The following is a 219,409-nucleotide window of genomic DNA, read 5'->3' as shown; positions in this document are numbered from 1 at the left end:
TCTTTTGTTCTTAGCCTAAGGAACAAACAGATTAGGAGGAAAGTGAATTTTGGAATAAGCAAAATATTTTTGCCCACTTTGTTATATAACCACAGTCCTGTGCTGGATATTAATGTAGCTGAGTTTACATTTTGCTTGTTTATTTTTGCATCTCTTAATTTTAAAAATAAATACATAAATTCTAGCCTATTTTGTATCTAATCTTAAACTGGGGAAGAAAGGATGACTGAACCCCAAATTTGAGATTATCATGCTGAACTGTTGAACTGCATTAATAATGTTTCTTTCATTGTTCTCAAATACTTAGTTGTTTCCATGGTTTTTTAAGGTTTATTTTAATAATCTAAAGTTTAGAAAAGCTGTAGACAGCTGCTGTTTTTTAAATTTAGTCTCAGAAAAAAAAAGAAGCACCTCTTCCAACTTTTAGTTTCACAGAAAAAAACAGAAGTCTCTTCCAAATGAGGAATTTTTCTTCCAGATAAGATATGTTTGCTCACTACCTGCACTATTCAATGGCTCCAGCATGGCTCACTGAATCTGGTACTGGATCTTGAAATGTGGGGCTTTGGCCACAGATGCAGCAAGGAAGAAATGGGAGATTCTACCTCCTACCAGTGAAACCCAGTATTGGCTTCCAGCCCTTCAAGAACTGGTGCTGTCCAGACTATCAGGGAAGTGTTTGAGATATCTGGATTTTATCTTTATCCTTGTCAGGCTGAGTTTACTACCTGAGTTTATGATCTGAAGGATTCAAGAAATATCCTTCCCCTCCCTTTTATTATTTTTTTTTCCTCTCTCTCTTTTTTCTTTTTTTTCCCTTTTTTTTTTTTTTTTTTGTAAGATTCAACACCTTCTTAGAATAGGTTTCATGTCCCTTACACAATTAAGGATAAAATTTTTACTAGCATACTTTTAGAAGGACAGCATTACTCACAAGTCAAGGACCCAGCAATGTGCTGGTGAACAGGCTATTATTCCTTTCTTTACAGTCTGTGATCCTGTGGAATAATCTCGCAAGCAATAAGGCAAAAGAGGGTGGTAAGACCAATGGGTAAGGCAGGGAAGATCTAAAATCATTCTGTAGCTAGGAGACGTCCTTGTCACTTTACAAAAAGCAAAGAGAGTGGGACACAGAGTTTGGCTCAAGGAACTCAAACTTCTCATGATCTTAAGCTTTCCTAAGTACTCATGAAGAAATCAGTTCTGAACCAAATCACATTAAACACATTAAAAGTCGGATTGATTTTTATTTTGCTGCCCTGGTTCAATTTCTCTGGCTCCTGTGACTAAGTAGCTCTTTGATCTGTCTATTAACACTCAATGCTAAGCTTCTCAGGGGAAATATATATATATATATATATATAAATTCTAACCACATTCTTCAAGAAAAGCCTTTTCCATACAAATAAAGGACAAAAGTTGCTCACTTGTGTTACTTTTTTTGTTTAGGACTTTTTTTTTGTTAGGCAGCAATTCCCTGGCTTCAGTGCAATTCCACCTTTCCCCTTCCTCTATCTGAGGTAGAATTGTCAGTGTTGTACAGAAGCACAGGGGTCCCATAAGAAATCCCACTACAATGATCCCAGTCCTGTACAACCTTCTTGTCTCGTGCTCAGTATTGCAAAGGACAGGCCTCAGAGGCAACAGACATGAGGACACAGATGGCAAATGTTGGACTGTGTTGGCTCTTTACTTCTCCCACAATGGGCATTACTTGAAAACTTGTAGGGCCCTGGTGGGCTCCTTACCTCTCTTGAAAGGCAAGAAGCAATTGTTCCTGGCATGGCAGAATGACATTTTTGCCTTCAGATTCTTGAATTTATGTAGCACAGGGGACCTTGGAGACAGTAAGTAGCAGCACTTATATGGATAATAAGATGTGAATCATATTTAGCTGCTGCTTGTTTGCAGCGCTGTCAGAGGTGCGCTGGAGCCAAGGCAGTACAAGGCACAGCAGTCCCAGAGGCTGCAGAGCTGCAGCTCCCACGGTGCTTGTTAGAGAGCACGCTGGCAGGGGCCCAGCTCCCTGGCACTCACAGGGAGGCTGGTTTCTGCTGAGGCAAGAACGTGACCAAGGCACAAACCGTCTCTTTTCCAAATCACTGCTTGTGGTTGTGAGAGAGACAGTAGAAAGCACCTAGGCTGGTGCCTTTTCTTGAACAAGGAGCAGTGAGCTTATGTTTTGGGCTAGGAATCTTTCTCCTCTCTTTTTTTTTTTTTTTCCTATATAAAACAAGATAATGACTGAAAAATGGTGCATCTTCAGTCCATCACTTTGCACTGCCAAGGAGGATGTTTGGTGTCACCAGCAGACTGGTGACTCCCAAGCTTTGTGCCCTGGGACAGACTTACTCTTTTGTGAGTCTCCCCTGCCTAGGCGAGACGTGTATTTCTGATAAGTGCTCAGCATCCAAATGTGTCTTACTGAGACTGCATGACTGAGGTGAATGGCTCAAATATTACCTTCCTGAATAGCACCAGCATTGCCTGAAACCCAGAGATGTCTCCTCTTGAAGCCAGAACATGGCCTCAAGAGTCTCACTCTCTGAGTGCCAGAAGAGCAGGCCAGCTGTTCCTCCCCAGCAGAGCTGGGCTGCTGTGGCTGGCTCCTGACAGACCTGGGTTTAGTCTCAAACCAGTTCTCTCAGCAGTCAAGCACAGAAACTTCCTCCCATTAAGAGAACTGCAAACCTCCCTCACCAGGCACCACACAGCAATGGCAGTAAGAAGGCAGGTGGGTTGAGAAGCCACAGCACCTACTCAATATGGTACTTTGGCTACAAAGTCTTCTTTGGGGACTATTATCCAGCCTGCCTATGGCCAGTCCACCTGTAACACACCTGAGGAGGCTCTACTGAGGCCACTTGTCAGTCCATGTACAAGTTCAGGGAGCAGAATAGGCTCAAAGTCTTCTGAAAGAAACTTTCTGACATAATTTGCCAAATCCCCTAACACAGAGACCTTAGAAGGGAAAATGACATTCCTTCAGGAAAAGCTATAAACTCGGTGGTATCACAATTGTGTCAACATCCGCCAGGATTTTTTCTCTCCTCCTTTGTAAACAAATATCTACTAAAACAGTACAAAGTCTGCTGGTAAATCACTGAGAAGCTGCTGCCTATGGAGAGTGGAAAATTATTACTGAATAATGGCTGCAGCATTCCTCCCCAGGGACCTGGGCAGCTCAACAGTCTCAACAGTGACTTATCTCAAATGAGTTTCAGAGCTTCATCTGAGCACTCCTGTCAGTGTTCTTGCTGAAGCTGCCTGCCAGCACCACAATCAGAGATCTCACACACCCTCAAAAGACCCCTAGAACCTTTCCACCTGCTTCAGCCGAAGCTGCCGGTTTTGGCACCAGGTTCAGGAGTGCAGTGTAGCTGCTGTGGGGCCGGAACAGCAAGGGGCCCTCAGGCTGACTGCTCTGAGGGGCACTGAGACACTGAAAGAGAGCTCCACTGAAGTTAACTCACTCATTAGACTCTGGGCCGACATGCTGCAGTCTCATAATCCCTACCTGCTTGTCAGGCCTCAGCTCTTGCTAACTTCACACTGGCAGAAAATAAGCAATGTGCATTGTCACTGTGCTCTTCATCCTTTTGCACAGAAGGGCACAAGACCTTACCTGGCATATGTGACTCCAGCAGATGCTGATAACCTACAGCTACCTACATTTTGATAGACACTGAGCACACAGTCTGCAGGGGGGTCACATCAACTACAGGCCCATGAAGAACAATAGTTGATATGAAATGTGCTTCTGTTTTTTATTGCTTGGATAACTGGAAGGCTTTGTTTGTGTGCTAAACTGAGCCCACATGTGCTAATGCACATGAAGGATTATTCTTGACCCCCAAGTCTTTTCCTCATAATAAAACAAGGCTGGACATTGAGACAACTAAAAATATCCCCCAATGGTCTGAACAAATGTCAGCACCCCCCCTCCGTTCTTCATGCATATTTTTTGCTAAACCAGCCAGTTGTAGCTTTGCTTAGGATACTCATGTTTGGGCAAGTTACAACTCACCTCCCTCTTACCAGATTTGCACAATGTTTTCACTTGTGGCAGCTGGCCACAGCCTGGCTGATTCTGAGTAAATAAGCCTCTGGAGATACGTGTTTTGTGAGCTATCAGCATGTGCTTGGCATGCCCAAGTTTGTTCAGTAAGAAAAATGTAGGTGGACAACCAGGGTTGTTTCCATAACTGTGTGAATTAATTGAACTGTAAGTTGCAAATGTAAATTGCAGATTTAATCCTCTTTTTTATTAGTCTCATTTCTAATGTCAGGGATATTTACATAGCAGGATGGAAACAGAAGACAGTGAGGAAGTGGGTAAGCAGTGAATGATTTATTAGAGATTCCATTCGGTGTACTAGTCCAAAACAAACGAGGCAGAGCATATGGATAACTTATTTCATATGTAATAAAAGATGGATGTCAATACTTCCCAGCCTGATCTTTAATCATATATATTTGCTTTTTGATCTAGTTTTAAAATGGAACATCCCTAAAGAGCTTACAGTGAGAATGTGGCAGAAAAGATCTTTCAGATATCTGTTTGTACCACATGAGGAAAGAAGCAAGCAACCACTGTGAATTAGCCTTTGCCACAGAGGTTGTAGGTAATTCTCCCTCAAAATTGCTCAAAATGTCTCTCTCTCTGCTTTTCCTCATTCCTTCCTTGTGTTTTCCTCAGGACTCTGTCTCCGGGAAAAATTCCTGCTAGTCTCTGGAAATGCTTTGTTCATTGAAGTGTGGGATAAGGCTTCCTGTCCCTCCTGATGGAAGGTTCAAAGGACTCAAGTTATCCCTCACAAGAATCCCCTTGGGGCTTGCCCTCACATTCACCCTTCTGCAAAGCAGACAATGCCCCTCCTCCCCAGCCACCCCAGCAGAGCCCAGGGCCAGCAGAAAGCCCATCTGCTCCTTCTCTGGGGCACTGAGGCTCAGTGGGGGCTCAAAGCTGCCTGCACAGTGCCACCACGGCCATCATGCACCCTCCCAATGCAGTGTCAGCCCACCTTCCCCCTGGCTGCAGCTTTCCCAGCACGCCGGAGAAGAGCAGACATCTCTGTCGCTGTTACTTTTGCTGGTTCCCCTTCTGGCCCCAGCCATTCCCACTCTTCCCACCACCCTTGCTGCCCTGCTAGAGAGGCCCACCAGCTTCCCTGCCACTGACAGTCCCTGAGAGCATCCTATGCAGCCGGTCTAGACTGTGTGAGGCGAGGTTACTATGGAAACATTTCCGTCCTCTCAGTCTTCGGTGTGCTTACTAACAGCATTCAGCATGTTTGTCTCCTGTATTCTTGCTGGTGGAAGAAGAAAACATCTTTTCCATTGCAATGTTTACTTTAAAAAAAAAAAGACAAAAAACAAAACAAAACAAAACAACAAAACAAAACAAAAACAACAAAAAACCCCAAAAAACAAAGAGATTATGAAAGCCCATATATTGACCTTCCATCCTAAGGAAGGAGGAGGGTGAATGAGGAGTATTAGTTTTCCACCTTCTGGTGATGCTGTTTGGCTGGAGGTGGCTCTCTGCAGTGCTGGATTTTTCAGGGCACTTCATTGCTTCCCAGCCAGGCCCTTGGCCTCTCTCCTGCAGCATGCTCTGGAAGAACAGCTCCTTTCTCCTGCACCTGGCCCCTCATTTCTGTGTCAGGATGGATGTTGCTTATCCCAGGAGCTCCCTTTGCTGAGGTCCCCAGGGCAGGAAAATAACATCCATGGTGATAAAGCTGTTAACATGACAGCAGGACTTCACTTACCATACACACAAATTGGTGTTCCCTCAGAAGCCACCTTTTTGTGCTGAAATTAAATTTTCTTCAGAGCTGCTCAGTCTCTGAGCAACAAATATGTAATATTGGAAAGAAATTCCTTTTTAGACACTTTTGAGTTACTAAAGAGTAGCTAGTAGTCCTGTGCTTAGAAAATACTTACAATTTAATTTTTACAAAAATTCCCAAAAATTGTTATTTGTGCTTATAAAAAAGGTGTCTTCTACCTTGGTTAAAAAATCTAGACACAGTGGAGATATCTCTGACATAATATCTGTAAAAAAAGAAAAATAATTTATGAAGGAATTGGGGTTGTAGGTCATGAAATGATTTAACAACAGTTATTCTGCAGTCCTGCAGCAAACAGGGAAAAAAATGCTTTTCTCTAAATGGCTGGCTTCTGGTTACTTGATTTTACTTTCTGGATTGGAGATTGTTACAGAAAATCTGTCTGGAATAGATAATACAGATGAATTTCCACCTCAGTTCACACACAAAAGGGAAAGCAGGCAGCTAGGAAATAGGCAGATCTGGGTTAAGTTCGTTGCATACTTCATTTTTGCTTACGTGATTCTTGCGCACACATTCCCAGAGTCCTTTCAGAGAAATCTATAATTATCTTTTCATGATGAAGGATTGGGTGTATAAATATTGGGAGCATTTCTGTTTGTTTAGCTGCTATTATGGTCATACAATCGCCCTTTTCACTCAAAGGAGGGGAAGGCAGGCACGGCAGTGGATGTGAGAGCTGTCCCTTAGCCAGTGAGGACATGGAAGTGCTGTCCACCCATCCACACAGCCAATCACCCACTCAGCGTCTTTAAAAGCTGCTGCATCCTCTCAATTTTCCTTTGAGGCAAAATCTGCCTCCTCCCTAGTGTATGTATCAGAACAGTTATCTCAGACTGCTCAACTGCTACAGTGCTGGGTTTTGGCACTGGAGGACATTTTTCTCTGCCGCCTCTATTTTAATGAGTAATTTGAAATTCTGTGGGAGGGAGGGAGGGAGGGAGGGAGGGAGGGAGGGAGGAAGGAAGGAAGGAAGGAAGGAAGGAAGGAAGGAAGGAAGGAAGGAAGGAAGGAAGGAAGGAAGGAAGGAAGGAAGGAAGGAAGGAAGGAAGGAAGGAAGGAAGGAAGGAAGGAAGGAAGGGAAGGAAGGAAGGAAGGAAGGAAGGAAGGAAGGAAGGAAGGAAGGAAGGAAGGAAGGAAGGAAGGAAGGATCAAAACCAAACAAAGTAAAATAGCAACAAACCAACATGTAGGGAAAATTGCCCTTTTTAATTCAGCAGCCAGTGTTCACATTACAAATGTGGAATGACATACTCTGCTTTGTAGCGACAGTGCTAAGACCAGACTGCTAAAAGTAAAAATTGGGTCACACTCCATCCTTGCAAATCATCAGCCAGTTTTTTTAGACATTCCAGGCAGTCAGACCTGAGCAAATAAAGAGAAGGCTATGGCTTTACCCAAATACTACTGAGGCTTTAACTGGAAAATAGTGGAGCCTTTTGCAGAAGTAGTTGAGAGCAAGTTGAGCTGCAGGATGATGATGTTTGAACAAGCAAAGTCCCACCGCAGCTCTCAGAGCTGATGGTGCTATGAGGCTGGCAAAGTGGAAAATCAACCTTTTGAAGCTGGGTAACTGTGACACAGTGAGGAATGACACAGGTATTGAAACTCCCAGCTCACCAGAGCTGTCCAGTGCTTATGTGACCCGACTGAAAGGATGATGAAGGAACAGAAGCCAGTAGAAAACTGTTGACCCCTGTGAGTTTCCTGCTGTGAGCTGTCTCAGTAGGGGCCAGGCGAGCTGGTGGAACTGTTTAGTTTAGCAGAAACTGGGTGGGGGAAGAGGTCTGACTTCTTTCCTAGAAGAAAGTTGATTTGGATCTGATAAAATGCAAAGCCGCACTTTGAAAGTTACCCAAGGTGACAGTGCCCTTTGTAGCCGCAAGGCTCTATAGGTGATCCATTAATGCTCACACCAGTCGAGTGATGTCTGCACAGAGAACAGAGAAGCAGCTGCATCAGCACAAACTGCACGGCAGGAGACGACATTTTTATTCCTCAGCTGTGGAATAACCACTTAATTTTCAGCCCTTGCATAGGTTGAAGGCACTAGTTAGACTGACACTGCCGGCTGCCCGGCAGCGCGGCTCTGCAGCCGGGCTCCCCAGGAGCCTCTCAGCGTCGGTGCGGCGCCATGGCCGCTGTGAGGCCGGCAGGCTCCGGGCAGACACCCTCCTGCACGCACACTAACAAACAGCCCCGGAGAGCCCGTAATCTACGCGCTCCGTGTGTGGGGCAGGCAGGGAGGGAAGGCAGCGCGTTATCTAAGGGAGCAGGAAGCCATGGCGGGCTGCAGCCGCCTCACGGGCGCCATGGCAGCGCCTCAGCCTCGGCCGCAGCCGTCAGCTCCCGCCTGACCTCAGCGGGGCTTTGTGTGGGGAACAAAAGGAGCCGTTGGAAATCGAAGTGAGGGAGCACACACTGCTTCGAGAGGGGCACGTGAGGGGAAACCCAGGGCTGCCGTGGGCGGGCGCCATTGCCCTGCCCGGCTGCTCGTTCTCGACCCGCTCCCAGCAGCATCCTTATTTCCCAACCCCGTCCGGCCGCCATTTCCCCTCCCCGTCCCGCTGTTCCTTCTCCCCCCCTTCCCCTCCGCATTGGTCTCCTCCGAGCCCTGGCCAATGACAGCTCACGGAGCACGTAAACGACTCGCCCCTAGCCAATGAGCGCTGGCCTTCCCACGTGGTGAGCTGCGTGACGTCTTCCGCGCGAGCTCCGCGTCTTTGTTGGCGGGTAAAATTCCCCCCCAAAGCTCCCGGCGGGGGGGGGGCGCGTCAGTCGCTCCGGTCACGTGGCACAGCCGCGCCCGAGGGGGGCTGCCATGCGCGCATGTATACATCATATAGTCCCTTCTTGATTGTCCCGTCGTGGAGCTGTGGCGTCTTGTCGGCGGCTCCTGTGTTTAACTTGTAGCAGAACGGCAGGAGAGAAGCCCAGAAAGACAGGCCACAAACCCCTAGCTGCTGGTGACAGGCAGGTGACGCTTGGCGGAAGGATACCTAATCGCCTCATCTCGTCTGGCAAGGCGTCTCATATATAAGAGCGAAGCGGGGCCGGTGCCACCTCATTGTTTCCTGTCGCCGTGAGCAGAGGTTGTGTGCGTGACTGGATCAGCGTGCGCAGCACCTCCCGCGCGGCGCGGATACGAGCAGCCCCCCCTCCCCTGGCCGCCATGGCTCTTTAAGGCGGCAGGGCCAGCGGCGGCATCGGCCAGTGCAGCAGGCGCAGCAGCAGCGGCGGCGGCCTCAGCACATCCCCGGCATCTGCAACCATGGCGTGAGTATCGTGTGTGAGGGACGGCTGCTCCGTCTTTTGTGTGTTGATAGGCGCCCTCTTACCCTTTTGAAGTGGGCTTTTAGGGTGGCTTTATTGCGCGTGTGGTGATAGATGGGAGCGGGTAGAAAGACCTAGGTATACTAAATTAATACAATGATTATCTAGTTATTTCTAAACGGGTGCGAGGTGGGGAGATCCTTGTAGAGCTCAGTATCCCCGTGTGCGGCCAGTGTCAGAAATAGCAGGAAATGCTATTTCGAAAGAATTTACGACGGGTGTCTACGTTTCCTATCGTTCGAGAAACCTTGCTTTCGAAAAAAAATCTGGCATTTTATTACGTAGTATTTATTTTTTGGGCTTTTTATGGGAGTACAGGGACTTCCCAGGGAGGGTTTCTTTACTCTCGCGAGGGAAAGTGCTGCTGTATGTGGGGAGAAATGGGGCATTAGAGGTTGTAGGGTTAAGGAGCACGTGCTATAATCGCAGATAGATGAACGGGGGTTGTTACTCATCTGACACCAGTAGTAATGTTAAATACTGTACTAGTGCAGCGTTGAGTCTGCCCTGGCCGTCGGGCGCACAGCCCTGTGCGGTGCCTGAGCCGCGGTGGAAACGTGGCAGGACACAAAATGGCGGTGGGACCGCGAAATGGCGGCGGGAGGGCGGGGCCGGCCCCTGAGGGAGGCGGGGGACGTGCAGCAGCGCAGAAATAAAGAAGTGAGATAATCTGTGAAGTTCCGCCGTACTTTCTGAGCTGCCCCTGGTAGAAAAGGTTACTATGTTGGTCAAACCAAATACTGATGGGTACAAGTTCTGTTCGCAGGTTTTTCACGGCACCGCACAGCAGCATTGCTGTAGTCGACGAAAAAGCCTTCTACTTGTCTACATCCTTCGACGTCAAAGCATTAAAAGCTGACGAAAATGAGCTTCTTGAACAACGAGATGCTGTTGGGGGATTCAATATCCCCCTTCAGCCAGCCGTGTTCGGTGGCTGAGGAAAGTCTGGGACTCCTAGATGACTACCTGGAGGTGGCCGAGCCCCTCGGTTCGCATGGGTTCTCCAGCGACAAGGCTAAGGCAGTCTCCTCCAATTGGCTTGCTGTGGACAGTTTAGGCAACACCATAGATAGCAGTCAGGGTAAGGCATTGCTTATTTTCATAAAGAGTATCAATTGCATAGTACCACAACACTCAGTTTGAAAATAAATTGCTAGGTTTTCTTAAATCTGAAGGCAATCTTGCATGTGTTACCTGGGCTTGGAAAGAGTGTATGCTACACTGCTTACTCTACACACAGTTGCTGGTTATGGTAAAGTGCCTCTTGTGTTGGCCTTGAAATAACGTACCAGCTCTCAATGGTACTGTTTCTTGGCAGAGATAACAATAAGAAAGCATGGTTGCATGTTGCACATGTCCCTGAATTCTTTTGGTATTTAACTAAGAGGGTTGGAATGTCACAAGAGCTGGTTATGTTGTACCCTGCAGTTTTTAGGAGCTTAATGAAAGAGTGTTTTCCTGATGGTTTACTCTTTGTGCTATCATACATGAGGGAGGAAAGATGCAAGATGATAAACTGATAGATCGTTTTCGTAAGCTTGAGTTGCACTGTGTGATGGTTTACTGAAGTGGTAATTTACTTCCTGTATTGTGCAGAGGATGCCTTCTCTGGCATGGAGTGGATGGTGGAGAAGATGGATCTGAAGGAATTTGATTTTGATGCCCTGTTAGGTATGGAACATCTGGAAGCCACCGTCTCACCAGACGAGCTGATGGCCACGTTGGAAGACACGTGTGATCTATTTAATGCTACCATCCAGGAATTTCACAACAAAGAACTTCCACTGATGAATAATGTAATCACCCATCTCCCCGAATCCCCCACTGGAGCAGATCCAATGGCCCCATTGACTTCCCTTTGGTCTTTTCCCCTCTCCCCAGGGTCTCTGACTTCCACTCCAGACCACTCATTTAGTTTAGAACTAGGTAGTGAAGTGGATGTTCTGGAAGGAGAAAGAAAACGGGAGTACCCCACTGTTGTGGTGGTGATCACCAAGTCTGAGAAAGAGGACGAGAACCACTCTGATGATAGTGGAATATGCATGAGCCCAGACTCCTACCTGGGAACCCCCCAGCACAGCCCCACCAATTCAGTTGGATCCCCCAATGGCAACCAGTTCCCTGCAGATGCCCCTTGTGGCTCTGTGAGGTCCAAACCATATGATCATCCTGAAGAGAAGGTAGTGTCAGCAAAGATGAAAGGAGAAAAGAAAATAGATAAAAAACTAAAAAAGATGGAGCAGAATAAGACTGCTGCCACACGTTACCGGCAGAAAAAGAGGGCGGAACAGGAAGCGCTGTCTGGGGAGTGCAGAGAGTTGGAGCAGAAGAACCAGGCCCTGAAGGAGAAAGCAGATTCCCTTAGTAAGGAAATTCAGTACTTAAAAGATCTGATAGAAGAGGTCCGCAAGGCCAAGGGCAAAAGAGCTAGAGTCCCCGAGTAGGGTAGTCAGCAGTGTTGTGTACATGTATATAAGCTTCCTGCTAAAGCTGTGTATTGCTGTCTAATAAATGATTTTGTAGTAAATGTGCAATGATGGTGTGTGATGAGTGGTACCTGTAAAACCAGCATGACTTGAACCACACCTAGGTGTAAATACAAGCACAACAAGCTGTTGTGTGTCTAGTGAATGCAGTGTGTCACTTGTGCTGCTTGTTCTGGGTGCTGGGTACAGTGCAAGTGCAGAGTGCTTGGAACCTGGAGTGTGTGTAAAGTGTTTCATTTGACCTGTGCCCTCCATAATTTACATGTGGTCTGAAGTAAGGGCATCATCGCACTGAGTTGCCTCAGGGGTTTCAGCAAATTTGTAAGACCATTGAAACAAGTGAGGTTGGAGAGCCCATGGAAGACAAAAGGTCAGTAGTACCACGTGGTGGGAGGTGCTTATTTTCAGACTTGGATATTTCTCTGAAGGGAGGGAAAGGGTCCAGGGACAAAATAAAGTTGTGAACACTGGTTTAAGAAAGCTTGCTAGGAGACAAGTCCAGAGCAAGTGCCAGTGTTCCCACGTGCCTGTGGGTCTCCCAGTTGCCCAAACCATGAGCAGGAGCTGTCTCCTGGCCCTGTCAAACTGGTGTGAACTGGGCCAGGTGGATGGGGTTACTGAACTGTTCTTACTGATGGGTCACATTCCTGTACCAGTGTGAAAGTGCTGCTTCAGCCAGCCACTGATGAGACAAATTTCAAACTAAAGATAAATTTACCTTTACTTAACCAAGGCTATAGCTGAGTAGGTCCATAAAACTAGTTCAGCTCTAGTCCTGCCTCAGCTTGCAGGGAAGGTATTGGTGTGCTGGAGCCGCCTGTGTTTGTGTGGGAGTATTGGGTGTTAAGGATTTGGGATGTGTCATTTTTAACTACATGTGTGCTCAATTTTTTATTTTGACTGCTGATACTCCCATTTAACACTGCTTAATCCCTTTGGCACGTGGACATGCCACTAGTGTGGCTTCCTGAGCTGCTGGGCCTCAGGTGCTGGACATCTGAGCCTGGCTGGCACATAATGTGTAGTGCAGTGACATCAGGGCTCCAGTCAGTGCTGGAGTGGGGAGGGAAAAGGTCCATAGGGAAACCTTGGAGAATGGTTTTTCTAGTTGCAGCCTGCTGGGGTTGGAGGTCTCTGACATTTGAGCTCTTTGCCCAAGCCATTAGGTGAGGTGGGATAACAGATGTGTGCTGGGGGCCCTGGTATGCAAAGGCTACTCCAGCCGATGGATGGTGCTGCTGGCAGCAGGAGCTGGTTGCTGCCATGGAGGGCTGAGTGGGCCAGGCCCTCAGTGGCACCTGTCTGTGCTTACAGCTGTGCCATTTAAATTACAAGAAGGCTCCCCATCAGGAGTTAGGGCTCATGCCACGCTGTGGAGGCAGTGGATAGCTAAGACTTTCCCCTTGGTATCATAAGACAATTTGAGTAGTCTCAAACCTCCTGGGTAAGGGCACTGGTGACCATGTACTGTAAGAGACAAACTAGAGACTGCAAGGAGGGACAAGGGGCTCTGCTGTGGTTTAGGAAGTAGACTAATGCAATAGGTTTCTTTCAAATCGGCTGCATCAGCCGGGTTGAGGATGGAGATAGAGGCAGAAAGTCCCAAGGTTTTGGTCAAATTTGCACCTGAAGTGACATGGCGCTTGGTCTCGGTTGAGCCGCAGAAAAGTGGCTATGAATCTATCAGCTGGTGGCTTCCCTGTGCAGGGGAAAAGCCCCCTCTCCTCATACTGATTCCCCCTTTCCCACCACAGGGCAACCACCTCCTCTTCCCTTAAAGCCATAGCAACTTCTGCTTACACCTGGTAGCAGCCAGGGCTGAGGGAACATCTCCTGTGTTCTGCTGCCCTTACTCAGTTCTCCTGAAGCCTGGAAAAATTGGCAGCACATTTATCCCTTCCCCACTCCGTGGCAGGGCTGTCTGTGAGCCACTTGTGGCTAAAACAAATTTTAGCCACAGTGTCTGTGTGTTTAGCTGCAGTGTCTGAGCTAGCCAGTAAGTACATGATTTCTACAGCCCTGCACAGTGTATGCAGGTCCAATTTACCAAATTACACTCACTCCAGGGAAGGAAGATCAGAGTTGGAACAGGAGAGAAGGAATGCATGATGCATCCATGCTGCTTTGCTCTCTGCAGCTGTTCATGTGCTTTACAGAACTCCTTGCAGGAGAGTCAGAAACCTGCCCTTTAAGAGCAGTCAGCACTGTCAGTGCTTGCTGAGGCTCTGAGCTTGTGGCTTTGCAGAGGCAGCCCATATGGCAATCTCCTGCAACGCCTGCTGAAATGACGCTGTGTTTCCGTACTTAGTAACTTAGTTAAGATTTTACAGGGGCTGGAGATCAGGGCTGATTCTTCATCTGCATTTTTTATCTAGACTTTTCCTCCAGGATTCAGTTATGCACAGCAAGCATCACGCTGCTTGGCTCTGCAGCCCAGCAGCTTGTCCAGCCTGCAGCAGGAGTCAAGGAGCACTCAGGGCACTGTCACAAGCTCCAGCCCACAAGGGTAAAGTCTGATAGCTTCCTGCCTAATAATTGCCTTTATATTTTTCAAACTGCAGGAGCTCTCTCCTTTTTCTCACAGCCTCACAGAATAAATGTGCTTCAACTGATGCCTTGAAGCTTGCATAGAGCATGATACCATGTCCAGAATTAGATTGTAGTGCATGAAATGCGGGCTTTACTACCCCTGGAGGAGCCTAGTTCTTCTACATCCTTGGAAACAGCAGCATTCCCCCAGTCTGCATTATATAAAAGCTGTTTGAATCTGAAGCTGGCACAGCTGATGGCATTCTTCTCAGTTATTTTTTCTCTGAATTAAGGGCAGTGAAGTAGACTTCACATGTACAGCATGTATGACCCTCAGGCTCCAATCCCTCAGCCAATTTTGTGCTTCATAGTAAACAGGAGTCCAATATTCCCCCACATAACCAAACAATCTCTTACAGTTCACTGCTTGCAAAGCCCCTTCTCTCAAGCTTGTTTCTGCTGTTATCATAATATCTATAACTACCTTCCTCTTCACCCTGCCTTTAGAGAAACCCAGGTGCATGCCCTTCTCTTTCAAAAGGAAAAGGGGAAACCATCACTGCAGACAACTTCACATGCGTGTGTGGAGAATCAGATGCACCTTTACAGCAAGCTTACAAAAATAAATCCACAGCTGCAGTGTTGGGGAATGAAGAAAGAATGATGATAAAATCTTTCAAATAGCGCTTGCCCTGGCAGAAAGCCCAGAAATAGCTGCAAGGACAAGCTGTCCTTTGGGAGATTAACGCTCCTTCAGTGCTCCCAAGCTGGACTATAGAAAGAAAATGTGGCTTATTCTGATGCAGCTTCACACAGTAGTAGTCCATTTATAGCCTTTTTTGGGGAGTGGGAAATACATTTTTGGCCAGAAGAATACCAGTTTTCTTTATCTTCCCATAGAGTTAGGCCTTAGGGGAAAAAAACCAAACCAAACAAACAAACAAACAAACCCCCCCAAAACCAGAAAGTATCTCTATAGTCCTTCCTATAGGCATAACTTCCATTTTGTGCATATTAATTTTTTTTTCAGTATGGTCCAAGTAGCTTCTGGGGACATCCTACCTTCCTCTGTCCTGCTGTGTTCACAGCCTTGCCATGCAGTGCTGCACATAAACTCTTGTTACACTTAATTTCCAGTGCAAAGGCCATCTTAGGGTCTTACCATGAGCATCCCTGCTGGGCCAGAAGTGCTCACCTTTGCTGACTTTCTCATTGAAATGCTTCAGGCCCTGTGAATTAACAGAGAAATTCAGTCCCCTGACCTAGGCAATACTATTTTGGCTGCTCAGGTATCCCAGGTATGCAGCCTTTGCATTATTTTCAGTGCACTCACACAGTGTCAGAAGTGAATGAAGTCACCAAATGAAGGAAGCTGGCTGCACCCACAAGCTCCAGTTTCCCTATTACAGAGGTGCATGCTCTCCAAGTGAGCACTTCTCATTTCTCCTTCAGCTGCTCTCTTCCTCTCTTTTGCACGCACACACCCTTTTAAGGAATGGCAGGAGTGAGTTCCAGGCGCAGCAGATGTGTCAGCTGAATTTATATAGGGCAGAGAATCTCCTAGTCCTGAAACTCCTCTGCATCTCCATTGCAGTGTGCAGGCAGGTGGAGAAAGAGTCCTGGTCTTTGCCTCCCATTAAAGGAGATAAATGATCTTGCTGGCATGCAAACACTGCAGCTCAGGACAGACTAGCTTGGCTATGTTACTGCTTAGCCCTGCCAACAGCTTATTTCTTCAGAAAAAGGTGTGTGTAACCCTCTAGACAGCTGCAGAGCAACCTTCATGCTTTTTGTGTCCCACACCAGTTAGTGGTTGGCTCTGTTAATCCTATTTAACATAACTACAGACAGACATGCAAACCTTTAATCCCTCTCCAACCTACCACCCTTCAGTCTGCCTTGGCTGGAGTTCCACATTTTGAGCTGTAAGCAGACAGTAGGCAGTCTGCCTTCTTTCACACTCTTCATTTGACTTGAATTGATGGATCTTCATGTCTCAAAATAAGGAACTTCCTTTCACTGTAACTTTTCTGAATTATTCAGGGCCCTGCTGCTGTGCACCCTTTTAAAAATCACCAGTCCCCTTCCTGAGGCATTCAGGAGCCTGTAATTGCTGTAGGTGCTGATGCTGTGTTGATCATCAGCAAGACTGAAATATAAGGCAGTCATGGAAAAAAAACCAAAGTATAAGATTGGCTAAAGTTTTTAGAACCCTCCCCCTACCCCTTGATTTTCCTCTACAGCTTTTTCAATGTTTTCAATCTCATTTGCCTGAGCAAGTTCATTGGCAGCCAGGTTTGTTACTGCTATATCATTTCAGAGGCAAGAAGTTGGTGTCCTGAACAAATGTGTTTTCTTGGTTTACATTTGCAGTCCTCTCCTCTCTGACACTCACATAGTGCTGGTAGTAGTTGTTGTTCCTTTCTGTGGCAAGGAAGTGGAGACTTGCTGATACAACAGAGGCTGTATGGGCTTACATTAGTTTGTACCCACTGGAACAAATTTCCTTTTTTTGCTTTCCATTCACATAACAAGGGAGCAATAGGCCATTAAGAGGCTTGATGAATCTTATTCACAGTAAGCTAGCTCAAGGCTGAGCATCTGGGAACTATTCTAAACAGTTTCCCTGGAAAGGTTCTACACTAATAACACTCCAGTGCTTTTATTTGCATTCATATTAAAGCTGCTGCTACTGCAGCCCATTCTGCCTCCTTGCTGCTCGTGGGTGGAGATGCCTTGTAAAATGGCACCCTCACCATTCCCTAGCTCAGCTACCTCTATTTTCTGCTGCAGGATGCTCAGCTGGTGTCGCAGAGCTGGGAAGGGAGCCAGCAGCCCGATGAGCTCAGTGAGCACGCGACGTTGGCCCAGCAGCAGTGGGACACGTCCCTGCGCCGCCGCTCACAGATGCATGGGAAAGAAATGTTGTCCAGCAGATCCATAGGTTGCTGTGGCCTGCTGCCCGTCAACTTCCAGCATGGGAAACAGGTTGGAGACCAACTAGGAAAAGCAGCTATGGCAGCTGCTGCTTCTCTAACCCCTTCTTGTCTCTTCCATCGGGCAGAGAAGTCTGGCTGCAAAGAGCCAAGATTATGGAATCATAGAATGGTTTGGGTTGGAAGGGACCTTAGAGAACATCCCATTCAACCCCCCTGCCAGGGACACCTTCCTTCAAAGGTTGCTCGAAGCCTCATCCTGCCTGGCCTCAAAAACTTACAGGGATAGGGCGGTTGCTCCAAGGTAGCCACCTCCTGGGGTCCCAGCACAGCTGGCATCCTCTGGGCATGGCTAGACAGACAGCTGGGAGTATGAGAAGGCACCTGGCTTCAGCTTAACACTAGGCACATGCAACAGGCTGGTACCTGTTCTTCCCTCTCCTTTGAAGACATTCCCCTCATGGGGCACCACCTGTCCTTACCTACCCAGTATTCAGGTGGCACTGCTCTTCTTTCCTAGGAGCTCACACCCTGCCAGAGAGGGGGAAAGTCAAGGTTGCTGCTGTTAGATCTTTGCCCCTGCAGATGGTATGTCTAGAGCCACCATTCACTTCTGCTTCTTTTTCTTCCTCCCACAAAATAAAGTGTAATTTATGTAAGGATACTATTGACTCTACAATCAAGTTTAGTTTCAAATGGCAAAATTCAGTCTGTCAGGTAGGTTTACTCTCCTTGACAATATAATGCTTCAAAAATTATATTGATTACTTGTGTTGGCCCTAATAGTCTTTCCAGCCAGTAATAAGAGCTGCCACCCAATTTTGATACTTCCCTGATCTGGGTGTTATTATCCCCATGGAGAACTGCTCCGGGCCTCACTTTAAAGTTCCTCATTAACTTTGAAAGAAGAGCTTTCCTATTGCTTACGTTTGCAAACAAACAGGCTCGGTTTTGCACAAAGAGAGTGAACCACATTACCTTCCTGCCCTTTTCTGGAGCAAGGAAGGATGGTTTTGCTTCCTTCAGCCTGTGGGCCCAGAAGCTGAACAACCACAGAAACAAGGATGTGTAGGAGGAATGGGTAGAGGAGGAGCAGGAAAGGACATGAAGGACTTCTGCAGGGTCATAGGAAATGCCAAATACTGAAGATGAAGGCTTAAAACAAAATAACACCCCAGAAATCTACTTCCTTCACTCAAGTTGTGGCACAGCCAGCTTTTTCACACAGTTAATTATCCTCATGACAGCTCCACACAGAGCTGCTTGTATTAGGCCAGCTCACATGCATTGCAGCAGGCACACAGTGCAGAAGTTTTAGGGAGACATGCTGAATGCACATTTTGCTCAAGTATTTTTTCAAACAATAGTGCTTCCATTCTTTTAAGAAGCTTTTTTTTTTTACATTTTTAAATTTTTGGAAGTAAGAACAAACTAAAAAAAAAGGGAATTGTTCTTTGAACTGTTCTATACTTACCACTTTTGGCTACAGATAGTTGAACCTGATCCTATTACAAGAAATCCCCTTCCACGTGCTATTACCCAATTCCAGTACACACACTTCAGTATGTTCACTATTTACTTCCCCCCTCTGGATCTCATATATCCAAGTGACCTTTCCTCCTATACAGACAACAGGAAAAGAACTCAACAAAGGAGGCATAGAGTTAGAAGGACAGCACCAGGAACTATAATCAGAGGGTAGGAAAAGATAAGTGAATTCCTGCCTGTGCTGGCATCATGCAGCTGCTGCTCAGGTCAGACAGGCCCCTTGTAATCAACTCCTGAGCTTAACCAAAGCTTGGCATTAGCCTTTCTCCTTACCTGTTTTTTTTTTCCTCCAAGGGAAAAAAAGGGAACACATTTTCCATCTTTTTAGGTAAGGGGCAGGATAAGGCAGTGGTAGAGCCACCCAAGGAGCACATTTAGAGTGGTTTAGTGAGGAAGTTCTGGAACAACACTCCCACCTGCAGGGCCTTCTGTTTGTTACAGCTGGCAACCTAGTGATAGTCTGAGAGAAAACAACTTCCCTTCAACCCAGCACCACAAGCTCATGCTCAGATTTTAATTTGATGCCAAGACTAACATCTGGGTCACAAGCCCACCTGGCTAGAGGACCTGGCAACACTCAGCAGTGGTGCCCTGATGGCATTAATAAATCTCGGAAGGACACTCAGCTATAAACATTCAAAGGACAACTTTCTCCATGTAAGAGTTCTTCCTTGGAGAAAGGGAAGATTGTGAGTAGCCAAAATGGAGGAGTCATCTCCATTCCAACCTGCACTCTTTGAATGCCTAAGCATGTCAGAGAGATGGTTTAATATATGCGTTAACATGAATTGGAGAGGCCATTCACACAACTGAGTCATCCTAAAGAGAGGAATGCTTGGAACATAGCAGTTACATGGTTCGTCTTCATCACCTGTCATAATAATCACTACTACAAAGGCAGAGAGACAGTATCTGCAACAATTATTTAATCAAACGACATATAAAAAGTTTTTGCAATGACTGACAGGCCTGACAGGGGCTGTAATCAGAACCCAAACTCCAGGGTTATTAGAGTTTAACGGTCTTTCAAAGCATCCTTCTCTTAATGCTGGTCCAAAACATTTCTCCATTCAGATACAGTACTTTCAATGCTCCCTGCCAAATAACACAGGTAGCAGGAGCCTTATATCCTGAGGAAGGGGAAAAGATTTTATTTGGCTTGATCCACCCTTCTACATCAAGAATGCAAGACACGCTGGCTGCAGGAGGATAATTATAAGGACAACACACCTCAGAGCCAAGAGCACCTCAGTGGCTTTAGCCGGCCAGTAACAAGCTTTGCCCAGAAGCAGAGCTGCTCTGCAAGTCTGACACAGAGGCACTCACTGGCAGAGGCACATCCCCCATGTGCCATTTCAAACATGCCAAGGAAATGCCCAGGCCTGACAGCCAGACTGGAGAAGCTGCAGAAAGACTGGAGCTGCAAGAATCCCTGTCACGAAGTTTATGGGATCCCAAAGTATTCCCTCTCAAATTTACGGAAATCTTCCTCAGTAAACACAGTGCCTTCGGGCTTCTTCTTTTCTGTCTTCTCTGGAGGCTGATCTTTGGACTTCCTGCCTCTGTTCTGAGCAACAACCTTCAGACAATATAGAAATGGAAAAAACAACAGTCATTGTTATCCAGACCAAATCACAAAACAATGATTTTCAAGCTCACCTGCACCATCCCTGCTGTTCTACAAGAACCCTGCTATTTTCCAAAGTGCCTCCAAAGAAAAGTGAGAGGCAAACTACTGACGTTAACCAAAGCAGATCACTGGGACAACAGTAGATACCAACTTGTTATTTGGAGTCAAATATGAAAACTATTTTCTAGTAATTGTCACAGAGATAAGAACATAGATTTCAATTCACAACTTTCTGAAACTATGACCTTCTTTTTTATTCCCTCACTCCATGACACAAACCAAAAACCCAACAAGCTGGTGGAATTCCCTCAGCATTTTCTAATACACTGTCACCTCCTGTCAGAGTCTCTAGCATGAGAAACACTGGCCTAAACCACTTTGTTTGTTTGTGTAAGTTGACAGCCTATATTTCATAAAAACAGCACAAGATTCCAGCACTGTCAGCTATTCTTCTCTTCAAATCCTGCCATGAGACTACCTTTTGGGGAAGACCATTCAAGAAATTCTCAAGTTATGAGAAACACCATTTAGGAAGCTGAGTAATTCCTATTAGATGAGCTAGCAGCACATCTGCTTCCTTGTTAATCAGCCTCCAGCTACAGAGAAGGCCAATTTGATGAACAGTAACGACAAGGTCTGAACCAGGGCATCTCTGGCAGCTGAAACTATGAAATATATATTTGGTAATTAAGAAAAGCCAACAGCTGTCAGGATATTTTGAGGAACCTGATGTGGCAGGTGGATGGTGAATTGCATGATATTTTAAGGTCCCTTTCCACCCAAACTGTTCTATGATTCTATGATTTTGACTAGTATCAGAAAATATCATAGGGGGCAAGATATCAACAACAGTTTAAAGTGTACTAAGTTATTTTGCCAGGGCACACGGAAATTCCTCAAGGCCATCTGTAGACAGAAACTTAACTTGACTCTCTCGTGTAAGGTGTAAATCTGGAAGATCCAGGGATGATTCCCATTCACCTGTGTTCCTCAGTGGAAACAGACCCCCCCATCCCAAACAGAAATGAAAGTCTTACTTGTTCTGTGACAGTTTTGTCTGCAACAAGCCGTCCCTTTAACATGTACTTCAGGTTTTCTCTCAAGTGATTCACAGGCTTCTTCTTATGGTACTCCTCTGGAGCAAAGCAGAAAGTGACAAAATACATCAGCTGCTCATCCAGGCAGCTCACAAGGACAGACACAGAAGGATCAGCACAGCCCCGGGAGAAAGACACCGCTACAGTTCAGGGATAGGGGTGCCCACAAATGAGGCTGTGTTTAAAGTGAGCAACACCAAGAGGGCATGCAGGAGAATGGGACGGGATGGGGATGGGATGGGATGGGATGGGATGTGATTGGATTGAATTGAATGGATACAGCAACCGGCAGCGTGGCTACGGGACACCACAAGGGTCCCCGGTACGAGGTGTGTGGAGGTGTCGGGGCTCACCTATCGCCGACTTCACGACTCTGCCCTTGACCGTGGCCTTGTTCCTGCCGGGCTCCGGGGCCCTCTTCCTCCGCCTCGCCGCGCCCGCCGCCCTGGGGCCGGCCCGGCCTCGCTGGAGTCCCGGCGGCGCCTTCGCCCGGCCTGCAACAGGAAGAGGGACGGAATCACTGCAGCCGTACCGGGGAGCCCCCCTCCGCCAGCCCGCACAGCCCCGGCCCCGCGGGCTCACCCGGCGGCTCCAGCAGCTCCAGGCCGCGGCGCAGCAGCGATGCCGACATGGCCGCGCCGCGCTCCCGCCCGGCCCCGCAGCGCCCCGCGCGGCCCGGCGGGCGCGCGCACCCCGCCTGTGAGGGCCGGCAGCAGGAGGACGGGATCCTGTCGGCGTCGCCTGGCCGCAGGACACGCAGCAGGGGCCATCAGCTAAAACACAGGAATTTTCACCTCAAAACGAGGCAGAACTTCTCCGCGGTTAGGGCGGCAGAGCGCCGGAACAGGCTGCACGGGGAGGTCGTGGAGGCTCTGTCTCTGGAGACGTTCAAAATCATCTGGATACGGTCCTGTGTCATCTGCTCTAGGTGACCCTGACTTGGCAGGGTCTGGAACTAGATTGTGTGAATATCAAGATTATCTTAAGTCAGGATGTTCTTTGATGCAAGATCTTTGAATACTTTCAATGCTAATCAGCAAGAAAAAAGACTTAATCGGTGTACCAGGCAGCAGCCAGCATCCCTTAGTCAAGGACATCCAGGAACTAACAAACTTTAAGGATGTAGTAAGTCAGGATGTTCTGTATCAGAACAGATAACAGTTAGTATCCCTTACTCAAGGATATCCTGGAACAAACAACCTTTAAGGATGTAATAAATCAAGATGCTGATGTATGTCTATGTATATATTGCTAACTTGGCAAAATACTCAAGGTCAATCCATGTTCTCTATAATACTAAAAGTCATGCCGAAATGTCAAAAAAAAAAAAAAAAAACCCTGGCCAGGTGAAGGCCCTTCCCCTGAGCCTGCACAGAAATTAACTGGAGTTATGTAATTACTCTTACTAACTCATCACAAACCCTGAACTTCTGCATATAAATGATGGTGTGGAGAGTCTGGTGGGTGTGCTTGGTTTGGGGAATGTCACTGAGCACCTGGGCTCACACAACTCTGAAATAAATAATCAAGTCTCTCCTAAGTGTGTAATTATTGGCTTGTTGCACACCAGGTAATGAATCTGATTTTGTGGACAATACAAGAGGTCCTGCCATCACAGGCCAGGAAGAAAGGGCATGGTGTCATATTTTGTCTCAGCAAGGCCCCAAAATCCAGATTTAACTGTGCTAGACTCATCAGGCTGAGAAGTTGACTCTGCCATAAATTACATATATAATTCAGTTACTTTAGTCTATTTGTTTAAAGCTTTCTTCTCCAGTTTTCACCCCTCTAGAGACTTCATGCTAATATCTGCTAAATTTAGCTATCATTTGAGTAAAGCTTATTCAATTATAACTAGGGCTGCCAGTAACAAGCTGACACTGGAGGAGAAAAGAGGTTTATTCTCCTTCAGACATATCCTGCAGGGAGAAAGGGATACAAATGACTCTCATTGTTTCTCATAGTACTGATCTGTAACAGGGACCAATAACAGTTAAACCTCTTTGTATTAAAAGACAGTGGTTCTCTGGAAATTGTTCTCCAGCCTCTGCAGATGTCACCTCAATGCCTGTGTTTTATTGTTCCTTCTCTTCTGAATCCCTGGCTGGATGGATATCAGCATCCTGTGTCAGTTTCTGCTAGTGCTGCTAATACATTTTTCTGGACAGGACTTACATGGTGCCTATTCCTGGCTTCAGAGCTGGGGAACATTAACCATTTACTGCTTGTTCAGCATATCACTTCTCAATCCTAGTTTTCCCTTTAATGAGCTATTTTTAAAAATTGATTTGGAGGGACAGTCACTGGATATATGATGCAGAACATTTCTCCATTTTCTTGTTTTCTGTTAGTAGCTGGTGGAAAATTGAACCTGCTCAGCTCTGCCAGATTTGTCCTTCCAGTTGTGTGAAAGCTCACAAAGTTACAGAGAGGTTATTGTAGCTTTGTGAAGAAGCTGAACAAGCCATGAATTAATACCCTCTTGCTGAAATTGAAGAGAACAATAAAGAATATTATAGTCAGCAGAAAAGTTGTTACTGCTGGTATATGCATATTATCTTCATCTTGGTCAGAGTGAGATAAATGATAACTGCCAATGCCATGGGGAAAGTATTTTCAAAATACTTCATCAGTCAAACACTCTCTTTTAGCCCCTAAAATACAATTTACAGGTTGTGTGTAAGCTGTTCATGGTTACATACACACAGTATATTCAAGACAGCTTATTCTACTGATTAAACATAATTTATTAGGAACACCTAATACATTGTTACACATGCTTTGTGTTAGAATGGTGCAACCTCATAAATGCCTTATGCAGGCATCTGATGGAAAAACATCTTTTTTGTCAACACTGCAAAACATGTTTAATGAATTAGTGTGATAGAAGCTGCACTGATGTATTATCTGTTCATGGAACACACATCCCCTTTTCTACCTCAAAAGGAAACCATTACCATCTCATTTCTATTTCTGTTGTGCCAATTAATAACGTTCTCAGTTACATAGGTGTCTCAGAAAATCTTAGTCCCTTCTTATTAAATACCTTTAGTAGCAAGGACCCGTAATGCAGGCAACTCCTCCTTTGACCAGCAAGGCTGGGTGCAGACTTGCTGTGATTTTAGTCAGCAATTACCTGCAGAATAAAATTTAATGAGCACACAGGGGTCACTTTGCTGAAGAGGAAGGCAAGGCACTTTCTTTAACTGCATTCACGGTCTCCTGCCTCAGAGTCTGGTCAGGCTCTTGAAACTGGTGAGTTCACCAAGAGGTTAAATGGATGCGCACTTTGTGGTTTGACATATTCCCCAGGCTTGGATCTGTTGCCAAAGATCACGGTCTAACATAGGCTGTGGGGTTTTTAACACTTGGTGAAATCACGTACCTATTATTAATACATTACATTTCTTCATCTCCTTTTAACAGGATCTGGCAGCTTTTTTCAGGGCATGATCGTTGCTGTTTCTCCTGACTGCATTCTGGAGGCAGCTGTGTTTGGTCTTACCAGACATGGTGATTTCAGCATCTGTCCTGTTCCTGCTGGGTGGCTCTGGTACAACCAACACCTGCCACACTCATGCGTACAGAGGAGCAGAGTCTTCCTTTGCTCTTTGACCTTAATAGAGAATTATGCTCATATTTCCTGCACTGCAAAACAAGATAAATTTGTTGGCTTATATTAGGAATGTAAAATCATCTCTTAATATGAACTGGGTTTTGCCTGTGTAGTGTATGTTACTTCTACTATAGCTGTAGAATGTAGGCATTTGGATCACACAATGTCTTCTCCATGTTTCAAACTGCAAAATATCCTCTGCTGACCTTAGATTAAGTCAACTACCTGTTTCTGATAAGTCTGCTTTATGCTGAGCACAGCATATGAAATGCTGTATTTCTCTTTACAGGAGCTTCCCTGGCTTTATCAGTCTCTCAGTGGTGATATGCTCCTTGTGTCATCATGATAAATACATTTAACTATGCCTTTCTTTTACTTTAGTCACTGTTGACAGTAGCTGGGCAGACCCTACAAATAGCTTTCTCCAGACTATTATTAAAATATAGTACATATTTTAGTAGGTACTATTAAAAACTTAATGTTATGAGACTTTGTCTATGTTAGTACAAAAAAACCCCCAAAAAACCACAAAACAAACAAACAAACAAACAAACAAAAAATCAGTATTTCATTATACTGTTTTAAGGCCTCTAAGGCCTCTATTCAAATTAAAATTTCATCCAAGATGAAAAAAATTAAAATTTCATTGCTTTGCAATCCCTCAAAAATCAGTTCAGCTAGCTCTTTGAAGCATTTTGGGGACAGAATGAACGCCAAATGGTTTTCATTTAAATGTATAACATCCAAATAAATCACTACCTTAGAGCCTGAATAATCTGAATTTAGATGGCAAAACCCACAGGTGCTGCATTTCAGATTGGGAATGCCTTTCTTTCTGAAGTTTAAGATGTCTTCAAAAGCTTCCTGACACTAATGTTCATGTTTTACAGCTTTCTTTAAATCTCATGCCTCAGTGGGTAGCTGGCTTTTCAAGTACTAAATAACCCAGCCTACAGATCAGTTGGAGTTTTAAGTAACTTCCATATGTGAATATTATCAGTTCACTTTCTGCTTGCTTTCTTATGGCATTGAAAAATGGTAATTTTTCCTGCTTGAATATGCAGATAAAGTTCCTGGTTCATCTTGGAACAACTATTATTTCCCTATTATTCTGGGCTTTGGAAGACATCTGATTTAGCTTGTTCCACCTTATTATTCTGTATCACGTGCTAATAAAGACATACCTGATATTCATGTCTAATCATACTGCTGTCTGTAGCAGTTCATAATAGCTGTCTGTTTGCTCTTGCTTTATGTTCCAGCTTCTGGATTCAGGGGGTTATGTAGGAGTCTCCGTCTGAAGGACTTTAGTGAAGGATGTGAGAAGACAGAAGCTAAGGGCAGCATTAGAAGGAAAATATAACAAACACAAGCATTTATTTAGTTTAGGGCTTTTTAAAAAACCACAATTTTATGATTTTGGGAAATGGGATCCTGATGTCAGAACACTTGGTACAGTCCACACTGACACATATATCTGTATTGTCTATTCCAAATGAATTAGACTGATTGTCAAGCTGATTCATAGCAGATTTTCACCTCAGCATGTTTCTTCATATGTGGATTATGGAATGTGCTTTGCTTTAAGCAGCTGTCCAGCTTTACCACTTCCCATATTCTGTATTTTCTCTTGAACAGCAATACCAGTGCTGCTGTCATTACTATTTAGCTGTGTTTGCCAACTTGAAGCAGTTTGTGCTGTGGTCACTGTTCCTACAAAGAGCCATGGATCACTGTACCTCAAGTGCACAGGAACCTTTGTCCTTTAACAGTGTGACATGCCTTTGAAAAGCAATTTAACTTTCCAGCCTACTGAATTTCAACAAGGGCTGGGCAAAACTTTCATTCATACACTTGCATGGATAAGTATCTAGTTATTTTAGACTGACAGAAAGTCTTTTATTATGGTGGTTTTTTTTTTTTTTTTTTTTTTTTTTTTTATCCAGTGCAGACATCTACCTCTTCCATTCACTTTTCAGTGACCTGTTCCAGTTCACCAAGAATCTGGCTCTGCCTTGCACAGGTTCTGTGGATAATGTTGGAGCAGGTTAAGATTAAATCAGCTTCCCGCTGTGCAAGATGCTGTAGCAAGAAATGAACTCTTCCCCCGAAAGAGACATCCTATACAGAAGAGATAAGGAAGCACAAAGATTAAGCAACTCTCAAAATCCTTGTCCCCTACCTGTTGTTTTCTTTTGTTCCAAACGGAAAGAGAACAAGCATCTGTAGTAGCTCTGCTGGTACTGTAAGAGCCCACTTTGTAGATAGAGGAAATATTTTTAAATACATAAAATATTGTATTTGGAAAAAAAAAAAAACCAAACAAACAATCAAGCCCTTCTTCAGGGCTTAGAATATCAGAAGAAAGCACTTTGCTAGTAATAATTTACATAAAGTACAGAGTTCATGTCACAAGGTTTTTGTGGCCAGAAAAATGGGGTTTGGCATCCAGACTCACAAAAATGCCTGAAAGTCCACTGCCCTCATACTTTCTATATTTCCCTGAAGGGAAAATTCTCTTCAGAAGAGCATCTGCTGGTCTCGCAGACCTAGAGTGGAGCAGGTGAAACAGTTCTGCAGCTGGAGGGGAACGATTTCTCTCTCTGTTTCCCACTGCTATCCTTAAATGTCAAAAGGATGAAGGAGTAGAAGGATCCCAGGTCTCAGAGTGATTGACTTTTCCCTGTTCCTTCTGTGGGCCATGGACATGGTTTCTGGGTCTCCCTCCTACCCTCCCCACCTTCTTCATTCCTGCAGCATTGGCTCTGGGAGAAAAGGGCAGACTCACTGCCACTGTTTCCTTCAGTTTGAAAGACCTAAACCTATCCTGCTGTAGCTTTTCTTTTTCCCTAAGAACCTAGGAGAAGATGCTAAAGATCCTTTGGAGCAGAGATGGGCCTGAGTGAACAAAATATACAGGAGCTGTGGAACTGCTACATGCTGGAGAACAGGTGTAACACATGGCAGACACAGGAAGAGGCAAAGGCAGGGCTTGGAGACAGTACAAGTTTGCTTTGTAGATTTTCAGGCTGAATGAAAAGCATCGTAGAAAAGTGAGTAAATTGTGGACAACACTTACTGCCACATGTACACATTGGGAACTACCGAAAACTTTAGAGATTTAGGCCCCTATCTTGTTTCTTGGCAGTCTGACTTGTTAATTTTTGTGGTTTTGTGTCACTGGTACTGCTGGATAAGAAGTTTAGAGCTATTTCATGGAAGTCTTTGCAGACTCTTCCAAGGTATCTTCCCTTTTTGAAACTTACAGTTAGTGTGGGTTTGATGAGACTTACATCAGCATCTGAGCCTCCAAGTTTACCAGTGTAGGTACACAGTTTGTGGTGATTAGGAGTGGGGCTATGACCAAACCTCATCCCTAATGGGCTACAGCTGTGAAAAGCAGGTGAGCAGCACTGAAAGCAATGAGACTTGGGGTGCCCGGGTGCACTGACCAATCACCAAAGGGAACAGAGGGCACACAGGTGCAGTGCATGAACATGAGGGGCATAAAAAGTTGGGCTAAAGAACAAGAAAGGCAGATACTTGCAGCCTTCTGGAGTGAGCTGCTGTTACTATGTAGGGGCAGATCTCTGAAGCCTTCTGATGTGGTATGTGTTCCTCTGTATGGGCAAATGGGTTGAAGCTTTCTGAAGCTGTATGGTGCTACTCTTTGTATTGTGGCTATCCCAACTGTGATGTATGCTGAGGTATACCAGGACCTTTGTTTTCCTTTTAAATCAGCTTCAAGCCACTGGACTGTTACCTGCTGATTTAGTTTTTTGCTTTCTTGCCTCTGGATTTCAGCCTATTTTTTTCCCCTTTTGTACTTCTAGAATTGATCTTTCCTTTTTAAATTGCAGACTGACCTCCCTGGTTGACACCTGGCCTTCTTTTGTTTCACTTCTGGCTTTCCATTTACTCTTTATTCCTTCCTTACCTTGTTTGTTTCCTGCTTTGTGGCTTTCTTTTGTGTTTTACTCAGAAATACAGGTCTTCCATGCTGGAATCTGAGAAATAAACCCCAAGAGAGTTCCCCACTGAATACAGAGAAAATGGACAGAAACTGAAATGAGGCTTTTGGGGCAAGGTTCAGTGTATAACATTCCTTAACTAGAGGATTTGTAGTGGTTCTCTGGGCATACTGTGGCCTTAGATGAAATAACACTTCTTCTAGGAAGGATGTATTTCATCCAGGTTACAGTAGAATTAATGATGTCTTGTGTAAAGAGCTTGGAAATACACAGAGAAGATGTTGCATTAGAGCTGAGCGCTTATGTGTCCTCATGCTGTGTAGATGTGAAATTAGGAATGTCAGTGGCTGCTGAACATGGCTGCTTTTAAAGCAGTGATGAGGCGGTGGAAGGCTCTGTGTTTTGTTCCCAGCCTCTCTGCTCCTTAAAATGTTTACAAGCCCTAGAGCTGGCTCAGAATGCCGCGAAGTTTATCTAGTTATGCTTGTCATCAATTATTAAGGTTTTCGAGACAGACAGGAGGTGGGCTGGGGCCATCACGGGTTTTGCTGCCTTAGGCAGGCCTTGTTAGAGGATGTCTGTGCTGCTTGGTGCAGAGCAGAGCCAGGGGAGCTGGGGCAGCATTGCCTGCTGCTGCAGCAGCTCCTGCCTGCTCTGTCCTCTGCTGGCACAGCCCAATCTTCCCATGGCTGCAGCTACATCATGCATGTCCCTGCTTTGGTTGCTAAAGGTGGAACATCTCCCCTGCTGTTCCCCACTCCCTTCAGATTTGAAGGGCTGGATGTTTATAGCTGCAACACACACTGTGGTTTCCTAATTTCTGTGATTTTTTTCAGAATTGCTCAGAACTGCACAGAATAACTTGTGGGTTTTCTAAGATCAAGGGGAGATAATCTGTCCTGTGGCTGGCATGCTGCATTCATCAGTGTAGTGCCAGGCCTCTCTCTCTGTACTCTGCTTTTGTAATTTTTTTCTCTCCCCTTTTTCTCCTTTGTGCTCTCCCTCTAATAGCTGTATTTTGTCTTTCCCTGTCTGATTCCCTGCTTCCTTGACTGCTGTCTCTTTTTACTGCTTTTGCGTCTGCAAACAGGATCCGCAATTTCTGAGGCTGTGGGAGGGTGACAGTTCAACCTGACTTTTTACTATTTATTCTCGACTCCCAGCAGTTGAGTCTCTCTAAATGATATGTTTGGGTCTCTCCTCTCCTCCCCTCTTTCCTTTTCACCCATCTCTCCTCAGCACAGCTTAGGAAGCACTAAGGCTTTAAGTGCAAGCACTAAAGCAGGTACTTGGGGCACTCTCACTCTCTTGGGGTGCAGTGGCAGCCCTGGAGGTGCTGGGTACCAGACACCCATGCGCTGTGATGTGAGACCCCCGCGGGCCAGACTGCCTTTTCCAGGGCCACATCTGCTCTGCCTCCTGAAGTCCGGGGAACGAATGCCAACGGGAGACGAGACTGCTGCCATTCCTTGCACGGGTGCATGGTGCCACTTGGGCTCTCCTCACTAGATGTCACTGTGAGGCTGAGTTTTGCCTGCCACGACCACTGCAGCCAGGAGAGACGAGTGATGAGTTTTAGGAAGGCTCTGCCAGAAGCAGGGGGAGGACATGGAAGAGATTTTGAGGACAAACGTGGAGTTGCTGTAGGTTTTATGCATCACTGACAAGTTTTGGGAACAGAACCAGCAAGATACACAGGGGCTTTGGGGTGCAAATCCATACCACTGCCATGGAGCACACATCCTGGGTGACAGTCATTGGGTATTAGGGTGACTTTGGTCTGAGTCATGTTCATCTCCTGTTGCTCGCCATACCGGCTGGGCAGCAAGTCTCTTGCTAATTAGTGCTCAGCCCTGGATTGCTGTTTACTGTCCTATCTGCCAGCACAGCTTTGTACTCTGAGTGGCCATGGTGCTGCCTCTCTGACAGGGCTGTTGTGGAGAGACCCCTGGGAGGCACCGTGGTAGCCTCCAAAGACAGCGGGGGTGAGTGGTGGAGGGAGACTTGCTAGGGCTCGTCTTTCTTCTTGCTAAGGAAGCTAAGTGACTGGAGGTATGGGCCCCTGTTGCTGAAGATGTGGGGCATGAGTGCAAGGTGGGTCTTTTATCTCTTGATCTTGACTCCCAGCACTTGAATTCCTCTAAATCAAAAGACCATCTCTTTCCTTTCTTGTATTCATTGCTCTGCTTTTTGTTCCTTAAACTTTGTGAACTGGACCCTAGGATCATGTCTGCAGCCTTTGAGAAGTCCCTACTGAGCAGAACTTGTAAACTGTGTCCTAAGGGAGAGTAGCTAACTAATAAATGTCCCATGAACCACTTTATCAGTGGCACAGATGGTGTTTAGGAGAGTTAGTTTGTTTTATTTTTAAGTTAATCAACTGCAGTTCAAACAAGGGTTATGTGGAAAGCAATCAACTCCAGGGAAGCATTTTGGTCTGGCTGTGTGTAGCTGTACAGTGTCTTGTCTCACTGGGTACTCCATGATTTATTTTGGGCTGAGAGCACACCCCATATACATGTTAGCACCCACGTGAGTTTCTACCTGGGTGTACTTGCACAGATGGAGACAGTGCCATGGCAGGCACAGTGTGCGAGCTCCTCAGCTGGTGTTGTACGGCCGGATCACTGCGTACGGTTCGGATGGCTGTAGGTAACCCTGTGTGTGTGCAGCCTGGCTATGTGCTTTTACACAGGTGTCAGTGCTAGACAGGATGGGAAAGCAACTGGATCCAAGCCATCAGGACCTGCAGCCTTTGTGGCTGGCCAAATTGGTGGGGAGCCCCAGAGACTTCTCCCTGGGCTCACCTGGCCCTGCTCTTTTAGCTGTGTGCTGCACTGGAGGCTGAATCCAGCTCCACTTGTTCACGGGGCGAAGCACATTAAGAGCCACTTTATCATAGTGCAGCCCAATTAATATTTGATTCTGGTGAATGAAGGAGGGCAGAGAGATTAAATGGGGTTGCTAGCTGGGGTGGTGGGAGTGGTGAGAGGCAGACATGCTCTTTTTTTGTGCAGCCCAGAGGAGTAGGACTAAAAGACTTTCTAGGAGGAGGAATGAGGATTCCACCAGGCTGAATACTGTGTGGGGTGATGGAGGAGGAGCATTGAGCTGCTTGAACCCTCTGGGCCCTAATTGTATAGCTCTAATAGAGGGGACATGGCTAGTTAGCCAGTGCTGATAGAAGGTGCAGGACTTGAAGCAGTCCCCTTGGAAAGCTCTCTGCAGGAAGAAATGGGCAGATCCAGGCCACAGAGTTCTGAGGAGCAACTTCTGTGTCATTTACTTGATGCATTGGTAGATAGCAACTCAGTGTCAGTGGTGTGCTGTCAGTGCTGCTCAGCAGGATGTGTGGCTTTGCTTCCAGAACCCAGCCAGGTGAGATGAGGCAGATGGACTCTGCCTCATGGCAGAGGTGACTCCTCTGCCATCCCCTTGTTCGCAGAGCTGTCTCAAGTTCTCTGAAGGCTGGGTGGCCCAGTGGGTTTCAGATGGGTCAGGAGAAGCTGGTCTGGGCTGCTGCTACTTCAAGACTCTCTCAGGTGTGATTGTCCCTACCCAAGTATGTATCATTTCACTTCCCAATTGAAAAGCCAAATGAACTTTCCAGGCAGTTTGCAGTTTTTCTGATTCACTTGTTTGCTTTTCTTCTGTTCTTTCCTTTTTTTTTTTAATTTTTTTCCTTTCTCTCTTCTGTCTGTATTCACTCCTGGCAGCTGCCTGCTTGGAATTTTTTCAAGGGCAGGAGAAATTAATTTTCTTATTTCATATTTGGTGCAGAATAGCTTCTCCCTCTCCTCCATTCCCTTTCCCTGCCTTTTGCTGAAGTAAAGAAAGATATTTTGGCAACATTTCCTTTTTAAAATCTCCTTCTGCCCTCTTGTAGCTATTTGGCCCCTTGGCTGACAGTGTGGCTGACAATGTGCTCCTTTCCTGATCCTAGAGCTGGAGAATACACTCTTGGGCATATTGCAGAAAACCAAATGAGAGCACACCTCATGACAAATTTAGCTAAAAACAAAAGGAAAATAAATATTAGGACAGTCAGAGGGAGAGGTTTCTCATTATCCTTGGGATATCATCTCAGGAATCTCTCAGTAGCCTCAGGGGCTACTGAGCCCCTGGGAGCTGTCAGCATACAGAGAGTATCTCAGGGTCCAGTGTGGGACAGCAGATATGGGCTAACCCTGCCTGGACCTGGGAGTACTGCATGGAATACATTAGCCAGGAGGTGATAGAGTCAGTTTGCAGCAAATATCTGGTAACTCTACCATTTTGTTCTGGAAACTGTGGGGTTTTGTGGTGGATTTAAAATTTCTCAGCTAGGCATGAAGGAGCTGAAATCAACTTCCCAGTTCCCACAGCCCAGCTCTGTGTGTGTTGTACGTGCAATAATTGTTGGTAGAGCATATTTGTGAGATGTGGTGTTTATGTTACCTTTTATCAAGGAAGAATCGTTTATCTCAGCATTCTAATTATGTTCCATTAAAATGCAAATTTGGGCTTATGCGCTGAAATTGTCAGTACCATTGCCATGGCAACAGGAGCTTGAGGGAGGGGAATTGGAATAGGTGGGACTGTGCATCTCACTCAAAATCACTCTCAGATATGGCCACATAATTGAAATACATTGCCCTTCCCCAGGGATGGTGGCACTTTCCCCCTAGATAATTTGAGGCATCACTGAAGTTCTTCACAGAGCTGTTCTAACAGGGCAAATGTGTGTGGGCCACCAGGTAACTCCCACCAAAGTGGAAGAGCTGTTGCACAGGTGTATCAGAAGGAAGTGAATCCTTCCCTTTGACTTCCCTCCATGTGATGCTTCTTTGGAGGTATCTTGCAGGAAAGAAGGAAGAGATCCCAAATGATTTCACAAATGTTCACCTGGAAGCCCTTGGATGCTGCCACAGTTACTGGAAGGCTTAAATGCCATCTATGCTTCTAAACCCACTCACCTCCAGTTAAATGCCCATTCAAGCTGCCTGCACTGACAATGTCCTTCAGCAGTGAGTTCTCCACATCAATCATCCTTGGTGCAGGATGAGTAGAGTCTTCTCCATGCTGTTGTCTTGGGGCCCTGCCTCCTTTCTCTGTTTGTTTTTATGTCAAGATGGTGTGAATCTGTGTCTTCCTCCTCCCTTTACCAAGTACATATGGAACTCCTGAAGCTTGTCTCCCTCCTGTTTAAGAATCAAGTGAAGGGGTTTAAGGATGCTGGGTGGAAGTGAATGCTGAGAGAGATTGAGACAAGGCTGAGTACATTTTACAGAGGAAAAACGTGCCTTTTTCTTTTGGCTGTTGACTGAAAATTTTGATGATAAATAAAGCATGGTGAGTTAATTCCTAAACTGCAGTGACAGCTGGGCAGGAAAGACAAGACTAGGTCTGTTTTCTGGCTCCCCATCCCTGATAAGAGGTTTACAAAATCTGATGCCTCATCCTGGTTTTGTCAGGGGAATTTTTTCCTGTGCACTGGAAATCTGATTTGCTTATAGTAAAGTCTATGAACCTGGTGGTCCAAACTGCAGCTTCTATTGAATACAATTGACTTGGATAGCTTGAGGCTGGTTATCATCCATTTAACAGTAAAAAAAGGAGGAAACATTCAGAGCAGAGTTTAGTTTAACCTAGGGAGATCCCAAGCAAGGAGAGGTAGACTCAGGTACTGCCGCTCTACTATGAGATGGAGAGTGGCAAACTGGAGGGGTTTGGTGGAGGGCCATGAAGATGGCTGAGGAGTTGTAGCACATAATGTGTAAGGAGATGCTGAGAGTGCTGGCTTTGTTTAGCCTGGAGGAAAGCAATTTAAGGGGGATCTGACTGATGAGGCAATGGGGGATGTGTGTAGAGAAACTGGAGCTGGGCTTTTCCCAGGGGTGCGCCTCAAGGCCAATAGGCAGCGAAGACAAGTTGCAACTTGCAAAATTTCAACTCTTTATGAAGGAAAATCATAAACGTGAGGGTGGATCCAATGTGTGATGGTGACCCAGCGGTATTTTGGAGTCTGCCTCCTTTGAGATACTCAAAACTCAAGCAAACAAGGTTCTGAGCTACTGCTGTGGCCTTGAACTTAGCCCTGCTTTGAACATGGATTTGGAGTGGAGGCCTCCTGAGATGCCTTTTGACACCAGTCATTCTGTGGGCTCCCACTGGGGGCAGGTTCTGTGACGCACAGTGAAATGGGGAGCCCACACTGTTCTCTCTTCTAGGATGAATCACAGGCAGAAATAATCTGTCTGCTTCTTTTACTGGGAAAAGCATGACCCTACTGTGGACCATCAGTTTCTGCACTGGGAGAGTTATGTCTGTGCAGCGAGCACAAGAGTGATGGAGATGGGGTCTGGATGCCAGGAGGACAAGGAATATATCACTTGCTACTTCCACACTAGGCAAGCCATTAACTTGAGGAGATTGGCTTTCCCAAGAGTGACATCTGACTGGGAATGAGGGGATAGGACAAAAATAGTCCATTTTACATCTCAGGCTTTCTCAAGGAGCAGATTAAAAATATATGATAATGTCCTTCCTTTCCAAGTGGAGAAGATGGTAGAGGGGAATAAAAAAAAGGTGGTATTTGAGTTTCTGCATCTGAAGTGACAAGGAAAGGCATGAAAGTGGCAGGTACCTGAAAGCAGAGCATTGAATAATTGTGAAAGAAACCATTTCACCATGTTCAATATTATCATCATTACACTGATCAGCTTCACCAGCAAGGAGGATAACTGAGAATGAGAGAGAAAATTTTGTAAGGGTTGTAGAGGAGCACATGTTCCAAATAGCTGTGTTTTGGGGAAGATTTACCAAAAAGTGATTACAGAGGGGAAGACAGAAGGTGAGACAGGGACCAGAAGAAAAAGTGGAGAAGAGAAAATGACAGGGCGGAAGACAGTGGGAGAAAAGAAAATGTCTATAATTTTTGTAAATCTCTGCATCCTGTTCCTTCACACACAAAAGTATCCTCCCCTCCCTCAGCTGTGCTGAGTACTTCCCCTGGCACCATTCTGGTGGCACTCTGTTTGCTCTGATGATGAGCTGAGGGGCTTCAGCTCAGAATCTCTGCTCCACATCCCTGCCTGCAATTCCTGACTCCCACCCTCCTCTCCACCTCCTTAGCCAAGCACTCTGCATTAGAAGGGATTGTTTGTGCCGCATCTCCTTCTGACAGTCACACCAAGGTACAACGGAAGCTTCCTCTCTTACCGGGCTGAGGTTTTACTGACTGGGAAGATTTAACCCTGTCAGCTGATGTGAAGGAGCTTTCCAAGATAAGGAGTAAATGCCTACTTTGCTAACATTAGCAAGAGTTTGTTTTTGCCTCACCGATTTGAGGCTAAGCAAACTGACCCCATGTCACCCCATACTTCTGTAACGATTCATGTGAAAACAACCTGTGACCCTTGTCCTTGCTGTATGGGTTGGCATTGCAAAATTATCGAACTTAACCTTGCCTTTTGAAAGTGAGGTCTTCTAGTAGCAACCAGGGCAGAGATGCTGAGATCTCCAGCAGAGGCATCAGAGCCAGGTGATGATGCTTTCCCTCGGCATGTGCTCTGCCCCTTCACCTGCAAACCCAGGCTGCCTGTGCACCTGCACACCTCCAGACTAGCAGGGATGGCAACACTGCTCCCTCAAGCAGCCATTCCCTCATCCTCCCTTTCCTCTGCCTGCCAGAAACAGATCGCCATGGGCTGCTTTCCTCTCACACCCCTGGCTGTTCTAACATATCCTCAGGGAAGGTGTAAGACTGGCTGTGGCAATGAGATTGTGATCTTTCCTTTTTTATTTTTTTTTTAAAAATTGTCAGTGGAGTTTCCCTTGCCATTTTCAGCAGTTCTAAAAAAAACCCCTTCATCGAATATTCAGCATCTTCCTGGAGCTCGGCGGTAGCCAGCGGGGGCTGTGGGTATGCAGGGGATGACTCACGAGTCCTGTCTTGTTCTCGGGCCCCCAAGACTCCTCTGCTTTTCTCCCTTTCTCTCAGCCAGCAGTTTGTGCTGATTGGCCTCTGGCTGCCAACTCTGACGGGGCTCTAGTTGCAGCAGTGCTGGGAAGAGGGAGGAAAGAGGCACTGCTTGCAGGTCGTGGGGATGGAATGGGAAGGGAAGTTTTCACTCGAGTATGGGGGTCATTGAAGGGAGGGTGCCTGGAGGCTTTGCATCCAATGCTGGGGGTGGCCTAGGGAAGAAATCTGCTTGGCAGATGTGGTGATTTGAGAGACCCTGATTCAAAACCGCCTGTAAAGACCCCCCTCAGCTACCCCAGGCAGCTCCCCCATCCCCTCCCACAGCTCTTGGTTCAAACTCATTCCTAATAGAACTGAGCCAATGCTGGCTCATTTTCATACCTTGTTGTTTGGTCATTGACTAAATTAAATTTCAATTACTTTTTTCTTATTAAAAGACTGGTGAGAACAGCAGCTTTTAATTGGAAGCAGCTACTTGGCCTGTTGCTGCAGTGAAGAGTGTGCAGGTGGTTTGAGGAGGAGGCAGGGGGAGGTGCTTGAGTCATAGGAAGAACCCTTGTGTGGACATGTGAGAAGGCACAGGAGTGGCTGGGTGTCTTACCAGGAGATGTGGCATGAGCTGCTCTGTTCCTTCCCAGGAAGGGAAGCTAAAAATGCCATCTGATGGCCCCTCACTTTGGGGTTGTTCACCAGCTGCCAGCCCTGGGAAGGGGAGCTATGCTGTAGGGTGAAATTGGTCTTCAAGATATCCTCTATTGGTCTATTATGGGTGAACATGAGCAGCTGTTTTTGATACCCTTGTCCTGATGTGCTGCTGAGAGTGTAGCTTGCTTGTCAGGAGACCTGGCACAGCTTGACCTTACCCCTCTGGAAATATGTCCTTCATGGCCCTGCAGCAAGCTGTCAGGCTGAGGAAAGACAGTGAATGTCTTCACTTGTGCACCTGCTGGGACTTGGGGAAGAAATGTGTCTGTCTGAAGGCACACATTGCTTAACTGCTCCCCTGCCCCTCAGATGAGTAGAACAGCAGCTGTGCAGGAGGCAAAGCTGTCCTGGATCCTCTGGAAACCCCAGGATTCATGACAGGTGCATTGTTTTGGATCTGTGGTTTCTGCTGTTGCTCAGGTTTTTTTTCTTTTCTCTCTAAGCTCCTCACTGCTCATCTCTGGGAAATGTAACCTGTGACCTCAGCCTTCATAACTGTGTCAGCCATGTGGGTCAGGAGCACCTGGGGTCCCTTTTCTTCTGGTGACATATCCTGGGTACACGTTGACAGGTAGTCAGGACTCATTGTCTCTCAAAGAAACCAGGAAAATAAACTTGTGTTTGAATCCCAGGTGCAGAGAGGGTCTGCCTGTCACAGCCAATTCAGCTGCTGTTCTGTCTGGCAGTGTTGTTCTGTTTTATGGGCTCCTACTCACGTTGCTCTCTTTTTGTTTTGCTTGCTTTCCCCCTCCCTCCTCTCTTTCTCTCTCCCTCTCGTGCCTAAGCTGCCTCCCAGCAGAGATTGGCTATTAAACCAACTGTACTGAGGCTGCAGGATGCGCACAGGATTAGGAACAAATGACACTGAGCACTTGCCCCTGGTGCATCAGTTGGACACCAGGAATCTCCAGGAGCATCGTCTGCCAGGGAGGATGCGTGTTCTGGGAGAGTTGATGAGCTGCCCCTTGCATCCCACAGGCCAAGGCGTGACTCTGCTTTGCTTGAGCTGCCAACATATGGGCATGCAATTTCTGCCATGGTCCATGGGGCCAACAGCTGCTGTGTGTCAGGGTGTGTTATGTACAGACTGGTGGCAATGGAGGAGTTGCTCGGCTCCCTCATGCAGCTGTACAAGAGCCAGGGTAAACACTGTGAGCAGCTCTGGTTTCCTCATCGCCTGTGGCCAAAATGTAAATGCAGGTGCAAGGAGCACTGGTTGGAAGGGCAGTGGTGTAGAGAAGGCATTACAGGTATGTCTGTCAAAGTGACAAGAGCATGGAGGAGGGGAGGTTTGGGAACACTGGAGTTTGGACAGCTTACAGCAGCCCTCTTCGAAGGCTGAGAGTGAGGTTTTGATTATAGTCACTTTTTCTCCTTGAGAAGTTTATTTTCCTTTGATGGCAATTTCTCATGTGTCCGGACTGTGAAGGCTGTGTAGTGGAATCCTTTGGTGCAATGATGATGGTGAGGACAATATGGGTGAGAAGCCTGAAAGTCTGGGCACTGGGCAAATAAGGGCATTATCCTGGATGAAGAGGATAGAGGAAAGAAGCAGATCAGACAAACAGATTCAAATAGATTTTGTCAGTTATTTTTTATCTATGAAATTAAATGCCTTTCCCAGCTAGGCACCAATGATTTGGCCATGGCTGTGTTTAGAAACTGTGTTGAGGTGGCCATGGTTGCCATGGCTTCTCAGCACAGCAGTGCAGGGTGCTGATACATGGCTATAGTGCACAGCCACCCATGCTGGTGGCAGGTAGGGTGCCCACAGGTCTCTGCAGGGGACAAAATCAGCTGAGGTGGGATCATTCTTTGTGTACCAAAGGGTCAGTGCCTGCTTGGAGTCTGTCTTACTTTAAGACTGTTTCCCTCACAGTGGTTCCCCTTCACCGTAACTTGTTTCACTTCCAGGGATTTGCCCAGGAGTGGGTTAAATATCCTCATTAATAACTAGACCGATAAAAATCACTGGAAAAGGTAAATGAAATGCTGCTCTGACACATCTGATGCAGAGGGGGAGGCAAATTCTGCAGGCTGGAAAGCCATTGTGTCCCAAGGGTTTTCAGATATCACATCCTCGATGGAAGCAAATAGGACGTGTCAAGCTCCTTGAGAGCATCTGGTAAGGTGGCATGGAGGGAAGACACAGGGACAGATTGGGGCCAACATTGCTTCTTGATTTTATTTTGGGAGAGAGCTTCACAGGACAGAGGCAGGCACTGTTTTAATCCTTGAGCTGAAGAATAAAGTGCAAGAGGCAGAGACAAGACCAGCTGCAGGGCTTCTCTAGGGGGGAGACTCTGTGGGCGATGAGTGGTGCAAGGGAAGAGTGAATCAGCCCCTGCAGGATGGAGTGATAGACCCAGGCTTGGAAAGATCAGCAGTGCCCAGAGCCTGAACACTCAGACTTCTCCTTAGCATGAGCAGCACCTCCAGAGACTTATTTCCCTACAACATAGCTTACAGTATTTAACAAATTAAAAAATGGTTAGGGAAGTATTTTAGCTACGTCTTGCTGTTGTCAAGGCAGCTTTGTTGCAGGCAGTGGTGAGGACAGGCAGCAGAGGCTGACTGGCTGCTGCTGGGCAGAACATCCCAGTGGGCGATCACACAGAAGGGGGTGGTGGAGCAGGGGGTCCTACTATAAACTCCTGAATCTTCATCCTAATGCTCACCTTTGTCAGTGGCAACCAAGCAAACTGTGGCAGATCCCTCCCTTTCTCCTGTGCCTCTACTCTGAATCTGTTCAGAAATAAAAAAGAAAAATATGTTGGATGGGGAAAATGTGGGAAAACTGCCTTGGAAAAAAACCTCTGCTGTAATATAGGGAAAATTGTGTCTTATTTTGTTGAAACAGACTCAGTTTAGAAGGAGGAACATTAAGGAACACTTCAGGGAAATCTTTAATCTGGTTGCAGCATCCAAGAGAAACAGTGTAGGTGAAAAAGACCTGAGGGAAATGAAGATATGGAGATGCATTAACAGATAAATAGCATGTAGCAGTCTCTGGGTACTTCCCCATAGCTGTGCTCTGGAAGGACCATCTGCGTTTTCCTTTCAGCCACTCCGACTCTGGTACAGGAAGAGAGGGATGCATGGCTTAGCTCTCCCGGACCTTTGCTCAGCAGAAGCTTTCCCTTGACCTGGTGTCTAATTCTAATATCCAGAGCTTGTTCCTTTAAGCATTTACACCTCCAATCCCATTGCCATGTGCAGTCATAAACAGGGATAAACACTAATTAGTATGGTAAATAGCTTGGCCTTGTGTTTTCTGGTTACAGTATCATGGTAATTATTTCCAGCTCCCTGCCTGTGTACTGCTGCTGCCTGATTTTGTGCTCTGTACATCCTTGCCATCCTGATTATTGCTGGATGCATTAAAATTGGCAATTGCCCTTTCCTGTCTCCCGTCCATGTCTTGGGGAGGGGTCTGACCTAAGCCAGTTTCACTGAGGTGATCAGGGATGATTGAGGGGCGGTGGGTAACATCACTCAGCTCTGTCTTCTCCAGGCTGTACCTTAATGTGCAGGATGTGGGGTCATGCTGAGATCACACAGCACAGCATTTTCAGGGAACCCACTGCTGCTCACTAGGGTTTTGTAAAATACAGCAAGATTAATGGCCAACTGGGCAGCTCCTGCCTGTGACTCCCATTGCTGAGGCTTTTTTTCTTTCTCCATTTTGGCTGCCTTGCATCAGCAAACATCTTTGTCTCTAACAGAAAGTGTGACTTCAGCCTGGATTTTTGCCCAAGAGGGACAGCTGTGCACGTGCACACTAGTGTACATGAGGTGGCTGAAGGTCCTGCTCACTGGGAAGGGACAGAGCAAAGATTCCTCATTTTTGTCTCTTGACAAGCATCCCAAGCTTAGCTTCTCTCTAATGCAGTGTAGTTGCTTTGGCATCTACATGCATGGACTGCAGCCAGTGGAGAAACAGATGGGTTCAGCGGCATGTGACCTTCTGACCAGTTGTGTGGAGCCTGCTCCAGCTTGTGAGCCAGGCCTCTGGTTTCTTTCTAAATTCCTTTGGGTTAAAAAAGTCTCTGTATTGCAGTGTGATGTGCTCTTGTCCTGTCTCTGCTCTTCTCCAACATTCCTGACTCATTTTTTCCTGCTGAATGTTCTTCCTTAGCCAGCCTCCTGCACACTACAGTAGGTAGGTATGTGTCTTTGGTTTATTTGCACCTAGCCCTTTCTGATATGTATGCACACAAGTCGGAGGCACTGGAGGCAGCTTCTGGAGCTGGGGGAATTGCACATTCTCTCCCTCTCTTCCAGTGGCCAGGATATTAGTATGAGCAATTTGTTAGAACCCTCTCTCAGGTCCTGATTTATTAATGATTTCACCTGTGAAATGTCATTAAAATGGTTGTGTGTTCCCAGTTATAGATGATCTCTCCCCTCTTTCCCCTGTGGAGGCATACTGCCTTATAGCCCCTGTGGGCCTGGTGGGTTGGATTTTGCAGCACTGTAGGGCTCATTGGCAGATGCATTGGCTGCTCCTCATGTACACAGGCATATGCCTTAGCTGGCCCAGTTTTTTATTTTGCTGGAGATATATGAGTGTTATTATTCACAAAGTGTTGCAAACACATGCTGGGCTCTGTGAGACTCTCAGGAAGACAAAATAAATGGATATTGCTCAGGAAGAAATGACCAGGGGAGAAACAGCTGCTGTTTCTCCAAGAAAAGCACCACAATAGCAACACTTGATCGTGGTGGTGGCCACAGGCCATTTGGGTTTAAACACCCACAGAAGACAGGCCTGGCTGTGTCCTCAGGATGTCACTGATTTCATATTCATCCCAGGATGATGAATGCATGCATTATTCCCAAGAGGTTTGGGCTGGCCTGGTTTCAAAGCCCTGAAGTGCAGGATGATCCTCAGGCAGTCTGAGCGTGGCACACCTTGCCCTCCTCACCACTAAATGCCCCGTACTGCAATGTAAGCCTGTTGTTGCTTCTGTCCACTGTGGGCACTAAGAACTGAGAGCTCTTCTCCTTTTTTAGCAAACTTGTATGCAACTGAGGATGGTTATTGCATCCCTTCTCAGTCTTCTGTAGTCTAAACAGCTTCATTTTGCTCAGTAGCTTTCAGGTAGGTCACGCTTTCTGCATCTCTGCTCATGCTGGCTTGATTCTCCCAGCTATTTGGAGAAGTGCTGTTCTCTCCTCCCCCATCACTATCAAAATGATGGAAGAAAACCTGTCCATCACCTGTGGAGCTGTAAGTCCTTACAGCAAGGCATGCTATCCTTCACTCCTCAAATACAGCTTTGACTGCATGTCATTTTCTGAGACAACCAAAGTCATTAATCAGATTTGCCTCACAAGGCTTGGATTGGAGTGCATTGCTGTTCACTAAGGCAATTAATTCTAGCTAAGTCTTGGCTCAGATGTGAGCCAAAAAGGTGTCTAAAGGAAAACTGATTTTATGTGTGTGTCTCCTTTTGAATGTGTCTGTAGTGTTGATCTAAGGGGCGGAGAACCTTTCAATTCATTCTGTGCAAGCTCCCATGCTGCTTGGAAAACCATCTCGGCAGTGAAAACCCACTCTGCTGCCTGCAGTCAGCAAACAGATGAGCTTTCCCTGGGTGGCTGCCTTCAAAATCAACCTTTAGGTCCCCTCAGCCAACATATCTGCATTGTCACAATTTTGTTTCCTCTATCCAGGGTGCAAAACAGCCTATGAAAATGATATAGCAAGATTTTGTCAATCTCACTGTTCCACAGTTTTTTATTCCCACAGTTTTTTATTTCCCCTGTCTGTTCTATGGGCTAGCAGAAACCCATTCTCCTTTGATATTTCATTTCCTTCAAGCATCTCTCTTTACCTTCATCCTCTTTCTGCCCACTTAGGGAATTATAGAATGGTTTGTGTTGGAAGGGCCTTAAAGATCATCTACTTCTCTGGGAGGGGAGACCTTCCACTAGGCCAGGTTGTTGAGAGACCCATTGAGCCTGGCCTTGGACACTCACAGCTGGGGTGTTCACAGCTTCTCTGAGCCTATTTCAGTACCTCACCACCCTCACAGAAAATAATTTCTTCTTAATATCTAATCTAAATCTATCCTCCTTATGTTTAAAGCCATTACTCCTTGTCCTATCACTATGGTCCATGGTAAAGAGTCCCTCCCCATTTTTTGCAGGACCTCTTTAAGTACTGGAAAGTTGATGTAAATTCTCTCTGGAGCCTTTTGCTGTAAGCTGAACAACTCCAACTCTCTCAGCCTTTTCTCACAGAGGGACTGCTTCAGCCCTTGGTACTGCTTCTTTGTGGCTCTCCTCTGGACCTGCTTGAGTGGGTCTGTGTCTTTCTTATGCTGGGAGCCTTAGACCTAAACACAGTATTCCAGTACTTACTTAGGCTCTGCCTACCTGCCATGGCTGAAGTCTTCTCCTCAGCTTTGGTCTCATCTCCCTGATTCTGCAGTTCTGACCTTTGAAAATTATTTCCTCCCTGCTTGCTTTTCCTTATGCTGCTTTCTTCCTTGGGATCTCACCCCAGTGGCTGTGAGAGCCTTAGCAGGCACTTGTATTTTGGGAGCCACCTGCCTGCACCTCTTCACTGCTTCTGCTCCTGCTGCACACAGCTGAAATGTCACCTGTCCTCTCTCCCCTCTCTCCCTCCCTCGTTTCCCTCGCTGCTGAAAGTTCAACTCGTACACAATGACGCATGCAGAAGCAGCAAGCGTGTGCTCAGGACATATAATAAGCACTTGGCTCCTACAGGCTGCGTTTCAGCCTTGGGCTCCAACACACTTCAGCAAAATGATTGAGATATTACCCTCTGCACAGAGGGGAAGGTGACTCACACAGAGATGCCCAGTCTGTCTGTGCCCGAGCTGGGAGGAAAATGCAGGTAGCCTAAGCCCTGCCTGATGCTTCCCCTTGGGCAGACAGTCCTGCCTGTCTCTGGCTGCATTTGCCTGAGAGATGTTCTGCCACCAGTGATGTCTGCGTGTGAAGGTGTCCCTGTGTGGGCACAGACTGACCTGTTCTGGCTTGAGTGCTTGTGAACAAGTGTAGGCAGGTATGTGAGTGCTGGAGGGCATTTCTAGGCATAGAGAGGCCTCCTGACCTTGGTGGCTTTTACAGTATCTGAACTCTCTGCTTGCCTGCTTTTCAGACCCATGGTGGCCAGGGAAGGGAAATGAGGAGAGTCACCAGGAACTGATGACAGCAGGAAGGCTGGAAGGGAGTGGAAGACAGAGTCTGTGCCTGCTATGGCACAGCAGCTTTCTGGCTGACAATGGCTCTATCCCACCTCAGGGCTGGCTCCTGAGAGCTCTGTACTTGGCTTGGAGTGCCCCAGTTAGTTAGCTTGATAGACAGACCAATCAGTAACCATGGGTCTTAGATGAGCAGCCTTCTCCCTGGAGCTGTGTGGCAGCCTTTTAGCTAGGGAGGATGATGTTGTGCTCTCTTGATTTGCAGATGAGAATAAGCATTTCTGAAATGCTCATGGCCAGTTTGGGGCCCTCTCCTTGCTGCCCAGTTGACATCAAGACATTTCCTCTTTGAAATGGTGGCTCTGGAGTACTGATGGAAAAAAGAAGCTACATATTTTTTCTGTCTGCGTGCAGACAAAGTATTTTGTGGGTGTCTTCTTGGTGTATTGTGGGGAGTTGTTTTACATGGAACTCGTCTTACTCTTCATCCCAGTTTAAAATGCTGGAGTCCTTTCCTTCCTGTCCAACCCACTAGCACCAGCCTGCTCTGCACATTGCTGGGTCTGACCTCGTGTCCCAGTGGGCTTCAGAGTGGAAGAAGGCTTTTCCCCTCAAAGTCTGTACATCAGAGAGGGCAGGATAGGGTGACAAGAGGCATGCTTGTTCTGTAAGCTGGAAATAAACCCTGCTGTCCTTGCCTGGGCCTCCTGAGCAGCCCTTGGATGTATATAAGGCACACTACAGTGCCATGCAGATACTGCCTGGGTGCCAGCACTGGAGCAGCTGTATCAGCAGGACAAACAGGTTTGGCTGACAGTGGTGGCTCTGTGCATGTCCTTCAGCCCTGGCTGTCCTGTTGCAGCCCTGGGTGCTCAGACAGACCTGTTCTCTTTGCTCCATCATTGGCCAGTGCAGAACTCTTCCTTCCAGGTTTGGTGTGCTCCAAGCACTCCCTTCCCAGCCCGCGGTGGAGGGCTGGCAGGGGGATGGGTGTGCCCATGCTGGCGGCTGGGCCAGTGGTGTGAAGCCATGGGAAGAGGCAGGAGCCTTGCATCAAATCCCCAGCCTGACGCGAAGTGACGGAGCAGAAAGAGTGAGCGATGGGGAGGATGGGAGCGACAGGGGAGCTGAGGGAGGGGAGTGAGAGACTGGGCTCCAGCCTGGGAGCAGAACAGCAAACTGGCTTATTATTAACCATAACCCCTGTCCCTTCCTAACCTTGCATCTGATAAACTGTTCTCTGATTCTTTTTTTTTTCTCCCTCGGGCACTGCTGTAGCTCAAATTTAGCCTCCAATATTTATATCTTTCTGTCTCCTATTTCCTTTCTTATTTAGAAAATATACTCAAGAGGACTGTGGGATTTGGGAAGAGTTAGAAGCACAGGGTATGCCACATTGGTTTAGCTGATCTACTCCAAGATCTGAATTTCTGCCTGTACCCTCCCTTCACAGAAAAATTAAACCACCTATCCCAGTGAAAAACAGAGCTGTGTGATAGAAAGTTTGGCAGGAAACACCTTCTTCACCCTCCCCATGGCAGTGACCTCCCCTTGAAGTGTCAGATTTGGTTTCTGTTTGATGATATTTAGTATCCAGGGGATCTCCCAGGTGGCTGCTGGTAGAGGATGACCCAGTCTGTGTGTGCTGAGCTGGGACTGGGCAGACCTAGATTTGCATCTGCAGGGTGACCTTGAATGGATCATCTTCTTTCTCTGGACCTCAGTTTCCTCGTTCCTAAGATGAGAACTAAGGGCTTATGTAACATTTTTTTAGCTGAAAAATGCTGGAGGAGATGCCTTGTTTTATACTTCAACAATAGAAGAGAAAGTATATCAGCAATCTCTAGACCTGGAAAATTCCTTGCTGGTTGCATCAAGTACCTGGAAGGTCATATTCCCCCTGATGAGGGAGAAATCAGTATGCACCGTGCTACAGATGGAGCTGGAAAGAGACAATGCTGGGGAGGTAATCACCCCAACAGGAAAGGTTCCTTTAAGCTTATGTCCTGGGGATTTGATCTTGTTTCTTCCTGCTCCAAAGCCCAGAATAAGGATCATTGGATGAAATAAACTTTCACTTATGTTGGAGAGGAGGTGAGTCTCAAGCCTTTCATGTTGTGCCAGTTTATGCTTTTGATTCAGCAAAAGGCATCTTTGCAGCTACCCCTCCACTGCAGCGGTGAGTTCTACAACAAAAAGCACGTTTTCCTTTTTATTCCTATATTGTTTTGTTCCTTTAGTCCATAGCTTCTCTGCCAGAGGGCACAGTATGATGGAAAAAGGTTGATTCCATCAGTGGTTTAGGTGTCCTCTATCATTTGTGCTGGGAGTTATCTACTGCCTTGCCTGGGCTTTTGTTGCTCTCAGGAAAAGCAACATCTCAGTCAAGGTCATGTCTTTCCTGAGCTGTAGCAAAGGTGAATGGGTCTCACTTTCTGTTGATCTTAAACCATATAGACTTCCACCTCAGCACTTTTCCACTTCTTCCCTTGGTCCCAGGACTTATTGGCCCAGGCTACATTGTGCAAACCCATCATGAGGTGGCACCACAAGATTGCCTTTTTATTTTGCCTTTCTAAATCTTCCTCCTTTACTCTTACTGGCCCTAGCAGTCCTCTTGGTTTTTGACCCATTGCTGCTCCTTGTCACTCAGATGAGTGCAGATGTTTGCCCTGGCTTCAAAGCCAGGTGAGACAGAGCAGCTGTGCAGAACATGGCACAGCGCCTCAAAGAGTTAAGGCCAAAGGGATGGATGGGTGATGAGCAGGACTATCTATTATCTGAGGTACAGATTTTTTCTCTTTTTTTTCTAAGGAGCAGTGAACATGCCTGAAAGGAGACTGTAGTCTACCCTGAGGTGCTCCCTAGCTCTTGCTGCCTTTTTCTCTGCTTCCCAAAGTAGCTGCTGATCAGAGGGCACCACTTGCCTGTTCTGGCCTCCCTGTGGCTGTGTGAGGGCAGATGGAGGCTGCCTGACAGAGCCAAGGAGCACAGCTGAGCCAAGAGAGTATTAGATCTTTTGGATGCTGTTGACCTCAGCCTAAACAGAGCCTGTCCTTCTGCAACAGGCATTTTGCAAACACACTCGTTAGATTGCTTATGCTCTCCAAATGAAGTGCTGGTCCTTCTTGCATGGAGAATGTTCAGACTCTCCAGGTTGTCCTTTGGATGCAGTGGGGTGAAGTAGATCAGAATGGCTCAGCTTTGACACTTGCTGGGAAATGAACTCTCTAATATTTTGAGTGAAGATAAGAAGGTTTGGAGCAAGATGACAAATAGGTACTGTGTAAGACTGTCCCTTAGAGACTGACATACTACAGTATAGGTTCAAACCTAAAGGATGCCTTGGGGAATGTCAGATCCAGGTTTCACCATTGGGTCCCACAGACTTACATCTAGGGAAGATTCATAGCAGGCTTTTGAGCACAATGTTCCTCTTCCCAGCATCTGCTTAAACTGCAAAGGTGATCTTCCTTTCCTGGACTGAGCTCTTGTGTCAAATTTAATTTCATCCCTTGGAGTTCTCTCAGTCAAATACACACTCTTATGCTTTTCTCCACTGTTACTTTTCATAAAACCACCTTTTTGTAAATGGTCTTTGTTTCTTATCTAGAAACTTGTCTGCGGCCATAGCTTAGAGCTACCCTTTGGGGGCAGAGATTCCTTTTCTCTTGCATGCTCTTTGTTTCTCTTCTCTGCTGGAGGGATTAATTTATAATTTCCCTCTTGCCTCTTTCTGAGCTTTTTTTTTTTTTTTTTTTTTTTACCATCCCCTTCTTTGCTGTTTCAGATGAGGAGGGATGAGGATATTCCTACTTTAGCATATTACAGATCCACAGTGACCTCCTGTGCAGCTGATGGACAGTTTGCAGCCTATGTCTAAAACATGATGATTGGCAAATGGGAGACTGACCATGACACCATTGTGCCATAAATGTGAAAGGTACAAGCCCAGGTGTGAGGGACAGTGCTGGGAGTGCCAGCCATGCTCTGGCAAGTGAAAAGGCTTGTGGAGGTTTCATAGAGCTACCTTTTGCTGATGACAAAATCTGTTTTCTGGTCTCAGAAGTGGACAATAGCTGGCAGTGGCTGTCAGCCTTTCCTCATGGAGCACCTGACGGTGTGACAGCTAGGGCCTGAGGCACAATGGCACAGTGACATCATGCCACAGGGTGGTGGGCTGGAGAAGACAGCACCTTGCCAGCCCTGGGACACATGGGTGGGGTCAGGAGTAGAGCTCCATGCTGGAGCAAAGGGACAAGGGATCCCTGGGAGGGAGCTGGTGCTCATCCTGTGAGCTGTGTAGCTATCAGGACCAGCGGATCAGGAGGCATTGCAGGATCTGACTGGGAGCACTGGGCCGGGTCTGGAATGCATTGGCAGATCTGTGTGAGGAGCTGTGCTTAAGAGCCACAACACTGAATCATATCCCGAAAATCCCCTGTCAGTCTAACCATAAACACCAGAGTGGAAGGTGGGGACATGTTTCTTCAATTTCCTACAACAAAGCAAGCATAAAGGGGATTAGGAAGGCAATGCTGGGGGGAAAAGAGAGAGAGATTTAGTAGGGAAGGGAACATTAATATTTAGATGGATAAAATGCAGATTGAAGCTGTTGGGCCAGAACAGAAGAACTTCTCAGTCTACATATTTAGCTCAGTGAGGTATATAAACAGAAACCTACAGCCAGCTCAGCCACTTCTCCCCCAGTGGAGTGAGTCATCAGCCCTTGGATCTAAAGTTAGGCTCACATCAGAGCTTACACTCTCTCTCTCATTTTATTTTTCTCTTTCTATTTTGAAGGATGTGGGAAAAGCTGGGCACTGTCTCCTGGAAGCAATAAACATAAACCCACAAATGGCAACAGATGCAGGACCTGATGCCCTACCTGGGAGCACTGTGGCAAATATTGCTTTCTGTCTGACTGCTCCTCTTCCTTGCTGCATACCTGGGGATGAGCTTAGACAACATGTAGCCATGGCTAATTTGGGCACACAGTGGACCCAGCTCCAAGGGGTTTTGTGCACTGTGCAGATGAGCTGGAGAATGGAATGGGCTGTGCAGCCATTCCTGTGGCCACAGCAGGATTCCCTGTGTTTGGCTCCCATGTGCCATGCAGGGGTGCAGGATCTGCAGTCTGGGCTGTCAAAGAAGGGCTGGGGCTGGCTCAGCCTGGCAGGAGGCAAGATGATGCCTGTGAAACTTGGCTAGAAGATGCCTTTAAATCCAGTGTAGGTTGCTGCCTGCTGGGCTCAGCCCACAGTCACCTGCAAACCTGCACAGGAGAGGGCTATATCTCACCAAGCTATCTCTGCTGTCTCTGCTTTGATATTGCTCCCCCTTTCCTGCTCTTTCCCTCTTCCCTGGTCCACCTTCTTAAGCAGCTACAGAGAATCACATACTTTCCCTACTAACTCAGCAGTCACTGCTGCTGGCTCAGGAAGTGACAGGAACAATGTGGAGTTTTCTGTTCCTCTCAAAAATCACAAAGAACAGAGGGGGACTCTTGGAAATGCTCTGGATGGTAGGACCAGCTTGTGCCATGCTCACGTCTGGTGTGATCTACCCCCAGGTCACTTCCAAGCAATCCCACTGGTATAGCTCGGGGCAGATGACAAAACTCTCTGAAAGTGCACCGGGGGTGGAAGATGGAGCCCTGTGACTACTGTGAGCTGCAGGACAAGTAGACCATCTTCAGTCCCTTCCCTTGTGGATGGTGGAGAGGAGGGCCTTGCTCAGGGAGGGCAACAGCTTCCCAGCCCAAGGCTTGGAATTGCTGCTCTGGAGGAATGCCTGTGGTGTATGTACCAGGAAGCCCATGGAAATCCCCCCCCAGAATATATGGATTGGGGAGGGCTGTGGAGATGAGTGGGCTCTGCTCTGGTGTATGAGCTGCCCTGGGCTTGCTCTTTTCATCAGCTCAGTCTGTGATGTGTTAAATGGCATGACTCCATTTCCCCACTCAGCCCCTTTCCCTCTCCCTTCCTTCCAGGCTTGTTGCATGCTTTACTAATTTGGAGGGTTTGTCTGACTGAGAGTTCAAGTGTCTCTTTTTCCTGTGCTGTGGATGTGCTGGAAGCCAAACAGATATGACCCTAGGATGAAGACATGAGAAATGACCCACAGATTGTCCTGAGTGTGTGTTTATGTACCTCTGTCCTCCTGTGCCCCTCTGCGTGTACTCTTCATCTCCCTTTAACATTCTGCTTCTCTCGCCTCTCCTTACTGCCCTGTTTCTCCACCCTGCCTCACCCTCTCTCTTCTGCCCTCCTCATTCTCTTTCTCTCATTTGATATTCATGCATGAATAAATTCAATTGCATTTTTCCCTGTTTCCCCTGAAGGGGCTTGTTGGTGAATTACAGGCATCTGAAATCATATAATGCTCAGATTCATCATTTCTGGGACAGAACTGAAGCCCTTCTGTTTCTTGGGAAGGAATAATAGATGATTCTTATGAGGAGAGGGAGTAGTGAGTGTCTTGTGGCTGGTGAGGAAGCAGCCAAGGAGATTACCCTTGGCAGCACAGAGTGGACCTGCTAGCAGAGGGGACTAAAAGGTCAGCCAGCCCCTCCTCTGTTTGCAGGACTGGGCATATGTAGGTAGGTGTGTGTGTGGAATGTGAGTGCCTGTGATTGCTGCATGCTCACTGTGTGGTGCTAGTGGGGCCCTTAGGGAGGAGTAAATCTTTTAGAGGACTGCCCAGAATTGGTTGAGGAAGGAGTAGCTTGAGTTAGAGAGATTGGCTACAGATCTGTTTGGGCATCTGCCTCAGCCAGCTTTTGGGACACTTACACAGTTTTGATATCACCCCAAACTCTACTGTGGGTCTGTGGTTGTGCCCAGCACCACATCCCCATCACACTGAGAAGCTGAGGTTGGTATGTCACAAAATCCTTCCCTTTCAAGGGCTTCCTGTTGTGGATGGGCTCCCTGCTGCTGATGGGAGCCTTCCAGTTCGTGCAGGACAATGAACTCAGGGTAAGCACAACCATCTTTGGGGCTGAAGGTGGCGAGAGAGTGTGTCTCGCACAGCTCCCATACAAACAGGCTCTGACCCTGGGCAGGGAGAGGTCTGACCACCACAGAAAATTATTATCCTGGAATAAAATCTCTTTGCAGCTTGTGGAAGATGCATGGGTACACCATGGAACTGCAGCCCTGGTCAGAAGCTGTGAAAAAAGGCAGGCTGGACTTGTCTGAGGAAGAGCTGCTTTTCATGGAAGCTGTTAATCATGCAACTTTTGATGCTCACAGCATTCCTGTTGTTTATAAGACTGCTCTCTTTTCTTTTTTAGCACTTCTGGAACAGCCTGAGGATCCTCTAAGAGATGAGGATCCTCTAAGACCTTTTAGGAGAGGTAACAAGATTAGACACTTTAAAACCCACAAAAGTGTTGCATTAAAAGTGGACAGCCATTGTCTTTCTTCCAAAGCCTTTTAAAGGCCTTGTGAGAGACAGTGATGGTGCCAACCATGTTGCTCAAGTTTCAAGGAGCCTGGCTTATGTGGTGCAAGTGGCTAGAGGCTCCTTGACTTCTGCTTTAAGTCCCTGGTACAGGAAACACAAGCCATGTGGAGATAAATTGCAGAGGAGAGGGTATTTATAGGATATTTTTCACCCTAGGTGGTAAATACATGTGAGCTACCTTAAGGTAAAAATCGGAGTGGTCCTGACTTTACCAGAAGGTGGGCTTGCTCCATTGCCTTCCTGTGGAGAGTTAACATCCAAGGGTCTGTTTCTCAGTATGAGGAAAGTGCTTGGTTTCCCAGCCATTTGTAATTTAGATGTGTTAATCACCTTGACCCAGCTATGCTAGCCATGCACTGCAAAGTCTGTGACAGCTGGACTGGACATTGTCTTGGTGAGGAAAGTTTGGAGAGGCTTTGTGGAACCCTGCAAGGAGGCAGGAATGTCTCCATGTCTCGTAACACGTGGAATGTTATTGGTCTGAACAGGAAAAACCCCATTAAAAGCCTTGAGGAGTGTGATGGCTTCCTGTAGTGTCTCTTTCCCAGAGCAGACTTGGGATGCCCAGTAGGAAAACTGAAGGTTGATGCTTCAAGAATGAGGGGCCTGTGCTCACGTGGGGTAGGGCTGCTTAGCCACAGAATGGGACCAGTGGGGGCAGATGGCTGTGCTGGCCCTCCATTGGATAAGGCTCGGGGAGGCTGTACTCTGTTCTAGCCACTGGAAGGTGGGATTCTTGCACGTTATCCATCCCTCTCATTTCCCCCTGGCTTCAAAAACGCCATGGGAAACTAATTTGCAGAGAGTTGTTCCCACCCCCTGAGTTCCAGTAACAGATCTGGGAAGTAGGATGGGGTGGAGAGGAGGGATTGGTTTTGAGGGAAGGACTTTTGGGGGAGGGTTGTTTGTTTTTTTAACTCTTCCTAATGATAATTCTCTAACCTGCTTGATCTGTGACCTGTGGAGGGACACATCCTTAAAAGTTCAAGGAAAGGCAAACATGCTGAAGCCAGTGTCTACCAGAAAAGGAAGGATGAGTGGGCTGAAGGAAGGGGCAAACCAGCTGCCCTGAGTCCCCACCGTGGATGCAGGTGTGTGATGGTGTGCAAGGAGATTTCTGCCTTTCCTCCGGTGTTGTAAGAATTCCTGCATTCTGTGCCTCTAATTGTAGGTTCCCCTAAAGACATTTGGTGTCACTGTAAGGACGGTGTTTCACTCTCCCTCTCTGCCTGTACAGTTATTCTCTCTCTCTCTGTGCAGTTCGCTCCATAAGCCGTTGGTGAACATACCATGAGACAGAGAGAGAGCGAGACAGACAGAAACCACACACCAGCCCTTCCTCTTCACTTTCCCACCATGGAATAGCTTACCTTGCCCCCACCCACACCTCCAGCATCCTGCAATTATTTTGACCCTCTCTCTGGCCTTTTTGGAAGGAAGCTTCTGTCACTTCTTAACACCACTCACTGGAAAAACAGAGGCAAAACCCTTCCAAGCCCTCCTGTGAAGGAAGAGGTCCTTTGTTTTAACCTCTTTTTGTTTGCTCTGACTTTAGAGCTTCAGACTCCAGCCTGAGCAGCCACAATTTCTTACCATGTATTCTCCTTTTAAACCATCTCCTTCCTGCACACGCTCAGTCCTTGCAGGCACGGATCTAACACAAGTCCCCGCTTCTCGCCGGCAGGTTCTTTGCTCCCCATCACTCAGCTGATCCTGATCTTTTTTTCTCCTATTCTCCCCACCCCGGGTACCGAGGTGTGTGTGTCTGCGTGTGAGTTTGCCTGTGTGCAAAGGGGGGAGGTGGGGGGGGGGGCTTTTTTTTGTCTTGGTGGGGGAATTTTTTCAAAGCATCTTCATTATTATTTTATTTTGCTTCTCTGACTTGGAGACTTCTCCCTCGGAGATTTCTTTTCCATGCAAAGGTAGGTGAGACGCATGCACACCTGGCTAACCTTGTGTCTGTCTTGTTTTGCTTGGTTTTGCTGTCCTTTTAATAGAAAACTTGCGCCCACCCATGCACCTGCATCATTCCTGTTCTGTTTCGTACCTGTTTCCTCTCTGGCAGAAGTAAAAGCTGAGGGTAGACATGTCTGTAATGTGAATAATTCTGTCTTTCCAGAGAGGAAAGTTGTTTCTGTGTGCATGTCCGGTGGTAGGTGTATGTCTGAGTGCAGTGCTCATGTATGTGAAATTGCCTCTGTTTACCCAACAAGTAGAAGTAATTGATTTTGGTGTGTGTTTTGGGCAGTGGTGGTGGCAGAAAGGGAACAACTGTGTGTCCAGTAGTTCATGACCATGAGCAACTGCAGCAGGGAATGTGTATCTCACAGATAATCAGCAGCTCTTTATACATGACTGTAAATTATACAAGGAGTGTGAATAATTCCAGGAATTTCAAATTTAGCCCTGGTTAGTTTGTTCTGTTATGATGGGGAAGGATGGTGGGAAAGAGGGAGGGTTACAAAATCTCCTCCCTGGAGAGATAACTGCCTGAGACTTGCAAATATGTAACTTTTCCTAAAACCTTCTCAATGTTTGGGGTCTTCTTGGGTCTGGGGTATTGTTTTGGTTTTTTTTCCAAAGCAAGAGTTCAGTCTTGGATTCAGGTTTCCTAAGTTGTCTTTTCTTGTTTTGTTTATGGTTGTTATTGCATTTCAATTGCATGTGCAACATCCTGAAAAGGGACATGGAAAAGGATGTACTTTAATTCAACAAAATGCATCATCTTCTGTACATCACTGGAAGCTGTTGGCTGGAGTCAGGGGGTGGAGTGGGGTGGAAACAGAAGAATTAGAAAAGAAGAGAAACAATGTTAGACCTTGTTGACTGGCAATTATCAGGCATATTTACTGCCAGTACTGGTTTTTATAACCCTCTTGATGGTTACCTTTTGCTTCTTGGTAACAGTAGCTCTGTGGCAAGTACTGGTGGTTTTGAAAAAAAAAGCCAGAAAGAGAAAAACCCCAAATATATATATAATTTCCCTGCAAATTATTGCAAAGAAAAATGGTAAACAGCTGAAGCAGAACTTGTTATGCATTTTCTCTCTGCTAATAGGAGGTGTTTATCTCATTGATCTGGGGGTTGCTACTGGTTCTGTGTCCCTGTCACTTAGAAGACTGCTATGTAAATTGTCAGTTGTTTCTGTGTGCTATTGCAGAGCTCCTGATCTTAGATTTGGGCTAGTGACTGAGAATTTGTTATCTCAAAGAAGGAAGGAGTCTGATGACCCTCCATATCATTTACCCCTCAGTGTTATAACTCTGACACGTAAGCTTCTCTATCAGTGGAAAGAAATCCTTAAGCACATTCTTTTCTCAACACCCTACCTGCAAAGAAACTTTTAATTGAAATCACTGCAAAGGGAATCCAAGAGCTCCATTTTTGCTCCCCTTCCCCTTTATATTTTAAGGACACGTTCTGAGCAACTCTCCCCCAGCCAGCACTGCCCCATCCCTGAGGTCTGGGTAGGCACACAGCCTCAGGCAGGAGGAAGCTGCCCACTGCCTGTAAGGGACTGAGAGCATTTATTCCTCTCTCCATTAAATAACAAAATAGTTTCATGCCATGGCCACTGGATGTGAGCTTCCTCAGAAGGGCAGCAGTACATGCCTGTCAGTGAAGGTCTGGTGCCACCATCCTCTCCCAGGTGAGCTGGGAGGCAGGCAGGGATGGAGTCTGGGCACTGGGTTGCTTGCCCACTGCCAGGGTGCTTGCACCAGGCTGGCTGGGCAAGGGTGCAGTACTTGTTTGGGAAAGCCTTGGCCCTGACTGCAGCAGGAAGGTGGGGAAAAGCAGTTTCCCTGCAGATCTCATTAGAAAGCTGTGTCGAAACAGTGGCCACCTCGATGCACCAGAAGATGCACATGTGCCTTGCCAGGAGATCTGGTAGTGAATATCTCAAGAGGAGAGTCGGGGGACAAAGAAGAAGCTTTGATCTGCCACATCTAAGGGGTTTGCCTTGTGAAGCCTGGATCAATCTGACAATGCCTATTATAAAGGGGATTATGCCAACCTGTTTCATGTTTTGTCTTTCAAAATCTCTGCTTTTTGCTGCTTGGAAGTGTTTTCAGGCTGTGGATCTGGCTGATGCAGGGCCAGGACATCCACAGCCAACAAGGGAGTGAAGGGGATGCTGTCTCACAAGGAGCTCAGTGCTTGCCTGTGGTCGTTTCTGGGTAGGCACGGTGGCCTTGGCTGGGGTACCAGGAGACCAGCTGGGCTTCCTGGGGTCTATCACAGTGCACCTACAATGCTGGGTGAGCTTTCCTGTGTCCTCACTTTTGTCCCCACCAAGAGCAGCACCTTCCTTGGTGGTCCAGTCCTGAGCATCCTCAAGGTGCCAATAATGCACCTGTGCCCCAGGCTGCAGTTCTGGCATCTCCTCTAGTCCTGGGCTTGCTTGCTTGCTTCCTTCCACCAACCCACCTGGCTGCATCTCTGCTGTCTGATCCAATTTTGGAGAACCCATATGTCCATGCCCAGTGTGCTGTGGTGCCAGCCTACAGCCCTGTTTAATGTTAGAGCCCTGCCCCATCAACACAAGGCACACCAGGAGGATGTCCCACACCAGACTGGCTTATGCTGAGCCCTGGCCACCTCTGATTTTGGGAAAAAGCCTGCAGTTCCAGGCTGTGCTGCAAAGAAGCCACATGCTTGGTCAGCTTTTTTTCCTAGTGAAAAAAAAAAAGTTGAAACTAATTTTTATTCATTTTTTCTCAAAGAGAACAAGTGTCTACAGCTGGAAACTCATGAAAAGCACACACAGTGTTAGGAATCTTTAAAAGAATGGAGCACTGATTTAAAATAAATTTATCTTTTACTAAATTGCAGTAGTAGTCCTGCACATTCAAGCAAGCAGGTGAATTTCTGCAGTTGCCCAGAGCCTTACTAGAACCTCTGTGTCCATGGATGGGTTCAGAAATCAAGTGGTACAAGTGGATCTGCAAGATCATATAGTACCACTTCTTAGTTAGATAAAAAATATTAGATGGGATAATGTAGAACTGATTTGAAGGGTGTTCAAGATCTGTAAAACCTCAAGCTGCTCTTGGAAAGTAGAATGCAGAGGTACATTGTTGTTTATAATGACCTAATATAGGCAGCTTACTTGGTTTATTTGTCTGTGTATGAAGTGCGTACCTTGAAGCTCCTAGAAATCACATAGTGGTTTGAAAAATGTCTCATACTGATACAAAATTTATTTAAACCCTCTAATAATAACTCAAATTGCATAAGTCCACCCAGTAACTTGGTAATAAACTTGCTCTCCTGGTACTTGTCAGGCCTTGGTGTTTGAAGCACCGCAGTGTGCCCTGAAGAGCAATCAGCCCTGTGTATCAGGGACTAATTGCGATGAGGAGATGTCAGAAAATGCCTTCTCTCTTGCCTTGAACTGGAGGGTGTGTGTTGTTGTGGTGGCACAGGAGGGACGTGGTTTCTGGGCCAAGCCAGCCTCAGTCACCAGGGGCTTTGCAGATTCATACCAGTCCTTGCAGCCTGTGGGCTCCTGGTGTGGAATCCTGCTTGCTGGAATTTTCTGCAGCAGCTTCTGCTTTCCAGCACCTGCAGAATGCAGTGTAGAAGCCCTGTCTCTGTGTGATCAAAGCAGGATTGGAAGGGTGCCTTCAAAAGCAAAGGTTGTTGCCCTCTTAGCAAATGTGTGTATTTAAAAAAAAAAAAACAGTTCCAAGAATACTGCTTATCTCTGCTTCTGACATCATCTGCAGCATGGGCACCACATCCTGCTCCCTTGTGCCTTGATGTAAAGCTCCATGGGGGCATCCCTGGAGGGCAAGCAAAGGGCATATCCTTATGAAACTACTGGGTTTGGGGCTATGGCCTATGGGGTTGAACAGGATGGAGAGGAGCTGCTGACCTGTGCTGTTGGTAGCTGGTGAAGTGATAAATGCCAGGGCTTTTGCTGCTGTGATATGACTGCTGAAAGTGCCTGTCTGGTATGATCGCTAGCATGGGGGGGCCAGAGGGTAAGGAAGGTTTATATTTCCTTTTTCTGAGGCGTCAGACTTTGGCCATGGCTACAAAAACACTGCTGAATAGAGAGCACAGGTGGGGTTAGTGCTGTTAAACCTTGCTCAGATGTTGTGTTGCCTTAGTGTGTCTGTCTGACAGGCTCAATTACGTTGTTTTCCAGGACAGAGGTTAGGAATGGATTTTCCTGCAGGTCAAACTGTCAGGAGTGGTTGGGATCCTGTTTTTGCTGCTGCATGTGTGTGTTTGCAGATGTGTGCATGTGTATACAAGTGTGCCCAGCATTTTCTTGTATCTCATCTCTGAGTGGAGACTTTCGGCAGTGTTGATGCCCTCAATTGCTTGGGCAATGTGTCTTTTTGCCTTACTTTGCCTTATTTTGCCTTTAAACCCACTCTGAGTTTGGCAGCAGGGATGGATGGAGGTAGGGGGCAGAGTAACTCATTATGGACTCTTTCAGACTGGGTTTTATGGTGAGGCTGCAAGGATTTGGCTTGGATATAGGGGTCCATTTCAGGTCTATGGTCAGATATGCTTGCACTGGTGTGTTTGCTGCTTTTCAGTGATTACTATTCAAGCACTAAAAATTCCCAGCTTTGCTTTTTTTCCCTCTGGTGACAGCAGGGAGAGAAGGGGACTTTCAAGCTTATGTAAATGAGTAGTATTATCAGTAATCAAATCATGGGGGATGCAGGGGAACCATCACAAGGTCCTGGTCCATCTATTGACCTGAGATTGAATAGCCTGTAGGCCTTTGTAGAAGACTTAGCAGGATAGTATCTTCTTTGCTTCAGAAGATTCCCATCTTCAGAGCTACATTTCTTTCCCATATCCTCTTTCCTTTCTGCTCTGGAGGCAGAGCCTGGGGCATCATCACACTCCACATAGCTTTAGCTCCCTTCCTGTTTTTGTTTTTGCCAAGACTTAGTTCACTCCAAATGCGTAGCTGTGTTTATGGGATTGAGGGAGAGCAGTAATTTTTAGGGAGGAGAGAAGTTGTGGATGTAACCCTTGATGCTCCCCGAAGCTCTTCATATCGTGTTCCCTTTAGATGTGCTGCTTACTGTCTCCACCTCCCCATTTCCATTTTCACCTGGGGAATTTCCTCTCCAGATGTGAGTGAGTAGTGACAGTGAGTTGGGAAAAAGACTGGAGGTGGTGAGGATGCTTGTGCAGAAGTGGCAAGTTGCATTCAGTTCTGTGCTGTGACAGGGACCAGGGAGTTTCCTGGGGTCTCCCCACTCCTTGTATGCTGCTGTTTTTGTGCTCACTCCAACAGGTCCTGAGGGGATGCTGGGTTGGGCTGGGCATTGGGATCGAGACGAAAAGGGCAGAGAGGTTGATACAGGAAGGATGGTGTGAAACAGCAGAGCTTCTCACTGTTAGCCTATGTGGGAGCAGCCCCAGGATGGCCTTTTCCATCCACTTGTACAGCTGCAGCATGGGGCACCTGTCCTTGTGGTGGGCAGGAGCTGCAGCTCTGCTCTCCCAGCATGGGCTTCTCTCAGAGGCACAGCTGAGGTATTTGCACATTTTGTGTTTCCTGCTAGCACTCTAGGATCTGGCTAAGAGTGTGAGGATGGCCTCAAAGCCATCATTGCTGGTAGCCTATGACACCACTATCTTCCTCTTCATCATCTTCCTCTGATCGTCTTAATTGCCATGTTCATTGCTGACCTGAAGGAGAGTGTAAACAGCACATTAATTACTTCCCTGGGTGATGATAAACCAGGTTTTTGCCTGCCAGTGGAGATGCAGTAAAATAACACAGAGGGAACTAGTAAGGTCAGAAAGATGGGTAGAAAATAACTTAATGAGATTAATCTTAGGAAAAATGCAAGCTAATGCATCTGGAGGTAATCAAAAATCTGAAAAACGGGCTCTGAGAACCTGGTGAGGTGGCAAGGAAGGGACGGCTCGGGCTACAAGGCCGAGATATGGCGGTAGATGGCACATCAGACATGAACTCGCAGCGTGACAGGCCCAGCAAGAGCCACGAGGCCAGCCCGGGCTCCAGCGCTGCGGGCGGGCAGCGCTTGGCGCATCGGTCCCGGCACAGCGCTGCTGGGCGCAGGCGGCTGCAGCGGATCCGCACGGAGCGACCGCGGGGCTAAGGAGATTAATTTACGAGCAAGGATTAAGTGCTAAAGATGTGCGGCTTGGCTAAGCGGTGGTTTTAAGCAAGAGGACATGACAGGAATTCTCTCAAGTGAAAGGTGTCTGTGTGCACGAGGAGTTGGGATTGCTGGGAGCTGTGCAGACCAAAGCAGTGCACGGGGAGAGCGGGGCAGGTTTAAAAGGGAAAACACTGACTCTGGGGCAGAGTCTCCACATAGATGGACCTGTTGCAGTATAGTCATCCCCGGAAGGAGATTTTTAGAGTCTGTTCACTTGGAACACCAAAAATGAAAATGTTTTGTTGAAAACGAGTATGCATATTCTCTGGGAAGCCGTGGGATAAGGTTTGGGTCTTCAGCAGCACTCACCTCTGGGTCTCAAACCCTCCACATAGTTAAGGTCAGGTAAAGATTTTTCCAATGGGAAACTTCTTTCTCCCCTGTATTGCCTAGACCCAAAGTGACCATATTACTCCTATGCCTTTTCTTCTCTCATGGTTTACTTTTTTCCTCCATCTCTCCAGCAAAGTTTTTACTGGTCTCCATAACATCTCCTTTGGCTTGGCCAAAGGCTTCTTAGCAATGTAAGTAGATCCCCACTTTGCTGTGCCAGGAGCAGGGACCAGACGTACAGACAGGATGGGGCTATCCCAGCCACACGACAGGGAAGTGATACATTGGACATTGACTGTGATGATGAGGGTGGGAGTGTCCAGGAGATCAGGGCTTGCTCTTCCTACAGCTGCAGAATGCTGCCGGCAGTACAGGTTGAAGGCAGGGTATTGTTGAGACTTGAGGACAGATAGTTTGCTTATTTTGTCCTGTGCTAGCTGGACTTCTCCTTCCCCTGCTCAGTGGGATACAGGAATTTCTTCTGCTCCCTGTCCTTAACAGGAGGAGGGGTGTAAAATGACCAGAGTGAAAAGGGTGAGGCTGTCAAGTGCTCAAGCAAATCTAGCAGAGGATAATAGCATGTGTGGAAAGAAGCACAGCAGTCAATCAGCATGCAGCTGCAAAAGCAACAGGTCATGGGTATGTGACCAGGGCAGGGAAGCTGGGAGACCTCGGCTCTGGTGTAGGCCACGGATGTTGTGCTTCAGGGGCATGTGGGAGCACCAGCATCTGTGAGTGATGGATTTGGGCACCATTTGGAACACTCCTTGCTGGCTTTCTGCCACATCCCATTGCATTTGGAGGTGCTGAGATGATGGAGATGTAAAAACTCCTGTTTCAAATTAAGTGCTAAGAAAAGTGACCCTGTTCCTTGCTGGCACTTACACAACCCCACGCACGCACAGGCAGATGAGAACAGGCACTGTCTTGCACGAACGGGCAGAGAAACATGCCAGTGCCAGCTGAACACAAACACAGAGGGAGCTGGGTACCACTAATTATATTGTACCACGACAAACGCTCCAAATGTGAAACCTGTATGACTAACGCATCCCTGCAGCCAGACGCAGGCATCAAAGGTAACGCTTGCCACTTATAGCAGCAAACAAATGCGGGCTCACCGCCGTGCTCAGCTGAGCGCCCCGGGAGCTCACGCAGCTCCTGAACGGGGTCACCCACACGCATTCCGAAATATGCCACGCAGTCAGAGGCCTCCTTAAATAAGTCTGGGCCTGTGCAAAGCTGGCTGCAAAAGCCATGCCCCCAGATGCTTGTCATGGATGGATGTTGGGAGATGATAAATAAATGTGTGTGCCTCAGGTGCTGCTCCAGCTGATGGGACCATCTTGCTCTCCCCTGCAACACCAGCTGGAGGTTGTCATTTTTGTCCCTCTTCTGCAAGGGTGTTAGCAGGACAGAGTGCTAACAGCGAACTGCTGTGCTTCCTGCTGCTTCTGAGTAATGGGTGACTGATGGTGATGGATGATTTGGAAAGGACTTGTGTGCCTCAGAATGGGAGGTGCTATGTTTACACTTAAAGGAAATATACTCTGTACTTTCATTTTTCATGTGGAAGCAGGAAGGAACAGCTCTGAGGCAGTGTGGTCTGCCAAGGGATACAGGGTTAGGGATGATGGTGGGGAAGGTGAACTCTGAGGCTGGTCCCACATGAGAGTGGACTTGTATCCTGCTGGACTCTGGGTGGATCCCCTCCAGCACTGGGATAGTGCTCTGGGGACCCTTCTTTGGTATTTCCCTCTCCTGGCTGGCTGGGGAAGGCCCTTTCACTGTCAAGCTACAATAGTCCAGAAAGGGCTGCACGAGCCTTGTAAAGGTCCTGTCAGCCCTCCCTTACCCATGGTCCCTGTCGGCCCCTCTGCCAAGGGGGCAGTGAGGAGCTGGGAGGCTGCTTTGGCTGGAGTCTGGTGCCTGCAGGACACCTTGGGCTGACTCGCTCGTGGCAGGTCATGGCACTGACAGCCCTGGGATGCTGGCTGCAGCCTTAAAGGGGGAGTTTGTCTGAGCAGAGACTTCTGCAATGCATGCCAGGAAGTGACATCGGCTTTTTTGGACAGACACCCCTGATCTGCAGCACATCTCCTGCATTGTGATATTTTCTCTTTTTATTCCTAACCAATTTCCACTTCTCATTAAGTCCACAACTTCTCTTGCTGTTTTAGAGCATCCTTCTCCCTTCCTCCTCAGTGGTCTGGCAGGACCAGGTGCTTCTGGGGAAGGGTTGAGCCAGAGGCTGTCAGCTTCTCTTGTGCTTGCCAAGGCAAAGAGCTCCCTGCCAGCACACATGCCCAGGGCAGGTGTGTGTGCCGGATGCAGCACCAGTGGGTGCTCAGCTCAGGATGGTGGTGGCTTTAAATGGTCCTTGGGCACGGACAGTGCAGACTTAAGACCTGGATCCACAGAAGGGTTTGGCACAGGCTGTGCAGGGAGGGAAGCAGGAGGAGCTGCCAGCCCACAAATAACTTCTCTTCCCCTGGGAGGGAAGTGCAGCTGGTGTAGCATCAGTGGTATGTGATTTTTGCAGTGGAATGATTTCATGTCTTTGGGGGATATTTGGCCAGATAAGTCCTGAGTGGGGAGGATTTGATTTTTTTCTGGTGGGTCTGGCCTGCTGTACCCACTGGGGTGAGCTTGCCTGAGCAAAAAGCTGAGTGAGAAGAACATGCATCTGGCCACTCCACAATCCTCGTCTTGTATCCTTGTCCTCCTGTATTGCCCTTGTCACAGTAAGCTGGTCTTGCACAAAGGGGAGGTTAGAGGCATCCCAAAGACAAATTCTGGAGATTTATAATTCTGTTGAGTCTTACTATAACTGGCTTTTATCTGGGTAGGAACCCTCTCAATTGATGCACGTTTTTCTGTGTATTCAGACAAATGCATTTGCCAAACTCATTTTTCATTTTGATTTAAACAGGGCTCCCCTGGGTTGAAATACTGTAGCAGGCTGACTCCAACCAAGTTCCAGAGCAATGCTACAGCAAAGGAAGGCCAGTGATTGCAAGACCAGAGAAAATAGTCATATTGCATGAGTTGCAGCCTGATGAAAATAGGGGAAATAGCTGATTGCAACCTCCATATCTGAAATGGTAGGGGAGACAGCCCTGGACCTATCTCTGGCAAAAAAACCCGCTCTACTCCTCTTTGAAGTTGAGATGGGAGGACTGACTCCGTGAAGAGCTCGGAAGTGCCCCAGTGCTTGATTTTTCCCCCTCTCTCTTGACACAGAATATTAATCCTGCTTAATGTAGGAAATACATCGTGATCACAGCCTTGGGAGGCAGAACAGGATTTAATCTAGGGAAGGTAACGGGTATTACTCACATCTCCAGTGGGGCAGCTGTCATTCAAGGACTGTATTTAGCTTCAGGACTTCCAAAGGGATTCACCTGGCCCTGTGTCCATATGAGCCCTAATGAGTCAGTCTGAGCTACACAAGTTAGAGTGATGAACTGTCTGTGATAAACACACTACACAGTTTGTGTGTGTGTATTTCACATGGGCAGAGCAGCTTCCCTAAGTCCCAGCTGCATCTAGCAGTGGTGAGATGGAGAAGAAGCCCTGGATGCTTGCTGAAGGGAAAGCAGGGAAATGCTGATGAGGTTGTTTTTCCTATTCCTTTTCTCAGTTGTACTGGCAATTATGGAGCTTTGTACGCTGCAGTTTGGAACTGTCATGCCCTCATCAGTGTGCATGCTCTGAGCACCATAATAAGTAATTCCTCCTGGCTGTCTCTGCTAATCTTTCTCCTCTGTGCTGTAATGGGAGGGAAGTTGGGCTCAGCCACCGCATGTTAATAGACTGCAAGGGAGCCAGCTCAGAGCTGGTAATGAGGAGCTGGTGGGAATAGGGAATGAAAAAAGTGGTACAAGTAGTTGCATGGGTGCCCAGAGTCAAAAATCTGCTGAAAGTTTTTTTTGAAAACAGTAGTGATAGATGGTGAGAAGGATGCATTGTAAATTTTTTCACAGGGATTAAAAAATTATGAACAGAATCCCAAAGCCAGTCAGGAGACATGGCATCTGTTCTTTCCAATAGCTGCAGGCCTTTGGGATAATGAATTCGAAGAGTCTCTCTGCTATCCCCTAAGGGACGTTGTGTCTGCTTTCTAAACCCCTGCACTTGCTGCTCTTTATTCTGACAAATACCAAGCCTTGAAGAACAAGCAAAGCTTTGGATCAAAGTGTGTATTGGAAGCAGGAGGATGAGAAAACAGGATAGGTAAGCAGAGGTTTCACAGTCTCATGTGGGAATGATGGGGCACTGCAACCTAAGGTGGAGTGGTTGGCAAGCCTGACAGATGAGTGGTGTGGAGAGCACTGGAAATCACAAATCCAGCAGGGTGAGCACCAAAAGGGTCGTGGGCTGAAATGTCAAGGGTGCATTGCTAAGGCAGAGCAGTGTCAACAGAGCTGCTCATGGCCTTTGTGATCCTAAAGTGAAGAGAACGGAGACAAATGCCAGAGAGGATAACCTATGGCCAGTATGTGAGGAGATGAGGTCTGGATAGACACATCCTTTCCTGCTGCTCATTATCCCTTTCTGTACTGCAGTGTGTCTGAGGGCTCTCGTGTGGCTTTTAAATCTGTACTTGCAGCATGGACACTCCAGATAGCTGAACATGCCAACAGGGTGAAGGGAAGAAAATGGGCAGTCATTGGCCAAGGTCTCTTTCCTGAGAGTGTCCATGTAACACCCTTCCAAAGCCAAGCCTTGGAGTTTATTTAATTCCCCTCAGTTTGACCAGCCACTTCCACTCTGCTATTGAATGGACAGCACCCAGGCAGCAAACTTTAGCAAAAGTTTGGCGCTCTATAATGTGCAGGAGTGTTGTGGTTCAACCCTGGGTGGTAGCTGAGCCACACACAGCTACCTGCTCACCACCCTCCAGCTGGAATGGGAGGAGAATCAAAAGAGTAAAAGGGAGAAAAAGGCCAAAAAAGTGAGATAAAGGCAGTTTGATAGATAACACAAAAGTTGTGCACTCAAGTAAAGCAAAAAAAGGAATTTATTCACCTAATTTCATGGGCAGGCAGCTGTTCAACCATCTCCAGGAAAAAAGGGCTCCACCATAACATAACACTGACTTGGGAATACAATTTCTATCACTCCAAATGTCCCCATTTCTTCCTTCTTCCCCCAGCTTTATGTGCTGAGAATGATGTGATATTATATGGAATATCTCTTGAGTTAGTTTGGGTCAGCTGTGCTGGCTGTGAACCCTCCCAGCTCCTTGTGTATCCCAGCCAACTCACTGGTGGGGTGAGGTGAGACAAGGAAAATGTCTTGGGGCTGTGTAAGCCCTGCTCAGCAGTAACTAAATCATTGATATCATCAACAATGTTTCCAGTACAAATCCAAAACACAGCCCTATTCCAGCTACTGTGAAGAAAATTAACCCTTAGCCAGCCAAACCAGCACAGACTGCCAGTGAGCTTGAGACCTGCTCTTCTCATGCCCACCCACCCTCTCTGACCTTTCTGTTTAGGGAAATAACTTTTGCAGCTCATGTTCATGGTGTTTCCACTGCTCAGTATAGGAGAGCTCAACAGGCTCGAATAAAAGGGGCTTAATGTTCAATCCCACTTCTGGCTTGTGTTACAGCTCACTGTTTGAATGAGTGACTGTTGTGTATGTGTTTGGCATGCATTTGTCAGTGTCAGTCTGATGGAGCCTGTGCAATGGTGTGACACAGGGCCAGCCCAGAGTGCCCTTGGATAGAAGAGCTGGGCCAGCAAAGCTGCACCTGGAGTTGACAGGACTCTGTTAGGGACTGCAAGGGCAGGATGCCTCTGTTTTGTCAGGATGGGCCTGTATTGTTCAAAACATCGTGCTCTGTTATGGTGCTCAGGCTGCCTCCAAAAGAGCTGCCACCATCCTCTGAGATGGTACAGCACTCTGACAGGGTGTCTCAAGGGCTACAGGGATGGTTTAAATGGTGATGGAGAGGAGCAGCCAGAGGAGTCTTGGTGGAGAGGTGACTGGCAGAAAAAAGCCTAAAACTGCTTCAGCACCAAGTGGTTTATCATTTGTCACAGCCATCAGTCCTGCAGCTCTCCCCTGCTCTGGACTTGCTAGGAGAGCCCAGATGTGCTGTGCTTTTGCTGCTGATTCCTTGTGGGATATAATTTCTCTTTCTCGCTTCCTCTCCAGGGGTTCTCGCTTGTGGCTGGCATGGCAGAGTACGTCCCCCAGCCTCCCTCCACCTGGCCTGCAGGCCCACAGCCCCCTCACACTTCTGCCATCTGCCCACTGGAGCCTGTGGATCTGGGAATCTCGGAGCAACAAACACCACCAGAGCAGCCACCGTCCTCCCTGGAGCTGGGCGAGGATGAAGAAGTCACCTCCCCTCCGGATCCTGATGTCCCCTACCCAGACTTGGCCCCAGTTGTCTTCTTCTGCTTGAAGCAGACCACCAGCCCACGGAGCTGGTGCATCAAAATGGTGTGCAACCCATATCCTTTCTGAGCTGCCCCTTCTCCCTCCCTGCCTCTGGCTCCCTCCTGCCCTGTCCTCCCCTCATCCTGCCTTCCTGGGGTGCCTTGCAGGTAAGGAATAACTTTTATTACATTTAACAACCTTTTTTGTTCATTGCTTGTGTTTAAACAGAACCTTTGCTGTTTTAGTGTGTGATCAAAAGACATTGATCATGAAAGAAGGGACTTCAGAAAGAGCTGCTGGCAGTTCCAGACACAGGGTCTGGGGGTGGGGAGAGTGGAGGTGTGAGGAGAGGTACATTAGGAAGTCTGTTCTTCCCCTTTCCAGCTCCTTTTTTGCCTGGGACAGAGTAGGATTTGCCAGCCCAGGAGCTTTTCAGACTGCCATGAGTGGTGGAGGTGTCTGAAAATACAGGCTTTACTGAGAGCTCACCTTGCCTTAGTGAGGGAACCACCACTCTTCCTGCACCCTGACTGCAGGGAAACCTCAGTGACCCCTTGCCTTTCCATTTAGTACATGTCACTGTCCTGCCAGCATCTTGTTGGGATGTTTAGCCAGGAATGAACGGGAGAGTGTGTGTTCCACACAGCCTGGGAGAGATGTCTGGGACATAGGCACGTCCTCCTTTCCATGGTCAGCAATCACACACACGTCTTATCACTCATGCTCAGTGCCTTGATGGCAGGAGGGCTCCTGCAGCCCACCAGTGCAAATGATGGCCACTTGCACAGCTCATCACCAGGAGCCTGCCAGCTGGGCTCTGTGGCTCCAGTGGTATAAAAACCAGGTAGAGAAGCACTGTTGTTCCTTGAGCTGTGGGATCATTGATGGTGTGGAGGAAATGGAGACAAAGATGAGTCATCAGAGAGATTGGTCTGAGATTTTATGTGAATGTTTTTCTAGCCAAAAATCTCAACTGGCAGCACTTTGTACCTGGAAGTTTCTTAGTTCCAAGTTAGGTAGGTATTAGCTATGAGGATGCCTGCTCTGGTTTTGATGTATAGATTAAATCTGAATGTCTGGGCATATGGTGGAGACTGGCAAAATGTTTCCAAGGGTATTTTCAGCTTTAAGAGCCTAACCCCGGGTGAGGACTTGAAGTAGTGTCAGCAGTAACAGCTGACCTTAAATGGATGAGATTTGTTTTAATTTCAAGTGTAGGTAAAGGTTTGTGTTTGATCTCTGAGCTCTTGTCTTAAAGTTCAAAAGCCACTGAAGAGATGTTGCAGTCTCAAACGCAGGTTATGGCTGAGAACACATTGGAGATTTAGATATTCTGCTTTCTTTTCTACTGGCTGCTCCATAAAATTTTAAAACTTTGTATTGAATTATGCATTGCTTTTCTATCACAGTGTGCCTGTGCTAGTTATTATGTCCTGGGAATCTTGTCCCAGCATGTGGTAGAGCAGGACTCGGAGTACAGCACGAGACATTTGTGTCACAATAAAAGGCTAGATTTGGGAAGTGGAAGAAGAGTAGCAGCATAGGTTTGGGATGAAGGCTTGCTTTTGGATGAGGGAAGGAGGTTGTGGTTGAAGAAGACAAGAGCCTGTCCTTATTGCTGGCTAAAAAGTCACTCAAGGTAATCCCTCTAATTTGGTATATTGCAAGGAGTTTGCTTTAAGTTGTTGGAACTATTATTCAAGAAATTGGGCTGCTTTAGTTTTTAAGTGTTACTTTTGTCCTAATCTGCAGACAAATGTGTTCTTTGACTTAGAAAAGGACTTTTTTTTTATTAGAAACTAGTTAAAGAAGGAAAAAGCCTCATCCAATTACTTGTTGATGACCTTACACGTGGCTACAGGTGCCACCAGGGAGTGAAGGGGAATGATGGGGCTGCTGGTAACCTTTTTGGAAGGGTTTTGTCAAACTTGAGGTTTCAGCTCAGCTGTGTGAAGTTGGGAGATTACATGACTAGTGGAGACTGAAAGGTGAGGATTCAGCCCCTCCCTTGATTTCCTTTCGACCCCTTCTGCTTCTCTTTTTGAAATGATCATGCAATAAATAATTATCTTTTTTTTTTTTTTTTTTTTCTCAAATGAGGGCTTGTTTCTGCACCCTGAAGGCTTTTCACATGTAATCATATGCTCTTGGCATCACACTTTTTTTTTAACAGCATCATAGAAAAGATACATTTACATGGCCTGGTGGCAGATGCCTGGCTGGGAATCAGACCCTTCATAAGAGATACTTCTGTGAAAATCAAATCATATCTTCTAGGAATTGATATGCTTGCCTGCTTTTCATCCTTGTTATACTGAGCTATTGGGTCTCCAATGTGCTTAAGCTAAGCAGGGGCAGGATGAGTTGCTGTCATAGGTCAACCCCTGGCCTTTCATGAAGACTCCGCAAAAAGATGGGGCATTAATAAAATGCCTATTAATCTTCTTGTGGATTTTTTTCCTAGGTTAGAGCTTCATGATTGCTGTTGTGGAAGTACTGTCAATGAGATTTAAAAAGGAAGCTCTGATATTTAAGGGCTATGTAACATTTTTTTTTTAAGCACAAGGTCATTAACCACCAAATTTCAATTTAGGTAATTGCATTCTAACTACTTAAATCCCCCTCTCCTGGAGATTATTTTTTCCTTTTGTGAGCAGTCCTGCAATTTTGTTATGTGCTATTAAACAGCTGCCATATTGCTTTGCTGCAGTGCAGTAATAGGAGAAAGAAACACTTATTTCTTTGCTTTAAAATTGCTTCTGGAAGCATATTAGTGTAGAGATGTGTGATGCTGTCATTGCAAAACTTGTAGATCCTAACTCCCTTTTAAGAAGAGGACTATGATCCCTGTGAAAGTCCATGTGTTTGTCCCCAAAGGGAGTATTTGCTGTGCTTTTTGATGTTGTAGTGTGTGGTGAAAAGGGGCCTGATGCTTTCAAGTTTGGTGATTTGCTTATTTTTGGGATGGCTTTACCTACAGCACAAGTGAATGCATGAATAACCATAGTTTATTGGAAAGCAGGTTTTTTTTTTATTATTTCTAATATACCTTATTAGAGACAGGTAAGTGCTGTATCAGCTGGGTATGCAATGCAACACAACACATACCTGGAGCCTGGCTTGTCCCCTGCTTAGAAAGGAGTTGTTGTGATGCAGCACATGAGCAGCCAGCCAGATGGTTTGCTTAGGTTAATTTGTGCTTTGGTAACAGAAGACTGGATCACTCAGAGTTGTAGATCATGGAGCTGTTGCAGCTACAGCATTAATACAGTCCTTATTTGAGATGTGGTTATGAGACTGGCTGAAAGATTTCTTTTTTCTTTTATAAAACCTAAACTCTGTCATACAGGATTTGAAGTCAAGCTTGGATGGGGAATAGGATGAAAATTGTAAAAAACATGTTTCCAAACCAGCTGCATAGCATTTATCTTATGAATTTATAAAATGTTTGGGACTAAATAATGGGTATGCCACATGGCACATTACAAATGGATCCTTATGAGAGGCTCTGCAGTTCACTACTCTGTCATTTTCTTGCTTTTTATGTACCAACCCCTTGGTGAAGCTATTGGCCCTTTGGGCTTCTGTTTTGCTCTCAAGCAGTGAAGTGTTGCATTTCCAGCTGATTTCAGTGGTGTAGGAGCAGCAGGTCAGGTCCCAGATGAGCAAAAGCTTATGTGCACACTTAATTTTTATTACTGGGAGCTGTGTTTTACAGAGTATTGAGCAGGGTGACTTATAAAGCTGTGGTATGACTGTGTGTTCTGAGGAGCTGCCCTGTAGCTCATTAGCTTTAAAATCCACTGATCAGGGGCTTTACCATTGTACCTGCTGCCAAAAATCCCACCTTGCTTCTGGAGATACCTTTCCTGTAGTATTCACTGGTGGCATTGTTGGCTTTGACTGGGTGCTCTGTGCACAAGGAAACAGGACTGGCCTTGAGCATTTTGGTTGGAAACAGAGGAAACCGCTGCATTTATTCCCCATATCTTCCCTGCCTGGTGCCATAGGCATCATTTATGTAGGAGTCAGTAGAGTAGAGGATGCCTGGTGATGGCAATAGTGGTGTTTCGTGCTGGCACTGCCCTCTGAGAGCCAAGTGCAAAATCAAATGTTGGAGGAGAAAAAAATGCGTGCATGTGGATTAATACTTTTCCTGGTGACAGTGGCAGGAGGTGCCATGGTCATGGGGACTGTGGGCTGCCAGAATCACTGCTTTTTGGGTGCTGTGTGGTTAAGGGGGCAAGGACTCTGTTGCTCATTAAGCTTTGGGTGAATGTGTCATATATGTAAAATATGCCTGTGTCAAATACCAGTTTGGGCAATTAGTTTATGTCCAGTGAAGTTATATGTGCAGATTCTGTAGTATGTTGTACTTGTTTCTGCCTGAAGTTTGTACTCTGTCAAACCCTGGACAAGGTGTTCTTAATGACTGCCTGTAGTTATATAATAAACAAACATAACCTGCAAATTTATTGCAAATCTTGTGGTAGTTGATGACTATATTAAGGCCTGAGCTCCTGTAATCATCTGAATTTTACTTTTCTTTTTCACATGTGTGTGTATATATAAATAAAAATAATGGTTTTCTGCATCTCTAGTAAGTAGGGAAGCTTGGAAATGTGACCAGAAAGTATAATAATACATCAAAAATTGAGTGGCTTATGAATTTTAAGCAGCATTGATCACTCTTGAGAACCTAGGGATCATGGCTTTCTGCCCTTGGGGTCATCAGTATCAGCTTTTAGGTGCATATTTGAAAAACAGTAAAATGTGTATGTTGTTCACGTGCCTCCATTTTTAGGGCAGCTCTCCTATCACTCTTAAAAAGCCTTTCTCAGAAGACACATGAAGAGTCTGGCACTTATTTGAGGACTTTTGACAGCTTTGTATCATTCTAGGTAACCAGGCAGATGTTGCTGCTGTGCCCTCTTTCCAGCCAAGGAGATATATCTGTGCGCCCAAACCCCACCAATGCATGCTTTTTCCTTTTTCTGTAAGAGGCTATCTAACCCTCTCCACTTCACAACATTCTAAGTCAACTTTGCAGTTGCTTCTATTGCATGGGAAACTGAGATGGCCAGAGCTCTCCAGTGGGTGTGCAGTGATGGGGGCATTGGTGTTCCCATGGGCATGTGCCAGATGCTTTTCAAGCTTTGAGGGAGCAAGACTGCTTCAGGTTCTGCTGGGTTTTCTGCCACTCTGCCAGCCTCCCTGCTGGAATGAAGCTTGCTATTAGCAATTAAGGGTGACTTCTAATAAGTCAGTTGTCCATTATCTTGATTAATATTTGAAGGCACTGAATGCAGTGTATCAATATATTATCAAGTGCTCTCCTCCCTTTTTGTGCTAGCAATGTGCCTTAAAGCAGACATGTCCTACCCTTGTGAACTGACCCTTAATTTCCCTGTTAATTCTCCCTTTGGAAAGCTGATAGGCTTTACCCTGTCTAACTCTGTCTGAAAACCATCCAAGGTCTCTGTATATATTTGCAGCAGGAAATTGAGTGTGCTTCACTGAACCTCTCTCTTCAGAGGGTAAAGCAGATCTCTGGAAGTTCCTGTTCTTCCTTTAGCAAAGGAGTAGTTGCTGGATAGCAGGATGTAGTGTTTGCATTTAGGATTGCTATGCTGTTTGGTTTCCCAGATGCTCTAGAAGAAGGCAAAGGGAAAGATAGGGAGTAGGTTTAGTTTTGGAAATTGCACAGTCTGAGCATTTTAATGTTTCCATAATGAAATATTGGGTAATCTTAGTTTTGTGGGAGAAGAACCCATCCACCTGGACTCTGGATTGGGGAAAAGTAATTCTCTGAATTCCAGTTTTTTCTTAGGATAGCTGTTTCCTGATTGTGTTTGGTAAGTAGATAGCAGGAGAAGCATGATAGAGCTCAGGGTCTTCACAAGTAGTTGGGAAGGAAGTTGTCTCCACAAAACTAGTGACAAGGGAGTGCCATTAGTGCGGGTCATTTGATGTGCAAATTTACCAGCGGAAGTTTAGAGGAACCATTTGCACAGTCAGATGTGGTGTAAATGGAATTTAAACTCGTGCATTGTCATTAGTAGCACACAAGGGATGGATCTGTTTGAAGGGGATTTGCGTGCTTGAGATCTGTAAGAAATTGGCTGGGTTGTGTGTATGTGAGATGTATCCAATTTCAGGCAAGTGGGCAGATGTAAGGGATGAGGTCTAAATTTGGCTGGCTTGCAAGATGGCCCTGGGTATATAAGCACAAATGTTGAAACTGGATAAATCCCTGCCTCCCATCCCCTTAGCTTATTTCCTGGAGGATTTTTTTTTTTTTTTATTGTGAGGACTCAAAGACCATGGTTTGGAAATGAAGCAGGACAGCAGCACATACAAAACCAGGGCTCTGACTGAAGATTTAATGTTTGTAGGGTCTAACACAACTGGAAATAAGGCTGAAAATCCGTGGTGCATCCTTACTGTCTTTTTTTCAAAGATCTGAGCATTTTTGCTGTTATTGAAGGATAGATTCCTACTGTTAGAGGAAGGGCTATAACTGCAAAGCACAGAGGAGCCTGTGGTTTAGGAGAGGGGTATTTCTGCTGTGTGTTTGTAATGCCCTGTTTCCCTAATATGTTTCAAACCCAATAAAAGACCTTGTACATCTCTGTGCCCTGATGCTTTAGGAAAGCAGGGCTAGGACTCTTACTGCAACAGCTTTCGATGAGGTGCCTTAATATGGCAGCTGGGTTTATGGCCAATGAATGTGGAAAATGCAGGGAAGCAGGGGAGAGAGCATAGAAGATGCAAGTCATATCATTGTCTGGTATAAATCAGTGTTATTCTGTTATACCCAGTAAGAAGAAATCTGTATGCACCAGCCATGCTCTTCAGGTGAGTTTGGTCTTGTCATACAGCACCATGTCTTTGTGGCAGTCTGGGGGTATCTGGTATTGCTAGGCCAGAAGAGAGGGATGGTGTGCTCAGCTGGGATGCAGGGATGGTAGTAGTGCCTGTGCTGAGGGACATCCCCATCCCTCTGAGGAGTGCATTGCTGAACTGAAGCAAATGCTGAAAAACCTTTCTGGAGCATATTGTGCTTATTCACTGGAATATATTTTGCCTTGGAGATGAGAACCATTTATTCTTTGAAAAATGGTCAGTTTGCCTTTTTCAGCCTTTGTGAACACTGGAGCAGGGTGTGTTACAGTGCCAAAGGGGCTCTTGTAGGAATAGAAAGGGCAATAAAAATGCTCCTTTTGAGTTCAAGACCTATAAAATACTCTGACCAGACCTCTAATTGCATGTCTTATTATAACAATGTGAATTAATAGAATTAACCACTAACAAATTGACCAGCTGCTTATTTGAGGACTTGACACTCTTCTCACCCTAGACCATGGGGAAGGGCCTGCAGCTGTGGGTTGTGAGCATAGTACTTGACAGGAGCTGCTCCATGTGAGGAGCAGTCAACAGAGGTGCAGCTCCTCTGCAGCAAATGGCCTGCAGCTGGTCCCAGTATGGCTAAGATGAGGCTATAAAACACTTGGTCTATTACAGACCTCTGGAGAGAACTGGAGCAAGGAGTCTGCCAAGCTGTCAAGCTCTAAGCTGGAAAAATCTTTATGGTCCTGGAGAAACACTATCTTTGGATAGGCACTGTGTTTTGGTGTAGGAAGGCTCTAGTCTGGTGTAGGATGGACCAGGCTCAAATTTGCACCCACTTCTGTCCTGTGCTTGCTTTGCCCACTGGTCCTGGCTGGCCCAGAGCACCTTGGCCAGCCCCTTCCTGGAGTGCTTCATGTATCTCTGTGCCACTGCCTCTCCTGGGCTTCCCTGTCCTGCTGAGGGGCAGGGCTGAAGGAGGTCCTGTTTGAAAAGTGCTTCTCTTCAATGGGGTTTTACAGCCTCTGGCTGGTGAGGGCAAGGGATGAGGGCTGAGAGTGGTGGGAAGGGCCACCAGCTGGGGCTGCCTGTTCAGAGGGACAGATCTGGTGGTGGATTGGGCTGGCCCTGCTCTTTGTCACTGCTGCTCCTTGAGCTGTGAGTTTGTGCTGTGCTACCTCCTGTCAGCTGTGCTCCTCCACCAGGAAGGGACTGCTGCTCTACCTGCCTCCCCTCCTTGGAGGGGTTCTCTGGGCTCAGCTGTGCAAATGAGAAGAAATCATCTCAGGAAAAGCTTTGGAGGAGGAGAGAAGCTAGCTCAGGGGAATGTTTTTTTTATTCCATGTTGAGAAAACAACAGAATTGTGACCAGCATCCAGGGAATGAGGCTGAGATGAGCAAGGAAGGCAGGTGAGAGTGCAGCTGGGCTAGTAAATGAGAGGTGAAGTATGATGATGGAGATGTAAGATACTGATGGGGAATGATATGAGGAGGTCATCTAGGCTGGGAACAGATGATGCAAATCCCTGCTAACCTTGGCAGGCATCTCAGCAAAACTAAATGGTATTGAAAGCAGCTGATAGACCTGAGACAATCAGCATGAGTGCTTGATCTCTGGCTGCCATCAAGGACTGGTGAAGTAAGAAGGTGGTGTGATGGCAGTGTAAGCCTTCTGCTAGAGCCTGCATAGGTGTTTGGATGGCTTGGCTGCTCTGAGGGATGGAGTTGGTGTGCAGTGCTGTGGCTGGAACAGCTTTCACCTGCCCATCCTCACTGCCAGGTCAGCGTGTGGGGATGGAGATGGAAAGCTTAGCTTGGCCTCCCTGCCTTTCCCTTCTCCAGTTTTCTCCATGCCCATTGCATCAGTGCAGACTGGGGAGAGGAGCAACTCCCCCAGGCAGGATGGGGGATGGGCAAAGCTGTGATGTGGGGGACCATCTGTCCCCCTGAGACAATGGTGCCATTTACACTTACGTACTGCAATTCATCCAAGGGGAAAGATAAATCTGTCCTGGCTAATGATACATCACACTCTTTGCTTATCCTTTCTTCCTTTAGTTTTCTCTCCCCCAGTCTCCTCTTGTCATCACCTACTGTGCTTCAGTCTATAAAAGAAGCCATTGCTCCCCCTCCTTGAGTGTGATTTGATGCTTGAATCCCTGCAACTCCTCTAGCAGACTCCCCTGTGACTAGCCACCCTGTCTATCCCTTTTCCTCTCTGTCTGTGTCAGTTTGTGATTTTCCTCCTCTTTTATTATTTCCCTTGCTGTCATTCCTGGGTTTTGCTGCTAGCAGCCTGTCTGCACTGACTGTTCCTGCCCTTGAAGTGGCTCCTTCTGTTTAGTGCCTCTCTTGGCCAGTATTTTGGACACCAGGCTTCCTGGGGTGAAAGGTCAGGGCTTAAAGGGGAGACCTGGAGGTAGGATTTAAACAGAGGACATCACTCACTGGCTTATTTAGAATGAGGAAAAAGATCAGGGCTCTGCAGAAGTATGAGTTTATCTGTGAAAATAGCAGATTTCTGCTATCTCTGGAGGGGATTTCTACATGGCAGGGTGGGATTGCTTCTTCCTTGTATTCACAGGCTGCTTCCATCCCCCTTTAGAGCATTCCTAGTCCAGGTCAGCTGCTATCTTCCTGTGCTCTCTGACATGCTAGTGGCATCTCTGACATCCCCATCCTGAACTGCCAGTGTGCAGGAGCACTGAGCTCATTTCTCAGCAGCAGAGTCCAAGAGGTGCCTCTACCTGGGAGCAGGGACAGGCTGCAGGGAGGTGACCACCTCCTGAGCCAGCCTGGGTGATGCTTGCTGCTCGATCAGCTGGCCCTGGCCTTCTCTGGGATGTAGCTGGTGCTCTGCTAATCCCTGCTAACCATGTCTGGCTCTTGTGGGCTGGCACAGACAGATGTGAGCTCAGCATGCTGGCTGGGAGCTGTGTGGCTGCAATCTCCTGGCCCTGTGCCCCAGCTTGGAAGCTGGGCAAGGTGCTCAAGGATTCACTTGCAAAAGTTGAACCAACAATGCTGTCTCAGCCTTGTTCCTGACCCCTGGACCTTTGTGAGGGCTGTTTCATCCTTACTTTAATAACTTGGTATTGTTTATCACTACTTCCCCAGGGTAGCAAAAAAATTGCTGAAAGGGGCTTTAAGACTGCTTGTAGGAACTGGATGCTGTGAGAGGCAGAGTGAACCAAATGTACCTCTTGGGGGATTTCTCTTCTCAAAGAGTCACAGATTAAAAAGGCTAACACCAGTACAAACTCATCCAGGAAAAAGCTGCTGAATCCAGTGCTTGTAATGCTAGCTCTGAGATTTGCCTCAACAGGCAAGAAGGGAAGGAAGGAAAGAAAACACATGGTAAAATATTAACCTCCCTATTGGAACAGGCAGTTTGCAACAAACAGCAGCTGTTCTCTTTCATGGCATGAAAGATGTAGGAGCTCAATATTTGAGGGTGGAGAAATATTTTCTTCCATGCAGAGGTTGATAGCTTCTCACATCAAAGATCCAAAATATCTGCTCATCTTTCAAGCCCTGCTTATTATTTGGAAGCATACTGAAACATCAGTACTTGGCAAATCTGCCTTGCCCCATCATTCACACACCCCAAAAGGAAATCTCCCTGTCTTTACCTGTATCCTGCATCTTGCTTTGCAGCCAAGAATGCCTCTCTCTAGTGTTCCCCTAAGAATACCATGTCCTTATTTTCTACAAAATGCTCTACAGATCATTTACCAGCCAGCTAGCAGATGTTAACAAGAATTGTTAACAATAATCAAGCTAAAACATATTTGAGAAAAGTAGGTTTTTTGATGTGTTGCAGTTTTTATGTAATTATTTTTGTTCACATATTTACCAACTTGTGATGTAATTTTTGCTTTGAGTAAATGTCTTGGGATTGTAGGTGATTTTGGAGGGCTCTGCTTTGTCCACATGTGAGATTCAGTCCAAACCTTGAAAATGTTTGTTGTGAGTGAGTTATATTAAAAAAGACAGGCTTAGAGAAGAACAGCAGTAATAATATATTGCCTTTGGTACTACCTGATGTTCAGTGCCACTGGCCAACTGTGATATTTCTTAATGAAGGATTTTTTTTCCCTCAAGGCAATTTTTCCTGCTTTTTTTTTCTTTCCCTATGGCTCCTTTCTGATTAATTTTCTTGATGGAGAAGGATCCTTCCCAGCTTGGGAGTTTGCTCTTCTCTTCTCTGTTCTTGTTGACCCACTGTTTAGCAGCCTTGTGCTGGCAACTGCTTTCATCTTCCCATCTTGAGCCCTCTCTGGAAGTGGGATTTTAGTGAGTGGAGGAGGCTCTAGATGTTATCCCACTTGTTTTATACAGGAAAGTCCTTTGGAGACAGCAGTCTTCTCACTGTTTTCTTGTAGCATTTTTTTAAATCCCATGCTACAGTTTCCCAATTTTCTTTTTTCTTGTAGCTTGACCCTTTTATCTTTCCCTGTGCAGAGAAACTCCTCATATTATAAGTTTTCTTCCTTCCTGGGTGCTGAGTAATGTTTCTCCTTCTTTTCCTGCCCAGCAGGATCTCTGAAGAATCTCACACAGTTCATACAAGGGCCAGAACACAAATAGAACCAAAGACACGGAAGGCATAGTTTCCATTGTTACATGAGGTAGTAGCATGGTTTTCAAAAGCTGTCCAACTTTTCCATTGTAGCAGTCTTTTTACCCGTTAATAAAACCTTGATTTGAGGTCTGGGAGGCAGGGACCAGGCTAAACTCTGTGAAGGATACTGAAGTGGGGGACTGAGAAGCTGAGGAGGAAGATAAGGTCACTGTGTCAGGCAGCCAGCAGGGATCTGGAGTGGAAAGCTTATCCACCAGGTATCTGCCCTCCAGAGTGGAGGGACTGGGCAGCAATGGCATGAGGGAGCAGCCTGGAGAGTGGACTGGTTGGGCTGGGTGAGGATAATGGAGGGCTGGGTGAGGAGAAGGTCTGGATGGGAGAAACTGGCTGAGAATGCTGGGGCAGGGAGCTCAAGTGGAGGCAGGGCTGCAGGTCTCAGCCTGCAGCAGGAAGGGGTGAGATGGGAGCACCCCACAGAGTGAAGTCGTGTCCCTACCCTACAGCCTTCATGCTTTGCATTCCTACTTATTTCTGTTTCCCTGCTGCCAGCAAACTCCTGCAAGCTCACAGGCTAAAGTGTCACATTACTGTCTTCACTGATGCCATCCTTCCCTGTGGGTGCAGGGATCCTGAGGGGAAAAACCAAACCTGAACATGTGAACATGCAATGAAAGGTTGTGGTGTGGAGAGGGAGCAACTGAGATTCCACATTCATCCTTAATTCTGTCTTAATTTATTGGATTGAGTCATATCAGAGAATCTCTTCTGAGCATATTCAAAGACCTTTTTTTTTTTTTTTTTTTTTTTTTTGGCTATGGCAGCTGCTAATTTGTCTCCATTTGGATGGGTTGTTAGAGGATGAGTGAAAGAGGTCTTGGGTTACCCTGCTGCCCAGTGTGGAAGCAGTGTTTCAGAGCATCCAGCAGCAAATGCTAGTCAAAAAAACATCTGGGACGCATAAGAACAGACAAAATAAGTTTTTTATTTGCAGTCATTGACATTCAACTTAGTTTTTCCTCATAGCAGTCATACCTGCTATGTAAGTCTCAGCTCAAGCTGCCAATCAAATGAAGCTCTAAGCAAATGAGACAGGGTGTTGGAAGGAAGAAGAGTTTGTGGTAGGATTAATTAAAATTAGCATTATCAGTGTAGCTGCATGCAGCCTTCCACCATAGAGGTCAGCTCTCTCTGAAGCCTCAAGTTTCCCCTACAATGCCATAATTAACTATTAAAGTAGGTACTTAAAAAAACATTCCTCCTCCAGAAAACCATAACCCAAGATTTTTTTTCAAAGCACAGAATTAATTGCATCCTTCCACAGTATCTTTGAGGTGCTGTTATTTCTTTAAAATGCATTTACAGCATATTGTGATATGTCACACATCCTTTAAATATCCAATAGCTTTTTAACTTTTAAAAATCTATTTCACACTTAGTGGCATGTCTGTAATGCATTTTTCTGGAACGTGTGGCAGATGTCTGGGGAAACTGTTTTCTCCCATATGGGGATTATTTTACTGGAAAATGAAAGAGGGTTGACACTTCATTTGATTTTCCTGAGCTGTCACATCAGGGATTCTCTGTCTGGGTGTGAGACATGAATCCAGATCACATGTAAACTGCACAAGGGAAGATGTGCTCCCTTCCCTGGCTGAAAGGGGACTTCCCATTGAAGGACTTCCTCTGAGGGCTACAAGTGGGGAAAACAGGATGGAGAGGTCTGCTGTAGGATACCCTGCTCCATGGGCACATTCCAGCGTGCTCTGGGCATACAGAAGTAACTTTAAGCTTGTCCTTGGACCTTCCTCTGAGAAAGAGGCAGGTGGCAGCTTTGAGAAACCTTAAGGAAACTCCTGATACTTGTGACCCAGGTTCCTGAAGTGAGCTGGCACTTGAGGGTTGTGTGGTGCTGAATTTTGACTCCTGGAGAGGCATCATACACGCCAGGGCTGCAATCACTTTAGATGTGTCAGACTGCCATTGCATGGTTGTGGTTTATGGACAGACAGAAGGAAATTTGTCATCTGTGTTGGCCAACAATCTCTGTCTGCAGATCTGCTTGCAGATCTGTGTTTCTGTTCTGACTCCTTCCTCTCTGCTCTGTCTGAATGTGACTTTGTGTCCCCTTGTCCTTGTGCTGTGGTGAGTTGTCCCTGTGTTTTCTTTCCTGTTCCCAGACTGAGCACCATGCCTGAGGCAGGCCCCTCTGTTGTTTCCCCTGCAATGTCAGGGGGAGGGGAGGAAGCTGAGCAGGAAAACTGCTGCAAGCCCCTGAAGGTAATGCTTGTGCCCCTTTACTGAGACAGATGCAGTGGGGAGAAATAGCAGGTGTCTCTTACCGAGTAGTTAAATGCACCAGCAGTCCCTGTTTTATCATGTTAGGACAGAAGAGCCTTCCAGCTTTATATTTCAAAAGATTGCCAGTGGCACTTGGCACACCCCTCTTGTGCACAGCCTGGGAGACACACTCCTGAGTTTCTGGGCAGTACAAATGCCCAAGAATTATTTGGCTGTGGTAACAGTTGGTGTCCACACTGCTGGTATGTGTGAGCACAGGCTCACTGCTGTTGAGGCATTTCTGGGCAGAGTTGCCTAGAGACTAAGGAGCACAGCCCTGGGGGAAGCTGTCACTGGGGGCACAAAGCTGGGAAAGCGGGAAGGTGCTGGATATCCCTGGAAATACAGGCACGGAGGCATGCCTCCTGTGTGGAAGCAAGGGGATGGGGTGGATGACCTGGAATGTCCCCCACCAGACTGAGGGTGTCAGTGATCCCATCAGTGGAAGCAAAGGTGACAGGTTAGACAGATGTAGAGGGAGAGCACAAAAGTAATTATTTCCTTCCCCAGCCACTTGACTTCTCTGGGTACTTTTTGAGTGTGATTAAGCTGATTAGTGTCATGCACTTGAGACTTTGTCTTGTACCCATGGCATTTCCCATTCTTGTTTGCATGTGTGAAGGATTTCCTCACCCATGGTTGTGACACCTCTCCTCTCTGGACTCAGGATTATTCTTTTCTGATGATTAATGTTTTCATGGGTCTCAGCTTTTCAGGAACACAAAGACATTCCCAGTGGAGGATCTGATGCCAGTCTTTAGTTGCTGGGTTTAATAGTTACACCTGGGATTATTTCATCCCACTGAATGGCCTCTTCTGAGACACTGCTGCTTCCCCCAAGTGGGTTTGTATTTGTAGGCTTATCTCTGCACCCTTTCCCTACCAAGTGTGCTGCTTATGCCTGGTGCCCTCAGGCATGTAGCTACACGCTTGTGCTTGAAAACTGTGGGAAGTTCACCTCATGCACCTCATGGAGTCAGAGAGGTTCTCTGAAATGTGGACAAGCAGCAGTCAGAACACCAAAAAGCATTGAGGATTGGCCAGAAAAAAAGTATAGGAACTGTTAGTGCAATGTATGTATTGCTTTTATACTGTTAGCTCCCATATTGATACACATACACAACGAAGATATTTGACTAAGTGATACAATTACTACATAATAAATCATCTGAGTTCTTTATTATTCTAATTTATATGCCTCTGTATAAATCAGAGGTGTACTCACCACTCCTTTGCCATCCCTGAAAGATGCATGAGGATTAGAAAACATTTGCATTGATGAGTCTTGGGTAAATATTTGACCTACTGGTGAATTCCTCTGCAATTATCCCTTGGAGAGATTTGCTGTGCCTTCCCCTGTGCATCTGTCTGGGTGATGCCAGAGGGAGAAGGAGGGGAGCCTTTCACTGGTGTTTGGAATCCTGGGGGAACTGAAAAGGTTTTGAGGGGAAGGTGAGGATTTTAACTTGTTTTTACTGATCAAGTTGGTAGAAGGAAGTCTGGAGTTATGAGGAGAAAATAGGTCATGTTGTTGGAAATCTAGTGAGCTGCTGTATGTTGGGCTATGTGGAGGTCACTGATTGTGAGGGTAGGGACAGAAAGGCCATGAGACAGTAAAAATCAGTGAGCTCCCAAATGCTCTTCAGGTGTGTTGAAAACCCAGTGTAAATCACCAATGCAAGAAATTGTGCTGACGGTGGGAGCAAAGTCCTCCCAGCTCTGGGCACCTCCCTGTGGGATGACCTATCCAGACAGCCAGTGAAGATGAGAAGTGTGATTTGGTTAAAAAATGGGGTGTGCTACAGGGACTGGAGTCCATATCCAGGAACTGGGCTGCTAATGAGAGAGCCTTGTTTTGGCAGAGGTGGGCAAAGGGCTGCCCCTGCCTGCTGGCTGCATGCAAGGTGTGTTGAGCCTCCAAAGCTGCTGGGTTTAGTGCAGATAGGTGCTCAAGCATTTGAGTTGTACGTGCTGTGGTTAATGAACTCACACCACTCCAGTGACTTACAGAGCTCTCTTTGCTAACCCCAGTTCAGGGCCTCTCAGGTTTCTCAATCTGGGTGTAAATTCTAGAAGAGAGAAGAAGCTCTCTCTTGCAGAGCTGTAGCCACATTTCTTGTTTTGGTCAGGGTGAGTATACCATAAAGAACAGCCTTTGTGTCTGTGCTGGTTTCATGCTTCTGTTCAAACCAGGCATTTACTGAAACAAAATTAAATCTGAGCTGGCAAGTTGAGTTTGAGTTTCGGCTTCAGTTGGCCTGTGCTTTGTTCAGATTAATTCTCTTTTCCCCCGAATGCTCGTACCTCCCACCCCATCCCCCAGACAGGGAGGCAGCTGTTGTCATTTCTCTGCTTTCACAAAGGCACAGTGGGAAGAGGAGACAAAGCAGAACATCATCTGCCTTCTCCTCTGGTGGCAGGCAGGGAGCTGAGCTCCCACAGGAGCTGCTGCCTAGCTGCTGCCTGTGCATTGGTGGGATGCTGCTCCATGGGGATGCTCATGGGGCAGGTCTCGCTGGACAGGAACAGGAGGAAGGTCCCTGAGAAGAAGCAACAGTCCAAGCATTGTGAAGGTTCCCAGTTTGGGTACTTCACTGGTCCTCTGTGTAGCTGTCTGAGGGAGAGCTGCTAGGGAGGATCTCGTGGGATGGCCAGGCAGCCTGGAGCGTGGATACAGCACAGGAAAGAGGACATGGGGGATGAGAGGGAGCAGTGTGTTAGTGCTCCTAGGAGCTGGTATGTCTTTAAAGCTGATGTGTTGCCATGGTGTGCCTAGCAGTAAAGCTCCCTTGTTGCTTCTCTAATTCCATTCAGGCAAAGAAGAATGGTGAGGGGAGTAAAAACAATGCAGAGCAAAGGCTCTGTCTCCTGCTGTAGTGTGCTCTCCTTGGCTCCTGCACCCTTCGCCACCCAGGCTTCTCTGCAACTCAGTCCCCCACAGGGGTTGGGTGAAACAGCTTCCCTGGTGCCTGCTGCTCCAGGCTAATGCATTACTTTCCTATGTTGTGGGAGCCTGGGAGAACACCTGCCACAGCTTCTGCATGAACAACAAAGCAGAGAGAGAGAGAAAAAAGAACTTTCTGGAAAGCCAGGAGTGTGGGTGTAGGACTGAAGGCAGCAGAACCACTGGCAGTACTTCCACTAAGGTATACAGGAACAGAACTGGGTTTGTGGTGGTCTGATGTTAACTAGCTTCCTGTTCAGCTGTTTTTGAGTATGTAAATAGTCCTGTAGCAGAAATGTCAAAAGATCCTTGACTACAAGATATTACAGCTAACGGTGACCTAGAAAGATTAGTAGCAAGGAAAAGACACAGTATGACACTTTAACCCTGTTCATCTTGCTTAGCTCTGTCTCCTCCATAGAATTTTCTCACCATTGTCCATCTCACATTGCCTGTCTGACTGTGATCTGACTGTCTCTAGACCTCCTGCCTTCTGGATCCTTTGCTGTCCCTGCCTTGGCCCCTCAGCTGGGTAAGCACACTGTTCCATTGCAGGGTGCTGGGGACCAGCCCTATCAAATCTCACTGTCTTCACCCCTTGCCCCTCCACAACTCCACTCCAGTCCTCTGATTGTGGCCCAATGTCTTGCCCCCCTATCTCTCATGGTCTTTTTCTCTCTAAGACTTGCTGTGACACAGGAGCCCCTGTGCAGCCAGCATGGCCCTCACATGTCTGTGCCTACAATCATCCTCCATCTGCAAAATCACTTTCTCCTTTTGCTCCCCTTGTTTGATGGGGAGACAAGAGTCGAGTCGTTATTCCTTCAGCATCTAATATGGGGGAAATAATGTCTACAGTGGGAGTTGTGGTGGTAGAGGGAGAAGCTGCTGTTGTTCCTCTACATGGGGTTGACCATTCTAGAGTTCTTGAGCAGTTCAGGTGATGTGGGATGGAACTGCTGCAGGGGTTGAGCCAAACCCCTGCTCAGGGAGGGAGCTCCAAAATGGTGAAGAAACAATCCTGTTTCTCAGACTGCAGTGTGCTGAATCTCTCCTTGCTTTAATAAGCACCTGCTTTTCCATGGAGAGGTTCCCTGTCCCATGCCAGCTCCTGTTTCAAGACAGCCAAAAATACTCCTGTGTTAGCCAGAGGCACTTCTAGTGAAAAGAAGCCTTTTCCTGTCAGGGCACAATGCAAGCACCCTTTGCTTGGGAAAACTGGACTTGAGTCTTGTCACAGGTGAGGTACCCCGGGGGAGTCCTGTTGGGGAGCCCTGCTGCTCTCTTGCCCCAGGCTGCTCTCTGCTTTGTTCTCTGTCCCCCTTCAGCTCTGTGGGGTCCCCAGGCCCCTGTGCAGCTTTTCCAGTGGGTCTTTCTCCTTCACAGTGAACTGCCAGGCTTCTTGTGCCCGCACTTGGTTGCGGATGGATTGACAGTGTCTGAAGTTTGATTATTAATCCTGACCTAAGGCAATATCTCATTAATGAAAATAAAACTGAAAATTAATAGAAGAGGAAATAAAGAGGCTGAAAGCTGATGAAAAGGGAATTGTGAGGGAGAAGTGTGAAAAAAGGGAAGAAGAAATTCAGTTTGGGACTTTATTTCTCTGGAGTCAGAATGGAGAGAAGGAGAAATCTAAGTCTTAATAGGGCAAGAGAGGACAGAGAGGTGGATGGAGAGAAAGGAGGGTCAAAGGAGCCCTTGCCTAGGCAGTCTGCCATGGGCCTGCTGAGAAGTCAGCAGGGCCAGGCTGAAGCAGATGGGGAGCGAAGGATTGCAAGCCTGAAGGCTGCATGAAATATTTAAGATGCTCCATCAAACTATCTTCTCAGTGGTGGTGAGATTCTGGGTAGGAGGGACAAGAAAAACTTGACTGATAAAAAGAAATAATAATAAAAAATCTGACAACACGTAGCTCTCTTCTTTATGTCTCTCCTCTTATCTCTGGGGTCCTGGGCAACCTGATCTAGTGGGTGGCATTTGTGGGAGGGAGGGAGGGCAACTGGAACCAGATAATCTTCAAGGACCCTTCCATCTCAAGTCTTTCCAGCATCTTACTTTCTCCATATGTGAGATGTCAAGTTATGCTGGACATAAATCCAGGTTTCTTCAACCATTGAGGTTTCAGTTTGCTTTTTCTTGATATTTCCTCACATTCTTCCTCCTCTTTTCCCTATTCCCCAAACTCACAGCACCTGTCACACAGTAACCAACTTCAATCTAGCTGGATCTTGCTCCCCTTTCCTACCCCTGGGATAGGGTGTAGCTCTGTCCCCTTTGGACACAAATGTGTTTTCCTTGACCCTCTCAAGCCTTTTCTTCCTCCACTTGGTGCCTGGTCCTTTTGACATCTGCTCTTGGCAGTGGAATGACTTGACCTGTATCTCAGTTCGGTGAAGCTTTGAGCTCAACCGAGGTGATGCAGAAACAGACCCTGGTTGTAAAAGTGTCCACAAGGATTTCTGCCTTTACCCCATGTTGGCTGACAAAGGCAAAACTTGAAGTGTAATGAGTGTCTGAGGATCCAGAGAATGGCAGAGCCCAAGAGAAATCAGAAAGCTCAACTGTCTCAGCTCATGAAGTTTTGTACCACTGTCCTGCATTCTGCCTATATACAAATACCACTATGCAATTCCATCACCCTTTGCTTTTCCCACTTCCCTTCCCTCCATGAGAGCAGAGAGAGCTGTTACCTTTAGACTGGATGTGTGTAATCACTGTGACCTAGTTTGAGAGCTGAATCTAGAAGGAGAGAAAACCATGTCCGTTAAGTTAAAAAATACAATAAATAACTACTATGTTCCCTCCCCGTGTGCTGTAAATCCAGTGTTAAATTCACTTAGTAATTTAGATCAGGCTTTGGTTATGTTAAAAATAAATCTCAACACCTGTAGCAGATGTAGTTTTTAAATGTAGAAGGAGTCCAGACTTAATTCTGAATGCTTCAGCTCTGGAGACCTCATTTAGGGGTGGCGGGTACTGCATCTTTCTTTTGTGATCTTCCTGTGCGTGGTGTGTCCTGGCCACTGTTTGCTGCCTCCTTGTCCCTGTGAACCGTGCCTGATTTTTTTCTAAGACGGTGGAATTGTCTGTTCCTGCTGCTGATCCAGCTGAGGTCTGCAGGTGACAGGTTAGTAGGTCCATGTTAGTTTTTGGATTTAAGTTTGTTTTTTTTTTTTTTTTTTTTTTTTTTTTTTTTTTTTGAGTGGGGAGATAATGGAACGAAGAACATGAAGTGAAGTACATTTGACATAGTTCATGAAGCAAGTGAGCCTGGGGCTGGTCTCCAGGTTTTCTTGATTGCTCTCTGTCTGGCATCAGAAAATATCACAGGACACAAAGAATTGCTACTGCATTTAAAGGCAGGATGTGCTACAGGTCTATACCAGCATGAGTTAATAAATGTGAAGGAGTGAACAAAAAGTAAATGTTTTCTCAGACGACAAAATAACATGCTTTCATAACAAACTAGCATCCCTTCTTAGGATTGATGGCTTCCAATAAACCTGAGCTGTTTTTTTTCCACCCTTTGGTATTCACAGAGAGAAAATGTTCAGAAAACCTTTTGAGTTTTTCTCCCATCATTTTTGTAAATGTTCCTAGGTACTGAAATATGTGGTTATGGCTAGACATAAAACAGCCACAGTACAAGACAGTTGTATTTCATCTGATTTCTTCCAAAGATGTGAAACATGTATCTGAATTTGCAAGAGCAGTATGGAGTTCATATCTGAGTAGATTATGCATGGGAAGCCTGCATGTTGATGCTGTCTCTCTATAATCCTGTATCAATACTGATATTCAGCATTACATTATCTCTCCTCAAATGCTTTTATTCTCTTTGGCTGTTCTCTTTCCTCCTTCATTAGGAGGAATCCGTGAAGGAGGAGTGAAAAATATAGTAACCTGGCTCAGGAAGTCCTTGAGCTGCGAGTGGTTGGCAGCTGGAAGAGTGCCTAAGGGAAGTATTGTGTCTGCTCATCCCATTTTTACACACTTCTCTGGGCAGCTGTGTTGCTGCCCAGTCTGGGCAGATGCTTGGTCCAACTTGAGATGCTCATTTTTAGTTCTTTTTGTTATATTATTCTGACACTCCTTGACTTGTGTAGGCTGGGAGTCTGTAAACTCTTAGGTCAATTGTGGTTTTTATTTTGTTTTTAAACATCCTTTCTGCTTAATTCTTATTACCATCTGCCATCCCCCCCTTCCCCTTTTTTTTTCCAAGACACTTGTTCTTTTGATGGGTGTTCCCATTTAGGGGGACATGGGACCTCCAGCTCTGAAGGAAACAGTATCTGCTCTACTCAACACCTCTTGATAGAGACTTCTTGTTCATGATCAGTAAGTGTGTGAGGTTGGAGACCACAATCTCAGCACCTGGTGGTGCCCACCCCATGTTTTTACCTGCTGCCTGGAGCACTGAGGGACCAGGCTGGACAAGTGTCCCTGTCCCAGCACTGTGGTGTCCCATCCTCCATCCCTCCACTGAAAGCAGATCAGGAGTAAGAGCTCTCCCACAAGAGGGAGGTAAATATAGGTTGGGAAAATAGATGCAACATAAAGATGAACTGCTTGTTTTGAGAGGATGGAATACCCTCCAAGTGGGGACCCTTGGGTGGGCACATTAGCCTGGCTCTGATTAACCTGTACACAGAATTCTACTTCAAGGCTTGCTTTGTTTGTCATCTCCCTTCCTTTTAGTGTATGTGAGCCTTTGGTCTAAGCATTTAATTATGGTGGCATTTTCCTTCTAGGCTGTGATAGTTACAGCCCGTGATTATAAAGAAAGGTCTAGACCAGCTTATTTACTTGTTGGAGGCTCAACCAAGTCTTGAGGCTCATTTGAGGACAAATCTGCACAGTAATCAAGTACACAGGCAATCCAGCAGCCTGAGGCTGCTGAGGGAAAGCACTGCCTGGGCAGAAGTTTTATTTCCACTGCACAAAGGCACAGACCTGTTGCATAATTACTGCATTTCCCATTTGTGGCTTTACACGAGATCTTCAGTGTTTTCTGTACTCTTACAACAGCTCAAGCTCCCACAGGCTGGAGTTATGATTTAGTCATAACACCAATATATGCCAGCAAGAGATGCAGGTGACTTAAATGGAACTGGTTTTCTTTTGCTGTTGGATGGGTGTTTGTGTGAGAGAATCGCTTCCTTCTGGCTTTTCTTCAAAATCATATTCAAAGTAACTTGTGTTATTTTATGATGTTGTCCTCCTATCCTCCCAACCCAACATCTCTTTTATGATGGATTTAGCTATGGGTGCTGTTCCCAAGCCTCTTTCTTTAGACTCAGCATAATTGGAGGTTTTAAGACTAAGCTGTTTTCTAAAGTCATGCTTACTGTTCAGGAGTACACCTAATAAAATACTGCAAGCATGAAGTAGTCTGGACTGAAGGCAATGGGATGATGAACACAAGCTTTGATGGGCATCCAAGAAACAACCCTGTAAAGGGCTCAGGGTCAGGCAGGAGTGTTATTTAACTTCTTAATGAGAATGATGAGCAAATGCTGCCAGCCTTGGTAAAGCCTGCTTTCAATCCCCAGGAGCTGGTCCTTGTTCACAGGTGTTATACTGACAGTAACACAGACCAATGCTAATGGAGGCGAAGGTGATCAAGGCTTTGGAGGGGTGGATTATCAGTGAACCCACTCCTTCTTAGAAGAAGCATCCTGTACACTTAGAGAAGTCAAAAGGGAAAATGAAAAAAATGTTTGGATACAGCTGATGTTAGCAATTTTGAAGAGAATTTAGGTTGAGGGCAGGACAGATGCTGAAGGGAGGGATTAATTCAAAATGGATAAAGTGCCTAATTTGCCTAAGACGTTGCTTAAAGAAAATGACAACTTGTAAAAGTTCTGCCTAGCACTGGGCTAGAGTTAAGAAGGTGATAATGATTGTTCAGCAGCCGTTGACAACACGGAGGGAGTTCCAGAGGTGCTCATTTGCCAGCGGGTGGCGCAGCCTGATGGGGGCAGTGGGTAGGGACACTGGTTCATTTATTTATCATCCAGCTGAGCTCTCCCTCGTGGGTCATCCCTGTCTGGACAGAAGGAAAGATGACACTGTGAAAGAGCCCTGATTAAAAGAGGAGGAAGGATGAATATTGTGCTCCTTAGGGAGGGGGGTTTGTAGGGAAAGCACTCAGGTGTATGTGCAACATTACCTTGAAGTCTCCTGTAGTAGAATATAAATGTGTTTGCCTTCTTCCCAAACCACTCTCTCAATCTGTTTTATGTTTTAGGCACCTTGGTCCCTACCTAATGTTTTATCACCTTGATAGCTCTTGCCTTATTAAGTATGTCTGCTTCTATCTCTCTAATCTCTTCACATCACCTCCCCAGGGTGCTTTCTCCTTTGTCTCTTACAGTTCTCCTTTACCTGATGCTATTTTTTCCCACCCCTCACCAATGCACTGCAACCTCAGTTGACATTCTGCTTTCCCTTGGAGCAGTGGTGAGAAGCGCTGCTTGGTGGATACAGAAAGGGATTCAAAGTATACGGAGTGCAGCTGTAGTGCCCTGGGGGAGCTGGACATCCCCTGGCTTGGGAACTGGCCCCTCCAGGCTCCCTATGTAACTTAAGTCAGCTCTGACCTTTGGCATAGAAAAACCAGTCTTGAAAACCTTGGCTCTATGTTCATGCAAGGATGGAATTGATGGGCTCGGAATCTTTCCCCAGTGTGGCCGGTGAATCTCAGAGATGTTGCTGTAGTGAGCCTTTTGCTCCTGCATTGGCTCTTCCCATGCATCTCATCCCCTGGGTCCTGGTGCACAAAGAGACTTTGGGCAGCAGAGGGACAGGAAAACATTGTATGTCAGAAGGAAAGAGGGCTTGACGATGAGAGCAGAAGATAAAGTAACCTGGAACATGCATGGATTAAAGCTGCTTGGGGCCTGGGGACAGACCCACATTTCCAAAAAGGTGCAACAGGAACTGGCCAGAAGGATGTGAAACTGGCAGGAGGGGTGATGATGCTGCAGCTCTGCAGGATGGTTTTCTATCCACCTTCAGCAGAGTTTACCTGTGTGATCGGCCAGCTCACCTGAGAGGCAGAGAGCCCTAGATGTCTCCAGGAGCTGGTTCTTGTTCTCTCTGCTCTCCTGGAGCCCTAGATGTCTCCAGCCTGTGCAGACCTGTTTTGCATGAGCATGCTAGGGAGAACTGCTAACAAGAGCTGCTTGGGTAGCAAAGGGGCTGTGGTCAGCTGCAACCTCATGATAGAGCATCTGCAGGCTTTAGTCTGTATTCAAAGCACCTTGGCATTGCAGCAGCTCTTGAACTCAGGCAAGCACTGTGCTGGTAGACCCAAGTCACTTCAGAGAGCCCATCCCCTAGGAGTGGGTTTATTTGTGTGAGAGTTGATTTCTCAGTTTGACAGGCTTTTCACTGGGGGTGAGATGTGGAGGTGAAGGCCCATGGGGAGATTTCAGTACCCTGCCAATGACTAGAATGGGACCCTGATTTACTAACTTAGACTGCATCCCTACCTTCCCATGGGTTCCCTGTCTCCTGGCTGAAGGGACGTGAGGGGAATCTGAATTGGGTGTGTGTGAGAGAGAGTTATCTGCCATTATCCCATTATGTGTAATGAACTTGTATTGTTTGATTGTTGTCCTGCTCTCCTGGACTGCTATCAGCCAGAGTGCACCATCTCTGTGCTCATCCTATCCTCATGGGGTGCTCTCATCAGGGATGAGGCTGGCATTTTGAGTGCTGGCAGCTGGGCTTTGTTCCCTGGTGCTGGTTTCTAGGAGGTGATGAGGCTGTCAGTGAAGCTGTGTGTGTGTGAACGTGCGGCTGCTCCTCAGGCGTAGGGACACGGGGAACTTTAACTCCTGAGCTCTTTCTGCTGTTGCCTTTTCTCTGCCTTCACTCCCCAGATCCTCTCTATTCTTTGCCTTGGCAGGAAGAGGTGTCCCAGTGTGCACAAGACTTTAAAAAATGCAAGAAAAATTGGAAGCGTTTCAGCTTTTTTGTACATGTTTCAATTTTTCCTTGCAGTTTACAGTGCTAGACGCGCTGGATCTTATCATATAAAGATGTTGTTTCTTGTCATTAATCCAATGTGTGGTGGCTGTTGGCACTCTCCTAATTTGCTTTCTCCTTGGTGAATGGATATCTCATGGCATGTACAGACTTGCTGTAGTTTAACCCTGTTGAGAGTGCTTGCTCTTTAACCCTAGGATAAGAGGAAGTATCCTTTCATTTTTTGGTTTGTTTAATCCTCTTAATTTTATTCATGATATAAAAAATAACTCTGGCTGAAGCAATAGAAGTCCAGCAAAAACTGGACAACTCTTTCCAGGGAGTAAGACTTTCCAGGTTTGTCCATTCAGCTTAGGCAAGAGTTACAGCACTAAATTTTGGGTCCAGTGGAACTGAGCACTGGATTTATGGCCCCAGTTTTGTCTGGAAATGCCACTTTAAACTGCTGTGAGGATCATTTCCCACAGAAAGAAAACAACTATGGGTGCTCAGCTGTTCCTTCTCTTATAACTGTTATTAGAATGTCAGTAGTAATGTTTGAACACTTTTCCCTTTTCTCATGAATTGGGATGCAGAAAGCATTGTCATTACAGCTTTTGTGTCCTCAAGCCTGGTCTTTCAGTCAAGGATCTGACTAGAGCATGAGCTGCTGTTTTGGCTAAATCCCACCTGGCAACCAAGTACCATGCAGCTGCTCACTCATTCTGCCCCAACCCCACTGGGAAGAGATAGAACTTGTGGGCTGAGATAAGAACAGTTTAATAACTGAAACAAAGTAAAATAACAATACTAAATATCGCTAATTATGATAAGAATTGTAATGAGAAGGAGAGAGAGGAATAACACCTGCAAAATACAGTTGCTCATTGCCCCCTGCTCCTGACCAGTGACTGGTGGCTCCTGCAGTTTATATACTGGACAAGGTGTTCTATGGCATGGAATTTTGCTTTGTCCAGTCAGACCAGCTGTCCTGGCCATGCTCTCTCTCAGCTTCTTGTGAAGCTCCTCACTAGTGCAGAGCACAGGAAACAGAAAAGTCCTCAACTCAGGGTAAGACAATACATAGCAACCACTGAAACATTGTTGTGCTATCAACAGGATTCTTGTGCTTAATCCAAAACAGCACTGTACCAGCTACTACGAAGAAAATTAACTATTCCAGCCAAAACCAGGATAGCTGTCCTGTTGTGAAAATTTAAGACTGAAATCAGCCAAACTCTCACTTTCCCTCTGAGGTTGACCTTCGGTGTGTTTCTGGACGTGTCTATATTTCTTGCTCACCTGAAAATAAAAATAATTGTGCTTTACCACTTGGTGTCTAATTAAGGCCTCCTTAAGGAATAGAAGGAGAGGAGGATGGAAACATAAGGAACTGTTTCAGAACCCAGTCCTCTGCTGTTCAAAGGGGCAGCATTAAATAAGTTGGCTGGTGCCTTTTCTTATGTTTTCACAGGCCATGTTTTTTCCCATTGTTCTCCTACTTCTGTCAGATGCTTGAAGGATGGTGTTCACTTAATGAGCAGCCAGATTACACTGTGTTTCCCTGTGTTTGTTCAATGCGTGGCTCTGGGCCTTATTGACACCACACTGTGTAAGTCCTGCTCTGGAGATAGGATTATTGATTTCCTCATAGTCCTTTTTATTTTTTTATCACAGTAGTATCTGAGTGCTCATCGCTACAGAACCCAAGTGCTTCACAAACATTAATTTATCTTTACAATGCTCCTGGGAGGAAAGGGCTTTTCTTGGCTCTCAGCTTATACAGAGGAGATGGAAGTGGGCACAGATTGAAATCAGAAGCATTCAGTAATTTTGAAATCCTAATTAGAAGTACATGGGATTAGTAATTTTCAGAGTCTGTGGAGTGTAGAACTTGCTATATTCAAAGTGCCTTAGATGCAGAAGTGAGCTGTCAGTCATGCTGTACTTGGGATTTCTGGTCTGCAGTGCATAATGAAAATAACCAAATTAGTGACTGCATTCTTGAAATGGCTAATCTTAGAATCATAGAATCATGAAATTTGAAAAATACCTCCAAGTTCACTAAGTCCAGCCTTTGACCAAACCATCATCATGTCAATTAAACAGCAGCACTCAGTGCCAAGTCCAGTTGCTTCTTGGGCACTTCCAGGGGAGGTTATTCTACCACTTCCCTGGGCAGCCTCTTCCAGTGCTTAACTACCCTTGATGCTGCTTCACACCACACTGGAATGAATCATGTGGTGCCCTGGCAGCTGCTCCTTCAGATTACAGTGGTGAGACCCTTGGCTGTGTATCTCTTGCTGAATTTCAGCAGGGCTGGGAGCTGCAGCCTCCTCAGGGACAGCTGATCACTGGGATTTTGCCTTGGCACTTGGTGGGAGCATCCATCAATTATTGTTTTGGAGCCAAACACCTGTGTTAAACTCTTGTCAGTTTTGCAAGAAGGGAAATATGGAAATATTCTGCTTTTCCTGTTCAGGGAATATTTGGGAAATTTCCCATGTGGGAAATATGGTTCCACTGAAGGAATTCCATTTTGGTCTGTGTACCTATTTGAACTTCTGTCTGCTTTGTCTTGGGTATTTCAGGTAAATATTAGTTATTTGCTCTTTTGTGTCTTTGTATTTTAATCTCTTTCAGAGAGCTTCTCATCACAACTGTCTTTCAACAGAAAGTAGTCTTATTAATTTCATGGAAGCTTTGCCATGAAAAGAGTCTCCTTTTCACAGAAAAGGATTATGTGGGGCAACAAGCACAACACCATGGGGCCTGCAATGATTGCTGTAAGCCCTGAGTATCCAGGCTCTGCAGTAAGTTCTGGCTCATAACAGAGCAGGTCAGCTGCAGGGTATGACAGCAGCCAGACACCTGTTCTTGATGATGCCTGGCTGCCAGGATTTGCTACTCCTGGCTGCCAAAATAGCTGCCCTGCTTTAAAAAAGTGGTATGAACAAGGACCAAATACAGGGAGAAGTCCAAATGCTGAACAAGTGGATAGCAGCCCCATGGAGCCAGATTTCAGAATTAAAGTGGTTATATTTTTTTTTTCTGTAATCAGTGTTCTGATTTAATGTCAAGTAAAAGTAAAGATTTTTCTTTATTTTTCTGTCCTGCTGCCCTCTGCAGTACATAATTGCATAGCTAGCAGGGCTAGTAGCTTTGCTTTTTGACTTCCAGCTGTAACTGTTTGATCTCAGCCATACTGGTTGATTGTCTAAATGATGGTTTTGTATGTCATAGTAAAATTTTGGTTTATTTTGCCTCTTGCCCAGCTGTGTTTGCAAGTCTGGGGTTGCTTGGATTTGGATAACTGATGTCTTGTGGGGGATAAAAGTACTTGTTTGCCTACTTGTTGGCATCTGTGATGGGAAATCTAATCTTTCCATTGGTGTGTCTCTAGGATCCAGCAGAGATAGATATAGCTCTTTATTGTTAGTTTTAGCTCTTTTTAGTCGTATTTTTTGCTGTCCAATGGGATGTCTGGTTCTCTGTGTGCATCTTGATGAGGAAGTAAAAAGGTGAAATGAATGTGGTTTAGTGTAATTAGAAAACTTCACAGCTAAGAATTGGTCTCCTGTGTTGCTGTTTGCAGTAAATGATCTAGTATGCTGTTTGAGCTTTCCTTCCCATTGGAAAAATTAAGTCACTTTGTTACCTGCATTTTGTTTCCGAGGCAGGAGTGACCACTATGCATTTAAGCAGTGTCTCTTTCTCAGTGTTGCTCAAGTAATCTGTCTTGCTTTGTGGGAGAACGTTCCCCTCACTGATCTCTTCTGTCAGTGGCCAGTGCCATCCCAAGTTGCATCTGCTGTAAGCCATCTCTGGGAAACTGCTAACTGCTGCTTATGTAAAACAAGGCATTTCTTTGTCATTTGGCTTGAAATGCTGCACATCTGGATGTGAGAGACAGCTGCTTTTCTGAGGCTGTGACTGCCATCCTTTGGATGTGGGCACAAACTCTGATCACCTGCACTCTGAAGTGGCATTACCTGTGGCACTGAAATAAAGCAATAAAGCACATTGAGTGTTTCCTTGTGCTCAGTGCCCTGCTGGTGTGGTCACAGCTTCCCCCTGCGTCAGAGCACAAGTGTGGGGTGTGCATAGCTTCTGTATGAAAAGTCTTAGAACTGAGCAATAATAAGGCCAGGGCAGGTTTTGTCCCTCCCAAAAGCTGTGAAAACCTGCTTATGTGAGTGTTGTCATCTCTGAGTAGTGCAGTGCGCACACACAAGCAGTAAACACTAAAAAATACCTTAAGCTTTGGAGAACGAATGTGCAGTTCTGGTTCTTCCGTTATAATGGTGCCAGTTTTCAAGACTCTCTGCTGAAATTGCTTTGGGTGGAGAGATGTCCTTTGAGGCAGGAGATTTTCTAATGAAAGCTGAGACAGCCAGTTGTAACACTTGCCTGAGAACTGCAAGTCCAAGTGTTGGTGGGAAAGTGCTCTTGCTCTACCTGTGGGAGCAGCTGGTCTGCTGTTACCTCCATACTGACAGATGTCACTCTGAAGCAATTGCTGATGTGGGTGTGCTCAGCTTTTTCATAAAATCACAGAATGGCTTGGCTTGGAAGGGACCTTAATGAACATTTAGTTCCAACCCTCCTGTCATGTGCATAAACACCTTCCACTAGACCAGCTCAGAGCCCCATCCAGCCTGACTTTGAACACTTCCAGGGATCAGGCATCCACCAGTCCTTTGCACAAGCTGTGCCAGTGTCTTTACCCTCATAGTACAGACTTTCTTCTATTATCTAATCTAAATGTACCTTCTTTCCAGTTGCAGCCATTCACTCTTGTTCAGTTGCTATGTGCCCTTGTAAAAAGTCCATCCCCAGCTCTCCTCTAAGCCCCCTCTCAGGGACTGAAAGGCTGCAATGAGATGTCCCCAGAGCCTTCTCTTCTCCACACTGAACAGCACCAGCTCTCTCAGCCCTTCCTAACAGGAGAGGTGCTGCAGCCTTCTGATCATCTTTGCTCCAACAGGTCCATGTTCCAGTGTTGGGGGGCCCAGAGCTGGGCAAAGAACTCCAGGGAGCTTCTCATGAGTTTTCTCTGTTTGTGCTTTACCTGGAAAAAAAGGGCAATTTTTTGCTACCTCCCATGCATCACTACATAGTTGTTTTTAGAAAAGCAAAGTGGATCTGTTAGGTGAAAGAAGCTCCATCATCTTTTCAGCTTTGGCATTGTATATTGTAGTCTAGGTGCTGCTCCAAAGCACGCTCTTAAGAGGAGCTCACAGCCATCTGTTTGATATTTATGAAATTGTAATTTTAGATCAGGGAGTTTATTATTCTGTATTAAAAGGTAAGCATAAAATAAACTAAGCTAAAGGGCATACAACCTTTCAAAAGGTTTTCCGCTAGTTAAATCTTTCTCTCTCTCTCTCTGCTATATAATACTATGTTTGAAAGCAAGGTTACAAAACACCTGGATGTGTTTTCTCTTAGCTCTGTGTTGAGATTGCAATCCAAATGCAACTGGCTGCTGCTCTTGAGGGTATAAAATGCCTTCTGAAACTTTGGGGTTGTTTTGGGAGCAGGGAGGGAAAGGGATAGATGGTGCTGGCATTACAGCTGACTTATTTAAATTACAGTTTACAGCTAGCCTGTAGACCAGTGTGTTTAACTGTTCTACATCCCTCAAACCAGTTGCTGGAGGCAGGCCAAGTTCCAGCACTTTTCTGGAGTGTTTCTATTGTTTAATAGTAGACTTGCATTTTTTTTCATTCAGTTTTTATCACACTCACAAATCTTTGCAGATTAGGTTCTGGTATGGCTGTTTCTCCCATAGCCTTTATTTTGTTTTCAGCTGTATTTGTTCATTGCTAGACAAATTTTATGTAAAAGGGGGATGATCCAGAGCTTGACTGTTGTTTGGCTTCTGGCTGGACATAGGTAAAGAATTCTCCTATGTGGTATCTGCCTGTATTTCATCAGGAGCTTATGTGTGTGTGTTTGTCCTTAGCTGGGCTTTTGAAATGAAGATGAATTGTGATTTATGTGCAGAGATGAACTGCTTGCCCTGCAGAGAACATCACAAAGGAATGTCCATATTGTTTTCTGAACCAAAGTGCTGCTGGATGCTCCAGCAGATGTGAAATGTATGCTTTTAAAGCTTTGCATATAAATATATGTCCATTCATATTAGCTTTTCTGTGCACATGTAACCATGAAATAAAGCTGCTTTCATGTATACATGCAAACCTGAACACAAGTTTATCATGTGGAAGATCCATCTCTTCACTTTGTTGCATGGGTGAGTGCAGCTGTGATCAGCCCATAACTTATGGATTTTGTGTGTGGGTTACTTGAGTTGAACACGTGGCGAGATTGAAAAGCCTGTATGTGACTATTGCAGCACCAGAGAGCACCTATTGCCAGCATGCTGAGGTTCTCAGCACCTAATGAGACATGTGAGTGGCCATCCAGTTTTTCCCCATAATCCTCTCCCTCTCAACAAGTAAAGGTTTAGCACCTCTTGGGACCAGAAAATTTTTGCCACCCTGAAGTGTGAAGATAGATGGATAAGTGAAGCATGATTAAGGAAAGCCACTGAGATTTGTTACTGTGGCAGAATACTTTAACATCTGTGACCTTTATCTCAAAAGGTGGGGTAGAGTGACCTTGGAGAACAGCAGGAATCTTGTCTTGGGAAATCTGTGATGTGGTTTGGAGTTGAGCTGTTGTGTGGCTTGCTGAAAGCTGTGTCATCTCATGAATCTCAGCTGTGGAGAGCAAATGGATTTTTTCTATTATAAGAGTGCTTTTAATGCATTTACTAGTTAATGCATGTGTATTTGTAGCAAAGCTTGTCTGTAGGGTGCTCTTTACCACTTGTTATGTCATGTTCATGGCAGAATCCAGGAGAAATTAAATAAAACAGGGAGAATTAGGCCCTGTACACTAATTGTTCCTTTAATGGATTACCCTAATTAGAAATGCATTATTTAATAATTAAAATGCACTAATTTGTAATTCTGTAATGATCTAAGTAGTTAGTCTTTGCAAGACCTGAAGAGGAGATTTAAAGCCAGTTAGAGAACTCTCATATGACATCCAAACAATGTGCACAATCATTAATTTAAGTTTAATCCTTGCTTTTTGCCAAAATGCTTGTATGCACCTGCATATATAATGTCCTGTGTCTTTTGGGAACTTGGCTTTTCTCTTCAGCAGTGGGTTTTCTCAGGCAGTGTTCACACTTTCAGTAACAGACATAAACTAGCTTTATGGGAAGCTTTACTTTTTTTACAACTCCTCAGACTTTCTATACTACTACAGTTTTTGCATGCTGGGAGAAATAAAATTTTTAGCTCTGTCTCCTGAAGGAAAGTTCCATGGTGTCTGTACCATCCATCTCTTGAATCCCTTGGTCCTACTTGAGTCCCAGTTGGCAGAGAAGCAGAGGTAGCAAAGCAAAGCCACTGCAAGGAGGTCACATGAATTTAAAAGACCATACAAAAGTCTTTGCAGCAGAAATCCTGCCGTGTGCACCCAGTTTATCAGTCAGCAGGGACTCCACGTGGCTGCTCAGCCTTGGAACACATGCATGCAAAGGCGCAGAGCTCCTGTGCCTTGGGAGTCTGCTACTCATCTGCTTTAATGTCAGCAGAGGGGAAACCCTCATCCCTCAGCTATCCATGCAGCTTGGAAGATGAATATTTGTACACAACAGAGGTGAGATCATCTTCAAATTATTTTTTTAAAAGCTACTTTTTCTGGAGGCTCTGCCTCTGAAATGCATCTGAAAGCTGACCTCCAAGCCTGAAGGCTGCTCCCACCTCCTCTTCCTTCTGCTTGAAATTTGTTTTCCAATCCCAAATGAGTGACTCAGTGGTGATTGGCCTCCATCTTAATGCAGTCCATGAAGGGAAGGCAACTCCACAGAGGAGCCTTGTGTTTCTCTGCTTGCAGGCAGCCACGCTGTACCAGAGGAGACCTGCAGCCCATGTCCCTGTGTCTGGCACTGCGGTGACACAGACGTCCAGGTACAACACATTAGTCTGTGTGCACTGTATGGAAAGTTGTCACCAAGTGCTACTGCTAATTTTTTTCCTCTGTGACCAGGGTGAAAATAGTTATTTGCACATGTACTTCGAGTCCTGAATAAGCAGTATGCCTTGCCTTACAATTTCTGTGCATTTTCCTTAGGTATGCTATTTACTTTCGATGATTAATGCTGCTCAGAGCACCAGTGTCTGGCATAACAAGATAGAGTTCTGGCTCTATTCAGCTGTAGCTGCAATCACAGCATCATAGAATATCCTGAGCTGGAAGGGACCCACAAGGATTGTGGAAGTCCAACTCCTGAAGCAGTTTGCACTGTGGTCACCACAGTTACCAAAACACGGGGGCCACTGTCCCAGTGCTGACCAAGCATGCAGGAAGTTTTGTCTGTAGCTGTGATGTAACTTGGAGAAAACATTTCTTGTGTGTAAGCACGATGATGTAATTGACTAAATGCTAAGTGTTTTCTGGTTTTGTTTTTCTATTTGTGTAAAGTTTGTTACAGCTGCAGCAGAGGGTCTTCTTTTGGCTGTGATGAGGTGTGAAGTTGGCCCTTTGTAATTCTAGTTTGATCTGTGATTGCTTTAGTTTTCTGTATCTTTTGGCTCTGGGGATTTCTTTGTCTCTTTTCCCAACGATGTCACCTGGAATAGCTGCTTCTGCTGTCTCGAGCCTAAATTTGCATTTAATTGTAAAATGAATTTGCATTTCACAGATTTTTTTCAAAATCTCTGTGGCTTGGGTTAAGGTTAAATCAGCTTTCCACATGAGTATGTGACTTGCTCGGTCCTTTTGTATTCTGTGTATGAACCTAATCTCTTCACTAAAGAACCATATTTCCTCAGACTGACATATTTGAGCTTTAAGTCTGTCATATGCATCTACTGATTCATCTTTCCATTGATGAAGAATAAAGGAGGAAGGTCCCATACCAGTACCTCTCCACACAAAAGAGGCTCCTTGCCTTGACATCTGTCTGTGCCCTGTGCCTTGTTTTGTCATCCTCCCCTTCATCTGAAAGCTGTGCATGTCTCCTTTGCTGGGAGCCTGCTGCAAGGAGGGATTGCATTGCCTGCTCTTAAAGGTTGCAGAGGAACACCCCACCCCTCCACCCCAATTTCATATTGCTGCTGAGATTTGCTTGGTGGTTTGTGGTGGAGGGAAGGCGTCATCTCTTTTTCCTTTGAGTAGCATCTGGGACATGGGCCCTGACTAGACCAGGGCTTGTAAGCACTGCAGTTGTGCAAGCAATTAGTAGTGCTAATTGCAAGGTCTCAGGCAGCAGAGGAACGCTTTGGAGCTGGGCAAAGAAAGGCTTTATTTTGTGACAAGCAGTACGTAGAAACTGCGAGTCTATCCTGGCTACCATCAGCACAGCTCTTTTGTGGTGGTGCTAGCTTCTCTTTAATCTTGCGTGGGCTCTTGGCACTTCTGACATGTGACTTGGGAGGAGCTAATTTATTTTAGCCTGCTCATAGGATTTGTTGTGTGCTATCCCCAAAGCTGGTGCTCTCCTCTCTTCATCAGGTTGTCTCCAAATGAGGTTTGCACCTCTTGCAGGGGGCAGCCCAGGGCTGTAGGGGGGATGCTGGTCTCTTGATGTGAGGTGGTCTCTGTATGGTATGGGCTCCTCTAGCCCTGTGGTGTCTGGTGTGTCACTGCCTGCAGGTCTCTCCCTGCTGCCACCTCCCACCTCAGTGGCCAAGGATATGCACCAGACCTGGCACACCTTGCTGTTGCACCAAGACTGACTACCTGGGCTTGTCAGGTGGACTTCATGGTATTGGAGGGGGACATGTCCAGAGCAGCAGAAAAGGCTTCTAGAATCTGGGTGAGATACTTTGTTTTGTTGCAGAAAAAAATCAATATGGCCTTTCCCCTTTCTTGACTTCTTGGTTTCCCTTTTTTTTTTTTTTTTTTTTTTACTTTATAGTTGTTTACATTTTTCTCCTTTCAGTTAATGTCCTCTTTAAAAAGGAGCTAAAGAAAATGACCTCATAAAACCTTTGCTCATGATTGACAGAGCTGCCTTAACACTGAGGAACAGAGGCCTGATTGAAGGGGGGGAAAAACAAATGGTGTTCTGGTTAATCTGAGAAACAAAATTATTTTTCTTTTCCTTCTTTTAGTAAGCCTGTGTGAAATGAAAAGGGGGAAAGGTAAAGTAGAGGAGTTTGATTTCTGCACCAGGGAAGATATTGGTGTGTTCCCTGTGCACAATGTGTAATTATACCCAAAATAGAGCAGTGAACTGAGGGAGGGAGGTGGGCTAGAGGACCAAGCAGGGAGGGGGCAGGGTTACTCACTTCAGGAGCACTATCCAAAAATAAGTCTCTATTTCTTTCCTGCTTTGTTTGATAAATGGGCTTTGTCTCATTAATACCATTTCTGGTTTGCTCTCTTTCTATCTTCATCTGCCCCCATTCTTTCTGCTCTGTCACCATGGGATGTGATGTCCCAGCTCATGCTGGATCTGCTGTGCCTGGGATGCACCTGCAGTGAAGGAGACTGGCAGCTGTCTGGGAAGCACTGGGGAGTTATGGGCTCAAGGAACTCAATCTGTGTTGATTGTAGCTTGCAGCTTTCTCTAATGTGTTTTCTAATTAGCTCTGTGGGTTTGGCTTTGTATTGTCTTCCCTGCCCCTCAGACTGGAGCCTTTTCCTCTTGGTCCAAATATATTTCTGTAACTCTTCTTCGATCCACGGCGCCCCCATGACTTTTACCACATTTACATACTTTGCTTCTGTGCCTTATTTAGCTTTGATTTCTCTTTTTTCCTTTTTCTTTGTTCTGTTTACACATCTTCCTGCTTCTTCTATCTCATTTTCCTTCCATTTATGCTCTCTGCTTTATTTTTCTCTCATTGCATTGCATTTTTCTAGGGCATCACACTTACAATATAGCCATGAGGTAAAGGCCAACGGGCTTGCAAAGGAAACTGCTTTGCAAGAAAGTGAGAAATTCAGGTTAATTGGATGCAATCAGGTCAAAATTTAGTTAATCTTTGAGTGGGTGGGTGTGTTAGCACAAGGCTGTGTATGCATGCCCAGTCTAGGGGCTGATTCAGGCATATTAGTTTCCAACTTTGTATGAATATGCACATTCCCTCAGACTGGGAGAGTGATGTGCATCTGGGGAAAACGCAGGAATACAAAAGTGACATCTCTTCGTGTCATAGCAGAGAAACTTCTTCCTTCTCTGGCAAGAGAACAAGGCTGTCAAATCATAGAGTATGGGTAGCTGTAGAGCTGTAACACAATAAACAAGAATGAAAGATCAAATAGTGCATCTGTCCTCAGGAAAGGATGCTCTCTGTAGAGGGCAAAGGGATACTGCCTTTGTGTAGGATGAAGAGAGGGAAGATTCACTCAGATATATCTATTGATTTTTGTGTGTGTGTGAGATTAAGGAACAGGTTTTGTTTTTCAGAGCTGTTCCATTTTAGTTAGCTATTGAGATGTTAACTGTATTTGAATGTCTGGATGGGATTAAAAGTTAAGAAAATTGGTGCTGTAGTTTTGAGGGAAAAAAAAGAAATCATTGTATCCTTTAGACCGGAAGGGTCTTCAGTGTGTCACTCAGGAGTCTGATATCCTGCTTAAAGCAAGGTGGGCATTGAATTTAGGCAGGGCTTTGTCCAATTGGGTTTGGAAAATCTCTGTGTGGAGTCTGCACCACCCCTCTGGACAATGGCTGCAGTAGCTGCACTGTCTAATGAGGAAAGACTCTTTTGCTTCCATTTCATTTAAAAACTACAGTTTCCTTTTATCCTTCTACATACTGCAGTAAAAAGCCTGGCTCCATCCCCTTTTTGTACGGCATAGAGGGCTGTTAGTCCTCTCAAATCTCTCCAGGCTGAACAAGCCCCAGTCTCTCAGCCTCTCCTTGCAGGACAAGTCCTTCAGCCTCCTGAGGCCCTTGGTGGCCCTGATCCAGTTTGTCAAAGTATTTCTTGTGCTGACAGATCCAGAGCTGATCCATGCATGGTCTAGCAAGTGTTGAAGTATGAAGGGAAATAACTGCTTTCCTTAACCTACCAGTGAAAGTCCTGCAAATACAGTCTCACATGTTCTTTGTTAGCTGCCTCTGTTGCTGGGCAGAACATGTACTCCTGAACCTTTCCTTGCTGTAAAGCAAGCTGTCTGATGTGGCCAGTATGGCATCTGAGTGGGGATCACCCTGCTTGACAGCTGACTGTCCCCCTTCTAGGCCCTAAAGGAAAAGGATATGGCTCATCATTTCTGCTATGAATTTGGCATGTGGGAGAGACAGCCTGCTGGGAGTGGTAAGGGCTCTGAAGGTAAGGTGGAGCTGCTGACCTTGTCATCAGAAATAAAGGGATGATTTGATACTGGGTGGAAGCTATTGCAAAGGAAATTGCTGCTTGTAAAAGAAAAAAACTTGCCTCTTTTAGGGACAAGCAAACAAAACTCCCCACTTTTCTTATTCATTGGGAATTAGTAACAATTTGGCTTCTATCATTTAGTACCATTAAATCAGGCCAATTAGAAGCAAAGCACTTGGAGTTCCTATGGCCAGGTACTCCTCATGACTGAACACGTGCTTCCAGGTACTGCTAAAACACTGGAATCTTGTTTAGGTCTGCAGAGTAACTGTCATGTTGTCCATCTGTGTACACAGGAGTGCACTTTAAATAATTTCAGTCCTCCTGCAGTCTTAGGTCTTGCTGAGTGTGGTTAAAGGCTCCACTGATCTAGGCTCTGATGTGTACTTTAAATTCCGAGCCCCATTGTGGCGTGACAGATCTTTGCACCTCTTCACACAGTGAACGCTTGTCTTCATGCAAGCAGATGTCCTCACCTGCGTGGCTTGGTGCGACCACTGAGCTGTAGGTTCACAAAAATACAGCCTGTTCAAAAGCTCTTTTACTTCCTGTGCTGGTTTTGACTGTGTGATTATGGGCTAGAATCATTCACTTGTACATCTTTGCATCTCAGTAGCTGAAATATAGTATTAATTAAAGAGCATTTCTGAAGCAATTTGAATATTCAGAAATAAGGTAGAAAATCAGCAAAAGGAATAACAGATAATTTGTAGGGAGACGCCATTCAGAACTGTAAGCTGGGTCCTCTTTCTTTTGAATTTTGTTATAAATCATTCATTATTAGGGTCTGTAGGAGGATGCTAGAAAAATGGAGATGTAGGAAACTTCTAGGAAGCTGGAAAGAGTGCACTGTCCTGATGTAACCTCTAATTTAATAAAAACTTTATTTCAAACATGTGCTCTGTCCACACTTCGGGGAATCTTCAGTGGAGCCAATGACTTAATGTTGTAAGAGGAAAGGCCCCAGTAATGAATCAGCTGGTGCAACCAGTGGCCCATGAACAATGAACATTCATGTTCTTCACGTGATTTCCCATTTTGGGTCAATGTCAGAGCAGGGTTTGGAGGAGCTGCTGCACAAGTCATGGCTTTGGGCTGGGGTGGGAGGTGGATCAGGGTGAATTAGACACCCTCCCTCAGCAACGTGGTGGCTCTTGGCTGTCTGATGTGGTGGGTTGCCCTAGGAGCTTGGAGGTTGTCCATCTCCATGCTGCAAAGGAGATACCCACTCCATGTCCTGTTGATCTTGGAGACCCCCTTACCCAGGATTGAGGTGCCTTTGTGTCAAGGTGGGAGCTAAGATTTAGTCCTTGAGGAGTGAAGCCCTGATACTTTGTGTGCCTCCTGGTAGGGCCCTTAAGCCCCCAGGGAAGGTGGCAAAGCACTCAAGCAGAAAGGTGGATGTGATGTTGCATCAATGAGGGACTCTGTACCTTTTATCCTGTAGCTGTGCAAAGGCAGCCCACAGGCCTCTGGCTGAAACACTTTCAAACATCTTTATCTGTAGCATGCTAAATGCTCGTGATTAGTTTTAATTCCAGCTATTTTCAGCTATTAAAGTGCTGCTTTCCTTGCATGGCCTCGTGCTTTTAATTAGCCAAAGCAAACCCATGTGCTACAAAATCCTTTCCTTCATCCAAAAGGAGGAGAGTTTTATAATTTCTGCCACCACTCCTCTTTCAGACACACAAAACATGATCCAGTAGCTGGGCAACCCTCTGAGCTGCCAGGAACCTGCACTGCTGCAGACTGTTTCCCTGGTGTAGGCAGAGAGGGATGGAAGACCCCTTTTGCTCCATGTATTTGCTCCTTGGTGCTTGTGGCCAGGAACGGTGGGGACCAAGGATCTGCAGTACAGACATGCCATGTCCCCTGGGCTGCTGAGTGGCACATGCAGGACCATGAGGCAGTGCCCACCTCATTGCTCTAGTCCAGCTCCCCTCACAGACCCCCACCTGCTGTTCCTGCAGGCACCCTCTCTCCTCCTTTCTCCTCTGCTTTAAGCACAGATTTGCAGATAAGTGATACAATATCATCTTATTTTGTGTGCTATCTACTGTGCTAGCTGTATTCTCTGAACACAATAGCACAAATTACTTTACATAACAGAAGTAGGGAATTCAATAATAGCAACAGTAGAGGGAAGGGAGAAGTGAACCACTGACAAAAACAAAAGATGTTTCCAGCTATGAGCTTTAATATACACAGGAGTTATATTCAATGCAAGATTGAACTTTTTGTGGGCCAGTCATGAAACAACAGAAACACCTTCACAGGGAGTGACATGGGGGGAAATCCAGGTGTCTCTTTTTCCTGAAATACAGTGGAGAAGATAGGGGCACAGGGAATGGCCTTAGGATAAATGGGTACTCAACCTGCAAGAGCTGTCAGTGTACCTCCTCCTAAATTTCACAGTGGGATTGTGGTCATAGCTTTATTTTACTCACCCTCCTCATTTCATTTTTTTCCCATTTTTCCCCCCTCTTTGAGATGGTGATCAGCACTGCATATAATAATCTGAGTGTGATTCCAGCCCTGAATTATAGAGGGTTCAGCACAGTCTTTGTATTGCTTCATCCTGTTCCTCCTGTGTTCTGACATTGTGGTTGTTCTTTTTTTTTTTTTTTTTGGTGTTTTTTGTTTGTTTGGTTTTTTTTTTTTTGGTTTTTTTTTTTGTTTTTTTTTTTTTGTATTTTTTATTGCCACAGCTGCACAGTAAGCTGAGCTCAGCATTCAGCTGTTCTTATTGCCATCTAGATTCCTTTCTTTGGTAAGAGAGTTATTTCATAAATTTGAAAGATGTGTGAATAACATGCAGTTTTCTCCTCTTTGGAGGTATTATTTGCATTTAGCAACATTGACTATAACTTCTTATCACAGTCTATTTGCTTGGGTCTCACTCAGGTTCTTCCCTATTCCTTTTGGTCTTGGCTACATCAAATAACTTTGTGTTGTTTGCAATTTTGTCACTTGCTGTGTGTTCTCATTTCCCGCTAAGTGTGTTTAAGTAAAATGTGGCACAGCCTAGAAATGAGTCTTTATCTCTCACAAAATTCACTGCCATAGTAAGGATTTTAGCACTAATGTGGTACAAACATTGACCGATTTTATTAATTCACTAGCTTCTCATGTTTGAAATATTCAGAGGGTGGTAAGACACTGGTTTCTTTAGTGTATTAAAAAAATAGTTTGTCACAGCATATACTTCCAGATGTTTAGATACTATGCTTTTAAAGATTATTTTGTGTCAGTTGTGAGGCCCAACTTGAAATTGTATAGAGGTTTCTGAGATGCTTTCCAAATGCGAAGTGTGGCCTGCTAATTCCCCAATTTGGTTTATGTTACTGACTTCTTTAGTGATGGAATTACCTCATACTGCAAGTTATTTAGAGATCATTGGTGTAATATTTGGGAGTAGAAGCTTTTGGGTTTTACCATGTTGGTTTGTTCCTGAGCTGCTTCTCCTCCTGGCCCTTCAGCCTTCAGCAGTGTTGTTTTACTTTTATTGAAGAAAAGGATGGAAAAGAGGCCAGAGACAAAACTTTTAAAAGGGGAAATTTAAACTAGTTTCTTCTAAATGAATTGGAGATTAATGAATCTATTCAAGACTAAGAAAGATGATAGCTTTTCCTTGTACAACATGAACAATAAGAGTGATACTGGGGGCATGGTAGAGTGAAGTGAGACTTGAGGTAAAATAGGGAAATGGGTCAGGATTAGAAGAAATGAAAGTGTATATGAAGGTTGCAGTGAAGGGAGACTCAGGAAAACTGTAATGATGATTAATTAGGCTTCTCCCTAAATAACTCTGTTCCCATCTGTACATCTGAAAGCCATTCAGATGTACAGCACACGTTTGGAGAGTCCTACAGGTAATAAAGGTAAGTAAATTAGGTATGGAGTTACAAATCAAAGTATCAGGAAAAAGATCATTGCAATTTTGAACTGCATCGTTAATGCTATTACTACTGTTATTTTTAGCTCTGTTTCCTAAGGAGATGAAGGTGATCAATGCCCCCCTGTAAGAAGCTTTTGGCTGATTTCAGTCTCAGGTGGGTGGATAGAGGAGAGCAGTCATGCTAGTGCCCTCACCCAAGGAAGGATGGGCAGGGCAGAGATGCTGTCTGTTCTGCTTGATCCACCAGCTGCTGAAAGGCAGTGACCTGTGCTGTGTCAGGTGGCCAAACAGCACCTGTGCAGAGCAGGAGCAGCTCTGGTGGCTGCCAACACTTGCCAGGCTGGGAGGGCATTTTGTGCTGAGTAGGGTGGGAACAAGGAATGGACCTAAGTATGGTGGCAAACTCTTGAGGAGATGTTGGGAACATAGGGAGGAAGCATAAAATGTTGTGGTGTGATGAAGAGTGCATAGAGTTGTAGGAGAATTTGACCTGAGATTTGCTGGTAGGTGAGCAAACGCAGAGAGGATGAAGAGATTAATTTTGTGAGCAGCAGAACTAATGATGCCTCATGTTTGTGTCTCAGCTGGTAGGAGGGGTCATCCTGAGGAGCACAGGCCCAGAGACCTGTTCCTGAAAAGGAGACTTCCAGAGATAGAGATAAAAACTGCAAAAGCTTAAATTCTGCAGTTCAGAGCACTTTGCTCTTACTGTTATGTGGGAGGATCAGGAACTGGCTGTGGTGGACCTTGTGTAAACATAGGAAGAGAAGATGGTCCCTGCTTCAAAGAATTTGTTTAGGTGCACAGCAAGAAATCACATTGTAGACCTGGCATGTAGTCCTCCTTTTTTCTGTGTGATTGCAGTTGTTACACGATGAGTACTCTGAGTTCTGGGAGGGATTTTGGGAAGAGCAAAACAGGAAAAGCAGTGAAAGAGAAAACAAGCCAAGTGCCAAAGGATCTGGATGGATTGTTTTTTGTTTTAGTTTTTTTTTTTCCCTTTCTAGCAAGAAAGAATTAAAAGTTCTAATTATGGGTTCTTCGATTTAGCAACAAGTCAAGGGAAAGCCTGGAAGAAATATACAACAATAGGAAAAGTTTCTGTCGCAGAGATGAGAAGGGGTTTACTTTAAGGCTGTAGAAATGCTGGAGGCTTTTGGAAGAGGAAAGGGACAAAATATTTTCAATGTTCAAAGGAGCTGTGTGCATGTGAAGGTGTTAGGCTGATGAATGCCTCGTTGTGGCTTGTGGCACTTGCCACCCAACTCAAAGGCACTGGGAACGGTGTTGCTAGGATCCTTCAAGGGAAAGGGCCTGGCTGCTGCACATCTCTGACACTGCTGACTTGCATCTTGGTGCTGAGATGAGCTGAACTGGTTAGAGCAAGGTGCTAATTACAGCAAGGTCATGGCTTGGTCCCGGTATGGGCTACTCGCTTAAGGGTTGGACTTGATGATCTGTGTGGGTCCCTTCCCACTCAGAATATTCTGTGATTTCTAGGGAGAGAAGCATCAGTTCAAGCACAAATTTAAGGGAATATGCTAATTACTAGTCAGTCAGACTGAAAGCCCTATCACTGTTTCCTTGGCTCTAGCCCAACCCCACAAGCAGGTGTATCACAAATGAGGGGAAGCTGGGCAGGAACAAGAGATGCCAGTGATGAATTCCAGGAGCATAGAGGTGCTCAGCATATAAGGTTGTGCTAAGGTCAAAGAAAATGAGCCAAGAGAAAAGCTCATGGTTTGCTTTGCAGAAGAGGAGATCATTAGCTATCCCAGGCAGTTCCAGTACTCTGGCTGTCAGAGCCTGATCTAAAAACAGGCTGGGTTTATGCTCTGTATAAAAATGAGAGGCGGTGTTTCCCTCCCCCCCCTGCTTTCCTGAGAAGAGGGAGGGCTGCAAAGTGAGAATATGTTAGGGCAAAGGTGGAAATGTGCAGGAATAAAAGTAGTGACATCTAGCAAGTGGCAGGAGAGTAATGGAGGAGAAGAAATTTGGAATTGTTACAGTGGGGCCAGGAAAGTAGGTGGGGGGGTGGAAGAAGTGGGAAGTGATGCAAGAGGAAAAAGAGATGAGGAATACCCTGAGGGATGTGAGAAGGAATAAATAATATCCTGGGAGCAGTGAAAAGCAGCAGCAGGCAGGGAGCAACGTTATTGAGATTTAGACTAATCTTACATTGAAAGGAAGCAAAGTGCTCTAGCTGCTCATAATATGTGTGTGTAAGCTTCAGTCCTGCATGCATACACCTTTACAATGATAAGGAAATTGCTATCAAATTAATTAGGAATTGGGAGCATTGTTCTCATTGTCTGGCAATCCATAAAGAAAAGATGGTGAAGTGCCATGACTGAAAAGGAGCTGGAAGCTCAGAGAAGGCCTGGGCATTTGGCAGTCAGGCTAACTGAGCTAGATAAAGCAATGCAAAAAAAAAAAAAAAAATTGGCTGGCAAAGCAATCTACTTATCCTGAAACTGGCTTGTGTCACTTCAGCAGTTCTCAGTGCAATACCATCTTGTAGCTGCATTTTCCTTGGATGCAGAGTTAAGCAAACATTCCTCTGCCTGCTTATCTCACAGAAGAAGCTGATGTGGAAAGGGATAAGGATGCTGGGCAAGTGTGGTGCTGGATTGAGTCTCATATGCTGGTCTGGCCTCTCTGACAGTGGCTGGTGGGGAAGGTGACAAGCCTGACTGGTGCCTGAAAGGTGCTTCTACCTTCTGGGCTGTTAACTAGCATGGGAATCATAGCAGTTGTACTAGTAGAAACAATGTTTCTATAAATCGAAAATGGGGTGTTAAGCAGGGTTTGCTTGGCCTGATCTGTAAAGGTCTGACTCAAAATGATGAGAGGAAACTGGTCGTGGGAGCAGAAAAATATGCAAATGAGCATCACAGAAGTTAATGCCGATGCCCCTTTATCTGCTGCGACTCGTAGCTGCCCTTTACTTGCTTCATTCTCTGGCTCAGATGTTGCTTTTCTGCATATGACTCCAATATTCTTAGGCACTTCAAAAAATCAAGCAGTAAATGTGATTGCCTTGATTATAAATGTCATCCAGCTTGGATGAAAGAGGAATGGCTGAGCTGGTGTAGTACATAACTGCTGGTGATTAACCACAGCAGGGAGCACCTCACAAAAAGGTGTCCAGACCTTGCTGCAGGCAAGTGTGGATGTATCCCCTGTGTATGGGTTAGAGATGGGTGTAAGTGATGGGCCTTTGAGTCTCTAGTAATGATAACTGCATATGGATTTATTTTCCTGTGAATTGATTGGTTCTGTATTGAGTGATGTGGCGATCCTGGTCTTGCTGCCTTCTGTGGCAGAGTTCTGCTGTTTAATCATATATTGAAATTGGGAGGAGGGGAGTGAGAGCAGAGCAGTATTTCATTTCTGCCAGGTTGGATTTGCCATCTTCTAATGACTGTGTATCCTCCTGGCCCTGTGCTGGGAGCACAGAATTTCTCCTGTTATTGGTTTTATTATTTCATGCACTTCTATAATTTTTTTCTGTTCAGATGAGCTCAGGACCAAAAGGGATGGCTGGAGTTGCCTTATCAGGCACCCTGCAATCATGAGCCCCTGTGCTAAGTCCAGAATGAGCTGCCAAAAATGTACTCTCACACGTCAGAGGCTGTGAAATATTTTTGTGTGCTTTACAGCAGATGTAGGATCAATGCAATAGCAGATCAAAAATCCCCAACAGTAATATTCTGTGGTGACAGCCCTGCCTGGCAGGAATCAAGGGTATTGCTAATGCAGTTGGGGCTTGTAGTAGGGAATAGGATTTCCTTGGTAAAAGGGACAAGAAACCAACCCAAAGTTTTCCCCTCCTTGGAGACAGCAGTGTTCCTAGGCTGTCCATCACTTCTGCCACCTTTCTCTGAACCCTCTCAGGTTCTGCAAAAACTGTTGCAACCTGAGATAACCAATCCTGCTTATTATCTGTGTCCCTCCTCCTTCTGGTCCTTTTGCGGCTGGGCAGTTTTTCTGATGACAGTGTGCTTGGCTGGGCAGTGCTGAGCTGGGTGTGGAGACCCCATCTCCTGTGCACTTGCCTCTCAAAATCTTGTGAGAGGACTTGGAGCAGCTTTAATGTGGGTTTTCCAGGATAATCAGTTTGTTTTAATTGACAGTGTCACTTATCATTGTGTTGGCCATCTGCCTTGCTTTGGTTAAGTCTCAATCCAACACCCAAGAATTCTCTCTGATCTTAAGAGGCTGTTTTGAACTCTCCAAAATAACCTGAATCCTCTACAGACTCGGTGACCCCACCACAAGCTCTCTTCCCACATAATTTATATATTATTTAAACCATCTGTACACCACTTGCTTCCTTTACTCTGAATTAATGTCCTTCTGAATGACTCCTGTTGTGTTCTGAACAGTCTTCTAAAATCTAGTGTCATTTGTGTTTCTCTTGATTCACTACCTCCTCCTAGGCCACTGAACTCAATTACATTGTGAACCATATTACTTAAGAGCTCAGATATTGTCACTTCTTGATTTAGTTCCTGCATCTTACTGAAAATTAAGTCAGGAGTCGCTGCTTTTCCTTGTGGGCACTTGAATTAGCTGTTCCAAGAAGCAATTGTTTAAAGAGCTGAGGAGCTGTTTTGTTCTTTGTGCCAGCTTACAGGTGAATTCCACCATCTTAATTTTCTAGAAATTGTCTTCTTTCAAAACTGCATACCCAACTGTCTTTAGCTACAGCCCTGATGATAGATGTGCAGTATGGGATTATAAATGTATTGCAACTCCTGAGGTTGTGAATTCATGCAGAGTTGATAGTATGATCTTCTGCACATAACTTTCTCCCTTAAGAGTTTTAAGGTTTTCTGAATTAACTCCACCGAGGTATTGAAAAAACTGCATTATTCCTTCAACCCTTTGGCTTGAACCCACTTTTCTGTATAACTTGCTTCCAGGTATTATAACATCTAATTTGCTTTTTAGTGTTCCACCAAGTTTCTGTCATTCATAGTGTATTAGTCATCATCCATTGCCAGGATATCTAGTTCACCTTAAAATCAGCCCGTTTTGAGATGTTTAAAGCTAGGCTTGAAGGGGAGAGAGGGGAGTAAAAAATAAAAAAAGAGAAGTAGTTGTAGAAATGCTAATGTCAAACTTTTCTCCCTTGTTGAAGTCTGGGTAAGGTGTTACTTACTTGACTGGTCTTTCCTGCTTCTGTCTCCTCTGACAATGCAAGAAGTGCTGAGGGAATGTGATTGATTCCTGGGCTTGGATTTGCTGACTAAATGGTTTGTTTCTTTATCTGCTGCAATGAAAACAAGCAAATTGGAGTCAGCAGGTGAGAAAGGACTGACAGTAATTCCCATTACTTCACCCTGCTGTGTAAACCTGATAGGTTTAAGGGTTTGAGGGCTATGGGGCTTTGCTCTGTGTCCCTACTACCATAATATACTGTGCTGGGAGCAGGGCTGCCAGCTCCAGGGTATGAAAATGAATACCATCTCCTGCCCCACTCCACCACTGTCCTTCAGGATTGGCCCTTCCCTGAAAGGGGAGAGTGGGCACTGCAAAGCAGCCAAGTCCAGTTTGGAAAACAGGATTGAGCATCCTGGGGAATCAGGTAGCTTCCTCCGAGGGGAGCATCCGCCATAGGCTCTGAGAGCTATTTTATGATTATGCCAATCATAGATTATGCCAACCCTTTGCTGTAGGGCTCTGCAGGGAAGAGGCTGAGGGGACCTCCCACAGATTAATCTGGTTAAACTGTTCTTCACAGGGTGGATAATCTCTGTGTCAGCATTTGTGAGTTCAGGCCCAGTGATGAAAGCTACTCTGCAGCCAGCTGGGAGCTGGATAAATAGGGCAGATGCTGCTGAACATGATGGCTTTCAGCACTCTGTACAAATATTTGAAAGTCAAAGAAAGGGAGCCCAGTGGAGAAAAAGGGGCCAAAATTGGGTGTTTGAAACTGTCCAGATGTGCACAGTGTCTCAGATGAACACTAGGGAAAGCATGATGATTCCCAGTGGTGCTTCTGGAGAAATTTGCCCTGGAACTGGGTTCAGTTGGAAATTGCTGATTCAGTGAAGTCAGCACAAATTTATTGTCACCCTTCCGCCCCCTGGAAATGATGTGCATGTTTTAATCAGCTGAACAGATTTCCTTTGGCTTTATATGTTAATGTAGAAGTCAACATGGTAATGGTGATCGTCAAAACCCTTAGGTCAAAACAAATGTACTTCAAACAAGTCAAAGCAAAATGCATTCTTGAATGCATTGTTTCAGGCCATTGCAAATTAAGATGACACAGGCTTATGGCCTGTGACGTTTGACTTCCAGCAACCTATTAGGAATCTGTGGCCTTAATGTCCAAACAAATGTTTAATAAGATTCAGTTTGCTTCTCTTATTTTTAACCGAGTTCAGTTTGATAAAGACTGTGGGGCTGACAACTCTGAACAACAAGCCTTAATGCGTTTCTGCAACTCACATCTTTAAAGCTTGATGTGTCCTGGCAACTCCACCCCCGTTTCTGAAGCTATCTTTTATCTTTTTTTTTTTTTTTTTTTTTTTTTTTTTTTTTTTTTTTTTTTTTTTTCCAAAGCTTCTGATGTTTCCTAGGTAGACATGAACTACATCTATCAAAGCCCCAGTTTAGCTGCAAGGTGGATGGTGGGGCCTGCAATGCAACCCATGTGGTTTCCCAACATTGCTGGCTCCAAGCCCACCCCTTGTTCAGGCTTGGAGGGTTTGTAGCATGCTCAGGCTGCTTGTGACAGCCCATCCAGACTGCACAAATGAGAAGAGACAGTGCAGGGCTGAGAGAGCAGTGCCTGGGCTGGCACAAGAACTTACTGCAGCCACCAGGTTTGCAAGAGGGGTAAAGATGAAGCCTAGAGGGGGCAGTGGCTGTTGGATCTCTGTGCAACCCACCTGTCCAAGACATGTGATATGCTTCTGGGTGGTTTTGGATAGGAGTCTGCTTCCAAGCTCACCTTAGAACAGGCACAACCCTGCAGGAAAAAGGACAGGATGAGTTCCCAAGGCATCCTGCTTGTCCTCCTGCCATCCTGCAAGAGTGGAGAAGGCAGAGGGGTGAGCGTTCCTTATCGTCCTCGCTCTTTTGTTGGCTGCCGTTCCTCAGAATGTGTGTGCAAGCAAGGGCCTGTGTTGGGAACCAGGCAGGAGGCAGGGCTGTTGCCTTCCCCCTTCATCACAGCGTAGAGGAAGGGCTGCAAGACAGGAGCAAACATGCCAGGGGTCCTTGCTGGGCATAAAGAAAGGTGTATATCTCACCAGTGACCATGGCAGCATGAGCCTTGTTCCCATAGAGCAGAGCCCATAGTACCCCTATTCCTGTATCCTCCCCTATGCCAGAGCTATGTGGGCCAGCTGGGGGGAACCAGAATACAGGCTCCCTTCCAGAGCTGGAGTGCTGTGAGGAGAGAAACAAGTAATGGAAATTGAAATGCAAATTCTTTTTCTGAGTGTAGAAAAGGCCCCCATAAATCAGGAGTGACAAGAACACAAAGACACCATCAGGATGCATTTGCACAATCAAGGGATGTTTCATATATCTGAGAACCAAGGCACAACCTCCGCTCCTGAAATAAACCAAATCCATTTTTTTCTCATCAGTGAAGCAGACTCTGAAATTCCCTGTTTGAAGAGCAACAGAAAAACAGAAAGGAGATTTGAGCTAAATTTTACTCAGATGAGGCATGTTTTCTAATCCAGACAGGAAAATATTTGTTTTAAAGGGTCAGTGATGAATAAACAGTTCTTCTCTCCCTACACATCCAGCAACATTACAGGGATCTGCATTTTTTTTTCTAGATTTGTCATTGTCAAATAAATGGTACAGCTGTTGAGAACCTTGTTGATATAAGTGTGTAGTCTAGAAATAGAGAAACCTTATGGCAAGAAAAGAGAGCAGAAATGCATGAACAGAGAACAGAGACCCTGTCCACAGAACACTAGAAAAAGGAGCATGGCAGCATGGAGAGCTTTTTCTAAGGCTTGAACCTAAAACTGCAGCTAGATGTTTCACTAACCTGTGTGTAAGGTGAGGCAAGCTGGAGGTGGTGCTATAGGAAGAGGTGGAAGTTTTAATGTGAAATCAGAAGTGACAGAGCTGAGTGACTGAATTTTGTCAAGCAAGCCCTGTCCTGGATTTTAGCTTCACTCTTCATCATTCTGTCACAAGCCCCAAATCTATCTGTCTTTTGCTATAGTAACTGATAAAACCCCTGTGTCTCACTGTCTTCCAGGTTAAACTTGAGACCAGTCTTCAGTCTTACTAACTGGTTTTCCTGATACACAGTGTGTGTTGGGCATCTCTCTACTTCCACTTACAGATTCCTGAGAAGCCTAGCTCCCATGGGTGAGATATCTTTATCCCAGCCTTGCTGCGAGGAAGTGTTTTGTGCAGTTTTCAGTGAGTGTTTTAAAACCAGGTTGATCCTGCCCGGTGCTATCTCTGCATCACAGAAAGCATGATCAGATATGTGCAAGTGGCCTCATAAATCAGCTGTAACAGATCTGTGCTCTGCTTTTGGCTGCAATTGTGTGGTCCTGTCCCACAGGTAGTATTGGGTCACCCTGGCAAGACTGAAGCAGTTGCCATCTTCTGTTCCCCTGGTTTAAGGCCAGATTGGATGAGGCCCTGGGCAAGTGATCTAGTGGGTGGTATCCCTGCCCACAGTGGTTGGAACTAGAGGATTTTAAGGTCCCCTCCAAATTAACTAATTAACTAAGATATGGTTCTGTGTTGATATGTTAAATAGGTGTAGAGTTCCACAGACTGATGGAGTTATAGGCTATTCCTGCCCAATGTACACATATAGGACCCTTCTGAAAAGCCATTGCTTGGTAAGCACTGGAGTTGTCCCAGTTTGTATTTTCTTCAGCTGAGCCATCGTGCTCTGCTATTCCAGCTGTAGAACGGGGATTAGGCAGACAGGCTTTACTGATGCGATTTGTACTGGGTTAAAACTCACAACTGAGTTATGCAGGTTCTGTGTTAATAAAACCTTTCCATTACGCCACCACATGCTCTAAAGCACGTTAGGAAGCGGCTGCATTGTGAAGGGCTTGGGGAATTCAGATCTGCTTTCCTGCAGCTGTTTTTCTGTCCCTGACAGGGTTAGGTGCATAATGTGCCATTAGTTTCCATCTGCTAGGGCTGGAAAGAACCATGTCTGTTTCTAAAAGATAGTCCATGATAAACTCCCCCAATGCTAAACTGTTCTTTTTCTTTTTTTTTTCTTTTTTTTTCTTTTTTTTTTTTTTTGAGCCATTTCAAGACTAGTAGGGAAGCAGAATTGCTAGAATGTGGGAGGCTCCTTCCTATGGAAGGGTGATTCTCCCTGGATCAGGTACAAAACTGGCTGCGTTTCCATAGGAATGCCAAGTGTTTCATGGGTTCCTGCTCTCCTCTGCATTGGTTGCTTTATCCCAGCCTTGTGCTGTGTCTCATCAGCCTGAAATGAGAAGCAAAACCTCACCCAGTGAGTGGTCACAGTGCCTGGGTGAAAAGGGAAGGTTATGCTATTCTTGCCCCAAAGAAGCAGGCAAACCTGCACATGCATATCCATGTAATATGTAAGAAAATAAGCATGGATTCCCAATTAAGGGCTATTGAGATTAGCACTTACCTTGATGAGGTAGCCAATATTAGATGGGGTCTGGGAAGGGGAGACGGTTGTCTAACCCTAAGTCAAGTTGTCAAGTGTTTGGAGAAATTCTCTGTGCTGTGGACTGACAGGTGGCTGCTTTACTCAGGACCCTGTCTGTGAGGATGGAGGGATTTCCTGGCTTCAGTGGCTTTGTTTTGGACCTTGATGGTGCTACTTACAAGAGAGGGTACTAAAGGATCACAGCAATTCCTTATGCAGAGCAGAGGCTTTCAGTGCAATGAAAAATGATGATTGCTTATTTCTCAGTTTCTTTAAATTAGGGTTAATTGAAAAAAAATGGGCAGTTCTCAAAAATGGGAAGAAAAAACCTTCTCAAGAGAGAGATTAAGTTTTCAAAGAGGTATGAATGGTTTAAAATAGAGGACTTTGATAATTTAAAAATAAGTGCATCAAATGTGTCATCAAAAACATCCTGGGCATCCTAATGAAGAAATGAATCACTTGACAGACTATCAAATCACCTGAATGAAAATGCCTTCCCAGTGAAAGACCTGTATCAGCTGATGGTTGTCCTATGTGTGTGGCCTATATCCTTGTGTATGTTACACATGCATGGGCATGTTTGCTATGAAAAGCTGTAATGCAGCAGCCAGTAATGAGGCCAACATTAGTCTATAATTTCCTCTTTATCCACCTTCAAACAAAATCCTGTCAGGCAGCATGGGGAAGCTGAAAGGACGAGCATGAGGGGAAAAGTGCTTACTAACAGGAGAGGGAAGGATCAGGCATGTATGTGGAGTGTTTGTGGAAATAGTCTTAAAGCAAGGAGGTAGACAGGACCATTAAAAGCTTTGTACATCAGAGTGCAGCCCGATGTGACAATTGTCATTTGGAAACTTATGGCTCTGTGAGGTTAAAAAAATTTTTTGAAGTGTTGCTAAAACTAATTATCCTGAGAAATGAAGCTAAACTAAAGCAAAGAAAAAATTATACTATGGGTCCCTGTGCATAAAATATGAGTGCAAATTTGATTTTTCCTTTGTATTCCCCTCCCCAGTTTTAGTGGCATGTGGGTGGGAAGAGTGCAGAGTGAAGCAGAGTGGTGTGGGGAAAATTGCTTTATCAGCCTGGTGCAGCATGCAGAGGTTTGGGTGGGTGTATGGTTCCAGACCTGGCACACTGTGACTGCCCTGGCCCCCAGTACTGCCTGGCAAGGGTGCCCACGGCGCTGCAGAAGCTCAGCCATCTTGCTGTTAGCTGGGGATTTGTCATTGTCCCTGATGGCAGAGGGGTGGGGAGCAGAGCTGGCTTTAGGGACAGGCTGTTCTTTCTGTGAAAGATGGGAGCTCTTTTGCAGTCGCTCTTTGAGATTTACTGTGGGTCCACAGTGGCTGTCTGCTCACGGTGTGCCAAGTCTGTCTTTACTATCCTGACCTATGCTCTGGTTTTTCTTTCCCTTCCACTCACTGTCACAAATAATGTGGAAGCTCTTTAAGCGCAGTGCAGTGGGTGCTCCAAGCGTGCCTGGGAGGAGGCTGTGCTGCACACACTGTGCTGCACACCTGCTGCACACGCTGTGCAGGGGCTGACACCTCCTGCCTCGGCCTCCTGCCACACAAACAGGTATGGCAGCTCCTCTTCCAGAAACAAGCAGTGCTGCAGAGGGGGTTTTACCTCTTTCAAAGAGATGTTATGACAGGGCTGTCCCTTCTTTTCCTTGCTGACAAATTTTAAATTATTTTTGACCCTTACCCAATTCAGACCAAACCAAATGTCCTTCCTGCACAGCATTCCATGGGGATGGGCACTTGAAGCACCTGCATCCTGGAAGCAAAATGGATGAGTGCTTGGGGCATATAAGAGTCTGTAGAAAGGAAGTCTTGAAATATAAGGGTAGATTATGAGTAAGGAGCCTAAATCTTCTGTGGTAGTTTTTCCTACTACATCTCTGACTCTATGTCTGGTTGTATCTGGGCAGGAAGAATCATTCTCAGATGAACAAAAAGGTTGTATAGAGGAGATAAGTTTTATTAAGTCACTACTAGGTATGTTTGAAAAAGGATGCTGCATGTAGGGTTTGAAAAATAAATTTGCAGAAGTTGATGGGTCTTACTCTAGGTATCCAGAGTCTAGTAGGAGATGGTACGTTATCTGAGAGAGCAGCACATGAAGCTACTGCTCCTGATGGGTCCTCTGACAGGTCTATACAGGGCAGGAAGCAGCCATCCCAATCCACCAAGAACTAATTTATCACATATATCTGGTCACTGGTGCTCCTCCAGATGAGACTGACAATGTCTCATCTTGCTGAGCTGGGCACATTACCAATAATTTGATGACTCTTTGCCTTGGTGATCTTCTGAACCAGGGGCTGAAATGTCTGCATCGTGATGCAGCCTTCCCTGCAGCAGGCCTCTGCAGACTGCTGAGACCCTACTGGAGCCCTGCCCTCTGGTTAGGGGAACACGGCTGGGTTTTATACTCTGCTCACCAACATTTTGTACTAGCTATGTCTCAGCTAAGCAATCATCTTTCTTCCATCTTCATGGTAAAGTCACTTAATTGTGAGAAGTGGAAGGGAAGTTTTGGAAGTGTTCTGTGGAAGTGATGTAGTTAAGTATCATAGAATGGTGTGAGTTGGAAGAGACCTTACAGATCATCTTGTTCCAACTCCTCTGCCAAGGGCAGGGACACCTTTCAGAAGACCAGGTTGCTCAGAGCCCATTCAGTCTGTCCTTGAACATCCCCAGGAAAAGGGACTGCTTCTTTGGGCAACCATTTTCAGTGCCTCACCACCCTCGATAGAATCATACAATAGTTTGGGTTGAAAGGGACATTAAAGATCGTCTTGTTCCAACCCTCTGCTGTGGGCAGGGACACCTTTGCAGTGGCAGTATTGAATCAGTGCGCACTATGGAGAGGAGGCAGGAATGTGAGGGTAGCTGACCTAGTGAAGGAAAGGGAACCTGCATGGCACAGAAGAAATGCACATGATCCCTCAGTGTTCAGAAATTAATGTGACAGAAGTGGATGTCTGTGAGGTACTGAAGAGTAATCCAATAAACAAGCAGTTCCTACAGAGTCAGGCAGAATGGGGAATGGTTGTTAAAAGTTAAAACTAAAAGGCTCATGAGAGACTCTCAAAAGAGAAAAGGAAATACTTGGCATGGCTAAAAAGGAAGGATGGGGTAATGGGCTAGGCTATCACCTGTGTGTCTAAAATGAAGTGAGATTGATGCACAACTGAAATTTCTGACTGGAAAGAGTATGGGGAAAAATAAGTTAGACTGTAAATAAGAGGAAGAAACATGTATTTCCAGAGGCTGTCAAAAACTCTAGAATAAATAGAGTGTGAAGTTGAATCTATATGAAAACAAATAGGTCACAGGAATACAAATGTGGTACCAGTCCTAAATCTGAATAGAGGCGATGAATACAGCAGGCAGAAAGACATCAAAGAGGCAGTAGAGCTATGCTGTTCTGATTGATGAAGGCTTTAGCTAGCCTGCCCTATTAGCAACATGCTGTGTAGGACCTGCCTTTTGCAGAGATGGTTGGTCTGCAGTCAGTTGTGTTGGTAACTTGCAGTTATGTATCGTGTTTCTATTAAAGGAGCCTGGAGTGCCTTGGAAGGTAGCAAATTCTTTGCCAGATTGGAAAAGAGAGAGATGCGTGGGTGTTAGACTGGTTTTAGTGTTACACTATCACAACTATGGGCTGAATTTTATCTTGAGGTCCCATTGAAGGTATCAGTGGAAGATGGAGGTAGAGAGTGTGTGTCTTCTAGCTCTTACCTGATTATCCTGCACACCTGAACAGCCAGAAACCTCTCTGAATGCAGGGAGCCCTGCATTTATGATAATCTATTTGCAGTACATTACTTGCCTCTACACATGGAACTTGGACACTTCTCCCGTTGTTCTTGGGAAAGATTTTTGGGGAAATAATTTTCCCTGTGAGCACTGTCCTCATCAAATGCAGTAGTAGTTGAGACAGAGAATGCTCTGAGGTCAAAGATGCTGGAGAACAGTTTGGGAGACTCTTGCTTAGTTCCCAGCTGTGCCCCATGTCTCCTGTCTGCCCTTGGGTAAATGCATTCATTTCTCTGTGCTCTTGCTTCTTGTGTGTGAAGCAGAAATCATAATGCATCGTTAGCCTGTCCTGTTCAGTTAGATTAAAAACCCTTTGGAGCAGGCAGCATGTTCTACTGCATGTTTATGTAACATTTTGCATAATTTGATCTTGGCTAGCATCATCTAGGACACGTGGAGATACCTCATAAATAATACTAATAATATTTTAATATTTTTAATGCTTAGCACATTCACAGCATTTAACCTCCCCCTAAAACAGCACTCAGCACTGTCGACATCGCAATGATTGAGCATGAGTCATGTTGGCTCCTTTCCCTGGCATGGTTCAATCTGTCAACTAGCCAGAAAGCTGAGGCCTTTAGTGAACATGTACTGGGTGTCAGGAACACCTGGATCTTAATGCAACCCTGGCAGTAACTTATTGTGTCATTGCTGGGTAATGCTGTTTGTTTTGTTGTTTTTTTTTCAAAGTGAACTCTGGTCCTTGGCCATCTCACTTGAGATAGTGGGAGCCAGAGGCTCACAGAGCTTTTCTGTGTTAGAAATTAAAAGTATTACACATCCTGAAAACCAGGCTCTAAGAAGCTCATGCATTGGAAAACCCAAACTAGGGGGACACTTTTGAAAAATCCTGCTCTTCTTGTGCTTGCTTTCTAATCAGGAACAAAGGGGAAGGATTTATGTACCTTAAGAGGTAGATGTGGAATTCAGTAGAAGTTCACGTGGTGTCTTGAAGGAAAGTACTAGACGATTTATATAATCTCATTTTCTCTGACTGCGCTTGGTTGCAGGATATAAGAGGAGGAATGGAAAAGAGACCAGATGTACTAGGAGAGTGCTGACACATCTGCTCACCCACCACAGGGTCTCTTTTCCTCCTCAGATGAGAAGCTTAAATACTGAGAATCTCTCCTGCCCTTTGTCACACAGACACATCAGGACCTTCCTTTTCTGGAGTGCATCCACAACCCAGTTGTGTGCTCGAGGAGGTTCCAGCAGCTGCTGTGAGCCTGTATGCTGGCTGGAGCTCCTAGCTTCCAGTTATCTGCTGAGACAGATTGGCTCAGTCATCTGCAGTCTTGTCTCCAGGCATGTGTCCTGCAGGACATCAGTGCCAAATCTTCCAGAATACCCTCTGGGAACCAGGGTAGAGTGGCCAGCTACAAACCTTCAAAATAATTAAAAACTGAGAAGAAAAAGATGTGTTCAAAATAGGGGGTGGTGACAACTTAAACTCTGAAAATTACACTTTAATTACAGCCAATAAATGAAACAAACAACAGGAGTTCATATCCAGTTCTCTGTTACTGCCCTGCATTTTGCCTCGAATGTATGCAATTTCTTCTGAGTGACCTTGCCTGAGCGCTCCCTACACTTCTGAATTAATCTTTATTTACTTTGCTGCAAAGCTTTGTCCCTGCATGTATTTTTTTTTTCTGTATTGAAGCACTGAAAAGCCTGCTAAGCTAAGCACCGAGCATAGGATTTAGTGATGCTGCAGCCACTGAAAACATCACGCTGCTGGGAGAAGAGAGAAAGAATAAAGCCACTCTGCCTTTCTTTCTGCCCCTCTAATCTAGGACTTCTACTAGAGGCAGGGTGCCCTCTAAAATAATTTAGCCTTGGAAATTGGCTGTCTGGAGGAGCAAGGTGCTCAATTCCACATCCTTCACCCGGTGATGTGCTGGGGTACGTGATACTGCCCTGAAACCTGCAGAGAGAAGAGCCCCTGTGCAGAAGGGCATACACACCTTTTAAAACTGTGAGAAGGTCCTTAATCTGCCTTTTGTATTTTCATTGTCATCTTTCCATTCCTGCCAGGCAAGATGACCTTTTATTAAAGGTGCCCTGAACGCCCTTCAGACATATTTGAGTTGTACATCCCTCTAAGCTCAGCTTGCACTTGTGTGGCCTTTGACAGGGATAGGTAGGAAGCTACAAAGAACGGAAAAAGTAGTCTTTAACATCTGAAAACTGCTATGGGCTAGAAAGATGGCAATGCTGAACAGAGAAACCAGTGCAAGGAAAAGGAACAGGAGCACAGTTATTGTTTGGTGGGCTTTAGTCCTTTGGTGCTGGTGAAGTTTCTTCTACCTTATTTCTTCTCAAGGGAAATGGCTTCTTATTCAAAGACATTCCATCCTTCCTTTGTATTTGCTGTAAAGTTCAGTACCCAGGACTCAAATCTCATGTCCTTCATGTCCTTCTGTTCTGTGCCTCCAGTCTGGGGGTGGTGACTCCCAGCTCAAGCCTGGGCAGTGACTGGGAGCTGCATAGCAGCACCTGCTTCAGGAGGTTCATTGGAATATCCCTTTCATGCCCCACAGATGGCTTCCCAAGGCACACAGAACCTAAAACCCTCAGCAAGAGGCAAACCCTACACCCATCCAGAAACAAACCTGACAACATTAGGAGCAGTAAGGGGGCATAAAAATAAGGCTTTCCTTTTCTAAATTTCTCTTCCCTGCCCTCCCAAATCTAACATCGCTTGTTCTTTCCTCTTCCTTCATTGGAATTGAGTCACACAAACACTGCTCTTATGGTGCTGTATTTATTTAGTGGTTATGTCTAGTGGGCCCACCCAAGATGAGGACCCTGTTCAAACCTATCATAATATGAAGGTAAAAGAAGGGACTGCAGCACTACCAAACATGGCAGGACTGTTGCATCAGCTTGACAGGTGCTGAGGAAGACTTAGACAACTTTGGATGAAGCTGCTGGGTGACAGGACAATGAAACACAGAAGCAGAGGGAGGACTGGGAGATATTTTTTTCCTTTCCCCTTGCAAAACACTATTTTTATGCTTTAGAAGGAAATTTCCACCAAGTAAGCTTGACCACAGCCAGATTAAATCTGATAAAAAGTGGCTCAGGCTCTTGTTAGAGAATGGTGACTCTACCAGTCTCTCTGATCATGTCACTTCCCGGGATCATGGAGGATGGGGCACTGTACCAGAACATTCAGCTACACTGGTAAAATTCAGATTTTGTCATTCTGGAGCACATTGCTAATTGAAGTCACTTCTGGACTACAACTACCTTCCTGTTTTGGCCTGCCAAGTTTAGCTCTTCTCTGGAGCAGAGGTCCAACTGAGTCCAAAATCAAAGACTAACTCTTCCAAGGTCCCTACTTTGCCACTGGTGTCAATAGGAAATTGCTTGTGCTATGCGAAATATCAATAAACAATAAGAACTTTAACATTTGGACCCCAGTTTTGTGGTTCAGGGGGTTTTCTCAGCTGGTCCTTCTCTGGTGTCTGTTACTCCTCTGACTCCATTTGCTGTAGGAAGCAACTGCTGGATCTGCCACTCTGACTAGGAGCTTTTGGAGCAAAGTTCTTTCACCTGCCATACAGCATAATAATGTTCCAAGTTGCAGTCCTATAGCCTCATGCTGTGACCTTGTTGAAGCTCCTAATGTGAAGCCAGGTCAGATTTTGGATAGCAATCTGCAAGGCAGAGCCAGAGTACTGCAGGAGGCACCATTTGGGAGTCAGCAGGAGGTGTGATTCCTCAAGTCAGTCTTGAACTGGTTCCACAGCATGGTGGAGTATTGCTTTCCTGGCAGGAAAGACAGGCAACCTCAATCCCAGCCATCTGAGGGTATTAAAAACTCTTTCTCCAGGAACAGTCATTATCTCTAATACCGTGCTTAAGTTTAAACTTGGGTAATTACTTTTATCTGACCTAAAGAAAGATTCTCAGGTGGGTTTTTTTCCTAGGTACAGTATTTTTTCATGTTTTCTGTAGTAAATAGCTTTGTAGGAATGCTGTTAAACAGATGCTCGGTTGCACCCTGAAAGATAGATGCAATTTGGAGGTGGGTCATTATCAGTCGAGAAGCTCTGGGGCTCAGCTGCTACAGGCAGGAGGTAATCATTAATAGCAGGGCTGTGCAGCAGCATTGATGAAGATCCATGGTATTTGTGAGGTATTTGAATTATTAGTGGTGGGATCCGCACACCTCTCCTGGAGAAAACGCCAGACTGCTTTACAAGACCGATGTATGTCCATGTAAGTGGTGTGACAGACAGCCAGAATTCTTGGTGTAACTCATGCTAGCTTTAGTACCAGTGAGTCCTGGTGGTCAAGGGTATCTTAAAAAAGCCTTGCTTTTCCCTGCAGCCTCCTGTTTGATTAGGGGCCCTACACTAGGTCAGAGATCTCCTGTTGTCTCCCATTTCTGGAGTATCTGAAGAATTGTCTCATTGTGTTAATACTTCTTTTTTCTTCAGGTTCCTTCTTAGCCTTCTAATCTTCACTGTATGTTTTTCCTGACAGAAATTTCTTACTATTATTTTTGGGTTTAGTGGACTTGAGAGTTTAATGGATGCATTTAGAAGATCTGAATAAATCATTATGGAGAGAGTTTTAAGAAAGGAGATATTTGCTTCATCTTGTTTCTGTAATGAAAAAAAGCAATCCTAACAAAATTTTTCAAAAGCCATCTTCAATCCTTGCCAAACTTTGAAGGAGAATATGATGTGGTGCCTGAGAAACAACTGAAACAACTTAAATTCAAATTTAACTTAGAACCTAATGAAAACTGAGCTATGCAGCCAAAAGCCTGTGTGTCCTCGTACAGGACCCATTTTCTGAGCAGCCCTTGGAAGTAAGATCAGAGCGTCTGACCAGTGGTGCTTTGTTTTTTTGGTGTTCATATGATTTAACATGGGAACACCTGAATCTTTGTCTTTTGCAATGAATCTGTCCTTGATAGAGCGTCCCTTCCAAAGGGCAGAAACCTAGAAGCATTGCCAACCATTTAAAATTTCTCTACTGCATCTCCCTTCTGCAGTTGCTTGTCCTGCCTGCCAGTAACACCAATGCAAGTTAAGCCTTCCCCAATGCCTCTCAAATCAATGTAAGAGTTTCACTGCATTTTGCTGTACCACAGTCCTTTCCTTGGCATCAGTATTGTTGAAGGCTTGAAGACCGTAGCAATGCTTATGTCAGGTGCCTGAAGTTCAGGTGCTGCTCTTTCATGAGAAAAGTGTATAAATGATGGTGTGATGAAGGCAAATGTGTACAAGATTGCACAATATGGAACATCCAGAGCATGCCAACCTTGAGTGCTTGCAAAAAAGCTTTATAAACTGCCCTTGTGGCTTGGCCACCATGAAATCCCAACACTGCAATGCTGGCTGTTGGCATTTGATTTCCAACAGAAACTCAGAACTCCAAACCAGGGTGTACTGTTGGGTCCAAAAAAACAACCTTTTTTTCTGTTACATTGAATTTTTTCTTTGTACTAAAAAAGACAGAATAAATGCTTCAGTCTTAACAAAATAGGATTTTTAAAGTTTCTTGTTTGCAAAAATGTTTTGATTGTTTTGATCTATTTGAACACAAACTCATTTTGAGAGGTATTTTCTTTCACGTGAACAAAGTGTTACATTCAATTTCTTCTAGTGAGTTAGCTCAGCAGACTGAGCTGAAGAGAAAGAACCCTGTTGATTCTGCCAGCTTATTTTGTAGGAAAAGACAAAACTCCCATGTATCAACACAGAAGGGAAAAAAACTCACAAAAGGTGAATGTTGATAAGAAAAAGTGGGAGGGTGCAAAGAGTGAAACTTGCCTGTTGAAAACATTTTCAAAAGACAACAGCAATGAGATAGAGAAAACGAGCATTTCTTTCCTTGGGACTCTTGACTTCTCTGACCTTTACAACAAATCCCTCCTTCCATTGTAAATGGGATGTTAACTGTCCTGTTTCAAGTACAGCATCCTACAGGCTCCTTGCAGGACAGTCACAAAGCAGGGGAGGAAAGTAGGGAAGGAACAGAGCTCTGTCCTTAGCTTGTTTCAAAAGGAGGGAAAGAAAAAGTAATCACTGCAGACTGCAATGACAGGGTTAAGCCATTTAGCTGGTGGGAAGGATGGGGAGATGAGTGGTAGGTGGGGAGGAGCCCGAAGGGGAAGCAGAGAGGAGTGCTCATGCAGATGTGATGCAGAGTGTCCTCAGCTGAGCCTGCCTGGCAGCAGCTCAGAGATGGGAGGCCACAAGGGGTTGTATGAGGGGTGGCTGGTGTTTGGGATGCATTGCATGGGGCTCCACGTTCTCACATGAGTCACTGAGCTATTCTCTCCATTTTGGGGCAGGAGCAGGTTCTGCCATGACAAACCACAGGGCTGGCAGGCTTTCCCCCTTGCTGTAAATGCTTTATAGTCAGACATTTCTCTGCACATTAAACAGGTCTGAGATATTCAGGACTTTAATTGGCACAAGGCATACCCTAGGAGTAGTTTGGAAATAGCAGCAATAAACACTGAGGGATTGTCATACTTATAAAACTTATATATTTTCTGTGCTATTAGGAGTGCCAGCATCTGGGGAGCTAACTTGTGCCTCTGCAGCTGATGACGGAGGAAGAAGAGAGGGGTCCCCAAAGCACTGTTTTATTTTACTCTGTTGTGTTTTTGTCAGTGATAGAAAATGGAGATTAAGGTCAATCCCAAGAACCTTAAGTGGTACTCAGCTTTTTACGTACAAGGTATTTACAGCTCCAGCACAGCAGTCATTTCTTCTGCCATTTGTCATTCAGAAATTGAGCCCAAAAGCTTTGCCTGTCTCCTATCACCTGTTTCTAACAAAATTTTCCATTATGCACAGTTGTGTTATCAAGCACTACCACAAAACATGTCCCAGAAACCTCTGCATATCTCCTTAAGTGTCCTGTAGCTTGTGGCTTTCAGTGCATCCCAGATGGTTTGGGGTGAATGCCGGGTCTCTCCTGGTGTGTGCTGGTGATGCATGTCTCTGTTGAACGTATCCTCATCCCAGGCCTGTCCTGTCCAAAGGAAGACAGGGTGTGGAGGGTCAATAGATTCACTGTGGCTGTCTCTGGCCAGCAGCTGGCCAGGCTCTGCTCAGGGTGCAGAAGGACAGGGTTGGCACCCAGCAGCAAAGAAAAGTCTTGCTGCCACAGGTAGGCACCAGCTATAGAACAGTGCAAGTTTTCTAGGCAAAATATAATTAATCTAGATATGGATCTTGATGTCTCCAGACAATGCTGCAATGAACAGAATTTTTTTTTAGGAGGAGAGACTTCTGTGGATAATGAGACCAGCTCAATGATCCTTGTGGATCCTCCCAGCTGAGAATATTATTCTGTGATTAACTCAGGAGATACTTCTTTTGCTGTATTTCTTTTTTTCAAATGAGGTCCATGGTCTTTTTATCTGAAAGGGTTTAAATCAACTGATTCAAACTGAATGAACTGTCGCAGTTAGTGGGGGAAAAAACCCTCCCTTTAAGGGCAAGTTATTGCATAGTGGATTGCTGTGAATTTTCTGGTACCTTCCTCTGAAGCACCTTGTGGTAGCAGAGGAGAGAAGCTGACCATGGGCAGAATTTGTGTGGGTCTCCTTTTAGTTTTTCAAACCATTTGCAGGCCCCAAAACTCACCAGGAAAGATACTGGGAATGAGGCTGTGGGAAGGCAGAGAAGCAGTGAGGAAGGGCTGGAGCGGGGTGGGGAGAACATGTGCATGGGTTTGCTTGTAATTAGGAGATTTAAACTTTGAAAGAAGTTAATTAATAATGAAACTTCTGACTGAATGATGCAGATTATGAAGACTGGCTTTGTCAGCAGCTGCAATTAATTACAGGCTCAGGCACAGGGAAAAGGAGGGGGGTGAGGGATGTGGGAGAGGGGAGGCATCACCAAAAGAAAGATGATAAACCTGGCTGCAGGCTGTTGCTGTGGTGACAGGAGGCAGTAGCTGTGGTTGACAACGGTGACACATTGAAGGCAGCAGATAGTCCTAATTACTCCCTCCACCGACCCAAGCAGGCAACAACCCCTCCTGATTCAGGGTAGGAGATGCTTTGGTTTTCTCCTTGCACTTTGCTCCTTTCTGCTGTAGGTTTGATGTGCTTTTTTAGTGTTTCCAGCTGCTCTGAAAGGAAAACCGTGGGGCAGTGGCTTTTTCTAATGCCACTGTAATAGCCTGGGAATGGCCAGTGGTTCTGTAATATTCTTGGGAAGCCTGGACAATGCTGGCAACTTTTGAGAGCCGATATCTAAAAAGCAGGGGAGAAGAATCATCTGCAACTGGCCATGGCATTTTGAGCAGGAAGATGAGATGAGATTGCACAGCTGGCCTAAATTTCAGGCTTTTTGGGAGCACTTGCCATGTCTTGTTAGGTCTTGTGCTTCAGGGTCTCACCAGAAGCTGACAGCACCCTGCCATGGTCTGTGGGGGGCACTGCAAGGGCAGTGACAGAAACATGGAAGCGTGCTGCCCTGGCATTGCTGCTGCCAAGGCACGTGCATAGAAGTATAGATCTGTGTTAGATAAAAACTCCTGACTTTCCTGAGTTGGGTTGTAGTCAGAGTAACACTCTCTGCCTCCAACTCTTTTGTGTCATGCTTTCTGGAGGAAAAAAAAAAAGCCAACTGGCTTTTAAAACAGTTTCTGCTTTTCATTGGTCATGCATTAATTTAATCCAGGAATGTTTGAGGCCCTGATTTTGTCCACGTATCTTCTGACCTCCTTATGCCTAGGAAGAAGGACTTTTGCAACCATTGGCTCAGACTGCTCTGAAACTGTTTTGGCCCCTTGAAGAATATCATTCAGCACTGATCCCTCTATCAGGGCTTCACTGGCGCTGCCTTTCCAGTAACTGTCAAAGCACCTGCAAAAATGGAAAGGCTGAGAGAGCTGGGGCTGCTCAGCCTGAAGGAGCTCTTATCCATGTGTTAAAATACCTGATAGGAGGAATAAAAGACACAGACTGCTCAGTGATGCCCAGTGACAGGGCAAGAGGTAATGGTCACAGCCTGAAAAGTAGGATATGTCCTATTTAAAGTTAGGAAAACACTTATTTTCTGTGTAAATAGTCAAATGCTGGAGCAGGTTGCCCAGAGAGGTTCTGGTCCCTCTATACCTGAAGATATTCAAACCCCAAGTGGATTTAACCCTGAGAAATCTGCTGTAGTTGATGCTACTTTGAGCAGGGAAGGTGGACAAGATGACCTCCAGAGGCCCTACCAACATCAACCATTCTGTGGTTCTGTAACAGAATGGTGACACCAAACAGATTTTGAAGTCCAGAAGAAGAACTGCAGTCTTACGTAAAAACCCTGTGTGAGCTAATGGAAATCTCTCAAATTGCTTCCCTGGGCTTCAGATCTGATCATTAAAGAAATGTACAAGAGAGAGGAAGGTGGGAAGTTGAAGTTGTGTCGCATAGACCCCAAGTGAAAATACTTGGTGCCCTTTTGGTGTGCATTCCTCTCAGAAAAGGGCCTGGTTTTGAAACCTACATTGAAGGTGGGCTTCATGTGCATTACTTTGTAGAGCACATGGGATTAACTTTGTGAGGGATAGTGATAACACATTCTTGAAATCGCTTTAGAGCACAGTTGGAACAGTAGAACTAGTGCCCTGCTCTTGTCTGATTTTGCAACTGAAGGTAGCTCACCACAATCCAGGTGGGGGAGAAGAGAGAGAATTAATAATCTTCTAGATCAGATTGTACAGTTTAGTCATAAATCACTGTCAGAGAATGAGCATGGAAGAGTTGCTCAGAACAAACCACAGAAGCTGAATGTCTTTCAGAAGTGATCAGAGATACAGGTCACTCTTTTAGGTTCAATACTGAAAAGACTGAAAATGGATGCACTCAGTGGGTTGTATTTTAAGTAGATAATTTTGTGCCTCTCCTATTTAAAAAAGGCTAAAATGTCTGATAGTGGAGACTGGGCAGATTTGTTGTTGTGAGATGTGTAAAATGCCCAAAAATATTTCTGCCAGAGGCTGGAGGTCTATTTACTCTTTTTACATCACTGCTTTGCAATTGGAACACTGGAAAGTACTGCACAAATGTACCCACTTTTAGAACTAAAATACTGTAAATGAGGTCTTGGATAAGCATGTATCAAGCTTTAAAACTCCTTCAGGAGGACAGGGGGCAGCTAGAGTGTGTAGAGTACAAAGGTCACACAAATACACCATTTTTATCTACTTCTCTAATACATAAATGAAGTGGCACTTGACGAAATTATAAGACAACAAATTAATAATAAATAGGAGGGAACCGTTTTTAATGTAAAGTATAATTAGCCAATGTAGCTCCGGGCTGCTAACTATTATCAAAGCAGATATTTTAGCAAGATTATCAACAAAGGATTCAAATGAATAAGCAAAGCATCTGCAGGGACACCAGTGCAGCTGAGAAAACAATTATAAGGACTATCAATCCTCATGCTTTAGGGCATAAACAGATCACCAGCTGGGGTCAGAAACACAAATTCTCCCTATAGTTAGTGAGTAACTTGGGCTCATTGTGGAGTTTTATGCAGCATGGGTCACTGCTGGAAACACAGTAACAGAATCAGTGGCACTTCTTGACCCCCAACTTTCTCTGAGAGGGGAAAAGGGAGAGTTCCAGCCTCATCTTGAACTCCCTTCCCAGAAGGGCAACAATCGTGAAGAGATCAATCTGCCCATTTTGATTTAGATCCCTTGATCTTGGAGATCTGTGATACATTTAGGTATAGTCCACCTTGAAAAGTCTCTTCCATGTATTTGGAAGATTTGGTAAACCAACGAGGGAAGGGACTCTGCAAACCAACAGGAGAGGAGCAAACATGTGTTTGACTATGGCAATGATTTGATTTGTCTAAGTACTTTAGGCCTTTTGTGCTACCACTGCTTTCCCTTTTAAAAAAGAGTTTTGGCTTAATCAAGGAATGGAATAGTGATGAACTGGGTGCAGAGACTGGGAATGTAATAAATCAGCATACCAGCACTTCTTTCCCTCAATCTTCCTACTTTGTTAATCAAGCCTAGAGCAAGCTTATCTCAGCCATGATGCTTTTGCAGAAGTTTTCCTTGACTCTTTTCCACCTGGTTCGAGTGCGTCAGCATGATGGTGATTTTGCTAAACTGTGTAACCCTGGGAATGTACCAGCCATGTGAGGATATGGACTGCCTTTCTGACAGGTGTAAAATCTTGCAGGTAAGCAAATTTCCTTCTTGTTGTGATGCTGCTCGAGTCCAAGTCACAAATTTTCATGCATGCTTTCCTTCAGCGTGTGGGCGATACCCTCCCGGAGAGGCTGGCAAGGCTGTCCCTGGCAGTGAGCTATCCTGTAAAATGGCAAGAGCTTGCTTTGAGCAGGGGAATGGGACAAGAGAGAGAATGAATGAACTTTACTTGTGACTATGCAATACTGAACACTTGCTAATATTCCTGAATGTAAGCAGGGGTTTCCTGACACAGACACCTACAACACACATAGGTCGGGGTTAAGCCAGGGAGAAATAACTTAGGTGACACAATCCAGGCAGGAGGGAACAGCAGCTCCCAATGCATTTGGTAGTCTGGTGATGTGCAAGACTATTACTGATTCAACAGATACTGTGGAATTCAGGATGCCCAAAGGGAGAGGAAATAAAGAGAATGCTTAGAAGGGCCATGAGTACATCCAGACTGAAACACGCCAGCTGTGCTTGATGCTTCCCCAAAGAGAAGGTGACAGCAAAGGGTGTCATCCACAGTGGCTAAGGCCTTCAGGTATCTGAAGCTTCTCTCTGTGACGGGTGTGTGCTGTCCAAGCTGTGTGGGAAGCTGCACTATGTCCTCAGCTGAGCCATCTGCAGCAATGTGATGAGGAGTCCCTCCTGGGGGGACCTTGGAAAAGCAGTGTTTTCCTGGCCAGGTTTAGATCTCCTGGTGCTGAACAAACACCACTTTTCAAGTCTATGTAAGGAGTCTCTGAGTCTGCATCAGTTACTTCATCTGTGGGTGAAAAACCTATAAAAGCCCTCACTGAGTTTGAGCAGCAAGAAACTGTAATGCCAGGACTACATGGAAGAAACTTTTCCAGCCCTGCCTTGATCTTATTTTCAGGAGTACTGTAATTAGTATTTTTCTCACATTCTGTGTTTGAAAGTCCAGGCTGAGAATGCTTGTCAAATATGCTCTTGGGTTTCTGTTTGGCAGGTGTTTGATGATTTCATCTTCATCTTCTTTGCCATGGAAATGGTCTTGAAGATGGTGGCCCTGGGGATCTTTGGCAAGAAGTGTTACCTTGGAGACACATGGAACCGCCTGGATTTCTTCATTGTCATGGCTGGGTAGGTTGGTAATTTCTGGGTTGGTTTATTCTGGGTTTACTAGAGTCTTGTATGGAACAGAAATGATGTAACTGAGGAGAAAGTTTCCACTCTGGTGCTACTTCGGTGCAGCAGCCAAGCTGGATTTGGGCATGCTGGGGTTAGCAGCCAATGGAAGAAAGAGCAGACAAGGTATCTTAACTCCTCAGCTGATGTGCAGCCATCTGTCTAGCACAACTTCAGCAGAGGGTGTTCATTTGTACCAACTGAAGAACTTGCCCAGAGACATTTCTGGGGGTTTGTGTTTTTAAAATGCCTAGGTAGAAGAGGTGTAACCTTTACCAGAACCAAACTAAAGCTAGCATTTCTGTTTCCAGCAGCAGTGTTTCAAGGGTAGGACTGTAGGTTTTTTATTCAGGGCTTTTTGTTTTTGTATTGCACCAGCACTACCCACAGTACTACTGGGACAAGTTGACATTTGAGGACTTTTTAAAAAACAAAGTTGCTATGGTGAAGCTTTGATTTTCCCCTCTGCATGTATCAAGTGGAAAGTCTACCAGAATTTGCCTGTTAAATCACAGCAAAATGTCCATTTCTGATACCAGTGGGATGTGCTTTTTTCCCTAGAATTCTAATTTTCAATTAGAATGCCTTGTGGGATAATAAAAAAAAAATCAGAAATAAATATGATATATTGCTCTTCTCACAGAAAAAAAGTGAACATCTTTTCAGACAGAAGCCCTCAATTTTGTTTTTCTTTAGCCAGGAATTACCAGCTCAATTGTTGCCTGGAAGTGCAAGTATTACTGACTGAGCTAGTAGTGAGTTTGAGTTCACTTTGCAGTTTTCTCCCTGGTGTGGAGCAGCACTGTCTTTATATTTGCTTTGGACAGAGTTCTTCTACAGCAAGACTTGAAAGTCATTCCCTCTGGAGGAGCATATAATTGTTTGCTTCTGGGAGGAGCAGAGATTTTCAAACTCGATGCAGCTGTAAAAATTTGAAGGCTGATTCTTAGCCAGGTTGTGCATGAAAGAGGACAGGTAGATGAAAGCTGTAGGCTTTTCTAAATTAACACAATGTGTGTGAGATGGGAAGACCTTTCTTGTAGCTGATTCTGCTGTGGTTAACATCTGATTTAAAATGGCCCAACATGAGAAGTGCCAGTTAAAGCCCCTGCGACTTGGTGCTGAGGAAAGCCAGATCATTGTATGTTCTAGCCTGAGCTCCTGGTGGCTAAATTGCTGGAGACTGGATGCAGGGAAAGCAAAGACCCTAGCACAGCAGCCTGTGAGGAAGGAAAAGCTGGGTAGGTTTGAAAAGGGGACCTTGGAGCCAATGGTGCTCCTGTGTGCGGGTGATGTGCTGCAGTGTGCTGGAAAAAAGACTCTGCTCCAGATGGACACAGAAAAACCATGATATGAGGTTAAAAGGCTTGGGAATTGGGGGTCTTGCTCTGCCTGGGGTCCCTGCAAGCATGGTATGTGAGTGGTGCTGTCTGAAGAGATGGTGGGGCAATACTAAATGAAAAAGGGAGAGCTCAAACACTTCATGCAGAAAACAAGTGAAAGCCACACTACCTAGGCAAGATGGGAGCAAACTCCCTTACACATTTCTTCTGTCACCATTGCTAGCAGGAATTTGAGGAGAGACAGAGTCTTTTGTGCATCTAATAGCAGTACCATGAAAAAAGAAGCTCATATCTGAACTTCTTTCAATGCCAAGGAGACTTTGAATCCACCCCTTAGATATGAAATTATCTGTGTGGAGGATTTTTTTACTTCAGGTCCAAAACTGAAAAAAATTTGTTTCCTGATTTCTATTCAATTGTCCTCATGAGGTGTCAGAATGAAATGATAGTAATCTCATTAGAATATCTGATCTCAAAGGACTTCTGCTAAAGAAAGATTTTTCCATTTAGTTATATAGAACTAATGACTATATAATGTATTTTGAGTTATAAAAGCTTGTGGTTATTAATTCATTATTCTTTGAAATTCATTAAAATTGTCTGAGCTGTTTAAATCAAATCCAAGGCTTTAACTTGTCCTTACATACTGTAGGCTTTTGCTTAACCTCAGATGTAAGCCCTAGCCTTTATCCTTATTGATTCTACACCTGGATCATGCTGTCCAGCTGCTGCCTTAGCATTGACTTAGGGAGGACATCGAGCATTAGGTCTTGCACATTTCCTCCATGCCAGGGAGTTAGATCCTGATCAGAGGCTAATCAGTTTTCTCTAAGAACCTTCTCCTTTTCATCATCCTGGATTCTTGTTTTCTGTAAGGAGGGTCATAAACTTGGCTCCTAAGGAAACATCCCTGATGCTGGGGAGCAATGCCCAGCCTAGAGTCCCTGTAGCTTCTCTCAGTTTCACGAATATGGACTGTACTTCCCGGCCCTTTCGCCTCCCTTCTCCCTTTCCAAACAAACACCAGCAAGGCAGCGAAGGTCGCAAAGAATAAACTGTAGCGTGGAAAAGTGAAGTGCAGGCAGGGCCCATTCTGTGGGGCATTCCTGGGCAGCTGAGATGTCTTCACCTGGTTCGCTGCACATCAGCACATTTCATCAAAGAGCATAATGAGTGTTCGCTGCTATGGCCCCAGACGGTGTTTTGGTTACATAAACCATGTATTCAGGCAATCATTTGTAGTTATTTCCTCACTTCCTTGGAAAGCCAGAAGCTATAGTTTTAGTTAGCTGAATTCCCTCATGTGCCCTTGCCCTGCTTGCCCCTGCAACCCAGCAGCTCAAGGAGGAAGACTCCATTGTCACTAAAAATGTTCCGTTTCCATGGCAATAGGAGCTGACATCACCAGAATTTTCTCCCCTTTCAAACACTCCCTCCCCTAACCATCTCAAAATGGGTTTTTTTGTTTTGTTTTTTTTTTTTTTTTCCCTGAAAGGGTAAGGAAAAAACCCAAAACAATAGTTATAAGTTAATGTTCTCCCTCAATATTCCCCTCAGACCTCCAAAAATCATATGAAGCAATTTGGTTTGAAGAGTGCCAATGCCCCTTGTGTGCACAAACAACCAGGGCTGCAGATTCAGCTTGTTGATGCTCCCATTCCCAACTGCTTGCTGGTGACAGGAGGTTGCAAGCTCCCAGACGTTTCAAGCAGGCTGTGCTTGTCACCACCAGCTGTCCTGGTAGGAGTCCCTCTTCCCTTTCCTTCGTGATTAGGTCTTGTCTGTCGTCATTTGTTTCCCACAGTGATGGGCGTGTTTGGAGAGCTTGAACTGAGGCAACTTCAGAGGGCAGCTACCTCAAGTTGAGAGCCTGTGGTGGTTTGAAAGTTGAGATAATGAGAAAGCTAATCAGATTGGAAATGTCAGCCAGACACTATATTTGTGTGAAGTTAGGGGAGGAGACACTTGTTTCTGGGCTCATACTCATCAACTTTCTAAGCCAGGCAGTTCTCTAGCAATGCAAGAGTGAACAATTGCCCCTGCTCACTCTATTCTGTGAAACAATTGCATTCACATGTTGTTGGAGATGACGCCACTATCCCTCTAGGAAAGGAGATACCATTCCTTTATATATCTGACCTGAGGGTCTCCCTCACCTTGGGGGCATGAATTCCATGTAGGGAGAGGTTGTTCTGCTTCTCATGATCCAAGTGCTGTAATTAACCATCTGTGGTGGGAATTCTGTCTGTCTTTGCCCTCTTCTGTGGCATCCCTGAGACATGTTAGGTAAATTAAGGGGCAGAGGACTTCACTACATGGCGGTGGGGTGGGGTGGGGTGGTGTGTGATTGTGATTACACGTGTGTCCCCAAAAATATGCCCAAAATCTTTCTCTAACTACTTGTTGCTTGATTTCCATTGACTGAGGAGAGGGTCTGTCTTTCACAGAATGCTGTCTTTACCTCTTCCCATTATCACAGTGGAGTGTGCCTTGTAGATCTCAAACTGTGGTCAAATTCCATCCTGTCCTTACCTTTGGTGTGAGGAATGGCATTTTGGATATTTTGGCATTTTGAGATATTCTTGAGGTGTTCTTAAACAGCTTTTAAAAGTGGTGCATTTCAGAATAAGACAGAGCATTCTGTCAGTGCTTCAGTCTGTTTCAGTGCCATTGGTTGTAGTATCGTCTTACTATTCCTGCCTGAAATTTCCCGTTTCCTGTAGCCAAGTATTGCAGTAGCCTGTCCATTCAATCACAGCACCTCATAATCAATACATTCAGCTACTTTCTTCATTGTGTCCAAGCTTGATCGGTTAGGGTTTGTTTTTCTCTTGTCTCTTCTTCTGAAGAGAGAAAACCCCTTCCTATTAGTAGGAACAGTAAACTTTGTTCACAGATGTATGTTGGTTCCATTTTTTTCACACTGGAATACTGGAATACATATTATTTGCATTTCCAAAGCAGTTCATGCTGTTCTATCCCTGACTTGTCATCTTCATTTCTTTTCTGTTCTCCCCAAAATACGCCTCAACTGCAAAATCCATCAGTGACTTTTTTTAGTTTTCTGTCAGGTTGTGATAAATAAATAAAGAACAGAGTGGCAAGAATTGTGCATTACAGAAGTACGTCTGCTCACAAATGAATTCCCATTTAGTGTTGCATGTGAGGTTTATTACTTAGACAGTTTTTCTCCAGCTAATGTATGTCATGATGATTACATATCATTCCAGCCATATCAACCTAATTACTTGTGTGAACCAGACTTGTAATCTCATAAGAAATTATAACGCATTAGTTTGATTATGTCTATTTTTCCTTACACTTGTATTGGATATGGTTAATTTTGTTATCCACTTTTAATCCATAATCTATCCAAGATGCACATTGACAATTTCATCACTGTACTGTCACCAGGATCAGTCCTGTCACTGAGATCACTGTGTACTGGCACAACATCAGAATTCCTTTGACCCTTGGATGATTTCCCAGTTTTCTGAGTCGAATCAAAAATTATCAGTACTGGTCCAGATCTTTTCTGGCCGTCTCTTTTAAAACTCTTGCATACAAATTGTCCAGACTTGCTTATCTTAGAAAATCCCTATTTAGGCACAGCCTGAAATACTTGATCACAGCTGGAGCTGAAATTAGCTCATTATGATCAATGGTGCACTTACATCATCTGACCTTCCCCAGAGGACTTTTATTTTAACTGATGTTTTCTGCCTTTTTTTACACTGTTAGCAACAGTTCTGTTTTCTTGTTCCAAAACTTATACCATTTTATGTGCTCTTTCAGTTCTCTTACAAATTTTCTACAAGTCCATCTCCTAATTTATATTCATGAGTATCACCTTCCCCTTTCCTGCTATTACGTTGCTGCTTTTGCTTTCACTCATGTTGTACTATCTTCTTAGCCTGTTCACCTTTCTTGTCTATCCTGAAGCTTCTTGGATATCTGAGAAATATTCCTAAACACTACTTGACTGTACTCCACGGCTCATAAATTGAAGTCTGACTAGTTTCACACTTGGAGCTATTTAAAAGACATGTAGATGTGACTGGTGCTTAAGGACAGGGTTTAGTGGTGGACTTGGCTAGGTCAAATTGTACTTAATGATCTTAAAGGCGTTTTCTAATCTAAACAATTTTATGATTCTATGGCTGTTTCTGTGCGCTTTCAAATTCATGAATATGGCCTCTCAAATCCACCAGATATACCTGGTACTGTTGATGACCTTACATAAGTTGGATATAACACATGAAATCAAGTTCTATAATATTTAGAAAAAAAAAAACTTGATAGAAAATCCATCTTCCACTCTTGAATACCATTTTCTGTGATTTGTAAGGTTGGGAACTTCCAAGGAGATTTAGGTGCCCCCAATGCATTGCTCAAATTTAATTCTTAGAGGTGAATTGAGAGAGTGCTTTTATCAAGACAGCTAGTCCCACCTGTATTCTGGTGTGATCTGGACATACCTAATCACATTCACAGGATCATAGGTAACCAGAGCTGGAAAGGGCCTTGTAGGGTCTCCACTCCAATCTTGTTCAAAGGAGGGTCAATAGCAAACTCAAGTTAGAGGTGTCCGGTCAAGTCTTGACAACCACCACGGATGGAGATGGCACCACCTCTCACCATCCCAGCCCCACTGCTGATATATCTATCTCTTAACTAGTCTCAACCTCCCTTTCCTCTTTGTATTTATATTTGTTGTGTCTTGTATGGTACTGTGAAGATTCTGGCTTAAATCTCACTGCCTTGTAGGTACCAAGGAACTGCTGTTAGGTCCCACCAAAATCATCTCCTCTCCAAACTGAACAAGCCAACATCCTTCAGCCTCTCCTCACAGGACAAATGCTCCAACCCTGAGCACTTTGGTGACCCTCCACTGAACTTGCTCCAATTTATCGACACCTTCTTTTATTGGAATGTCAAAAGTGAATGTGCTATTTTAGACATGGTCTACTGAGTGCAAAGTAAAGGGCATAATCCCTCCCTCATTTAACTGCTGCATCTTGGTGTGTCCTTGTCCTTTCCTGCATGGACCTGTCCCCCAGGACTGGCAGCTCCTTTTCAGCAGCACCTCTGTCCCTCAGTCCAGCCCAAATGCAGGATCTTGCATTGAGTTTCATGAGGCTCCTGTCAGCCCATTTCTCTAGCCAGGAGGAATTCTCTATATGGCAGAAAATTAATTGGTAAGTATTTTGTCACTGACTCTGTACTAGAAAATGCCATTTCTAACAGAGTGTGTTACTCCCCCTCTCTTTCTGTCCACTTGAGCCTCTTGGCTAGGTTAAAATCCTTGATTTTAATATTCCTTTCATGCAGATTTTCCCACCAGACCTTCCTAATGCCATTTAGGCATTATGCTCATAAAATGAACAATTCTTGTTCTCTTTATTACTCAGGCCCCTGGCACTGGTGTATAGGCAACACTATTTTTCTCCTCTTTACAACTTTTAGTGCCTTGATTAGTTTTGTTCTTGACATGGAGGTTCTGTAAGAATTAACTCTTTTCCTAGTTTTATCACTTTCCCCTTTGGTCTTTTATTTAATCTTCTGACTGGTCTTTCAGTTCTCTAAAACCCAATTTTTCTTCTAATTAAATGCTGGTTAATATTTCTGCACAGGATGAGCCCAGTTCTCTGCCAGTCTGTATGTGGCTGACCAAGCCAGCACTTCATCACCAGATTCCTCCATCACCTTTTTGCCTGTTGGCCAGAATGTGCCACTAATGAGTTCAGAATATTTCTTGTCCAACTTCTTCAGAAAGGTTCATAAATCCAAGTCTATAATATGTGGTATTCTCATGATAGAAAAACAATTCGTTTCGAAACACATCATCATGGGTAAATACTGTCCTTGAAGTCTGAGTGCCTTTCTAAATTTGATTTTTAATTTCACCTTCAGTATGGCAGCACAGCTCTCCTGGAGCTCCATTTCTTTTCCAAAGCACCCTTTCCTTTCTGACTAGTTATGCAACCTTTGGGGAGAGGGTTTTATACAGCTGAATCTCCCTTTTCAGGTAAGCCTGGTAGCCCTTTAAGCTTAGTAGAACATTTCTTCTCACTCCCTGTCCCTTTTGGCTAGTTGCTTCTTTAGGAGTGCTTTATGCAGGTTCCACACCAGGAGGCTGGAAAGTATTTCTATTAAGTGAGATATTAATTTTACGTTTTCTTTCTGATAGTTCTCTACTATCAGTTCTCTCTGTCCTTGTGTTCTGTTCTCCGTAACTCCCTAGATATGGCATCCTTCCCAAAAACTTGGAGTGATGATGCCTCCCAAATTCATCCATCCAAGCTCTTTTCAGACATGTGCAGCACCACTGTGAACAGCAACTTTCTCCATACATGGAAAGCACTTATGGCCCCAAGTTCATCCCTCTAAATTTCAGCCTATGAAAGGGAACTGGCAGCTCTCTGAAGGATGTGAGGTACCAACCCCCCATGCTCAGATGCCCACCTGTTTCCAGGAAACAAATCCATCACTGCATGGTGCCCTTACACACTGGGAAGATGCCTCTTAGCTCGAAACACACCAACTGGCCTTAATCTCACAACATGGGGAAGTGTTGCCAATCTTCTGATTTCTCTTTGCTTTTAATTAACTGCAGTCCTTCAGGGACCTGGCCAGAATTTGCATAGTTATGACTTTAAAATCTCAGATCATTAAATACTTATTAGCAGCAGGGTAAACAGCAGAATGCTCAGAAAATCCTAGTTAGCTAATGTTCGATGCCAAGTAGAAGTCTTTACAAAATTATGGCAAGTGAAAGAAAACTGTAATAAATATAGCAATTAGGTGTTTCAAGTAGTGATCAGAAAAAGATGGAAACCAGCAAGCAGCAGGCTAAATAGCATCTTAACCAAAGGTAGAAATAGCAGCAGCACAGCCCTCCCCTCAAACATGCACTCGCTTTTCCCTCCTTAATGATACTAATTATTTCATTTGCTTTCTCCCAGTAAAGCTATCCCTAGATGTGCAACATATTGAAATGAAAGCAGTCATCAAAACGAAATGAATCACACCAGAGAAGAATCAAAACAAGGAGGCAGCGCTACCCTGCCTGCATAACGGGTAGCTCTCAATTATTGCCTCTGATTTTTTGCCTTCCTGAAAGTTAATTCCCTACCATGTGAATGTTAGGTTTCTTAAAAAAACCCCAAAACATAAACCCCCAAAAAAGGTAAAACCAGCAGGCTTATATGACCAAAATGCAGGCATTCTTTTTTATTTTCCTTCTTTTTTTCCCCTAAGCAGTGAAATACAGAGCTCAGCCTGTGTTCTGACTCTTGGTTTTTAAAAGTGAGGCCCCATCACTCGCATTCAGTCATCTGAGCTTGGCGAGTCCTTCTGGCTTTCTTATCACAGTGTGAAAACCTGCTTATGTCTTTTCGTATCATGTCTCTGAAACTATTAAGAAACTCTGACATTTTCTCTTAGTACACAGTTTGGAGAGAAATCTGAGTGTTCCAGGGTGTGAAATAATCACATTCCAGGCAGCAAGGGACCAGTCTCACAGGCTCTGGAAGCTTTCAGCGGCTTTTGCTTGCACAGCAATATAAAAAAAAAAAAAGTTAAAACATATTTTGCACTGGAGAGGGGAGAGTTGCAGGTTATTTTTTTAAGAATACAAAGCATCACAGCTCAGGAGCTGACTGTGTAATTAGTAATTGATCTATAACTCCCTGAGGAAATGTCTTTTTGCTAACAGAATTATAGACTCTTTATTATTATTATATTTTATAAATGGGGGAAGAAAAGAGTGTAATTTTTGCATTTCTTCTTTTACTAGCAAGGCTTTTTTTTTATTTCCGTGTTTCAGTTTTCACGTCAGCAGAGAGTTGTCTTTTTGCAGCGTAATGAGCTCTAAATTTAAAAGAGATAAGCAGGACTACTTAGCTAAGTACACTGTGGTTTGCAGAGCAATTTGGAGGCCTACTGTGTTATTCCACTTTTTCTGTGGTAGATGTCGAAACGATTTTGGATCCTCTGTTTAGGGTTCATGTTGAAACCTGGCCCCAGAGGCACCAAACTGTGCAAAATGGGTGCAAATGCACAGTTTGTTCTTCAGGTATCTATATCTATATAGATATACCTATCTATCCCAAGAGAGCTGATGGGGGGTCAGTGCTGGGATCTGCCTGGCAGCCCTGTGCCTCCTGCACCACTATGTCCATATAGCAAAAGAGCAGGTCCAAATAATGAAAGTCTTTAACTTTTGCCATAACCTGCTGGACCTTTGGGGAAAGTAAGGATGTGGCTCAAGCTATAGAGCAAAATGGGGGGGGGGGCATGGGGCAGAAATCTTAAAAAAATAGGTCCTAGCTGGGAGCCCTGCTGGTCTAGCAAGTAGCCTGTGTGCATCTGCTGCTTTGTGTGCATCCTGTGGCTGCAGACTCTGAGTAGAAGCAGTAGCCCTTTGCTCTTGCCCAGTGTCTGATCAGGCTCATAAAAATCTCCTGGCCCTGCTTCTAATGTGTCCAGATGGATTTACAAGAGATTGGATTCACCTTCCAGCTCTCTTTGTGTATAAACTCAGGCATGTCCAGCCTTAGCAAGGGATGACAGGAGGGATCCTGAATGCCCCATGCACCCCATGCTCTAGATCTTTATCTGTGTTCTCTTTCTCCTGCTTATCTGTGCACTCTTCCTCCTGCCTCATTGCTGTTACTCCAGTGCTGGGGGTCCCCACTATCTAGGCAGTTGTGGACCCCAGTAAGTGGATTTTACTGCCTGCCTTCCCTTTCCACAGCACAGATTCAGCTGATGGAGTCTCTGGGGCAGCCTGGCCAGCCCTGTTGTCCATGTTCCCTGCCCATTGCTACACCTCTGGCCACAGAGGACCAGGGCTGTATGGATCTAGCAATGCACATGCCTTTTTTTAACTTTCCTTCCCCTAAGATGGATCAATAATGTAAGGGAGATATGGGACCACTGGAGTTCATTGTCCAGTGCAAATACCAGCTTTGCTCCTTCTTTGTATTGTAGCCACAGTCTTTGAAGTCAGAGCAGAGGCAGTGAGACCACCTTCTCATCCTCGTATGTATGACTGAAGTGGAAGAATTTAGAAGTAAATCAGTCTCCCACCACCCCACAAACTTCAGGTGGAAGATTTGAGCTCATGTATCAGGGGCTAGACATTTTGGTAAATGGAGAGATGTCAGCTCCAACCTTTGGCATAGATATCTGAATAAAATTTCAGTCAGGGAAAACTGATGGCCTTATGTTTTTCCTATGGACTCCTATGTTCTAGATCTTCAAAGTGGTAGAAATTCCAGTTTTGCAAAATGTGATAGCCAGATTAAAGAGCCAAGAACGGAAAGGCATATTCCTGTACACAGAAGACATTGATTAAATCCCACCTACCCATGGTATAGGTACACAGCAGTCTTTGAGCCCTCACACAGCTGAGATGCTGAAGGAATTCAGAGCAGAGAGCAATCAAAGTCTTCTGACCTGGTCATATCAGGTGCTCTTAGATGTAGGGATCAAATGGAAGTCCACAGGCTGTAAAAGCTTTATTTCCCACAGAGACCCACAGCAAGTCTGAAATTACAGCTAGAAAGTCATAGCCATGATGTTTTTGGCTTCAGTGCCAAACCAAAATTTATTTGACAAAAATATTAATTGATTAGTCTGCAGTTAATTAGATTTCAATTGAAAACTTCTATCAGAGAAGGGGAATTAGGCAGCTTTTGAATTTGACAAAAACATATTGGCTTTGTGTCATAAGAAAAATACTGCCTTGGTATTTTTCATGAATGATTTCAGAATAGGTTTTAAATACCATTTATTGGCTGCTAATTTTCAGTAAATAGTAGTTCAGAAGCCAAGATTAGGAAAGTTAATAAGTATTTAATAAAGGTATAAGGAGATGTAAATATGAAGAGGTAAATGGTAATGTTTGAACTGTTTTAATAATGGATTTCACTGAATGTAACTGCAAGGTAGCAGCTAGCCAGGCATTGCATAAGTATATTATCTTGGGTCACACGTGCAGCAAATAAAGTCTGCATTTTCTGGACTCCTTACATGGCTTTTGTATTGTCACAATGTCTATTTTAGATAGCCTTAGCTTTATTCTCCCTTCTGCTGGTCAGTCTGCTCTCCTGTGCCTGGCACAGAGCCACGCTGGCTGTGCATTTCTGCTGTTGGACAATGAGTGCTGCTCCTCTCGAGTGCCATGGCAGATCCAAGCCCACTCTGGAGCTCGCAGGTGCAGAGGACCAAAGAAGTGCCAAGCTGTAGCTGATGAAGCCGTTCTGGTGTTGTCGAGGTCTCGCGAGCGTTGAAGGTTTCCGTGCCCCCGTGTCCCTGTGCACTCGCTGTCTACTCCAGTGGCGTGACATGGGACAGAGGGACACGGACCAAGCACATTCTGGACAGGGTCAGCGTGCTAACAAATTGCTCACTTGTTCCCCTGCAGTTCCTCTGTTTAACTCCAGGTCCTTTGTGTGTTCAGCTGAGCAGATTTACCTAAATGGAAAAATATGAAGGGAAGTCAAGGGGCAAATGGAAAAAGTGGGAATTAAGAAAGATTGAAATGAGAGATGGAAATGCTGCAGGCAAGCGTGCATCAGAGGGATGTAAAGAGGCAGGGAGCGGGTGGGATGCCTTGAGAGTGGGGGGAGAGCTGAAGCGGAGAAGTGTTCCCTGCCAGGCATCCCCCTGCTTCTGCAGGATGAACCCCATGCGTGCAGGCAGTGCCCCTGCCCCTTTTCCCACCCTGACAACGTTCCCAACATGCATCAGTCTTGAGCTGTGTGGTGTGAGGACACTGCCTGTGCCAATCCCCTCTCCTTCCAGAAGAGTTTCACGTGGAAGGTTTTGAAAAAGAAAATCTCTAGCAAGGGAAGAAGAATTACTGTAAATATTCAATTATCTTGACAGCTCTGGGCTCAAATTCCATCACAGATGAGAAGTTTGTCTTATTTAGCATAATTTAAGCTTCTGAACCTGTCCTTCTACTCACCCATTCACACAAGAGGCCACAAACTAGTTTAGTGCTGCCAGAAATGAGCTGCTGCTTCCCTCAGAAGAGATGCATATCACCCTGTTCCCTCATGATAAAGGGGAAGGACTCACATCCAGCAGAGTCTTTTTTTTTTTTTTTTCTTTCCTCCCCTTCCCACATCCTAGACTTTGTCTGACTGCCCCCAAACCTTAAAGCATTTATGGTGTTTACTAACAAGACATGCCTTAAGCAGCCAAGAAAGAGAAGAGAACAAGATGAAGGGTAGTCAGGTAATGGGGGCTACCCTCACTCATGGCACTGAGCTACAAAGCAAGGACAAGGAGCCTGGGAGTCTCCTGGAGTTTAACAGGTGGCAACCAGTTTGTACTAGCTGTAACCTTACCTTGGTTTCCAAACACCCAGCAAACACAGGGTTCTGCAGGTTGCTGATGTGATAAGGATCCAAAACCCAGCTTAACAAGAGTGCAAACAAGCACAGTACACCTGACCCACCACCACAAGGTCTCTAGACACAGGAAATGTGAACCTCCTGAAACAAACCTGCTGGCAGCTTCTGACTGATCGCTTTTTGTGATGAGTCCCTTCGACTCTGTCTCAACCTGACAACACCCCCACGGATGGCATTAGGAGATGGGGTTCAGCCCACACCTAGAGGGGGCGAAGTCCAGGGTTTCCAGGCTGTAGGGAGCAGGGCTGGCTGGAGAATGATAATAACAAAAAGAGCTGGGCTAGCAACCCCTGAAATGCTGCAGATTCCTGGAGACTCCAGCAGAGTCACTTAGAGATCCTATTTCATTAGAGAATGGAGGCAACATTTGGATTTTATCAGTTTTACCTACACAGAAGATGGGTGGGGTTTTGGTAATCAATGGAGTTTCACTGCACTTTGGTCATCTGCATTATGTGGCCATGCTACCATTGCACAAAGAGAAGAGTGAACATAAGCTGATGCTGAAGTGATCACTAGAAATGAAAAGGCAAAAATGAGCAGGCCTAATACAAAATTACACTGGAATTGCATCGAAATTGTTTGGATACAATCTGCATGACTACAATAGTAATATCTCATCTGCAGGGATTTAAGCATCCTGGATTTTTCTGTTATTACAGCCATGACCAGGAGGCCTCAGGAAGAACTGTAGGCAGAAGAGGTCTGTTAATCGAGCTGGAGACTCCTAGGGCTGAGTTCATTTTTGTTACAAGTTACTCTCTAAAAGATTCAGCGTTTGCCCTTTTCTAACCCATCCTTGGGAACAGCCTGCTGTTTTCCCTGGCAGTGTGATTGTCTGTTCAGCTTTTTTATCGGGCTACACTGGAACATAATGGCAGTAAATCTGTGACTCTGGCCACTGAGGGCTGCAGGAGGCTGGCTTGCTGCTGTCTGAACCACAGAGTTGAGTTAAGGCAGCATTTGTCTTGTGCTGAAAGGACCCACAGTCACTACTTGGATGATTAATAATTTTCTAGTGACACAGGAACTGTACTATATAGATGGCAAACTCATTCCAGCTAGAAGGCAGTGATGTTCGCTGGGTTAAGGTTACTCACATGCTGTAGCCACAAGAGGACAAAACCCAAATGGTTTGAAAACATTTTAAAATTAATTTTGCATGGTTAAGGCAAAGAGAAGATGTCACCTCCATTTCATGTCACCCCTAGCCCTGTGCTTTTCCCCTGTGCTCGGTTTCTCTGAGTATTATTCAGATCTTCTCATTTGGCTCCTCACAGTTCAGAAAAAAATACTTTCTGAAATTAGATGTATTTGGGGCCAACAACTTACTTGGCATTTGACTCTTGTTTCGAGTTGTTCTGCTACTGCTCAAATTCTTTTTTTTTTTTCTTTTTTTTCCTTTAGAGGCAACCCAGTTCTCTTAGGAGATAAGTGTTTTTAGGGGAGAGGAAGGGAAGTTCAGTGGAACTTCACCAAGCTTGAGGCCTTTATGTTTCTGTGCATATACATACCTCCACAACAGATTACAGCATGGGGGTTCCTTCAGTCAGGAAGCTGCTTCTGTGTGTCAGCTCTCTGTGAAGAGAGCTCCTGGGAGCAATACAACTCTGTATTGTCTGTAGTGTGCTTTGCCTGTAACCGTAATTCCAAAGTTTCAGCAGGTCTGTCTAATTCTGAAGCAACAATGTGCTGATGAGACAATCTTGCTTTCTTTGGAGCAAGGTTGGTCAGTGCTTACTCAAGGCCCTTTCACTGTGTGCCTTTGCACCACACAGAGATGTCCTGTAGTCATCTCCATGCGTTTTTATCTCTGTGTGCTCCTCCTCCTTTCATACCTGCTTTCCAATTTCATCTGACTGCATCCTAAGCCTCTGTCTATCACTAATTCTTTCTGTAGGCTATCACTAATTCTTTCTGTCTATCACTAATTCTTTCTGTTGAACATTTATGCTTGGTTTGGGGTCGGGGCTTTTTTTGGGCGTGGGAATATTTTGATTATCTGCATGAAATCCCTTGTGTCTTCTTCTGCACTTGGTATGTGTGGAACTGACAACTCCAGGGAGGTAAATGAATGCCACTGCATTTCAGAGGAAGAATTATTTCATGCAATTACCCTAAAAGTGCAGGAGAGAACAGACTGAAAGGAATGAGGGAGAGAAAGTAAGAGAGCATGAGAGAGGATAATCACAACACTTCGACAGGTTTAGCCGGCGTGTTTGAAAATCTATCACTCTGACAAGTCCCCTTTGTGAAAGGTGTAGACAGATAACCAGGCATTAGCTCTTCAAGGTCCTCTTGATTGGAGGGTAAAAGGATCTATAAAAGGATCAGTCCACTGCTCCATTTCACTTAATGCCTCTCCCTGATTATTTTTTACAGACTGGCTGTACCCCATTTCCTTCTCACTTTAGCTTTCATTTAACTCTCAGTGATTCCTGGTCAGGGGAATTTGGGTAAACTTTTGGTTGACTTGTAGGTCTTTCTGTATAAATTATGTTTTTCTTCTGAGAAAGGGTGCAGTAACAAAAGGCTGTCCCCCCAATCCTTTCTTGTCTCTTGAGTCTTGTTAAAAGGCCAAGGAAAAGGGAACTTTTTGTAGTTTCATTATTCATATCTGAGAAGAGATTCAGTAGAAGCAGTTCCTATCCTGACTCTGCTGCTATTTCACCTGCCAACTTGATCCCAGGCGCAGACCAGATCCCTCTTGATCCCAGGCGCAGACCAGAGTTACCCAAGGGAAGCTGGTGACAACAGCCCATGTCTTCCTGGGGGCCTCATGCATCTCTCTTCATGAAAACAAGAAAGATGATTTGGGGTCCTCAGGTGGGAATTTCTGGCCAGGATTATCATTATATCATTATAATTATCGAATAATCATTATAATAATTTCCCACCGTGCTTTTAAAGAGACAGGACCTTTGCCATACTGGGTGAGGAGAGAATGCTGGGCTAAGGATTGCTGGGCCAGGTCACTTTTTGTCACCTGCACCTGCTGCTCTTGCAGCAAAGCCAATGCATGAGTCACACCTATTTGCACTTTGAGGTTATTTACAGCATATGTTGTTGGGTTAGGAAAGCTAAGGTCTAGCATATGTCCTAAAATTAGCCTTTTCTCCTTTTGGTTGGTGTCAAAACGGAGTGATTCACAGCCTGGAAGCCTTTCCAGCTAGTCAAAGCAGTTAGTGCTTTAAGAAAGAGGGTTTATTTCAGTGTGGAATAAAGCAGGTTTAGCTGAAGCTGCCTCCTGAGACCACACCCTGCAGTGGGAGATGAGGGGAACACAGGGAGCGGAGCACCCTGCTGTGCCGCAGGTAACTCCCAACAGAACTGGCCACACGGTCCTGTCCTGCTGGCTTTGTGTGCAGTGGCCACCCCACACGTGTGCCCTGGCCAAGAGTGCCAGGACAAAGCTCAGGCTTCATCCCCATAGAGTTTCTTCCAGAAACTCTTCAATGAAGAAATGATAAACCTGTGGCTCAAGCCAAAATTCTGGATTCTTTTAAACTTTCTTTTTCTCTCTTTTTTTCTCTCTCTCCCCCTCTCTCTTTCCCCTCCTACAGGATGGTGGAGTACTCCCTGGATCTCCAAAACATTAACTTGTCTGCAATCCGTACTGTCCGTGTCCTGAGACCCCTGAAAGCAATCAACCGAGTGCCCAGTAAGTCGCGCTTCCCTCTCACACCTCTCAGCTCCGCTTGTGGGGAGGACACGATCAATAAGGCTGCCTGTGCTGGTGGTGTCCCAGCAGGTACAAATGAATAGAGGCTTCTGTAGGGTGTGTGCAGGCTTTTCCTCATCACAGGGCCAGGAGGTGTTGCTGGATGGGCAGGAAAACAACAGTGTCCCAGCGTATCTGCCCTGGGCATCCTTTGTGCATGGCCATGTTGATGGAACTTAGGAACCAAAGGTGAACAATATGCAGGAAATGGAAGTGGTTTTTCTTTCTCTTACTGAAAGACATCACAGGTTTAATGATGTCTGTAGCCTCAAAAAGGCCTGTGTGTGAGGTCTGGAGAAGGATGAGCTTCAGGAATCAGGGAGAATTAGTTTGCTCAGGCTTTCACAAGACCTTCCAGACCCTCTCATCTGAAAAATTTTCATGCCATTAGAGGTTAGGGGCACGTAGCACCGACTCTTTTGTTTTTCCTCCTCACTTTGTGCTTTGTATTCTCCTTCTTGTGCCAGCTATCCCCTCTGTGACCTGCTGTGTGTGTATGAGCCAGGCCTGGGGCTGCCCAAGCCCAGATGTGTCAGCCCTGGGAGACTTCAGGCATTTCTTCTGCAAGATTTTCAGTCTTACAGAATGCAGGAAGTCTCTTCGCTGTTCTCCACAATCTCCCTGATTAGGCTGTCTGCAGGGGCTAGGACCTTGCTAGAGCTGTCCTAATCCTTCTCTCAAACTCAGGTGCTCCTTTTTTCTTTTCCAGACCTGAGAAAGTTTGCACAGTTGACCTCCTAATCTGCATCATATGTTTTCCCTTGTGCCACAGTAATTTTCATGATGTCACCTATTTCTCGAACATGCTGTGGAGGTGGATTTCAGAGACTCTGGCTTCATGCAAAGCTCTTCTATAAGAGGACCTTGTCCCTTTTCCTGGATGTACTTTTATCTTTGAGCAATAGCCTCGAACAGAAAGTGCTGAAAAATGTGAAACAGAAACTGAGGCACAGTCCTGTGTGCCCAGCATGGCAGGAGGGGACCAGACAAAAGAGCCACTGGTTGGGGCACTGAGAGAACAGCCAGGAATGTGACAGGTCTATCATGGGATGATGAAGATGAGGTTCAAGAGAAGCTTTTGGCTATTCACAGTCAGCAAAACAACCCCCCCAGTCTGTCTCCATCTGGCCCTTCTCCAGAGAGGAGAGGACTGGGAACCAGCCCTGGTCCTGGGATTGATGCCCTGAGAGGCTACCTGAACAGAGGCTAGACAGAGTTAAGGGAATAAAGTAGGTATTTATTAAAAGGCCTTCAAAGACTACACCTGGGGCAGTACAAGAGCCTGGCCATGGCTCCACCCAAGATGGACGCCCGATCACGAGGTTTCACACTTTTATAAGTTTTGGTCCATTTCCATATTGGGGTTAATCGTCCAATTTCAGCTTCAGGTTATGAAGTGCCATCCTCCCAGATGGCTCTCCTCAATTTGCTGTTGTTCACAATTTTTGGGCCTGAAGCTGCAACAGTGTCCTTGGTTCTCAGGCTGGAAAGGATTGTTTTGTCTACCTGCCCTGTGAAGAGAACTTGCTAACACTTTATATGAAGTTCAGAGTTACACACTAAGGCAGAATCTAGAAAATATGAAAGCTAAAACTTAAGGCATCACCCTTCTGTGAGGGGGTGGCCTGGAGGCTGTGCATGGCAGACTCACCCCTTCCAGGAAGACAGGGGCAGCTATGTGAGAGCAGCACCATCCTCACGTTGTGCAGCCTCCTTTCCTCCCTGCTTCATCAGGTGTGCCATGGGTGTGCTCAGACTGCTTGGAGAGACTGATCCCTGTTATCAGGGTAGACTTAACCTTGGAGGCAAATGGAAACATCTGGAATGACATTTTAATTACAGGTGTCTGCCATTTTAATTGCTGGACAAAGGTGGTCAGGAAGAGAGCTTGCCTGGCAGAAACGTAAGGCTTTCTATTATTGTTATTTATCTCCTGGAACAGCCAGAGATGCCCAGGGAGGAACAGTGTGAGCCATGTCAAAACTGACCTGCTCCATCCATGCAGAGGCACCAGAGATGCTTTCTAGCATCTTTCCTGACCTTTGCAGAGCAGATGCCATTGAATTTTTCCTGGCTGTCCCTGCCCTGACACTGCCTGTTTGCTCTTTTCATCAGTATAGAACTACACCTGTGTGAAATTGATGCTGTTTTAATTTCCACTCTGTGGTTAAACGTTTATGTATTTTTCTTGCTACATAAATCTGTGGTTATATGCAGAGACTGTTTTGGAAGAAAGACAGCCTGCTATTAATTAAAACAAAACAAACAAACAAACAAACAAAACAAACAAAAAACAAACAAAAAAAACCCCAAAAAAAAACCAAAAAAAAGGAAAGAAACTGGATTCCCTGGGAGAGGAAGCATTGACTTGAGGGCTGAAAACTAGCAAAGAGGCTGTAAACAAAGGTTTGTGATAAATGGCAATGAGCTGCATTAGAAGAAGGTGCCTAGTGGGCTACAACAAACATAATTAATGGGACCTTTGGCCACAAATCTTTTTTTAATGTCTTTTTAAAGTTCTTCATTACTAATCTGAAGCAAGAGAAAGTCTATTAGTGAGATGTACTGATGATACCAAGCTGGAGGTGTTGCAGGTGCTACCAAAGAAAGTGGGAAATAGGACAGGAGGAGGTAGGGGGAGATTGAGGTCATGGCTGTGAGTGTGAGATGTCTGGGGAGAGGCAAGGAGTGGGGAGTGGTTAATCCCAAAGGCAGATACTCAGCCACGTTCAAAAGGCTGTGATGGGACAGGGGAGCCCAGTGTTTACCTTGGGCATTTCAAAGGCTTCCACACGGACACCCAGGTAGGGACTGATTTCCACAGGGGAGTCTGGCTTTGTGGACTAAATAATGGCAGTTTATTATCAGGAGAATAGACCAAATGATTAGGAACCTGACTGATTAGAATACGAGTGGAAGAGTGCTCAAGTGGTCTGTCAGGTAGATTATTTAGTGCCTAAAGAACTCTACTAATCTGCCAGTGTTTGAAAAGTCCACATACTTATGTGAGAAATTTCTGGAGAAGTTGGATAGAAATTTTGTACTACATGGAGGAAAAAGAAAAAGGCAATAACAGAAAATTAGAAGAGAGGAAATTCAGAAGGAATTTCTAGGGAAACAGTAGCAACATGGCAGAGGAAAAAGTTAAATAAACTTATTTTATATTCTTAGCAGGTGGGCAAGGCTGAAGCTTAAATGCCCAAATTCCCAAATTGGATGCGTCTCAATTCTGCTTGCATGTGCTCATTTGCAACATGAAACTACTGAAAGCCCTTCCTCACAGTGACACTCCTGAGGCTTTGAAACAATATCCCACAAAGAGCTGTCAAATTCTATTTACTCATTATCTATGGCATAAAGGATGCATGTAAGGATGTAAAGCCTCTCTGAGTCATGACAGAAGAAGAAAGGGACAGTGTAACCGAAAGGTGGTAAATGTCCACTGAGGATGACAGTTTCTACTCAGTTTGTAGTTAGGCTGTAAAACTTGCTGCCACAGGAAGTGGCACTGTGCAAGTAAAGGAAGTAAAATGGGATTTTCCAATGGGATTTTCCCATCCCTGGAGGTGTTCAAGGTCAGTTTGAATGGGGCTTTGGGGGACTGGACTGGTAGAAGGTGTTCTTGTCCATGGCAGGGAGGTTGGAAGTAGATGATCTTCAATATCCCTTCCAAACCAAACAATTCTGAGAACTCACATGGAGACACTTCTGGATTTCAAACCTCCTTTGGGGTTAGAGCTGATCTTTAGCTACCAGTTATGAGCAATTGACTGCATTTATTGCAGTTCTCAGCAGGATGTGCTACTGACCATTTCAGGTTTCCTGTCTGAAGCAGTCTGGGGTTCTGCCCTGCCTGATCATTCCTCCATTCTCATGCCATCTGTGGAGTGTGCTAGAGAAAACATGAAGCACCCTGGTCTTGCAGTATGTACCACACCTTCATTAACATTCCCTCTTGTTCTTGCATTCCTGACTACAACCCCAGGAACTCTGCCTTTTGGGGTCATGTTTAAAAATGCAGGAAATGAAAAATCAGAGATTGGTCTGGTCCTATTGCCATGTGATTCAATTCCATGGCAATGAGTTGGTGTGACAAGCCCTGCAAGTCACTGAATCAGTGAAAAGAGTAAAAACTACCCTCCAGGTCACTGTCAAGGTAGCTGCCTTCTGCTCTGGGCATGTCTGTGTCCTGGTCTTGGGGTGAAATTCCACATCCATTTGTTGTTATCCTTTAGTGATTGCGTGGCAGGTTGCTGGGTGAAATATTACTTTTTGTGCTGGCTCTTTTTTTGTTGCTTCTTCTCAAGGCAAGGCACAAGGTTTGGGGAGGGGAGGCTGGCTTTGTTTTATTTTTGCCTGCTTTTGAGCAGTGAATCTGTGATCATTTCTGGTAATTTGAATTTCTTGCTCTTCTTTTATTAAGTTTTTTTGACATTGAAGAAAGAAAATGTTTCTTCATTTTACTCTTTCTTGTCACATAGACCTTATGCAAAAAAGAGTCCTTGCATTTTGCTTGATGTCTTCCAGTTTCCACTTACAATTTAGTAGCTGATTCATCATTTGGAAGCAGATTTCTTCAGCTGGGTACACTGTATGAAAGTGAAGGAATCCGTTGCAAAGCAACTTTACAGAGTAGAAAGTATATATATGTGCTAATACTCTGTCTGTAAGTACAGTAATATTTATGTGGAGTTATAGGTATTAGAAAAGTAACAATATATGCTTATAATTTGATGTGCAGGAAATAAAATTCAAGATTTGTGGGAAGTTCTGCTTTCTCTAAATGTGTTTTTTTCAGTCAGAACAAAAATAATCTTTTCCCATCCATTTTAATACAGCTTTATGCTGCCTAATTTTAGAAGATTTGCTTCATTTAATGCTTTTTCTTATACTGGGTCCTGACAAAGAAGTCTAAAAATCAGAAATCCTTAATCATGCCATTCTAGCATAAGAATGCTTTCCTCTCTTCTTGTCCTCCTTTTTTTTTTTTTTTTTCTAAATGCTTTAATAACTATTGCACTGTTTTTATTTCAATCAAATATCATTTTTTTCCTAGTACAAGTGCTGTGTATAAGAATGTCTTGGTCTAGTTCCATTTTTCTTTATTAATGATTGTAATTATAGTAGTTCCATGGGTCCAAATAGTCTGGAGTTTTTGTCTTTTCTTCTACAGATCTCAAATATATAAACCATGGCTTGTTATTTTTAATCTTTCTTATGTTTCACACTAGGTTAGTGGGACTCAGTGAGTGTCACCAGCAGACTCAGTAATACAACTGACATCTCCTAACTCCTAGCTCTGCTCTCATCTCACTAGACCAAAGTCCCATAATAAAAATAATCTGAACCATCTGAGTGCTGAAATGGGAAAAGCAGATGTTTAACCTGTATATGCCTGCTTTAAATCTGTATTCCACACCAAGGTACCTGTGCTTGGCGCTGTTACAGTGCCTAAAACACAGTAAGCTGGCTACAAACCCCGCACTTGGCATGGGGGAAAAGTGATGACATTTACTTCTCTAAATGTGTTTTTGAAGAACTAATTTCACTGATGAGCGTGTGTGAAATGAGCTTCTGACTGAGATATATAAGGCTGTAAAGCAGTCTCATTTACAGCTAGATCAGACAAAAACCAAGCACATTTGACAGGCACAGGCCTGCCCTAGCAGTTGGAAATGCAAACGGATTATGAAATTCCTCTTCCAAGTGCCCCCCATGGGGTCTTTGCTTCAGAAGCTTCAGTGTTTTTGCAAGAGGACTTGCTTCATCTCTTCCAACACTGATTCCCTTTCAAAAATGTACTCTTCCAAATGAGTCTTTTGGAAGTACATTTGTTCCCCCTCTCAGCTTTATTTGTGAAGCAATAGCTGAAACTCAGATACTGTTGATTTTTCTGAATATTTAAACTTACCCAACTCACAGTTCTTTGTATGAGGTGCTCTGTAAATACTTATTATCACACCTCAGTGACAAACAAACCACACTCTCAACTATGTGCTAATGTGTATACACACAGATTTATTCACATACAGCCTGAGCAGGTTAGTAAGGGCACAGGAGTGATGTTCTCTGACAGCACCCATTCAAAAAAGTTAAGAGGTCAGAAAGTCCTGTTCATTCCCTGATCAGGCTGTGTGTACTTAAGAGATGGAATTGTACTCAGAGCTGCACTATCCTGTATGTGCAGTTCTTTATCAAGGGTCTTTATCAAGTCAAGCCCTAAATTAGACAGGCATGCTCAGGATAAAGGGAAACTGTGTGAAGGGGAGCAGAGCAGAATGAAGATCAATAGAGATGAGAACAGAAATGAAGGGGGGCTGGAAAGAGAAATGCACAGGAGACAAGTGTTAGGGTTTGCCAGGCACAGCACACAAAGGCCTGACACACCTCTGTGTGTAGGATAATGCAGAAAAGTGGGGGGGAGGAAATCAAAACTGATACAAAGTCAAGGACAGTATAAAGAAAATCCATTGACTCACAAATATGTTGGATGGGTTTGCAAATCAATGCTTCTCTGAAGGTTTTTAACAAACCAAGTGGTCTGTAACCAGACCCACATTTTGCAGTGCTGGAGGAAGCCCTCATAGAAGCCTAGAATGGTTTGGGTTGGAAGGGACCTTAAAGATCATCTCATTCCAACCCCCCCAGCTGTGGGCAGGGACACCTTCCACTAGAGCAGGTTCCTCAGAGCCCCATTCAGCCTAGCCTTGAACACTTCCAAGGATGAGGCATCCACAATTTCTCTGGATGTTCCAGTGCCTCACAACTCACAGGAAACAATTTTTTCCTGTACTTAATTTAAGTCTTCAGTCACTGAAAACAGGCTCCAATTTTATTTACTTCTTGTCTGATCTCAGTGCTGTTTTTCATGTGGATTACAACTGTGCAATGTATTGCCAGGTGTTTAGCTGGGCAATCAAAGTAAATTTTGTAGAAAAACCCGAAAACATAATGAAAATTATATTCCTTTTTTAAATGTAGCATCATGGCAAGGAGCTGGGAAACACTGAAATGCAGGAAATAGAGACGTGGAGATGCTTTGTTTTGTATGATACATAGCTTAGTTTCTATTTTTTGTGGTCACAGGTCATGGGAGAAAGTAATATTTCCTTCTCTGAACCAGTCCACTTCATTTCACTATTATTAGCAAGAATTCAAAAGTCACTAATTGAGGGCTTTTAAGTTTTTCAGATGTCTCTAAAGCCATGGGGGTTGAAAAAGGAAGAACAATCAGAGATTATAGTTATTTATTTTTTCTATGGCTTTCAGACCTTTATACCTGTGAGTCATATCTTTTTTTTTTCACCCATAGTAGTGGGGAATAAAACCTTCTCTCCTTTTTTTTATTTTTTTTGGCTGTAATCTGAGATTTTTAAGTCATAGCAAGATTTCCCACCTGAAGGTTTCTGCCATGCATCCAAAGACTGATGATAAAAATCACAAGAGTCTGTAACAACACTTCAGAATTTGTGTTACTGAAAGTAAAGCAAGCCTGAAAAAAACCAAACCAAAACATTACAGAAACCAGTCATAGCAAGACTTTTGATGGAATCTTTATTTCTCCCTTCTCCTGTAGGGGAAGAACCTGCAGAGCCAGAATTTTAAAAAACGCTTAGTACCTCACAGCTCCCATTGTGACAATTCTGCTGCCTGTTCAAACAAGCTCAGCCTCCAGTGTACACAGCAATCACGAAAGCCCAGCCATGTATTTTGCTGCCTAAATGGGAGCTGAGCTGTTTTGCAAAATCTGTCGCATGGGACCTATCAAGCAATGGATACCATGGAAATGTGAGCAATAATGACAGTGTATTATGAGGTGAATTATACTGTCATATTACACTAATGCAAATGAAACTTTGTGTGTGTGGGCAAGGAAATTTACAATCATAACCTCAAATTTCTCTATCTTTGTGTATTTTGGGACCTATTCTCCTGTTCACGTAATGTCATGTCACTGCCTGCAGTAGAAAGAAACATGATTCATGCTGGTGACAGCAAGAGGAAATTAGCCCTGTTAAATCTTACCCAGAAGTTGCATTAATACTGTTTTACATAATATTTTGCATTATTCTGTCCCGCTTAGCACTAGAGATGTGTAAAGAATTTAAGGATATTTATAGAATGGAGGCAAGTTGCTGGCAGCCACAGGACTGGAGTTGACTTTTGTCACTGGTGTTAGGTGGCTCCTGCAATTCTGAAAGAAAAGCTGGCACTGTATGTTTTTAATAGACTCTTCACCGAAAGTGAATGCAGTCATCACTGCAGTGATAAATGGGGAAAAAATGAGATGATCAGTGAATGAACTACTGTAGCAGGTGGTAGTAGGTGTTGCTTATTAGATGTTCAGTATTACAAAAAAGAACAGAATTACAGTAATCCCCCAGAGAGACACCTCTCTAAGAAATAATCTGACACCTGTCATCATTTTCCAAGACAAGGTTGCTTAACAGTCCAAAGCTTGCAAGGGGATAATGGCAAGACAGTGAAGAAGGGGGCTACTGACTGGGACCTTTGCCTGCATCCATTTCTGCTAATGTCATGGATTATGTGGCTACCAACCATGTTGTGGTGGCACGTACTGAATGTGACTGCTGTGGAGGAGTTTTCAGTTGTTATCTGTGAACCTCATCTGGGCTTACAGCATCCATCATAAGGTGCAGCCTGCTGCAGAGCTTGGGTGAATCCTTCTTTTTGGAGGACAGAAAAGCATGGACTGTGGCCACTCTATTTCCAGAAATGTCAGCATTTAGGTGTCAAGGTAAATGCTCTGGATTTTGCTCTGCTCTCTTTCTTGAGGCCCCTACAACCATGGGGTCAGGTCTGCAATTAGGAGGCTTCACTTCTGAGTTTGCTTCTTCATATCACCTGGCAGCACCACCTGAGCCCCCTTTGGCAGCCTGCTGAGCACTGTGGCTCTGCAGTGCCTGTGTGTTTATTTGCTCCTCTTCCCTCCAAGGAAAACAGCTTATCTCTGGTTTCATTTGCGCTCTCTTTTCGGTGGTTGTTTTAGCTGAACGTCAGCTGGGAGGTGTTTTAAGTGGTGCATTTTTCTTCCCTTCTTACTTTCCTTTTTCATGCTCATGACCTGACCAGCTCCATGGCTTGCTCTCTGACTAAAAAGAGGTGAGGTCTGTGTTAGCCCCTGGATCCTTGGATCCCAAGGGTTTCTAGAGCCTTGGAGCAAGCTTAAAGAGATTTTTTTTCCTCTTATATGAGTGTACTCTAAACCTAGTCTGGAAAGCTCTGTTCCAGCAGGGTGAAGCTCTGGCCAACAAGTTTTTTTCCTGGAGTTTGTCTCTCTTTTGGCTACCTCAGGCTTAAGCTGAGAAGTACCTTGAAAGTAAGGACTAGGGCCACTTAATGTTTAAACTTCAGTATTCTAAGGGACGCCATTGTATGAAGATGAGGACTGGTATGCCTATGCTCCTGAGAAAATTAACAACAGCTCTCCATACTGGCTGAAGCTTTGTAAGTGCTGAAAATGTCATGTTTTGATATCTTCTGTGGTTACACTGGGGAGTGACAAAGATAATTTGAGGTTATGTCATCAATAGGCTGTCTAGGATGAGGTGCCTGAGCCAGTCAGGGATGCTAAAAGGCTTTGCTTGTCAGTAAGGCAAGAGTGGGGATTTGGTGAGGAACTGACCAGTGCTCCTGAACTATGGATCATGCTGACCATCTGCAAATGCTAATCCCCCAGCTCTAAATGTGTCCTGCAAATGCACCCAGAACCTGACAAAGAGACCGATGGGAAGCTTTACTTTTCTCTGAATGAGGCCAGTGTGTCTGGGGCAGTTTTTCCTTAGCAGCAGAACTGGCTTAAGGTCTCTCAATACCTCATACTGTCAACTGGACCTGTCTTTCCACAGAGTTGATTTAATTTGGGTCTGGCCATCCATCTGGACATGCTCTCTATCTTGCCTTGGTGCAAAGCAGGTGGTGATGGTTTGCAGCGCGAGTGAGGCTGGCTTTGCAGCTTGAGGACAAAGCATCTGGAGCTGCACACTGGCTCTTCCAGCTGAATTCCTTTAGCTTGCATATGTTGTTTGCAGAAGAGGCCTCAGTTAGGAGGAATGCATCAAAGAGAAAAGATCTGTGTGGCAAGGGAAGCTGTGGGTTGTAGTATAGGTCAGCTTGGCAGTGTGTCTGCTGTTGGACCCACAGCTGGTGTCTCTTGATAGTGTTTGGCTCAAGTTGGAGCTGATGTTTATGAATGCAATGTGTGAAATGACAGCTAAGCCTCGGGTCAGCAGGAGATCAGTGAGGGCGGCCACAAGTTGGAGCACCAGCTTGCACTGTGCACACAAACTGAGATTATTTTAACTACTAGGTTGGCTGCAAAATTGAAAAAAAAAAAAGGAAAAAAGGTGCACATGTCTCTCTCTGTGTACTTTCTGCACAATCTCTCTGCTGGAATGGTGCCTCGGTTCTGAAAATTTCCATAAAGGAGCATGCACCAGAAAATCCTGCCAACCCCATGCTAGCTGGATGGACTGCCATGCGTCCTGGGGCAGGGGAGGAAGGAAAGAAGGCACGCTTGGACAAGCAGCCTGGCTGAGGGACATAATGACACTTCATTTTCTGCATTCTGCAAAATGTCCTGCCAGCTACAGTCACAAGTGCTGACAGGAAGGAGATTTGTTTTTGTTTCAGTTAAAATGACAATTGGTAGTTTGGTCCACGATGCAGGTGAGATGGGTGCTGAGAATTATGTTCTCCATCTGCTTTACCCCAAGCCAGGGAAGGATTGCCTCAAACTGCTATCTCCTTTTGACTTCACATGCATTGGCTTTGTCCCTCACACCATAGCTGGGGTGGATTGAAAGCCTCAGAGGTGAGAAAGAACAGAGTTTCTCACCCCCTCCTCAGCCAGTGCCCCGTTCGTATCACAGGGTGGTTAGCACCAGGGAGTGAATCGTCTCAGCTGTCCTGGCGCTCGGGAGGCGGCAGGCGGGGAGAGGGCGAAGTGACAGCGCTGCTGAGCCCCGGAGGTGGCGGTGGCGGGCACAGCTCCCCGCACGGAGGCTCGGCTGCCCGGGGCTCGCCTCCAGCCCTGCCCAGCCCTGCCCAGCCCTGCCCTGCCCTGCCCTGCCCAGCCCAGCCCAGCCCTGCCCTGCCCTGCCCTGCCCTGCCCTGCCCGCTCGGCCCCGCCGCCGCCGCGCTCCCCCCGGCGCAGACACGGCAGACGAGGCAGACGAGTCCGCTTAGCTGCGATAGCCAGGCTAATCAGGGCTGGTGGCAAGTGTCAGGAGGGAGCTAGGGTCATTGTAGTGTCTGCTGAATTTGTCAGGAAGGGCCTCTGGGTGCCGCCAGGGTGAGACAGACGATTTACTTCTTCTGAACCACGGAGGGAGCTCAGAGAGTTTGCTCAGCCCTGTGCTTCCTTTGATGGTCACTGCCGGGCACTTCTCTCACCTTCCCACAATTTCTCATCCCTGTACATACTTTCCCCCCATCTCCTGCTGTGTTTGAGTGGTGAACACGCCTGTGGCTTTGCTCCTGCGGGATATCTTAACAGAAGCAGCCCTGCCTTCGAGGTACCATCGAGCACCCTTCTCTACCCCTTGCTCAAGGGCATGGGTGAGCAGCAGGGAACCATTATGTGAGCATTGTTTCTTTCCTTGGATGCCTACAGTCAAGGCCATTTCATTTCCTCCCTTCCCCTGGTCTCCTGGTCAGAGTGAGTGGAGAAAAGATCTTTCGGAGCCCACACCTGGCACTCATGAATATTTAATGTTTCTTGCTTTTATTTCCCTTGAAGAGCAAAACCTTTTCATATTTGATGCCCTGGAAGGCAGTTTGGTTGCTGAATGTTGTTTCATCAATGCTGTCCCTCCTTGCTTTTCCCCCAGACTGCCCAGCCTCTCTTCCTTTCTCTTCTTGAGCAGTGTTCCCTTTTTTTACAAAGGATGCTTCAGAAAAGGTCACTGTCCCTTTCATATCCCCTCCTTACTGTGAGCCAGCACGGCTTCTGCTCTGCCAATGGTAAAGGACAAACAGGGATGTGGGGAAAGGCAGCAGTGGGGAGGGAGGCCAGGAAAAGTATGCACATAAGCTGAGGAGCAGCAGAGAGGCAGAGAGGAGTTGTAGGCAGAGCAAGAGGAAAATGGCTTAGCAGCAGGTAGAGGCTGCAGAAGGTGGGAAGGAGGCAGCAGCAGGATTTTGATGAAGAATGGGCTTTCCAGCACCTTTCAGAATTTGTCATTCAAGATGCACAGGTGTTGCTGTGGATGGCAGCTTGTCCAGCAAGGGCCCTTTGGAAAAGGGAGGCATCCCAGTTCCCCAAATCAGAATACTCCCAAAGCTGCACTTCCCATTTCCACTGTCGGGCAATTGCTTTAGAAACCCCATTATTTTAGCCACCAGCTTCTATGGTAAATCATCACCTGTTGGCCTTAGGCCATTCAGCCTTTCTCCCTCTTTCTCCTGCAATTGCAACTGATCTTTGAATGTTTGGATGGGTGTAGATTCAGCATTACTGCTTTTGAAGAGCCAATCTCATATGCACAGTCAACATCAATGGGAAGAGAGAAATGAATCTGTCTAACTGTGAAATTAAAAAAAAAAAAAAAAAAAAACAAAAAAAAAAACCAAACCGGTTTAATTTGGACTTAGAACCTGTTAATGTTGAAATTCTTTGTGATGTGGAAAAGATACCACAGGGGCCACCTGCCAGTTCTTGGGTCATGGCCCCTCGTACCCCAGAGGGCCTAACATGGGGGCAATAGGTATGATCTTGGAGCTGTGGAGAGCATAATCTTGTACCATCAGTAATCCCTCTGAGAGTCAGGATGGAGAATGTATGGGCAAGCAGGATCTTTCCAAGAAAAAGGCAGACAAGTTTTGCACTTACTTTCTCTTGGAACATAGACAAAATCGATTTTGGTAAATTTTGACCCAAAAAGGATGCTGTCTGTAAAATTCTGGTGGGAATGTCTGTTTTTTCTGTTCTGCATTTCAGCGTAAGGGCAGCCTCATCTCTCCCATTACCCAGCTCTGAAATGGAGCTAGCATCAATTGATCTGAAAAACACCATGCCCTCTTGCAGCATTACTGGCACAGCTTCCCACGTCACTTGGCTCTCCCTAATGTACTGGCCAGGACAGTTTATGGGAACTACTGAGCTCGTTCTGTGACACAACATTAATGCTGGGAACACGTAGCACTACAGTGAGGGAGCACGGTCTTGAAGTCCCAGTGCTGTCCAGAGCATTTCTCCAGGGCCCAGCAGGTCTCAGTGGCTGTGCTGTTGGACTTGGTGTGCTGAGAGGTCAGAGAGCTGTCAGTGACTCAGGGCACAGCTGAGCGAGTGGCTGGAGCTGTGTCCCTGATGTACTCGTCTAGAAGCTGCCTTATGCAGTGACTGGTGACACAGCTGGACAGGCAGGCAGCAGGGCTGAACTACTGCTCCACAGCCTGGTCTTAGAGCTATTGCTATCATCCCTTATCCTTCATGATCCCATGGAGGCACCAATAAGCATCTTCTCCTTCCTACACATCACGTACCTGTAAATATCACTTCTGTCTCTTCCACTCTGCTCTGTCTCCAAAGCATTCTTTATTAATCTAAACCAGTCTGCTGTTCCACAGCAGGCACACTTCTCCCTCTTCCTTCGGTGTTTGTGAATTCCATACCTGCCTGTCCCACCACAGGTGCCACTTCCCTCCCCTCTCTGTGGGGTGAGCCTGTGGGGAATAGATACGGAGCATAATGTATAGTATTGTGCAGTAATTACTTGGTGCTGGGTACACAAGGGAGATTATCTTGTGCCTCAAAGGGCTGTCAGAGAATCCTAATCTTATCTTCCCCTCCTCTTTCCCCTTCCACTGCCATCTGAAGCAATGAATTGGTTATAAATACATAATTAGCTAATTATTTGCTGGCCTACATGGAACATCTTCAGTGAAGGAACTCTCTAGGTATCTGGGGAGGACCTCCATGGAGACAAGGAGAGACAACTTCGTGAGGTATGCACAGGGATAAAGGCAGTACTGTGATACTCAGAAGAATTTCTAGACTTTCACCATCCCTTGGAGAGCAGAGGAAAAGCCATTAGCTCCATGGAGAAATGGCCTATGTTTACCCTTACTCGTGGCTGTGCGTTAAAGAGCCAAGGGGAAAATAAAACCACACAAATAATTCATTAGGTAATTAGAGAGTAAAAAAAAATTTTTTTTGAAACATTTGCACTGGGCAGAGATTCTGTGCTGGAAGCCTTTTGGGCTGTGACTGCTACTTGTGTGCTCCTGCCCCACTGGGACATGAGGACTAGCCAGGGGAGGAAATAGTGATTTTCATGACTGTCTCTTGATGATACTGTCACAGAAAAAAACCCAATTATCTATGCCAGTTTATATGTTCTGAAAAGGTTCATCCCACTGGCAGGCTAGTCTTGGTCTGTCCATGTGGGTCTCACAGGCTTCAGGATACAGTTGCTGTATTGGGATGACCTTCAGTTGGATAATGGGGCTGTTGAGCTGACATGCCCCTTTGGGACAGTTGTCACTCTGTTGTCCTTCTGCAGGGAAAGGGGAGGGAGGTATGTCAGTCAGAGAGCTGATGGCACCAAAAGTCTCATTCTCTTTTCTTTTCTGCTGCAGATGGAGGCCTAAGGTTAAGAGATCACAGCATCACAGCAGCTCTGCTGGCTGCCTGTCAGTAGAGGTTAGGACAAGAAAGGGCAATAACCATAAATCTGGCCGGGTCTGGACAGTAGTTAATTTCTGACACTCTGCTTTTATTCTCATGGGGCTTTTTGCCTTTTTTTATGCTTATCTTGTAAACCTCTTTCCTTTTCTTCTCCTTTCCTTCCTCTCTCCCTTTCTCTATCCATGTGTCCCACACTTGCTCCTTCTGGTTCTCTTCTCCCCTTGCAGGCATGCGCATCCTTGTGAACCTGCTGCTGGACACTTTGCCCATGCTGGGGAACGTCCTTCTTCTCTGCTTCTTTGTCTTCTTCATCTTCGGCATCATTGGGGTGCAGCTGTGGGCTGGGCTGCTCCGCAACCGCTGCTTCATGGAGGAGAACTTCACAGTGTGAGTGACTGGGAGACAACATCTCCTTCCTTCCTTCTGCGGGTGTTTCTCTTTCCCTCTGCCCGCTCATGTTTTCTGCCAGGCTCTCTGTGTATCACTGGCTCCAAGTGTGGGGTGATAGTGTGCGGGTGTTGGGAACATCTTGCAGTGGAAAGGGAGGGTGGGCAAAGACAGCTGTTTTTCTTCTGTCTTCACAGCAGGTGTCTGGGCTCACTTGGATTTAATTAAGGCACATGTTAGCATGACTGTCCCTTCCAGCCATGCCTAGTAATACAGGATGGTGCTCCTACAGCCAGAAAGAACTGAAACTCTGAAACATGCTGCTGAAAGATCCTGAACCTGCTCCCTCTTCAGAAAACAGCACTTGCAGGAGTCTTACAGAAAGCTATAGTGCTGCCTGATGCATCCAGGAACATCTTTGACACCACCAAAATGGAGCTAGGGTCACTGTTTCAGCAGTAGTGCATTACCTTTGGAGGGACACTGAGAAATTTCTAAAAAACTTTGGGAGTAGAATTGCGTGTGGCCAGTGCCATGGGGAAGGGATAGAGGGCTGCTGGGAGAGGTGTCCCACAGCTGGGTTAGTAGAAGTGAGAGCATCTGAAAGCAAAGAATGAATGTTTGAATGGGACCAAAAACTCATGGGGAAACATGGGAACAGTTCTGGCAAAGAGAGCCTGAAGCCACACAGGGGTCAATTACAGGTATCTGCGATTTATTTGGGGGGTCAGGGGGGGAGTCTGCAGAGCACAGCTTTACTCCTCCCACAGGCAGTGGGGTGGAAAAGCTCCTGCCTGCCATGAATTCTCCGATTACTCAGTTTCAGGGCACAGCTCTTCCTGTTGACTCTGGCTTTAGTAGATCTCAGGCTTTAAAATGTTTCCTTAAAACCATATGCTAATCCCAGGCGTGCTATCAGTGTAGACCGCTTAAAGAAAACCCAGAGCTGTCAATCTGTTTAAACTGATTAAACAGTTATGAAGCTTTGGAGCATCTCAAATTGGAAAAAAACAGTGTGAAAATACAATGTGCAGAACAGCAGCAGAGTTGCAGAGTAGGAGCTGCTTAAAGCAGGCATTTCCTGTGTTTATTTATTCCTTGGGGTAAAACTACTGTTTAGGATGATTGTCCTTTATGTAAATCAGGAGTAGCACTTCTGTAATGAGCGTAATTACATCCATGCAGAGTTGATATAACTGGGAAGTGAATTGGGGCCACAGCCTTCACAATGACAGATATTAGAAAATATTTGGGTGACCATTACTAGGGAAATCAGTTCTGAAGGTGCCCATGCACCAATGATGAGGATGAGTTGCAACATACCTTTGTAGTTTAGTCCTGCTTAGTTAACAATCAGAGCCTTTTTCTTTTTCATCAACACCTGTCCTCTTCCAATGACACTTAGTAAAAAAGTCTGCATTTGTACAACATGAAAGTTGTGCATTTTAGCACTGCAAGGGATATACCAAATAGAGCTTAATACTTTTTTTTTTTTTCTGTATCTCCACCTTTCACTTTTTCTGATATTAGCTCATCTCCAGCTAGGCAAGCATAGATGATTTTAATTATTCATGCATTTGGAATGTGCTTGCATTATTTGGAAAAAATACATGAACTTGTCATAAAACATTGCACCCATAATGCCAGCTGTCAAGGAGGAGTCAAAGTTAAGGTTAAGTCAATTTTATCTTTCCATTTCCAAATTTTAAGGCTTATCTGTGCAATGTTAATTATGCATGAACTGGATCTTTTTTTAGAAGTACAGAAGGTTCACTACCAAATGTTATAAAACATGTCCAGCAGCAGTTACATATATGAACATATTACAGTAAAGCCTGATGAACTTCCTTAATGTCATTGCATCTGATTTAGCTTTGATGTTAATGGCGAGAGTGATCAGACTGCAAATCTCTGCATTCCAGCTTTTCTTCATCTCCATGCAAGCAGATTGTGCAATTTGGCCTGGGGTGATCTGATGGCAGGAAAAGCTCTGAAAACTGGGGCCTTACCCCAGAAATTTGCTGGTTTTCAGGAGCCCTCTCATTCCTCCCCTTCTCCTGAGTCAAGAAACCTGGAAATCCCCTACCCACTGCAGTCCCTATGTCAGAACAGGGGCCCCCATCCCCATCAGTATCACTGATAGATAGGAAACTCTTTGTCACAGGAAATTTGACTGTGGGTTCTTTTGCAGACAAGGTGACATTGTCCTGCCCCCTTATTACCAACCAGAGGAAGATGATGAGATGCCCTTTATCTGCTCGCTGTCAGGAGACAATGGAATTATGGGCTGTCATGAGATACCCCCACTGAAGGAGCGTGGCCACGAGTGTTGTTTGGACAAGGACGATTATTATTATTACAATTCAGTCCGGCAAGAGTTTAATGTCAGTGGCATGTGTGTGAACTGGAACCAGTACTACAACGTGTGCCGCACAGGCAACGCCAACCCGCACAAGGGTGCCATCAACTTCGACAACATCGGGTACGCCTGGATTGTGATATTTCAGGTAAGTCTGAGTTAGCCTCCTTACAAAGCTCAAGCTTATATTTCTGTTTTTCAAATTCAGTCTTTCTGGGCTCCAGTGGTAGTTTCTGCAGGGTGTGACAGAGACGCAAAGTAAAAGGCCTTGTAACTCCCATGGTAAGGCAGACAGTGCACACATGAATGCGCTTGCCAAAATAAGTTCCACTCTTCAGGCTGGCTTGTACTAGTTTTCCCTCCTGTCCAGACAGTTATAGTAAAGGAATCTTTTTTTTTTTTTTCAATTCCCAGCACGTGTTGCAGATGGGAGCTAAAATCCATGCCTTTTTTCTTTTCCTCTGGCTGTACGCGGTGTCCAGTCCAAGGGGCACAGCAACCCCTGCTGCGATGCAGGGAAATGAACTATTTTAATGAAATATTCCTGCTGTGGACTAGAATGATCTCACAGGCTTTGACAGTATGCCAGTGTCACCAAGCAGTACCATGCTGATTTCCCAAAATGGAAATTTGGCTTCGTTGAAATGAATTGTTGTTTCTCACCTTTCTTGGGTTGCAACCGTCCTGCCAGTATCTGCTTGTTATACACTGAGGAGTCAGCTCTGGAATACCTCTCTCGTTTCTCTTGTTTGACTTTGCAGGTGATCACACTGGAAGGGTGGGTGGAGATCATGTACTATGTGATGGATGCCCATTCCTTCTACAATTTTATCTACTTTATCTTGTTGATAATCGTAAGTATAAGGTTTGATGAATGTCAGCAATGCAAGATAAGAGCTGACAAAAAACAGGTTTTAGGTCAACATAGATACTGGGGAAGCAAACTTCTAGAAATCTCAATAATCTGGCTAGTTGATTTTCACCAAGAGTCTGAGGCAGGATCACATATATAGTTGTCAGCCAAGTTATTAGCTTTCACTCAAAAATATACTTAAGATTGATTTTTAAAGTTGTACGTGCCCAGTGTAGAATGATGTTCTCACTGGCAGATCTTCTTGAAAAGTAAATTCCCCAAACCAGTTGACTTAAAAGCCAATTCTTTCTCTGCCCTTCTACTAGGACTCTATACAGTTTAAGCTCTTGAGTAATTTTTGAGCCATGTTGAGTGAGGAGCTTTTGGCAGCACCTGGGTTTATCAGGTTCAGAGTCTCAGATTTGCATTTTGTTAGATTCAGTGTCTGTCATGCTGAATTACTTCCTCACCATGAACGAAAAGGAGCTACTGCTCCAAAAGTGTCAGCAGTCCGAAATAAACAGGATGTTTGAGATCCCTTGTGAATGATGGGATGGAAAGAGAGAAGTGTGTCAGCAATGAGAACTTAATAAGCAGTTTATAAGCCCTGTGGATTTATACAAATGAAGTTTGAAGGTTGGTTTTCTGCAAGGATATTAATTATCAACACCTGGGATGAGAGGTGAGAAACATGGTGCCATTGCCTCCCCATTCCTCAGGCTTCCCTTGCATAAGTGTGTTTTCTTGGAGGGAATCTCCTGTTTCTAACAAGGAAGGATTTTGTTTTTTATGAAGGCTCTTGCACATTGCTCACCTGAGGGACCAAAGTCAAGAGTGAAATGGAAAGACAGGATGAATTATGGGAAGTATAAAATCTGTACATGGTAGATGCAATTCAGTTTCAGGTCACTGAGTAAGGACCTCAGTGTGTATTTCCAAGGCCAACATGCATTTGGATGAATGGACCTGGCCAGGACTCTGATCTTCATCCAACACTTGTCCTATAGGGCCATGCCCTTCAAGAAATAGGATCTCTAGAAGCAGTCACCCAGTACCACTAACAGACTGACCTAGTACAGGATCTAGTTTACATTCAAGCTGGCATGCAGTGACTTGAAATAAAGCAGACTTTAATCCATTTCTGTGAGAAATTCTGCAGCCTGTACATATGGAGGGTGGCCCAAAAGAAAAAAAAATCTATTGGCCTGTTCAAGTCAGACAACTTAAAAAAATCTTACTATATCCTTGATTGCACCCTGCCTTATGGCCTTTTATTCTCACAAGGGAAAGACAAGGAGATAAAAACAGGAATATGACATACTCCCTGTTGGCTGAAGCATGAACCTGGACAGCAGAGGTGAACTATACCGTAAGGAATGTTGTTTTTACTTTGATACTGGACAGTCCCAAAGAGACAATGCAGAGATGTGATTGCATAGGATGGAATGATGGGGGTGAGTTTCCACAGGCTCTGTTCTCAAGGGCAAACTGGACATCTACTACTTTTTGGGAGTTCAGAAAATAATAATTTCCCAATAATTTTGTTCATATACCCCTCAATTCAATAGATATTTAGTACCCACCTGCATTTTGACTTCAAGCAGCATAGTCAGGATACCCAAATTTGTAGAATATGCAATTAGACACAGACTTTACTCCATGTCCCACAGCCCCAGTCTCTCCCAGAGCCAGGAAGGACTGTGCAGAATCAGTGTTTAACCACTGGGGCACATATAACCAGTCTTTTGTAGGCCAGTTCCAGAAACTGCCCTTCCCCCCACATTTCAAACTACATAAATTCTGACAGCGTATTTTTGGTTTCTAAGTATCCTTCTAGTGCTGGCTCACGTCATGTGGATTCACAGTGATTCAAACTGTGTCTCTGAATTTGCAGGCACCTAAAACCCTCAATTAAACACTCCACCTGAGATTTTACTGCAGAGTGTCATTGACATTTCTAGACACTCCCTCCTCATTTGCAGAAGCCATATATGTTTATTTCTGTCAAACACAGGAGAACATGAATCTCAGGTTACTTGGGGGACTGCTGAGAACAAAGGAGTTGTATTCTAGGTGGAATATTTTCTTTACCTTTGGTGGAGTTAGGCCAAGGAAGTATTTAGCCTTCCTGCTACGTTCTTGGCATGTGATGCATCTTTTGCAGCATATAGCAATGCCAACTTTATATCATTTGGCTGCATTTTCTATCTGAATCTTCATATAGAAATAATGATCCCTCTTTAAGTCTCATGAAGTATGGCCCTTCCAGACTTTATCCTTCCCTCCTTCTCCATGTTTTGAAGGCCTGGCTTTCTAAGCAGGATTGTTCTGACAGTCATACTTTAAGCCCTGACTCTTTGCTTTTCCACACACATTCTAGCCTTGGCTCAGACTTACTCTTCTGGGGCTGGATCTCTGCAGCTTCTGTCTAGAGCTGTGCTTTCATCCATGACTTCTTTCCTACAATGATATCTGCAGACACCTACATGAGGGCACTACCTGCTACTGCTCATATGGCAGGAAGAAGGCTCCACCACCTGGATATACTCCCAGCACAGATAGAAATCCTGCTTAGATGTGCTTCTCTGAGGGGAAGGGTGCTGACTGACTATGGCACTCTTGAATGGCCTTGTAGAACAATCTGGGAAAAGCATTTTATGTGTTGAGCAGATTTTAAAATGCTTCCCCCTTGACCAGAGATCATGGACATGACATGAAGGAAGGACTACTCCCTGCTCTTGAGTCAGTGTTTCACTTGGGTTTTCCTGCCTGAGGTCCAGGTGTCTCTCCGTCACCCCTCCAGCTACTTGGCCACTGCTATGGCTCCTGGACTGGAGCAAGCTCTTCTGAACTCTTACACTGGCATCTGCATTGCAGCACTCAGAGGCTCCTTGAAGGGCGCTGTTCTTACACATGTGGGCCTCAGAAGGCAAGCTGGATATCCAGGCATAAGCAGTAAAAGTAATTGACGAGTCAGGATCTGCAGCACTAGTCAGATTTTGTTAGATATTGCAGAGATGGGGCTTGAATTTTGGGCCGAATGATGCCAGGATGTGCTTTATCAAAGCACAGCTCAGTCTCAGGACACTGTGTTGGGACTCAGAATCAAGGGTCTCCATTTGCTTCTCTCAAATGCTTTGACTCCATGTCTGACTCTTTCTGTCTCTCTGCTCAGCCAGCTGAGATGAATCACTCAATTAGGAGCCTTCTGGGACCCTTCCTGTCCTTCTCCTAGCTGGGAGGCAGTGCCAAGCTCAGCAGAGACTGAGAGTTTATGGACTTGCCTGTGGTTTTAAGGATTAACCAAGCTAATTTGCTTTGTGTTTGATGTTCCTAGCTAAAAGGATAAGGACTGGGGAGAAGTTCCCATATCCACTCCTCTCACTCCCCCCTTTTTTGTTCATCAGGTGGGAGAAGGCAGCAAATGGTGCCTGTGAGGACAGGGCTCAGGGATGTGAACCTGAACCCCACTCCTGATTCAACCCTAGGCTGACAGTGTGGTCCTGGTAAGGGCATCTCTGCCCTCAGCTCTTCCTCTTGTGGCCTAGAGAGAAGGTGTTGCAAGCCCTAATTGCTTGTTGTTTGGGAGTTGTGGGAGGTTGCAGAGTAAGGGGCGGTGTCAGAAGTGGTGTTCCAGAAATGCTCACGCAGCTGGTGTCCATCTCCCTGCCCTGCCTCGCTCAGTGCCAGCTGAGGGACATAACCAAAAGGGAAAGCCCGGGTGAGTATCATGCTGCTGAGGAGAGTGCATCAGAGAAGAATTTGGATTCCCAGTAATATGCTCATCAGTTAAAATAAAACATGCAAGACATCACAGATTAGGGAAAATGTTGGGTGAAGGCAAAGGAATCTGAACGAGGCATTATTTTAATTTTCAAGGCTGCATGCAGAAGCTGAAGGAAAAATAGGCTGAAATATGGGGGAAGGAAAGAGAAGGGTTCAGTGATGACGGGAAACAGAATTAGAACAGCTTTGAAGGGTGCTGAGAGGAGGAGGGGGGGGAAAAAAGCCCTTTATTTTGAGATACTTTATTGTCCTTATGTTGAATCTGGTTAGAAAGAGCTTTGTGTTTCAAAGCATCATTGAGATGCTAGCAGGGACGCCTCCCCTTTGGACAAAGGGCTCCTGTGTCCAAGAGAAAGGATCACCCAGAAGGACAAGCTGGTCAGGGGGGCAGTAAGGGCTATGAACTGAGGGAAAGGCTGCTTGGATAGGTATAACAAGCTCTGAGGTACTTGCTGAAATAAACCTTTTTTCCATTCACAAGCACTGGGGTCAAGTTATCAGCACCTTTGCCTGCTCTGTCCCCTTTGCTGGAAAAGCTTTACAGGAGAGGAGACATGTGGAGACAAGGTCAGGACTGAATCCTACTCTCTGTCAGAGCTGTTTGCTTGCAAAGGAGGGACAGTGAGGTGAGACTGGGTCCTATGTGGGTTAATACAGGAGAAACTGGTGCCAGGATGCCCCTTAGCAGGGATGTTCACAGGTCCAGGGGAAGCAGAAATCTTGAGCTGGTGCTTAATCTCCTCCCAGGCACTGCCCCATGGAGTCTGTTTCAGAGCACTGCAGATGCAGATTCCTTGTTCAGAGTTTAATCTCTGCATTTTATCAATGCCCTATTAACACAGCTCTGCAAAGAATAGGCACCAATCAAGGTGTCATAGCTTTTGAAAATTATTTTGAATGTAGTTATTAGCCCTTTTATGTATGAAATCCTCATCATATTGAAGCCCAGGATTTAGCCTCTATCTATCTATCTATGGATAGATCTCCTGGTGGAAATTGATCTCTAATTTCATTATATGTAACACAGGGTGAGTTTATTTTGCCCCCAGAACTCTCAGAACAAAAATTGCTTGCTCCATTTTATAAATAGGAAAACTGAGGTTTAAAGGGAGCATGCAAGTTTTAAATTAAGCCTGGTAGACATTTGGGCTTCTGTATGGAGAACAGGGAGAACTTGGGCATTTTGTATGCTCTTTCTAAGCAATTGGGAGTGTGTTTTTTACAGTTTTTGTGTTTGAAATGAGAAGCCTATGTAGGCCAGAGGACAAGTTAAAGAAGAGCTAATATGATATGTCTTGTATCAGAAGAATAGAAAATAAGCAAGGAAGTCTGGTTTTACCAGACTACGCAATGTCCTTCTAAAAGTTGTTTGACCTTGTAAAATCTTTTTTGATTTCAAAAGCTCACTCATTTCAGGAAAGCCCCATCTCCCTATTTGGAGAATTAAGGTGCAAATGGTAGAAATCAATAATATGCCCCACATATACTAGTATGTCATTAAAATGATTTGAGAATACTGACATTTCTTCCAAGAGGTGGAGACTATAAATGGCAGTGCATGATTTTTCCAGTGGTAAATTAATAAGCAGAGGAGAAATCAACCAAACTGGTTCTCTGTCTCCTACCTTCTATTTAACACAAAGAAGAGAGGAAAATAAAGTCCAGTTTTCATCAAACCCTTTGTATGTAACTTATAAGTGATTGCTAAGAGTCCCAAAACTTGACGAAAGTTGGACCTGTTTCCTGAATTTCAATGCATAGCTTTAAATGCTGCATGGAAATTATGTCGAGTGTGCTCTCAAAACCAAGCTCATGCACACCTGGCTTTCTCCGAAACTTCCATATGCAGACTGGTTCCCACTCCTCTGCCTCCAGCCACTTTCCCTTCCTCTCTCCTCTTACATTCCTGCTCCCACACGTTCTTTTTCATGCTGATATTGGTCCTTTCTTCTCCTTTGCTGCTAGGTGGGCTCTTTCTTCATGATCAACCTGTGCCTGGTGGTCATCGCCACGCAGTTCTCAGAGACCAAGCAGCGGGAGCACCAGCTGATGCAGGAGCAGCGGGCCCGGTACCTCTCCTCCAGCACCGTTGCCAGCTACATGGAGCCGGGAGACTGCTACGAGGAGATCTTCCAGTACGTCTGCCACATCCTGCGCAAGGCCAAGCGCCGCACCCTTGGGCTGTACAACAGCGTGCAGAGCTGGCGCCACGGCCACGTGCAGGAGCCCGGCGATGCCAAACCTGGTGGCAACAGGAAAAGCCAGAGGCACTACAGTAAGGATTGCGTGGGTAAAGCTGGAAATGCCAGTGGGGGAAATGTGAGAGTAACTGAGAGCATCTCCATGTGCCAGCTTGCCAAAGGACCTGAGCCTGTAAAGCACAGAATTAGAATTTACACTGGCCACTGAGTGTGGCACTGTGGCCAGCACACCAGACCAGCAAGGTGAGGGTGACCGGCAAGAACGGGAATGAAACAGGGCTGGCCAGCAGGGAACATGGATAATCCAGATCTGAAATCCAGAGACCATAAAGAGACAAAGGCACTGAGGCTTGTAAATGGCTCCATGTCTGATATAGCCAGGTGTTAGCAGTTTGGGAGAGAGAAGAATTAGGGTCTATAACAAAGTGGGACAAAGGATTGGACCTGGTGGCACAGCAGGTCTCCCAGAGCTCTCCTCCCAAAGTGAGTTGCTTCCAGAGCTCAAGAGAGAGGCAAAGAGAGTTGAATTGCAATAAGGTGTTGCCTGAACCTGAGGAGTGATGCTGAAGAAGTCTGGTTAATATGCAAAGACGATGGAGACAATTTCTCTTGATGGCAGAACACGCTGTTGCGTAAAATTAGACGTGAGGTATCATTTAAATTGGGTTCCTGGCTGGAAAAGTCACTGTAAAAATGGTTTTATAGAGTTAGTATTAACTGCCTGCCCCTGCCCTTCCTAAGTTATGCTCCCATTAACAACCAAAAAGGCAGATTTTCCTTCAGCATATCTTGCATACTCAAACTTTCATTTTCTTTACTTGCTGGGAGAAAAGTTTCTGCGGGCTTCATGCACTGTGTTAATGAATTAATTGCTTCATTTCCCCCCGTGTCCATTTGATCTTCCAGGCTAAAATGGAGTATCAAGGAACACAAATTTAGATTTCTCTGGTTCATAGTGCACACTGCCAGGAGGAAGTGTTCCTGTGTTACCCCTTGTGGTTTCTTGAGTTGCTTTGCTAATGTAGTTTCTCTAATTTAGAGAGTTCAGTTCAGCCTGGGGGTTCTCAGACCCCACTTGTAGCAGTTCAGGCCAAAAGCAGCTCTTGTGACCACTTTTCCCCACAGGTTCCACTTAATACAAGCTAGTGAGTCTCAAGCTATGATTTCTGCATGAGACAAAGCAGTTCTTTCTCTGATGGACATGAACCCTGTTCAGCCTAATCACAGGCAAGCTGAACAGTACCATGTGTTTTGGAGACGCAGCCTGTCAGCATAGAGCCCCCAATGGCAACAGCTCCCATTGCTGCCCTTGAGATGATATGTCAGTGTTTAATCGTCCTCACAGCTAAAAAGCCCAGTTACCCTGTCTAAATACCCAGAAGCCAAGCAGGTGTCCACTTTGAATGTCTTTTTCATATCCTCCTTCTTTAAGCAGCACCATTTCTCTTTCCAGGGCTTTGCCAGCAGCATAACTCTCTTGGCCGCCCTCCTCAGGGCTTAGTCCAGCCCATCGCTGTGACAGCAACCTCTGATCCCACCAACTGCCCCCGCTGCCATAGGGCAGAGCATGAAGCATCCAGAAGGCTCTCAGTCCTGGATAGCGCTGGCTCAGACCAGGAGGATGGAGGAGCCAGTGAGGGGGAGGGAGAGGGCAGCCAAGAAGACCAGGGCGCCTCAGCGCTGGAGAAGGAGGAGGAGCTGGAAGAAGGAGGACGGCTGAAGCTCTGCAGTGACATGTGGCGAGAAGTGAGGGTCAAGCTTCGAGTGATTGTGGACAGCAAGTATTTCAACCGTGGGATCATGATTGCAATCCTAGTGAACACCATCAGCATGGGCATTGAGCACCACGAACAGGTAAAGCACCTCAAGGCACAAGGTGGGCAGCATGGACTCCCCCACTCCTGCTGGGGGTTATGGCCTTGCTAAGCAGCTGATGCAACTTGGTGGAGGCAAAGACTGAGCAATTTGGACCTCAGACTGCAGCACAGATGGTCCCAGCGTGACTTTGGAGAAAGCCTCAGGATCTTGCAGGGTCTCTTACTTCCTTATACCTGCACTTAATCGCTTTCTTTCTCTCTCTCCATGTATTTTCCTCTCACCTCTTTTCAATACCTCTCTTTTCCTCCTCCCTGGTCATTCATCCCACTGTTTTTCTTTTTTGCCCTGTCTCCACGTTCTGTCTGCTTCTCTCTCTGTCATCCTTGTCTCTTCCGTCTTCCTCTTCTCTCTCACTCGTTTCTCTCTTCATTAGCTTACTGAATCCTTAGTCTATGTGGTTAATTTAATGTGCCCTCTGGGGATGTCAGAGGCACTTCACCAGCATCTCAATTCAAATCCATCAGCTTGCTAGCCTTCCCAATTTAATTAAGAGATATCTGAGCACATTCTATCTATACAAGAAAGCTAGGAAAGGCACCACCTCCAATCTCCAGTCGTTTTGGGGGCTCAGGCTGCTTGAGCCTTTCCTTTGCCCTGAGAGTAAGAAGTGATAGATAGGTCAGACACAAGCAGCAGGTGTGGACACAGGCTTGGCTTTCACACCAGTAGTTTGCAGGCAGCTCTGAGTCAGCCTCAGGATAAAGTACACTTTATCCTAATGACAGACTTGTGAGATAGAGAGGGATTGTGTGCCCTTATTTTATAGCTGAGAGACAGAGACTGTGTCTACACTGTGATGGGCAGCGCCAGCATCAGAGGGGGTTAAGCAGGCCCATGACCTTGGATCTTCATTGCTGGTTAGTAGCTCTGCTGCACTTTACATTGAATAGTCCATGCTGTACATCCACATCTCAGATCTATGCTGCTACTCTGAATGTGGCCAAGATTCACTCCATGTGTCTGCCTGTATCACAAAATAAGAGATCGCTGCACTACTGAGACGCTGACTGTATTGAAGCTCTGGAGCCAAGGTGAAGTCTAGTCCTAAGCACAGTCTCAGGCAGCAAAAAGACAGGCAGTGAGCCCAGTTCAAGCAAGGCACTCAGATTTGTCCTATGCTGTATCAGGATGAAGATACCTTGAGACCCAGAGTATCTTAAATTCCCTGTTTGAGGCAACACAGTGTCTGAGCCAGTATTTGAAGCCTCAGACGTCTGGATCCCACCCACGTATCAAGCTTTAAACCAATTTTCAAAGCCCAGCTAGTTTCTGATACAAGGCTGTGACACCTTAATTTGATCCCAGAATTCAAAACTGCACTGGTTGCTTCAGTACCAGAAAAATACTGGCAGGAGCCCAGAAGAGAGGAGAATGAAGAAGATGCTGGAGGGGTTGACTCATGGAAATAGATAAAAAAGAGCAAAGTATTTATCACGTAGCAGAGAGATGACTAAGGGCTGGAGCCCAGGACAATTTGAAAACTGCCCACTGGTATTTTAAAGATGTGATCACCAAGCAGGGAGAGCCATTGTTCATCCTGGTTTAATGGACACAGCGTGAATAATAGTTTGACAGAAGAATACTTGAGCTGGAGATAGAGAATTCACTCATGTTCTGGCTATTGTATGTGCAGATTTAAGCCCTTCTAGGATGCCTCTGCTGTGTTTGTACAGCCTGCAGCACAGTAGGATCTGCCTCTACAGCCTTGGGGTTTCTCATAGCAGGTTCTTAATGATAGTCCTTAAAATTGTACTATCACTTTTTATCCATAAGTAGTTGGGAAAAGTTTATGACCCTGCATGCTGTTTCTGTCAGAAGAGCTGTCTGCCAAACTGATCATAACTGAAAAAGGTGGTGCAGCCTGTTTATTCAAAATGTGTACTCAATTCTGTTATCCTGGTACAACAAGACTGAAACATTTTCACACCATACCATGAATTTTGGGTTCTTTTCTGTCAGCAGTCAACTCAGAAGCATACAGACATTTGTACCTCCCTTTTGTCTCCTCAAGTTTTTCTCAAACCATGCCATCAGTATACCTTAGGCTGGTGCTTAATTGCCTACTTATTTCTCCTTTCTTTCTCTTTTTCCTATTGTCTTTTCTCCCAAAAGCACAAATTTTCACAGAACAAAATCCAGCAAAGCCCCTCTGCCCAGCAGGATCTGTGATTTGCAGGGTGACGCCATCCTATGACTGAAGAAGCTTCTGTTGCTTCAGCTATTTCATCATGTGATGTCTTCTCACCCAGAGCTAATGTCTGTGGAGAGCTCTTGAGCTTTTATTTTCTGGTACATGGGATATCACAAGCCCAGCCACTCTCCGGGGACATACCTGGCTGGGCAGCTCACTTGTGTCAGCAACTTGCCACTCCACTTTATCATGGGCTGCTCACCAGCAAGCTGACCAAAGCACCCACAGCCATCAGGTTAAGGGGTGAGGCACAAGTTTCAGGCTTATAAACACAGCAACGCAGGGGACAGAGCACATGCGTGAGTGCTGCCCGGTCTTGACCAACAGACAGAAAGACATGAATTTAAACTGTTTGTTATAATTCAGGGGTTTAATATTCATGGTGGTTTTCTTCCAGGAGACTTAACCTTAAAAACTCAAATAACTTTACTCATATTCAAATGACCTTGGAATTTGGCTTCGTTTGGCTTATTCATTCAGTCCTTCACCCTGTCCTGATTGTGTGGCCAAGGCAGTTTCCATCTGCATATATATTTCCTGTGGGGGAAATAAACTCATTTTAGGAGAAACTGCATTTCTATGAGTCATTTTTAATCCATGATCTTATAACAAGATATCTTTTGTAAATCGCTATGTTTATTTAAATCCATCAGTGTGCAATACACCATGTAATATTCTCAGTATTAGGCCTTTAGATATTGCTGAGACATTGCATAAGCCAAGCCCCATCATTTCAAGCTTTGTCCTGCTTGAAATAGTTTTAGCAGTTCTTCAGATCTGCCTCTATTTGGAAATGTCTATTTTTAAAATCCAGTGTAGAAAATATTAGATTCTTGTGGCTGTCCAGAAGAATTCTTTTAAGAGGCTTACTTTTTTCTTAATAGTCACAGTGGGTCTGGTGCTGCTGACTTTTCTCCCTTATTCAGCATGAGAATGAAAAGCTTGTCCCAGCTGAATCTGCCTTTCTCATCATGTATTTCTTGAATGGCCTGTTGGACTCAAGCCTCTCTGCCATTAGCAGCCATTTTAGACAACTGCTGAGTGACTTGTTTTATCTTCTCCAGTATGTACTTACAGTTTTCTTTCATACTTCAGATCAGTACTTTATGAGGTCTCTCTGTGTGGATTAGATGATGATCCCGTTTCCTAACTAGACCCATCCTGTGAATCAGTACCTTCATATCTTTTAGCCTGTGTGATTTCCCTTTATACCAGCATTTATTGCATTCACAAGTTCGTATTTTACAGTTATTGCTTCTCTTTTTGTTATTTGCTCCTTGTCAGAAACATTTGACAAATGTCCAAGCCAGCTCATCATACTGATGTTTAGTGAGGATGGAACAGTCTCCCTGGAGTGGTGGATGAAACCACGCTACCTCAGCCTTGTAGAACCAGAGTATAACAGTCACATAATCCTGCATTGGTTGTGGGGTGGTGATTAAACTTATGTAAAATTTGGTATGTTCCATAGCTGATTTTTATGGCTCTTCTAATTTTTGCCAAGTGACTTTGAAATTGTGAGTAAAAATAGACAGGCTGGAGAGACGTCTTTATGGAATATTTCTTTTTCATGTTCTCATCACAGAGGCGGTGATGTGTAGGTTCAGTAGGGCTGGTCTGCATAGGTCACATCAATTACTCTTCAGTTCCTAGACAGTTGCAAATTTACTCCTGGTTAGGAGAAACTTTTCCTGCGGGGGATTCATGGTGATCTGTATTTTCTTAGCCTTTCCTATGATGCAGGAGTTTCTGTCTGCTGCCAGATAATGGACTAATTATATTTTCAGTCAAATCTGGCAAAAGAGTTCCAAAGTTAGTGAGAAACTAAAAGGGAGAAAAAAGCTGAGCTGCTGCCCTCTATTGCCCCAGTTCTAGTTTCTGATCATGGGACAGGAGTGCTGAAGTAAATCTGAATCTTATCTTTAACTCTCAGTATTTGATCTACATTGTTAGAGATTGAGGACTTTATTCCACAATGGTGTGAATTAGATTGTTTCAGGGATTGGGTAAGAGATCCATACACAGGATAGATTAACCATTCTGGTTAAAACACTGGCTATGGACATACCTTGGCCCCTGGGATCTCTGCCCCTTCAAGCCACCCTCCTTATTCCAATACTCAGCTCCCATAATTATGTTCAAGTTTCACTTCTAGTGTGATGGGTAAATAAATCAGTCTGTCCTGTCTTGGCAATGTGAACAGACTACTTGTGGGGAGATTTCTGGTGTTCCTTTCTTTTTCTTGGACTAAAGCAGCCTTGAGCTCAGTTCTTTCCTTAGAGATTCTTCAATTTACAGTTTCTAGGTAAACCTGGGAGGAGGAAGGGTTTAGATGCTGAATGCCTGAATGCTATCTGTGGGAGCCTGGGGAAACCTCACAACTGCAAGGTGACACATCCACTATGTTGGAGAGCCCATGTGTTCATAGGAAGAAAAGAAGAGAACCAGTTTTCCCCTTTGCTTGTCCTCTTCATCAAGTTCACACTTCCCTGGCCAGAGAAGGGTCCCCTGCACCAGCCGAGTCCCAGACACCTGCCTCATCCATTGTCACTCCCACCCACCCTGCCCTAGGAACAAGGTCATCTCCACACAGGACACAACCCCTGGTAAACCCCACCCTGCAGCCTTGGCCCCCAGCTGACGGCTCTTTGCACTCTGCCAAGTTAGCTCTATCTCCCGAAAGGGCTGCAATGCTGGATCTGCCTTAGTGCCTCTCCATCTGGCTCCTCTTTATCACCTCTTTTCTTCCTGCGTTCATTTCTTTTGTGTTGCTCTTCCTTTCCCAGCATTTACTGCTTTGCTACACTATTTAAAACAACTCTTTCATTCTCTACTTCCTGTGGGTGCTAGTGAGTTTAATTCTTTTCCAGCTTTGTTTTTTTTGATTATTTCTCTTTTTCTGCTTTTATCTCTGCCCAGTCTTTCCTCTCCCTCTGTCTAGGAAGGATGCTTTGCTGGGGCTAATTGATGGTCTATTAGAAACAGATTAACAGGTGAGGATTGACTAGAGAAACAGATGTCAAAGAGGGAAGGAGAGACAGAGGAACAGATGACCCTTTCCACAAGCAAGATGCAAGCATGGTTTTTCAAACATCAGTTGCTCCCTACAAGAGCATGAGAGAATGTATGGAAAGCAGAGAGAAGGATAAGCCACCATCATAACCCATTGCTTTTTTGCATTGCTTATTTTTACTGACATAATGGTTTGATTCAGACTGAAATTGGCACCTTAGTTTAACATATAGACCTCATGTTCTCAGCAACTGTTACTGCTGGGTCTTGGTGAAGTGATCTTCATCTCTCCCTTCCCACATGCGCTTGTTCATTCCTTCTCTCTCTTCTCTTATCTCCACTCCTTTCTCCGTCATTTACAAGGTGGTTTTGCTTTTCAGATGTAACTATGGATGGAAATGGATCTATCTCCACTTTTTTCACTTTAAAGACATGGACTATTTTAACAAAAACCTGCAGTGAGGAGTGCAAGAAATTAACAAAGGTCATGGGAAGCCAGAGATGTGAGGAGCAGTTTCCAGTTCATTTGTTCACCTGGAAGGATCTTGGCCCCTGGGGGCCTCAGAGCAGGGGTTAAAGCAGACCCCAGCTTCAGGCAGAGAGCCAGAACCAGAACTGCATTCCTCCCTCACTTCCCTTTCCACCAGCTGTATAGGTAACAGGCATGGCCAATGCAAAGGCCACCCTTCAGCAAAACAGCAATTTTGCAGACCATGGGAAGAGACCATGACTTCCCTTCCTCGTGGGCACTAATATTGATTTAATGCTAAAAATATTGGCTCTGACCTGCAGGGACTCACTTTTTCATTTCTGCAGTGCCAGGAATGTCTGTCCTCTCTTGCTCTCTGCAACAGGCATTTGCAGTTTTCTTGTTCCCATCCATTTTATGTGATGCTTAAAAGAGTGGCTTGGTGGCCAGGCACAGCTCAGACCAATGCAAGGGAAGATGCACCCTCTTTATTTTTCAACAGTCATCTTGTTTCATTTTTGGATTTTTCACCATCGTGCACTTGCCTTTCTCCTCTTTCTGTCCATTTCTCTGTATTCTTCACCCTGTCCTTTTCTCCCTGTCCCTTACAGGTAGGTTTCAGCAGTGTGGTCCTCCTTGCTGTTGCCTTGTCTAGTTCAGTATTTCCTTGGGAAATTATTGAGACCACTCTGAGGATAGAGGCATAAGACTGATGGAGCAAGACCAGGAAACTAATGCATACAAGGGTTTGGTGGGGAAAGGGGGAGAGAAAAATGGGGAAGTGAAAAAATAGAGAGGAAAGGGGCAGATTGGTGCAGTGATGTTTAAGAAGAAGATGGGGAACTGTTTTCCAGTCATTTAAATATTTTCCAAATTTCAAAGAAAAAAAAAAAAAAAAAAAAAAAAGACGTGCCAGCTACCTGTGGAAACCTGAGGAGGAAGAAATCCTTGAAGGAAGAGGTTGACTGCAAATCAGCCAGTTTTGCTCTCCTTCAAGAAATACTCAAGTCCTTTGCCCAAAATAAAGCAGCCTTTAGCCAGGGTAATGAGATATGGGGTGGGAGGTGGGAGATGCTTGGTCAGCCTTGGCTGTTGAATGGCTGTGAGGCTCCTGATCACTTCTAGTAAAAAAAATTGTTAGGGGTCTAATCTGTGATGAAGGTAGCAAATCTCCAAAGGAATTGGAGTGCAAGTGTCACTATCCAGCTCCACTCCATTCCAGTAAATGGAAATTTACAACTCCCTACCAACCCTGTTCCCTGGGAAGGGTAACACTTTATTTCCCATAATTTCAGGGCTCTTCCAGTTCTGACTCTCTGAATTTGCATTCTCTCTAGCCAGAGGAATTGACCAACATCTTGGAGATCAGCAATGTTGTCTTTACAAGCATGTTTGCCCTGGAGATGATCCTGAAACTTGCTGCTTTTGGTCTCTTTGATTACCTTCGCAACCCCTACAACATCTTTGACAGTATCATCGTCATCATCAGGTGACAAGGGCCTTGGGGGTCAGCTGGAATACACACATAAAATAGTACCACAGAGCTTGCATACTATTTCAAAAAGGATTTAGCAGCTACAATGAGAGGAGCTGGGCTGATGTACAAGGCCAAGGACTGGGAGACCAAGATGTCTTTTCCCAATACTTGGTGTTGGTGCTATGTAAGCCACACAGCATTTCTGTCTCTTAGTTCTCTCCTCTGTAGAGTGGAGGCAGTTGCAACTGCCTTGTTAAGTTCACAACAAATATTAGCTGTGAAATATTTTGAAAATGCACAAATTGAAGATGTTACAAAGGTTTGAAGTGTGATAGAAGAACTTGTCTTGCTGGAATTTGATGCTGCAAACCTTTCTTCACTCCTGCAACAGGTACTGCCACATTCATGTTCTTAAGGCATAAATGCAGCTTTCAACATACAAGGCTAAGCCTGTAGTTATACTTCTGCCTTGCTCAGATAGATTTTTCTCTCTCACCCCTTTGTACTGCCAATGCCAAGGTGAAGACTTAGCATTGTTATTCCTTGTTTTCTTCTGTTTCTTCACTTGTATTTTGTTTTTTCCCTTGTACTTCCCATGCCTTTCTGGACCACAGCATCTGGGAGATCATTGGCCAGGCAGACGGGGGCCTCTCTGTGCTGAGGACATTCCGACTCCTCCGGGTGCTGAAGCTGGTGCGTTTCATGCCGGCGCTGCGCCGCCAGCTTGTGGTGCTGATGAAGACGATGGACAATGTAGCCACCTTCTGCATGCTCCTCATGCTCTTCATCTTCATATTCAGGTGAGCAGGCAGTCAGCTCACAGTGTTCTGGAGTGGCACTGTGCGGCTCACAGGGACAGCAGCTTCAGAGCATGACTACATAACTTATCTTGCCCATTGCTCCAGGCAAGACAGTACTGACAAATATTTATTTTTTCATAAGGGCTGAACTTGCCCCTGCCTTAAATTGGATTCAGCAGCTGAGGATTTTGGCCTGGATGGGGCAGTGAAATGCTGCCAGCAAATGCAGACATTGAACATAATGTCCCATTGCAGGATAGGTGAAGTCTCCTGCTAATCAGCACTAGCTACAGGAACAGTTCAGTCTGGAGGCTGATTCTGGCAGAAGAGCAGCAGGAAGCAACCAAGAAAGTTTGTCTGTGCATGCCATGGAAGCCCTGATAGCAAGATGAAGACATATGAGAGTAGAAAGGACAATAGAGAGGACAGATCTTACTGACAGGTTGAAGGCAATATGTGCACTCTGAGTCAGCACAGATGGAAAGCAAAGTTTTTGGTGACCTACAGGGTTGCAATATGTAGTTCCTTCTTCACAGATAGCTCCAAGTGGTCTGCTGTGTTGTTGTATCCCTTGCTGCTGTGATATTGCATTAGATTTTCAGAAGAGAATTACTCTGATGAGTTCATTGTGGTGGCAGAGATATTTACATTTGACATCATCTTGTTCCAAAGCATCCTGGGAATGCACATCTTTGGTTGCAAGTTCAGCCTCAGGACAGACACAGGAGATACAGTCCCTGACCGGAAGAATTTTGACTCCCTGCTGTGGGCCATCGTTACCGTCTTCCAGGTAAGCCCACTTTGCTCTCTATGGGTGGGCCAGGGCAAAGTGAAGAGGATCAGGAGATGCTTTTTCCTCACTGAGGAGCACTGCACTTACTCCTGACAGCACAAAAGGTTGTGGAGGAAGAACAATTGCATATTGGAACCAAATGACTGGTGTATATCTCAAACAGGGGACCTTCCTCCTTCCTTGGAGATGGTGTGCAAAGGTCACTCCTGTTGTGGCAACTCCCAAGTTTAACACTCTCACCTCAGCACATGACTGTCCTAATGGTTGTTCTTGTTTCTTCTTGCTCAGCTGAGGTTTTTGGTGCAGTGCCACAGCTGGACAGTGACAGTGGGTGTGTGTTAATGGGGAAGTTCAGAGGCCTGATCTGGTCCTGATGTGTATTCTCTGACTGTCCTTTTCTGGGAATACACTTCATGTTCTTCCTTCATGTTTTCTGACTTTCTCGTCCTCTCTTGCAGATCCTAACCCAGGAGGACTGGAATGTTGTACTCTATAATGGCATGGCCTCCACCTCACCATGGGCTTCCCTCTACTTTGTGGCTCTCATGACATTTGGCAATTATGTACTCTTCAATCTTCTGGTGGCCATTCTTGTGGAGGGATTCCAGGCTGAGGTGAGCTGCCACCAAGGCTTCATCAGGAAGAGGAATAGAGGGGCTAAAAAGGGATCCTTTGTGACACTTTGAGGATACTGGACTGGAGGACTTACAAAGTATCACCCCTCTTTCATTTCATTCATGAAATAACCCTTGTTAGGGTAGTATTCAATTAAACAAAAGAAAAAAAAAAAAAAAAACCACCAAAAAAACCTAGTGTTAATCCTTGCAAGGAAAGAGGATCTCTGGAAGGGGATTCACAATTTCTGTTCTGTGTAATATAACAGAACCTACCTTAAGGTAAGCCCTTTACCCATCCAAAAGCAGCAACGCAGTCTATCAGCCATCCCAAATCACAGAAGACTCTTTCCAGTGATCACACTGGATGCCTGACTGCCAAGGACAATTTTGCAGCTATTCCAGAAATGAAAGACAAAACCAAATGTTTTTTTCTGTTTGAGTTTCCAACTTCTAAATGTGTGTGTTCCAGGGTGATGCCAACCGGTCATACTCAGATGAAGATCAGAGTTCTTCAAACATAGAGGAGTTTGATCAATTCCAAGAGGTCCAGGAAGGCTCAGGTACAATAGCTCAAGCAGTCTTATTTGCTTGTGTCCTACTGCTGTTTGGTGAGAAACCTAAAAGCAGATTCTGCAGAAAATTTACTCCCACTTCTGAGAACTTGCCAGTTTTTATTTTGAACTTTATGCCAGTTTGTGGTTATTTGTGGAAAAACAGAGACATGTTGGCATCCTGAGGAATGTGGTAGCTAAGTGGAACAGTTCTTGAATGACCTCCAGAACAGCAACTGCAAGTGAGAAGTGAGGCTGTCTCCGATTATCTTCAGGGTCACTATTTCAGGAGCACTGTATCCAAATCTGAAACCCACATTTGGAGAGGGGATAAAAGGACTCAGGCAAATCTGAAAGCCTTGCCTCATAGTGAGAGACTAATGAAGCTTAGAGAAATCAGGAAAGTTACTTGATCACTGTCTCTGTACTTGTGGACCAGAAGGAGGGGGTCGTGGTGGTAGATAGCTCTTTAATTGAGCAGAAAAAAGCATAATGAGATTGGAAAGGTTGGAAACTCAAGCTAGACAAATTCAGGCTGAAAAAAAGCCATATATTTTCAAGGAGAGATAATTAACAGTGGGAACAACCTGAGTACAAACCACCTGGTAAGGTCTCTATCCCTCAAAGACTGAAAGTCTTTCTACAAGAAGTATTATACTTCAGACAGGACTTGGTGGCAGGGAGCAGTGAGAATAGCTTGCTCTGCAATGGATGGTGAGCCAGGAATTGAAGGAACAGAGAGCCAGGCAGGAGGGCAGGGGCCACGCTGCACACTCTTGCACAAGGTGAGCAGAGCAGGTCCACCTACACTAGTAAGGGTCTGCCAATGGTTTGGTAATTACCAGGCAAGCCCACAGGGGTCAGGAAGGTCTAAAGTCAAGCCAAGAAGTCCAGTCAGCAAGACAAGATCAGGATCAGCAAGGTGCAAGGACAGGCACAAACATACTCACAGCACAACTCAGACAAGCACCATGGGCACATTTCTAAGCATAAATGCAGCTCCCACAGCAGGGAGCAGTGGCTCCAGTTTTTGGCTCACAGTGTTTTCCTGCAACTTAGCTCTTTTCAAAGCAGTCCTATTCTGAGTTACATGGCTGCACCATATCAGAGCTTATGCTGAATGCAAGCAGTCAAACCCCTGAGATGGCAGAGGAGGAAGAGGTTACAGAGGTGTTAGTGGACTCATGGCTGTCTGTCATGCAGATGTGGATAGGTGACCTTTATTATGCAATAAGTAAAACAAAAATTATTGCTCCAGTCCTTTCAGGCATTAAAATTCAACACCCTATCCTTTCCATGCATCTCAAAAAATGCTGATGGTCATCTACAGGACTTAAGATTTCCCTCAAAAGTATCCTGGATCTTAAAGGTCAAGGATCGGTCATTTGAAGAAGGCAAAGTGTAGTAGGATAGACTGGGATGCAGTTTTTGTATGCAGTATGATTGCAGGAATTTTAAGGTGACTTCAGAACATGGATGGCTGTGGCTATCCCTACATCTTAGTCTCTTGCCCAATGTTTTAGCCTTACTGCTTTAAGGAGCCAATCTGACAACTGGTGGAATTTGTTCAGACCTGAAGGTGCTGGTGTCTGCTCTTGGCGTGCAGAAGCACACTCTTGTCCCTCTGTTTGCCTTCATGCTCTGCCTGTCAGTCTGAGGCTGCCTGGCCACCACTCTGCTTGTCTGTCTGTCCCCAAGAAGAGACGTGGTTGGTTTTGGAGGCTGAGGAAATTACTTTAAAGCTTTCCCAGCTTGCACTGCCTTTGTCACCACACCCTAAATTAGAGAAACTGATGTTGATTGGTGCTAAAGGGCTAGCAATCTGTTAGCTGCTGTTAACATGCTAAACTGTTTAGGCATTAAAACAGTCACTGGATAGTGAGGAACCCAACTTCTTCTTTCCTCATTCTTCTTTCTGCATCTTTCCACTTAGATCCCAAGCTCTGTGCAATTCCTGTGACACCTAATGGGCACCTGGACCCATCCTTGCCCTCTTCCAACCCACCAATGGCTCCTGGGGGGGTCACCAACTCTTCACGCAACTCACTGCAACTTGACCAGATCCGCATTGCCGTTGGCTCCCGGAAGAGCAGTGTTATGTCCCTGGGGAGAATGACTTATGACCAGCGGTCCTTGGTGAGTGAGGGAGTATAAATGTGTGTCATACCCTTCCTTTGAAGTCCAAGCACTTTGTTGGTTTTCTGCTGTCATCTGGGGATTTCTGAGAAGGATTGCCCTGCTGCTGTGGGCTTCTAACATAACTGCATTGCCTGTCTTTAGAATCCAGATCAGTTCACATTATTTTTCTAAATTTCCAGATTTTGAAGTCTACTTCCAGGTTAGTTATATATATTCCTTTAAGTGTGGGAGAGGGAGAACACTAAGAAGACAATCTCCCTCTTACAGTGGAACATGTTTTTCTTCCCTGCCTTTTCCTCGTTCTCCTAGAGTGAAGGATGCAAAATGTTGCCTTAAGAAGTGATGCCAGAACCACCAAGTCCCATTACAGATGGGATTTTATCAGAGCTTTTGTAACAGTGGAAATCTTGTCTTTGAGCTCCCCGTGGCAGATTCTGCTGCCCCATAGCACTTCCCCAAGCATGCAGGTTTGTCTAACCAGTGCCTCTCAGACCTGCCCACCTTGTAACATCAGCTTCTGGGCTTTCTCCCCACTGGGATACACAGCTCTGGGGAGTGCCTTGGTGCTTAAAGGGTTCATGCCCCTGTTATTTCCAAACAGGGAGTGCTAGCAGCCATGTGATACATAATACCTTGCTAATGTGGTTGGACTAGGCTGTAACCAACAAGCCTGTTTCTCTCATTTCTCTCTTTTACTAAGACTGGACTCAAAGATGGTGTGTCAGATGATCCATCACCCTGTACCTTGTGTTATCCTTAATCCCAACACACTGTATAAAAAGCTGCCAGTCAGATTCTTTGAGAACTTTACTCTTGCTCTGTGCTGGTGTAAGTAACAGTATCAGGCACCCAGCCTTTGGCTTTATTACTTACCTTCCCTGAAAGTGCTTTGCACACAGATGGTGCTATAAAGTAATCACAGTCAACACCATTGCTAACTCATTACCAATTTATTGTCAGATTTACCTAGATTGCTGCTGAATTCCCACCATGCAACTTGCTCAGTGTCTGATAATTGGCAGCCTTCTGGCTTAGGGGATCAGGGAGCAGTCTGTGATCTGAGAGAGGATCACATGCTCCCTCCTTGTGCCCAGAGTCACTGAGTCCCCATCCCACTCCCTTACAGTCCAGCTCCCGCAGTTCCTACTACGGTGCCTGGAACCGCAGCGGAGCCTGGGGAAGCCGTCGCTCCAGCTGGAACAGCCTGGCCCGGGGACACAGCCTGAAACACAAACCTCCCTCAGCTGAGCACGAGTCCCTCCTGTCTGGGGAAACACACAAGGCAGCAGATGGGGAACCGGATGGGACAGGAAGGGTGTTTCATCACCGCCGGACACTCTCTCTGGATAACAAAGGCTCCTGTGACCTGCTGGAGTTGGCCTCGGTCCCTTCTGGCCACAGAGTGACCCATAGGCTGGGAGCACCACCTGGGGCCAGTGAGCATCAGGACTGCAATGGCAAAATGCCCAGTATTGTCAAGGAGATCTTCCCAAAGATGAACAACCACAAAGAACGGGGAGAGGATGATGAAGAAATAGATTACGTGAGTGCTTGGTGGAGGAGCCTGGAGTTACATCACAGTGCTCTGGGATACCCCAAATCCATCCTCAAATTTCAGTCTTCTTGCGTTGTGGATGGGAAAGCTTGCAAAGCTTTAGGGAAAGCTTGCCAAAGTGCTTTAGGAGAGCTGGAGGACAGCTGGAGGACTAAATGCGGAAAGGACTTTCTAGGCACAAACAAGCTCACACCACATTGTCAGGCTGCTTGCAAGGCAGGTGGATGGTGGGAGGAAGGCAGATGTGCGACGTACGTGTGGTCGTTCAGGGGCTGTTATTTCAGAGCAGTGCAGCCAGTGATTTCTACAAGATAGGAGAGGTCAGGCTGTGCAAGAGTGAGAGTTTTGCGTGGGGAACATCAGCAGACCAGAGCAGGAAGCACAGGCACCACAGGCAAGACAAGTGGATTTTGTGGTATCAGCCTGGGGGACAGCAATCTGTGAGCAGATCAGAGAGTGAAAAAATTGGAGTGAGGAGGGTCAGTAGAAATTTGAATAAATATAAATGTCTGTATGAAATTCTCAGCCCAAGTGCCAACAGAAAGCCTTCTCATCCTGTCTTCTCTTTTAGCTGAGGTAGGGAGAAAACATTGCCCTTGTGTAACACAGTCCCTCCAACACCTCTAAGAAGGCATCATGGGACAGTATCTACTCTAGAAGGGGCACCAGCAGTTTTATTTTTCATTATTTGGGAAGGAAATCATATGCCAAGAGGTAAACAAGCCCTGGCAAAGCAGCTTCTACCTTCTTTTCCATGACTTGTTACTTTAGAGTTGATTTTCTCAATCGAGGGATTAAAGAAAAGCAGGTAGTGGTGCATTTGAATCAGATGTGAAAGGAAGAATGTCTCTCTCAGGCAAGTGGGAAGGTGACCAGTGGCAATTGCTTCTGCTGAATCCCTACAGAGCCTGTGCTTTCGCATCCGGAAGATGATGGAAGTCTATAAGCCAGACTGGTGTGAGTTACGGGAAGACTGGTCCATATATCTCTTCTCTCCACAGAACAGGTTTGTGCAGTTTTTGCCATGAGAGGGTTGAGAAGATGGGGCAGATACTGTTGCTCTGCTGGCTGTATCCCCTGATGCTAGGTGGCAACTTCAAACTTAGCAGCTGAGAATGCATATTTTCTCCTCTGTTGTCCCTTCTACAGCCAAACAGCATTTCTTTTCCTAGACTGTGGCAATGAAAGGAAAGTTGAGCATCCTAAATAGCTATTGTGATCTTCCCTCCCTTTGGAGCATCCCATTTTTATTTTCTGTAATCATAAATATTTATAGCAAAGCAAGGCAGGGAATACTAATGTTAACACAAAGAGGATAAAGAATGTATTATTGATGACTCCATAATACTGATATTTTCTCTCCTGGTACTGGAATAGAATCTTCATTTAATTTACAGTACCAGTACCAATTTACCAGCAGTTATATCGCATCTTTTAGGGTAAAGTTAGAATTCTTCTTGCCTAAAAAAAAGGAAATTTTTTGAATTCTTCCTATAGAGATCTCACCAGGAGAAAATGTCCATGTACCTCAGCTAAAGTATTCTCACCCATGCATATTGCCCCTTGAAAAGAAAGGGCTTTCATTATAGGTCATAAGGGAGAGCGTTTTGCTCTGTGTGACACCTATGTTAATGTATACAGAGTCTTCCAGAAGTGTGGTCCCCACAACTGCCAACCTACCTGCCTCTCCTGAGCTTTCAGCATGTGGCCTCTTTGCTGTGGGGTGGTACAAAGTGTGACTTTGGGAGGAAAACTGGAATTCAGCCCCTTTACAAGGAAGAGAGGAGCACAGGGTCATAGTGGTTAGGATACTACTCTAGCACTGGAGAAATCAATGGAGGTTCAGCACATTGCTCTGCCCTTGCTCTGCTCCAGGCTCCCTGTGTGACCATTTACCACCCTGGGCTATTGCCATTCCAAGGGACATCTGTATCAGAGATAGGAAAGTTGCTATATCAGAGCCCAGTTTTGGCCAGAATGCTTAATTCTGTGTCCTCTTTGCTCCTAAATCCATTCTGCCTGAGGCACAGGTGCCTACTGGAACTCTCTTGCAGGTTTCGCCTCCTCTGCCAAACCATCATTGCTCACAAGCTCTTTGACCATGTTGTGCTGGCCTTCATCTTCCTGAACTGCATCACCATTGCCCTGGAAAGACCCCAGATTGAACACAGAAGCACGGTGAGAACCATTGCTTGTCACCCACTTTTTAGCAGAACCTCCAACAGTAAGTGGTTCCTGAGTGTTCCTGGTACTGGTATGATCTCTGGAAGAACTTCAGCATTAAACACCAGCTCCGACTCATCTATTCAAATACTGAAATATTAGTAGTTGACATAAATATGTGTTTCCCCTGCAGGCTCTTATAATGAGGCAACCCAGTTTATAATACAGAAAGCCTAGTTCCTTCTGTCTAGGAAAGTAAGAGTCTCCTCCAGGAACCTGCATATAAGGGATGAATGGCAAAAGGGACAAGGAGTGGAACTGAGAGATAGAAGTAACTTCCATGCTGTAGGAATGGCACATCATCATTCATGTATGCTGCTCTTGAGCTATCTTGGAGGTGGCTCAAGTTGGCAAGTGGAATTACTTTTTCTGCTTTTCTGCCTTAGCTGACTCCCAGACTTTGCTGCACTTGGACACAATCAGTGGTCTGTGCTCAGCAGCTCTTCGGGAAGGAGTGCCAGGTCAGTGCAGCAGGTTAGGCCTGAGCAGCATTGACAGAAAAGGGCAGAGGCTGCATTGAAACCAGATCTGCAGGATGCAAAAAAATCTCATCCGCTATGGTCTGGCAGAGCTGGGTAGGATCCTGTCCCAGCCAAGGGATATGAGCTGAAAGCTGCCTAGCACTGACCTCTGCCAAGGCTTCTCCCTTATTTCATCAACTTTCAGACCCTTCACAGGAATGCAAAAATATCAAGATCATTAGCGGGGACTGACAGAATAACAAGAAGTAGTCAAAAATACATTCAAGGTCTTTTTTTTTTTTTTTTTTTTTTTTTTTGCTTATCTTTTTTCTAGGAAAGAATCTTTCTCACTGTGTCCAACTACATTTTCACAGCAATCTTTGTAGCTGAGATGACATTGAAGGTAAGTTACTGGAGAAGAACATCTCAGAGCCTTTTTTCAGTGTGAAACACTGTTCATGTTTGCTCAACATCCTTTTAAAATGTGTTCATCTTTTTGGTGTGCCAGTCTTTTCCTCTAACTTTATAAAGGCAGATACTGCCTGGGGTTCAGTCCGGTCTTGTTAGGCATATAGGAGATGTTTATCATAGGCATTAGATCCAGTTGGATCTTAGTATTCACGAAGGATAGCTGCTATTCAAGTATGGATTTTGTAATAATGTCAAATGTCCAGTCCCTTTCTCTTGGAGCAAGAATGGGGGACATTACAACAATATTAATGACATGCTCAAAGTTGAGATAATTATTCAATAGATGTCAAAGTACTTTGCAACAATCAGAAAACCTTGTTATTCCATTCTCATATTTGGGGAAAAGTCCTAAAACTGTGTGCTGGAAGTTAAACCCTTAAAATTCATATTTGAATTTTGACTGTGATTTGCAGGATGTATTACCTCCCCATGGCCACCAATTTCTGTAGCACCCACTGTTTTTAAGAACTGCTGACAAACAAATTACCCCTTTAAGAGCCACTGTGTGGATTTGGTGCCTGACTTTACCTCTCAGGTGATCTCTGAACCGGGAGACTTTCCTCAAGTCTCTGGTATGGCAGAGAAAGGTTTCCTGTGTGTCCCCTACAGTGTCATGTTATTCAGGGAGGCAGAAAAAAGGTGTTTTCCTTCACAAACACCCAGGTGAAAGGAAAAGATTATGAGATGACACTTCAGTGTCATGAGGAGTTGATAACTATTCCCCCTCCTCCCATTCTCTCCATAGTTGCCCTCTACCAGGTAACACTGGAGCCATTTAACTCCCTCTTCTCTCTCCTCTCTTCCAGGTGGTCTCTCTCGGCCTGTATTTTGGGGACCAGGCTTATCTCCGCAGCAGCTGGAACATTTTGGATGGCTTCTTGGTCTTCGTGTCTCTCATTGACATTGTGGTCTCAGTGGCCTCTGCTGGCGGTGCCAAAATCCTGGGGGTGCTGCGAGTGCTCCGGTTGTTGCGCACCCTGCGTCCCCTCCGGTCAGAACCCCACCGAGCCCTGCTTGGCCCCCTCTTCCCATTGGTTATCCCCAGGAGGGGTCCCAGGGTCAGATCCAGCTTTCCCAGGCAAAGTGTGGTCTTTAACATGCAGTAAGCCACAAGTAGGTCCCCCTTAGCCATATGGGTCTAATGCTGGAGGTACCTCACGAAAGAACAAATTCATGGGAGAGAAAAGGTTTTTTGATCACAGGGGAGGGATGTCCACTGACGGATCACTGCACATGGAGACCGGAATCTGCTGCTGCTGAAAATGCTTAGCTTAGGCCAAACATCCCTGCCCTGTCCCTCTTTCACCCTTCCCCTTCCTTCCATTCCAGAGTCATCAGTCGAGCTCCTGGTCTGAAGCTGGTGGTGGAGACACTCATTTCTTCCCTCAAACCCATAGGAAACATTGTCCTCATCTGCTGTGCTTTCTTCATCATCTTTGGCATCCTGGGTGTGCAGGTAAGTCGTTACTGTCCATCAAACAGCCCTTGAGCCCCCACCCCATCAGCACCTGTACCCCCAGGTCCTATAACAGACACAGGAAGCCAAACAGAGAGGAGAGACAGGGAAGCCAGTGAATTTTCTGTGTTTGCCCTCTTCCACAAGTCATCTGCATAATGACACAGCCTTTGACAAGCACACACAGGTGCACAGCAAGTGCAGGCATTGCTGGACATGAGAGACAGGAGTTAGCGCTCACACCTGGCAGCAGCTGGGTCAGGGTTTGGGTCAGTGTCACAGTGAGAGCCCAGAGCTGGCGCAACACAGAACCCATCCATGTCACCCCACAAGGGCAAGCAGCTCAGTGCCTGCTCACATGAATCCTGCCCCCAGTCAGCTCTCTTTCTCCCCCTCACTCTGAGCCCTAAATCCACCCACAAACTTCTTTAATTTTTTTATTTAATCCTCTTTATTTTTGGCTGTTGCATTGCAGAGGAGCAAGGGTGTGGGCGTTACTTCCATCTCAGGGAATGCGCTATACTTAGTTTGCTCTGATGCATCTGTACAAATGCACAATCCAGTACCTTCCATATGGGGAAAAAAGCCCTGGGCAGAAGAGTCACAGAAGTGCAGTGCAGCTTTGTGAAAAAGTATATATGAGAAGAAGAGGATGTTTTTTTCTGGTTCTTTACCCTCAGATGAGATCTTCTTTTCCCATCAGCACTCTCAGTAACTGGGAAGCAGGGAGTGAAGATTACTCTAGAGGACTGATTAGAAGATACTTTTTCCCTTTGTACCCAGAAAGACTGCCTTAAGGGCTGTCAGATGGTGGGCTTAACAGTCACTGCTGGCCTGGAGCAATGGAGGAGGCTGAAAAGCCAAGTGTGAGCTTACAAGGGTGGTCCTGGCTCCTTCGCAATGGTTGAGCCTGTGCTGTACATTGTGTAGGTGGTGTCCCTGTCATGCTCTATGTGGCTTGCAGTCTTGCAGGCCATGCAGCATCTTGGCAGCTTCTGTACATCCCAGGGAGCATGGGAAACCCTGTGGGGAAAGGGGCTGATGGGGTCACTCCCCTCCTGCAGCTTTTCAAGGGCAAGTTCTACCACTGCCTGGGGGTCGACATCAGGAACATCACCAACCGGTCTGACTGCATGGCAGCTAACTACAAGTGGGTGCACCACAAGTATAACTTCGACAATCTGGGACAGGTGAGTTTGCCCACAGCCCCTCCCTCTGATGGGAACCCAACAGAGGGTTTGTCTCCTCCCCAGGGAACAGATGCAGTGCCTGGAAAGCCAATGCCTGGGCCAGAAGGAGCAGTTATTTGGCATGCATGTCCATGCAGAAGCTGTGTCACTAGTGGGTTGGTATCAGAATGACGCTTACAGGATGAGTGGGAAAGAAAAGTGGTGGCAGCAGAGAGCTTGATTTTCTCTTTTCTCCTGCCATGAAGATGATATTCTTCACAAACTCTCTCCTCTGGTGGGTCTGGCTGCACATGGCTCCCTGTCACCCCGTCCCTGTCCTCCACAGGGGAAAGAAAGGGGTTTTGATGTGTGCAGAGACACAAAGAGTAGAATATTTCAGTGCTGTGTGTGTTAGAGCATAAACCCACAATAATTTTTTCCTGCCTGCCAGATGCACCTGCTTCACATCAGCTTTGTTTTATATGTTGCAGGCTCTGATGTCCCTCTTTGTTCTGGCTTCCAAGGATGGCTGGGTCAATATTATGTATAATGGACTCGATGCTGTGGCTGTTGACCAGCAGGTACATAGACTTTCTTGTGAAAGGACCTTTTCACTTTCCCTGTGCCTGTAAGGCAGAAGCATCCTTTAACATCCTGCTTCAGATACCTCCTTCAAACCAAGAGTCCCTTCCAGGCCTCTGCTGAGTCTTTTGCTCACCTATTTGCAAGGGGTCAGGTCCATGGCCTTCTCTAGTCCATGCAGGAAGTGTAGCTGTGGCTATGCTGTGGGTGTCTGTGGTAGGGTCAGTGGGCCTTTATCTATTTGTAATGAAGAACCAATAATGCCATGTCTCTTTCTGGGCATGCTGGCTCCCTCTTGGCCCACACATGGCTATTTCAATACCTTGTATTGAAATACAGGATCTGTTGGGCTGCCACCTACTGCATCCCTATTTCTCTACTGCTAAGACAATGTCTGCCTCTGTTCTCCTCCCACTCCAGCCAGTGATCAACAACAACCCCTGGATGCTACTCTACTTCATCTCCTTTCTCCTCATCGTCAGCTTCTTTGTGCTCAACATGTTCGTGGGGGTGGTGGTGGAGAATTTCCACAAGTGCCGGCAGCATCAGGAGGCTGAGGAGGCGCGCCGGCGGGAGGAGAAGCGCCTGCGACGCTTGGAGAAGAAGCGAAGGAGTAAGGCACAGCCTAAGTGTTTGGTTGGTTCGTAGGCCAAGGTTTTTTGAAAAAAAACCTTTTCCTCTTATTTTTCTTTCCCAATGAGCTGGTCTCCAAAATCCATCGCTCGTGGCCGTGCTCTCAGCCTTCCTCCCCACACCACTGCTGTGTCACCACACACCTCACTGGGGCGGTCTGGGGAAGAGGGGTGGCTGAGGAGGTCTGCTGGGACTCCAGGGAAGGCACTGGGGAAGGGTTTTAGCACCCTGCTCCTCAGGAGATTATGTACCAAAAACACCCCTGTGCACATGCTGACAGGCATTGTTGGCATGGGGTGTGCACACATGGATACGCTTCCTGTGCTTGGGGTAGAGTCCCACCTGGGCTTCCTGCAGCTCAGCTGGTCGTTGAAGAAGAACCTGGACAGACCATTCTTTGTGTTTAAACCCAAATCTAAATAAGAGGGGGGAAAAAAAAGAGGAAGAACCCTGTGTTTTGTGTCCCAGTGACCCTAGTGTTGCAGTGTCACTCCTTGGGATCTCAAACCCTCTGTGGTGAAGGAAACCTTCTATTCCTAGTGTTTCTGTCCTGTTTTGTGTTACCTTTAGATAAAAATTGCTGAAGCATACTTGCTTCCGGAAATCATCCCTACTACCCAGACTTCCATTCACAGCCTATGGGCATGCTTTCCTTTCCTCTGCTCCAGTTTTCCCCTTCTCTCCTATAACACCCCAGGGCTTCTCCTTGAACCATCTGCTCCCTTTTGTCAAAAGTGATCTTAATTTGTCAAGACATGAAATGCTGCTTTAGCACCATTCCCACAAACACAGTCTACTAGATTTTTTTTCTAGTGTTCCATTCTTTGTCTTTTTTCCTACATATTATTCCCCATTTATTCTTTCAGTGTTTTTTGGCTTTTGGTTTTTTGGGGTTTTTTTGTTTTGTTTTGTTTTTGTTTTTAATTTTTCCCCCTTCCTCCCTATGTCCTTTACCTATTCTTTTCTGGTTTTTCTCTCTCCCAACTACATTCCAATTCCTTTCAATACCTACCACCAAGCTTATGTCTTCTCCCTCCTCAGTGTTTCTTACCCATTTCTCTCTTTCTTCTAATTTCTTCCTAACTCTGCCCATATCCCTCTTTCCACTGAAGAGGCTCAGCGTTTGCCGTACTATGCTACCTACTGCCATATACGCCTCCTTATTCATTCGGTCTGCACCAGCCACTATCTGGATATCTTCATCACTTTCATCATCTGCCTCAACGTGGTCACTATGTCCTTGGAACACTACAACCAACCTGTGGTGAGTGAAATCATGGAGATAAATCCTGCCTCCAGACACTGTCATTTTGGTACAACTCTCTGGTGACCACTGCCCATCAGCATAAGTAGGACACTTGGGTGTCTCTAAAAACTACTATTAAGGTTTTGTAGGAATTAGTTTTGTGGTAGGCAAATTTGTATGAAGATTTTCATGTGTATCCAGAAAGGTAGTTCCTACTCAGACACTTGTTATCCATTAAAATCAATAGAGAGAAGGTGTCTGAACAAGAGTCAAGCCCCTAGAAAGCATGATGCAATTAAGACTCTGTGCTTTATATTAGTAAGTGGATATGTGGGTCACCCAAATTTAGCTGCCTGCTCTGCTTTTCATGTTCCCCTGGATCCTAATAGGAGTGGTGGAAGCAAGAGTGTCCTGGGAGCTTCAGGCTTTGCATCAGATTTCCAAATGTCAGCCCAATTCCCCTGCCACAGGGCCTCAGCTGAGAGAACCAGAGTGGCTGGTTGTATGTCATGGGATGGGCCATCTTTACCAAGCCATCTTTACCCTTCTTTTCTTCATAAGAGAAGCTGCAGGGCCCAAGTACTGAGCAGAGCCTCTCTCAGATGCAGAGTGTGGTTCCAAATACAGCACCTTGGAGGCCAAATAAGTTTTACACTTTGCTTGGGTACAGACCATGTACCTCTCAGTGTTCCTGGCAAAGCTGTAGATGCGTTTGGTGGGAAAAATGTATACTGCACATATCAAAGGAACCTTCTGCCTCCATCTGTAGACAAAGCATTCATCATGACATCTGCCCAGTGACATTTCAGTTTTCTCTTCAGAAGACCCTTGGTTTAGGTGACAGCTCTGGTGTCTGAAGAGATTGCCTGAGGTAACCCAGGCTTTGATCAGGAGCTGAATCTGTCCTCATTCAAATCTATTGCTGGGCTCCTCTGTTTCCTGCCCACCTTGCCCAACTGCCCAGCTTTCATCTTGCCCTAGATGGTGCCCAGTTTTATATTTCAGGAACTCTCAACCTTTATCTATTGGCATCCTCACATCAGATCTTTGTTCCTCAACAAGTCATTCCTCTTCCTTACTCTTCAGCTCCTTTCTTTAGAACACAGCTCCAGCCAAGCCAGCCTGCTGTCAGGCTCTGTTAAACAATCTTCTCAAAGCACTTCAAACCCTTCCAGTACAAAATGCCACCAAAAGCTGCCCACTGCTCACACTGGTTCTTGGTGGTCATGAAGGGGCAGCATGTAAAAGAACCAGAAACCAAACAGCTCAGAGATGTGATGTGCAGGCACCAGACCAAGGCACAGTAGGATTTCCTCTGGTCAGAGATGACCTGAATCCACAACCAGAGTAACCTCTGTGCTTCACTCCTGGTTGATAGCTATGCCAGTGCCATTAACAAGGTGTCATTCAGGTGGCATGGGCTACTGGCAGAAGAAAAGCCTGATGGCATTTTGTGGATCCTCTTGCAATAGCCTCCTCCTCCAGATTATGCTGAACAGTACAGATGAGAGGAGCAGTAACTGATCCTGAGAAGAACATGGGCAGAGGGGCTGGCTGGTGGTTGCCCTTAGTAGGCGACCTCCACATTCAAGTAGGTAGGAAGTGTGGGGCCACTTCCCTACCCCACAATGAATACCTGGGACAGCTTCTGCACCCCAGGATGAGTTCCTGGCACTTAGGAGAGTCCTCACACAGGGGGGTTATGTGTTTGATGTTGCTTTTGCCTCAATTCTTTTCCTTCTCTTTCTGTGGCAGTCCCTGGAGACCGCCCTCAAATACTGCAACTACCTGTTCACCACCGTCTTCGTGTTTGAGGCAGTCCTCAAGCTGGTGGCATTTGGTCTGCGACGATTCTTCAAAGACAGGTGAGCAGAGGGTTGTCAGCTGTAGCTGTGGGTCTGCTGAGTTTGGAGTAGAGGTTTGGGGATGGTGCTCTATCTAGACTGTGAAGTGGTGGCAGAGTGCTCTGACTGCCTCCCAGTTCTGCACACATGGACCTAACCTCATCCTCCACAAGCTGCAATGCCTAAGCAATAGCAAGAGTTGTCCAAAAATTGTCTCTTGGTTGCAGTCTGCTGGTTAGGCTAGAAAGCAAAGGAGATGAGGTTAGAGAGAGACATTTTTTCTCCTGCCCTTGAGGCAAACTGTGAGCATGCCAAAGAAGAACATATATAGCAAAGTTGATTCAAGGTAGTAAGGCCGTAAAAAGCTGAGCCCATTAGTCAAGGCGTAGCGCCATAGTAACACAGCTCCATGCTTTCAAATCAGGCTGGCTTGCCTCTGGCTGCTCAGGGTGTGTGCAAAGTGAATCTCTGTTTCTCTGGAAAAGTCCATATAGGCTGACTCAGAATGGGCCTTGAACATAAGGAAATGTTTAGGATGAAGTGGAGACAAGTACCTTTTTTTCTCAGGAAAATGGAATAACTCCATCTTCATTTATTCTCTTCAATTTTTCTTCTAAAGATGGAACCAGCTAGATCTGGCCATTGTGCTGCTGTCTGTCATGGGCATCACACTGGAAGAGATTGAAATCAATGCTGCTCTCCCAATTAACCCCACTATCATCCGGATCATGAGGGTGCTGCGTATCGCCCGGGGTGAGAGAGACGCTGGCCAGAGCAGGGGTGCATGTGGCCATTGAGTGCAACTTGGTGCCATGACTCATTGAGCAGTGGCTGTAAAGTTTTGAGCTTGCCCTGTCCCCAGCCCTCGAGGAGCCTCTGAGGTGTCCTTCATCATATCCCAGTAGGGATTCTAGGATCTAGGACAACCTAGAAGCTCAGGCTTTCTGATTCCCTAGGAGGTGAAGCACTGGGAGGGTGGGCAGATCATGTGAGAGCTGAACTTTCTCTGTTTCTCATTTCTGGGGCAACTATAGTAGTGGTGTGGGGAGCAGAGGCCATCGAGCAGGTTGAAATTTGCCAGGTAAGGTGGTGGCCAAGGTGTGCAAGATGATATAACAGTGATTGCTAAAGGGAGAGAAAGTGATAGAAGGAAAAATCAAAGCAGAAGGATAATTAGGATACACATCCCTGGGAAGAAGCATGTGGCTAGAGTGTCTGGGTGAAGCAGAAGCAGCCCAATAGACATGGGTGGCAGAAACAAAATATTTGGTAAAAAGGATATGAACTTGAGAAGAAGGAACAACTGGGGTTGTACCATCAAAATCAAGAAGAGGAATGAGGAGAAAATCCAGTTCTTTTAGGCCAAGGAGAGACAGGACATGTGTATTGTGCTACTGTTATTAGTAAATCACACAAAGGATGCCTCTGAGCTCAGTCTGAATGACACTTCTCTTGTGTTTGTTGTGGCAGTCCTGAAGTTACTGAAGATGGCCACAGGAATGCGAGCGCTTCTGGATACAGTTGTTCAAGCCCTGCCACAGGTAAAACATCTTCCCAGAAGACTCTCCTCTTCTGTCCCTTTTTCCAAAGGGTTGATTCTTGTGGGGTCTCAGAGGTGGTGTCAACTGTGGTGTGCAGGCAATTGCCTGAAGGTCATGTCCAAGTTCTTGTGTCATTCATGGGGTTAAAGCTCACCTTGCATCTCTCTTCTCCAGCCTGTGAAAGAAATAAGGCTTGACCACTGGATAAGGGTAGGTTTCTTCCCATCACATCTAGCTAGTGTCTAACTGTTTGCAACTAGTCCTTAGCTCCTTTCTCCCCTCTCCATAAGAAGGGAAGAGTAATTGGAAGCCATTTCAGGAGGAAAGGACATCTTTCTCTCACTGCAGCTCTCACCCTTCCCTGAATGTACCACCTTTTCCCTCCTTCTCCTTCATTCGCACTCTCCTTTTCTTAGCCAGTGCTTCCCCCTTCCTATTTTTTCTTCTTTCCTCCTCCTGGATCCCTTTGTGTTTCTGAGCATCTCATACATGAGAAGCAGTGACACGCTCTGTTGTGGCTCACACAGCCGGCAGTTTAGTGTCTGCTGCAAGACATCGAGACAGAAGGATCTCATGAGCTGTGAGTGGCAGCTGCTCCCAAACGAGATGCTGACATGGTGCTTTACACAGGCTTCAAGCCCACTGTGAGCATCCTCCATGACGGATGAGCAGTCAGGGAGTCTGGTCCCCTTCCTTTTGGATTATTGAGGGATAATTGTTAAGCAAGGAGTAATGGCACCAAGTGGCTCTGTGGATCATATATCAGACTGGTCCCTTGGCAGGCCCTGAGAAGGCAGCTCTACTGCATGATATCAAAATGCACAGGCATTTGTCAGTTGATTTATCAGCTAATGTGCCAGTGCTGGTGAGTGATGATGAGCTGGGAATCAATCTGAAAACAGCATGAGTAGTTACCCAGGGAATTTACTTCTGGTGTTGGTGACAATAAATGTCAATCTGAATTAGTGGAATATGATGGCACAAAAGTGAAAAGGAAACTCTGTGATCTTTTATGGATCCTGAGCTCTGTCTGATCTTCCATGCCTTTTATTAAGCAATAATTATTTGTGGTTTATGATAATAATAGTAATAGTAACAATATTAATAATTCATGTATAGGATATACAATATCATTCAGGATAGTTGTGGGCTGAGATACACTGGACAATAGAAGGAAGGGGAGATGAAGGATGTTCCTTAGTGCAGGCAGATCTGGAATGTAAATTTTTATTAATTCTGGCTCTGCTGCTACAGACTGGCTCAGTGCAGCTTCTTTGCACCTTGCTCTTTTCCATTCCAGGAGCCACAACAGATTTTTCTCAGGAAAGGATCTGGGACAGTGCAGGTCTTCAGATCCAGTGTCTGCATGTCTGTGGCATGTTTATTCTGAAACCCAGATAAATGCACACAGATATTAAGAGCTGGATGAAATAGTATCCATAAACTGTTGGTAAAAGGATTTTGCAATACATTTGCACTTAAATGATGAGATTCAACTTCTACCCCCCAAATATAGATAATAAATAAGAGAGGAGGAAATATTCGTATCCCTGTCATGTAGACAGAGAAGCAGAGTCATCAGACAGTTAAGTGTTTTGCTCAAGATGGCAAAGAGCACAGCTGGGTCCTGTGAGTCTCTGTTTCTGGTCCTAGCCACACACCACAAGTATATTCTTCCATACTTTCTCATTTCTGATTTTTCTGTCTCGCATTTGCCTATGGCTCCTTTGCTAACCAAGTTTGTGGGCCAGGTCTTTTGGAGGTTAGTAATACCTGCCTCAAAGCAAGCAGATGTCTGAAGTTTGGTCTCTAGGTATTCCCTGGAAGATAATAACAAGCAGTACTTAATCCAGCATCAAAACCTCCAGCATCAAAGCCTATGACTTCCTATTGACTGCCTTTTGCTACTTCTCGTAACAGGTTGGCTTTGATTAATAAAGTTGTGTAGCAGGGAAAAAAAAATCCCTCCATACTTATAGTTGCATTAAAATCTGAACTTAAAGGTCCAAAATCCATCCGTTTCAGCATTAAAAGAATGAATCTAGTCTCCATATTTTATACACTGGGTCTTCGGGGGACAATTGAATTATCTGTAATATTATTCTTGAAGATTTATTGGCTTTGACAAAAGAAGTAGTTTAAAATAAGCTGTCCTTTCCCTTGTACTTTCTCCTCTTCCTGACCTTTCTCTTTTTGTTCCTAGAGCACAGACTCAAATCAGGGATTTTGGCTTGCTAATGGCATACAAGGCATCTCCAGTTGTCCTGTTTCAGTTCCCTTCCTGTCTTTGTTACACTGCAGCAATTCTTAATAGTGAATAGAGCTTTAATTTTAAAGAACACTTTGGAAATGTAGTCCTTAGCTAACTTTTATTAACTTCCTTTTCTTAACACCCTCTAGATACAGACCCAGCACTGTGTTTTCACAGCATTTACTATGGTGTCTAATTTAGTGATCAGAAATTATTCCTTCCAGTGAGATGTAGGGAGCCAGGATGTGGCAGTCCAGGGGAGTGGGTGGGCTGAATCATTTATTTCTCTCCTGAATTTGGATGGCACAGCAGTTGCAATGACTAAATTAGATTCCTGAATTGATGATCCTAACATAAGCCCAGTGACCACATGCATACAGACCAGAAACTGTTTAGTGTTTCAAAAAACCCATTAGGTCCTTGATTTTTCCATGCCTTCTCTTCCCACCTTCCTGCTCCTCCTCCAGCCTGATGGCAACTGGAGCCATCCCTGAAAATTTCTGAAGTGTTGAGCAATTCTTTGGTTGCATTTGTATATCGGGATTTCACTGCTGTTCTCTTCAGACTTGGAAATGCAGAAACACTTTCTGTACAGATGAAATAGGCTTTGGGATAGGCTGACAGTGCCATTTGCTTTCAGGTGGGAAACCTTGGACTCCTTTTCATGCTCCTGTTTTTCATCTATGCTGCTTTAGGAGTGGAGCTCTTCGGAAAATTGGGTAAGTCTCAAGCAGACCATGCTTCAATGTGAGCTACAGACATGCTGGTTGGGGTTTCTCAAAATCAGAACTCTTCAATAAAAGGACTGAGTTATTTGATGCACTTTATTCTCCCTTATGCATAATTGATGTAAGAGGAATTTCCCTCTAAATTGTTGTTATCCTAACAGCCTAACAAAATAAGAGCAGCCTCCATCTTCTCTTACATTCTTAAACATTTGCTTTTCCTGCACTCTTTCCCTGACATTTCCTTCAAGATTACAAGAAAAAGTTTGTGAAATTTTATTTACATCTCTTGCCATGGAATATTGATCAAGAAGAAAGGCAGCACAGCGACATGCTGGGAGGATCCCCCTGAACAACAGTTACACTGCCTGATATCCTGGGGCTGGGCCATCAGGGATTTTTCCATATTGATGGCCAACAGCCAACTGTTGGGCAGGGTGCTGATACCATTCATTACCTGAGGTCTTCAGGTTGTGAGTTCCTGTTATTGGTCTCTGGTTTTGGTAGCGTGTCCTCCCCTGAGTGTTGTGCTCTGTGCTCCCCTTGTTTTTCAGTGTGCAATGATGAGAACCCCTGTGAGGGCATGAGCCGCCACGCCACCTTCGAGAACTTTGGGATGGCCTTCCTCACACTTTTCCAGGTGTCCACGGGTGACAATTGGAATGGAATCATGAAGGTAACTGGGACTTGGAGGCAAGGATCTCCTACTTGTGGGGAAAGAGAAATTCTGACGTGTGGTCTGTTCAGCAGAGCTTGGGCTAGCAAAGGGAAGGGGAACAGAACACAGAAGCTGGGTTGCTAGATAGGGTCCCTGCTTGGTCCAGAGTCTCTCTCTCCACTATGGTAACTCACGCTTTGGGCTCGTCTAGTCCTAGAGACATCTGATTGCGAAAAGTGCCAATTTTCCTTGGGAGGAACAAGAAAATCATTTAGGCTGAGGGAATATCCAGTGTAGTCAGGACTGCACAGAACATGTGTGTTGGACATGGCACTCATCTGCAAAGCTACCAGGAAAACAGAAAATAAATACTTCCTTCAGAGGACATGGAGAAAGAAAAGTTCTTTTATCACAAATGATGCTTTTGAGAATAGATGGGAGAAGGTAGTATCAGCCTGCTCATTTTTGGTCTTGTTCACATGTGTGGGGCTACAGTGGCAACAACATGTCATGGTCTGAAAGTTTGCTTCATATGCCCTTGGATGATTTTGCTCTGAAGCAAACAGAATATGAACAGAGAGTGTCCCAGATTCTTTGGGGAATCATACCAACAGGTATGGGGTGATGGAAGTGTCCATCTTGTTCTTTCCATTAGCATCAGTGTTTTTTGACTGAGAACAGCCAAGCTTCTGTTCTTACTTTAGTCTTTCCTTCCTTCCATCATTCCCTCTCAATCCTAACTTCCCTCAAGGATACTTTGCGTGACTGCAGCCACGATGACCGGAGCTGTCTCAGCAACCTGCAGTTCATCTCCCCACTGTACTTTGTGAGCTTTGTGCTCACAGCCCAGTTTGTCCTCATCAATGTGGTGGTAGCTGTGCTCATGAAACATCTTGACGACAGCAACAAGGAGGCCCAGGAGGATGCAGAGATGGATGCTGAGCTTGAGATGGAAATTACTCACGGGCTGTGCTCCCACAAGTCAGGCTCTCCAAATTCAGGACAGGGAAAAGGAGCAGGAACTGGAGGAGGTGGTGGTAGAACAGAACCTGAAGGACATCTGTGCATGAGATGTTACTCTCCAGCCCAGGTGAGTACACCTTTGAACTTACTAACCAGAGTGCAGCAAGGAGCTGTGGGCATTAGCTGGGCAGCTCAGATGATTGAGGGCTTAGCAGTAGCAGTCTTCCACCTCAGGGTGAAAGGTTTGCTTTCAGCGATAGACTTCTGAGTTGATAGGATCATGTAGGGACAAGGCTATGACAGCAGTGTGTCCTGTTCATTGTCATCGTGGTGTAGGAATCTGAGGGCCAGCAGAGTAGGGATGGAGCAGATCAGCTAAAGGTGTGACAGGAGCAAATTTGAGAGGGGAGCTCAGGAGAAGAGTGCAGGAGAAATGGCAGATCAAGAGTGAGTGACTCTAGCAGAGCTGGAAGGGAGATGTGAGCACTGAAAGTGAGTGAAGACTGTCCCTCCTTTTTTTTTTTTTTTTCATTGAACTCTGGCACCTTTACACACCCTGTGGAGCAAATGTTCCCCCCAGTGACCCTGTGCAAGTACCTGCAGAACAAGATGCTGCTCCAGAGGAGTCAGGGTGGAGAACCCAGCCCCAAATTCACATGAAACTTGAAATCAAAAAACTCGACATTCTTAAAATGATCTCTCCCATCCTCCCCCCTTTCTTGTCCCCTAGGAGAACTTATGGCTGGACAGTGTCTCTTTAATTATTAAGGACTCCTTCGACGGGGAGTTAATGATCATCGATAACCTATCGGGCTCCGTCTTCCATCATTACTCCTCGCCGGCCATGTGCGAGAAGTGTAACCATGACAAGCAAGAGGTAACCTGCGTACGAGGATGTGTGAGGGGACTCTTCCCCCCAGACCTGCACACCCACACCCACGTGCCCACAGGTCATCCCATGTGTGCTCCTCGCTGTAGATTGTGTAGACAGTAGAGCTTGTTGACCTGTGTTTTGTTATCTGTTGTGAAGTGCTGGTACTGCCTCTAGTACAGGCCTGCCCTCCTCAGCCACACGTGGATGTTTGAGGTGGTGGAAAAGTGAGACGTGACAGGACACATGTCAGGAGGGACTGAATGACCTGCAGAGAAATGACTATGAAGGCATCCTTTGGCAGCTCTTCTTGTGTTCAATTCTGCAAGAAAAGTCTAGGCTCAGGCTCATGTTGGACAAAGGACTCTAAGGATTTCACCCCAATGAGACCACTCAGGAGCAACTCAGTGGGAGATTTAAGCTTGAGTTTTGTCCTCATTTTAAGCATGTGCTTGCTTATTCCCTATTGAGGTCAATCAATTAAGCACATGTTTAAATGTTTTGTTGAATAGAGTCATGTCTGTGAGCAAGGATTGGTTTGTGGTGAAAACCAGTTAATTTGTTTGAGCAAGAACTAAATAAAAGTGAGCCCACTGAGAAGGTTTGTTAGCTGACAAATGGGTTGTTGCTAAGAGCAGGACAAAATGGCTTAGACTTGAGCTACTGAAGTTGGTAGATGCTTTGGAAAACTCCTTCTTAAACTATTAGTCTTTTCAGGTTGTGAAACTTGAGGAGCAAAATAGTCTGTGAAGGGTTAGGTGAGTAGCAGAACTAATTTAGTTCAGAAATAATTTCATTGTATGTAGGTGCTCTGATTTTGTGTGGTCAGACTTGTAGCAGTAGTGTGGCTCTTCCGAGAGTAAACTGGTACATCAGTGGCAAACTTCACCCTCTCCTTCCCCATAACTGACTTGATATGTTCTTATAGCTTATAAAGAAACAAGGCAACTTGGGGAAACAGCTCTTATTGGCAGATCATTCTATTCATGTTTGAAGAAAGCAATATTTTTTTTGGTCTCAGATGCCTAGTTCTGAAGCTCTGATGTTTTTTTCAGCTTCTCAGCTGCTTTTTCCCATTGCTTCCTTTTGAAACTATCAAAATGCAAACATTGCTGTAGTTTATCCTTATTGAAACACTTCACAAATGAATTCTGCATTAATGCAACCAAATAACTAGTTTTCAATTAACTGCAATTTCCATTGCTTTACTTAAGTCTTTATGTTCAGCAATCAGTGCTCAGCTTTCTCAGCAAATGAGATCTAAGGCAGTCCAGAATGATTGTCCCTAAGTCAAGTCATTTGCAGCTAGTTTGCTACATTTGAAAACCTCACAGATAGTATTCAGTATCCGCCTAGGAATAAAGACAACAACCCATTTTCTTACCTTTCCAGCAAAGAAACTAGATTAGCAAAATCTTCAAATGCAGCCCACAGCCAGAGCAAAGAATTTGATGCAATTATCACAACTGAAAAATTATTCTTAGATCATACTTTCTAATGGGTGTTATAGAGCCATAAATTACTTTCAAAAATGGTATTTCAATACATCTAAAATGTGGAATTGAAAAGAATTTATCTATGCAAGAATGGGTTTAGTAATAAAATACAGATATTTTATTTTGGATTATATGAGTCAAAGTGATACCTTAGGATTTTATGCCAGGACTGACCATGACCTTCTTTTCATATTTCAAAGTAGAAAAAAAAAAAAAAAAAAAAAGTAATAAATTTAAGTAGTAAATCACTATATGGAGTCATAGCTAACATCAGGAATGCACAGAGTCATTAAATTATAGTGTATAGATCTAGGTATAGATCAATATACCCAAATGAGCATTGTACACAGACTGAATTGTAGAGTCCCAGAAGCAATTGACAGCAAGTTACATAGGCAAACTATTTATCTAGTGCTCTTAAGTGCATGTGTGTCAGAAAAAAACAGTATGCTTGCTGTCCACCCGATCAGCCTTAAACCACCCCTCTGATAAAAATCACATATTAGGCAGAAATGTCCACTCCAATTTCATTGTTAGTTCAATTCACCAAGATGATGAGCACAGTGGATGGACACAACATTTAAACGTATGCTCAAAGTCGTTAATGTGTGCTAAGGTTTTTGTGGCATTGAGCAGAAGCGCTCAGTGCCTTTCCCAATTATGCTCCTGATACTTTATTTTCAAACCAATTTTTTGTACAATTAAGGATTTTTGTGATCGTGGGTCTCTTCTTAAAGATATATCTGCAAGTAGCTATTTTCTAAGGGATATGTGTGCATTGTTCAGTATCTCAGGCTGATGCTCCTGGCAGGTTTCATTGATTGGGATCTAGTCAACAGCCCTTTCTTTCTCACTGCAATTTAAAATATCTTTTTGTTCCTCATCTTTAGTCAGCAGATTTTAAAATATTCTACCACAAGGGAAACAAAAAAATCAAAACCTCCTTTTTTCATGATGCTAAGCTCTTCTCTTGTCATTTCTATCCTTTCACTCTTGGGATGGTTGACAGACTTCTGTATATGGATGACTGAAGTGTGTTTAGCCATGGTAGGAGTTTATCAGTGAGCACCAGTGAAATGTGTTTTCACACCTGCAGTTTATTTAGTCATGACTTTGTTGATTGTGGGTTTTATGTAGATCTCAGGGTGGTCAGAATTTTCAAGCAAGTGGTTCAGTGACAAACAGATTATTCTGGCTTTTGTTGAAATCCTTTTTTATGGATGACAAAGGTAGTCACAGATGTTACTACATGTGATGCTCACGTCTCTACAAGCACAACTGTAAGGCTGCTTTCGTGTAGCAAGCACTTGGGAGAGTAAAAGATGAGTACACACATTAAGTGGGACTGAATGAAGTACAAGATTTGTTGCTTACTGGTGGTTGTGTAGCATCCCTGGCATAAGTTCATTGTGGGCTCTCTGTGTGTTCATGCTCTGAGAAGCAGTTGTTGGTTTTGGGCTTTCTCCATGGTTGAACAGCACCATGTTCCTGTGTCAGAATAATATCTCAAATAAGGATGCCATTTGTGCACTTTATTTAAATCCAGTTCCAGTTTTCCATTCTGTTTGTTTAAAGTGCATTATCCCTCAGATGGAGACCTCTTCCAGTCTCTGGCACTGGCAGAAGCCACTAAACTTCCAGCTCAAAAGTCATCTCTCTAAATGTTTCAGCTGCTGTCATGGTGCAAGAGCTGTACCTGCCTCTTGCAAACACAAACACATGGCCAGAAGCTGTCCCAACTGAGACAACCCAGAATACAGCTCTCAAGAGTTAGCTGCTGGTGGTGCAAACTTCTGGCACTCCAGACACCAATGATGGAAATCCAAGCACAGGAGGGACAGAGTAACTGCTTAGGCTGGTAGAAAAAGATGCTTTTCAGGCATTGTGAGAAAGAGTTGTCAGGCAGAGGAGATTTAAAAGCTTGGAGGAAAAAGGATGGGAGAGGGGCACATGTGGTATGAAACAGGCCAAAAGATGAAGCAAGGTCAGGCATGGGATTGGAGCAGAGCTGAAGCACAAGAATGAGAGAGACGCAGTGGTCAGACTTGCTTTCAGAAAGTAGGAGAGCTCAAGTGTGGGTGTGTGGGAGGGGGCTGAGTTTAGAGATGGAGAACAGAATGGAAGATGGTATTAGGCAAGATCTTAGGTAGGTTCAAGGAGAGGGGAAAGGCAAGAGGCAGGAAAGCTGGAGAGAAACAGGGTGTCAGTAATGAAGGTAAGAGAATATGAAAAGCATGACACTGGCATGGATTGCAAAAGGCATGACTTTCCCTGGAATGAAAGCAACTTCATGTTTAAGCAGGGCTGTCTGTGGTGCCTTCAGAAAGAGGGGTCCACTCCTCATCCCTCAGCAGAGCTGGCTGCCCTGTCACCAGCCTGAGGGACCCCTCTGCCTGCCTGGCTTTACTTGCAGGGTCTTGGGCCAGCTGTACCGCTGTGACAGATACAAGACTCGTTCCTCCAATTCTGGACTAGAGGAGCATGGAGTGATAGCAGCCTGCTTGCAGATCGTATATTCAGCCTTTCTCAAAAAGTGAATTCTCCTGCCCAGCCCAGTTCTGGGTTAGGCAGTGCCTGATATATCCAAGGAATATAACCTAAAATTGATTTTGGGTCTACAGGCTCTCACTTATCCACCATCAACAGTGTGACTTCTTGAAATGTGGATTCCAGGCATGACCTGTGACAGCTCCTTTCCCTTCCTGCAGGTCCAGCTGGCTGAAATGGAAGCATTATCCCTCAACTCAGACAAGTCCTCTTCCATCCTTCTAGGAGATGAGTCAGACAATCGAAATGCTGCTCAGCTGAATCCTAAGGAGATCGAGGTTAGCCTCAGACAGCCATGGGCACCTTACACCATGTGCTGTACTTATGCCCCTGCTCATTTCAGGTGTTCTGTATTCATCCAGGTGTCCCTGCTGAGGAATATAATTCTAGCCATTTTTCAAGAGCGTCTCTATAGAGGCATACTGTGGAGTAAGATTTGAGGAGAACAAAAGAATAGATGTATTTGAAAGTTCTCTTCACTACTGTTAGTAACTACTTCTGAATTAGTCAAAAGGAGATTTGGGCTGGAAAATTGAGCATCTCTTAGTTAGCTTGAAGTTATTATCAGAATCAGTTCTTCTTGAGGCTTTGAAAAGTCTGCTCTATCATCTTCCATTAAATTTCACAAGGCTTTGTCCTCACTTATTTTTTCCAGCAGGATGGCCAGGAGAACCCTGACTCCACTGGGGCAGACTGTCTGGGGGAATGCCTGCTTCCAGCATCCAGTGAGGATGGCTCTGCAAACCCAGACAGTTACCTGTGTGAAATGGAGAATACAGCTTTTGACTCGGTTCAGTCTTGGTTAAAGCATGAAAGTAACAAAGGTGAGCAGGGCTCTCATTCTCCAGATCTGCTGAAACTGTGGCTTGGTTTAGCTCTGTTTTTCTCCTGTTTTCCCTCTGCCAGGGGGAGAGTTAATGTGACTTGGGGTTACACTAACCAAGAATTAGCTTTCAGTTTGCTAATTTGCTTCAGGAATGAGGGGAGGAGCAGTTCCTTCATTTTTATTGCTAGTTTTTCTATCTTCTCTCAGACATGACTCTGTGCAATATTGTGAAAGTGCTGATCCCAATTTGCAGTAGTGCACCCATGCACAGTCAGAAAAGACTGGGGACAGATTTTCCTGACATGGCAGCTGGATGAGCTGTGCTCACTCAGCACAGAAAAAACACTGCCGCGCCCTGAGACCAAGTAAAGGTTCAGGGAACATGTAACACATGTCTGCCCTTGGTGGAAGTGCTCCAATTCTACTCTTGAGCATGCCCTGGTCTCCTGTGGTCCCTAACTTTCCCAAACCACCACTTAATTTATCTCCCTTCATCCCTTGCCTTGCAGGATCTGGGATGAGTGTCCTCTGGCAGCGATACATACTTGTATCAAGTATAGGTCAGCATTTCTCTGTGAGAGCAATAGCAGAGCTGGCCTGTTACCTTATGGCTCTGAGCTCTGTTAGGTCTTTCAGGTCTGGTGCAGGTTACTGTGCAAAAAGTGGGATCCTTAGTCTGAACAGCAGACTGAGGCTTCTTGGCCAGGAGCGCATGTTCCTTAATATCCTTTGTTTGTTGGACCTGAGACTTTGCTCAGTGTAACAGCAGCAAAGGCACAAAATAAAATCAGAGGACCCTTCAACTTTTTTTTCCTTCTATTTCTGTTCTCCTCCCCTTTCTTTTGATGCTCTGTCAGTCCCTCCCAGACCCTTCTCTCCAGGTGCATCTTCCCCTCTGTTACCTGTACCAACAGAATTTTTCCACCCAGCCATCTCTGCCACCCAAACAGGGCCTGAGGAAGTCTCATGTCCACACAACCTTCCTAAGATCTCTCTGCAAGGCTCATGGGCATCACTGAGATCTCCAGGTGTGAACTGCTCACTTCTCCATCAGGTGAGGAACCTAGCACTTCTGTCTGCTAGGAAAATTCAATTTTTACATCCCACCCAAACAGAGGGGACTGAACAAGGAGGAGAGCAGAGAGAGGCAGCTGTGGTCACAGGCTGGGTAGCCTGGATAACCTGGATCTGTAGGAGGAACACAGTGGACTGCAGAATGCAGAAAGATAGGGAGGGGAGAGGGCAGTATAACAAAGTACTGTTGGATAGCTCTCACCCCATGAAATCATTTGTTCTTCTGCTTTGGATTAACAAATAGTTTGACAGCTGCAGTGGGCCCCACACGAAGATGAAATCACATCACTCTGTAGCTCCCCCCTGGGTGCCTGGCACTGGGTGTGCTGCAGACACCTGCGTGCACAGCAGCCATGGTGTGGGCCAGGGGTGGTGACAGCTGCACAGCCTCCTCGGATCCTCTTAACACTGTGACTCCAAATCATGCACCTTCTTGATTGGAACAGGCTTCTTCCCACCTGCATCCTCCACATCCCTTAGTGCCCATCCACACACTGTGTCCCTAAGCTCACTGTTTTGCACTGCCCACTTAACTCTTGCATCCCAGAAAGGTGCCATCTCTTTCTGAAAAGGGAGCTATTTCTCACTAACAAAAGAGAAGAATAAAAGCGGGGAGACATCAGGTGTCTCTGAAGTGCAGAAGACGCAGAGATGAAAGCCCAGTAGAGATCCCTGCTATTGTTCTTGGAAGATACTCCATGAACAGGAGTATCATGTTCATGATACTGACAAACTAAAAACATAAAATCAGATGTTATTCAGCTATATATGACAATCACTGTTGGCACAATACCAATGTGTATAAATTCACCAAGGATAAATTTTGCCTTGGTCTGAGACTGAGTTGTTGCAGTGTTGCAACTTCTGGTTTAAATTAAGACGCAAAAGAGGTAGAGCCCTGGAACTGGCACACCACTGGGACAAAAGTACTGAATTGTTGTAAAGGAGAAATTAGTAAACTTCTGATTATTTGACACAGACTGTGTTGAATAACTGTGGAAACTGCTTCAGGAGACTGCTCCTGTCCTACATGCATCATTCCCAGTGCAGCATCCCAGTGATGATCGCAGACCAATTTCCTAGAAACAACTAAAATGCAGCTTAACTAGATGAGCCCTGATACAAGGAAATTAAGGCTGTTTCCTCTTCCTGCTGGAAGGGCACCCCACCTTTGTACCCTAAATGAAAGGGTAGTTGCTGCTAGTGCTGGTCAAAAGAAACATGGGGCCTCTTCTCTCACTAGATATTGCTGATTTTTTAAAATCAGCAATAGGAGGTCTGTACAGAAGTCCCTTGATTCCTGTGCAGCTGATAGATGTGTCCACAGTCTGTGTGGCAAGTTTATAGGGAAGCCATGAGTGGGGAGCCGCAGGGAACCTCTGCTCTGCTGCCTCCTGGACCATCAGTGCTCAGAGAGAGCATAGTGGTGGGGGCTGCAGGGCTCACAGACACAGCATCCCTTCCCTTTGGTGGAGCAGATTCACGTGGGAGGGGCAGATTCATCCTGAAGCAGAATGAAAATAGCTCAAAATATCGAAACCTTTCCTCCTCCTTGCCCAGAAGGAAATCCCCATGGCAGGCTGCATGGCTAGGTCTTTGTACCATTGGTCGGTTTATGGCTCCCTTCCCTAGCAAAGAACAGTGAGAGAGGAATAGAGTTTTCCCCCTTTCTGTAATGGTGGCTTATTTTCACACCCCAAAGTACCCCCAAAACCAGTAAGGTAAAGTCTCTTGCCCACTGCCCATCTCCTTCCTGAGAACTGTGTTTTCGTGCTCCCGCTCCCCAGTCCCCCGAGAGCGACACGTCGCTGGACAGCCGGAGCAGCAGCTCGGCCGGCAGCCTGCAGACCACGCTGGAGGACAACAGCCTCAACCTCAGCGACTCTCCGCAGTGCACCCTGGACCTGCCGGTGGCTCTGTGCCCCGTGCCGGCGGCGGGCAGCCAAAGACCCCTGGCAGCCCCCCTGTCCCCCGCCTCCCGCCGTCGGAGCCTGCGGGGCCGGGGGCTCTTCAACCTGCGGAGCCTGTGCCGCCACCAGCGCAGCCACAGCAGCGGCGGCAGCACCAGCCCCGGCTGCACCCACCACGACTCCATGGACCCTTCGGATGAGGAGGGGGCGGGCAGCAGCCTGCGCGGGGGTGGCAACAACAGCGAGCCCTCGGAGACGCTCAGCAGCCTCTCGCTGACCTCGCTCTTCTCGCCGCCCCCTCCGGGGCTGACCGTGGTGAAGAAGTGCAGCAGCACCAGCAGCCTCCACGCCAGCCCCTCGCCCCGCCGCCCCGCCGCTCACCACGCCAAGCCCTTCTACACCGTTGACCCTCGCGGCTTCCTCTCGATGCCTTCCTGGGTGACGGACTTCTGCAAGGACACCCCCTCGCCCAGGGAAGGAGAGGAGCCGGATGGCCCCGGCAGACTGGGGACAGGGGACCGCAGCTCCCCGCTCCCTTCCGGGCTGGAGCTGGGAGACGGAGTCAGCAAGAGGAACAGATGAGGGTCCCTGAGGTGCAGGGAGGGAGCATTCGGCCGCTGGCATGGGGAGCATGTTTCACTAGCTTCTCCTTGGCAGCAATTCCAAAGGATTTGCAAGAAAAAGGAAACAGGCAAACAAAAATTTATAAATATATATATATATACGTAAATATATATATATATACATATATATAATAAATATTCTGGTACCGTACCTCAGAGGTGTGGGAGAGTGCAAGCAATATGGGAACAGTCCTGCCTGAGGGCAAGACCTGGACCATCACCCCAGAGACTATAGTGACAAGAAAAGGCCATGGGGCTGGCAGGGACAGGACCCTTCAGCCAGGTGACTGCTATGTGGCAGCTGTTTAGTTATATACATATACATATATAGAGAGATCAATTTATTTATTTTTTTTACTGAGAGATTATGAATTTCAGAAAGTGCTAAGGAGGAACGAGAGAATGGGGGGCCTAAAGGAGCTGCTACACCAAACTGTGAGGGTGGGGTGAAGGGAAGGGAAGCAGGGTAAGTGGCAAGGGAAGAGCATCTGGGGCTTGCCTTGTGTGTTTCTGGGAACTTCTTTATTGTCCATGTTTCCATTTCCAAGGTTAAAAATTGTGGGCCAGATCTTCAGGATGAGCATAAATTGGCAAAACATGCTGTTGGTGTAAAGCAGCAGAGTTCTGGCTTGAGGTGAATTCATGCTGATTTACAGCAGGTGAAAATCTGGCCCCAGCAACAGAGAAAAGCAAATAGCCATGGACCACAGGGAAACGTTTTGAGGTGAAAAGCCTTGCTTTGAAGGGAATGTGTGAACACAGCAGGCACGCTCATAGAAGGAGGGATGGAGACTACATGGCTTATTTTTGTTGTTGTTTTGTGGGTTTGTTTTTTCATTTCCCAAAGAAAACTACAAAGGGAAAAAAAAAAATTACAAGGCTCATGGGGATATTTGGAGTGGGAGAAGTAGGGTGGAAGGGAAGCGGGAAGTAAAAAGGGAAGAGGAAATCGAACTTTTCCCCCTTTTATTTGCAGTAATTGTGATATTTTATTTTAGAAGCCCAAAGGTGCAAAAATTATCCCTAGAGAAACCTATCTGTTATTTTTGTATCTATAGCTATATATATTAAAAGAATACAAAACCTAGAATATTAAAAAAGACATAAAAGTAAAGGGGGCTTCAACAACACAAAACACAGTCAGTCCCTTGACTGAGGGCTAACCCTGTTCCAAATTCCAGTGGGAAGATCCTGCAAGGACATCTTCACCTCAGTGGTGGTTCTGTCTCCTCCCTAGCATCATCCTCTGGCATTTTCCTGGTTTGCATCAGTGTAGCTGGGACCAGAGTCCTAATCAGTGCCAACCATAGGCATGGAGAGCAGCGAATACTGATTGGAGAGAGTGTGTGTGTGTTTTTGTGTGCATGCCATTGTAAGGATGCTGATGTGTGCTGTGTCCAGGCCAACTGGATCACCAGCTGGAGAGATGGGTGAGAGGGACAGGGAGAACTGCAGCTCTCCTTGTCTCTGCCTTGCAGGGCACTGGGAGCAGGGAGGATTCCAGTGGGTGTGGTCAGAACAACACCTCAAACCATGACCTGCCTCAGGATCCAGGATTCTGTCCAGCATGATCCTCTTCCAATGTGGTTGCAACAAGGCTTCCAGAGGCTGCATCCCTCCCTGCTTTTCCGGAGGTACAACTGCACAAGTATCCTTCCTGGCAGGGCCAGCCTGGATCTCCTCCTGCAGCAGCTCCAAGGTTTTGTACCCTTCCCAGATTTGCAAGTGGGTAGGAAAACCAACCACCTGAGGGGAACAAAGGATTTGGATGTCATGTACCACCCCAGGGATGTTCCACTCAGGTGTGTCAGAGAAGACAGACTGGGAAGGGCAGCAGGGAGATGATAGCAGCCTAATGGAGACAGGAATGTTTAGAGCATGAGGAGAAGGAGGAGGGCTTCCTGTCCCATTTTTTCCTCAGACCAAGAGGGCCTCTGCAGCCCTCACAGAGGTCTCCCAGCTGGCATACAAAGAATTGTGAAGAGGGCAGCACAAAAGATGTTCTGTTTATTGTGACCTGTCTGACTTTAAAGCAGCTGCTGCATCTTACAAACCAGGGTTGTAAACAGCAAGCACATCACTTGGGACCAGCAGCCAGGACAAGGATAATTACTGTGGAGACTTAATTCATTTGCTCTGTTGCAAGCATGCATGCTGACTGCAGGGGGGTCAGACCTGTGAGTAGAGGACAGGAGAGCCTGGGTCCTTGTCCTTGCAGAAAGGATGCAAATACATATTTATTAAAGCAATAATAAGGGTCTTTAAATGCTTTTTTTGCACTGGTGGTTCTTCGGGCGAGTTGCCCCTGCTCACTGTCCCATGGGCAGAGAGGAGGGACACGACACATGGTTTCACATCCTCAGGGAAGGAAGTCAGTCCCTAAATGGCTGAACAATGACTTTGGGTTGCACAAGGCTTCGACCCAAACCCAGAGCTGCTTTGAAGCCAGAGGTAGGGCTTATCAAAAAACCCAAAGAGTTGAAACCTATCCAAACCCCAGACACTTCAATGCACAGAGTGCTCCTTGGAAGCTTATCACAAGAGAACACGGAGGTGGGACTCCAAGCTGTCCTGGCAGTTGTATGGGCTGTGAAATGTTTCAACTGAGCAATGGGAGAGACATAAGAGATTGGTGGAGTGCTAGAAATTACCTCAATATTTGATCATGAGAGAAGCATGGCCTGCACTTGGGAGAGCTGGGAGGGAAGAAGGGTAAAAAGATGGTGGTGGTGACCTCATGGGGTGACTACAGCCCCTTGGATGGATATCTCTAGGCTTATTCCTGGTTGTCCCTGGAAGCAACATCTTTGTTTCTCCTGTGGTTTGGGGTTTATGGCAGTCCTTCTGCTCTGCAGGATGTCTCCCCTTCACCTCCCAGCAGGGTCATGCCACCTCACCCATCTCTTTGCAAAAGGGCTTTCTCCCTCTCCTCTATGACTGGAGCAAAAGGCTTCTGGCTTAGGATGGAGGTTACCATGGAAACAGAAGACTAGATTATCCTTAAAGACTATTTTGTCTCTTTCTTTTAATTATTTACTAACTGTTTCAATAAGAAGCAGAAAACATCTATCCTTCCCAAAGAGGAGGCAGAACACTAAACCCCAGCAAGAACTTTGTGGTTTTGCTAGGGATTTCTGCAGCGCTTCAGGTTGTGCAATTTCTCCTGGTGACAGCTATGCCTGGCTGTTGGCACACAAAACCTCTGGCATTGCCCACCCACCTCCCAGACAACACCTTAGGATTTGTCCAGGCATCTATTCAGCCTCTAATACTCCCCCACATCCCACAGGAGACTGTACTGCAGGCAGTTCCTGCCAAGGTGCTCTCTGCTGTCATTAGCCTGATATTGCTCTGTTTTATCCATTTGGGCTTTAGCGGGGGGTTTTGTTTTCTTTCAGAGGATTTTGTGAGGCCTGTGTAAAGGACTGCACACCACCATCCCTCTGTCAAATTCTTATGAACTGAACAGGACTTGGTGGGAGGGGAGGAACTGAAACCATTATTGAGCAAGAAAATAATTTTCCAAATAGAAGAAACATAATGCAGAAAACCTTGAAGTGTTTCAAGGAATTTTGTATTTTTCCCACCAAAATGGCTCTCACATTCAAAATGCTCCCAAAGGCCATCAC

The 219,409-nt window shown here is 45.4% G+C and overlaps 3 protein-coding genes and 1 long non-coding RNA gene across 4 annotated transcripts; 2 read left to right on the top strand and 2 right to left on the bottom strand.

The window, feature by feature from the left end:
* Nucleotides 1-8,643: 8,643 nt before the first annotated feature.
* ATF4 (activating transcription factor 4) lies at nt 8,644-11,722 on the top strand. The gene is made up of 3 exons (XM_053943803.1): nt 8,644-9,131; nt 9,955-10,269; nt 10,785-11,722. The coding sequence occupies exons 2-3, from the start codon at nt 10,053-10,055 to the stop codon at nt 11,630-11,632; spliced, it is 1,065 nt and encodes a 354-aa protein (XP_053799778.1). The 5' UTR covers nt 8,644-9,131; nt 9,955-10,052; the 3' UTR covers nt 11,633-11,722.
* Nucleotides 11,723-19,591: 7,869 nt separating this feature from the next.
* Nucleotides 19,592-22,061, bottom strand: RPS19BP1 (ribosomal protein S19 binding protein 1). Its single transcript, XM_053944052.1, has 4 exons — nt 21,997-22,061; nt 21,768-21,908; nt 21,355-21,452; nt 19,592-20,266 (listed from the first exon to the last, which is right to left on the bottom strand). The coding sequence occupies exons 1-4, from the start codon at nt 22,043-22,045 to the stop codon at nt 20,132-20,134; spliced, it is 423 nt and encodes a 140-aa protein (XP_053800027.1). The 5' UTR covers nt 22,046-22,061; the 3' UTR covers nt 19,592-20,131.
* A 16,982-nt stretch (nt 22,062-39,043) lies between these two features.
* Nucleotides 39,044-48,966, bottom strand: LOC128788403 (uncharacterized). The gene is made up of 3 exons (XR_008431057.1): nt 48,878-48,966; nt 40,348-40,414; nt 39,044-39,194 (listed from the first exon to the last, which is right to left on the bottom strand). It is a non-coding gene; the product is annotated as an uncharacterized LOC128788403 (long non-coding RNA).
* Nucleotides 48,967-67,007: 18,041 nt separating this feature from the next.
* CACNA1I (calcium voltage-gated channel subunit alpha1 I) lies at nt 67,008-218,046 on the top strand. The gene is made up of 36 exons (XM_053942493.1): nt 67,008-67,288; nt 132,722-132,833; nt 133,821-133,954; nt 150,335-150,432; nt 165,370-165,529; nt 167,721-168,036; nt 168,650-168,742; nt 174,493-174,802; nt 176,182-176,582; nt 183,616-183,767; nt 184,370-184,555; nt 185,228-185,345; nt 185,807-185,962; nt 186,435-186,525; nt 188,450-188,652; nt 189,782-190,198; nt 191,116-191,216; nt 192,265-192,388; nt 193,229-193,297; nt 194,172-194,356; nt 194,695-194,821; nt 195,886-196,011; nt 196,482-196,571; nt 196,993-197,185; nt 198,318-198,469; nt 200,207-200,316; nt 200,915-201,048; nt 201,766-201,836; nt 204,728-204,806; nt 205,367-205,488; nt 206,222-206,560; nt 207,164-207,310; nt 211,509-211,625; nt 212,003-212,171; nt 213,031-213,227; nt 215,035-218,046. Exons 1-36 carry the CDS (start codon nt 67,008-67,010, stop codon nt 215,737-215,739), a joined length of 6,585 nt encoding a protein of 2,194 aa, XP_053798468.1. The 3' UTR covers nt 215,740-218,046.
* Nucleotides 218,047-219,409: the final 1,363 nt, after the last annotated feature.

Source organism: Vidua chalybeata, chromosome 5, assembly GCF_026979565.1.
Source record: "Vidua chalybeata isolate OUT-0048 chromosome 5, bVidCha1 merged haplotype, whole genome shotgun sequence".
NCBI classification, from domain to species: domain Eukaryota; kingdom Metazoa; phylum Chordata; class Aves; order Passeriformes; family Viduidae; genus Vidua; species Vidua chalybeata.
The sequence above is the reverse complement of the archived record's forward strand: the minus strand, read 5'-3'. Positions and strand labels throughout refer to the sequence as shown.

Coding starts and splice junctions, on each gene's coding strand:
- ATF4 (XM_053943803.1), top strand. CDS start 10,053: ATGAGCTTCTTGAACAACGAGATGCTGTTGGGGGATTCAATATCCCCC. Junction 10,270..10,784: donor CACCATAGATAGCAGTCAGG/GTAAGGCATTGC, acceptor TGTATTGTGCAG/AGGATGCCTTCTCTGGCATG.
- CACNA1I (XM_053942493.1), top strand. CDS start 67,008: ATGGCAGAGTACGTCCCCCAGCCTCCCTCCACCTGGCCTGCAGGCCCA. Junction 196,572..196,992: donor CTGTGGCTGTTGACCAGCAG/GTACATAGACTT, acceptor CTCCCACTCCAG/CCAGTGATCAACAACAACCC. Junction 205,489..206,221: donor ATTGGAATGGAATCATGAAG/GTAACTGGGACT, acceptor ACTTCCCTCAAG/GATACTTTGCGTGACTGCAG.
- RPS19BP1 (XM_053944052.1), bottom strand. CDS start 22,045: ATGTCGGCATCGCTGCTGCGCCGCGGCCTGGAGCTGCTGGAGCCGCCG. Junction 21,909..21,996: donor GGAGCTGCTGGAGCCGCCGG/GTGAGCCCGCGG, acceptor TTCCTGTTGCAG/GCCGGGCGAAGGCGCCGCCG. Junction 21,453..21,767: donor AGTCGTGAAGTCGGCGATAG/GTGAGCCCCGAC, acceptor GCTTTGCTCCAG/AGGAGTACCATAAGAAGAAG.